The sequence below is a fragment of the Pseudophryne corroboree genome, chromosome 8 (assembly GCF_028390025.1).
Source record: "Pseudophryne corroboree isolate aPseCor3 chromosome 8, aPseCor3.hap2, whole genome shotgun sequence".
Taxonomy (NCBI): domain Eukaryota; kingdom Metazoa; phylum Chordata; class Amphibia; order Anura; family Myobatrachidae; genus Pseudophryne; species Pseudophryne corroboree.
This window is the reverse complement of record NC_086451.1, coordinates 10,757,168-11,045,525: the sequence shown is the minus strand read 5'-3', so window position 1 is coordinate 11,045,525 and position 288,358 is coordinate 10,757,168. Positions and strand designations below refer to the sequence as shown.

Sequence of the window (288,358 nt, the reverse complement as noted above, 5' to 3'; positions counted from 1 at the left end):
CTGGCCCATCCTCATAGCAAAATTAAGTTGGAGGTGCAGGGCATACTATACCCTGAGCCCTTTTTGCAAGGGGCCCCCCCAGCCAGAGCACACTGACATCACTAGCTCTCCCTCTTGTGCAGCAGCAGAACCAGGCAGCCAGAATGTGGGCAGGACAGTATGCAGTGCAGGCAGAGACACAGGAGTATTAAGTTTCATGAGCTACCGACAGAGCTTCCCGACCAGAGGAGAGATAGGAGTGGGGAGAGAGCTGTAAGTGACACAGAGATCCCAGCTTCTCCTCCTCCCCATCTGGGTGTCTGGGTCTTGTGTAACCTATCTAATGAGAGCATTCGGGTCTAGAGAGAAATACACACAGAGAGTCCTCTTGAGTCCTGACCCAGTGTGTAAGTAGTACAGAGGCTCCTGCTATTATTGCATGTATGATAAACTCTAGATATTTTTGTATGTAAAGCTGGCCATACACTAGGTCCATGTCATGTACGAATACACGATATCGTCGCATCAACCGACCCATTGCATGCACATCGTGCATGTTTTGGGTGCGATGACGATTTGATGCGCGGCCGGCGGGTCACATGTCGCATCAACCGGTCATATGTGCTGAACATAAGATCAGTCGATCCGGGTAGGGGTCCATTGCGGGTCCAACGATAGATCGTACGGTGCAAAATCACTGTACAATCTATTGTACGCTGGGGAGCAGGTGGGTGGGGGGTTGTGGGATGGATCGCATCTAGTGTGAGTCGCCCTAGTGTATGACCAGCATAAGGTAAGTTGTCTTTGTTCCACTACAATTTTTTTTTTTTATAAAATAGCTGTCTCTCAGTTAGATGGAGCTATAAACAGCGCCCAGGCATTATTCCACTACTAGAGGCAATCTAATATACACCATTGCTGTGAATGTAATTTCATCTATGATTGCAGTCACCTGTGTTGTAACTTGTAACACCTTTCTTATCAATTAAATAGTTAAACACAGGTGACGCCAATCATATATGAAGCAGGAGGTCCAGGTAGAGAACATTATGTCCCTCCTGGAATGGGCCATGTTGGGCGGTATGCACAATCTAACACACAAACCCCCCCCCCCCCCCCTCCCACCCGGTCTTTAATGCCCCAGTCTCCCCCAAGGCTTAAGGGCCCCATACACTAGAACGACAATGTCCGATTTCATCCGATTTCAACCTTTCAGGACGATATATCGGCTGAAAAGTGGCAATTCGGATGTGTTTTACATCCGATCCGATGCGCGGTCCCGTGAGCATCGAATCAGAGCCCCTAGGTCGTTAGTGCTGCACTCGTGATATGTCGGATCCCGCAGACATGGCTGGGATCGAAAACGATACATCGTATGCAAAAGGACCGCATACGATGTATTGTATGCGATCCTGCCGCCCGGGAAGCTGCCGGGCGGTTCAAGGGAAATTGTATGCCACATGAGGGTCCGACATGAGATTACATAAAGGATAAAAAAAAAAAGGGCAGACTAGATGGGCCAAGTGGTTCTTATCTGCCGTCAAATTCTATGTTTCTATGTAGTGTATGGGGCCCTTTACTGTAATGCAGCACTGCAGACAGAAGCATGTTCTCCCACCTGTCGCACACCACCTGCGCTCCCCTATACGTTCCTGGCTGGGTCTGTTGCGCACCATGGGCGTGATTCCGAGTTGTTCGCTCGCTAGCAGATTTTAGCAGCATTGCACACGCTAGGCCGCCGCCCTCTGGGAGTGTATCTTCGCTTAGCAGAATTGCGAACGAAAGATTAGCAGAATTGCGAATAAATAATTCTTAGCAGTTTCTGAGTAGCTCCGGACCTACTCACGATTAACGATCAGTTCAGTCAGTTTCGTTCCTGGTTTGACGTCACAAACACGCCATGCGTTCGGCCAGCCACTCCCCCGTTTCTCCAGCCACTCCCCCGTTTCTCCAGCCACTCCTGCGTTTTTTGCCTGGCACGCCTGCGTTTTTCCGCAAACGCCGTGAAAACGCTGAGTTTCCGCCCCGAAACACCCACTTCCTGTCAATCACATTACGATCGCTTCAACGATGAAAATTCTTCGTTCTGCCGTGAGTAAATCGACTAAGTTTTGAGCTAAAATACTTAGCGCATGCGCACTGCGTACCATGCGCATTTTCGCATTAATCGCTCCGTTGCAAAAATCGGCAACGAGCGAACAACTCGGAATGACCCCCCATATGCAGCGCTGTGTCCCCGCTAGATTACATCTGCTCCCCCATGATTCCTTCCCTGCAGTAATCCTCTCTCCCTACCAGATTCCTTCCTACATGGTAGGACTGGGAGATCGCAGCTGGTGTTTGCTTTTAGCCGAAGCAGCAATGGAGGATGAGCTGATGCAACGAGCACAGTTTAATTTGCGCCTGTCAGGAGAGGCGTGCTCTAGCAGGTGCTGGAGGGATGACGCAACGATACGCAATGATGACAGATAGCGGCACCAGCTCTCTGCTCCCGATATTGGACTGCAGATTGATCCCTCCAGCTGACAGCCCTTTAATCATTAGCACTGCAGTTAATATGCGGCTGCAGCTCTCTCATGTATATTCTGTATATTATAAAGATGCCTCGGTGATGTCATTGGCTGGTAGGTAACGGATAGCCCTCATGGCTCTGTGATGTCACCGTGCACTAGTGCCGGCTATTTCCTGACAGCTGAGACAATTACTGCCGGTATAGCGCGCAGGCGACCGGCGCCAGCTCAGCCATTGCAGGAAAACTAATTTGTGCCTAATCTGCAAGGAGATGAGAACGATTGTTCTGAGAACAATAGGAGGAGAAATCTGTCTCATTATCATCGCTGGAAATGAAAATAATGTTTCTTTGCCTCGATAAGACGTCTCTTTCCCTAGATATCTTCTTCAGGCCTAACATGGGTGGTCATTCCGAGTTGTTCGCTCGCTAGCAGTTTTTAGCAGCCGTGCAAACGCTATGCCGCCGCCCACTGGGAGTGTATTTTAGCTTAGCAGAAGTGCGAACGAAAGGATCGCAGAGCGGCGGCAACGTTTTTTTGTGCAGTTTTAAAGTAGCTTAAGACCTACTCAGCGCTTGCGATCACTTCAGACCGTTCAGGTCCTGTTTTGACGTCACAAACACGCCCTGCGTTCGCCCAGCCTGCGTTTTTCCTGGCACGCCTGCATTTTTTCTGGCACGCCCTGAAAACAGTCAGTTGACACCCAGAAACGCCCACTTCATGTCAATCACTGCAGCCAGTGCGACTGAAAAGTATCGCTAGACCTTGTGTGAAACTACATCGTTCGTTGTGAAAGTACGTCGCGCGTGCGCATTGCACCGCATACGCATGCGCAGAAGTGCATTTTTTTTTACCTCATCGCTGCACAGCGAACGAATGCAGCTAACGAACAACTCGGAATGACCACGATGGTCTCTTATTCCCCCAGCCATTATTAGGCGCTTGGTCGCCGGTTATCTCCCATAACTCGCCTGCAGAACATACAATGGGGCAGATGTATTATCTTGGAGAAGCGATAAAGCGGTGACAAGCGCACAGTGATAACGCACCAGCCAATCAGCTCCTAACTGTCATTTGTCAAATCCGTAATGACTGGCTGATGCGTTATCACCTTGCGCTTATTACTTCTTTATCTCTTCTCCAGCCTTAATTCATCTGCCCCAATATCCGTCCACCATCTTCGCACATCGCTTCCCCCTCTCGTTAGATTGCGGTGATTCATTAGCCGGGACCAGCAGGTAAAATCCTTCAGGTGATTACAATGGAGATCTGTCTGGAGACGGGCGCGGTCTCTAAGCTCAGACGCCGTGTTTGGAGGAAATATACTGATTGTTCCGACTTCTGACGGGAGTTTTCCCTTTATTAAGAAGATCCTGGGAAATAAGCAGCCAGGCAGAGGCTGATACTATATCATTATCATCTGAGGGTAACGCGGGAGGCTTCCTGCTCAGGACTGCGCCGTGTTATCAGGGCGACGCTGATCAGACAAGAAGCCGCCTCGAGGGGGAAGATGGAGATAGCGCGCCTTCAGCGTCACTCAGCTGCAGACTGATAAATCAGCGTCTCGTTACAGAAATCGCACTGATGCAGCAGATACGGCTGATGTATATACATTGCTGAATGATACAGTGACAAACGTTCAATAAAACCAAATATGTGTATTTATTATGTTTTACAGTGTGTGGGAGGTGCGGCTGAGAGTCAGAGGATGCCGTAATCTGTAGCCAGATGAAGCCACAGACTGAGAGTTATATAGTGGGAGGAGCAGGGTCCCCAGCAGCACAGAGTATATCAGGAGATGAGTGATGTGTCAGTGAGGACAGAGCTGCATGTCACAGGGACAGTGACATGATGTGAGGAGAGGAATGTAGTCAGCAGGAAGCCACAGACTGAGAGTTATATAGTGGGAGGAGCAGGGTCCCCAGCAGCACAGAGTATATCAGGAGATGAGTGATGCGTCAGTGAGGACAGGGCTGCATGTGATAGGGGCAGTGACATGATGTGAGGAGGGTAATGGAGGCAGCAGGAAGCCACAGACTGAGAGTTATATAGTGGGAGGAGCAGGGTCCACAGCAGCACAGAGTATATCAGGAGATGAGTGATGTGTCAGTGAGGACAGGGCTGCATGTGACAGGGGCAGTGACATGATGTGAGGAGGGGAATGTAGTCAGCAGGAAGCCACAGACTGAGAGTTATATAGTGGGAGGAGCAGTGTCCCCAGCATCACAGAGTATATCAGGAGATGAGTGATGTGTCAGTGAGGACAGGGCTGCATGTGACAGGGGCAGTGACATGATGTGAGGAGGGGAATGTAGTCAGCAGGAAGCCACAGACTGAGAGTTATATAGTGGGAGGAGCAGTGTCCCCAGCATCACAGAGTATATCAGGAGATGAGTGATGTGTCAGGACAGGGCTACATGTGACAGGGGCAGTGACATGATGTAAGGAGGGGAATGGAGGCAGCAGGAAGCCACAGACTGAGAGTTATATAGTGGGAGGAGCAGGGTCCACAGCAGCACAGAGTATATCAGGAGATGAGTGATGTGTCAGTGAGGACAGGGCTGCATGTGACAGAGGCAGTGACATGATGTAAGGAGGGGAATGGAGGCAGCTGGAAGCCACAGACTAAGAGTTATATAGTGGGAGGAGCAGGGTCCCCAGCAGAACAGAGTATATCAGGAGATGAGTGATGTGTCAGTGAGGACAGGGCTGCACGTGACAGGGGCACTGTTTGAGTAGGGTGGAGGAGGGGTCAGTAGCCCAAGTCATAGGCTTCTGAGATCAATAGGTAATTCTCCCCATTTGGGGATTCTCTACTGCAGGGGTGGGGAACCTTAGGCCAGCGGGCCGTATAAGTGTGAGAGGTGCGGTGCGTGTGGTGGTGCCTGCTGTCGTGCAGGTGTAGACTCTGTACTCACCAGGCGCCGCTCTCTCTCACCTTCAGGTACCGGAACCTTCAACGGACCTGGAATTCTTCAGTCGGATCCGGACACGGCGATTCCCCCTCGGAGCTGACCGACGACCTAGCTGAGGAGAGAAGGGTTTACATTAAAGGGGGTATCGACCCTGCTTCCGGTGGAACAGGGGATACCCCAGGGGTGGCTGCGACCTTCACCGGCTGGGTGAATGGTCATCACCGGCACAAAGCCTCAGCTACCCAGCTTTCACACACTCGCGCTTTCGCACGTAGTGTGATGAAAGGGATTCTCACGTCCGTGAGCAATCCTAACTCCGGCGCTCGGGGACAAACAAGGGACAGACGTACACGGATGCTACTCACCGTCACAAGTCTTGCACTCCGATCTTCTCCACTTACAGGTCCCTGTAAGGAGGCAAAGAGAAACAGCCGTGCAGGGCCTAACTCTACCCTAGTGTCACACCCTACACTAAATACAACAGCCGAGCCCTCAAACTAGCTCTGTGGGTGTGGTGCAACACAACTAGGCACAACTTAAACACATACACTTTGCCCTGCACGGTAACAACATATATCACACTATCGGAGTTACAACATAAAACGGTGCTGTCCCTTTATCTACCCGACCCAGAACACCCAGTAGTGGGGACCGCACAGCTCACCCACCTACCGTACTCTCAGGGTGGCCTGAGCCTAGCGCCCAGCGCCACCTTTACTCACCTCAGGGAAACACTGCTTCGCTGGGCCTAGCGCCCCCTAACTGCCCACAGGCCGGAGGCCTGACTTTGCCCACGGGCCTAGCGCCCGCCTACCTTGCTGTCCGTTGGGTGACCTGGGCCTTGTGCCCAGGGTCACCTTAATGTATCCCTAATTTGGCCACAAATACCCTAGGGCCTAACGCCCTCTATTAGCCACAGGCCTAGTGCCTAGATTGTCCCCCGGGCCTAGTGCCCGCCTAACTGGTGCCGCATGGGTGGGGTGGCTTGGGCCTAATGCCCAAACCACCTCATCAATATTGGGGGCCCAAACTCCTAACTGTGCCCAGGCCTAGCGCCTGAATTGTGTCCTCGGGCCTAATGCCCGTCCCTGGTGGTCGAGGGAGGAAAAGGGGAGGGGGGGGAAGGATGCCTCACTGAGGCCTTACCTAACCCGGGGGCCTCCACCGTCTTCTGCCGCTGACCCGTCCTGGCCAGCGGCGCCTCCGTCTTTTCCCTGCGTCCAGCCGCCGCTGGACATCTTCTTTCTGCAGGCCGACGTCTTCTGGCCTCTTCCGCGGCCTCAGGACCTCCTCTCCCCGCGGTCGTCGTCTTCTCCTCGGCGCCGGATCCTCTTCTGCGCTCCGGCGCGCCGACGACCTCCTCCGCTGCTTCCCGCCGTGACTTCTCTTCTTCGCGCTCTTCGGCGCGGCGTCTTCTTCCCTCTTCTTCCGGCCGTCTCTTCTGTTCTTCTCCCGCCCGACGACTCTTCTGCCGCTCTTCGGCGCGGCCTTTTCTTCAGGCTCCCGCCCGGCGTCTGACGTCAGACGCCGGGGGCGGGGCCTATGACGCGGCGAGCGCCGATTGGCTCGCCGCGTCTCTCTCCTATTGGCTGCCGCTCCGGGAGCCGCGATTGGCTCCCGGAGGGCGCCAACATTCAAATGCCCCCGCAGTCTCTGGTCCGGTGCAGGGAAAAGGGTAATCCCTGCACCGGACACCCGCCGCCGCCACACACTGACAGGCGCTGGGGACAGACAAGCTGTCCCCGCGCTGTCAGAGACATTGTCCCGCAGGGGACACAGGCGCTCTGGCTGCTGCAGCTGGAATGTGTCCTGTAAAACAGGACACATTCCCACATAAGGCCCGCAAAGCCATTTGTTCCGGCACACCCGCTTGTGTGTCAACGAGACACGCCGCCGCTCAGTCTGGCAGCGGCGTGACTCAGCTGTCAGGGCAGGAAGGAGAGCGCAGGGTAGGATCTCAAACCACCGCCGGTTCGTGAGCCAATCAGAGCTCGCGGACCGGCAGCCAATCAAGAGCCGCCGCTGCTGGTTCACGAGATCTGATTGGCTCACGAACCGGCGGCTGCTTTGAGATCCTACACACCGCCGGCAGATATAGCTGTGCTCTCCTCCCTGCCCTGACCCCCTGACAGCTGAGACACGCCGCCGCCAGACAGAGCAGCGGAAAGCAGCACAGTGGGGGGGGGGGCACACTGTGGGGGCATTTGTGGATCCGGCACTGTAGGGGCATTTGTGGATCTGGCACTGTGGGGGCATTTGTGGATCTGGCACTGTGGGGGCATTTGTGGATCTGGCACTGTGGGGGCATTTGTATATCTGGCACTGCACCGCATATGTGGATCTAGCACTGCCCTATTGGCATAGGTGTATCACGTCCCATTTTAATTGGCCACACCCATTTTTTGGCGCGCCTGTGGGGCAGGGTAATTTTTACGTTGATAATTTTTGTATGGAACCCGAAGGATATTATAAATATACAAATGGCCCTTGGTAGAAAAAAGGTTTCCCACCCCTGTTCTACTGGATCAGTCTGATTCTGCTCGGTAAACCTGAGCATTTATAAAAATGTATGTGATCCGTTGCGTGGAGACCATGTACTCAAATTGAGCCTTCCCCTGTACCAGGTCACGCTGTGGATCTGCATGGCACTTTTGTGTTCTTTTATGGCTTTATAGCCAGTTATATTTTTACTAGTCAGACCCAGGGCCTAATTCAGGTTCAGTCGCAATAATCAAAAAATTACAAGCTGGTGATCTTCGGACTAATGCGTGGGTGCTGCGGGCGCACAGCGTGTGCGCAGACTGTCACAGTGCGATCGCATCCTGGAATCCTGATTGTAACCTCCTCCTAGTGCCTAATCCTAAACCTCCCGTCCAGCAGCCTAACCCTAACGCTCCTGTCACACCACCGCGGCCTGGCCATGACATGACCTGGTAAATAGCCAATAACACACCTGCGTTGCTCCTATCCTGCTCAGAGGAATAACATAAATAGAGAAGCCCAGAGAGTAGATGCAGCTAATCATATTGGGGGACAGGGCCGGGCGGTCGCGTCATGACGCGATTCGCAAAACCAAGCCCCATCCCTCCACCTGGCTCTCTGATTACAGTAATTTTCTCCCTAACCTACCTGCTTCACTAGGAAGCGGGCGGTGATGTGGGAGTATCAGTCTATCAGCTCCTAACTGTCATTTTTCAAACACAGCCTGTGACATGGCAGTTAGGAGCTGATTGGCTGCTACTTTATTTGTTTCGACTTTATCACTCTCCAAGGATTAGTACATCGCTCCACCAAGGCTTTATACAACTCCCCTATATTGTCTTTAGCATGTAACGCTGTAACAAGATTTCTCTTGTGCTGTTTTCGGATTTCCGTCAGCCGTGCCGTGTTTTCCTCCTTCTCCAACTTTTATAACGAAAAAAATATAGATTTTATTACAGGTGGAAAGTAAATAGAGGGAGCTTCCTAGCTCTTCGGCTTACGGTGGATGGGGGGATTATCGGCTTTACGCAGCACTGCCCGCGGGATGCGGCATCTTCTATTCTGCTGGAGGGACTTGCAGAGATGTATTCAGCAGATTGGGGAAGATTTGGGATATAGCTGCTGTCCTGATGTGGAAGGCGCAGTCTCTGGGATTTGGTCAGGATGATGACAGCGCCACCTGCTGGTGAGAAATATGGTTTATCTTTATTTTCATTTCATTTTTTTTTCTTGTAAAACTTTGGTTACTATAGTTACTGGTTATTTAATTGCGCAAAGAACATGTTTAGATTTGTAAACAGTGACAATTGTAGATGTTTTAGTCCAACTAGCAAGCTGCGCCCTCCCTTATAACCAGCTATACGTGCACTGCAAAGCCGTGACAAAGGTACCTTTCTTATTATTTATTGGTACCAGCAGCTTGTGCCCTTTCTTCAGTTCATAGAGGTACTGCTCTAGCCATATAAGTACAAGGCTTGCCTATATTATCTTTTAATATAGGTACAGCGCTGTTCTCTTTTGTCCAGCCATAGATGTAAACGTATGCCTTAAAGCAGCCAACATAGGGTCAACGCCCGACCTATACCACTCATACCGGTATACCATCACACCTCCCCTACTCCCACTTGTACCAATTACACCGGTACACCCTCACACCTCCCCTACTCCCACCTGTACCACTCCCACTGGAACACCGTCACACCTCCCCTACTCCCACCTGTACTACTCACACTGGTACACCCTCACACCTCCCCTACTCCCACCTGTACTACTCACACTGGTACACCCTCACACCTCCCCTACTCCCACCTGTACTACTCACACTGGTACACCATCACACCTCCCCTACTCCCACATGTACCAATTACACCGGTACACCCTCACACCTCCCCTACTCCCACCAGTACCACTCCCACTGGTACACCCTCACACCTCCCCTTCTCCCACCTGTACTACTCACACTGGTACACCCTCACACCTCCCCTACTCCCACCTGTACTACTCACACTGGTACACCCTCACACCTCCCCTACTCCCACCTGTACCACTCACACTGGTACACCCTCACACCTCCCCTAGTTCCACATGTACCACTCACACTGGTACTAGAGATGAGCGCCTGAAATTTTTCGGGTTTTGTGTTTTGGTTTTGGGTTCGGTTCCGCGGCCGTGTTTTGGGTTCGAACGCGTTTTGGCAAAACCTCACCGAATTTTTTTTGTCGGATTCGGGTGTGTTTTGGATTCGGGTGTTTTTTTCAAAAAACACTAAAAAACAGCTTAAATCATAGAATTTGGGGGTCATTTTGATCCCAAAGTATTATTAACCTCAAAAACCATAATTTACACTCATTTTCAGTCTATTCTGAATACCTCACACCTCACAATATTATTTTTAGTCCTAAAATTTGCACCGAGGTCGCTGTGTGAGTAAGATAAGCGACCCTAGTGGCTGACACAAACACCGGGCCCATCTAGGAGTGGCACTGCAGTGTCACGCAGGATGTCCCTTCCAAAAAACCCTCCCCAAACAGCACATGACGCAAAGAAAAAAAGAGGCGCAATGAGGTAGCTGTGTGAGTAAGATTAGCGACCCTAGTGGCCGACACAAACACCGGGCCCATCTAGGAGTGGCACTGCAGTGTCACGCAGGATGTCCCTTCCAAAAAACCCTCCCCAAACAGCACATGACGCAAAGAAAAAAAGAGGCGCAATGAGGTAGCTGACTGTGTGAGTAAGATTAGCGACCCTAGTGGCCGACACAAACACCGGGCCCATCTAGGAGTGGCACTGCAGTGTCACGCAGGATGTCCCTTCCAAAAAACCCTCCCCAATCAGCACATGATGCAAAGAAAAAGAAAAGAAAAAAGAGGTGCAAGATGGAATTGTCCTTGGGCCCTCCCACCCACCCTTATGTTGTATAAACAAAACAGGACATGCACACTTTAACCAACCCATCATTTCAGTGACAGGGTCTGCCACACGACTGTGACTGATATGACGGGTTGGTTTGGACCCCCCCCCAAAAAAGAAGCAATTAATCTCTCCTTGCACAAACTGGCTCTACAGAGGCAAGATGTCCACCTCATCTTCACCCTCCGATATATCACCGTGTACATCCCCCTCCTCACAGATTATCAATTCGTCCCCACTGGAATCCACCATCTCAGCTCCCTGTGTACTTTGTGGAGGCAATTGCTGCTGGTCAATGTCTCCGCGGAGGAATTGATTATAATTCATTTTAATGAACATCATCTTCTCCACATTTTCTGGATGTAACCTCGTACGCCGATTGCTGACAAGGTGAGCGGCGGCACTAAACACTCTTTCGGAGTACACACTTGTGGGAGGGCAACTTAGGTAGAATAAAGCCAGTTTGTGCAAGGGCCTCCAAATTGCCTCTTTTTCCTGCCAGTATAAGTACGGACTGTGTGACGTGCCTACTTGGATGCGGTCACTCATATAATCCTCCACCATTCTATCAATGTTGAGAGAATCATATGCAGTGACAGTAGACGACATGTCCGTAATCGTTGTCAGGTCCTTCAGTCCGGACCAGATGTCAGCATCAGCAGTCGCTCCAGACTGCCCTGCATCACCGCCAGCGGGTGGGCTCGGAATTCTGAGCCTTTTCCTCGCACCCCCAGTTGCGGGAGAATGTGAAGGAGGAGATGTTGACAGGTCGCGTTCCGCTTGACTTGACAATTTTGTCACCAGCAGGTCTTTCAACCCCAGCAGACCTGTGTCTGCCGGAAAGAGAGATCCAAGGTAGGCTTTAAATCTAGGATCGAGCACGGTGGCCAAAATGTAGTGCTCTGATTTCAACAGATTGACCACCCATGAATCCTTGTTAAGCGAATTAAGGGCTGCATCCACAAGTCCCACATGCCTAGCGGAATCGCTCCCTTTTAGCTCCTTCTTCAATGCCTCCAGCTTCTTCTGCAAAAGCCTGATGAGGGGAATGACCTGACTCAGGCTGGCAGTGTCTGAACTGACTTCACGTGTGGCAAGTTCAAAGGGCATCAGAACCTTGCACAACGTTGAAATCATTCTCCACTGCACTTGAGACAGGTGCATTCCACCTACTATATCGTGCTCAATTGTATAGGCTTGAATGGCCTTTTGCTGCTCCTCCAACCTCTGAAGCATATAGAGGGTTGAATTCCACCTCGTTACCACTTCTTGCTTCAGATGATGGCAGGGCAGGTTCAGTAGTTTTTGGTGGTGCTCCAGTCTTCTGTACGTGGTGCCTGTACGCCGAAAGTGTCCCGCAATTTTTCTGGCCACCGACAGCATCTCTTGCACGCCCCTGTCGTTTTTTAAAAAATTCTGCACCACCAAATTCAAGGTATGTGCAAAACATGGGACGTGCTGGAATTTGCCCATATTTAATGCACACACAATATTGCTGGCGTTGTCCGATGCCACAAATCCACAGGAGAGTCCAATTGGGGTAAGCCATTCCGCGATGATCTTCCTCAGTTGCCGTAAGAGGTTTTCAGCTGTGTGCGTATTCTGGAAAGCGGTGATACAAAGCGTAGCCTGCCTAGGAAAGAGTTGGCGTTTGCGAGATGCTGCTACTGGTGCCGCCGCTGCTGTTCTTGCGGCGGGAGTCCATACATCTACCCAGTGGGCTGTCACAGTCATATAGTCCTGACCCTGCCCTGCTCCACTTGTCCACATGTCCGTGGTTAAGTGGACATTGGGTACAACTGCATTTTTTAGGACACTGGTGAGTCTTTTTCTGACGTCCGTGTACATTCTCGGTATCGCCTGCCTAGAGAAGTGGAACCTAGATGGTATTTGGTAACGGGGGCACACTGCCTCAATAAATTGTCTAGTTCCCTGTGAACTAACGGCGGATACCGGACGCACGTCTAACACCAACATAGTTGTCAAGGACTCAGTTATCTGCTTTGCAGTAGGATGACTGCTGTGATATTTCATCTTCCTCGCAAAGGACTGTTGAACAGTCAATTGCTTACTGGAAGTAGTACAAGTGGGCTTACGACTTCCCCTCTGGGATGACCATCGACTCCCAGCGGCAACAACAGCAGCGCCAGCAGCAGTAGGCGTTACACGCAAGGATGCATCGGAGGAATCCCAGGCAGGAGAGGACTCGTCAGAATTGCCAGTGACATGGCCTGCAGGACTATTGGCATTCCTGGGGAAGGAGGAAATTGACACTGAGGGAGTTGGTGGGGTGGTTTGCGTGAGCTTGGTTACAAGAGGAAGGGATTTACTGGTCAGTGGACTGCTTCCGCTGTCACCCAAAGTTTTTGAACTTGTCACTGACTTATTATGAATGCGCTGCAGGTGACGTATAAGGGAGGATGTTCCGAGGTGGTTAACGTCCTTACCCCTACTTATTACAGCTTGACAAAGGGAACACACGGCTTGACACCTGTTGTCCGCATTTCTGGTGAAATACCTCCACACCGAAGAGCTGATTTTTTTGGTATTTTCACCTGGCATGTCAACGGCCATATTCCTCCCACGGACAACAGGTGTCTCCCCGGGTGCCTGACTTAAACAAACCACCTCACCATCAGAATCCTCCTGGTCAATTTCCTCCCCAGCGCCAGCAACACCCATATCCTCCTCATCCTGGTGTACTTCAACACTGACATCTTCAATCTGACTATCAGGAACTGGACTGCGGGTGCTCCTTCCAGCACTTGCAGGGGGCGTGCAAATGGTGGAAGGCGCATGCTCTTCACGTCCAGTGTTGGGAAGGTCAGGCATCGCAACCGACACAATTGGACTCTCCTTGTGGATTTGGGATTTCGAAGAATGCACAGTTCTTTGCTGTGCTGCTTTTGCCAGCTTGAGTCTTTTCATTTTTCTAGCGAGAGGCTGAGTGCTTCCATCCTCATGTGAAGCTGAACCACTAGCCATGAACATAGGCCAGGGCCTCAGCCGTTCCTTGCCACTCCGTGTGGTAAATGGCATATTGGCAAGTTTACGCTTCTCCTCCGACAATTTTATTTTAGGTTTTGGAGTCCTTTTTTTACTGATATTTGGTGTTTTGGATTTGACATGCTCTGTACTATGACATTGGGCATCGGCCTTGGCAGACGACGTTGCTGGCATTTCATCGTCTCGGCCATGACTAGTGGCAGCAGCTTCAGCACGAGGTGGAAGTGGATCTTGATCTTTCCCTAATTTTGGAACCTCAACATTTTTGTTCTCCATATTTTAATAGGCACAACTAAAAGGCACCTCAGGTAAACAATGGAGATGGATGGATACTAGTATACAATTATGGACGGGCTGCCGAGTGCCGACACAGAGGTAGCCACAGCCGTGAACTACCGCACTGTACTGTGTCTGCTGCTAATATATAGACTGGTTGATAAAGAGATAGTATACTCGTAACTAGTATGTATGTATAAAGAAAGAAAAAAAAACCACGGTTAGGTGGTATATACAATTATGGACGGGCTGCCGAGTGCCGACACAGAGGTAGCCACAGCCGTGAACTACCGCACTGTACTGTGTCTGCTGCTAATATATAGACTGGTTGATAAAGAGATAGTATACTCGTAACTAGTATGTATGTATAAAGAAAGAAAAAAAACCACGGTTAGGTGGTATATACAATTATGGACGGGCTGCCGAGTGCCGACACAGAGGTAGCCACAGCCGTGAACTACCGCACTGTACTGTGTCTGCTGCTAATATATAGACTGGTTGATAAAGAGATAGTATACTCGTAACTAGTATGTATGTATAAAGAAAGAAAAAAAAACCACGGTTAGGTGGTATATACAATTATGGACGGGCTGCCGAGTGCCGACACAGAGGTAGCCACAGCCGTGAACTACCGCACTGTACTGTGTCTGCTGCTAATATATAGACTGGTTGATAAAGAGATAGTATACTCGTAACTAGTATGTATGTATAAAGAAAGAAAAAAAAACCACGGTTAGGTGGTATATACAATTATGGACGGGCTGCCGAGTGCCGACACAGAGGTAGCCACAGCCGTGAACTACCGCACTGTACTGTGTCTGCTGCTAATATATAGACTGGTTGATAAAGAGATAGTATACTCGTAACTAGTATGTATGTATAAAGAAAGAAAAAAAAACCACGGTTAGGTGGTATATACAATTATGGACGGGCTGCCGAGTGCCGACACAGAGGTAGCCACAGCCGTGAACTACCGCACTGTACTGTGTCTGCTGCTAATATATAGACTGGTTGATAAAGAGATAGTATACTCGTAACTAGTATGTATGTATAAAGAAAGAAAAAAAAACCACGGTTAGGTGGTATATACAATTATGGACGGGCTGCCGAGTGCCGACACAGAGGTAGCCACAGCCGTGAACTACCGCACTGTACTGTGTCTGCTGCTAATATATAGACTGGTTGATAAAGAGATAGTATACTCGTAACTAGTATGTATGTATAAAGAAAGAAAAAAAAACCACGGTTAGGTGGTATATACAATTATGGACGGGCTGCCGAGTGCCGACACAGAGGTAGCCACAGCCGTGAACTACCGCACTGTACTGTGTCTGCTGCTAACATATAGACTGGTTGATAAAGAGATAGTATACTCGTAACTAGTATGTATGTATAAAGAAAGAAAAAAAAACCACGGTTAGGTGGTATATACAATTATGGACGGGCTGCCGAGTGCCGACACAGAGGTAGCCACAGCCGTGAACTACCGCACTGTACTGTGTCTGCTGCTAATATATAGACTGGTTGATAAAGAGATAGTATACTCGTAACTAGTATGTATGTATAAAGAAAGAAAAAAAAACCACGGTTAGGTGGTATATACAATTATGGACGGGCTGCCGAGTGCCGACACAGAGGTAGCCACAGCCGTGAACTACCGCACTGTACTGTGTCTGCTGCTAATATATAGACTGGTTGATAAAGAGATAGTATACTCGTAACTAGTATGTATGTATAAAGAAAGAAAAAAAAACCACGGTTAGGTGGTATATACAATTATGGACGGGCTGCCGAGTGCCGACACAGAGGTAGCCACAGCCGTGAACTACCGCACTGTACTGTGTCTGCTGCTAATATATAGACTGGTTGATAAAGAGATAGTATACTCGTAACTAGTATGTATGTATAAAGAAAGAAAAAAAAACCACGGTTAGGTGGTATATACAATTATGGACGGGCTGCCGAGTGCCGACACAGAGGTAGCCACAGCCGTGAACTACCGCACTGTACTGTGTCTGCTGCTAATATATAGACTGGTTGATAAAGAGATAGTATACTCGTAACTAGTATGTATGTATAAAGAAAGAAAAAAAAAACACGGTTAGGTGGTATATACAATTATGGACGGGCTGCCGAGTGCCGACACAGAGGTAGCCACAGCCGTGAACTACCGCACTGTACTGTGTCTGCTGCTAATATAGACTGGTTGATAAAGAGATAGTATACTCGTAACTAGTATGTATGTATAAAGAAAGAAAAAAAAACCACGGTTAGGTGGTATATACAATTATGGACGGGCTGCCGAGTGCCGACACAGAGGTAGCCACAGCCGTGAACTACCGCACTGTACTGTGTCTGCTGCTAATATAGACTGGTTGATAAAGAGATAGTATACTACTAATATTATATATACTGGTGGTCAGGTCACTGGTCACTAGTCACACTGGCAGTGGCACTCCTGCAGCAAAAGTGTGCACTGTTTAATTTTAATATAATATTATGTTCTCCTGGCTCCTGCTATAACCTATAACTGGCACTGCAGTAGTGCTCCCCAGTCTCCCCCACAATTATAAGCTGTGTGAGCTGAGCAGTCAGACAGATATATAATATATATAGATGATGCAGCACACTGGCCTGAGCCTGAGCAGTGCACACAGATATGGTATGTGACTGACTGAGTCACTGTGTGTGTATCGCTTTTTTCAGGCAGAGAACGGATATATTAAATAAACTGCACTGTGTGTCTGGTGGTCACTCACTATATAATATATTATGTACTCCTGGCTCCTGCTATAACCTATAACTGGCACTGCAGTAGTGCTCCCCAGTCTCCCCCACAATTATAAGCTGTGTGAGCTGAGCAGTCAGACAGATATATATAATATTATATATAGATAATAGATGATGCAGCACACTGGCCTGAGCCTGAGCAGTGCACACAGATATGGTATGTGACTGAGTCACTGTGTGCTGTGTATCGCTTTTTTCAGGCAGAGAACGGTTTATAAATAAAACTGGTGTGGTCACTATCAGCAAAACTCTGCACTGTACTGAGTACTCCTAATGCTCCCCAAAATTAGTAAATCAAGTGTCTCTCTAATCTATTCTAAACGGAGAGGACGCCAGCCACGTCCTCTCCCTATCAATCTCAATGCACGTGTGAAAATGGCGGCGACGCGCGGCTCCTTATATAGAATCCGAGTCTCGCGATAGAATCCGAGCCTCGCGAGAATCCGACAGCGTCATGATGACGTTCGGGCGCGCTCGGGTTAACCGAGCAAGGCGGGAAGATCCGAGTCGCTAGGACCCGTGAAAAAAAACATGAAGTTCTGGCGGGTTCGGATTCAGAGAAACCGAACCCGCTCATCTCTAACTGGTACACCCTCACACCTCCCCTACTCCCACCTGTACCACTCACACTGGTACACCCTCACACCTCCCCTAGTTCCACATGTACCACTCACACTGGTACACCCTCACACCTCCCCTACTCCCACCTGTACTACTCACACTGGTACACCCTCACACCTCCCCTACTCCCACCTGTACTACTCACACTGGTACACCCTCACACCTCCCCTAGTTCCACATGTACCACTCACACTGGTACACCCTCACACCTCCCCTACTCCCACCTGTACTACTCACACTGGTACACCCTCACACCTCCCCTACTCCCACCTGTACCACTCACACTGGTACACCCTCACACCTCCCCTAGTTCCACATGTACCACTCACACTGGTACACCCTCACACCTCCCCTACTCCCACCTGTACCACTCCCACTGGTACACCCTCACACCTCCCCTACTCCTACCTGTACCACTCACACTGGTACACCATCACACCTCCCCTACTCCCACCTGTACTACTCACACTGATACACCCTCACATCTCCCCTACTCCCACCTGTACCACTCACACTGATACACCCTCACACCTCCCCTACTCCCACCTGTACCACTCCCACTGGTACACCCTCACACCTCCCCTACTCCCACCTGTACTACTCACACTGGTACACCATCACACCTCCCCTACTCCCACCTGTACTACTCACACTGGTACACCCTCACACCTCCCCTACTCCCACCTGTACCACTCACACTGGTACACCCTCACACCTCCCCTACTCCCACCTGTACTACTCACACTGATACACCCTCACACCTCCCCTACTCCCACCTGAACCACTCACACTGATACACCCTCACACCTCCCCTACTCCTACCTGTACTACTCACACTGGTACACCCTCACACCTCCCCTACTCCCACCTGTACTACTCACACTGGTACACCCTCACACCTCCCCTACTCCCACCTGTACTACTCACACTGATACACCCTCACACCTCCCCTACTCCTACCTGTACTACTCACACTGGTACACCCTCACACCTCCCCTACTCCCACCTGTACTACTCACACTGATACACCCTCACACCTCCCCTACTCCCACCTGAACCACTCACACTGATACACCCTCACACCTCCCCTACTCCCACCTGTACTACTCACACTGGTACACCCTCACACCTCCCCTACTCCCACCTGTACCACTCACACTGGTACACCCTCACACCTCCCCTAGTTCCACATGTACCACTCACACTGGTACACCCTCACACCTCCCCTACTCCCACCTGTACCACTCCCACTGGTACACCCTCACACCTCCCCTACTCCTACCTGTACCACTCACACTGGTACACCATCACACCTCCCCTACTCCCACCTGTACTACTCACACTGATACACCCTCACATCTCCCCTACTCCCACCTGTACCACTCACACTGATACACCCTCACACCTCCCCTACTCCCACCTGTACCACTCCCACTGGTACACCCTCACACCTCCCCTACTCCCACCTGTACTACTCACACTGGTACACCATCACACCTCCCCTACTCCCACCTGTACTACTCACACTGGTACACCCTCACACCTCCCCTACTCCCACCTGTACCACTCACACTGGTACACCCTCACACCTCCCCTACTCCCACCTGTACTACTCACACTGATACACCCTCACACCTCCCCTACTCCCACCTGAACCACTCACACTGATACACCCTCACACCTCCCCTACTCCTACCTGTACTACTCACACTGGTACACCCTCACACCTCCCCTACTCCCACCTGTACTACTCACACTGGTACACCCTCACACCTCCCCTACTCCCACCTGTACTACTCACACTGATACACCCTCACACCTCCCCTACTCCTACCTGTACCACTCACACTGGTACACCATCACACCTCCCCTACTCCCACCTGTACTACTCACACTGATACACCCTCACACCTCCCCTACTCCCACCTGTACCACTCACACTGATACACCCTCACACCTCCCCTACTCCTACCTGTACTACTCACACTGGTACACCCTCACACCTCCCCTACTCCCACCTGTACTACTCACACTGGTACACCCTCACACCTCCCCTACTCCCACCTGTACTACTCACACTGATACACCCTCACACCTCCCCTACTCCCACCTGTACCACTCACACTGATACACCCTCACACCTCCCCTACTCCCACCTGTACTACTCACACTGGTACACCCTCACACCTCCCCTACTCCCACCTGTACTACTCACACTGATACACCCTCACATCTCCCCTACTCCCACCTGTACCACTCACACTGATACACCCTCACACCTCCCCTACTCCCACCTGTACCACTCCCACTGGTACACCCTCACACCTCCCCTACTCCTACCTGTACCACTCACACTGGTACACCATCACACCTCCCCTACTCCCACCTGTACTACTCACACTGATACACCCTCACACCTCCCCTACTCCCACCTGTACCACTCACACTGATACACCCTCACACCTCCCCTACTCCCACCTGTACTACTCACACTGGTACACCCTCACACCTCCCCTACTCCCACCTGTACTACTCACACTGGTATACCCTCACACCTCTCCTACTCCCACCTGTACTACTCACACTGGTACACCCTCCCACCTCCCCTACTCCTACCTGTACTACTCACACCGGTACACCCTCACACCTCCCCTACTCCCACCTGTACCACTCCCACTGGTACACCCTCCCACCTCCCCTACTCCCACCTGTACTACTCACACTGGTACACCCTCACACCTCCCCTACTCCCACCTGTACTACTCACACTGATACACCCTCACACCTCCCCTACTCCTACCTGTACTACTCACACTGGTACACCCTCACACCTCCCCTACTCCCACCTGTACCACTCCCACTGGTACACCCTCACACCTCCCCTATTCCCACCTGTACCACTCACACTGGTACACCCTAACACCTCCCCTATTCCCACCTGTACCACTCACACTGGTACACCCTCACACCTCCCCTACTCCCACCTGTACCACTCCCACTGGTACACCCTCACACCTCCCCTACTCCCACCTGTACCACTCACACTGGTACACCATCACACCTCCCCTACTCCCACCTGTACTACTCACACTGGTACACGCTCACACCTCCCCTACTCCCACCTGTACCACTCACACTGGTACACCCTCACACCTCCCCTATTCCCACCTGTACCACTCCCACTGGTACACCCTCACACCTCCCCTACTCCCACCTGTACCACTCCCACTGGTACACCCTAACACCTCCCCTATTCCCACCTGTACCACTCCCACTGGTACACCCTCACACCTCCCCTACTCCCACCTGTACCACTCACACTGGTACACCCTAACACCTCCCCTATTCCCACCTGTACCACTCCCACTGGTACACCCTCACACCTCCCCTACTCCCACCTGTACCACTCACACTGGTACACCCTAACACCTCCCCTATTCCCACCTGTACCACTCCCACTGGTACACCCTCACACCTCCCCTACTCCCACCTGTACCACTCACACTGGTACACCATCACACCTCCCCTACTCCCACCTGTACTACTCACACTGGTACACCCTCACATCTCCCCTACTCCCACCTGTACCACTCCCACTGGTACACCCTAACACCTCCCCTATTCCCACCTGTACCACTCCCACTGGTACACCCTCACACCTCCCCTACTCCCACCTGTACCACTCACACTGGTACACCATCACACCTCCCCTACTCCCACCTGTACTACTCACACTGGTACACGCTCACACCTCCCCTACTCCCACCTGTACCACTCACACTGGTACACCCTCACACCTTCCCTACTCCCACCTGTACCACTCACACTGGTACACCCTCACACCTCCCCTATTCCCACCTGTACCACTCCCACTGGTACACCCTCACACCTCCCCTACTCCCACCTGTACCACTCACACTGGTACACCCTCACACCTCCCCTACTCCCACCTGTACCACTCACACTGGTACACCCTCACACCTCCCCTACTCCCACCTGTACCACTCACACTGGTACACACTCACACCTCCCCTACTCCCACCTGTACCACTCACACTGGTACACCATCACACCTACCCTACTGCCACCTGTACTACTCACACTGGTACACCCTCACACCTACCCTACTCCCACCTGTACTACTCACACTGGTACACCCTCACACCTACCCTACTCCCACCTGTACTACTCACACTGGTACACCCTCACACGTCCTCTACTCCCACCTGTACTACTCACACTGGTACACCCTCATACCTCCCCTACTCCCACCTGTACTACTCACACTGGTACACACTCACACCTACCCTACTCCCACCTGTACTACTCACACTGGTACACCTTCACACCTCCCCTACTCCCACCTGTACCACTCACACTGGTACACCCTCACACCTCCCCTACTCCCACCTGTACCACTCACACTGGTACACCCTCACACCTTCCCTACTCCCACCTGTACTGCTCACACTGGTACACCCTCACACCTTCCCTACTCCCACCTGTACTACTCACACTGCTACACCCTCACACCTCCCCTACTCCCACCTGTACTACTCACACTGGTACACCCTCACACCTACTCTACTCCCACCTGTACCACTCGCACTGGTACACCATCACACCTCCCCTACTCCCACCTGTACTACTCACACTGGTATACCCTCACACCTACCCTACTCCCACCTGTACTACTCACACTGGTACACCCTCACACCTCCCCTACTCCCACCTGTACTACTCACACTGGTATACCCTCACACCTACCCTACTCCCACCTGTACTACTCACACTGGTACACCATCACACCTCCCCTACTCCCACCTGTACTACTCACACTGGTATACCCTCACACCTACCCTACTCCCACCTGTACTACTCACACTGGTACACCCTCACACCTCCCCTACTCCCACCTGTACCACTCACACTGGTACACCCTCACACCTCCCCTACTCCCACCTGTACCACTCACACTGGTACACCCTCACACCTGTACCACTCACACTGGTACACCCTCACACCTACCCTACTCCCACCTGTACCTCCACACTGGTACACCCTCACATCTCCCCTACTCCCACCTGTACTGCTCACACTGGTACACCCTCATACCTCCCCTACTCCCACCTGTACTACTCACACTGGTACACCCTCACACCTCCCCTACTCCCACCTGTACTACTCACACTGGTACACCCTCACACCTCCCCTACTCCCACCTGTACCACTCACACTGGTACACCCTCACACCTACCCTACTCCCACCTGTACCACTCACACTGGTACACCCTCACACCTCCCCTTCTCCCACCTGTACTACTCACATTGGTACACTCTCACACCTAACCTACTCCCACCTGTACTACTCACACTGGTACACCCTCACACCTACCCTACTCCCACCTGTACTACTCGCACTGGTACACCCTCACACCTACCCTACTCCCACCTGTACCTCCACACTGGTACACCCTCACACCTCCCCTACACCCACCTGTACCACTCACACTGGTACACCCTCACACCTACCCTACTCCCACCTATAATACTCACACTGGTACACCCTCACACCTCCCCTACTCCCACCTGTACTACTCACACTGTTACACCCTCACACCTCCCCTACTCCCACCTGTACTACTCACACTGGTACACCCTCACACCTCCCCTACTCCCACCTGTATTACTCACACTGGTACACCGTCACACCTCCCCTACTCCCACATGTACTACTCACACTGGTACACCCTCACACCTCCCCTACTCCCACCTGTACTACTCACACTGGTACACCCTCACACCTCGCCTACTCCCACCTGTACTACTCACACTGGTACACCCTCACACCTCCCCTACTCCCACCTGTACTACTCACACTGGTACACCCTCACACCTCCCCTATTCCCACCTGTACCACTCACTCTGGTACACCCTCACACCTCCCCTACTCCCACCTGTGCCGCTCACACTGGTACACCCTCACATCTCCCCTACTCCCACCTGTACCACTCACACTGGTACACCCTCAAACCTCCCCTACTCCCACCTGTACTACTCACACTGGTACACCGTCACACCTCCCCTACTCCCACCTGTACTACTCACACTGGTACACCGTCACACCTCCCCTACTCCCACCTGTACCACTCACACTGGTACACCCTCACACCTCCCCTACTCCCACCTGTACTACTCACACTGGTACACCCTCACACCTACCTACGCCCATCTATACTACTTACACCTCCCCTACTCCTACCTATACTACTCACACTGGTACACCCTCACACCTCCCCTACTCCCACCTGTACTACTCCCACTGGTACACCATCACACCTCCCCTACTCCCACCTGTACTACTCACACTGATACACCCTCACATCTCCCCTACTCCCACCTGTACCACTCACACTGATACACCCTCACACCTCCCCTACTCCCACCTGTACCACTCCCACTGGTACACCCTCACACCTCCCCTACTCCCACCTGTACTACTCACACTGGTACACCATCACACCTCCCCTACTCCCACCTGTACTACTCACACTGGTACACCCTCACACCTCCCCTACTCCCACCTGTACCACTCACACTGGTACACCCTCACACCTCCCCTACTCCCACCTGTACTACTCACACTGATACACCCTCACACCTCCCCTACTCCCACCTGAACCACTCACACTGATACACCCTCACACCTCCCCTACTCCTACCTGTACTACTCACACTGGTACACCCTCACACCTCCCCTACTCCCACCTGTACTACTCACACTGGTACACCCTCACACCTCCCCTACTCCCACCTGTACTACTCACACTGATACACCCTCACACCTCCCCTACTCCTACCTGTACTACTCACACTGGTACACCCTCACACCTCCCCTACTCCCACCTGTACTACTCACACTGATACACCCTCACACCTCCCCTACTCCCACCTGAACCACTCACACTGATACACCCTCACACCTCCCCTACTCCCACCTGTACTACTCACACTGGTACACCCTCACACCTCCCCTACTCCCACCTGTACCACTCACACTGGTACACCCTCACACCTCCCCTAGTTCCACATGTACCACTCACACTGGTACACCCTCACACCTCCCCTACTCCCACCTGTACCACTCCCACTGGTACACCCTCACACCTCCCCTACTCCTACCTGTACCACTCACACTGGTACACCATCACACCTCCCCTACTCCCACCTGTACTACTCACACTGATACACCCTCACATCTCCCCTACTCCCACCTGTACCACTCACACTGATACACCCTCACACCTCCCCTACTCCCACCTGTACCACTCCCACTGGTACACCCTCACACCTCCCCTACTCCCACCTGTACTACTCACACTGGTACACCATCACACCTCCCCTACTCCCACCTGTACTACTCACACTGGTACACCCTCACACCTCCCCTACTCCCACCTGTACCACTCACACTGGTACACCCTCACACCTCCCCTACTCCCACCTGTACTACTCACACTGATACACCCTCACACCTCCCCTACTCCCACCTGAACCACTCACACTGATACACCCTCACACCTCCCCTACTCCTACCTGTACTACTCACACTGGTACACCCTCACACCTCCCCTACTCCCACCTGTACTACTCACACTGGTACACCCTCACACCTCCCCTACTCCCACCTGTACTACTCACACTGATACACCCTCACACCTCCCCTACTCCTACCTGTACCACTCACACTGGTACACCCTCACACCTCCCCTACTCCCACCTGTACTACTCACACTGATACACCCTCACACCTCCCCTACTCCCACCTGTACCACTCACACTGATACACCCTCACACCTCCCCTACTCCCACCTGTACTACTCACACTGGTACACCCTCACACCTCCCCTACTCCCACCTGTACTACTCACACTGATACACCCTCACATCTCCCCTACTCCCACCTGTACCACTCACACTGATACACCCTCACACCTCCCCTACTCCCACCTGTACCACTCCCACTGGTACACCCTCACACCTCCCCTACTCCTACCTGTACCACTCACACTGGTACACCATCACACCTCCCCTACTCCCACCTGTACTACTCACACTGATACACCCTCACACCTCCCCTACTCCCACCTGTACCACTCACACTGATACACCCTCACACCTCCCCTACTCCCACCTGTACTACTCACACTGGTACACCCTCACACCTCCCCTACTCCCACCTGTACTACTCACACTGGTATACCCTCACACCTCTCCTACTCCCACCTGTACTACTCACACTGGTACACCCTCCCACCTCCCCTACTCCTACCTGTACCACTCACACTGGTACACCCTCACACCTCCCCTACTCCCACCTGTACTACTCACACCGGTACACCCTCACACCTCCCCTACTCCCACCTGTACCACTCCCACTGGTACACCCTCCCACCTCCCCTACTCCCACCTGTACTACTCACACTGGTACACCCTCACACCTCCCCTACTCCCACCTGTACTACTCACACTGATACACCCTCACACCTCCCCTACTCCTACCTGTACTACTCACACTGGTACACCCTCACACCTCCCCTACACCCACCTGTACTACTCACACTGATACACCCTCACACCTCCCCTACTCCCACCTGAACCACTCACACTGATACACCCTCACACCTCCCCTACTCCCACCTGTACTACTCACACTGGTACACCCTCACACCTCCCCTACTCCCACCTGTACCACTCACACTGGTACACCCTCACACCTCCCCTAGTTCCACATGTACCACTCACACTGGTACACCCTCACACCTCCCCTACTCCCACCTGTACCACTCCCACTGGTACACCCTCACACCTCCCCTACTCCTACCTGTACCACTCACACTGGTACACCATCACACCTCCCCTACTCCCACCTGTACTACTCACACTGATACACCCTCACATCTCCCCTACTCCCACCTGTACCACTCACACTGATACACCCTCACACCTCCCCTACTCCCACCTGTACCACTCCCACTGGTACACCCTCACACCTCCCCTACTCCCACCTGTACTACTCACACTGGTACACCATCACACCTCCCCTACTCCCACCTGTACTACTCACACTGGTACACCCTCACACCTCCCCTACTCCCACCTGTACCACTCACACTGGTACACCCTCACACCTCCCCTACTCCCACCTGTACTACTCACACTGATACACCCTCACACCTCCCCTACTCCCACCTGAACCACTCACACTGATACACCCTCACACCTCCCCTACTCCTACCTGTACTACTCACACTGGTACACCCTCACACCTCCCCTACTCCCACCTGTACTACTCACACTGGTACACCCTCACACCTCCCCTACTCCCACCTGTACTACTCACACTGATACACCCTCACACCTCCCCTACTCCTACCTGTACCACTCACACTGGTACACCCTCACACCTCCCCTACTCCCACCTGTACTACTCACACTGATACACCCTCACACCTCCCCTACTCCCACCTGTACCACTCACACTGATACACCCTCACACCTCCCCTACTCCCACCTGTACCACTCACACTGGTACACCCTCACACCTCCCCTACTCCCACCTGTACCACTCACACTGATACACCCTCACATCTCCCCTACTCCCACCTGTACCACTCACACTGATACACCCTCACACCTTCCCTACTCCCACCTGTACCACTCACACTGATACACCCTCACACCTTCCCTACTCCCACCTGTACCACTCCCACTGGTACACCCTCACACCTCCCCTACTCCTACCTGTACCACTCACACTGGTACACCATCACACCTCCCCTACTCCCACCTGTACCACTCACACTGATACACCCTCACACCTCCCCTACTCCCACCTGTACCACTCACACTGATACACCCTCACACCTTCCCTACTCCCACCTGTACCACTCACACTGATACACCCTCACACCTTCCCTACTCCCACCTGTACCACTCCCACTGGTACACCCTCACACCTCCCCTACTCCTACCTGTACCACTCACACTGGTACACCTCACACCTCCCCTACTTCCACATGTACCACTCACACTGGTACACCCTCACACCTACCGTACTCCCACCTGTACTACTCACACTGGTACACCCTCACACCTCCCCTACTCCCACCTGTACTACTCACACTGGTACACCCTCACACCTCCCCTACTCCCCCCTATACTACTCACACTGGTACACACTCACACCTCCCCTACTCCCACCTGTACTACTCACACTGGTACACCCTCACACCTACCCTACTCCCACCTGTACCTCCACACTGGGACACCCTCACACCTCCCCTACTCCCACCTGTACCACTCACACTGGTACACCCTCACACCTCCCCTACTCCCACCTGTACTACTCACACTGGTACACCATCACACCTCCCCTACTCCCACCTGTACTACTCACACTGGTACACCCTCACACCTCCCCTACTCCCACCTGTACCACTCACACTGGTACACCCTCACACCTCCCCTACTCCCACCTGTACTACTCACACTGATACACCCTCACACCTCCCCTACTCCCACCTGAACCACTCACACTGATACACCCTCACACCTCCCCTACTCCTACCTGTACTACTCACACTGGTACACCCTCACACCTCCCCTACTCCCACCTGTACTACTCACACTGGTACACCCTCACACCTCCCCTACTCCCACCTGTACTACTCACACTGATACACCCTCACACCTCCCCTACTCCTACCTGTACCACTCACACTGGTACACCCTCACACCTCCCCTACTCCCACCTGTACTACTCACACTGATACAACCTCACACCTCCCCTACTCCCACCTGTACCACTCACACTGATACACCCTCACACCTCCCCTACTCCCACCTGTACTACTCACACTGGTACACCCTCACACCTCCCCTACTCCCACCTGTACTACTCACACTGATACACCCTCACATCTCCCCTACTCCCACCTGTACCACTCACACTGATACACCCTCACACCTTCCCTACTCCCACCTGTACCACTCACACTGATACACCCTCACACCTTCCCTACTCCCACCTGTACCACTCCCACTGGTACACCCTCACACCTCCCCTACTCCTACCTGTACCACTCACACTGGTACACCATCACACCTCCCCTACTCCCACCTGTACCACTCACACTGATACACCCTCACACCTCCCCTACTCCCACCTGTACCACTCACACTGATACACCCTCACACCTTCCCTACTCCCACCTGTACCACTCACACTGATACACCCTCACACCTTCCCTACTCCCACCTGTACCACTCCCACTGGTACACCCTCACACCTCCCCTACTCCTACCTGTACCACTCACACTGGTACACCTCACACCTCCCCTACTTCCACATGTACCACTCACACTGGTACACCCTCACACCTACCGTACTCCCACCTGTACTACTCACACTGGTACACCCTCACACCTCCCCTACTCCCACCTGTACTACTCACACTGGTACACCCTCACACCTCCCCTACTCCCCCCTATACTACTCACACTGGTACACACTCACACCTCCCCTACTCCCACCTGTACTACTCACACTGGTACACCCTCACACCTACCCTACTCCCACCTGTACCTCCACACTGGGACACCCTCACACCTCCCCTACTCCCACCTGTACCACTCACACTGGTACACCCTCACACCTCCCCTACTCCCACCTGTATTACTCACACTGGTACACCCTCACACCTCCCCTACTCCCACCTGTATTACTCACACTGGTACACCCTCACACCTCCCCTACTCCTACCTGTACCACTCACACTGGTACACCCTCACACCTCCCCTACTCCCACCTGTACCACTCACACTGGTACACCCTCACACCTCCACTACTCCCACCTGTACCGCTCACACTGGTACACCCTCACATCTCCCCTACTCCCACCTGTACCGCTCACACTGGTACACCCTCACACCTCCCCTACTCCCACCTGTACCACTCCCACTGGTACACCCTCACATCTCCCCTACTCCCACCTGTACCACTCACACTGGTACACCCTCACACCTACCCTACTCCCACCTGTACTACTCACACTGGTACACCTCACACCTCCCCTACTTCCACATGTACCACTCACACTGGTACACCCTCACACCTACCCTACTCCCACCTGTACTACTCACACTGGTACACCCTCACACCTCCCCTACTCCCACCTGTACTACTCACACTGGTACACCCTCACACCTCCCCTACTCCCCCCTATACTACTCACACTGGTACACACTCACACCTCCCCTACTCCCACCTGTACTACTCACACTGGTACACCCTCACACCTACCCTACTCCCACCTGTACCTCCACACTGGGACACCCTCACACCTCCCCTACTCCCACCTGTACCACTCACACTGGTACACCCTCACACCTCCCCTACTCCCACCTGTATTACTCACACTGGTACACCCTCACACCTCCCCTACTCCTACCTGTACCACTCACACTGGTACACCCTCACACCTCCCCTACTCCCACCTGTACTACTCACACTGGTACACCCTCACACCTCCACTACTCCCACCTGTACCGCTCACATTGGTACACCCTCACACCTCCCCTACTCCCACCTGTACCACTCACACTGGTACACCCTCACACCTCCCCTACTCCCACCTGTACCACTCACACTGGTACACCCTCACACCTCCCCTACTCCCACCTGTACCGCTCACACTGGTACACCCTCACACCTCCCCTACTCCCACCTGTACCACTCACACTGGTACACCCTCACACCTCCCCTACTCCCACCTGTACCACTCACACTGGTACACCCTCACACCTCCCCTACTCCCACCTGTACCACTCACACTGGTACACCCTCACACCTACCCTACTCCCACCTGTACTACTCACACTGGTACACCCTCACACCTCCCCTACTCCCACCTGTACCACTCACACTGGTACACCCTCACACCTCTCCTACTCCCACCTGTACTACTCACACTGCTACACCCTCACACCTCCCCTACTCCCACCTGTACTACTCACACTGGTACACCCTCACACCTACCCTACTCCCACCTGTACTACTCACACTGCTACACCCTCACACCTCCCCTACTCCCACCTGTACCACTCACATCGGTACACCCTCACACCTACCCTACTCCCACCTGTACCACTCCCACTGGTACACCCTCACACCTCCCCTACTCCCACCTGTACCACTCACACTGGTACACCCTCACACCTCCCCTACTCCCACCTGTACTACTCACACTGCTACACCCTCACATCTCCCCTATTCCCACCTGTACCACTCCCACTGGTACACCCTCACATCTCCCCTACTCCCACCTGTACCACTCCCACTGGTACACCCTAACACCTCCCCTATTCCCACCTGTACCACTCCCACTGGTACACCTTCACACCTCCCCTACTCCCACTGTACCACTCACACTGGTACACCATCACACCTCCCCTACTCCCACCTGTACCACTCACACTGGTACACCCTAACACCTCCCCTATTCCCACCTGTACCACTCCCACTGGTACACCATCACACCTCCCCTACTCCCACCTGTACTACTCACACTGGTACACCCTCACACCTCCCCTACTCCCACCTGTACTACTCACACTGGTACACCCTCACACCTCCCCTACTCCCACCTGTACCACTCACACTGGTACACCATCACACCTCCCCTACTCCCACCTGTACCACTCACACTGGGACACCCTCACACCTCCCCTACTCCCACCTGTACCACTTACACTGGTACACCCTCACACCTCCCCTACTCCCACCTGTACCACTCACACTGGTACACCATCACACCTCCCCTACTCCCACCTGTACCACTCACACTGGGACACCCTCACACCTCCCCTACTCCCACCTGTACCACTCACACTGGTACACCCTCACACCTCCCCTATTCCCACCTGTACCACTCCCACTGGTACACCCTCACACCTCCCCTACTCCCACCTGTACCACTCCCACTGGTACACCCTAACACCTCCCCTATTCCCACCTGTACCACTCCCACTGGTACACCCTCACACCTCCCCTACTCCCACCTGTACCACTCACACTGGTACACCCTAACACCTCCCCTATTCCCACCTGTACCACTCCCACTGGTACACCCTCACACCTCCCCTACTCCCACCTGTACCACTCACACTGGTACACCATCACACCTCCCCTACTCCCACCTGTACTACTCACACTGGTACACGCTCACACCTCCCCTACTCCCACCTGTACCACTCACACTGGTACACCCTCACACCTCCCCTATTCCCACCTGTACCACTCCCACTGGTACACCCTCACACCTCCCCTACTCCCACCTGTACCACTCCCACTGGTACACCCTAACACCTCCCCTATTCCCACCTGTACCACTCCCACTGGTACACCCTCACACCTCCCCTACTCCCACCTGTACCACTCACACTGGTACACCCTAACACCTCCCCTATTCCCACCTGTACCACTCCCACTGGTACACCCTCACACCTCCCCTACTCCCACCTGTACCACTCACACTGGTACACCCTAACACCTCCCCTATTCCCACCTGTACCACTCCCACTGGTACACCCTCACACCTCCCCTACTCCCACCTGTACCACTCACACTGGTACACCATCACACCTCCCCTACTCCCACCTGTACTACTCACACTGGTACACCCTCACATCTCCCCTACTCCCACCTGTACCACTCCCACTGGTACACCCTAACACCTCCCCTATTCCCACCTGTACCACTCCCACTGGTACACCCTCACACCTCCCCTACTCCCACCTGTACCACTCACACTGGTACACCATCACACCTCCCCTACTCCCACCTGTACTACTCACACTGGTACACGCTCACACCTCCCCTACTCCCACCTGTACCACTCACACTGGTACACCCTCACACCTTCCCTACTCCCACCTGTACCACTCACACTGGTACACCCTCACACCTCCCCTATTCCCACCTGTACCACTCCCACTGGTACACCCTCACACCTCCCCTACTCCCACCTGTACCACTCACACTGGTACACCCTCACACCTCCCCTACTCCCACCTGTACCACTCACACTGGTACACCCTCACACCTCCCCTACTCCCACCTGTACCACTCACACTGGTACACACTCACACCTCCCCTACTCCCACCTGTACCACTCACACTGGTACACCATCACACCTACCCTACTGCCACCTGTACTACTCACACTGGTACACCCTCACACCTACCCTACTCCCACCTGTACTACTCACACTGGTACACCCTCACACCTACCCTACTCCCACCTGTACTACTCACACTGGTACACCCTCACACGTCCTCTACTCCCACCTGTACTACTCACACTGGTACACCCTCATACCTCCCCTACTCCCACCTGTACTACTCACACTGGTACACACTCACACCTACCCTACTCCCACCTGTACTACTCACACTGGTACACCTTCACACCTCCCCTACTCCCACCTGTACCACTCACACTGGTACACCCTCACACCTCCCCTACTCCCACCTGTACCACTCACACTGGTACACCCTCACACCTTCCCTACTCCCACCTGTACTGCTCACACTGGTACACCCTCACACCTTCCCTACTCCCACCTGTACTACTCACACTGCTACACCCTCACACCTCCCCTACTCCCACCTGTACTACTCACACTGGTACACCCTCACACCTACTCTACTCCCACCTGTACCACTCGCACTGGTACACCATCACACCTCCCCTACTCCCACCTGTACTACTCACACTGGTATACCCTCACACCTACCCTACTCCCACCTGTACTACTCACACTGGTACACCCTCACACCTCCCCTACTCCCACCTGTACTACTCACACTGGTATACCCTCACACCTACCCTACTCCCACCTGTACTACTCACACTGGTACACCATCACACCTCCCCTACTCCCACCTGTACTACTCACACTGGTATACCCTCACACCTACCCTACTCCCACCTGTACTACTCACACTGGTACACCCTCACACCTCCCCTACTCCCACCTGTACCACTCACACTGGTACACCCTCACACCTCCCCTACTCCCACCTGTACCACTCACACTGGTACACCCTCACACCTGTACCACTCACACTGGTACACCCTCACACCTACCCTACTCCCACCTGTACCTCCACACTGGTACACCCTCACATCTCCCCTACTCCCACCTGTACTGCTCACACTGGTACACCCTCATACCTCCCCTACTCCCACCTGTACTACTCACACTGGTACACCCTCACACCTCCCCTACTCCCACCTGTACTACTCACACTGGTACACCCTCACACCTCCCCTACTCCCACCTGTACCACTCACACTGGTACACCCTCACACCTACCCTACTCCCACCTGTACCACTCACACTGGTACACCCTCACACCTCCCCTACTCCCACCTGTACTACTCACATTGGTACACTCTCACACCTAACCTACTCCCACCTGTACTACTCACACTGGTACACCCTCACACCTACCCTACTCCCACCTGTACTACTCGCACTGGTACACCCTCACACCTACCCTACTCCCACCTGTACCTCCACACTGGTACACCCTCACACCTCCCCTACACCCACCTGTACCACTCACACTGGTACACCCTCACACCTACCCTACTCCCACCTATAATACTCACACTGGTACACCCTCACACCTCCCCTACTCCCACCTGTACTACTCACACTGTTACACCCTCACACCTCCCCTACTCCCACCTGTACTACTCACACTGGTACACCCTCACACCTCCCCTACTCCCACCTGTATTACTCACACTGGTACACCGTCACACCTCCCCTACTCCCACATGTACTACTCACACTGGTACACCCTCACACCTCCCCTACTCCCACCTGTACTACTCACACTGGTACACCCTCACACCTCGCCTACTCCCACCTGTACTACTCACACTGGTACACCCTCACACCTCCCCTACTCCCACCTGTACTACTCACACTGGTACACCCTCAAACCTCCCCTATTCCCACCTGTACCACTCACTCTGGTACACCCTCACACCTCCCCTACTCCCACCTGTGCCGCTCACACTGGTACACCCTCACATCTCCCCTACTCCCACCTGTACCACTCACACTGGTACACCCTCAAACCTCCCCTACTCCCACCTGTACTACTCACACTGGTACACCGTCACACCTCCCCTACTCCCACCTGTACTACTCACACTGGTACACCGTCACACCTCCCCTACTCCCACCTGTACCACTCACACTGGTACACCCTCACACCTCCCCTACTCCCACCTGTACTACTCACACTGGTACACCCTCACACCTACCTACGCCCATCTATACTACTTACACCTCCCCTACTCCTACCTATACTACTCACACTGGTACACCCTCACACCTCCCCTACTCCCACCTGTACTACTCCCACTGGTACACCCTCGCACCTCCCCTACTCCTACCTGTACCACTCACACTGGTACACCCTCACACCTACCCTACTCCCTGTACTACTCACACTGCTACACCCTCACACCTCCCCTACTCCCACCTGTACCACTCACACTGGTACACCCTCACACCTAACCTACTCCCACCTGTACTACTCACACTGGTACACCCTCACACCTCCCCTACTCCAACCTGTACTACTCACACTGGTACACCCTCACACCTACCCTACTCTCACCTGTACTACTCACACTGGTACACCCTCACACCTCCCCTTCTCCCACCTGTACCACTCACACTGGTACACCCTCACACCTTCCCTACTCCCACCTGTACCACTCACACTGCTACACCCTCACCCCTCCCCTACTCCCATCTGTACTACTCACACTGGTACCCCCTCACACCTCCCCTACTCCCAGCTGTACCACTCACACTGGTACACCCTCACACCTCTCCTACTCCCACCTGTACCACTCCCACTGGTACACCCTCACACCTCCCCTATTCCCACCTGTACCACTCACACTGGTACACCCTCACACCTACCCTACCCTCACCTGTACTACTCACACTGGTACACCCTCACACCTCCCCTACTCCAACCTGTACTACTCACACTGGTACACCCTCACACCTACCCTACTCTCACCTGTACCACTCACACTGGTACACCATCACACCTCCCCTACTCCCACCTGTACTACTCACACTGGTACACCCTCACACCTCCCCTACTCCAACCTGTACTACTCACACTGGTACACCCTCACACCTCCCCTTCTCCCACCTGTACCACTCACACTGGTACACCCTCACACCTTCCCTACTCCACCTGTGCTACTCACACTAGAACACTATCCCACCTTCCCTACTCCCACCTGTACCACTCACACTGCTACACCCTCACCCCTCCCCTACTCCCACCTGTACTACTCACACTGGTACACACTCACACCTACCCTACTCCCACCTATAATACTCACACTGGTACCTCCTCACACCTCCCCTACTCCCAGCTGTACCACTCACACTGGTACACCCTCACACCTCCCCTACTCCCACCTGTACCACTCACACTGGTACACCCTCACACCTCTCCTACTCCCACCTGTACCACTCGCACTGGTACACCCTTACACCTCCCCTACTCCCACCTGTACTACTCCCACTGGTACACCATTACACCTCTCCTACTTCCACCTGTACTACTCACACTGGTACACCCTCACACCTCCCCTACTCCCACCTGTACTACTCCCACTGGTACACCATTACACCTACCCTACTCCCACCTGTACCACTCACACTGGTACACCCTCACACCTCCCCTACTCCCACCTGTACTACTCCCACTGGTACACCATTACACCTCTCCTACTCCCACCTTTACTACTCACCCTGGTACACCCCCACACCTCCCCTACTCCCACCTGTACTACTCACACTGGTACACCCTCACACCTCCCCTACTCCCACCTGTACCACTCACACTGGTACACCCTCACACCTCTCCTACTCCCACCTGTACTACTCACACTGCTACACCCTCACACCTCTCCTACTCCCACCTGTGCTACTCACACTGGTACACCCTCACACCTCCCCTACTCCCACCTGTACTACTCACACCGGTACACCATCACACCTACCCTACTCCCATCTGTACTACTCACACTGGTACACCCTCACACCTCTCCTACTCCCACCTGTACTACTCACACTGCTACACCCTCACACCTCTCCTACTCCCACCTGTACCACTCACACTGGTACACCCTCACACCTCTCCTACTCCCACCTGTACTACTCACACTGCTACACCCTCACACCTCTCCTACTCCCACCTGTGCTACTCACACTGGTACACCCTCACACCTACCCTACTCCCACCTGTACCACTCACACTGGTACACCCTCACACCTCCCCTACTCCCACCTGTACCACTCACACTGGTACACCCTCACACCTCCCCTACTCCCACCTGTGCCGCTCACACTGGTACACCCTCACATCTCCCCTACTCCCACCTGTACTACTCACACTGGTACACCCTAACCCCTCCCTTTCTCCCACCTGTACCACTCACACTGGTACATCCTCACACCTCCCCTACTCCCACCTGTACCACTCACACTGGTACACCCTCACACCTCCCCTACTCCCACCTGTACTACTCACACTGATACACCCTCACACCTACCCTACTCCCACCTGTACTACTCACACTGGTACACCGTCACACCTCCCCTACTCCTACCTATACTACTCACACTGGTACACCCTCACACCTCCCCTACTCCTACCTATACTACTCACATTGGTACACCCTCACACCTCCCCTACTCCTACCTGTACCACTCACACTGGTACACCCTCACACCTCTCCTACTCCCACCTGTACTACTCACACTGCTACACCCTCACACCTCTCCTACTCCCACCTGTGCTACTCACACTGGTACACCCTCACACCTCCCCTACTCCCACCTGTACTACTCACACCGGTACACCATCACACCTACCCTACTCCCATCTGTACTACTCACACTGGTACACCCTCACACCTCTCCTACTCCCACCTGTACTACTCACACTGCTACACCCTCACACCTCTCCTACTCCCACCTGTACCACTCACACTGGTACACCCTCACACCTCTCCTACTCCCACCTGTACTACTCACACTGCTACACCCTCACACCTCCCCTACTCCCATCTGTACTACTCACACTGGTACACCCTCACACCTCTCCTACTCCCACCTGTACTACTCACACTGCTACACCCTCACACCTCCCCTACTCCCATCTGTACTACTCACACTGGTACACCCTCACACCTCTCCTACTCCCACCTGTACTACTCACACTGCTACACCCTCACACCTCTCCTACTCCCACCTGTGCTACTCACACTGGTACACCCTCACACCTACCCTACTCCCACCTGTACCACTCACACTGGTACACCCTCACACCTCCCCTACTCCCACCTGTACCACTCACACTGGTACACCCTCACACCTCCCCTACTCCCACCTGTGCCGCTCACACTGGTACACCCTCACATCTCCCCTACTCCCACCTGTACTACTCACACTGGTACACCCTAACCCCTCCCTTTCTCCCACCTGTACCACTCACACTGGTACATCCTCACACCTCCCCTACTCCCACCTGTACCACTCACACTGGTACACCCTCACACCTCCCCTACTCCCACCTGTACTACTCACACTGATACACCCTCACACCTACCCTACTCCCACCTGTACTACTCACACTGGTACACCGTCACACCTCCCCTACTCCTACCTATACTACTCACACTGGTACACCCTCACACCTCCCCTACTCCTACCTATACTACTCACACTGGTACACCCTCACACCTCCCCTACTCCCACCTGTACCACTCACACTGGTACACCCTCACACCTACCCTACTCCCACCTGTATTACTCACACTGGTACACCCTCACACCTACCCTACTCCCACCTGTATTACTCACACTGGTACACCCTCACACCTTCCCTACTCCTACCTGTACCACTCACACTGGTACACCCTCACACCTACCCTACTCCCACCTGTATTACTCACACTGGTACACCCTCACACCTCCCCTACTCCCATCTGTACTACTCACACTGGTACACCCTCACACCTCCCCTACTCCCACCTGTACCTCCACACTGGTACACCCTCACACCTCCCCTACTCCCACCTGTACCACTCACACTGGTACACCCTCACACCTCCCCTACTCCCACCTGTACCACTCACACTGGTACACCCTCACACCTCCCCTACTCCCATCTGTACTACTCACACTGGTACACCCTCACACCTCCCCTACTCCCACCTGTACTACTCACACTGCTACACCCTCACATCTCCACTACTCCCACATGTACTACTCACACTGGTACACCCCCACACCTCCCCTACTCCCACCTGTACTACTCACACTGGTACACCCTCACACCTCCCCTACTCCCACCTGTACTACTCACACTGGTACACCATCACACCTCCCCTACTCCCACCTGTACTACTTACACCTCCCACACTCCTACCTATACTACTCACACTGGTACACCCTTGTATAGAGACACCTTACAAAACAATAATAATATAACTTGTGGGCCTTCTTTATGCGTGGCATCAGTAGTGATTTATTTTGACAGTATAAGACTAGTAAATAGGAAGTACAGTTTATATAGACATTGATATGAATTTATTCATCTACATTAGTTTACTTTGTATAGTTCATTACCCAGGTTTTCTACTTCTCTGTCCCAGCTCCTGTAACGCAGATTACCGCTGCTCCAGTGTAATTACCCGTAAGCGTGCGCTCAGTCCGCATTACTCTCGATGTACATCTCTCCAAGGAGGGGTAAATTGGATTGTAAATGCAATGTATTCCCATAGTTTATATTCTCCAGCCCTGTGGGTATCACCGTGGGGGAAGTATTCAGTAATTGTCACAACTAATGGGATATTTAAACATGTGCTCTCCGCAGCGTTACATCCTCGCAGACGGCCAGAGTCTGGTGCTTCATTAGCCGTGACCAGATCTGGATTAAGATGAAGGACAGATTGTGATTTCTGATTATTGCCTATGAAGCCAGACTCGTCTCGTAATGTGCTGGGATAACGTCCACGTCTGATGACACTGCCCCAAGGTTGCTTGGCTTTTGGACGATATATCCAGCCGTATTGTACTTAACGTTTATGATTCTAAGTTCCCCTGGTTTTTCCTCCACAGTTACCCAGGGCAGGGACTGGCTACACATTCCCACACATTTTCCATGCCAATTGTCAACACTGTCAGATGCTTGGTTGCCAGCAGAGGCGGGCTGGCCCGGGGGGCAGGGTGCCATGTGCCTCCTGGGCCATGTTACTGCCAAGAGTCACGGGCCGGCCGCTATCTTCCACTACATCAGCGGTGGCCAACCCGTGGCTCTCAAGCCACATGCAGCTCGTAAGCTCCCGTGGCACCTCCTGCTGCCATAGTCTGCAATGCCCGGCGCCGGCCCGTGAGCCAATCAGAGCTCGCGGACTGGCAGCCAATCAGGAGTCTTAGCTGCCGGTCCGCAAACTCTGATTGGCTCACGGACCGGCGCCTAATTAGAGAGAATCAACGCCGCCGGAGAGTGGAGACTGAGGGGCAGGAGAGGCGCAAGCTGCGCTCTCCTCCCCCCACAAGCAGCAGACTGAGCAGAGCAGCAGAGAAGCAGCGCGGCGGTGAGCAGCACTTGGGGGGGCGCAGTGTGGGGACATGTGTATCTTACACTGGGGGCATATCTGGCACTGGGGGAATATGTGTATCTTACACTGGGGGCATATCTGGCACTGGGGGAATATGTGTATCTTACACTGGGGGCATATCTGGCACTGGGGGAATATGTGTATCTTACACTGGGGGCATATCTGGCACTGGGGAGATGTGTATCTGGCACTGTGGGCATATATGGCACTGGGGGGACATGTGTATCTGGCACTGGGGGCATATCTGGCACTGGGGGGACATGTATATCTGGCACTGTGGGCATATCTGGCACTGGGGGGACATGTGTATCTGGCACTGGGGGCATATCTGGCACTGGGGGGACGTGTATCTGGCACTGGGGGCATATCTGGCATTGGGGAGATGTATATCGGGCAGTGGGGGCATTTTTGGCACTGGGGCATACCTGGCACTTGGGGGGACGTGTATCTGGCAGTGGGAGCATATGTGGCACTGGGGGGACATGTGTATCTTACACTGTGGGCATATCTGGCACTGGGGAGATGTGTAGCTAGCAGTGGGGGCATATCTGGCACTGGGGGGACATGTGTATCTGGCACTGGGGGCATATCTGGCACTGGGGGGACGTGTATCTGGCACTGGGGTCATATCTGGCACTGGGGGTACGTGTGTATCTTACACTGGGGGCATATCTGGCACTGGGGAGATGTGTATGTGGCACTGGGGGCATATATGGCACTGGGGGGACATGTGTATCTGGCACTGGGGGCATATCTGGCACTGGGGGGACATGTATATCTGGCACTGTGGGCATATCTGGCACTGGGGGGACATGTGTATCTGGCACTGGGGGCATATCTGGCACTGGGGGGACATGTGTATCTTACACTGTGGGCATATCTGGCACTGTGGGCATATCTGGCACTGGGGGGACATGTGTATCTGGCACTGGGGGGACATGTGTATCTGGCACTGGGGGCATACCTGGCACTGGGGAGATGTGTAGCTAGCACTGGGGGCATATCTGGCACTGGGGACATGTGTATCTGGCACTGGGGCATATCTGGCACTGGGGGGACGTGTATCTGGCACTAGGGGCATATCTGGCACTGGGGGTACGTGTGTATCTTACACTGTGGGCATATCTGGCACTGTGGGCATATCTGGCACTGGGGGGACATGTGTATCTGGCACTGGGGGGACATGTGTATCTGGCACTGGGGGCATACCTGGCACTGGGGAGATGTGTAGCTAGCACTGGGGGCATATCTGGCACTGGGGACATGTGTATCTGGCACTGGGGGCATATCTGGCACTGGGGGGACGTGTATCTGGCACTAGGGGCATATCTGGCACTGGGGGTACGTGTGTATCTTACACTGGGGGCATATCTGGCACTGGGGGCATATCTGGCACTGGGGGGACATGTATATCTGGCACTGTGGGCATATCTGGCACTGGGGGGACATGTGTATCTGGCACTAGGGGCATATCTGGCACTGGGGGTACGTGTGTATCTTACACTGGGGGCATATCTAGGCACTGGGGAGATGTGTATCGGGCAGTGGGGGCATATCTGGCACTATGGGGACATATATGTATCTGGCACTGTGGTGGCATATATGTATCTGGTACTGTGGAGGAATATATGTATCTGGTACTGTGGAGGAATATATGTATCTGGTACTGTGGAGGAATATATGTATCTGGCACTGTGGGGACATATATGTATCTGGCACTGTGGGGGCATATATGTATCTGGCACTGTGGGGGCATATATGTATCTGGCACTGTGGAGGAATATATGTATCTGGTACTGTGGAGGAATATATGTATCTGGCACTGTGGGGACATATATGTATCTGGCACTGTGGGGGCATATATGTATCTGGCACTGTGGGGGCATATATGTATCTGGCACTGTGGAGGAATATATGTATCTGGCACTGTGGAGGAATATATGTATCTGGTACTGTGGAGGAATATATGTATCTGGCACTGTGGGGGCATATATATCTGGCACTGTGGGGGCATATATGTATCTGGCACTGTGGAGGAATATATGTATCTGGCACTGTGGAGGAATATATGTATCTGGTACTGTGGAGGAATATATGTATCTGGCACTGTGAGGCATATATGTATCTGACACTATGGAGACATATATGTATCTGGCACTGTGGGGACATATATGTATCTGGCACTATGGGGACATATATGTATCTGGCACTGTGGGGCATATATGTATCTGGCACTGTGGAGGAATATATGTATCTGGCACTGTGGGGACATATATGTATCTGGCACTGTGGGGGCATATATGTATCTGGCACTGTGGAGGAATATATGTATCTGGCACTGTGGAGGAATATATGTATCTGGTACTGTGGAGGAATATATGTATCTGGCACTGTGGGGACATATATGTATCTGACACTATGGAGACATATATGTATCTGGCACTGTGTGGACATATATGTATCTGGCACTATGGGGACATATATGTATCTGGCACTGTGGGGACATATATGTATCTGGCACTGTGGGGACATATATGTATCTGGCACTATGGGGACATATATGTATCTGGCACTGTGGGGCATATATGTATCTGGCACTGTGGAGGAATATATGTATCTGGCACTGTGGGGACATATATGTATCTGGCACTGTGGGGCATATATGTATCTGGCGCTGTGGAGGAATATATGTATCTGGCACTGTGGATGAATATATGTATTTGGCACTGTGGAGACATATATGTATCTGGCACTGTGGGGGCATATATGTATCTGGCACTGTGGGGCATATATGTATCTGGCGCTGTGGAGGAATATATGTATCTGGCACTGTGGATGAATATATGTATTTGGCACTGTGGAGACATATATGTATCTGGCACTGTGGAGGAATATATGTATCTGGCACTGTGGGGACATATATGTATCTGGCACTGTGGGGGCATATATGTATCTGGCACTGTGGAGGAATATATGTATCTGGCACTGTGGAGGAATATATGTATCTGGTACTGTGGAGGAATATATGTATCTGGCACTGTGGGGACATATATGTATCTGACACTATGGAGACATATATGTATCTGGCACTGTGGGGACATATATGTATCTGGCACTATGGGGACATATATGTATCTGGCACTGTGGGGCATATATGTATCTGGCACTGTGGAGGAATATATGTATCTGGAACTGTGGAGGAATATATGTATCTGGAACTGTGGAGACATATATGTATCTAGCACTGTGGGGGCATATATGTATTTAGCACTGTGGGGGAATATATGTATCTGGCACTGTGGAGGAATATATGTATCTGGCACTGTGGAGGAATATATGTATCTGGCACTGTGGGGACATATGTGTATCTGGCACTGTGGGGGCATATATGTATCTGGCACTGTGGGGGCATATATGTATCTGGCACTGTGGGGGCATATATGTATCTGGCACTGTGGAGGAATATATGTATCTGGCACTGTGTGGGCATATATGTATCTGGCACTGTGGGGACATATGTGTATCTGGCACTGTGGGGGCATATATGTATCTGGCACTGTGGGGGCATATATGTATCTGGCACTGTGGGGGCATATATGTATCTGGCACTGTGGAGGCATATATGTATCTGCACTGTGGAGGAATATATGTATCTGGCACTGTGTGGGCATATATGTATCTGGCACTGTGGTGACATATGTGTATCTGGCACTGTGGGGGCATATATGTATCTGGCACTGTGGAGGCATATATGTATCTGGCACTGTGGAGGAATATATGTATGTGGCACTGTGGAGGAATATATGTATGTGGCACTGTGGATGAATATATGTATCTGGCAGGGGTGTATCAAGGGGTCTTAGCGCCACTGGCAAAGTCAGGGGCTTGTGCCCCCACCCCACACACACACACACACACACACACACACACACACACACACACACACACACACACACACACACACATACACATGCATACACATATTTGAAATAAGGAAGGCGTGCCAAAAAAGGAATGTAGCCTTGTGGGAAAGGGACATGGCCACATAAGAGTACTTCCAATTCAAATTATGCCGCACAGTATCACATTATACCGCATAGTAGTGTCCATTACTCACATTACAACGCACAGTAGTGTCTCTTATTCACATTACGCCACACAGTCGTACCCCTATAGAAAACACCGTCTATACAGGGAATATGGGGAATGCAAATAGAAAATGGAAATGTGGACCAGTGCTAATTAATATATTTCTAATTTTATATGGGGAATGCAGTCAAATCACATTTGCCATTAGTATATCTGATCCCGCCCATAGGCACACACATACAGTATACACTTACATACATAGTCACACACAAAACACATACATATGATATACAGTACAGTCACACATGCAGTAGATACAAATACACGTCACATACATACTGTACATAGTTACACACTTATTCACATACATACTGTACATAGTTACACACTTATTCACATACATACTGTACATAGTTACACACTTATTCACATACATACTGTACATAGTTACACACTTATTCACATACGTACTGTACATAGTTACACACTTATTCACATACATACTGTACATAGTTACACACTTATTCACATACATACTGTACATAGTTACACACTTATTCACATACATACTGTACATAGTTACACACTTATTCACATACATAGTCACACTAATACACAGAAAGGTACAGTAGGTACTTATACACACAAACATACATACAGACATAGTCACACACATACATAAATTCAGTCACAGACACACATACACACACATACCTCCCAACTGTCCCGATTTTGGCGGGACAGTCCCGTTTTTCACGGTCTGTCCCGCTGTGCCACCCACGGGTCGCACTGTTCCGCGGGTGGGTGGGGGGGTGCAGTTGGGAGATCCCCTCCCTGTCACTCGCTGCTCTGAGGAGAGCAGCGGTGAATAGATGCAGTGCGCATGCGCACATCGTCTATTCACGGCAGAGAGGGACAGGGGGCATGACCAGCAGCTCTCACAGCGCTGTTCATGCCCCCATAATGATGAAAACGGGGGCGTAGCTTGCGATCGCAGCACTTGCTGCGAAGCCACGCCCCCTTGCTATTAGGCCACTCCCCCTAAAAACGGACGCGCGCCATCGGCGCGTGATGGTGTCCCTCCTCCCCTGATGTCAAAGTTGGGAGGTATGCACACAGACTATATAGTGTGTCCCCCACCCCCTACATTACAGACAGGGTACGCTGACTGTATGTACTTTAGTAGCTCGTTGTCCCCTCTCCCTCTCCTCCATGCTGCTGGCCTGCCTGGAAGTGAGCGCCGTGTTCTACCCCGTCCACTGCCCTAGCCTAATACAGGGCAGTGCAGTCCTGTGCCTTGACATCCCCCCCCCCCCCCCCCCCCCTCCCCATAATTCGGCTCTGACTGCACCTGGTGACTGTCTGTCACTGCCGGCGCCAGTGTCCAGCGGAACAGCTCCGCACTAGTGATCAATCAGACTCAAAGTAAACTACAGCTCCTAGCAGCCCTTGGTGCCGGGAGCTCCCGACAAGAAGGACTGCTGGGAACTGTAGTTTATGTTGAGTCTGATTACAAGCGAGGTGTGGGGCGCTGTTGCCGGACACTGGCGCCGGCACCAACAGACAGTCACCAAGTCTGACAGAACCACTTGGTTCTACCCCCTGGCCAAAGATGGCACTGCCAGATGGCGCCCCCTCCTTGCCTGGCACCCCTGGTGAGTGCTATCCTGGCCAATAGGTAGATACGCCCCTGGTATCTGACACTGTGGGGACATATATGTATCTGGCACTGTGGGGGCATATATGTATTTGGCACTGTGGAGGCACCCATTTTTTGATGTTTTTATATGTATGTGGCACTGTACTGGGGCATTATATGTATGTGGCACTGTACAACATGACTAAAAATGGGGTTATGACACAAGGTCATACTCCTACAAACGTCAAACCGAAAGGTGTTCGCATAAAAATGGGGTGTGGCTTTGTGACAACTATGCCACGCCCCCATTTCTCTAACGTCCTAGTAGATGCTGGGGACTCCGTAAGGACCATGGGGAATAGACGGGCTCCGCAGGAGACTGGGCACTCTAAGAAAGATTTAGTACTACTGGTGTGCACTGGCTCCTCCCTCTATGCCCCTCCTCCAGACCTCAGTTAGAATCTGTGCCCGGACAGAGCTGGGTGCATTTTAGTGAGCTCTCCTGAGCTTGCTAATAAGAAAGTATTTTGTTAGGTTTTTTATTTTCAGAGAGCTTCTGCTGGCAACAGACTCTCTGCTACGTGGGACTGAGGGGAGAGAAGCAAACCTACTAACTGCGGCTAGGTTGCGCTTCTTAGGCTACTGGACACCATTAGCTCCAGAGGGATCGAACACAGGAACCTAACCTTGATCGTCCGTTCCCGGAGCCGCGCCGCCGCCCCCCTCGCAGAGCCAGAAGACAGAAGCCGGCGGGTTGAAGCAAGAAGACGTCAAAATCGGCGGCAGAAGACTCCTGTCTTCATATGAGGTAGCGCACAGCACTGCAGCTGTGCGCCATTGCGCCCACACTAACCCACACACTCCGGTCACTGTAGGGTGCAGGGCGCAGGGGGGGGCGCCCTGGGCAGCAATTGATTACCTCCTGGCAATAAAGCAGCATATATACAGCTGGGCACTGTAATATGCGTGAGCCCCCGCCATTAATTTTACACAAAATCGCGGGACAGAAGCCCGCCACTGAGGGGGCGGGGCCTTCTTCCTCAGCACTCACCAGCGCCATTTTCTCTCCACAGCTCCGCTGAGAGGAAGCTCCCCAGGCTCTCCCCTGCAGACTCACGGTAGAAAGAGAGTAAAAAGAGAGGGGGGGCACATAAATTTAGCGCATTAATCATATATACAGCAGCTACTGGGTAAACACTAAGTTACTGTGTAATTCCTGGTTTATATAGCGCTGGGGTGTGTGCTGGCATACTCTCTCTCTGTCTCTCCAAAAGGCCTTGTGGGGGTCCTGTCCTCATATAGAGCATCCCCTGTGTGTGTGGTGTGTCGGTACGCGTGTGTCGACATGTTTGACGAGGAGGGCTATGTGGAGGCAGAGCAGGTGCAGATGAATGACGTGTCTCCGCCGACGGCGCCAACACCTGATTGGATGGATATGTGGAAGGTGTTAAATGATAATGTAAACTCCTTGCATAAAAGGTTGGATAAAGCTGATGCCTTGGGACAGTCGGGGTCTCAGCCCATGCCTGATCCTACAGCGCAGAGGCCGTCAGGGTCTCAGAAGCGCCCACTATCCCAAATTGTTGACACAGATATCGACACGGATTCTGACTCCAGTGTAGATGACGATGATGCAAAATTGCAGCCTAAAATGGCTAAAGCCATCCGCTACATGATTATAGCAATGAAGGATGTATTGCACATCTCAGAGGAAAACCCAGTCCCTGACAAGAGGGTTTATATGTTTGGGGAAAAAAGGCATGAGGTGACCTTTCCCCCTTCACATGAGTTAAATGAGTTATGTGAAAAAGCTTGGGAGTCTCCAGATAGAAAAATGCAGATTTCCAAACGGTTGCTTATGGCGTATCCTTTCCCGCCAGCGGACAGGTTACGCTGGGAATCCTCCCCTAGGGTAGATAAAGCTCTGACACGCTTAGCTAAGAGGGTGGCCCTGCCGTCACAGGATACGGCCACCCTAAAAGATCCTGCGGATAGAAAGCAGGAAGGTATCCTGAAGTCCGTTTATACACATTCAGGTACCATACTAAGGCCGGCAATTGCGTCGGCCTGGATGTGTAGTGCTGTAGCAGCATGGACAGATACTTTATCTGAGGAACTTGATACCTTGGACAAGGATACTATATTACTGACCCTGGTGCATATGAAAGACGCTGTCCTATATATGAGAGATGCCCAGAGAGACATTAGCCTACTGGGCTCTAGAATAAATGCAATGTCGAGTTCTGCCAGAAGGGTCCTGTGGACTCGGCAATGGACAGGTGATGTCGACTCGAAAAGGCACATGGAGGTTTTACCTTATAAGGGTGAGGAATTGTTTGGGGACGGTCTCTCGGACCTAGTTTCCACAGCTACGGCTGGGAAGTCAAATTTTTTGCCATATATCCCCTCACAGCCTAATAAAGCACCATATTACCAAATGCAGTCCTTTCGATCGCAAAGAGGCAAGAAAGTCCGAGGTGCGTCCTTTCTTGCCAGAAGCAGGGGTAGAGGAAAGAAGCTGCACAATACAGCTAGTTCCCAAGAACAGAAGTCCTCCCCGGCTTCCACTAAATCCACCGCATGACGCTGGGGCTCCACAGGGGAGCCAGGATCTGTGGGGGCGCGTCTCCGAAATTTCAGCCACCAGTGGGTTCGCTCACGGGTGGATCCCTGGGCTATACAGATTGTGTCTCAGGGATACAAGCTGGAATTCGAAGTGATGCCCCCGCACCGTTACCTCAAATCGGCCCTGCCAGCTTCCCCCATAGAGAGGGAAATAGTGTTAGCGGCAATTCACAAATTATATCTCCAGCAGGTGGTGGTAAGGGTTCCCCTCCTTCAACAGGGAAGGTGTTACTATTCCACAATGTTTGTGGTACCGAAACCGGACGGTTCGGTCAGACCCATTTTGAATTTAAAATCCCTGAACATTTACCTGAAAAGGTTCAAGTTCAAGATGGAATCGCTCAGAGCGGTCATTGCAAGCCTGGAAGAGGGGGATTTTATGGTGTCTCTGGACATAAAGGATGCTTACCTGCATGTCCCCATTTATCCACCTCATCAGGAGTACCTCAGATTTGTGGCACAGGACTGTCATTACCAATTCCAGACGTTGCCGTTTGGTCTGTCCACGGCACCGAGAATATTTACCAAGGTAATGGCAGAAATGATGGTGCTTCTGCGAAAGCAAGGAGTCACAATTATCCCATACTTGGACGATCTCCTCATAAAGGCGAGGTCCAGAGAGCAGTTGCTGATCAGCGTAGCACACTCTCGGGAAGTGTTGCAACAGCACGGCTGGATTCTGAATATTCCAAAGTCGCAGCTGATTCCTACGACGCGTCTGCCCTTCCTGGGCATGATTCTGGACACAGACCAGAAGAAGGTTTTTCTCCCGGCGGAGAAGGCTCAGGAGCTCGTGACTCTGGTCAGAGGCCTCTTAAAACCAAAACAGGTGTCGGTGCGTCAATGCACGCGAGTCCTGGGAAAGATGGTGGCGTCATATGAAGCCATTCCCTTCGGCAGGTTCCATGCGAGGACCTTTCAGTGGGATCTGTTGGACAAATGGTCCGGATCGCATCTTCAGATGCAGCGGCTGATCACCCTGTCCCCCAGGGCCAGGGTGTCTCTTCTGTGGTGGCTGCAGAGTGCTCACCTTCTCGAGGGTCACAGGTTCGGCATTCAGGACTGGGTCCTGGTGACCACGGATGCAAGCCTCCGAGGGTGGGGGGCAGTCACACAGGGAAGAAATTTCCAGGGTCTGTGGTCAAGTCAGGAGACTTGTCTGCACATCAATATCCTGGAACTAAGGGCCATATACAACGCCCTGAGTCAAGCGGAGCCTCTGCTTCGCAACCAACCGGTGCTGATTCAGTCAGACAACATCACCGCAGTGGCTCATGTAAACCGCCAAGGCGGCACAAGGAGCAGAGTGGCGATGGCGGAAGCCACCAGAATTCTTCGCTGGGCGGAGAATCACGTAAAAGCACTGTCTGCAGTGTTCATTCCGGGGGTGGACACCTGGGAAGCAGACTTCCTCAGCAGGCACGACCTCCACCCGGTAGAGTGGGGACTTCATCAAGAAGTCTTCACACAGATTACAAGTCGTTGGGAACTGCCACAGGTGGACATGATGGCATCCCGCCTCAACAAAAAGCTACAAATGTATTGCGCCAGGTCAAGAGACCCTCAGGCGATAGCTGTGGACGCACTAGTGACACTGTGGGTGTTCCAGTCGGTTTATGTGTTTCCTCCTCTTCCTCTCATACCCAAGGTGCTGAGAATCGTAAGAAAAAGAGGAGTGAGAACAATACTCATTGTTCCGGATTGGCCAAGAAGGACTTGGTACCCGGAACTGCAAGAAATGCTCACAGAGGACCCATGGCCTCTGCCTCTCAGACAGGATCTGTTGCAACAGGGGTCCTGTCTGTTCCAAGACTTACCGCGGCTGCGTTTGACGGCATGGCGGTTGAACGCCGGATCCTAGCAGAAAAAGGTATTCCGGATGAGGTTATTCCTACGCTAATAAAGGCTAGGAAGAACGTGACGGCTAAACATTATCACCGTATATGGCGAAAATATGTTGCTTGGTGTGAGGCCAGGAATGCCCCTACAGAGGAATTCCAGCTGGGCCGTTTCCTTCACTTACTACAGTCGGGAGTGACTTTGGGCTTAAAATTGGGGTCCATTAAGGTCCAGATTTCAGCCCTATCCATATTCTTTCAAAAGGAACTGGCTTCTCTTCCTGAAGTTCAGACGTTTGTAAAGGGAGTGCTGCATATTCAGCCCCCTTTTGTGCCACCAGTGGCACCTTGGGATCTTAACGTGGTTTTGAGTTTCCTGAAATCACACTGGTTTGAGCCACTTAAAACTGTGGAGTTAAAATATCTCACGTGGAAGGTGGTCATGCTATTGGCCTTAGCTTCGGCTAGGCGTGTGTCAGAATTGGCGGCTTTGTCACATAAAAGCCCCTATCTGGTTTTCCATATGGAAAGGGCAGAATTACGGTCTCGTCCGCAATTTCTGCCAAAAGTGGTGTCATCTTTTCATTTGAACCAACCTATTGTGGTGCCTGCGGCTACTCGTGACTTGGAGGATGCCAAGTTACTAGATGTAGTCAGGGCTTTGAAGGTTTATGTAGCCAGAACGGCTGGAGTCAGGAAGACTGACTCGCTGTTTATCCTGTATGCATCCAACAAGCTGGGTGCTCCTGCTTCAAAGCAAACTATTGCTCGCTGGATCTGTAACACGATTCAGCAGGCTGATTCTGCGGCTGGATTGCCGCCTCCAAAATCAGTAAAAGCCCATTCCACAAGGAAGGTGGGCTCTTCTTGGGCGGCTGCCCGAGGGGTCTCGTCATTACAGCTTTGCCGAGCAGCTACTTGGTCGGGTTCAAACACTTTTGCAAAGTTCTACAAGTTTGATACCCTGGCTGAGGAGGACCTTGTGTTTGCTCATTCGGTGCTGCAGAGTCATCCGCACTCTCCCGCCCGTTTGGGAGCTTTGGTATAATCCCCATGGTCCTTACGGAGTCCCCAGCATCCACTAGGACGTTAGAGAAAATAAGATTTTACTTACCGGTAAATCTATTTCTCGTAGTCCGTAGTGGATGCTGGGCGCCCGTCCCAAGTACGGACTTCTTCTGCAATACTTGTATATAGTTATTGCTTAAATAAGGGTTATGTTATGGTTGCATCAGGGTTATCTGATGCTCTGTTGTTGTTCATACTGTTAACTGGGTAAGTTTATCACGAGTTATACGGTGTGATTGGTGTGGCTGGTATGAGTCTTACCCTGGATTCCAAAATCCTTTCCTTGTACTGTCAGCTCTTCCGGGCACAGTTTCCTTAACTGAGGTCTGGAGGAGGGACATAGAGGGAGGAGCCAGTGCACACCAGTATTCCTAATTGCCCTGTCTCCTGCGGAGCCCGTCTATTCCCCATGGTCCTTACGGAGTCCCCAGCATCCACTACGGACTACGAGAAATAGATGTACCAGTAAGTAAAATCTTATTTTTACCATAACTAGATATTTTTGGTGCCCTGTGCCATAAAGAGCATTGATGCCGCCCTATATTTTAAATAGGGACAGCGTGTGCTGAAGGCACTTGGTCTCTCTGAGAAGGATGTGACCACACAGTAGTACCTCTAATTCAAGTTATGCTACATAATAATGCAACCTTATTCACATTTCGGCACACAGTAGTGCCCCTTGTACACATTACGCCGCACAGTAGTGCCCCTTATTCACATTGTGTCACACAGTAGTGCCCCTTGTACATGTTACAGTACACGGAAGTGCCACTTATTTACATTACGCCTCACAGTAGTGCCCCTTATTCACATTACGTCACACAGTAGTGCCACTTGTACACATTACGCCGCACAGTAGTGCCACTTGTACATGTTACAGTACACAGTAGTGACCCTTATTCACATTTCACTTCACAGTAGTGCCCCTATTGACATTACATCACACAGAAGTTCCTCTTGCACACGTTACACCTCACAGTAGTGCCCCTTATTCACTTTATGTCACACAATAGTGCCCCTTGTACATGTTACAGTACACAGTAGTGCCCCTTATTTACATTACACCTCACATCAGTGCCCCTTACTCACATTACATCACACAGTAATGCCCCTTGTACACGTTACACCTCACCTTAGAGTTCCTTATTGACATTACTTCACACAGTAGTGCCCTTTGTTCACATTACAACACACAGTAGTGCCCCTTGTACATGTTACACCACACAGTAGTGTCCTTCACTCACATTACATCACACAGTAGTGCCCCTTGCACATTTAACACCACATAGTAGTGTCCTTTCTTCACATTATGTCATGCAGTAGTGCTCCTTATAAACATTACGCCACACAGTAGTGTCCTTCACTCACATTAGGTCATGCAGTAGTGCCACTTATACACATTACACCACACAATAGTGTCCTTCACTCACATTACGTCACACAGTAGTGCCCCTTGTACACATTACAGCACACAGTAGTGTCCCTTATTCACGTTATGCCTCACAGTAGTGCCCTTTATTCACATTACGTCACACAGTAGTGCCTCATGTACATTTTACACCACACAGTAGTGTCCTTCATTCATATTAGGTCACACAGTAGTGCCCCTTGTACACGTTACAATACACAGTAGTGTCCCTTATTCACGTTATGCCTCACAGTAGTGCCCTTTATTCACATTACGTCACACAGTAGTGCCTCATGTACATTTTACACCACACAGTAGTGTCCTTCATTCATATTAGGTCACACAGTAGTGCCCCTTGTACACGTTACAATACACAGTAGTGTCCCTTATTCACGTTATGCCTCACAGTAGTGCCCTTTATTCACATTACGTCACACAGTAGTGCCCCATGGGCTGACAGGCAGCTGCTATAGCCAGGTCAGGCATAGGAGGAGAAAGGCCCTCTCCTCCTCCCTCTCCTATGCTTGACCCCGCTGTAGCAGCTCCCTGTCAGCCTGGAAGGTGTTGCATGTGCAGCCTCTCCACTCCCCTCACTAGTACTGTGTGTCATTTTGTGGCATAAAGTGTTAAAGGGGCACTACTACTGTGGGACATAATGTGTGCCGTAACATCATTACATTATTACATTGTGTACAAATAGGGTAAAGTGACTTTAGCATTCACCACGAACATGTAAGTAAGCAGGCGTACTCCTGATGTAAGTATGGCGCAAATGCTTCTGTTTGCGTGCTTGGCAAGTCTGCAAAATCTGTAGTTCATTAATGATCCTTAGTGACTCTGTGGCAGGATAATTAGCTCCACAGCGCTATCCTGCTAATCTATCATTACACAGAGCTGACATTGATCTATAATACTAATTTAATCTGCAGGGAGCAGAGCGTTACTTCCAGCCAGAGAATAGATGGCCAGGTAATGCCCTGTCATTTCTGGGGAATTAGAATGTAAATGAGGTACACACAGGGATCACCTTCAGAGACAGTTTCAGACCTCGTACCTCGCTGCATTTACTAATCTGAATAGTGAGCGGACGGTGTTTCCATTTCTCTTCTAAATGTTTCCATGCGGCCTCATTCCTAGACTGGAGGAAGCGCCATTCTAAGGGCCTAGTTCAGAACTGATCGCTTTTGTGCGAATTCGCACAGCGGGCGATTATCGATTGACTGCGCACACATACGGATCATAATGCGCAGGCAAACTGCGAAAAAATCCTTTCCCAACTGTTCCTCTTTTAAAGGCACAGGGGATTATGTACTAAGACTTGGAGAATGATAAAGTAGAGAGAGCTAAAGTATCAGCCAATCAGCTCTTGACGTTTTTCAAACAGCCTGTAACATGGTAGTTATGAGCTGTTTGGCTGGTACTTTATCTCTCTCCAAAGCTTAGTACATAGGGGGTCATACCGACCCGATCGCACGCTGCGCTTCCTCGCAGCCGTGTGATCGGGTCAGAACTGCGCATGCGCGGCGTCCGCATTGCGCAGATGCGTCGTTGCCCGGCGCCAGGCAGCGACGCCGCTAGCGAAGAAAGCGGTCGCAGCAGCGACCGCAAGAAGATTGACAGGAGGAAGGCGGAACCGGGCGGCCACTCACCGTTTTCAGGGAGTGATGAATCCAACGCAGGCGTGTCCAGGCGTTTGGAGGGCGGATGTCTGACGGGACCTGCATCGCTTGATCGATCGTACTAGGTAAGTAACTCTTACCCTAGTCTTCTTTTACAGGAAACTTTTTTAGCATAGCAGGGCTGCACAAGCGATCGCAGCCCTGCTATGCAGAAATACACTCCCCCATAGGCTTCGTCTAGTTGATCGCACGGGCAGCAAAAAGTTGCTACGTGCGATCAACTCGGAATGACCCCCGTAGACCGAACACTATTTTTTTTAACTGTAAAAATATACTGACGACCGGTATATTGTATGTATTCCTATACACGTGTAGCCTAGGGATGGCCATCGATGCCTGTAAAACATTGGTGGTTGTCAGCCGATGTTAGATAGGTTTACCATTGATGGTGGAGAACCAATGGTTCTCCACAATCAATGGTACAAAGTCCCCCGATGGTTGTTATTTTTTGTTTTTCTTACTTAATGCTGGAACATGGAGCCTACTATAGCACCGCCCCTTACACAACGTAAAACCCCGTCCCCCGGTTCTGATTGGCTGGCAGCTCAGCATGCCATAGAGCAGCAATGACCAACAATTGGTGAAACTATTGCTGGTTTCCCATGGTAGCCACTGATGGTACCATCGATGGTGAATATCAGTGATTAACCCACCTAGTGTAGGCATGGTTACATAGATATACCCATCAGCTAGTGATCTTAAAGGGGTATGGAAGAAACAAGAGTAGGGTGGGCCCTGTTCACAAGAGCTTACATTCTACAAGTGAGACTATAGAGTGGAGCTGCTATGGATATTTCAGTGGGAGGAAAAGGCCTCGGCCAGGGTAAATAGCCCACTGACAGCATTGCAGCTAGCGTTAAAAATCTTTAATCTCTTGCTGGTATCCTGGCCTCTTTGGCGACTAGACTCGCGGCCTTGTCTGTAAGGGTTGCGGCCTTGTCTGTTACGGTTGCGGCCTTGTCTGTAAGGGTTGAGACCTTGGGGTAAATTTACTAAGATTCGTATTTTCCCGTTTCAGGTCAAAGTTCAATCACGAATTACATCGAAAGTGTAAAACTGCAACTTTTTGAATTTGTTACGATGGATTTACTAAGCTGTCGTATTCGGGTTTTTCTTTTCTTCCGATGTCGATGTCATTCGTGTTTTTTTTGTGTTTTTTACGGCAGTGATTAGCAAAACACTGCCGACTTTTTTACAATTAATCTCGGCCGGATCTGTGTGATCCGTGCTGGGGTTTTTTTTTTTTTTTAATTAAACACTGTAAAATTTAAAAAAAAAATTGCGTGGGGTCCCCCCTCCTAAGCATAACCAGCCTCGGGCTCTTTGAGCCGATCCTGGTTGCCGAAATATGGGAAAAAAATTGACAGGGGTTCCCCCATATTTAAGCAACCAGCATCGGGCTCTGCGCCTGGTCCTGGTTCCAAAAATACGGGGGACAAAAAGAGTAGGGGTCCCCCGTATTTTTAAAACCAGCACCGGGCTCCACTAGCTGGACAGATAATGCCACAGCCGGGGGTCACTTTTATATAGTGCCCTGCGGCCGTGGCATCAAAAATCCAACTAGTCACTCCTGGCCGGGGTACCCTGGGGGAGTGGGGACCCCTTCAATCAAGGGGTCCCCCCCCCCCAGCCACCCAAGGGCCAGGGGTGAAGCCCGAGGCTGTCCCCCCCCATCCAATGGGCTGCGGATGGGGAGGCTGATAGCCTTTGTTGTAAAAGAAAAGATATTGTTTTTAGTAGCAGTACTACAAGGCCCAGCAAGCCTCCCCCGCATGCTGGTACTTGGAGAACCACAAGTACCAGCATGCGACGGAAAAACGGGCCCGCTGGTACCTGTAGTACTACTACTAAAAAAATACCCAAAAAAAGACAAGACACACACACCGTGAAAGTATAATTTTATTACATACATACACACATACATACATACTTACCTTAAGTTCCCACGCAGGTCGGTCCTCTTCTCCAGTAGAATCCAAGGGGTACCTGTTGAAGAAATTATACTCACGAGATCCAGGGGTCCAGGCTCCTCGGGAAATCCAGGGGTAATCCACGTACTTGAAAAAAAAAAAAAAACGGTGTCCCGACCACGAACTGAAAGGGGACCCATGTTTGCACATGGGTCACCTTTCCACGAATGCCAGAAACCCACTTTGACTTCTGTCTAAGTGGGTTTCTTCAGCCAATCAGGGAGCGCCACGTTGTAGCACTCTCCTGATCAGCTGTGTGCTCCTGTCCTCACTGACAGGCAGCACACGGCAGTGTTACAATGTAGCGCCTATGCGCTACATTGTAACCAATGATGGGAACTTTCTGCCCTGCGGTTGACCTAAAGTGACGTCACCGCTGAGCAAGAAAGTTCCCAGCATTGGTTACAATGTAGCGCATAGGCGCTACATTGTAACACTGCCGTGTGCCGCCTGTCAGTTAGGACAGGAGCACACAGCCGATCAGGAGAGTGCTACAACGTGGCGCTCCCTGATTGGCTGAGGAAACCCACTTAGACATCAGTCAGAGTGGGTTTTCTGGCAGTCGGGAAAAGGGGATCCATGTGCAAACATGGGTCCCCTTTTAGTGCGTGGCTCGGGTAAGCATTTTTTTTTTTTTCAAGTACGTGGATTACAAAGGATTTCTCCGAGGACCCTGGGCCCCTGGATCTCGTGAGTATAATTTCTTCAACAGGTACCCCTTGGATTCTACTGGAGAAGAGGACCGACCTGCGTGGGAACATAAGGTAAGTATGTATGTATGTGTGTATGTATGTAATAAAATTATACTTTCACGGTGTGTGTGTCTTGTGTTTTTTTGGGTATTTTTTTAGTAGTAGTACTACAGGTACCAGCGGGCCCGTTTTTCCGCCGCATGCTGGTACTTGTGGTTCTCCAAGTACCAGCATGCGGGGGAGGCTTGCTGGGACTTGTAGTACTGCTACTAAAAACAATGGCCCTCATTCCGAGTTGTTCGCTCGGTATTTTTCATCGCATCGCAGTGAAAATCCGCTTAGTACGCATGCGCAATGTTCGCACTGCGACTGCGCCAAGTAACTTTACTATGAAGAAAGTATTTTTACTCACGGCTTTTTCTTCGCTCCGGCGATCGTAATGTGATTGACAGGAAATGGGTGTTAGTGGGCGGAAACACGGCGTTTCAGGGGCGTGTGGCTGAAAACGCTACCGTTTCCGGAAAAAACGCAGGAGTGGCCGGAGAAACGGTGGGAGTGCCTGGGCGAACGCTGGGTGTGTTTGTGACGTCAACCAGGAACGACAAGCACTGAACTGATCGCACAGGCAGAGTAAGTCTGGAGCTACTCTGAAACTGCTAAGTAGTTAGTAATCGCAATATTGCGAATACATCGTTCGCAATTTTAAGAAGCTAAGATTCACTCCCAGTAGGCGGCGGCTTAGCGTGTGTAACTCTGCTAAATTCGCCTTGCGACCGATCAACTCGGAATGAGGGCCAATATCTTTTCTTTTACAACAAAGGCTATCAGCCTCCCCATCCGCAGCCCATTGGATGGGGGGGGACAGCCTCGGGCTTCACCCCTGGCCCTTGGGTGGCTGGGGGGGGGGGGACCCCTTGATTGAAGGGGTCCCCACTCCCCCAGGGTACCCCGGCCAGGAGTGACTAGTTGGATTTTTGATGCCACGGCCGCAGGGCACTATATAAAAGTGACCCCCGGCTGTGGCATTATCTGTCCAGCTAGTGGAGCCCGGTGCTGGTTTTAAAAATACGGGGGACCCCTACTCTTTTTGTCCCCCGTATTTTTGGAACCAGGACCAGGCGCAGAGCCCGATGCTGGTTGCTTAAATATGGGGGAACCCCTGTCAATTTTTTCCCCATATTTCTGCAACCAGGATCGGCTCAAAGAGCCCGAGGCTGGTTATGCTTAGGAGGGGGGACCCCACGCAATTTTTTTTTATAAAATAACAACTTTCCCACCCCTTCCCACTGATATACATGCACGGATCTCATGGATCCCTGCATGCCTATCCAATCACGGAAAAAAAAAGTAGGTCTGTTTTTTTTTAGCACTTTTTTACGAGTTGTAATTTTTCACGGCAATGTTTGTTTGTTTTTTGCTTTGCACTTCTTAGTAAATGACCGAGATTCATACTTAAACAGCCGCGTTTTGACCGATGGTGTATTCATTCGTAATTTTTTACTTGGACTTGCAAAAAATTACGAATGCCCTCATCTCTGCCGTGATTAGTGTTTAGTAAATTACCGAGATGACACTTTGATGAAAAAACGGCATCTCGGTCAAAATCGGGAGCTTAGTAAATTTCCCCCCTTGTCTGTAAGGGTTGAGGCCTTGTCTGTAAGGGTTGAGGCCTTGTCTGTAAGGGTTGAGGCCTTGTCTGTTAGGGTTGTGGCCTTGTCTGTTAGGGTTGCGGCCTTGTCTGTAAGGGTTGCGGCCTTGTCTGTAAGAGTTGTGGCCTTGTCTGTTAGGGTTGTGGCCTTGTCTGTTAGGGTTGTGGCCTTGTCTGTTAGGGTTGCGGCCTTGTCTGTTTGGGTTGCGGCCTTGTCTGTTTGGGTTGCGGCCTTGTCTGTAAGGGTTGCGGCCTTGTCTGTTAGGGTTGCGGCCTTGTCTGTTAGGGTTGCGGCCTTGTCTGTTAGGGTTGCAGCCTTGTCTGTCGGCCTTGTCTGTTAGGGTTGCGGCCTTGTCTGTAAAGGTTGCGGCCTTGTCTGTAAGGGTTGCGGCCTTGTCTGTAAGGGTTGCGGCCTTGTCTGTTAGGGTTGTGGCCTTGTCTGTCGGCCTTGTCTGTTAGGGTTGTGGCCTTGTCTGTCGGCCTTGTCTTTTAGGGTTGCGGCCTTGTCTGTAAAGAGGGCAGTGGTCTGTCGCTATGGTCTGCTGGCTCTTTAATGCTGGTGGCTCTGTCTTTATGTGTGATGTCAGATCTCCACTCTGTCGCGTGGCTATAGGACTCTCGTACACACAATCATTCACACTGCATGTTTGTTCTTTCCGTCACTGCACTGAAGCTGAATCCTATTCTCTGCGTCCAGGCCTTGGACTCTTCTCCATGCAGCAGCGGCACTCGCCGTTCCTCCCTCCGCCGCAGGATTAGCAGCTGTGCAATCACCGGCGAGTGTGATGATTATCAGATTGGTTATTACTCCGACGCGTCTCAGTTATTTGATTGTGATGAGCTCAGTGTTTCGTTCTGCTCGGGACACCGGATCCTAAGGACAAAGACGTCATATATCTTACCTTATTATTACGTTGACCATATACAGACATCTTCAGTGTAATGGCATTGTGGAGAGATTTAATGGCGGATAGTATGTTCCTCTTTTTATACCGGGATAATTTGCATTTTGAAATACGTTTTGCTTTAAGTCCAGGGCTTTCCTTATTATTCCTGTCCTACCTCCCCGATGATCTATAAATTGGGGCCAGTACGTCTCTGTATGACTCTTCCTGTGTTCTCTGCTGGCGTTCCCATCCGCCGTGTCTCGCCGCGTGTCTACCTTACCGTCCTCTGAAATAATGGCTCCCAGATCCCCGCGCTCTGCCGTAGCTGAAATTGCAGCTCCATCAATCTTTATCCAGTCCGGGGCTTGTCTGGCCCCAGTGTAGTATTCGCCACTTTAGTGGCATTATGCTGTAGTCTTCCGACGGCTCATCCTCTCCTTTCCGTCATCCATAATCTGCAGCGCATAAAATAATAATAATTAAGACTAGACAGAAATGTGCTTGTAGAGTTCAGATACTCCATATTACCAGTGGTCGAAGTGGAAATTTTGAAGTGGGGGTATGGAAAAGTGAAGGTTGTATTTTGCCACTCAAAAGGGGTTGTGGTCACTCAAAAGGGGGCATGTCCATAAGTGTAGTGTACCACACCATATACACATTATGCATCACAATAGTAGGACCCCTTATATTATCTAGTACTGGTGCCCCTTACACATTATCCCACATGGAATGAGCCAAAATTCACATTATGCCACACTGAATTAGACAAAATTCCCACAGAATGAGCCAAAATTCACATTACGCCACATGGAATGAGCCAAAATTCACATTATGCCATACAGTATGAGCCAAAATGTACAATATGCCACACAGTATGAGCCAAAATTCACAATATGCCACACAGTATGAGCCAAAATTCACAATATGCCACACAGTATGAGACAAAATTCACAATATGCCACACAGTATGAGACAAAATTCACAATATGCCACACAGTATGAGCCAAAATTCACAATATGCCACACAGTATGAGACAAAATTCACAATATGCCACACAGTATGAGACAAAATTCACAATATGCCACACAGTATGATCCACAATTCAGGGACAGGGAGATAGAGTGACAGCCGGGACAGAGCATGTGACAGCAGTGACAGAAAGAGTGTGAGCAGGGACAGAGAGAGTGACAGCAGGGACAGGCAGAGTGACAGCAGGGACGGAGAGAGTGACAGCAGGGACAGGGAGAGTGACAACAGGGACAGGGAGAGTGACAGCAGGGACAGGGAGAGTGACAACAGGGACAGGGAGAGGGACAGAGGGACATAGGGTAGCTAGGGAACATTACCTAATAAGATGACCAGCGGAGGTGCGGAAGGGACTGTGGTCGGCAGCTGTGCAGAGGTGTAGTCGGCGGCAGCGGAGGAGCCCATGGGCAGTGGTGGTGGAGGCCTTCGGTGCGGTGGCGGTGAGAATGAGGCCTTCGGTGCAGCGGCGGTGAGGTCCCTCTGACCGCCGCCATTTGTGGTCAGCGGCGGTGAGTGGTCAGCGGCGGGCGGTTAGTGGCTGGCGGCTGTGAGTGGCAGAGAGCCTAGAGCCAGGAGCAAAAGCAGGAATTTTAGAGGGGGGTTTCCGGATACAGTACCTGCAAACATGCGCAGCCGCGTCGCACGGGTACAAAGCGGATCATTGCTCTGTGATGGGTTTCTGCAAAGAATCCATTCGCACAGGCGATCACAAGGAGATTGACAGGAAGAAGGCGTTTGTGGGTGACAACTGACCGTTTTCTGGGAGTGTTTGGAAAAACGTAGGCGTGTCCAAGCGTTTGCAGGGCGGGTGTCTGACGTCAATTCCGGGCCCGGACAGGCTGAAGTGATCACAGCGGCTGAGTAAGTCCTGGGCTGCGCAGAGACTGCACAAGATCTTTTTGTACCGCTTGGCTGTACATGCGATCACACACTTGCAAAGCAAAAATACACTCCCTGTGTAGGCGGCGACTTTGCGAATGCAGGACTGCAAAAAAACCCTAGCGAGCGATCAGGTCTGAATTACCCCCCATGTACATAGCGGAGCTGCTGCAGCCACGGGTGAGCTCCGGTGGACGTACCTGTAGTCAAACACAGGTTCTCAGACTTGGTCCTCAGGACCCCACATGGTTCATCTTTTGCAGGTCACCTGTAGATTTTGAAAATATGACAGTTGGTGACAGACAGAGCATCTGCCAGGTGACATGGAAAACGTGAGCCGTGTGGGGTCCTGAGGACTGAGTTTGAGAACCACTGTGTGTAGTGTATAGTCACCTGTTTTGCCATAGATCGGCGGCCAGGGGGTAGTTTCCGAGTACCTAGAACCCCCGGCCGCCGATCTATCGCAAAATAGGGGACTATACACTGTGGGTGCGTCCTGTCAAAGTCGAAAAATATCCTGATACATATGCCTTGTACTAACCCCTCATGCACATGCCCGCTGCACATGCACACACTCTTTCGTGCGTGCACATATCCGCAATTTGCGTAAGATCGCTCCGGGGATCACGCGCGGTGTATGCGCATTTACGGTAGAGTTTGTAAGCGTCTAGCGGGCGACTCGATCATAACATATTTTACCCACATAGTGTGTTTTGTAGTGAATATTCCCCTTAACAATGTCAGAAAGTATGTTTAGTTTAAACGGTTCTTGGACAGAGGAATTCCTCTTTGCATGATAGGAAGGGTCAGATAAAGGTTGAACGGTGGTGTCTAGTATCCAGCTGTAGAGTATTTTAAATGTAACATTTCGGTGTTGGTTAGGAAGAGATTGCTCGCTCCTGCGCATAGTTATGTACAAAAGTAGTTTATAGATATTTACTGTATTTGCTGTTCATTACCCATGCGGCGGGAATCCTAAGGATACCTCCCACCTGAGCAGTTGGAGAAAGGCACAGCCCACCTGTTCGAACCCACCTATGACCTTTTGTTATAATGCAGAGACACATTCCTGTGTCCAGTCTAGAGTCAAATCCCCAAAGAGAGGGGAAAGAAAAAGAGAAATCAGTTATTTGTGCGGTGCACACAACCCAAAATAATTGTATTTAAAACAAATTCTTTATTATATATTCATTAAAATCCCTGTATTGTTCTCAAATGTGGGTGAAATGCCACACTAAATGTTAAATAATTCTATATATAATTACATTGGTTTATCAGACTTATATTGTCCTTTATTTAGATTCAAGCGAAGTAATTAAAAAATAGTAAGGAAAGTGAAAAAGAATGAAAATAAGTGAATAAAGATTAAAAACAAAGCTAGTGTGTCAAATGCATTATATATAATTATTATCAAATAATCCTAATATATATGGACCGTACTGGTTATCTCTGTATTGTACTGAGATTGGATGTTCTCACTAAGAAAACTGTAGGTAATCGAATCAAGTAAAGCTCTTACAACTGAAGATAATTACTGTATTCCAGTAATTATTGAAATTTTCCAAAAGATCCTACCCATAGGATGTTACATACTGTGCCTGCAGTTATATATTGCTCACGATAAACACGTGTGTTCTGCTACTATAAATCTCACACATACATGTATGACGTAGACTCCAGATCACTTAATGTATCATCTAGAGTTATTGCGCTGCCCACTCCTCATATTGTATAGGTACAGTTGCCGTGACAGTACGGGCAGTACAAACTGGCTGATCTATTGTAAGATAATTTAATGTGATGTCATATATTCCTGTGTCCAATGAACCATGAGATTATAGGGACCATTGTATTGTTACTGTATGTTGTGTATATAAAGACCACCATTGCCTGTCCAGTCACTCACTCTCTCTGCAAGGTTTTCACATTGAAGGCTGAGGGCTGGATTCAGGACACGCCTGCGAATCATTCCCACGTGTATAAGTTCTCTGTAGCCATTTTGTTATCCTCTGTGTTTGCCATTTGTTCTCATTGTGTACTCATTCTGTTTTCTTGTGTTTGCGATCATTCGCTATTGTTCATATTATTCCTCGTTATTCTGTTTAGATTTTTATGTTAGTTTTGTAGTGTATAAGCTGTACTGTTTTTCCCCTTTTTACTCTAATAGAATTATCCACGAGGGTGTTAGAGCCTAAGTGGTTTTTAAATCCTAACCAGGTCTTGTGTTTTCACTAGTTACTATAAAGGGTTTTCTGAGCGTCTCAATCGCTCAAACAGCTTCTCATATAAGCAGAAGAGGAGAGGACAGGGAGGGAAATCGGAAAGTAGTTGTCTAGTAGGGCGCACTGATATAATTTGAATTTTGATATGTTATTTAAAACTTAGCTTTTATTGCTTATGCCTTCTAAAAAGTCCCTTTTCTCTGGGGATTTACACAGCAAAACATAGAGGTTAAAAATATTGGACATATACAAACATGTAGTGAGTGAGAAAAAATAAAGATGCGTGGAAATAGATTTAAAAAGTGGCACTACCACATATACCTCCCAATGTGGTGTAGAAAATAGAATTTGTGGTGCCCTTATGAATCCAAATATAATATCCAATCAGATCACTCAGTACTGACTATTCACTATTAATGCAGCCTATTACAACAAATGACATATTACAAAATAGGAAGGTGTATGTCTAATTGCAACTTAGTGTTGTGAGATTATGATGTAAAAGATCACTTATCCCAATAAATTTCTATGGCAGATGTGGTGTGTGTTTATTGAATATACATATATCTACATGTTCTTATTCATTTTATTTTATACATTAACACCATCACTGCATATAAATCTTACTGACTTTTTGATTGGGAAAGGGTGCCCCACAATTGGATGCCCCTGCAGTGAGGGTCAAAATTGCTGGAAAATTATGTCTTTTATTTCTTTATATACTAAGACAGATTCCACTTATTCATTTCACAATTTATAGATTTTTGTTAAGAGGATACAGTAGATTAATGTCCCTGTAGTAAACACTGATCCAGGGATATATCACAGAATTGTGCTATTGCTCTTAAATTATATAGATGACAATTCTATCACTCCTATGCACTTGCCAGCATTTATCTATCAGTGATACTTTCACTTTAGTATTGTAGCAATCTGTATTTATAATAGATAACACTGGAATGATAATGCTACATTGCTGTTATTAGTCTAGCTGCACCTGTGTTTGTAATTATACAATGTATCGAGTTATACTACACGATACACTTAACTTGTGAATAATATTGCTATATTGCTGTTATTAGTCTGGCTGCACCTGTGTTTGTGATTATACAATGTATCGAGTTATACTACACAATACACTTCACTTGTGTATCACTGGGTTCTGCTTGGAGACTAGAAAGTATATACTTAATCGCTGGTTCAATCTTTTATATTAATAAGTGGAGCACTGTATTGTGTATGGTTACCATAAATCACTGGTTCAAGTTTTTATATTAGTAAGTGGAGCACTGTATTGCGTATGGTTACCATAAATCAACTACTCTCACTGTAGAGTATGGTAAGTATCTTATATAATTACCACTTGCTAAGAGTAGCATCCATTTAAATAAATTGCAAAGTGACAACACAGTGCTACTACTGACATACACATGTGTTAAAAATTAACATCCTTCCTTATGATCTGTGTCTGAATACATGCTTAAGTAAAGCGCCTATGTAATTAGACTTGCACATATATTAAGCAAGAATTTCATTCATTTACAGTCTGTGTCTGAGAGTCTGAATTATTATACAGTTAAGACAATCTTGGTAACTTCCTCTGATAACCTAACCTGATACTTGCATTAATTGCTATCACCTCAATATTCAAGGGTATCAAGAGGTCTACAGAGACTATCTATCCAATAATTTCTACACCATTAATACATTATTAAGGAGTGTGGCAGGCCACTGAAACGCCGACGTGCACGTTTCGCTGTATAGCTTTAACGAGCTTCTCATATAATCAAGGTTAAAAAGCATTACATCGTTATAGTATTTCATTGCCAAGGTTTAAAGTGTAAAGCGTACCCTTATGGTGTGTTGTTACTAAGGGTTACTGTGTAACATTTAGTGAGCGTGCGTGTCGCTCGTGCGTCGCGCCCACGGCCTAGCGTTTGCTACGCTAAGTGCGTACCCTTACGGTACTCAGTGCGCCAATAGCGTACTTAGTCCATAATAGAATATAGCTAAATGTTTATAGGTAATAACTGACTTTATCAATTGGGGGCATCGTCCGGGCCTCCTCATATCCGCAGCCAAGCGGAACCAGGCAGACTTTATCCATCAGCAAAGGGCGGGAAGGTAGTATCCCCTGTTAGCCATTTGGTGGTTGGGGATACGGTAAGTGCTGATTAGATAAGCGTCTGCTCCGTTTGGTTTGTAGGGATGCTGGTGGGATCCGGAACCGAAAGGTAAGAACGTTAAGCTATTGTCTTTTAAATCTGTTTAAATTTCTGTATTGGTGAAAATTGCGCACGCAACACACGCACACACCTGTATTTCCATTTGCGTATTTTCACATATCTACCTTTCTGTTTGCCATTAGCATTGATCACGTGCTGAGAAAATTTGTTGCTATTTAGTTAAAAGTAATACTTAAGGGAGTAATTGTAAAACACGCACGCAGCCTGACCCAGTTACAAAGGTTATACAGGAGATACTGTGTGGTGTTTGGTAAACGATTATAGTTAAATATCGTTTGCATGTATAGAAGCGTGTTATTTGTGTTACTGCGGACATATCCGGCCTGTGTACACGTGTCTCTGACCAAGTGCGAGACAGCGTACGCAACGCAAAGGCCTACACACGTGGCGTAAATCACGCAACGTGCGTACGGATACGCCCACTAAATACAAATCACACGATAGCATTGTTTTAGTAGTAGATACGGAAGCCACGAGATAATAGCACAAATTTGTTCAGTTTCCAAAATTTAGTTTAAAAAGATCCTCCTCTCGTTGCATTACCTCTGGGATTAGCCTGTGTTACCTGAATGAAAGAAATTTTCTGTACAGAAAAATCAAAGTATATATGAAGTGAAAGAGCGTGTGTATGCAAGTAAAGTGTTTTTTTGTGTGAACCTTGGAAAAATCGAGATCTCGTAGAAGGATACCCGTGAAGTGTACACGTGGTGGCGTGGGAGAAGGCCATCTCACGTTAAAAGTGAATAAGGTAAGAGGAGCAATTAGTGTTACAGCAGACCAGAAGGTCCGCGAAAGTCAGAAATCTGTTAAAAGTACCTATACGAAGTTCTGAAGACCCTGACTTAAGAAAGGTCAGAGGTAGTGAGCGCAACCTTGGAGGTTGGCGCAGTACCCATATGGGCCCGTTTTGAGAATACGCTCCGGCTGAAGGTTTCGCAGCCTAAACAACCGATTCCGCTGGTCGTTCTGCGGATAAGTAATAGTTACTTATACGCATTGCGACTGTACCACATGTAATTGTGTGCATTAGTTGGTTACCTTGATACCCATTACGCAATTTGCGTACGCTTTGCGGGATCATAAACACTATTTGTACATTCTAACGTGATTTGTGTAGGTTTTTTTATTTTAAGGGAGGTTCGCTGATCACTCAGGAATTCTCCAGCAACTGATACTTAGTGGGGAGGGTAGCATACTCCCACACGCCCCAGTAAATAGAGGTCACATAGGGGCCCTGGGTTGAGTACGCCAGCGCTGAAGCAGTGTGTGGGCATATTGGTCGACGTGGGCGAGAGTGGGTGAAGGCACTCGTTGGACTTTCACAGTTGCCTTATCTCTGGGAACGTGGTTTTTGTAGGAATTCGCTGAGAAGGCAATACCTGCAAAGAATGAGGGCCAGTTGCTCAAGTAAGGGACGATCAACCAAGGTTCTGGTTGATATTATTCCGCGGCCAGCCGGGTCGGCGAGGTACATAATGTGTGAAAAATATGGATCACATGCAGAGGTTTTATGCAATGAGTGGGAACGTATGACTGTGAACGATGGGGAGAAGTTTCCCAGGGTAGGCAGTTTTAATCCTGAGGTTTTGCAAAATTTAAGGAGAAGGATATGTCTAATAAAATCCGGCAAGCAACGGATTAGACATTATGATTATTTACAGTTATGGCAACAGGAAGGTGAGATATAAAGAGGATTAGCTCAAGCAGCTGGTTCCAATCCTATCAGGAAACTGATAGCTACCGCACCACCACCACCATACATAACAGGAAAGAAAGTGGCTACAGAGAATGGCATACTGGTATATGATAAAAGTGCACTTAATAAATGTATAAATGATAAGAGTAAAGTAGATAAGTGTATTGATGCTAATGCTAACCCGTGCAAGTTGTATCCTGTCTTAAACTTCCCTCAGGACTGCGACCAGGAAGATGAGCCTACCACAATATCGGCACTCTCTCTAGCAGCCACCATAAGAGAGACTACAGTGGGCACGGCCCAACCAGTAAGAGCAGTAGCAAAGGCCCCTAGTGGAGGGACAGGTGAGGTCGTGCCCGCAGGTAAGTACGGTACTGTACATTATGCAGAAACAATTACACCACACATTGTAGAATCAACCCAGAGTGATGTGATTGAACTTAATCCTGTCAGGGTAATTGCAGTTCCAAATGGAAAAGCTGACGCTACAGGAGTCACTCCCGTCAGGAACATTGCAATGCATTGTCCCTTTTCCCAGACAGAATTAAGAACAATGATGTCTGAATTCCCTGATCCTAGGAAAGATCTAGTTGCAAGCCAAAGGTTCATTAGAGAATTAGGTAACTCCGCAGAACCCAATAACAAAGATTGGCGGACATTGCTGAGGGCATGTTTGCCCCCCAATATCGACTCTGCGAAATTTATCACTGATTGTAGGTTAGATGAAGAGGTACCTCTCACTGGTGAGTACAATCAGGACAATGTAAAACGTATCAACCTGCAGTTAGGAGTATATTTCCCAACTGTTGTCAAGTGGAACAAAATCTTCTCCATAAGACAAAAAGAAGGTGAAACTGCTTCTGATTATTTCCATCGGGCACTGCAGGAAATGGCTAGGTACACTGGAATAGAAGACGTTAAGACAAATGTGCACCATAGGGAAGTAGCAGTTTCTGTGTTAATGGATGGTTTAAAGGAAGTGTTGAGGACAAGGGTACAGACCACTCAACCCAACTGGAGAGGTATGTCGGTGGCTGCTTTGAGAGAGACCGCTATTGAACATGATCGGAACATCATGAGACACATGAGCTGATGGCAGTAAGTATACAAGCCCTTACAACGAAGCCACCTCAGCCTAAGCCCTAGACCCCTGTGGGTAAGTCAAATGTGATAACATGTTATAACTATAGCAGAGAAGGACATATTGCACGGAATTGTATGTTTAACAACCCATATAAGGTATACCAACCCCCTAGACAACGACATGACACACGTAATTGGGATCAGGGACCGCAGAGACGGAGTTATGAGACACATGCAGGGGAAACAAAAAGGTACCCACCAAGAAGAGACTGGCAAGTCTCTGAAAATTCTCAGTTACCCCCTTCACATGTTGTAGCTGCCAGCGCGCTGCGGGGAGGTCACCACATACAATAGGGGTGGGGCCACACCTGTAGTCTGCAGCCAGTGAAATTAATTGCGAGCCTTGGAAGTGAACCCGAGGTCACAATTGATGTAGCTGGTAGATCTCTACCTTTCCTTGTAGACACGGGGGTGGCCAAGTCAGTGTTAAATTCAACAGTGGGTATGAAGACCACTGGTAAAACAATTCCAGCCATGGGAGTAACAGGAGTAGTACAACACTACCCTTTAAGCAAACCAGCAGAGATTACGATAGGGCCTTTGCAGACCAAGCACTCCTTTCTGCTAGCTGCATCGGCTCCGACTAATCTACTTGGGAGAGATTTACTGTGCAAGATGGGGTGTGTCATATATTGTATTCCTGGAGGTGTGTTCTTAGATATACCCGAGAATCACGCTCAGGAAGTGCAGGATATGCTAGACTCTCCACAAAGGTAAATGTCACACACTGCTGTTACAGATAGGTGTCCGTCCAAGGTAGAGAAAATGATTTCCCAGATACCGGAGTCACTTTGGACCAAGGATGGACAAGACACTGGATTAATGGCAAATGTAGCTCCTGTAGTAGTTCAAGTAAAAGATGGTAGAATAGCTCCAAAAATCCCACAGTATCCTCTAAAGCCAGAGGTGGAGTTAGGAGTTTACCCAGTAATAGAGCGCTTGCTACAACAGGGCATTCTGGTTAGGACGTCCAGCACTGCCAATAGTCCCATCTTCCCTGTGAAAAAAGAGCGGGGGGAGGGGTTACAGGCTAGTGCAGGATCTAAGGGGGATCAACAAAATAGTTGAGAGCCAATTCCCCGTAGTGCCAAATCCAGCCGTCATCCTTATGCAAATCCCTCCCACTGCGAAATTTTTCACTGTGATTGACCTCTGCTCCGCTTTCTTCTCGGTACCTCTGCACCCTGACAGCCAATATTTGTTTGCATTCACATACAGAGGAGTACAGTACACCTGGACTCGTTTACCACAAGGTTTCATTGACAGCCCAAGTATTTTCTCACAGGCTTTGCATGATTGTCTACAATCCTTTCAACCTGAGAGCGGATCAGTATTAATACAGTATGTAGACGACTTACTGCTGTGTTCTGATTCACTCGAATCGTCCTTGAGAGACACGAAACAGCTTCTGCTTCATCTTTCTAATACGGGACACAAGGTTTCAAAGGATAAGTTGCAATTATGCCAGACCAAGGTAAAATATTTGGGACATTGCTTGACGCAAGGACTGAGACACCTCACCGCTGATAGAGTACAGGCGATTCGCGACATGACTCTGCCACAAACCCAGCAACAGATTCGCACTTTCCTAGGAATGTGTGGGTACTGCCGTAACTGGATCCCAGGGTTTTCCATACTAGCCTTACCTTTACAAGAGATGGTCTCATCAAACAAACCAGATCGGATTTCGCACACAGATGAGTCCGAACTGGCATTTGAGAGACTCAAACAGTGCCTAACGCAGGTACCAGCATTAGGTATGCCGGATTATGGGAAACCCTTTGAACTGTACGGTACAGAAAGTGCTGGGTGTGCGGCAGGTGTCTTAACCCAGAAGCATGGTGATGCCAGCAGGCCGGTAGCCTACTACAGTGCTCATCTAGACATGGTAGCACGATCCCTCCCCACATGCTTGCGAAGTGTTGCAGCGATAGCATTGCTAGTGAGTAAAAGCGAAGATGTAGTGCTAGGACACAACCTGACAATCCATACACCTCATGCAGTGTCAGCCTTACTGAATTCTGCCCAAACCAGACACGTCTCATCCGCACGGTTTACAAGGTGGGAATTAGCACTAATGGCCCCTGTGAACATCACCATAAGGAGATGCAGCGCACTAAATCCTGCAACGTATCTCCCAGGTGTGCCTGGACAGGCACAAAGGTGGGGGATGAGAGTAATGGTGAAGGAGGATTTAGTACAGACACTGACACACATGATTGTATGGAATGTTTGACCCAAAATTTCACTGCAAGGCCTGACATCAGTGACAACCCACTGGAAGGTGTAGATTTTACTTTCTACACCGACGGTAGTTGCCACAGACAGATGGACTCGGGAGACTTGTGTACTGGATACGCAGTCGTAGATGACAAAGGTACCATAGAAGCGGAACCCCTGGGCCCACCTCACTCAGCACAAGTTGCTGAGCTGGTTGCCCTAACCAGAGCGTGTGAATTGGCTAAAGGTAAGTCAGCCAATATCTACACGGATTCTAGGTATGCCTTTGGAGTAGTGCATGATTTCGGGGCCCTATGGCGCCTCAGAAATTTCATGATGGCAGCTGGCACACCCGTGGCGCATGGGTGTGTAAGACTTTTAGCAGCAATACAGGAACCTGACAGAGTGGCTGTTATCAAGTGTAAAGCCCACACATACAGTCAAGACCCAGTGTCACTTGGTAACAGCCGGGCAGACGAAGCTGCTAAATTAGCAGCCAGTACCCCCATACAGACAGACATCACACAACTGATGGTATTCAATACCGTCAGCACACAGAAATTGAGTGAAATGCAAGATTTGTGTTCTCCACAGGAAAAGGCAGTCTGGAGGTCAAAAGGATATGGCCAGGAGTCCTCAGGACTCTGGACAGATGGACAGGGTAAGCCAGTGGCGCCCAGAGCATACCTTCCGAGTTTAGCGGAGGCGGCACATGGGCTGACTCATCTAGGTAAAGAAGGTATGTGCAAGTTGGTAAGAGCCTACTGGTGTGCACCAGGATTTTCTTCCCATGCGGATAAGAGGGCAATGACATGCCTCACCTGCTTGAGGAAGAACATTGGAAAGGCGATACCAACTGAACCATCCCATATTCCGCCAACGGACGGCCCTTTTCAGGTAACACAAATTGATTTCATACAATTGCCACCCTGTAGAAATTTAAAGTATGTATTGGTTTGTATTGATGTGTTTTCAAATTGGGTTGAAGCGTTCCCCGCTGCCACAAATACCGCTACGTTTACTGCAAAGAGAATTGTGCAGGAATTTGTGTGCAGGTATGGTATCCCTAGGATAATTGAAAGTGATAGGGGTACCCATTTCACAGGTGAAGTCTTTCAGGTAATGTGCAAATTAATGGGAATTAATAGTAAGCTGCATACTCCGTACCGCCCACAGGCGAGTGCGAAAGTGGAAAGAGTAAACAGCACTATTAAGAACAAGTTGAGCAAAGTAATGGCTGAAACTGGATTGTTGTGGCCAGAAGCTTTGCCACTTGTATTGTACAGCATCAGAACCACTCCCAGGTCACCTCTTAATCTGTCCCCCTTTGAAATTCTATTTGGTCGACAACCCCATGTAATGATTGACCCCCAGGATGATTTGAAATGTAACAATGAAGTCACTGTAAAGTATTTGGTTAAGATGAGCAAGCAGTTGAGGAATCAGAATAGCAATCTAAAGCTGGTGATTCCTGATCTGCCAGACAGTAATTGTCATGACATTGAACCTGGGGATTATGTAATGATTCGGAATTTTCTACGCTCAGGTTGCCTGATTGACCGTTGGGAAGGACCGTACCAAGTCTTACTGACCAGCACGACAGCATTGAAGGTTGCCGAAAGAGACTTGGGTCCACTCGTCCCACTGTAAGAAGGTCGCTGGCCCAGAGAGAGCCCGTGACAAAGAGCAGAATGTGGAGGAAACCATATCACTGGAGTGTCTGTTCCGGGAAGGCTGAGAGGCAGGACTGTTGTCACGGCACCTGAGCACAGAGAACTACAAGATCAGAGGCGGTTGTCGCGCCAAGTTTTCTTTCCCTTCTAGTTGTTTTCTTTCCCCCATTACAACTCTTTCTTTCTCCTCCTAAGATGGACTCGCCCCAAGAGACTGCAGTCCGTGTTTTCCTGTTGACCCTGTTGTTGACCAGAGCAGTCTGTTTCGGTGAGAGTACCAGCGAGGTCGAGAAAGGATCTGGAATGGGTTCTGATGACCAGGATGGATTCGTAGAATTCCAAGAGCAACACAATCACAGAGCAAAGGCGAGTATCAGGAAACGATCTGGTAGCCATGACACTAACAGACATTGTGAAGGATTGTTAGCTGAAGAGAATTGTATATGTAGGAATTGTGACAACATAGTTGAGGACGGGTGCATCCAGAGATGTCAGTCCAGCATTAATATCAATATGGACCGTCATCCATTGAGTGACTATCACTCATTAGTGTGTAAGGTTTTAAACCAAACGGAATGCTGGGTGTGCTCACAAGTACCTCAAGGTCATAGAAAGTCAGGACTAGTGCCATACTCTTTAACGATAGATGAGGTACTTGAATTAAGGGGTGGGAGACCGGTGGACAAGAAATTTAATATTTCTAGGCCTCCTAGTTTGAAGCTCCACCAATACCATGTGGATAGGTCCCTAATATGTTTTAACATTTCCAATCCCCGAAAGCCGGGAAATTGGGAAGTGACATGGAACAACCGAACCATGACATTCTCACACAGAGCCGATCGAATGCCCATTGACTCAGAGCTTATATGCCAAATAGCCAACAGTGGAAGATATTTCCAATATAGGTACACTCTAGGAAGTAGGCCCATGCGAGTTGGAGAAGTATCACCAGGATACTGTGCGCATATCATACAACCTGATACGTGTACTAGTCAGATGAGAGAGTTAGGGATAGGATTTTTCACCTGGAAGGTTTGTAATATGGTGATGTCATATTCTGTCCCATATGTCCTCCCCGATGATGCATATTTCATATGTGGGAGGAAGGCATATAAGTGGCTTACCCCAAACTCAGAGGGATTGTGTTACATTGGAAGAGTGTTACCGGAAGTAATGACCATTACCCATGATAGAATGAAAGACGTTCACCGCAATGCTCAAGCTCCTTACACTCACACCCATTACGAACACATTGTAAAGAGACACCTTATAGATAGGACAGAGCATGCAGCCTCTGATTTGATCCACGAATCCACCGGGATTCAACTCCTGCTCGCGTTAGATATCACCCGTACCGCCAGAGGAGTTATAAATTTTAGGTATATTACCGCGCTAGCGAACCTGATAGACAATATCACCGAGATGTATGATGACACCTTTAGATATACTGGGAGAGAATTGCAAGCTTACAAAACGGAACTGATCCAGCACAGGATGGTTCTCAATTACATCACAGCAGTGACAGGAGGGTATTGTGTCACCCTAGCAACTCAGTATGGAGTGAAGTGTTGTACGTATATCACAAACAGCACTGAGGACCCAACCGAGGTCATAGATCAAAAAATGGACGATATCTTGCAATTGAAGTGGGAGTTCCGAAGGAGACACAACCTTACCCTTGCTTCTGTGGGTAATGAACTGACCGGTTGGGTATCATGGTTGAACCCACGCAATTGGTTCTCAGGTTTAGGAGAATGGGCTCAAAATTTTATCATTGCTGTAGGGAAATTCCTCTTATGTATCCTAGGAGTTGTCATAATGATTGGTTTGATATTCAGATGTGTTCGAATTTTAATGAATTGCAAGCGAAGTACCAAATTGATGAGTTTGAGGAGCGAGGGCATTGTAACAACAACTAGTTTAATTTATGACCCAGCAATCGAGACAATGTTGTGATAAAACGTGATTCCACGGTCCGTTTCTTTCACCCGTTTCTCCTTTGTTTTTCTCCAAGGTAAAAAGACACCGACTCGGAAGAAGATTTTGATGACCCATTATACAGACCATTGATGAACTTTGTCACAGCCATTTGATGAACTGTTAGAGACTTTAATTTTTATGGACACTTGAAGAGCTTTGCTTGCCACACAGCAAAGATACAGCAATCCGGACAAGACTTCAACAAGACATCAACAAGACTCCAACAGACGCCCAAGGACGACCACATATATATATTCATACGAATGCATTTATAACGCATGTTTCTTATCTTCATCTCTTCTATCTTCAGGTAGTGGCACACATAGTTGACAGGTGATATAGACACATATATTAGCACTCACATATTTTCCCCCTTCATGTATCATCAACTAATGTGCACCCCATTTGTTGGAACTAAAAGCCGAAAAGAGCTCGGTAGAGTTTGTTAGCCCACTTACAGACCCTTAATACGGGATAAGAAGGATTCAATGTATACTTCGCAATACCTCGAAGCTTATTTTTAGAACATGTACGGCACGATGATACATGACCCCTCAGACATGGATTTCATACATACATGCTTTTTACTATCTCACTAGGTCATACATTTCCCACCTTCTCCTCTCCTCCGTACTCCCAATCATAATAAGGTATTTCATGGTAATATATATTTTTCTGCTTAAATTGTTTAGATAGTGGCAGTTATTGTTGACTGCCAAAGGGTGGACTGTCAAAGTCGAAAAATATCCTGATACATATGCCTTGTACTAACCCCTCATGCACATGCCCGCTGCACGTGCACACGCTCTTTCGTGCGTGCACATATCCGCAATTTGCGTAAGATCGCTACGGCGATCACGCGCGGTGTATGCGCATTTATGGTAGAGTTTGTAAGCGTCTAGCGGGCGACTCGATCACAACATATTTTACCCACATAGTGTGTTTTATAGTGAATATTCCCCTTAACAATGTCAGAAAGTATGTTTAGTTTAAACGGTTCTTGGACAGAGAAATTCCTCTTTGCATGATAGGAAGGGTCAGATAAAGGTTGAACGGTGGTGTCTAGTATCCAGCTGTAGAGTATTTTAATAGTAACATTTCGGTGTTGGTTAGGAAGAGATTGCTCGCTCCTGCGCATAGTTATGTACAAAAGTAGTTTATAGATATTTACTGTATTTGCTGTTCATTACCCATGCGGCGGGAATCCTAAGGATACCTCCCACCTGAGCAGTTGGAGAAAGGCACAGCCCACCTGTTCGAACCCACCTATGACCTTTTGTTATAATGCAGAGACACATTCCTGTGTCCAATGAACCATGAGATTATAGGGACCATTGTATTGTTACTGTATGTTGTGTATATAAAGACCACCATTGCCTGTCCAGTCACTCACTCTCTCTGCAAGGTTTTCACATTGAAGGCTGAGGGCTGGATATAGGACGCGCCTGCGAATCATTCCCACGTGTGTAAGTTCTCTGTAGCCATTTTGTTATCCTCTGTGTTTGCCATTTGTTCTCATTGTGTACTCATTCTGTTTTCTTGTGTTTGCGATCGTTCGCTATTGTTCATATTATTCCTCGTTATTCTGTTTAGATTTTTATGTTAGTTTTGTAGTGTATAAGCTGTACTGTTTTTCCCCTTTTTACTCTAATAGAATTATCCACAAGGGTGTTAGAGCCTAAGTGGTTTTTAAAACCTAACCAGGTCTTGTGTTTTCACTAGTTACTATAAAGGGTTTTCTGAGCGTCTCAATCACTCAAACAGCTTCTCATATAATCAAGGTTAAAAAGCATTACATTGTTATAGTATTTCATTGCCAAGGTTTAAAGTGTAAAGCGTACCCTTATGGTGTGTTGTTACTTAGGGTTACTGTGTAACATTCAGTGAGCGTGCGTGTCGCTCGTGCGTCGCGCCCACGGCCTAGCATTTGCTACGCTAAGTGCGTACCCTTACGGTACTCAGTGCGCCAATAGCGTACTTAGTCCATAATAGAATATAGCTTAATGTTTATAGGTAATAACTGATTTTATCAGTCCGCTGAACCTCAGCCGCGGCTGCAGCAGCTCCGCTATGTACATAGTGAGTGTTATGCACACCAGTGCCAGCAGGAATGTACTGGTGTCTGAACGGTGAGGGATGCAAAACAAATGAACTCACAGACAGACTGGGGAATATGACATTACATACACAGAAGGTGATAGGGTAACAAAATAAACACAAAGTGAACAGAGAAGCCCAAAGGCTAAGAAACTGGGTGTCTCCCTAGTATTAGGAATGCTCAGATGGAAAGAAGCGAGATGTAGTGATTTAATACGTAGAGAACCCGAAATGCTGTTGCTAAGGGCAACAGCAAAACCCTAAAGGGTTACCAACGGGTGTGGCAGTAAACTCCTTGGTCAGAGATGGAATAATAGACACAAGGAGAGTCTCCACAATCCTAGTCCTCACTTGCAGTGCACTGGTTCAGCTTACTGCCACTAAACTGACACCTGAACACCTTGCACAGTGAGAAAGGATTTTGGCAGGCAAGTCTGAGAATACAGCCGCAAACTTGCTAGGTTCACAGAGTAGCAAAAGAACCCCAGCAGGTTAAACGACTGACTCCAGTCTTACTGCTAGGTCTGGATTGGCAGAGTGTAATACCAAATCCCAAGGCCTATTTGCAGTAAGCAACAAACAAATACAAAGTTTACACAGTACTAGCTAGCTTTCAGGAACTGACTAACCAACAAAGATTCAGCAGCATCTGCCTAACCTGAGAAGAGGGTTTATATAGCAGGTGCTGTCCACGCCCCACTCAGACCTCACAGACTGTGAGCACAAAAACCAGCACCGGATCCCCTGCCGTGCACAGAGCCTGTAACCATTGCACAGCAAAAGACCCGAACCGGAGTATCAGCTACGCTCAGGTTACTCCGCTAGCACTTGTCTCCCGGTTGCCATGACGACGTGGCAGCACCGAGCAGGAGACCCTAACAGTACCCCCCCTCTGACGAGGGGTCAAAGAACCCCTACTACCGGGTTTATCGGGGAACTGCGAGAAGAAAGAGCGTAACAGTCTGGGGGCATGAAGATCACAACTGCGCACCCACGACCGCTCCTCCGGGCCATACCCCTTCCAGTGCACCAAAAATGACAGCCGACCCCGAACCATCTTGGAGTCAAGAATCCTTTCAACAACAAACTCCCTCTGGCCACGTATCAGAAGAGGGGAAGGTTTTCCACTGGAAGAAGGATTACTAATCGCCCGTTTTAAAAGGGAACAATGAAATGTTTTATTGATACCCAAAGAACGGGGTAGATCTAACTGAAATGCCACCGGATTGATAACCCTAGTGATCTTATAAGGACCGATGAACCGGGGGCCTAACTTATGAGATGGCTGTCTCAACTTCAAATTCTTGGTAGACAACCAGACGAAGTCTCCTAATTTGAAGCTGCAGGGTCTTTTCCGCTTATCAAAAACCCTTTTGGTCACTAATGACACAGACACAAGGGCTTTCTTCACTTTCCTCCAAATACCTCTAAGGACCGAAACCACAGAGGAACCACCAGGCGTGGAGTCCAGGGGGTCAAAAGAATTGGCCTTAGGATGATGCCCATACACACAAAGGAAGGGAGAGATCCCTGTAGCAGAGTGAGCCGCGTTGTTATAGGCAAACTCCGCCATGGACAGATGAGCCACCCAGTCAGTCTGACACTTGGAGACATAACACCTGAGGAACTGCTCCAAGGACTGGTTCACCCTTTCAGTCTGCCCATTAGATTGCGGATGGTAGCCTGACGACAAGCTGACAGAAATCTGGAGATCGGAACAAAATGCCCTCCAGAATTTGGCCACAAACTGGGATCCGCGGTCAGAGACCACATCAAGTGGCAACCCGTGGAGGCGCACAACATGCAGCATAAATAATTCAGACAAGCGTCTGGCCGATGGCAGCCCAACCAATGGAACGAAGTGCGCCATCTTCGAAAACCTGTCAACGACAACCCAGATGGCTGTCATCCCCGAGGATTTGGGCAAGTCCACCACAAAATCCATTGAAATGTGGGTCCATGGCTTAGATGGAATAGAGAGTGGATGTAATGGGCTAACAGGAACCCCTCTAGGAGTCTTATTTCGGGCACAGATGTCACATGCCCGAACCCACTGATCCACATCCCTAGCCACCGAGGGCCACCACACCGCCCTAGATAGCAACTCCCGAGTTCTGGCAATACCCGGGTGACCTGCCGACTTCTTGACATGGAATTCCAGGAACACTCGCTGTCTTAACCTAGGAGGCACAAACAAAAGACCTACCGGAAGGTCTGGAGGAGCCTGCTCCTGTGCTCTAAGGACTAATGACAAGAGGTCCTGGGTAATGCCCACTTTAATACATGATGGGGACACAATGGGCAATGGCTCCTCGGTGGTCTCCTGGATTGGAGCAAAACTCTGCGAGAGCGCATCAGCCTTGATTTTTTTGACCCAGGGCGATATGTTATCAAAAAATTAAAGCGAGCAAAAAACAAAGCCCATCGTGCCTGCCTGGCATTGAGGCGCTTCGCTGACTCTAAATATGCCAAATTCTTATGGTCGGTGAGAATTGAGACCACAAACTTAGCCCCCTCAAGCCAGTGTCTCCACTCCTCGAGTGCATTCTTAATAGCCAACAATTCCCGGTTACCCATGTCATAATTCATCTCGGCAGGCAAAAATTTACGGGAAAAGTAAGCACAGGGATGAAGGCGATTATCAGACACCCCCATCTGAGAGAGCACTGCCCCAATACCCATCTCAGAGGCATCCACCTCCACCACAAAAGGACGCTCTGGATCTGGGTGTCGCAGCACCTTGGCCGAGACAAATGCCCTTTTGAGACGGGCAAAAGCCGCTTTGGCCTCACAAGACCAGTGAGCAACATCCGCCCCTTTCTTAGTGAGTGCCACCAAGGGCGCCACTATAGACGAAAATCCAGCGATAAATCGTCTATAAAAATTCGCAAAGCCCAGAAAACGCTGAAGCGCCTTCAAACTAGTGGGCTGCACCCAATCCAGGACTGCCTGTACCTTGGAACCCTCCATTTGGAAACCTTCTGGGGAGATAATATATCCTAGAAATGCGATTTGCTGAACTTCAAATTCGCACTTCTCCAGCTTCGCCTCAAGCCGGTGGTCTCTGAGTTTCTGGAGGACTAAGCGTACATGCTTCCGATGTTCCTCCAGGGAATGGGAGAAGATTAGCATGTCATCTAAGTATACAACTAAGAATCTATCCAAATATTCCCTGAGCACATCATTCATGAAGTCCTGGAAGACTGCCGGGGCATTACAGAGCCCAAAAGGCATCACCAAATATTCATAATGCCCTGAGTGGGTATTAAAGGCAGTCTTCCATTCATCCCCCTCTCTTATTCGGATTAGATTGTACGCACCGCGTAGGTCAATTTTAGAAAAAATGGTGGCAGTACGAAGCTGGTCAAACAAGACCGAAATGAGAGGCAGTGGGTATGAGTTTTTAATCGTGATACGGTTCAATTCCCTGAAGCCGATGCAGGGTCGCAACGAACCGTCCTTTTTACCCACGAAGAAGAACCCCGACCCAACTGGAGACTGTGAAGGTCTGATAAATCCCTTAGCCAAGTTCTCCTGAATGTACTCTGCCATAGCCTGAGTCTCAGGACGTGACAGGGAGTACAACCTGCTCTTGGGAAGCTTAGCATTCGGCAACAAATCAATGGCACAGTCATAGGGGCGATGGGGAGGTAGTACCTCTGCAACTCTTTTGGAGAACACGTCCGCAAAATCTGCATAACATCCTGGCAATCCTGGCAAACTTAGCTGCGAAAGCCTGACTGGAAGGCTCAAGCAACTCCTGAAACAATCAGTACCCCAACTAAGAATCTCCCCAGAGACCCAGTCAAATTGAGGATTGTGGGCCCTTAACCAGGGTAACCCCAACACCAATGGGGCAAAAGTACAGACAGTCACATAAAAGGACAATTTTTCAGAGTGTGTGGCTCCAATAAACAAAGAAATCTGGCTAGTGCAAGAGTTAATTTTACCCTGGGATAATGGTGCCCCGTTTAACCCACAAATCTCAATTTCCGATGCCAAGGATACTAAGGGAACAGAGTGTCTCAGGGCGAATTGGCGGTCCATAAAAACCCCGTCGGCCCCACTGTCCACAAAGGCCTCAGTCTTGACAGTTTGACCGAGGATCTTCAAGGTCACCGGAATGATAGAAGTCTTCTTGGGAAATTCCGACTTCTGACCTGACAGGATATTTCCCATCACCCTCAGGCCCTGAAGTTTTCCGGCTTTTCTGGGCATGATACTACCACATGACCTTTATTCCCACAGTACAAACATAACCCCTGCTGTCTCCTCCGCGTCTTCTCACGCGAGGAGAGGCGGGTAGCCCCAATCTGCATCGGCTCCTCTGAAAATTCCTCAGAGTCTGAGGTTCCCTTGGGAAAGAAGGAAACCTCGGTCTCCCTTTCAAGCCTGCGCTCTCTCAGCCGTCTATCCACCCGAATGGATAACTGCATGAGCTGATCCAAGCTATCAGGCAAGGGATATTGTACCAGTTGGTCTTTTAACTGGTTAGAAAGACCTCTTCAGTACTGGTGTCTCAGGGCTGGGTCATTCCACTGGGTATCATGGGCCAACCTCCGAACCTCTGTACAATAAACCTCAACTGGCCTTCGCCCTTGCTTAAGGATCGAAATCTGAGCCTCGGCTGAGGCCGTCTTGTCAGGGTCATCATACAACATGCCCAGTGCCGTAAAAAAAGCATCAACACTTTTAAGCGACGGACAGTCAGGCTGCAACCCATATGCCCAGACCTGTGGGTCTCCTTGTAGCAAGGAAATCACTATGCCCACCCGCTGAATCTCCGACCCAGAAGACTGAGGCCTAAGCTGCAAATATAGCTTGCAGCTCTCCTTAAAACAAAAGAACTGCGAGCGATCTCCAGAAAAACGATCCGGGAGATTTACTTTCGGCTCCTTAACCCCTGAAGGTATTGCTGCTGCGGGAGCCCCGCCAGCGGCCTGCGAGGTGTGCATTTTAATGGACAAATCATTAAATTGTCGTGTCAGGACCTGCACCTGATCGACCACCTGTTGCAAAGTATTTTGAGGGGTATGCTCCATATTCCTACAAAATTTCAACAGGAGTATTGGGCTGCTGAATATGTTATGCACACCAGTGCCAGCAGGAATGTACTGGTGTCTGAACGGTGAGGGATGCAAAACAAATGAACTCACAGACAGACTGGGGAATATGACATTACATACACAGAAGGTGATAGGGTAACAAAATAAACACAAAGTGAACAGAGAAGCCCAAAGGCTAAGAAACTGGGTGTCTCCCTAGTATTAGGAATGCTCAGATGGAAAGAAGCGAGATGTAGTGATTTAATACGTAGAGAACCCGAAATGCTGTTGCTAAGGGCAACAGCAAAATCCTAAAGGGTTACCAACGGGTGTGGCAGTAAACTCCTTGGTCAGAGATGGAATAATAGATACAAGGAGAGTCTCCACAATCCTAGTCCTCACTTGCAGTGCACTGGTTCAGCTTACTGCCACTAAACTGACACCTGAACACATTGCACAGTGAGAAAGGATTTTGGCAGGCAAGTTTGAGAATACAGCCGCAAACTTGCTAGGTTCACAGAGTAGCAAAAGAACCCCAGCAGGTTAAACGACTGACTCCAGTCTTACTGCTAGGTCTGGATTGGCAGAGTGTAATACCAAATCCCAAGGCCTATTTGCAGTAAGCAACAAACAAATACAAAGTTTACACAGTACTAGCTAGCTTTCAGGAACTGACTAACCAACAAAGATTCAGCAGCATCTGCCTAACCTGAGAAGAGGGTTTATATAGCAGGTGCTGTCCACGCCCCACTCAGACCTCACAGACTTTGAGCACAAAAACCTGCACCGGATCCCCTGCCGTGCACAGAGCCTGTAACCATTGCACAGCAAAAGACCCGAACCGGAGTATCAGCTACGCTCAGGTTACTCCACTAGCACTTGTCTCCCGGTTGCCATGACGACGTGGCAGCACAGAGCAGGAGACCCTAACAGTGAGCCACAGTCAGGCTTGCGCGTATGAGAGCCTCACAGGTCCGGCGCTCTACACAGCCGTCTAGTCGGCGTGGGCCAGGGCCGGATTAAGCCTTGGGGTGCCTGGGGCACTTAAGACAGGGGGGCCCCGATGGAAGATGGGGGTTATATTAGATTGTGCATACCTCCTAACATGTCCTAATCCAGGAGGGACAACATGCTCTCTACCTGGACTTACCACTTAATATATGATTGGCGTCACCTGTGTTGAACTATGTAATTGATAAGAAAGGTGTTTCACCACAGGTGATTGCAATCATAAATTAAGAAGGAAGTCCAGGTAGAGAGCATTGTGTCCCTCATGGAATGGGTCATGGTGGGAGGTATAGATTGTGTATATTAAATGTAAACCAATGGTGTATATTAGTTTTAAACTACTAGTTTAATAATGGCTGGGTACTGTTTATAGCTCCACCTAATTGAAAGACAACTATTATATAAAATGTTCTTGTAGTGGAACAAAGACAACTTAACCTCAAAATACACATAGAAAAATAAAATACTTTATCTTGTCACATGCAAGGACAGCAGCAGCCTCTGTACTACTTACACACTGGGACAGGACTCAGGAGGACGCTCTGTGTGTGTCTCTATCTCTAGACCCAAATGGTTTAGTTGCATAACAGTTTACATAGGACTCAGACACCCAAGCAGGGAAGAGGAGAAGCTGGGATCCCTGTGTCACTTACAGCTCTCTCCACCCTCCTACCTCTCCTCTATCGGTAGCTCATGAAACATGATACTCCTGGGTCTCTGCCTTCACTGCATACTGTCCTGCTCACATTCTGGCTGCTGGTTCTGCTGCTGCTTAAGAGGGAAAGCTAGTGATGTCAGTGTGCTCTGGCCGGGGATGGGGGGGGGGGGGAAGGGGGTCCGGGGTACAGTATACCCTGCATCCCCTTCTTAATCTGACCATGGCGTGGGCGCCAGGCAGGGACGGGAGCAGCATCCTTAGTGCAGCAGGATGGCCACTTTCCTCGACTCCTTCTGCGCACTCTTTAATTGAATTTGAAAAAAAACAAACTTCCGGGTACAGTGGAAAGAAGTGCCGGTATGCCATACCGTCGCATACCGGCCCACTTCGACCACTGTATATTACTTTTGAGGCCTATTCATGAAGCAGGGAAAAGTGTGTGGAGAAGTGAGCCAGCGGAGAAGTTGCCCATAGCAACCAACCATTGTGGAGGTAACAATTATAAAATGCATTCTATAAAATTATACGTCGCAACTGATTGGTTGCCTTGGGCAACTTCTCCACACTTCTCACTTCTTCATGAATAGACCCCTTTATGAGTGAGTGCAGTCTGTATCTGATAGATCATTAACATTGGGTGTATGTCAGATTCCTGTCCTGATTTCACCTACGGCAACATTGGCCAAAGCATACAACTGGTGAGTTAGTCTACGGCAACGTTGGCCAAAGCATACAACTGGTGAGTTAGTCTACGGCAACATTGGCCAAAGCATACAACTGGTGAGTTAGTCTACGGCAACATTGGCCAAAGCATACAACTAGTGAGTTAGTCTACGGCAACATTGGCCAAAGCATACAACTGGTGAGTTAGTCTACGGCAACGTTGGCCAAAGCATACAACTGGTGAGTTAGTCTACGGCAACGTTAGCCAAAGCATACAACTGGTGAGTTAGTCTACGGCAACGTTGGCCAAAGCATACAACTGGTGAGTTAGTCTACACAACGTTGGCCAAAGCATACAACTGTTGAGTTAGTCTACGGCAACGTTGGCCAAAGCATACAACTGGTGAGTTAGTCTACGGCAACTTTGGCCAAAGCATACAACTGGTGAGTTAGTCTACGGCAACGTTGGCCAAAGCATACAACTGGTGAGTTAGTCTACGGCAACGTTGGCCAAAGCATACAACTGGTGAGTTAGTCTACGGCAACTTTGGCCAAAGCATACAACTGGTGAGTTAGTCTACGGCAACGTTGGCCAAAGCATACAACTGGTGAGTTAGTCTACGGCAACGTTGGCCAAAGCATACAACTGTTGAGTTAGTCTACGGCAACATTGGCCAAAGCATACAACTGGTGAGTTAGTCTACGGCAACGTTAGCCAAAGCATACAACTGTTGAGTTAGTCTATAGCAACTTTGGCCAAAGCATACAACTGGTGAGTTAGTCTACACAACGTTGGCCAAAGCATACAACTGGTGAGTTAGTAAAAAACCAGTGCAGCAACCAACAGGCCGCTGCTAACTCGCACTTGACAAATAAAGGATAACTCATTATTGGTTGACGTGGGTGCGTCCCAATGCAATGTTCGTACACAAAGATCAATATAGTATTATAAAGCACAGTAAGTTTATTTGTATATTCAACTCGTCCCAATGTAATAGTTGTAACTGGAGACTTTTGTAGGGTACAGCGTATAATAAACAAGCAGTGATAGAACGCTTGGCATATGTGCTCCCATCTGTTACCAATGGTGGGGATTTAACCTTCAGAAATACAGGGGTGGATGAGGGTGGCCCATTATCCCGTATTATCATACATTGGTGCAGTGAGCATGTATCTTTATAAGGGGATTACATGTGCAGAATAGATGGCAGGAGCTTCCAGACAGGCAAGTGCTGTATATAGCAAGTGGTTACAGGTAGGCTATCCCCCTCTTCCTGATGGCTCTGTCCTTGGTTCCCATCTTGCCTCTCTCTGTACCTCTTCCCCTGGTCAAATCACCTACTTCTTCAGCCTACGATACCAACTCTACACTAACGGAACACAAATCTACCTCTTACTCCTGACTTAACCTCTCCCTCTTCATCCACTCTCTCATCTCCAGCAGTCTCTCCTCTATCCCTGTCTCGATGATCCAGTGATGTCTTAAGCTTAACATGTCTAAGACTGAGCTTATTGTACACCTCCCTCCAGGGACCCTCTTCCCTCCCAGTGTTAACACTGTCCTCTCTACCTGTCCCTCAGTTCCGCTGCCTGGGGATCATCCTTCATGCTATCTCCAGATGGTTCCACACCCTGGTGGCTAATACATTTCTAATTCATGCCCTCGTCACCTCCCATCTCAGCTATTGCTACCTCCCACTCTCTGTTCTTCCTCTCTTCCACCTCTACCCTCATAAATCTGTCTTCATTGTCCCTACTCATCTAATCTTCTAATCACTTTACTCAGATTCTGCCTCTCCTGCAACGCCTTCACTGAGCCCCCATTCCCTGCAGAATCCTCACCATCACTTACACTTTGTTGTTCTGCCCCCTCCTACATCGCCCAACTCATCTCAATCCACACTCCCTCTCGCCCTTTTCCATCCGTCCTCTGTCACATGGCCCCCTCGCTGATTTCCTCTTCCCTCTCCTACATCCAAGACTTCTCTTGCGCTGCTTCCTTCATCTGGAACTCTCTCCCTCATCAAATCAGAATGTCCACCGGTCTGCAGGGATTCAAACATTCCCTGAAAACACCTGTTCTTTTTAGCCTACCAGCCCTCTTATCTCACACCCTCTGTCCTCCCTCCGAGATGTGTTTCCCACCACCCGTCAGAATGACGACCCCGTAATCCCGACAGTGTCAGGAGACTGACGCCGGAATTCTGACAGACGGCATCCTGACCATAAGCATATTGGGCAGGTTAGGGCCGCGGGTAGTGGGGCGCAAATTAGGTTTATGCGCCACCCGGAAGGGATTAGGGATAGGCTGCGGGGGTGGGGGGGAGGTTAGGGTTAGGCTGCAGGGAGGGGGAGGGGGTTGGAGGTTAAGCACAACCAGGGGGAGGTTATGTTTAGGCACTAAGGGGGGAGCGTTAGGGTAAGGCACCACCAAGGGGAAGTTAGGTTTAGGCACTAAGGGGGAGGTCATGGTTAGGCTGCAGGAAGGGAGGGATAGGGGTTAGGAGATAGCATACTTACCTCACTCCTGACAGGATTTTAAAGATCGGGATGCCAGCGGCGGTATTGTGACCGCCGGCATCCTGTCCACTAGTCACACATACCGAACCCATCCCCCCCTCATCTCTTTCCAGCTCATCTCCCAGTTATACTCCCCTAATCCCCTAGAGTGTAATCTCTCTCGAGCAGGACCCTCCTCACTCTGAACTGGCCCCTCCTCCATGGCCCCCTTACAATCAGTGTCTGTCTCTCCGCCCTTCCCAGTGACTGTCACTCATTTAGCTATATCATTATTTCACAATGTGATTTTGCCTCCTGTACTGTCTGTTTGAACCTTTTTTATATTGTATTGTTTGTTTCTACTATTGTAATTCTCCGTTACGGCAATACAGTCACTGGGTGACAACAACAGGAGTATAAAATACAGTAATCACTAGGGTAGGGGTTACACGTACATAATATGCCCATAGGGTACAGTATATAACCCCCAGGAAGAGAGTGTGGACCATATTCAGGGAGTACTGGCTATGGATAATTCCTTCATGTCTGTACATCTCAGCAAAGCTTTATCTTCCTGCCTAATAAATATCCCCGATTGCTCAGCTCACACTTCGCATCCTAGGCTGGCAGAGTACAACGCTGCCCACAGGCTGGACTAAAGCGGGCTAATTCAATCAATTAATCAATGTCTTGTTCTAATTTGCGCTCGGGTGACTGCGCCGGCTAATTTGTTACTTGGGGGCTGGTTTTCCTCTTCCCATTATTTAAAGTGTAATTTCCAAAAGCAAAAACAGATCTGTTCATTCTCCAGTCATCGATTCTAGTTCTCCTTATTGATGGGGCCACAGGAGAGGTTGGGGAGGGGGAGGCTGGGGTAGCGGGGGCCCCTAACCACATTTATCTCCTCTGCAAGTTCAGATTTATTCCTAATCTGCCTCATAAGTAAATATTGTTGGGAATCAAAGATGAAAAATGTTACATTTAGCTATAAATCACGGGTAGATCATATAACAAATATAATAATTATTCTCACAACCAGGATTAATGCACATCAACAGTACATGTAAATAGTGGTTGCACCCTCCTGCAACTTTTACTCAGTACAAAGGGGGTCATTCCGACCTGTACCGCAATGCGCAGGCGCGTCGTACGGGTACAAAGCGGATCGTTGCTGAGCGATGGATTTAACGAAGAATCCATTCGCACAGCTGATCGCAAGGAGATTGACAGGAAGAGGGCATTTGTGGGGGCAACTGACCGTTTTCGTGGAGCGGTTGGAAAAACGTAGGCGTGTCCAAGCATTTGCAGGGCGGGTGTCTGACGTCAATTCTGGGACCGGACAGGCTGAAGTGATTGCAGTGGCTGAGTAAGTCCAGAGCAACTCAAACTGCAAAAAACTTTTTTGTGCCGCTCGGCTGCACAGGCATTCGCACACTTGCAAAGCGAAAATACTCCCCCATAGGCGGCGACTATCTGATCGCAGCGCTGCAAAAAGTAGCGAGCGATCAACTCGGAATGACCCCCAAAGATCTATCTTTCTGTCTGCATTCTGTGATAGGGATCTATGTAATCAGGAGGCTTGTTTATTCTCACTGATACAGGACACGCGGGCACTGGGCACTGGGGTATCTGTCTCTCTGGAAGGCATCAGACCAATAATATATTTATTTTACATTATGGCCACTGGATGGCGCTGTTCCAGTGCTGTCTACCTAGGGAGAAAAGCAACATGACAGCTTCCAATTATAGGGAGCAAAATGTGTTCTTATGTATAATAACTCACTGATATATGTCAAGGATCATAGCAATAAACCTCAATTTACTGCTTTCTCATGCTGGCTCCAGATTCAGCGTGTGGAAATCAGCTTAATAAACTCTGCCCTTATTTACATTGCCTGAGATTAATAAGTAACCTCGCTGAACAGAGATCACCCAGGCATGCAGAACGCGATTACACGGGCGCTCGGATGTGTTACAAGGTGGAGACAAGCGCACTGGTGTGTTTCACAGATGGATCTCTGGGGGTCATTCCGACTCTCCGAGTTGTTCGCTCGTTATTTTTTTTTCGCAACGGAGCGATTAGTCGTTAGCATGCGCAATGTCCGCAGTGCGACTGCGCCAAGTAAATTTGCTATGTAGTTAGGTATTTTACTCACGGCATTACGAGGTTTTTTCTTCGTTCTGCTGATCGTAATGTGATTGACAAGAAGTCGGTGTTTCTGGGCGGAAACTGGCCGTTTTATGGGTGTGTGTGAAAAAACGCTACCGTTTCTGGGAAAAACGCGGGAGTGGCTGGAGAAACGGAGGAGTGTCTGGGCGAACGCTGGGTGTGTTTGTGACGTCAAACCAGGAACGAAACTGACTGAACTGATCGCAGATGCCGAGTAAGTCTGGAGCTACTCAGAAACTGCTAAGAAGTGTCTATTCGCAATTCTGCTAATCTTTCGTTCGCAATTTTGATAAGCTAAGATTCACTCCCAGTAGGCGGCGGCTTAGCGTGTGCAATGCTGCTAAAAGCAGCTTGCGAGCGAACAACTCGGAATGACCCCCTCTGTGCGGTCCACAAGCAGCGTGACAATGCCATGAAGTGGTGACGCTGAGATCTCATCCATTAGTAGCTAGAAGGTACTAGTCTGTGTGTACCAGTAAATATTACACAACCCAAAGCACATGACGTTCCTTCAAAGGGAGATAAGTGGCTCCAGGGTGTTGTAGTGTACTGTGCGCCACTGTACTGCGCTACACAATATGCTGCCACTATTCCAATTGAGCGGAAAAGACAGCCGCAGGCCAATACCTGGGATTCGAACTGTCATTTTTCAAATACAACCTGTAACCTGACAGTTAGGAGCTGATTAGTTGGTCCTTGGGCCTGTGTTTCTAAATTTCTCATCGCGATATTGGCGCCTAGGGTGAGATAATCATTATGGGCCTGACTGCGCATGGTAATGTCCTACGGCGCAGACCCTGAGTGCGCACATAACGGCGCTGTTGCGATTGGGACAGAGGAGGGGAGAGGGAGGCAGGGATATGTATTATATCATACTGCATAGTTCTACAAATGGGATGCGTTTAAGATAACGGCGGTCGGAATACCAACACCCGTCACACTGCCGATGCAGGAATCCCGGCAGGATCAGGAGACTGAGGCCGGAATCCCACCAGAGAGTAGTAATGGGAAAGGAGGACCTGACAATTCTGCGTCTTCCACTGTCTCTCCTCATGCCAACCGTACCGCATATCGGTGGCTGCTGTATTATTGGCCACGCACTCACTCCCCCACCAACCCACCAGCAACAATTGCGCTGCCTTATGTACCAAGGGCTTAATTCAGCGTGGATCGCTATTCAGAGAATTGCAAATTGAGCGATAATCGAACGACTGCGCATGCATAGCGTTCACATTGCACACACGTGAGGGGTTATAGCGGCAGAAATTGCGCACAAATCATAATCGCAATGTAGCCGCTGACTGACAGGAAGCCAGCATTTCTGGGTGGAAACCTGACGTTTTCTAGGTGTGTCAGAAAAACGCAGGCGTGCCCAGGCGTTTTTGGGTAGGGTGTCTGACGTCAGCGCAGAACCACCTCAAGGCTGTCTCAGTCGCAGATTAGTGGCAGGCCCAGACGGCAAATATTCTTCGATGTCTCGGGAATTGCGTATGCATCTGCGAGTGGATAGCGATCTACGATGCATTCACAATATTGCACGGGGCATTTTTTATTCCCGTCGGGGCGGCGCCTTTCTACTTGCAGACAACTGCAATTTCTCTGAAAAGGGATCCATGCTGAATTAGGCCCCAAGTGTTCCCCATTACTCTCTGACTGTACGAGCCTGACGCTGCGCTGTCCATCCCAGGAGAGTAGACTGTCAGTATCTGCACGGAACATGCTCTGTAACCAAGTGTGCGCAAGTGCGAGCGATGCACGTCTCAGTCGCAGCCCTACTTGCAACTGAGCAGGCGTAAGTGTGCGCTCTCTCACAGACAATGCTTACTAGGGCGTGCTGGCAGACCTGCGGAATATGCACCGCTGGACGGCACCAGGCATAGGCGGGTGCGTGTGTGGCCTGATGATGACAATGACAAGTGTCTAACCAAACGTATGGATAGGGTTGGTACACCACAAGATATGTCCAATTAGTGGCCCTGACCCTGGTGGCTGCATTAGTGGCCCTGACCCTGGTGGCTGCATTAGTGGCCCTGACCCTGGTGGCTGCATTAGTGGCCCTGACCCTGGTGGCTGCATTAGTGGCCCTGACCCTGGTGGCTGCATTAGTGGCCCTGACCCTGGTGGCTGCATCAGTGGCCCTGACCCTGGTGGCTGCATCAGTGGCTCCTTTGTATCCAAGCTCCTGTCTTAGTAGGACTGATGGACAAGTGCCCCTTACATCTGTCTATGGAACTGGGCCTTAGGCCTTATTCAGACCTGCGGGGGGATGCTCAGCACAGGGCTAGTCCGCCCCGCATGTCAGGCCCGATCCCCCCGCATAAGTACAAAAGTCTCGCACAGCGGTGATGTTTTTGTACTTCAGGAGTAGCTCCCGGCCAGCGCAGCCCCTGCGCGCTGGCAGGGAGCTACTCGTCACCTGCGTTGCCTGGACTGCGCCCCCTAAACGGTGGCAAAATGACACCGTCCCGCCCCCTCCCATCCGGGGACCGCCTATGCCTGTCAATCAGGCAGAGGCGATCGCAGGGCTGAGACAGCCATTGGCTGTCTAGCATGCACCGGCGCACTGCGGCGCATTCGCAGTTCAGACCTGATCGGCTGCTGTGTGAAAATGCACAGCACCGATAAGGTCTGAATTAGGCCCAGAGAACGTAGTCAGGAGACACCATAGCCAGGAGGGTATTCTGGGGGGGGAACACTGAGTCAGAATGCGCAGCAATCCCTCATGAGTCAGGAAATGATTACTAGGCCCAGACATGGTTTATACACCACAGAGATGTGGTCTGAGGTGACAAGTGCCTGCTGGGACTGCGCGGTGCACGCTGTGACAGGCCTCATTGTTTAGATAGAGATAATAATGGTTATGACGACTTTACATCTACTCTGTAGGTTACAGCAGGGCGTGTTATACAACAGTCCCCGATATCACCTCTGTCCTGTGCATCCTCCAGTGCTCCAGCCCTTTGCCCCGATCCTATCTATAACCTTTATGCTCCATCAAGGTTGCCGAGCGGCTGCGCTCACGTTTATGTATATAACTAAGAGGACACTGGGATACTGTTCATTGGGGGTGATTCCAAGTTGTTCGCTCGCTAGCTGCTTTTAGCAGCATTGCACACGTTAAGCCGCCGCCTACTGGGAGTGTATCTTAGCTTAGCAGAATTGCGAATGAAAGATTTGCTAATTTTCTCGTAACGATTACCCCGCAGTTTCTGAGTAGCTCCACACTTACTCGGCATCTGCGACCAGCTCAGTCCTTTTCGTTCCTGGTTTGACGTCACAAACACACCCAGCGTTCGCCCAGACACTCCCCCGTTTCTCCAGACACTCCAGCATTTTTCCCTGGCACGCCTGCGTTTTTCCGCAAACGCAGTGAAAACGCTGAGTATCCACCCAGAAACACCCACTTCCTGTCAATCACACTCCGATCACTTAAACAATGAAAAATCTTCGTTCTGCCGTGAATAAATCTACTAAGTTTTGAGCTAAAATACTTAGCGCATGCGCACTGCGTACCATGCGCATTTTCGCATTAATCACTACGTTGCGAAAATCGGCAACGAGCGAACAACTCGGAATGACCCCCTTTATGCTAATGCCTCAGCCGATGGGCGTCCTATCCAGAAGAACGCCAGCCGTGATTCGAATCCCACGGTGTGCGTACAAAGATGCACCATCGATCGGAACAATCGGCCGCGCCATTTGAAATTAGAGCAACCCTACGGTTGCTCAGAATGACAGTCAGAAAACATGGCCGCCGGTGCCAGCATCTTTCAGCGCAGTCCCTGATATACCAACACGCTCACTATTTGCCAGTAGTACCAACTGCGCACGAACACCCGTTGAAATAGCATGGATCGCCGGCAATTACAATAAGCGCCCTCTGGTGGTAGCTGTGCGCAGTGCGTCTCAGGACGCATGCTCAGAATTAAGAAGATATTTTCATTCCATCCGCCTCAGATTCAGGCCCAAGGTGAGGTGCTGCTCCTCAGAGTTACACTTTGGGGGTCATTCCGAGGTGTTCGCTCGTTTTTTTTCCCGCTACGGAGCGATTAGTCGCAAACTGCGCAAGCTCAATGTTTGCAGTGCGCCTGCGCCAAGTAAATTTGCACAAAAGTTTGTTATTTTACTCACGGCCTAACGAGATTTTTTCATCGTTCTGCTGATCGGAGTGTGATTGACAGGAAGTGGGTGTTTCTGGGCGGAAACTGACCGTTTTCTGGGAGTGTGCGGAAAAACGCAGGCGTGTCTGGAGAAACGGGGGAGTGGCTGGCCAAACGCTGGGCGTGTGTGTGACGTCAAACCAGGAACGAAACTGACTGAACTGATCGCTATTTGTGAGTAAGTCTGGAGCTACTCAGAAACTGCTAAGAAATTTCTATTCGCAATTCTGCTAATCTTTCGTTCGCAATTCTGCTAAGCGAAGATACACTCCCAGAGGGCGGCGGCTTAGCGTGTGCTATGCTGCTAAAAGCAGCTAACGAGCGAACAACTCGGAATGAGGGCCTTTGTGCATGTGGTTATGACTGCCTGTAACACTGACTCTTCCTGGCGTGTAACATAGTGATGCAAAACATTTACTCTGGCACGGCAAATACGTCTGCTCCGCGGTGTTTGTATTACATCACAGAACCAGTTCAGCGCTCTGTAAAGGATTTTGAAATATGTGGAACGTACCTGAGAGACAAAAGCTACTTTGTGTTAGGTCACCACGTGCAATTGTAATATCCAAAAATGAAGGCAATTACACATTATTATGACCACCTACTACATGTGACATTGGCAGTGCGTAGCCCATGAAGTACGTCACGTGTCGTGCGCTGGCTTGGCAGGAATATAAGGGGAGCGATAGGCCGTCTGCACACATATCACTCGTTGCTGTCATGGGTAAAAGGGGCGATTTATCCGAGTTGCAAAAGGGATGATTATCGGCTTCCGGGCCAAGGGTAAGCGGTACCTCTGACACAGCGCAACGTGTGACTTGTCCGCGTGCTGCTGCGGTGATGGTGTATGGTGACTGGACAAATGACAGCATTGCTAATAATCGACGTGAAAACTGCGGTGCACCACGTGCCACTGATGTGAGAGGTGACCGTCGGCTACGAAGGTGCGTGAGGGGCTGCCGACACGCTACATAGGAGCCGCTCACCGTCAGAATGAACCTGGGGGCGACCAGACCTGTGTCTATAGTGACAGTTCAGCCCGTCTAGCCGTTGTCCGCACTGCACACGGTGGTCATAATAATGTGACTCCACCGTGTACCTTAATAGAACGCTATCCTACTGTATAAGTCATACTGTAGACTGTTATAGATACTAACCACACACACACACACACACACACACACACTTTCCGTAAACAATGGTGGTCATTCCGAGTTGTTCGCTCGGTAATTTTCTTCGCATCGCAGCGATTTTCCGCTTAATGCGCATGCGCAATGTTCGCACTGCGACTGCACAAAGTAAATTTGCTATGCAGTTAGGAATATTACTCACGGTTTTTTCATCGTTCTGGTGATCGTAATGTGATTGACAGGAAGTGGGTGTTTCTGGGCGGAAACAGGCCGTTTTAGGGGCGTGTGGGAAAAAACGCTACCGTTTCTGGGAAAAACGCGGGAGTGGCTGGAGAAACGGAGGAGTGTCTGGGCGAACGCTGGGTGTGTTTGTGACGTCAAACCAGGAACGACAAGCACTGAACTGATCGCACTGGCAGAGTAAGTCTCGAGCTACTCAGAAACTGCACAGAGATGTCTTATCGCAATATTGCGATTCTTTTGTTCGCAATTTTAAGATGCTAAGATTCACTCCCAGTAGGCGGCGGCTTAGCGTGTGCAAAGCTACTAAAAGCAGCTTGCGAGCGAACAACTCGGAATGAGGGCCAATATATTTTTTGCTGAGAAAAATAAAGCAAAGAAAAAAGTGCAGGACTATTATTGTGTAGTAAACCGATGAGCAAAAATAATATAAAAAATCTAAATGAAATTGGCCTAAAGTAACCCACTCTCCTCCATCCCCCCCCGGGGACCCGGTCCACGCAGTTCTAGAGCCGGACACAATGGAAAGACCGACAATACACTAAATTTCCCTGGAGTTATAAAACACACAGGACAGAAATCTGGGACACACTTACATGTCACCCACCACCTTCCCAGTGCCCACAATAAATAATTATATATTTAAAAAAAAAAAAAAAAAAACCTGGAAGTCAGGAACGTTATTGATAATCTTTTCATTGTTTTCCCAATGTTCTGGAAGAAGGACGATAAATATTTTTTTTACCCACTAGAATGCCTGCGGAGCTGGTCTCAATTTACAAAAAAGGGGCACTGGCGCAATAAGGGGACAAGTCGGCAAAACAGAGGGAGGAGTCAGATGATGCCGGTAAGAGCCTTTATAAAAAAATTGGAATTTGGGGAACAGTTGGCTGCCATAACACACGGTTTGTGATGGAGCTTTTGGTTAGACCAGTGGGTTATCTAGGGGCGCAGGGAGTGCAAAGAACACATGGGCCAAGGAAGTCCTGCACCACATAACCTGCCCCAGGACGCCATTCATAAAGATGGCACATGTTATAGTAAGGGCTCTGGCACTGTGCCCAAGCACCCTATCCTGACTGGCACCACGTTATTACATGGAGACAGAGCTGAATTTACACAATACTCCCCAGGAAACATCAACACGTCTCATTTTACTGGCAGCTTCCCTCCACCTGTACAGGTTACTTGAGTGCATTGCAGAACCCTCCTCCTGTCTGATCACACCTGCAGCCGCACCAGGTTGTCATTGTGCAAGAGGTGAATACAGCCTGCCAGAGACGGTTGTGCTAGCACTATTGCGTAATGGTGCGCTGAGTTGGAGATACAATGTCCTGCGATAGTCTCATCCCTGATTAAAGGTTGCACACTATCTAGTCACTATCACCTTGCACGTCCACCTGTGGAATAGTCTGCGACTGCTGAGTTACCTGTGCAGCGGACTCTAAACCAGGAATATTCAACATGCAGCCTTACAGCTGCTGTGGAACTATACATACCAGCATGCCTTGGCAAAGTTTTCCTATTAGGGTATGCTAAAACTGCGGCAGGGCATGCTGGGATGTTTAGTTCCACAGTCGCTTGCTAGTTGCAAATTGATAAGGGAGTACATGATTACAAATAAGCATTACTACCGACTGCCAGGTTACTCCGAGCGTGACACAAGAGGGAAATGACTCAGCAGCCAGCAGCACATGGAACCTGTAATTACAGAATGGGTGGATTGCTTTGCGTTAAACAAAGCATGCGCTTGCAGGGTCACGGCTACTACATTTGTACGACTTTGGTTATTGTATTGACCGTCTCCTGGGTGAGATTCGCTGATGGTGTCATGTCATAGTGACGCTGATTGTCATGTATAAAGATATTGGTTTGTTGGCTGTAGTAGGAAGGGCGGGTCGCCCCCACTTCCCATGGCTCTGCATTCTCCAACATCACAGTAATAATTCAGGTGCCGACACACATGCAGCGTGCACAGTGTCGGAACAAGGCAGACATTGTCTTCAGTAAGATTCCATTTGTCCTGAGTCATCCCATAATACTGTCATATCTACCACCCACATGAGGAGATTACTGGATACCATGACCGGGTCCTGCAATGACACCCATAGCTGTGCCACTAGGGTTACCACATCATCCTTTTAATTCTGGACACATATTAATTACACAGGTTCTGTGGCTGGCTGACTTCAAGACTCCATCTCACTTGGTTTTAATCAGCCACAGAACCTGTGTAATTAATATGTGTCCAGAATTAAAGGGATGAAGTGGTTACCCTATGTGCCACACTATAGTGCCACCACTTCATACTGTGCCACAGAGGGATCCCATGCATCTACCTGTGGTAGCAACATCCCTGCATACAACTGCGATGGTTAGAGATCTGCGCACGTGGCAATGTGCGCGGTACAGATTTAGGGGTAAAGTTACTAAGATGGGAGGTCGCACATGTGCAGGAGTCCCAATAGAGGATTGAGGTTACCGCTGACACGGCCACTTCGCTCCGAGCGCATTGCAGGGACGGGCTCCTTTCACATAGGGGGTCAATCTGAGTTGATCGCTCGCTAGCTAGTTTTAGCAGCCGTGCAAACGCTATGCCGCCGCCCACTGGGGAGTGTATTTTAGCTTGTCAGAAGTGTGAACGCCTGTGCAGCCGAGATCTGCAAAAACAGTTTGTGCAGTTTCAGAGCAGCTCTGACCCTACTCAGCGCTTGCGATCATTTCAGCCTATTCGTGTACGGATTTGACGTCATACACCCGCCCAGCGAACGCCCAGCCACGCCTGCGTTTTTTCAGACACGCCTGCGTTTTTGCAAACACTCCCTGAAAACGGTCAGTTGACACCCAGAAACGCCCCCTTCCTGTCAATCTTCTTGCGGTCGTCAGTACGACTGAAAACTTTCGCTAGAACCTGTGCACAACCACAACGGGCTTTGTACCCGTACGTCGCGCGTGCGCATTGCGGTGCATACGCAGAAATGCCGATTTTTAGCCTGATGCGAACAACGGCAGCTAGCGATCAACTATGAGTGACCCCCATAGTCCGGCTTAGCAACCCTCAATTTTTACCCCTGGGGTTCTCATGGCTAGGAAAGCTCTCCGTTAATTGCCCCAGCCTTGTCTTTTGGTCCAAGCTCCTGTTCTCTGGTCTCCTTCAAAGAGCCTCCAACATTGACATAAAAAATAAGTATAAAGCATCAACCTACTGCCAACGCGTGGGGACTGCACCCACATTATAGGGTTCCGGTATGAATGGTCGACCATGTTATGGTCGACAGTCATTAGGTCGACCACTATTGGTCGACATTGACATGGTCGACATGGACACATGGTCGACACATGAAAATGGTCGACGCATGAAAGGTCGACATATGAAAAGGTCGACATGAGTTTTTTAACTTCTTTTGGTGTCGTTTTTTGCGTAAAGTGACTGGGAACCCCAATTAGTGCACCGCGTCCCCTCGCATGGTGCCTTCGCTCCGCTACTGCTTCGCTCGGCACACTTTACCGTTCCAATCGTAGTCCATGTGGATCGGAAAGTATGCAAAAGTTCCCCAAAAGAAAAAAAAAAAGTTAAAAAACTCATGTCGACCTTTTCATGTGTCGACCATTTTCATGTGTCGACCATGTGTCCATGTCGACCATGTCAATGCCGACCAATAGTGGTCGACCTAATGACTGTCGACCATAACATGGTCGACCATGTGAACGGATACCCATTATAGGACACTTACGCCACTCTCTATGTGTCCTTCTGCGTGGTTGCGTTATAATTTTGAGACAACAATTTAATCTGTTTTGGATCTTCTACAGAGCTATCCTTATACCTATGTGATAACATTCCGACCTAGATCTTTCAAAGCTTGCTGCATTTTAATACTGAACTCCGGCTGTAATTTACATAGACAGATTACCTGCTATATCTTGCCACCCTTTGAAAGATACGAGACCTTCTGATTAAAAGATCAGCTTCTGTCCTGACGCATTAAGTGCCGGCTTCCCTGTCATTCTGAGAATTAGAGTTCTGCAATGTCTAACGCCTTCAGTTCTCCCCTTAATTGGTTCCGGACTCGTTGCTGGGGATTCAGGACAAGCTCTGGGAGAGTCAATGTTTGAACCGCCATGGATGGGTGAAATAAGCGCACGTCCTAGCGGAGGGAATAAATGTCACACCCTGTCATATAGCAGAGGGTATTATTAGAGGGTCGTTTCCAGCACTCAGGGGGACGTGTACTAAGCAGTGATAAAAGTGGAGAAGTGAGACAGTGGAGAAGTTGCCCATGGCAACCAATCAGCTGCTCTGTATGCATTTATAGTATGCAAATTATAAATGTTACGTCAATGCTGATTGGTTGCCATGGGCAACTTTTCCACTGGCTCACTTCTCCACTTTTTTCACTGCTTAGTACATCTCCCCCTCAGCCGCACTGGTTATACTGCATTTTATAGAGCAATGGGCCTGTTCTGCGTCTTCGGTCGCAGTGGATCTGAGAAGACATGCAACTGCCGCCTGTGGTAACGACGCAGCATCGGCTGCCTAACGGGAACATCAGAAGCACCACTGGACCTCTGTGCAACCGAGGGTTGGGGCCGGAAGCACTGCGTTCAAAGACACAGACACCCACCATTACCTCTCCCAAATGGCTACTTGCTGTCAATCAAACTGCGTCTAAATCCACGCTGCGGCCGCCGGCGCAAGACCATGACAACCCATGGCCAGTGTGGCAACAAAACATCGCCATCTGCAAAACAATCTAAACTGCATCCACCTCTGGAACCGGCCCAATTTGAGGCTGCTAATCGAGCTTAATGGTCACCTCTGCGTATGTATGTATGTATACGTGTATATATTATATATTATATATATGTGTCAGGAGGCGGGAGCTGCACTGTGACATTCTCCTGCAGCACACGGCTGCTGTCAGAGTCTCCCGGGGCAACTTCTCCGGGAATGATGGGCGCACCCCCAGATTGATGTAACGGGGGCTTCCAGCGAAGCCACTCCCCTTCACTTGAGGCCACACCCCTGGATTGTAATAACTAAATATCTTTCTGTGAACACTGACGGCACTTAGCCGCTTCCTGCTGAAGGAGGAATAAATATAGGATGATTTGCTCCATTGCTAATCCAAATCCATGCATCTGCGCAGCGTCAAAAAGACATTAACAACAACATAACGTCCTTGTTACATAAACCTTTAAAGAACAAATCCATCCTCATCCATTTATGGAAGAGTTGTGGTGTCTTTCAGAGATACCCTGAATTAGAGGGGAACAACACGCATTATGGGGGTCATTCCGAGTTGATCGCTCGCTAGCAGTTTTTAGCAGGAGTGTATTTTCGCTTTGCAGAAGTGCGAACGCCTGTGCAGCAGAGCGCCTGCAAAAACATTTTGTGCAAAACAAGACCAGCCCTGGACTTACTCTTCGTGTGCGTCGATTCTAACGTTGGAGGGTTGGCTTTTGACGTCACACACCCGCCCAGCTTTCACCCAGCCACGCCTGCGTTTTCCCTGGCACGCCTGCGTTTTTCCAAACACTCCCAGAAAACGGTCAGTTGACACCCAGAAACGCCCCCTTCCTGTCAATCTTCATGCGTTGTGCCGTGCGACTGAAAGCTTCGCTAGAACCTGTGCAAAACCACAAAGGACTTTGTACCCGTACGTCGCGCGTGCGCATTGTGGTGCATACGCATGCGCAGAAATGCCGATTTTTAGCCTGATCGCTGCGCTGCGAACAACGGAAGCTAGCAATCAACTCGGAATGAACCACTTTGTGTTTATAATACTCATACCTCCAGCTGGTAATATAATGTATTGTTATTCATTGTTCTGTTGCCTTCTGGGGGATAATTAAGCATTTGTTAAAGGGGGCTGCTCCCCTATCTGGCAGCGCAGTAAACTCTAAACTGTGAGCAAGACTGACTGGGGCAGGGGTCACTCACCAGAGGCCCAGGCTTCACTAAGTATGCAGGCCGCATTTGTGATCTCCAGTTTGGAGATGGTCTACTGTGCCAAAAAGGTTTCCTCCACAAAGGAAGGAGGTGGAGCAGGAGGGGAGGAGAGTGGCACTGGTGCCAAGGGATGTCTACACCTACCATGGTGCTTACTTTACAATGGTGCCATATGAACCATACTACTGAGCTCAATGGGTGGCCAGAAACCACTTGTTACCGAACCTGGTGAAGATGACGTTTCAGGATGGAACCCTAGACAGTACTGACTCCTTATGAAGAATCAGACATTTTGGGTGTGATTCTGAGGCAGACGGTGTATGCAGAGCACACATGGGGTCATTCCGAGTTGTTTGCTCGCTAGCAGTTTTTAGCAGCCGTGCAAACGCTATGCCGCCGCCCACTGGGAGTGTATTTTAGCTTAGCAGAAGTGCGAACGTTTTTATCGCAGAGCGCCTGCAAAAAAATTTGTGTCATTTCAGAGTAGCTCAAAACCTACTCAGCGCTTGCGATCACTTCAGACTACTCAGTTCTGGATTTGACATCACACACATGCCCAGCGTTCGCCCAGCCACGCCTGCGTTTTTCCTGGCACACCTGCGTTTTTTCAAACACTCCCTGAAAACGGTCAGTTGACACCCAGAAACGCCCACTTCATGTCAATCACTCTGCGGCAACCAGTGCGACTGAAACGCATCGCTAGACCCTGTGCAAAACTACATCGTTCGTTGTACCCGTACGTCGCTCGTGCGCATTACACTGCATGCGCAGAACTGACGTTTTTTAGCCTGATCGCTGCGCTGCGAACCAATGCAGCTAGCGATCAACTCGGAATGACCACCACAGACTGCGGCAGAGATCTGCTTCTACACATGGGCGAAAGTATCAAACTAACGATCTGCGCATGGTGTGTGTAAAATTGGGTGTGGCTTAGCAGGGGGTCCATTAACCTCATTAACACTGAAGTTTCATGGGCGTGTCACGGGCGGTCCGTGGGGGTAACAGTGCAACGCTGCATATTTAAATCACTGAGGTCAACAGAGCCGGCGCGTGTTGTCAGTAGGCCCTGTGTCTCTCAGTCAGACATACAAACTGCACCTAGCATGACATGTGGAAAAACAGAAGCACCACCGCACACCGCCACGTCACTGAACCTATAGATGACAGCTAGGCACAGTGTACTTCATTTTTTATTTTTTTCCAGATATATAAATAATAAATGTTGATCCTAGGGGTGCCGTGAAAAAAAATGCTGATACTCTAGGACGACGTGATTCACGAAAGGTTGGGAACCACTGCTCTAAACCCTAACTCTATTACACTAGCCCTAAAGGGCAGACTGGAAGGGCAACATGGTTCTTATCTGCCGTCAAATCCTATGTTTCTATAACATTGTATCTGTATACTGTATATTGTGGTATTACGTATACCTGATCCATGTTCCTTGGTGTATTATATTTCAGCAGAACGCGGCGTCTGACTGTCTTATGTCTGTATTTTATTATTTGTGCATAATAAACTATATGATTCAATCACAAACATGAATAACACGGGACTGGATTACTCAGGTATAATGGGGGTCATTCCGACCTGATCGCATGCTACCGTTTTTCACAGCGCTGCGATCAGGTTACTAATGCACATGCGTATGCAGCGCAATGCGCAGGCGCGTCGTACGGGCACAAAGCGGATCGTTGCTGAGCGATGGATTTAACGAAGAATCCATTCTCACAGCCGATCGCAGGGTGATTGACAGGAAGAGGGCGTTTGTGGGTGGCAACTGACCGTTTTCTGGGAGTGTTTGGGAAAACGCAGGCGTGTCCAAGCGTTTGCAGGGCGGGTGTCTGACGTCAATTCCGGTCCCGGACAGGCTTATGTGATCGCAGCGGCTGAGTAAGTTCAGACCTACTGGGAAACTGCACAAACTATTTTTGTACCGCTCGGCTGTACAGACGTTTGCACACTTGCAAAGCGAAAATACACTCCCCCGTGGGCGGCGACTATGCATTTGCACGGCTGCAAAAAGTAGCTAGCGAGCGATCAACTCGGAATGACCCCCAATGTCCGTTATCCTATCAGGAGATTCCTGCATCTATAACCCGGGCGCCGCTGTGTATTTTGGGATCAGGCTTGATCTCTGAAAGCCACAGTATTTCATTCATGTATTACATAGGATTAAATGGGGTTTGTACATGTTTCTAGGCAATGCTTCGTGTTCTTATATTTACATACATCTTGCATCAGTAGGATAATGCATGTTAAATCTAATGTAAATTCTGCGGTCTTAGTCATCACGTATTGCTTAAAGCAAGGTCTTCAGGAGCAATCCCGTAGATAACCCAAAATTTCTTCCATGAAATAAGAACGATTAGCAGAATTTAAAACTTTAAAGGGATATTAATGGCAGTGTCGTAGAACTGTACGCAGTTCGTGTTAAAAAAGCAGAAGTTAAACTCCCCCAAAAAAGGCGAATTTTGAGCAACTTACCTACTCTGCAGGTATATCTGGAAGAGACACATATTTCAGGGAGATCTTCCAGACATAGCGATAATTTGGCCACTCTCCCGGATCCCAGCGGTTCCCAAACACAGAAATCAAGGCACCCCAATGGTCCAGGTTTTAAGGATATCTATGATTGAGCACAGGTAAATTAATTAGTACCTCAGTCATTTTGATTAAAGCATCTGGATATCCTTAAAACCTGGACTGCTGGGGTGCCTTGAGGGCAGCGTTTGGGAACCACTGGATTAACCATACATGGTGTTATCAGTGCTTAACATAAGCGGCATAACACCATCGACAGAGAGCCATGGCTGATTTACACTATCGATGGCCATCCCTGCTTAAGGCACGGCAGGACGTAGGTCAATCAGTTACAGTGGGAGGAGCTCAGCAGTTGGGGAGGGGGGAAGGCACCATCTTTGCTATTAGGCTGCCATCAATAGCAGAGACCCATCAGATCTCCACCTGCGTATGTCTAGGACGCACCAGCGCTACATGAACCCCATTATCCTGCGTATGTACGGGACGCACCAGCGCTACATGATCCTCATTATCCAGCGTATGTCCGGGATGCACCAGCGCTACATGAACCCCATTATCCTGCGTATGTCCGGGACGCACCATTGTTACATGAACCCCATTATCCTGCGTATGTCCGGGACGCACCAGCGTTACATGATCCTCATTATCCCGCGTATGTCCGGGACGCACCAGCGCTACATGAACCCCATTATCCTGCGTATGTCCGGGACGCACCATCGTTACATGAACCCCATTATCCTGCGTATGTCCGGGACGCACCAGCGCTACATGAACCCCATTATCCTGCGTATGTCCGGGACGCACCATTGTTACATGAACCCCATTATCCTGCGTATATGTCCGGGATGCACCAGCGATACATGAACCCCATTATCCGGCGTATGTCCGGGACGCACCAGCGCTACACGAACCCCATTATCCTGCGTATGTCCGGGACGCACCAGCGCTACACGAACCCCATTATCCTGCGTATGTCCGGGACGCACCAGCGCTACACGAACCCCATTATCCTGCGTATGTCCGGGACGCACCAGCGCTACATGAACCCCATTATCCTGCGTATGTCCGGGACGCACCAGTGCTACATGAACCCCATTATCCTGCGAATGTCCAGGATGCACCAGCCCTACGTGATCCCCATTATCCTGCGTATGTCCGGGACGCACCAGCGTTACATGAACCCCATTATCCTGCGTATGTCCGGGACGCACCAGCGTTACATGAACCCCATTATCCTGCGTATGTCCGGGATGCACCAGCGCTACATGAACCCCATTATCCTGCGTATGTCCGGGATGCACCAGCGCTACATGAACCCCATTATCCTGCGTATGTCCTGGACGCACCAGCGCTACATGAACCCCATTATCCTGCGTATGTCCGGGACGCACCAGCGTTACATGAACCCCATTATCCTGTGTATGTCCGGGATGCACCAGCGCTACATGAACCCCATTATCCTGCGTATGTCCGGGATGCACCAGCACTACATGATCCCCATTATCCTGCGTATGTCCGGGACGCACCAGCGCTACATGAACCCCATTATCCTGCGTATGTCCGGGACGCACCAGCGTTACATGAACCCCATTATCCTGCGTATGTCCGGGACGCACCAGTGCTACATGAACCCCATTATCCTGCGTATGTCCGGGACGCACCAGCACTACATGATCCCCATTATCCTGCGTATGTCCGGGACGCACCAGCCCTACATGAACCCCATTATCCTGCGTATGTCCGGGACGCACCAGCGTTACATGAACCCCATTATCCTGCGTATGTGCGGGACGCACCAGCGTTACATGATCCCCATTATCCTGCGTATGTCCGGGACGCACCAGCGCTACACGAACCCCATTATCCTGCGTATGTCCGGGACGCACCAGCGCTACATGAACCCCATTATCCAGCGTATGTCCGGGACGCACCAGCGTTACATGAACCCCATTATCCCGCATATGTCCGGGATGCACCAGCGCTACATGAACCCCATTATCCAGCGTATGTCCGGGACACACCAGCGTTACATGAACCCCATTATCCAGCGTATGTCCAGGATGCACCAGCGCTACATGAACCCCATTATCCCGCGTATGTCCAGGATGCACCAGCGCTACATGAACCCCATTATCCTGCGTATGTCCGGGACGCACCAGCGCTACATGAACCCCATTATCCTGCGTATGTCCGGGACGCACCAGCGCTACATGAACCCCATTATCCTGCGTATGTCCGGGACGCACCAGCGCTACATGAACCCCATTATCCTGCGTATGTCCGGGACGCACCAGCGCTACATGAACCCCATTATCCTGCGTATGTCCGGGACGCACCAGCGCTACATGAACCCCATTATCCTGCGTATGTCCAGGATGCACCAGCGTTACATGAACCCCATTATCCTGCGTATGTCCGGGACGCACCAGTGCTACATGAACCCCATTATCCTGCGTATGTCCGGGACGCACCAGCACTACATGAACCCCATTATCCTGCGTATGTCCGGGACGCACCAGCACTACATGAACCCCATTATCCTGCGTATGTGCGGGACGCACCAGCGTTACATGATCCCCATTATCCTGCGTATGTCCGGGACGCACCAGCGCTACACAAACCCCATTATCCTGCGTATGTCCGGGACGCACCAGCGCTACACGAACCCCATTATCCTGCGTATGTCCGGGACGCACCAGCGCTACATGAACCCCATTATCCTGCGTATGTGCGGGACGCACCAGCGTTACATGATCCCCATTATCCAGCGTATGTCCGGGACGCACCAGCGTTACATGAACCCCATTATCCCGCGTATGTCCGGGATGCACCAGCGCTACATGAACCCCATTATCCAGCGTATGTCCGGGACGCACCAGCGCTACATGAACCCCATTATCCAGCGTATGTCCAGGATGCACCAGCGCTACATGAACCCCATTATCCCGCGTATGTCCAGGATGCACCAGCGCTACATGAACCCCATTATCCTGCGTATGTCCGGGACGCACCAGCGCTACATGAACCCCATTATCCTGCGTATGTCCGGGACGCACCAGCGCTACATGAACCCCATTATCCTCCGTATGTCCGGGACGCACCAGCGCTACATGAACCCCATTATCCTGCGTATGTCCGGGATGCACCAGCGCTACATGAACCCCATTATCCTGCGTATGTCCGGGACGCACCAGCGCTACATGAACCCCATTATCCTGCGAATGTCCAGGATGCACCAGCCCTACGTGATCCCCATTATCCTGCGTATGTCCGGGACGCACCAGCGTTACATGAACCCCATTATCCTGCGTATGTCCGGGACGCACCAGCGTTACATGATCCCCATTATCCTGCGTATGTCCGGGATGCACCAGCGCTACATGAACCCCATTATCCTGCGTATGTCCGGGATGCACCAGCGCTACATGATCCCCATTATCCTGCGTATTTCCGGGATGCACCAGCGCTACATTAACCCCATTATCCTGCGTATGTCAGGGAAACACCAGCGCTACATGAACCCCATTATCCTGCGTATGTCCGGGACGCACCAGCGCTACATGAACCCCATTATCCTGCGTATGTCCGGGATGCACCAGCCCTACATGAACCCCATTACCCTGCGTATGTCCGGGACGCACCAGCGCTACATGAACCCCATTATCCTGTGTATGTCCGGGACGCACCAGCGCTACATGAACCCCATTATCCTGCGTATGTCCGGGACGCACCAGCGCTACACGAACCCCATTATCCTGCGCATGTCCGGGACGCACCATTGTTACATGAACCCCATTATCCTGCGTATGTCCGGGACGCACCAGCGCTACATGAACCCCATTATCCTGCGTATGACCGGGACGCACCAGCGCTACATGAACCCCATTATCCTGCGTATATCCGGGATGCACCAGCGCTACATGAACCCCATTATCCTGCGTATGTTCGGGACGCACCAGCACTACATGAACCCCATTATCCTGCGTATGTCCGGGACGCACCAGCGTTACATGATCCCCAATATCCTGCGTATGTCCGGGACGCACCAGCGTTACATGAACCCCATTATCCCAGGTATGTCCGGGACGCACCAGCGCTACACGAACCCCATTATCCTGCGTATGTCCGGGATGCACCAGCACTACATGAACCCCATTATCCTGCGTATGTCCGGGACGCACCAGTGTTACATGAACCCCATTATCCCGCGTATGTCCGGGACGAACCAGCGCTACACGAACCCCATTATCCTGCGTATGTCCGGGATACACCAGCACTACATGAACCCCATAATCCTGCGTATGTGCGAGACGCACCAGCGCTACATGAACCCCATTATCCTGCGTATGTCCGGGACGCACCAGCGCTACACGAACCCCATTATCCTGCGTATGTCCGGGATGCACCAGCGTTACATGAACCCCTTTATCCTGCGTATGTCCAGGATGCACCAGCGCTACATGAACCCCATTATCCTGCGTATGTCCAGGATGCACCAGCGCTACATGAACCCCATTATCCTGCGTATGTCCGGGACGCACCAGTGTTACATGAACCCCATAATCCCTCGTATGTCCGGGACGCACCAGCGCTACATGAACCCCATTATCCCGCGTATGTCCGGGACGCACCAGCGCTACATGAACCCCATTATCCTGCGTATGTCCAGGATGCACCAGCGCTACATTAACCCCATTATCCAGCGTATGTCCGGGACGCACAAGCGCTACATGAACCCCATTATCCTGCGTATGTCCGGGACGCACCAGCGCTACATGAACCCCATTATCCTGCGTATGTCCGGGACGCACCAGCGCTACATGAACCCCATTATCCCGCGTATGTCCGGGACGCACCAGCGCTACATGAACCCCATTATCCTGCGTATGTCCGGGACGCACCAGCGCTACATTAACCCCATTATCCAGCGTATGTCCGGGACGCACAAGCGCTACATGAACCCCATTATCCTGCGTATGTCCGGGACGCACCAGCGCTACATGAACCCCATTATCCTGCGTATGTCCGGGACGCACCAGCGCTACATGAACCCCATTATCCCGCGTATGTCCGGGACGCACCAGCGCTACATGAACCCCATTATCCTGCGTATGTCCGGGACGCACCAGCACTACATGAACCCCATTATCCTGCGTATGTCCGGGATGCACCAGCGTTACATGAACCCCATTATCCTGCGTATGTCCGGGACGCACCAGCGCTACATGAACCCCATTATCCTGCGTATGTCCGGGACGCACCAGCACTACATGAACCCCATTATCCTGCGTATGTGCGGGATGCACCAGCGTTACATGATCCCCATTATCCTGCGTATGTCCGGGACGCACCAGCGTTACATGAACCCCATTATCCTGGGTATGTCCGGGACGCACCAGCGCTACATGAACCCCATTATCCTGCGTATGTCCGGGACGCACCAGCACTACATGAACCCCATTATCCTGCGTATGTGCGGGATGCACCAGCGTTACATGAACCCCATTATCCTGCATATGTCCAGGATGCACCAGCGCTACATGAACCCCGTAATCCCGCGTATGTCCGGGATGCACCAGCACTACATGAACCCCATAATCCCGCGTATGTCCGGGATGCACCAGCGCTACATGAACCCCATTATCCTGCGTATGTCCGGGACGCACCAGTGTTACATGAACCCCATAATCCAGCGTATGTCCGGGACGCACCAGCGCTACATGAACCCCATAATCCCGCGTGTGTCCGGGACGCACCAGCGCTACATGAACCCCATTATCCCGCGTATGTCCGGGACGCACCAGCGCTACATGAACCCCATTATCCCGCGTATGTCCGGGACGCACCAGCGCTACATGATCCCCATTATCCTGCGTATATCCGGGACGCACCAGCGCTACATGAACCCCATTATCCTGCGTATGTCTGGGACGCACCAGCGCTACATGAATCCCATTATCCCGCGTATGTCCGGGACGCACCAGCGCTACATGAACCCCATTATCCCGCGTATGTCCGGGACGCACCAGCGCTACATGAACCCTATTATCCCGCGTATGTCCGGGACGCACCAGCGCTACATGAACCCCATTATCCTGCGTATGTCCGGGACGCACCAGCGCTACATGAACCCCATTATCCTGCGTATGTCCGGGACGCACCATTGTTACATGAACCCCATTATCCTGCGTATGTCCGGGACGCACCAGCGCTACATGAACCCCATTATCCTGCGTATGTCCAGGACGCACCAGCGCTACACGAACCCCATTATCCTGCGTATGTCCGGGACGCACCATTGTTACATGAACCCCATTAACCTGCGTATGTCCGGGACGCACCAGCGCTACATGAACCCCATTATCCTGCGTATGTCCGGAACGCACCAGCGCTACATGATCCCCATTATCCTGCGTATGTTCGGGACGCACCAGCGATACATGAACCCCATTATCCTGCGTATGTCCGGGACACACCAGCGATACATGATCCTCATTATCCCGCAAATGTCCGGGACGCACCATCGTTACATGAACCCCATTATCCTGCGTATGTCCGGGACGCACCAGCGCTACAAGAACCCCATTATCCTGCGTATGTCCGGGACGCACCAGCGCTACATGAACCCCATTATCCAGCGTATGTCCGGGACGCACCAGCGCTACATGATCCTCATTATCCCGCGTATGTCCGGGACGCACCAGCGCTACATGATCCTCATTATCCCGCGTATGTCCGGGACGCACCATTGTTACATGAACCCCATTATCCAGCGTATGTCCGGGATGCACTAGCGTTACATGAACCCCATTATCCTGCGTATGTCTAGGACGCACCAGCGCTACATGAACCCCATTATCCTGCGTATATGTCCGGGACGCACCAGCGATACACAAACCCCATTATCCGGCGTATGTCCGGGACGCACCAGCGCTACACGAACCCCATTATCCTGCATATGTCCGGGACGCACCAGCGCTACATGAACCCCATTATCCTGCGTATGTCCGGGACGCACCAGCACTACATGATCCCCATTATCCTGTGTATGTCCGGGACGCACCAGCGCTACACGAACCCCATTATCCTGCGTATGCCCGGGACGCACCAGCGCTACACGAACCCCATTATCCTGCCTATGTCCGGGACGCACCAGCGCTACATGAACCCCATTATCCTGCGTATGTCCGGGACGCACCAGCGCTACATGAACCCCATTATCCTGCGTATGTCCGGGACGCACCAGTGCTACATGAACCCCATTATCCTGCGAATGTCCAGGATGCACCAGCCCTACGTGATCCCCATTATCCTGCGTATGTCCGGGACGCACCAGCGTTACATGAACCCCATTATCCTGCGTATGTCCAGGAAGCACCAGTGTTACATGAACCCCATTATCCTGCGTATGTCCAGGAAGCACCAGTGTTACATGAACCCCATTATCCTGCGTATGTCCGGGACGCACCAGCGCTCCATGAACCCCATTATCCTGCGTATGTCCGGGACGCACCAGCGTTACGTGAACCCCATTATCCTGCGTATGTCTGGGACACACCAGCGATACATGATCCTCATTATCCCGCAAATGTCCGGGACGCACCATCGTTACATGAACCCCATTATCCTGCGTATGTCCGGGACGCACCAGCGCTACATGAACCCCATTATCCTGCGTATGTCCGGGACGCACCAGCGCTACATGAACCCCATTATCCTGCGTATGTCCGGGACGCACCAGCGCTACATGAACCCCATTATCCAGCGTATGTCCGGGACGCACCAGCGCTACATGATCCTCATTATCCCGCGTATGTCCGGGACGCACCAGCGCTACATGATCCTCATTATCCCGCGTATGTCCGGGACGCACCATTGTTACATGAACCCCATTATCCAGCGTATGTCCGGGATGCACTAGCGTTACATGAACCCCATTATCCTGCGTATGTCTAGGACGCACCAGCGCTACATGAACCCCATTATCCTGCGTATATGTCCGGGACGCACCAGCGATACACAAACCCCATTATCCGGCGTATGTCCGGGACGCACCAGCGCTACACGAACCCCATTATCCTGCATATGTCCGGGACGCACCAGCGCTACATGAACCCCATTATCCTGCGTATGTCCGGGACGCACCAGCACTACATGATCCCCATTATCCTGTGTATGTCCGGGACGCACCAGCGCTACACGAACCCCATTATCCTGCGTATGCCCGGGACGCACCAGCGCTACACGAACCCCATTATCCTGCGTATGTCCGGGACGCACCAGCGCTACATGAACCCCATTATCCTGCGTATGTCCGGGACGCACCAGCGCTACATGAACCCCATTATCCTGCGTATGTCCGGGACGCACCAGTGCTACATGAACCCCATTATCCTGCGAATGTCCAGGATGCACCAGCCCTACGTGATCCCCATTATCCTGCGTATGTCCGGGACGCACCAGCGTTACATGAACCCCATTATCCTGCTTATGTCCGGGACGCACCAGCGCTCCATGAACCCCATTATCCTGCGTATGTCCGGGACGCACCAGCGTTACGTGAACCCCATTATCCTGCGTATGTCCGGGACGCACCAGCGTTACATGATCCCCATTATCCTGCGTATGTCCGGGACGCACCAGCGTTACGTGGACCCCGTTATCCTGCGTATGTCCTGGACGCACCAGCGCTACATGGACCCCATTATTCTGCGTATGTCCAGGATGCACCAGCGCTACATGAACCCCATTATCCTGCGTATGTCCGGGACGCACCAGCGTTACATGAACCCCATTATCCTGCGTATGTCCGGGACGCACCAGCGTTACATGAACCCCATTATCCTGCGTATGTCCGGGACGCACCAGCGCTACATGAACCCCATTATCCTGCGTATGTCCGGGACACACCAGCGCTACATGAACTCCACTATCCTGCGTATGTCCGAGACGCACCAGCGCTACGTGATCCCAATTATCCTGCGTATGTCCGGGACGCACCAGTGCTACATGAACCCCATTATCCTGCGTATGTCCGGGACGCACCAGCCCTACGTGAACCCCATTATCCTGCGTATGTCTGGGACACACCAGCGCTACATGATCCCCATTATCCTGCGTATGTCTGGGACGCACCAGTGTTACATGATCCCCATTATCCTGCGTATGTCCGGGACGCACCAGCGCTACATGAACCCCATTATCCTGCGTATGTCCGGGACGCACCAGCGCTACATGAACCCCATTATCCTGCGTATGTCCGGGACACACCAGCGCTACATGATCCCCATTATCCTGCGTATGTCCGGGACGCACCAGCTTTACATGAACCCCATTATCCTGCGTATGTCCGGGACACACCAGCGCTACATGATCCCCATTATCCTGCGTATGTCCGGGACGCACCAGCGCTACATGAACCCCATTATCCTGCGTATATGTCCGGGACGCACCAGCGTTACATGAACCCCATTTCCTGCGTATGTCCGGGATGCACCTGCGCTACATGATCCCCATTATCCTGCGTATGTCCGGGACGCACCAGCTTTACATGAACCCCATTATCCAGCGTATGTCCGGGACCCACCAGCGTTACATGAACCCCATTATCCAGCGTATGTCCTGGACGCACCAGCGTTACATGTACCCCATTATCCTGCGTATGTCCGGGACGCACCAGCGTTACATGAACCCCATTATCCTGCGTATGTCCGGGACGAACCAGCCTTACGTGAACCCCATTATCCTGCGTATGTCCGGGACGCACCAGCGCTACATGAACCCCATTATCCTGCGTATGTCCGGGACGCACCAGCGCTATATGAACCCCATTATCCTGCGTATGTCCGGGACGCACCAGCGCTACATGAACCCCATTATCCTGCGAATGTCCGGGACGCACCAGCGTTACATGAACCCCATTATCCTGCGTATGTCCGGGACGAACCAGCGCTACATGAACCCCATTATCCAGCGTATGTCCGGGACGCACCAGCGCTACATGAACCCCATTATCCTGCGTATGTCCGGGACGCACCAGCGCTACATGAACCCCATTATCCTGCTTATGTCCAGGACGAACCAGCGCTACACGAACCCCATTATCCTGCGTATGTCCGGGATGCACCAGCGCTACATGAACCCCATTATCCTGCATATGTCCGGGACGCACCAGCGCTACATGAACCCCATTATCCTGCGTATGTCCGGGACGCACCAGCGCTACATGATCCCCATTATCCTGCGTATGTCTGGGACGCACCAGTGCCACATGAACCCCATTATCCTGCGTATGTCCGGGACGCACCAGCGCTACATGATCCCAGTATCCTGCGTATGTCTGGGACGCACCAGCGCTACATGATCCCCATTATCCTGCGTATGTCCGGGACGCACCAGCGCTACATGAACCCCATTATCCTGCGTATGTCCGGGACGCACCAGCGCTACATGATCCCCATTAATCTGCGTATGTCCGGGACGCACCAGCGCTACATGAACCTCATTATCCTGCGTATATGCGGGACGCACCAGCGCTACATGATCCCCATTATCCTGAGTATGTCCGGGACGCACCAGCGCTACATGAACCCCATTATCCTGCGTATGTCCGGGACGCACCAGCGCTACATGAACCCCATTATCCTGCGAATGTCCGGGACGCACCAGCCCTACGTGAACCCCATTATCCCGCATATGTCCGAGACGCACCAGCGCTACATGAACCCCATTATCCTGCGTATGTCCAGGACGCTCCAGCGCTACATGATCCCCATTATCCTGTGTATGTCCGGGACGCACCAGCGCTACATGAACCCCATTATCCTGCGTATGTCCGGGACGCACCAGCGCTACATGAACCCCATTATCCGGCGTATGTCCAGGACGCACCAGCGCTACATGATCCCCATTATTCTGTGTATGTCCGGGACGCACCAGCGCTACATGAACCCCATTATCCTGCGTATGTCCGGGACGCACCAGCGTTACATGAACACCATTATCCTGCGTATGTCCGGGACGCACCAGCGCTACATGAACCCCATTATCCTGCGTATGTCCGGGACGCACCAGCGCTACATGAACCCCATTATCCTGCGTATGTCCGGGACGCACCAGCGCTACATGATCCCCATTATCCTGCGTATGTCCGGGACGCACCATTGTTACATGAACCCCATTATCCTGCGTATGTCCGGGACGCACCAGCGCTACATGAACCCCATTATCCTACGTATGTCCAGGACGCACCAACCCTACATGAACCCCATTATCCTGCGTATGTCCGGGACGCACCAGCGTTACATGAGCCCCATTATATTGCGTATGTCCGGGACGCACCAGCGATACATGAACCCTATTATCCAGCGTATGTCCGGGACGCACCAGCGTTACATGAACCCCATTATCCTGCGTATGTCCGGGACGCACCAGCCCTACGTGAACCCCATTATCCTGCGTATATCCGGGACGCACCAGCGTTACATGAACCCCATTATCCTGCGTATGTCCGGGACGCACCAGCCCTACGTGAACCCCATTATCCTGCGTATGTCTGGGACACACCAGCGCTACATGATCCCCATTATCCTGCGTATGTCTGGGACGCAAAAGCGTTACATGATCCCCATTATCCTGCGTATGTCCGGGACGCACCAGCGCTACATGAACCTAATTATCCTGCGTATGTCCGGGACGCACCAGCGCTACATGAACCCCATTATCCTGCGTATGTCCGGGACGCACCAGCGCTACATGAACCCCATTATCCTGCGTATGTCCGGGACACACCAGTGCTACATGATCCCCATTATCCTGCGTATGTCCGGGACGCACCAGCGTTACATGAACCCCATTATCCTGCGTATGTCCGGGACACACCAGCGCTACATGATCCCCATTATCCTGCGCATGTCCGGGACGCACCAGCGCTACATGAACCCCATTATCCTGCGTATGTCCGGGACGCACCAGCGTTACATGAACCCCATTTCCTGCGTATGTCCGGGATGCACCAGCGTTACATGAACCCCATTATCCTGAGTATATCCGGGACGCACCAGCGCTACATGAACCCCATTATCCTGCGTATGTCCGGGACGCACCAGCGTTACATGAACCCCATTATCCAGCGTATGTCCGGGACGCACCAACGCTACATGAACCCCATTATCCTGCGTATGTCCGGGACGCACCAGCGTTACATGAACCCCATTATCCAGCGTATGTCCGGGACCCACCAGCGTTACATGAACCCCATTATCCTACGTATGTCCGGGACGCACCAGCGTTACATGAACCCCATTATCCAGCGTATGTCCGGGACGCACCAGCGCTACATGAACCCCATTATCCTACGTATGTCCAGGACGCACCAACGCTACATGAACCCCATTATCCTGCGTATGTCCGGGACGCACCAGCGTTACATGAACCCCATTATCCTGCGTATGTCCGGGACGCACCAGCGATACATGAACCCTATTATCCAGCGTATGTCCGGGACGCACCAGCGTTACATGAACCCCATTATCCTGCGTATGTCCGGGACGCACCAGCCCTACGTAAACCCCATTATCCTGCGTATGTCTGGGACGCACCAGCGTTACATGATCCCCATTATCCTGCGTATGTCCGGGACGCACCAGCGCTACATGAACCCCATTATCCTGCGTATGTCCGGGACGCACCAGCGCTACATGAACCCCATTATCCTGCGTATGTTCGGGACGCACCAGCGCTACATGAACCCTATTATCCTGCGTATGTCCGGGACACACCAGCGCTACATGATCCCCATTATCCTGCGTATGTCCGGGACGCACCAGCGTTACATGAACCCCATTATCCTGCGTATGTCCGGGACACACCAGCGCTACATGATCCCCATTATCCTGCGTATGTCCGGGACGCACCAGCGTTACATGAACCCCATTATCCTGCGTATGTCCGGGACGCACCAGCGTTACATGAACCCCATTATCCTGAGTATATCCGGGACGCACCAGCGCTACATGAACCCCATTATCCTGCGTATGTCCGGGACGCACCAGCCCAACGTGAACCCCATTATCCTGCATATGTCCGGGATGCACCAGCGTTACATGAATCCCATTATCCTGCGTATGTCCGGGACGCACCAGCGCTACATGAACCCCATTATCCTGCGTATGTCCGGGACGCACCAGCGCTACATGAACCCCATTGTTCTGCGTATGTCCGGGATGCACCAGCGTTACATGAACCCCATTATCCAGCGTATGTCCGGGACGCACCAGCGCTACATGAACCCCATTATCCAGCGTATGTCCGGGACGCACCAGCGCTACATGAACCCCATTATCCAGCGTATGTCCGGGACGCACCAGCGCTACATGAACCCCATTATCCAGCGTATGTCCGGGACGCACCAGCGCTACATGAACCCCATTATCCAGCGTATGTCCGGGACGCACCAGCGCTACATGAACCCCATTATCCTGCGTATGTCCGGGACGCACCAGCGCTACATGAACCCCATTATCCTGCGTATGTCCGGGATGCACCAGCGTTACATGAACCCCATTATCCAGCGTATGTCCGGGACGCACCAGCGCTACATGAACCCCATTATCCAGCGTATGTCCAGGACGCACCAGCGTTACATGAACCCCATTATCCAGCGTATGTCCGGGACCCACCAGCGTTACATGAACCCCATTATCCTGCGTATGTCCGGGACGCACCAGCGTTACATGAACCCCATTATCCAGCGTATGTCCAGGACACACCAGCGTTACATGAACCCCATTATCCTGCGTATGTCCAGGACGCACCAGCGTTACATGAACCCCATTATCCCGCGTATGTCCGGGACGCACCAGCGCTACATAAACCCCATTATCCAGTGTATGTCCGGGACGCACCAGCGCTACATGAACCCCATTATCCTGCGTATGTCCGGGACGCACCAGCACTACATGAACCCCATTATCCTGCGTATGTCCGGGACGCACCAGCGCTACATGAACCCCATTATCCCGCGTATGTCCGGGACGCACCAGCGCTACATGAACCCCATTATCCTGCGTATGAAGAGAGGAGAAGTTACCCATGGCAACCAATCAACTGCTCTGTATAATTTTATAGCATGCACTTGATAAATGTTACTGCACGGCTGATTGGTTGCCATGGGTAACGTCTCCGCTCTCTGCACTGCTTCATGAATAGACTCCATTATCTGTAACTATGGAAACCTATTTACTTTCAGTTTTGTTTCTCTGAGGAAAGTCTCCCATAGAACAAGCAGCGGGGCCTGTGCTGCCGCCTGCACCCACCATAGTGATATCATTACCAGAGACTACACCCAGACACCTGGCTGACACATCATCAGCACAATCATATATACTGACAGGAATAGTGTATATATATATATATATATATCTATCTGCAGCCGGGAGTCAGGGTGATAATGGTGCCCTTGCTGTGAGGGTCATCTGGCTGCAGGGTGGAGGGAAGGCAGGGCATGTGTCTGTGCCAACTGTGTCATCTGCCAGCCCCCCTCCCCTCACCCCACAGGCCTGTCTCATCTATCCCCCACCCCCTGTGTCATCAGGCTGCACCCTCCCTCCCTCACATTAGACTGCTGCCTCCTCCCTGTCTCATTAGACAGCAGCACTATCCTCTAATGACTCCCTGCCCTCTCCTGCCTGCTCCTCCCTGTCTCTGCCCTTTCCCTGTCTCTAAGCCTGCCCTTTCCCAGTGTCACAGACTGTCCCCTCCCTGTTTCTGCCCTCTCCCTGTCTCATTAGACTGCCCTCTCCCTGTCTCTAAGCCTGCCCTCTCCCTGTCTCTGAGCCTGCCCTCTCCCTGTGTCACAGACTGTCCCCTCCCATGTTTCTGCCCTCTCCCTGCCTCATTAGACTGCCCCCTCCCTGTCTCTGAGCCTGCCCTCTCCCTGTGTCACACACTGTCCCCTCCCATGTTTCTGCCCTCTCCCTGTCTCATTAGACTGCCCCCTCCCTGTCTCTGAGTCTGCCCTCTCCTGCCTGACCCTCCCTGTCTCATTAGACTGCCCCCTCCCTGTCTCATTAGACTGCCCCCTTCCTGTCTCTGAGTCTGCCCTCTCCTGCCTGCCCCCTTCCTGTCTCTGCCCCCTGTCTCATTAGACTGCCCCCTCCCAGTCTCTGCCCCCTCCCTGTCTCATTAGACTGACCCCTGGCCCTCTCCTCCCACTCCTCATTGCTCTTCCGTGATCACAGTTTGTTTTTTATGACTTTTTATTTTGTTTTGCAAGAAGAGGAGAGTCCCTGGTGCGGGGCAGCTGGTGCCCCCCCTCCCTGTGTGCCAGGACCCCAGCCCTGCCTGAGCTTCACCCTGCAGGTGCCAGTGACGAGAGGGTGATATTGCTGTGCCACCTGCCTGCCCATGCTTCTCTGCTGTGCCCATTCTGTGTGACTGCCCCCTGCTCCTGCCTGTGTCCTCTATGTACCCTGATTTCCCAGTACCAGTGCCCCACAGCCAGGTGCTGGGTGCCAGTCACCAGAGCCCTCCTTCCCTGCACCTCTAACCTGCATACCTGTTACCTGTCTCACCTGCATTGTGTACACTACACCTCCCAGCTCCCCCCATGCTGACTCACCTTATTACACACACATGTAGCTCTGCACTCACCACTGAGCAACCTGCACTTTTATATTCCTCTATCTATTAGTGTCCCACCCTGCTCTTCTAACCTAATATACTGTCTTTATTCTCAATTCCTCTGCAATTAAAAAAAAAAATATAAATATATATATATATATATATATATATATATATATATATACATATAAAAAAAAATTTTTTTTTACATTTATTTATTATATGTGTGTGTGTTTTTTGCAGGCTACAGTCACCCCTTTTGGTGATCCAGGTTCCGGGGTTCAGCATGGACCCCGTGTGGCTGTTCTGGTGCGCCATGATAATTCTCGCCCCTCTCCTCCTGATGGGAATTAGCAGCACCTTCAAGTTCCATTTTAAAGTCTTCTCCTACTGCGTGTTATGCCTCATCCTGTCTGCGCTGGCAGTGCCCGTGTGCCTGTGGAAGAGTGGCGGAAGGTCGGTGGAGAATATGATGTAAGTCTTCTGTTATTACTAGGGGGGGGGGGGTTTGTTCTCGTGACCTGTCGCAGGATACTGCGCACAAGTGCGGCCGTTGTTGCGGAGTCCTCTGCTAAATGTGTGGCAACCAGCTTCCTGGTAATGTGACCACTGGATGGCGCTGTTCTTTCAGTCACTAGGGCTATCATGTGACCGTTATTATTATTCATTTATTTATTAATGATTTCTTGCATAGCGCAGAAAATTTCGCTGCGCTTTACAGTTGTCAATGAAGTCTGAGTAATGCGTATGGGTTGCTACGAATGCAACTTACCAAATGTGTGCAGCGTTGCGTAATATCGGCGGTCACCTGCAGCACTGCTATATGACGTTCTGAGAACATTTTTTTATTTGGTGCATAATGTCTTTAATAATTTGCCTAATTAATTATATTTTTATCAAATGTAATGTTTTTATAGTCATTTTCCACATTCCACCTTAGAAACGTTCCCCGAGCCCTGTCCTCCATATTAGTAATTAGGGGGTTTGCCTGTTCTCTCTAGTTGCTCAGAGTATCGCAGTACTACTCTGGGCCATTTTAATGTATAGCAACACTGGGCAGCTGCCCAGGGCACCACAATTCTAGGGGCCTCCGAGCAGGAGCAGGTGGTGGCCGCACATTCATAGCGGTGTGGCAGCATTCGCTACCTGCCTCCCAGCCTGTTGATTGGTGGATGGCTGGAGCTATCCACCAATCACAGTTGTGACAGCTATTCACTGTATGGATATGTGCGGAGAGACGGCACAGGACCGCTGGATTGGCATTTTTTTAAAGTTTTTATGAAGAGACATTTTACTGGGTGTAAACGTTCTAAATGCTCTGTCGCCGCTTTTCGCTATTTAACAAAGGGTTAATGCTCTTCGGTCTTACCCTACTTTCGCACATGCGTCTGCGCAGCCTCACAACCATCGGATTTGTACTGTACGTAAACCAGCTGCGATACATAGTGATACTTACCGCTATGCCTTGTTACATAGCACCCTAAGGGCCATACATATATATACGTGTGTGGGAGTGATGCGGTTAATTTGCCGCCGCCAGAATCCCGAAATGGTCAGGACGACGACGTGGGAATCACGACAATCGGCCTTCCAACCTATGTAAGTATAGCGCCTGCGTTAGGTGTAGCTCAGGGGAAGGGGTGTTTGTAGCCGCGCCCCCGGGGAGGTTAGGGTTAGGCTGCATGGGTGGGGCAGGTTAGGGTATAGGCTGCGGGGTGGGGATTAGGGTTAGGCAACCACGGGCAGGGTTAGGTTTAGGCTGCGGGAAGGGTTAGGTTTAGGCACCGCTGCAGGGAGGTTAGGGTTAGGCACTATAGGGGAAGTTTAGGGTTAGGCACTATAGGGGAAGTTTAGGCACTATAGGGGAAGTTTAGGGTTAGGCACTATAGAGGGAGGTTAGGGTTAGGCACTATAGGGGGAGGTTAGGGTTAGGCACTATAGGGTGAGGTTAGGGTTAGGCACTATAGGGGAAGGTTAGAGTTAGGCACTATAGGGGAAGGTTAGGGTTAGGCACTATAGGGGGAGGTTAGGGTTAGGCACTATAGGCGGAGGTTAGGCACTATAGGCGGAGGTTAGGGTTAGGCACTGTAGGGGAAGTTTAGGGTTAGGCACTATAGGGGAAGGTTAGGGTAAGGCACTATAGGGGGAGGTTAGGGTTAGGCACTATAGGGGGAGGTTAGGGTTAGGCACTAGTGGGAGGGTTAGGCACTATAGGGGGAGGTTAGGGTTAGGCACTATAGGGGGAGGTTAGGGTTAGGCACTATAGGGGAAGGTTAGGGTTAGGCACTATAGGGTGAGGTTAGGGTTAGGCACTATAGGGGAAGGTTAGAGTTAGGCACTATAGGGGAAGGTTAGGGTTAGGCACTATAGGGGGAGGTTAGGGTTAGGCACTATAGGGGGAGGTTAGGGTTAGGCACTATAGGGGGAGGTTAGGGTTAGGCACTAGTGGGAGGGTTAGGCACTATAGGGGGAGGTTAGGGTTAGGCACTATAGGGGGAGGTTAGGGTTAGGCACTATAGGGGAAGGTTAGGGTTAGGCACTATAGGGTGAGGTTAGGGTTAGGCACTATAGGGGAAGGTTAGAGTTAGGCACTATAGGGGAAGGTTAGGGTTAGGCACTATAGGGGGAGGTTAGGGTTAGGCACTGTAGGGGAAGGTTAGGGTTAGGCACTATAGGGGGAGGTTAGGGTTAGGCACTGTAGGGGGAGGTTAGGGTTAGGCACTGTAGGGGAAGGTTAGGGTTAGGCACTGTAGGGGAAGGTTAGGGTTAGGCACTATAGGGGAAGGTTAGGGTTAGGCACTATAGGGGGAGGTTAGGGTTAGGCACTATAGGGGGAGGTTAGGGTTAGGCACTATAGGGGGAGGTTAGGGTTAAGCACTATAGGAGGAGGTTAGGGTTAGGCACTATAGGGGGAGATTAGGGTTAGGCACTAGTGGGAGGGTTAGGGTTAGGCACTATAGGGGGAGGTTAGGGTTAGGCACTATAGGGGGAGGTTAGGGTTAGGCACTGTAGGGGGAGGTTAGGGTTAGGCACTGTAGGGGAAGTTTAGGGTTAGGCACTATAGGGGAAGGTTAGGGTTAGGCACTATAGGGGGAGGTTAGGGTTAGGCACTGTAGGGGAAGTTTAGGGTTAAGCACTATAGGGGAGGGTTAGGGTTAGGCACTATAGGGGGAGGTTAGTGTTAGGCACTTTAGCGGAAGGTTAGGGTTAGGCACGATAGGGGAAGGTTAGAGTTAGGCAGTATAGGGGGAGGTTAGGGTTAGGCACTATAGGGGAAGGTTAGGGTTAGGCACGATAGGAGAAGGTTAGGGTTAGGCAGTATAGGGGGAGGTTAGGGTTAGGCAGGATAGGGTAAGGTTAGGGTTAGGCACTATAGGGGGAGGTTAGGGTTAGGCACTATAGGGGAAGGTTAGGGTTAGGCAGTATAGGGGGAGGTTAGGGTTAGGCACGATAGGGGAAGGTTAGTGTTTGGCAGTATAGGGGAAGGTTAGGGTTAGGCACTATAGGGGGAGGTTAGGGTTAGGCACTATAGGGGAAGGTTAGGGTTAGGCAGTATAGGGGGAGGTTAGGGTTAGGCACGATAGGGGAAGGTTAGGGTTTGGCAGTGTAGGGGAAGGTTAGGGTTAGGCACTATAGGGAAAGGTTAGGGTTATGCTGCAGGAAGGGAGGGGTAGGGGAGAGGGGAGAACAGCCCCAGCTCACCAGTCGGCATTGCACGCTTCGGGATACCGGCGTCGGTCTTCTGACCACTGGGAACCCAAGCTCCAGCATTTCATACTGAATCCGTGTGGGATGAATGCACTTAATGTCTATTAGGAACAGGTGTAAAAAACACAATTCTTCTCCGTAGTGAATGAGCCCCAGACTACACATAATGTACCTAATAATAGGAAGGGGGGGGGGGGGGGGTTCCAGCCAGATTAAGTTTAATGAGAGTTCTCTATAATCTGAGATTCCGGTTAGAGATTAGGCATTTACCGGTCGCACCTTTGCTGTTGCAGCGCCATGTTGCCGGTGTCCCATCAGTGCACCCTGCGTCTCGTGGCTTCGGTGTGCGCGCAGTCTGATCGGAGGCCGGGGTGACGTGATAGAACCACCGTCGGTCTCAGAGACGGCAGGGGTTAGAGCAGCTTCTACCGCCTGACGCCTGTTCATTCTCTGATCATAAGTGAAACTTCTGAAATTCTCTCTCGCACTTCTCCCGCTTTGGATCCTGTTGTGCAACTATAAACGATCTATTGTGGGAACAGGCGGGGAGGCGTCATTGTCGGGGACACCTAGGTGGCGATTGGGAAAACAGTCCCTGGATTGTTTTAGATACTTTTACAGGAAGAGACGATTTTGCAGAACTTCTCCCGGGGAGCGATGATGCTGGCACGGATCCGTGTCTGTGCCCTGTAGATGGGGAAGGGTATTAGCAATTTAAATGACGCTCTGTGTTTACTTTTTGGAGATGGCTGGCACGCTCGCATTAATTCCGCTTTCAGCAAAAGGCTTAAAATAGTTGTTTTTGTCTTCTTAAAATAGTACGGTCTGGTCGGATCTAGCTTAGTAGTGACTATTATTATATGCTACAGCCAGCACGCTGCAGTGCCGACACTAGGCCGACACCTCGTAGCGGCTGCACCTCTGTAGCAGCGATGCCTCCGCCAGGATCTACAGCTGTACGTTATAGGGCCTAATTCAGACCTGGTCGCTGCCGTGCGTTTTTGCAGCGGTCTGCGATCAGAGAGCCGCCGCCCATAGAGAGTGAAAACCCGCCCCGGGCAGGTGTGCGAATGCATGTGTACGCCGTGCGAAAACTTCGCCAGGCAGCGGACATCTGCAAATCCGTTCGCAACTCACTCACCATCTAATGATTTTCCCAGTCTGTGCGCAGCCCAGGACTTACTCCTAAAGTGCGATACACACAGGCTGATCGGGACCCAAGCTGATGTCGCACACCCGCCCTGAAAACGCTTGGGAACACCTGCGTTATACTTGACACGCAGTGCGTAGCTTGCGTGATTTCGCACTGCGCATGCTCCTGAGTACGCAGATAATGGGTGATGCGCTGTCAGATGCTTATCTTTTGCATGTACAGCTACGACTGAAGGGGACGGAACTGGTCCACTGTGGCCTGCCAACTCACTGCCGGCGCGCCCCCAACTACCGCCTCAGTAAACTTGGGCGTATGCTGAAATAAGCCTGAAATAAATAGCAGGCGTTAAATATATATAGTTTATTAAAATATAAGACTGCAGGTTTTTTTCCTGCCGTAAACTATTTCTGCCTCGCTTATAGAGTAATACTCAGTCTCACCGTATACTGCAGTAACAGAAGTATTTGTAAGTGGCACCGTGTCTCTTAAATGCCATATTTGCCATGTATGCTATTACAGGGGTATCTCTGCCCTGTGAGGGACAATATGACATCTTCAGGGGGCTGCACCCAGTTGTAGGGGTTACACCGTTTCCCCTGGCGCTACACTTACGAGTTATCGCTACTTTTACGATGTGTCGCCTTTAATTTGCCCGTTTCTCCGCTTTGTGCTGCGTCGGCCCGTTTCTCCGCTTTGTGCTGCGTCGGCCCGTTTCTCCGCTTTGTGCTGCGTCGGCCCGTTTCTCCGCTTTGTGCAGCGTCGGCCCGTTTCTCTGCTTTGTGCAGTGTCGGCCCGTTTCTCCGCTTTGTGCAGCGGTGGCCCGTTTCTCTGCTTTGTGCAGCGTCGGCCCGTTTCTCCGCTTTGTGCTGTGTCGGCCCGTTTCTCCGCTTTGTGCTGTGTCGGCCCGTTTCTCCGCTTTGTGCAGCGTCGGCCCGTTTCTCCGCTTTGTGCAGCGTCGGCCCGTTTCTCCGCTTTGTGCTGCGTCGGCCCGTTTCTCCGCTTTGTGCTGCGTCGGCCCGTTTCTCTGTCATTCTGCAGCTACAGGTATGCTTCTATTTTGCATGTTTGCACCAGTTCCAATATGTATAGCATTCAGCCCTTTCTGTTGTAGGGATTCTAATACAGAAATCTTCCGGCCGGGGTCATTTTGCGCCCACACGGCCGAATTAAGGGCCTGGGGCCAAATTAAGGGCCTGGGGCTAAAATGTTCAAGTGCCCATACTGAAAAGGGGAGGAGCTGTGACAGGTGCTGTGTGGGTGGGGCCAGTGCTGGGTGGGTGTGTACATTATCAGCCCCACTGTCTCCCTAAATACATAAAAGTAGAAAAACTGGCGAATTTTGTTTGAAATTTTTTTTATTTTTTATTTTAATACTTGTGTTTCATGGCCGGCTGTGTGGCCAGCTAGGCAGCCGGTAAATATACTCTCATGATGATAGGCCTGTGTTTGTGTGGGGCCTGGAGCTGCAGCTCTATCTGGCCCTGTGCAGCGTACATTACATTTAAGGTTGCTTTCTGCTTTATTTTTATAACAGAATCTATCACATATACTCTTCACAGTAATAATAATTGGAAGTCTCGAAGAGGCTCCATCGGTTCCCCCAGCTGCGGAGCGCGAGCCGCGCAGAGGGGGATCCCTTAAGTGTTGTTATCGGGGAAGGAAGGGATTTACAAGACTTTATTAAAATGTGAAATCTACCTGAAAGTGAGAGGAAGACGAAGCAGAAAGAGTTGCAAAATACAAGGTTGACCTTCCAGAAATAACCCAGCGGGTGATAAGACCGCACGACGCGGGAATATTAATCAGCACTGTACTCCGAGTCGTCTCCTTCTAGAGCACTTTATAATTTCTACAAATATTCACATTAGCCAGCATTGTGCTGACTGCACCGTTCTCCCCAATCTGCAGCCACTAGATCATATTAATGTGCATTATAGCCTTTTACTCCGGCTTACATTGCTCTTTTTTTTTTCTTTTTTTTTAAAAGTATCATCTTGCCAGGTTATAAAGAAATGAGACGTGCTGGGGGAGGGATCGGGCGCCATACCTCCCAACAGTACTGATGCCACACGGCCAGTCACAGTATAGCACATTACTTCTGATTTGAAAGAGGTTGGGAGGTTTGTACCCTGACGAGAGAGGTTGGGGGGTTTGCACCATGACGCAGGAGGTTGGGAGGTTTTGCACCCCAACGCAGGAGGTTGGGGGGGCTTGCACCCCAACGCGGGAGGTTGGGGGGGGGGGTTTGCACCTAGATGCAAGCAGTGGAAGCTAGTATCTCAACAGCAAGCAGTAATTAAGTTGTGTTTTGCAGGCCAGTCATGCCAATAAGGGGCGGGCCATGTATACCTATGTAGTGGCCATGCTTAAAGTGTTCTGCCACCATGCTCCCATCCGGTCTGACCCCAGCTCCTTCCAGCTTTATTCCTCTTCAGCCCGTTTCTCTGCATTGTGCTGCGTCGGCCCGTTTCTCTGCATTGTGCTGCGTCGGCCCGTTTCTCTGCATTGTGCTGCTCGGACCATTTCTCTGCTTTGTACTGCGTCGGCCCGTTTCTCCGCTTTGTGCTGCATCGGCCCGTGTCTCCACTTTGTGCTGCATCGGCCCGTTTCTCTGCTTTGTGCTGCGTCGGCCCGTTTCTCTGCTTTGTGCTGCGTCGGTCCGTTTCTCTGCTCTGTGCTGCGTCGGTCCGTTTCTCTGCTCTGTGCTGCGTCGGTTCGTTTCTCTGCTTTGTGCAGCGTCGCCCCGTTTCTCTGCTTTGTGCTGTGTCTGCCCATTTCTTTGCATTGTGCTGCGTTGACCCGTTTCTCTACTTTGTGCTGCGTTGGCCCGTTTCTCTGCTTTGTGCTGCGTCTGCCCGTTTCTCTGCATTGTGCTGCGTCTGCCCGTTTCTCTGCTTTGTGCAGCGTCGTCCCGTTTCTCTGCTTTGTACAGCGTTGGCCCGTTTCTCTGCTTTTGTACTGCATCGGCCCGTTTCTCCGCTTTGTGCTGCATCGGCCCATTTCTCCGCTTTGTGCTGCGTCGGCCCTGGCTCTTATTCTCTCCTTTATGACCGGCTGAGCTCCTCCCTTATTCAGTATATAGTAAATAAAATGTATAATTGTGCTTACACTGTACAAAGATGCAAAGGTTCTGAATGCGAAGCTTTCACATAATCAAATGCATGGAACAATGAACCAAAGGGGAATGATCCCTTGAATGGTATAGCTATAAGAGAAAATGAACAATAGTGCAAGTACGCCAATATAATAGATAATTTCCTTTAATGATCTGTATATTGAACTCACAAACGCAGATTTTTTGAGAGCATATCACAGTAAAGGTGGTTCACGGTTAGGAACAATTGGTGAATTCCATACTTCTTTCTTATGGCAAGATTAGGAAGGCTGGAAAATAATGAAAAAGTGCAATAGTGCAAAACCTGATGTGCAAATAAACAATTTAATTAGCACCAAATGCACTCACAAACATAGATTAAAAAGAAGCAGGAAGAACCCTTTGGTTCGAAATGCATTAAGCAGCTGTGGCTACCCTTGGATTGACTGGAATTGGAATCTCCTTGAGAAACCCCCTTGAGCATCCGGAACTCTGTGTGACCTCTGCGAGACTTATCTTTTGATAAGTATATGTGACTCCATCCATCCAGCACTTTATTACAAGCTTCTTTTTAATCTATGTTTGTGAGTGCATTTGGTGCTAATTAAATTGTTTATTTGCACATCAGGTTTTGCACTATTGCACTTTTTCATTATTTTCCAGCCTTCCTAATCTTGCCATAAGAAAGAAGTATGGAATTCACCAATTGTTCCTAACCGTGAACCACCTTTACTGTGATATGCTCTCAAAAAATCTGCGTTTGTGAGTTCAATATACAGATCATTAAAGGAAATTATCTATTATATTGGCGTACTTGCACTATTGTTCATTTTCTCTTATAGCTATACCATTCAAGGGATCATTCCCCTTTGGTTCATTGTTCCATGCATTTGATTATGTGAAAGCTTCGCATTCAGAACCTTTGCATCTTTGTACAGTGTAAACGCAATTATACATTTTTTCTCTGAAGTCCTAGTGGATGCTGGGAACTCCGTAAGGACCATGGGGAATAGCGGCTCCGCAGGAGACTGGGCACAAAAGTAAAAGCTTTATGACTAGCTGGTGTGCACTGGCTCCTCCCCCTATGACCCTCCTCCAAGCCTCAGTTAGATTTTTGTGCCCGGCCGAGAAGGGTGCATGCTAGGTAGCTCTCCTGAGCTGCTTAGAGTAAAAGTTTAAATAGGTTTTTTATTTTCAGTGAGACCTGCTGGCAACAGGCTCACTGCATCGTGGGACTAAGGGGAGAAGAAGCGAACTCACCTGCATGCAGAGTGGATTGGGCTTCTTGGCTACTGGACATTAGCTCCAGAGGGACGATCACAGGCTCAGCTTGGATGGGTCCCGGAGCCGCGCCGCCGGCCCCCTTACAGAGCCAGAAGAGCGAAGAGGTCCGGAAAAATCGGCGGCAGAAGACGTTCCTGTCTTCAATAAGGTAGCGCACAGCACTGCAGCTGTGCGCCATTGCTCTGAGCACACTTCACACTCCGGTCACTGAGGGTGCAGGGCGCTGGGGGGGAGCGCCCTGAGACGCAATAAAACACGTTTTAAACCTTATATGGCTAAAGAAATGCATCACATATAGCTCCTGGGCTATATGGGTGCATTTAACCCCTGCCGGTTTTCCTAAAAAAAGCGGGAGAAAAGGCCGCCGAAAAGGGGGCGGGGCCTATCTCCTCAGCACACAAGCGCCATTTTCCCTCACAGCTCCGCTGGAAGGACGGCTCCCTGACTCTCCCCTGCAGTCCTGCTACAGAATCAGGGTAAAACAAGAGAGGGGGGGCACTAATTGGCAGATAATACAAATACAGCAGCTATAGAAGGGAGAAACACTTATATAAGGTTATCCCTGTATATATATAGCGCTCTGGTGTGTGCTGGCAAACTCTCCCTCTGTCTCCCCAAAGGGCTCGTGGGGTCCTGTCCTCTATCAGAGCATTCCCTGTGTGTGTGCTGTGTGTCGGTACGATTGTGTCGACATGTATGAGGAGGAAAATGATGTGGAGGCGGAGCAATTGCCTGTAATAGTGATGTCACCCCCTAGGGAGTCGACACCTGACTGGATGGTCGTATGGAAGGAATTACGTGACAGTGTCAGCACTTTGCAAAAAACTGTTGACGACATGAGACAGCCGGCAAATCAGTTAGTGCCTGTCCAGGCGTCTCAAACACCGTCAGGGGCTCTAAAGCGCCCGTTACCTCAGATGGTCGACACAGACCCAGACACGGATACTGACTCCAGCGTCGACGGTGACGAGACAAACGTAATGTCCAGTAGGGCCACACGTTACATGATCACGGCAATGAAGGAGGCTTTGAACATTTCTGATACTACAAGTACCACAAAAAGGGGTATTATGTGGGGTGTGAAAAAACTACCCATAGTTTTTCCTGAATCAGATGAATTAAATGAGGTGTGTGACAAAGCGTGGGTTTCCCCCGATAAAAAACTGCTGATTTCTAATAAATTATTGGCATTATACCCTTTCCCGCCAGAGGTTAGGGCGCGTTGGGAAACACCCCCTAGGGTAGATAAGGCGCTCACGCGCTTATCAAAACAAGTGGCGTTGCCGTCTCCTGATACGGCCGCCCTCAAGGAACCAGCTGATAGAAAGCTGGAAAATATCCTAAAGGGTATATACACACATACTGGTGTTATACTACGACCAGCAATCGCCTCAGCCTGGATGTGCAGCGCTGGAGTGGCTTGGTCGGATTCCCTGACTGAAAATATTGATACCCTGGATAGGGACAGTATATTATTGACTATAGAGCATTTAAAGGATGCATTACTATATATGCGAGATGCACAGAGGGATATTTGCACCCTGGCATCAAGAGTAAGTGCGCTGTCCATTTCTGCCAGAAGAAGTTTATGGACACGACAGTGGTCAGGTGATGCGGATTCCAAACGGCATATGGAAGTTTTGCCGTATAAAGGGGAGGAGTTATTTGGGGTCGGTCTATCGGACCTGGTGGCCACGACGACGGCTGGGAAATCCACCTTTTTACCCCAGGTCACCTCTCAGCAGAAAAGACACCGTCTTTTCAAACTCAGTCCTTTCGTCCCCATAAGGGCAAGCGGGCAAAAGGCCACTCATTTCTGCCCCGGGGCAGAGGAAGGGGAAAAAGACTGCAGCAGGCAGCCTCTTCCCAGGATCAGAAGCCCTCCCCCGCTTCTGCCAAGTCTTCAGCATGACGCTGGGGCTTTACAAGCGGACTCAGGCACGGTGGGGGCCCGTCTCAAAAATTTCAACGCGCAGTGGGCTCACTCGTAAGTGGAGCCCTGGATCCTGCAGGTAGTATCACAGGGGTACAAATTGGAATTCGAGACGTCTCCCCCTCGCCGGTTCCTGAAGTCTGCTCTACCAACGTCTCCCTCCGACAGGGAGGCAGTATTGGAAGCTATTCACAAGCTGTATTCCCAGCAGGTGATAATCAAGGTACCCCTCCTACAACAGGGAAAGGGGTATTACTCCACGCTGTTTGTGGTACCGAAGCCGGACGGCTCGGTGAGACCGATTTTAAATCTGAAATCATTGAACACTTACATAAAAAGGTTCAAATTCAAGATGGAGTCACTCAGAGCAGTGATAGCGAACCTGGAAGAAGGGGACTATATGGTGTCTCTGGACATCAAAGATGCTTATCTACATGTCCCAATTTACCCTTCTCACCAAGGGTACCTCAGGTTTGTGGTACAAAACTGTCATTATCAGTTTCAGACGCTGCCGTTTGGATTGTCCACGGCACCACGGGTCTTTACCAAGGTAATGGCCGAAATGATGATTCTTCTTCGAAGAAAAGGCGTCTTAATTATCCCTTACTTGGACGATCTCCTGATAAGGGCAAGGTCCAGGGAACAGTTAGAGGTCGGAGTAGCACTATCTCAGGTAGTGCTACGTCAGCACGGGTGGATTCTAAATATTCCAAAATCGCAGCTGATTCCAACAACACGTCTACTGTTCCTAGGGATGATTCTGGACACAGTCCAGAAAAAGGTGTTTCTCCCGGAGGAGAAGGCCAGGGAGTTATCCGAGCTAGTCGGGAACCTCCTGAAACCAGGACAAGTGTCAGTGCATCAATGCACAAGGGTCCTGGGAAAGATGGTGGCTTCTTACGAAGCGATTCCATTCGGAAGATTCCATGCAAGAACTTTTCAGTGGGATCTGCTGGACAAATGGTCCGGATCGCATCTTCAGATGCATCAGCGGATAACCCTATCTCCAAGGACAAGGGTGTCTCTCCTGTGGTGGTTGCAGAGTGCTCATCTTCTAGAGGGCCGCAGATTCGGCATTCAGGACTGGATTCTGGTGACCACGGATGCCAGCCTGAGAGGCTGGGGAGCAGTCACACAGGGAAGAAATTTCCAGGGCTTGTGGTCAAGCATGGAAACGTCTCTTCACATAAATATCCTGGAACTAAGGGCAATTTACAATGCCCTAAGTCAAGCAAGGCCTCTGCTTCAGGGTCAGTCGGTATTGATCCAATCGGACAACATCACGGCAGTCGCCCACGTAAACAGACAGGACGGCACAAGAAGCAGGAGGGCAATGGCAGAAGCTGCAAGAATTCTTCGCTGGGCGGAAAATTATGTGACAGCACTGTCAGCGGTGTTCATTCCGGGAGTGGACAACTGGGAAGCAGACTTCCTCAGCAGACACGACCTCCACCCGGGGGAGTGGGGACTTCACCCAGAAGTCTTCCACGTGAATGTAAACCGTTGGGAAAAACCAAGGGTGGACATGATGGTGTCTCGTCTCAACAAGAAACTAGACAGATATTGCGCCAGGTCAAGGGACCCTCAGGCGATAGCGGTGGACGCTCTGGTAACACCGTGGGTGTACCAGTCAGTGTATGTGTTCCCTCCTCTGCCTCTCATACCCAAAGTATTGAGAATCATAAGAAGGAGAGGAGTAAGAACTATACTCGTGGCTCCGGATTGGCCAAGGAGGACTTGGTACCCGGAACTTCAAGAGATGCTCACGGAGGACCCGTGGCCTCTACCTCTAAGAAAGGACCTGCTCCAGCAGGGACCTTGTCTGTTCCAAGACTTACCGCGGCTGCGTTTGACGGCATGGAGGTTGAACGCCGGATCCTGAAGGAAAAAGGCATTCCAGATGAAGTCATCCCTACCCTGATCAAGGCCAGGAAGGATGTAACCGCGAAACATTATCACCGCATTTGGCGAAAATATGTTGCGTGGTGTGAGGCCAAGAAGGCCCCTACAGAGGAATTTCAACTGGGTCGTTTCCTGCATTTCCTGCAAACAGGACTATCTATGGGCCTAAAATTAGGGTCCATTAAGGTTCAAATTTCGGCCCTGTCAATATTCTTCCAAAAAGAACTGGCTTCAGTGCCTGAAGTTCAGACGTTTGTCAAAGGGGTACTGCATATACAGCCTCCTTTTGTGCCTCCAGTGGCACCTTGGGATCTCAATGTAGTGTTGAGTCTCCTAAAGTCACATTGGTTTGAACCACTCACCACTGTGGAATTAAAATATCTCACATGGAAAGTGGTCATGCTGTTAGCCCTGGCTTCAGCCAGGCGTGTCTCAGAATTGGCGGCTTTATCATATAAAAGCCCTTACCTAATTTTTCATTCAGACAGGGCAGAACTGAGGACACGCCCTCAATTTCTCCCTAAGGTGGTTTCAGCGTTTCACATGAACCAGCCTATTGTGGTGCCTGCGGCTACTAGGGACTTGGAGGACTCCAAGTTGCTGGACGTAGTCAGGGCCCTGAAAATATATGTTTCCAGGACCGCTGGAGTCAGAAAATCTGACTCGCTGTTTATCCTGTATGCACCCAACAAGCTGGGTGCTCCTGCTTCTAAGCAGACGATTGCTCGTTGGATTTGTAGTACGTATCAGCTTGCACATTCTGTGGCAGGCCTGCCACAGCCAAAATCTGTAAAAGCCCATTCCACAAGGAAGGTGGGCTCATCTTGGGCGGCTGCCCAAGGGGTCTCGGCGTTACAACTTTGCCGAGCAGCTACTTGGTCAGGGGCAAACACGTTTGCTAAATTTTACAAATTCGATACCCTGGCTGAGGAGGACCTGGAGTTCTCTCATTCGGTGCTGCAGAGTCATCCGCACTCTCCCGCCCGTTTGGGAGCTTTGGTATAATCCCCATGGTCCTTACGGAGTTCCCAGCATCCACTAGGACGTCAGAGAAAATAAGAATTTACTTACCGATAATTCTATTTCTCATAGTCCGTAGTGGATGCTGGGCGCCCATCCCAAGTGCGGATTGTCTGCAATACTTGTATATAGTTATTGTTACAAAAATCGGGTTGTTTATTGTTGTGAGCCATCTTTTCAGAGGCTCCTACGTTTATCATACTGTTAACTGGGTTCAGATCACAAGTTGTACGGTGTGATTGGTGTGGCTGGTATGAGTCTTACCCGGGATTCAAGATCCTTCCTTATTATGTACGCTCGTCCGGGCACAGTATCCTAACTGAGGCTTGGAGGAGGGTCATAGGGGGAGGAGCCAGTGCACACCAGCTAGTCATAAAGCTTTTACTTTTGTGCCCAGTCTCCTGCGGAGCCGCTATTCCCCATGGTCCTTACGGAGTTCCCAGCATCCACTACGGACTATGAGAAATAGAATTATCGGTAAGTAAATTCTTATTATTTACTATATACTGCAATTTGTGGAAAAATTGGTGATTTTTTCTGTAAGTGTATATGCTGCTAATTTAACACTGTACTTTTGCGCAGTTATCACAACATCTATATTCCATTCATCTCCTCCCTTATTCAGCCATTACGTCTGCCCTTCAGCAGGTAGTATTACATGCTCAGAGGCGTAAGGAGCCAATCTTGTATCTATATGATATAATATAGATCTTGCAAAATAATAAAACTTCTCCCTCCGGTAGTTTCTCAGAGCAGTCAGGAACTATTTCCTCCTCTCCGTCGGCAGCCACCCAATGATAGAGGACGATTGCATACTCTGCTCCTTGGCAGGACCTTCTTCAGGAGAAAGGATCAACTTTTTGTCCTTCCTGTAGGACCCCGCCAAGGACATGTTTCAGCAAGATATATCCAGGATGCCACTGCTCCAGCTTACATGTGAAACGGACATAAGATGCCAGGCGTAATAAAGGCGCAACCTACAAGGGTGGTGGTCAGGCTTCAGCGAACGATTAACACAAAGCGGGGTGGTAGGGAGTGGCGTAGTCCTCTATTCACAGGTCCATAAAACATTCCTCGTGTGCCGGCGACCGCTCCTGCTAGAGGCTGAACATTGCATTTCTTTGTCTTCTTTCTTATTGCATTCTGGAACTTGTTGCTTTCCTGTCCTGACCTTGGCCCCTACTGGACTACGGGGGTCATTCCGAGCTGATCGCTCGCTGCCGTTTTTCGCAGCGCAGCAAACAGGTTACTACTGCGCATGCGTATGCACCGCAATGCGCAGGTGCGCAGTACGGCTACAAAGCGGATTGTTGCTGAGCGATGGATTTAACGAAGAATCCATTTGCACAGCCGATCGCAAGGAGATTGACAAGAAGAAGGCGTTTGTGGGTGTCAACTGGCCATTTTATGGGAGTGGTGCGGCGAATGCAGGCGTTTGGAGGGCGGATGTCTGACGTCAATTCCAGGACTTGCAACGCTGGATTCATCGCACAGGGTAAGTAACTCTTACCCTGGTCTTGTTCTGCACAAAGTGTTTTTGCATAGCAGGGCTGCACAAGCGACCGCAGCCTTGCTATGCAAAAAAACCTTCCCCCATAGGCGGCGTCTAGTTGATCGCACGTGCGATCAACTCGGAATGGCCCCCTACGTCCATAGCCGGTTAAGGGGGGGATGCAGGGCATACTGTAGCCCAGGCCCCCCTTTGTCAGAGGGCCCCCAGCCAGAGCACACTGACATCACTAGCTGTCCCTCTTAAGCAGCAGCAGAACTAGCAACTGGAAAGCGAGCAGGACAGTAAGCAGTGCAGGCAGAGACCCAGGAATATCATGTTTCATGAGCTACCGACAGAGCTTTCTGACCAGAGGAGAGATAGGAGGGTGGAAAGAGCTGTAAGTGACACAGGGATCTCAACTTCTCCTCCTCCCCGTCTGGGTTTCTGAGTCCTGTGTAATCTGTTATGCAACTAAACCATTTGGGTCTAGAGATAGACACACACACAGAAAGTAGTCCAGAGTCCTGTCCCAGTGTGTAAGCAGTACAGAGGCTGCTGCTATTCTTGCATGTGACAAGATAAATTCTTTTATTTTGCTATGTGTATTTTAAGGTTAAGTTGTCTTTATTGCACTACCGAAAAGTTTCTAAAATAGTTGTCTTTCAATTAGGTGGAGCTATAAACAGTACCCAGGAATTATTAAACTAATCATTGGTTTAAATTAATATACACACTCTATACCATGATCCATTCCAGGAGGGACAAAATACTCTCTACCTGGACTTCCTTATTAATTTATGATTGCAATCACCTGTGTTGAAGTACCTTTCTTATCAATTAAATAGTTCAACACAAATGACTCCATCATTTATTAAGTGAGAAGTCCAGGTAGAGAGCATTTTGTGCCTCCTGGAATGGAACATGTTGGGAGGTATGCACAAGTTAATATACATCCTCCACCTTCCATCGGGGCCCCCTTGTCTTAAGGGCCCCGGGCACCCCCAAGACTTATCCAGCCCTGCCTACGTCCCTTGTTTGTCAGCAGCAATGATGTTGGATTGCATTGTTGTTTAAGCCTGATTGCTGCCAGCACCCTGGATTGTATACTCCATAAACAAGCATGGCAGCCACACAGGGTCACAGCTCCTAGCATGTCATGTGACACAGTGAAAACAGAGCTCAGAGAAGTACCCAAAGCCTCTCTGCTCACTACATAATGTGCCATGTTACCGGGATTGCCATGATATTTCCATGACAAAGTGGAAAATATACAGGCCTATCAATTATTATTGCTATGATGATTATTATTATTATTATTATTATTATTAATCAGCCTGCAGAGACAAACCAAGGTTCAATTGTAATTAACAAGTTGCTTTATATAGCCTTCCCCATTGCTTTACGTTTCATGGGATTGCTGTGTTATTGTTGTAGAGCCATGGGAAGCTTATCAGCAGATGATAACAATGTATGGGTACAAGGGTTCATCTTGATCTTGCTGGTATTAACGACTGCTGATAGCTGAACTTAGACAGTAACGACCCCTTCCCTGGTAACGCTGCACCTCCACATCCGCCAGCCTGTATCAGTCTGTTCAGCACACGGACTCCAGACTTCGTACGTTCTTGGTGATCATTACGTGGTCATCTGATCATCCAAATGTTCGGACCTGTGGGTTTCTTGGCCACACACACGAAGGTCCAATGTGTCCATTTAAAAGTAATAATCGCAAAAGGGTCATTCTGCACTGTGGATCGGTTGTGAACCGATTACCACCATTTTTAGCCAGTTTTAGTGTAAAGTGACCAAAATTGCAGCTCTAGCCAAGATGCAGATCCATTTGTTTGATGTGGTCCCCAAAGGGCCCAAACATGGTGGATCAAACTCTACACGTCTAATTGGGCCGGTTGGCTAGGACAGAGGTTGAGTGACCGTCACACACATCGTGTTAATGGTCACTGACCAATCAGTCTTTCAAGCATAGTCTACAAAAATCTGATTGTTGCACCAGACAGGTTCTCAACTCTGTCCTCTGGACCCCAAACAGGTCATGCTTTCTAGGTCTCCTCGGAAGTGATATAATTAGCTCCACCTACTGTATGGATCTTATAAAATGTGTCAGTGAGTAATGAGCACAGAGTAGGTAATAATGTTTAGTAGTATAAGATATTAGGGGTAATATGACTACACCAGGATTGCTGTCCAGTTGAGGGCAGTATGCAGTAATAATGTATAGTAGAGTAATGCCCTATGGGGGTCATTCCGAGTTGTTCGCTCGCAAGCTGCTTTTAGCAGCTTTGCACACGCTAAGCCGCCGCCTACTGGGAGTGAATCTTATCTTATCAAAATTGCGAACGAAAGATTCGCAATATTGCGAAAAGACTTCTCTGTGCAGTTTCTGAGTAGCTCGAGACTTACTCTGCCACTGCGATCAGTTCAGTGCTTGTCGTTCCTGGTTTGACGTCACAAACACACCCAGCGTTCGCCCAGACACTCCTCCGTTTCTCCAGCCACTCCCGCGTTTTTCCCAGAAACGGCAGCGTTTTTTCACACACTCCCATAAAACGGCCAGTTTCCGCCCAGAAACACCAACTTCATGTCACTCACATTACGATCACCAGAACGAAGAAAAAACCTTGTAATGCCGTGAGTAAAATACCTAACTGCATAGCAAATTTACTTGGCGCAGTCGCACTGCGGACATTGCGCATGCGCATTAGCGACTAATCGCTCCGTTGCGAGAAAAAAATAACGAGCAAACAACTCGGAATGACCCCCCATGTCAAGGGCTACCAACAGTCCAGGTTTTCCAGGTCACCCGGCATGTGCTCTGTGTATCACCAACTGTCACATTTTTAAAAATCCACAGGTGACCTGGAAAACATGACCTGTTAGTGCTTCTTGGTGGTTGAGTTCAGCAACCACTGCCCTGTAATAATTATTATTAATATTAAATATTATTTCTAAGGCGCCACAAGTGTTTTGCAGCGCCATACATATGGCAGACATTAGAACAATACAGAACAGCCTATGGTATTGGTTGCCCTATCAGTGCCACACACGCCACTGTTTTGCATGCCACAGATTGTAATTGATGTCTGCTAGAGCGCTCATATTGAAGATTTCCGCAAGGGCAAAGCTCTCCATGCCCACCAACACCCCCCCCCCCTCCTTCTCCCATGCCAGTGTGCCACCGAGCAGAGCATGTCTATTAATATTTTGTCTCTGTATTTATCCCAGTACCACCCACTCTGGGCGACGTCTGTGTGGCCGCCCCCAGCCAGCAGACGCTCCGACTGCACAACTGATGTGTCAAAGTAATATCCCCATTCATCACCTTCCCTTTTATAAATAGATAATTAGTACATGGAGATTTAATTCTAGCGAGTACTTCCCCTGGCATTAATCACGTTTGGTACATCTATCGCCAGGACAGAAGGTGCTGTGAGAACACTACAGGCTCATTTTTTGGGATCAGCAACAGTCTGGCATATTTGAGCTTTCAATGTATGACGAGGCGCATAAACCAATTAATGGCGAAATTACGCACCTACTGTATGTCCCTTATTGCTATCTATCTGGCTCACTGCCAGTAGCATGCTGCGCCAGATTAGCACGTGTCAGTCCTTATTCCCTGTGACATCTTAGTGTGTAGAGATGCGGCTTCAACGTAGGATTACCCTATTCATACACAATATAACAATATAACGACGTGTCGTTTGCGCAAAAGAGAAAAGGATCTGGATGAAGGCGGCAGTAATATGTGACTCTCCCCCTATATACGTCTGTCTCCTGTGACTCTGCCTGGTGTTGGCAGTAATACGTGACTCTCCCCCGATATACGTCTGTCTCCTGTGACTCTGCCTAGTGGCGGCAGTAATACGTGACTCTCCCCCTATATACGTCTGTCTCCTGTGACTCTGTCTAGTGGCGGCAGTAATATATGAATCTTCCCCCGATATACGTCTGTCTCCTGTGACTCTGCCTAGTGGCGGCAGTAATATATGACTCTCCCCCAATATACGTCTGTCTCCTGTGAGTGACTCTGCCTAGTGGCGGCAGTAATATGGGACTCTCCCCCGATATACGTCTGCCTCCTGTGACTCCGCCTGGTGTCGGCAGTAATATGTCACTCTCCCCCTATATACGTCTGTCTCCTGTGACTCTGCCTAGTGGCGGCAGTAATATGTGACTCTCCCCCGATATACGTCTGCCTTCTGTGACTCTGCCTGGTGTCGGCAGTAATATATGACTCTCCCCCAATATATGTCTGTCTCCTGTGACTCTGCCTGGTGTCGGCAGTAATATGTGACTCTCCCCCTATATACGTCTGTCTCCTGTGACTCTGCCTGGTGTTGGCAGTAATACGTGACTCTCCCCCGATATACGTCTGTCTCCTGTGACTCTGCCTAGTGGCGGCAGTAATATGTGACTCTCCCCCGATATACGTCTGTCTCCTGTGACTCTGCCTAGTGGCGGCAGTAATATATGACTCTCCCCCAATATACGTCTGTCTCCTGTGACTCTGCCTAGTGGCGGCAGTAATATGGGACTCTCCCCCGATATACGTCTGCCTCCTGTGACTCCGCCTGGTGTCGGCAGTAATATGTCACTCTCCCCCTATATACGTCTGTCTCCTGTGACTCTGCCTAGTGGCGGCAGTAATATGTGACTCTCCCCCGATATACGGCTGCCTTCTGTGACTCTGCCTGGTGTCGTCAGTAATATATGACTCTCCCCCAATATATGTCTGTCTCCTGTGACTCTGCCTAGTGGCGGCAGTAATATGTGACTCTACCCCGATATACGTCTGTCTCCTGTGACTCTGCCTAGTGACGGCAGTAATATGGGACTCCCCTCCCTCGATATACATCTGCCTCCTGTGACTCTGCCTGGTGTCGGCAGTAATATGGGACTCTCCCCCGATATACGTCTGTCTCCTGTGACTCTACCTAGTGGCGGCAGTAATACGTGACTCTCCCCCGATATACGTCTGTCTCCTGTGACTCTGCCTAGTGTCGGCAGTAATACGGACTCTCCCCCGATATACGTCTGCCTCCTGTGACTCTGCCTGGTGTCGGACGTAATATGTGACTCTCCCCTGATATACGTCTGCCTCCTGTGACTCTGCTTGGTGTCGGCAGTAATATGTGACTCTCTCCTGATATACGTCTGTCTCCTGTGACTCTGCCTGGTGTTGGCCGTAATATGTGACTCTCCTCTGATATACGTCTGCCTCCTGTGACTCTGCCTGGTGTCGGCAGTAATATGTGACTCTCCCCTGATATACGTCTGCCTCCTGTGACTCTGCTTGGTGTCGGCAGTAATATGTGACTCTCTCCTGATATACGTCTGTCTCCTGTGACTCTGCCTGGTGTTGGCCGTAATATGTGACTCTCCTCTGATATACGTCTGCCTCCTGTGACTCTGCCTGGTGTTGGCCGTAATATGTGACTCTCCTCTGATATACGTCTGCCTCCTGTGACTCTGCCTGGTGTCGGCAGTAATAAGTGACTCTCCCCCGTTATACGTCTGCCTCCTGTGACTCTGCCTTGTGTCGGCAGTAATATGTGATTATCCCTGAATGAACCGGTTATTCGGGTGGAGCAGGCATGTATGAGCTTAGCGTGAGATTCTTCATGATGTACTGTAATAACTACATTCGTATGACTCCGAGCCATCCAGCTACAGTATATAAATAGTAATACTGAGACACTTGCTTTGTTCTCGTGATGCTCTCTGTACTGTATAAAAGTTGTGACCATGGCATTGGTGTAAGGTCTGAGGCCCTGGAGCCGCAGAACAACCTGCGCATAGTACACAAATAAAACATTCTAGTAATATTTGCTGTAGAGCACATAGCAGCCAATGAATGAAGTTAAATGTAGGTGCACAGAGTCTTGTTTATGAGTGACAAACACTGCAATGGTCTTATGACTTGGCCCCTGTATACCTCCTCTGTACGTGGTTACAGGCGGATACTGACTCATACGATGCAGCACAAGTTTTACAAGCTTAAGAACCACTAAAGCTGAAAAACATGACATTTTCAGATATGAATCATGGCGTCCAATACACCGTTCAGTGTTACCCTAGCATTCCACTCAAGCTCTGTTATAAAGGATTACCCCTCACACTCCATGTCCTGATGGGGTATGACGCAAGTCAGTCACTAAGCTGCAGTCAGTTGAGCTGCTGTTACCTCACTAACTCCCACATTTGTAATTCAATCCATAGTTCCGCACAGCAAGTCTGCAAATTTGTCAGTCAGGCTCTGCCTGCTCAGCTAGAGAAGCACCTTCCTTAGAGTAGTGATAGATGGCATGGTGAATGTATTGTGTACAGCGGCTTCACTTGCTCTGTACGTTTATATACTACACTTCTAAAGAATATGTCATTTTAGTGTTTACAGCAATTTAGCCACAAATACAATGTATCTGTTATTTAATAAGGTTTAATGAGAGTATTATATTTTTTAAGTGACTGTTCCGCTCAGTAACGATATATGTAAATGTTTTGCACGGGCCTCAGGGGGAAGAGAAGTATTTCCTCTCATGTGACAAATTACTCCACAAAGGGAAAACTTCATCTAGACGCCACTTCACAGTTCTAAGGGGAAGAAAAGATGAAATATATAATGGTCATTTACTGAAAGTAATTGGGCAAACATCCTTCTGCCAAGTGTCTGCAAATTTGCACAGCGTGAAGGAAATGATTTGGTTGACAATTAATGTTCCAGGTCCTCTGCAGATCATTGGAGCAGCCCTGCACACGGTCCCTCTAGAGGGATTTCCAGAGGCCCATAAAACACAGAGGATTCACTTCTGTGATCAGACGGGTTCTCTGTGTGTGTAACAGCGCTCACTGGCTCATGCGGGGAAGGATAAAATGTACAAAGTATGTGGATAAAATGATTGAACTTCAGGAGCGAAGCCAGTCGGAGGTACTCCCAGTGCTGGGGATAACTGTACAGTGCGGCTCTCTGGCCAGTAATGCAGCCGCAGCAAGCGAGCGCCTGTTTCAGTGCTGGGATTGGGGCTGTTGCCGGCTTTGGCGTGCACAGTGACAGAGCGCATGTATTGCTAACCGGCGTACGTTTGCCTGTTCATCAGTCCTTCCTGTTTTCTTTCCTCCGCTCATCTGTAACCCGCTCTTCCTGCCTAATCCCTGATACACCGGAGTAGATAACACGTGTAGATTAGACGCGCAGGTGGAGATGGTGGTTGGCGCCTGCTTCTCGCCAGAACAGTGATGGAGGATGATCCGGCGCAGTGGGAGTGGCTCATTCTGCTTCTGATACGCACAGTAAGTGTTCTGGAGAATAACATCTTTATTGTTGCTTAAATTAATGTCTGGGATGATGAAAGACCAGCAGGAAGGAACCTGTAATACAGCGCTCGCTCTTTCCTGACACTAAGCTGTTGCAACGCTGCGTCTGTTTGGGATATGACCGATGGAGAACTGACTTGTGGTTTACCGCCTGCCCGGACTGCAACAATAATGCTCGCTTGTCACTGGGGGGCACATGGCTGGTGGCATTACATATTTGTGTGTAATATGTAGGCTGCCACCCTCCAGTTGCTGTAGAACTACACATCCCAGCATGCTCTGCCACAGTTTTGCTGTTAGGGCATGCTAGTGGGAGAGTGACACAGCGGCTAGAGTGACACAGCTCCACCGCCAGGACTTGCATGCTAGTAGTGGTAGGCCGATCAGTGGTCTTCCAGTGCTAGCCAATCCCATTCTGTGATAACTTGTGTAATAAGGGAACGTAGCCCATCCCATTGTTACACATGCAGTTGCATGGCCTTCTGTCTTATGCTGCATTAATATTTTGGGGTTGATCCTTCACATTCATGAAGAGAAGATCATCGTGGTTTTGCAGGAACCGTCATCATATTAAGATATTTGCCCAGACTTTATATCTGCTAAAGGGAGGGCATGGTGCACCCTGATGGCGGCGGGTAGCAAACCAAGCGCGCAATTAGGGGACGGTTGTAACGCAAGACACGTACAACTGCGCATATGGGCAAAGTTACCCAGTTTCTTCTGCGCACTCATTGCGGGGGTACAGATGCCCGATTTCTGCCCAACTCTGTGCCTTTGTATGAAATAAAATATTGTTCAGTTTCATGAACCGGCGATGTATGCAGTATAATAACATATAAACATTAGAAACCAGGGTTTTGTTTCCGTTGGTGCTGACTCTTAAAAGTCCAAAATTTGTCCGTGTAGAGTAATAAGTTCGAGTTCCAACTTTGTGACACACACAGAGGCTGACGTCTCATTGGTTGTACTTCATACACAGATTCCAGGGTGGCGACCAGCGCCCTGCGGTGTAATACTCTCATACTCAAACACTGTATATGTGGTTGTGCAAATTAGCCTTATTCCAAGAGACAGACGCACACAAGCTCATATGACAGGAACTTTTGTTTATCATTAGATTCTCGCTCTTTGTCAGGTGTTTGTCACCTCCCTGGGGGCGCGAGGAAACCACACAGACAAGCGCAACAAACATGGGGCTAAATGCAATAGCCGATATTGGCGGGAGATGACGCGATTAGTTGGTTTTGCCTTTAAATAAATTGCCGTTATAAATCCAATGATTATCTCGCCAGAAACGCGCCGGTTCAAATCATGGGCTGTTCTATATGGCTCGTAGTGAAATCTTTTTAAAAAGACATTAATAGAATCGGAAGGTGTAAGTCCTCGGAAAGTTTCTTAAAGGTGCTCCCTCCACGTCATATGCATTCCAAGTGATGTCCAGTACATGGTCAATAACCCAACGCGTTTCAGAAAGCTGGTCTATGCCACGTGCACTGAATGTGGGGACGCCGAGCCTGTGCTCCGCCTCAGGCGTCGATCACAGAGGGGAAATCCTTTCTAGGTAACAAAGCTAAATATTTATCTTATTAAAAACACGTTAAAGGTTAAAGAACACAGTACGCAATTGGCGCAAAAAGTACCGCAAGGGTACTCCCTTAACTATACCTTAAGGAATGTACTTATACTGTAAACCTCTGTGTAGTGGTAGAGTGTAAATGCAACACAGAATAACCTTATTACCTTTAAAGCTGTTCGAGCGTCACCGACGCTCTGAGAATACTTAACACTATAAGGAATACACAGATACCGTGCTCAGGGTCCAACGCCTAATATATATATTATGAATGATATACTTGCAAAAGAATTAATACAAATACAAATCATACACTACAATATAACATAGACTACCTAACCAGATAACTACACAGGAAATACAATACAATACAATACTATTTAAGGGAAAATAAGAGAGAAAGAGGGGAAGAGAGAGAGAGAGAGAGAAATGGCTCATAATAACAAGAAGATCAATATGATTTCAGAGAAGCTTACACATGTGAGGAACAATCGCTGCGCAGTTATTCAATGCTGATAATCTTTGTGGAGAAAATACTTGACCTTACCCATACTGGCTGTCCCTATATACAACACAACCCTACAATACCGCATGGGACAGAAGCTAGACTCCATTTTGAGAAAACTCCCATGAAGACTGCAACACATGGTTGAAAGGGGGAGGGGAAAATACCCGGCAGCAGCCATTTTAGATTTGCAGGTCCAAACACATGGCACTCTCTACTACACCACAATCACATAGCAGAAGACACAAGACTCCATTTTATTCCAAAATGTCCAAGCCTCAGAACAATGCATATGTTCTGATTTTACAATTCCAAACCATCTAAATCACCTTTCACAATTTCAATCCAACTTCCTAGAACCATCTTATTCACTTTCACATTCCAAACAACTTCAGTATCTCAATAACCAGAGCATATTCATCACAAGACCAGATCACAATGTAACCACACATCTCAGCCTGCCATTGCTACCAGCACATGTTCAAACGTAACTGCATGGTGGTATTTATGATTAACAAGATATATTATAACTAACCAGCACAATCTATTTTAAATCACCATAGGCAAACAAATACCACAAATACTATGCTACAGATTGTCTACTGTTCCAATTCATCACAGACTTCACAGAGTGTCAAAACAAACACCCAACAATCACACAACCAAGTTACAATATCCTATTTAATCCAGCACCATTGACCTTAAAGCAATCTATCTAGATTTCCTTATCTAGCCATGTGAATTCAATACTTAGCCTTTAGTTTGTAGGTCAGTCCTGGGGATGTAGCCTCCATGCTGCTGGGTGCCAGGTAGCTGTGTGAGTGAGTGAGTGAGCCCTGTGATCTCCAGTGGGTATATCATACCCTCATTCCAGCTCTGGGGGTGTGTCAACAACAAGATGTGTGTGTGTGTCCCTCACAGCATGTGAGCCAGCTGCATCAGTGGCCTTGGTTATGCAAAACAATGGGTGATGACCAACACATTCCTGTCTTGTGGGAAGCTATTGTTTGGCGAATACTATCTCACTGTCTACTCTCAGTTGAGACAATGACATCTCAGCAATCATTCTTCTGGAGACAAATCCTAACCCATTGGTAAACACAGGTGTTGGCCCTCCTCATTGAGTCTCAAAGCTCAGTGTAATTAAAGGCTATTGTACTCCGTCTGCGGGAAAGATACTGATTTGGAATACAATTAATCTTCAATTACTATTCCTGTGCTTACCTATGCATAACACCATGTGAAGCCCTCACAACATGCAAACTATTGTTTGGGGGATCTCTAAGGTCAAAGAGCCATTTGAGACCCACTGATACCTGTTGGACTCAGGGGGATATTAACTTATAAAATACATTATATGGTTGAATTATGTAACGATTGAGTCGCACGCTGGGCACACAGAAACTCTACCGTAAATACGCATACTGTGCGCCTGCGGGTGCCCGCGACTGTGAGTATGCGCACGTACGGGAGAGCGTACGCATGCGCAGCACGGACCTGTATGAGGTGCAAATATGGCAGTGTGTATAGAGATATTTTTCTGACTTTGACAGTCCACCCTTTGGCAGTCAATAATAACTGCCACCTTCTAAAACATTTCAAAAAGAGAAAAATATATGTCAGGGGTTAATACATTTCCATGGTTGGGTAAGGGAGGAGAGAGGAGAAGGTGTGAAGAGGGTATGACCTAGTGAGATAGCAAAAGCATGTGTGTATGAGTCCCTGTTTGGGGGGTCATGTATCATCGTGCCGTACGTGTGGTACATCAAGCTTCGAGGTATTGCGAAGTATACATTTGAATTCCTTCTTATCCCGTGGTACGGGTCTGTGGATGGGCTGTCAAACTTTACCGAGCTCTTTTCGGCTTTGGTTGTAACAAAATGGGGGAGCACATTTTAGTTGATGATACATGAATGGGGGTGATATGTGATTGCTGATATCTGTGCCTGTATTCCCTATCGACTATGTGTGTCATTACCTGAGGGTTGTAGAAATGAAGAAAAGACATAATTACGGTAAATGCGGTGGTATTCTATGTCAGGTAAATGAACATTCGTCGATTGAGGTCTTGTTTGGTGTCTGTTGAATGCAGTCTTCTTTGTGCTTTTGCCCATAAGGTGCGAGCAAAAGCTGTCAATGTCCATAGATTTACAAAAGTGTTGGGCTAGCGTAATTTTAAAATTTCTAGGGAAACTGGGGATCCATGGCATAGTTCATCAAAAATCTGTGTATCAGGTTGTCAAAACTTCTTCTTTAATCCATCCGTTGTCTGTATACAGGATCATCAAACTCCTCGTCAAAAGTGGGTCTTTTTACCTAGGAGAAACCGGAAAAACAGGTGAAAGAAACGGACCGTATAATCGCATTTTCATCACATCATTGTTTCTACCGTTGGGTCATAAATCAAATCCATTGGAATTACAATTTCCCCACTCCTTAGACTCATTACCTCAGGTAGTACTTTTCCAATATAACACAATCCTTCAGAGTTTGGGGCAAGCCGCTCATACGCCTTTCTCCCGCATATGAAATATGCATCATCGGGGAGAACATATGGGACGGAGTAGGACATAACCATATTACACACCTTCCATGTGAAATCTCCTAACCCTAATTCTTCCATCTGCTTAGTACACGTATCAGGTTGTACGATATGTGCACAGTATCCTGGTGATACCTCTCCAACTCTCGTAATCCTATTTCCTAAGGTATACCTATACCGGAAAGATTTTCCTCTACTGGCTATGTGGCGTACAAGCTCTGTATCTGTCGGCATTCTATCTGCTCTATATGAAAAGGTCATGGTTTGGTTACTCCATGACACTTCCCAATTTCCCGGCTTTCGGGGATTGGAGATGTTAAAACATAATAGGGACCTATCCACATGATATTGGTGGAGCTTCAAACTAGGAGGACTAGAGATATTAAACCTCCTGTCCACCGGTCTCCCACCCTTTAGCTCAAGTACCTCCCCTACCGTTAAAGGAAATGGTACTAGCCCTGATTTGCTATGACCTTGAGGTACTTGAGAGCATACCCAACAATCTGTCTTATTTAACACACTACCCACTAAGGAGTGATAGTCACTCAATGGATGCCGGTCCATGTGGATATTAAAACTGGATTGGCATTTCTTAATGCACCCATCCTCAACTACATTGTTACAGAGCCTACAGATACAGTTTTCTTTTCAGCTAACAATGTTTGCAAATAACATGGCTGTTAGATCGTTTCCGGTACTCGCCTTTGCTCGGTGCTTGTGTTGCTATTGGAAATTTACACCTCCGTCTTAGTCATTGGAACCTTTCTGGATCCTTTCTCGACCTCACTGGTACTCTCACCGAAACAGACTGCTCGGGTCAACGTCATGGTCAACAGGAAAATCCATATCACAGTCTCTCGGGGCAAGTCCATCTTACAGGAGGAGAAAAGAAGAAATTTGTAATGGGGTACAGAAAATCAGTTTGAGGGGGAGAGAAACTTGTTACGATAATTAGTTCTCTCGTCTTGTTGTTCTTCTTGTTCTGCTGTCTTCTCAAAGGTGCTGTCTCTCAGTCTTCCAAACGAACATTCTGGTGATGCAATATTCCCTCCAAACCAGCGATCTTTCTGTAAGGAGCAAAAATCTTGCATTACCATTTGTCTAACTGATGGGTGACATACCATCTTTAAAACATGAAAGCATGAGTGAGAAGAGAGAGGAAACAAAAAAAAAAAACAAAGAGAGAGAGAACAATTTATATGCATATATAACATAACACATCAATAAACAACAGAAAAAAAAAGAAACATTTTTCAAACATAAACATTTTCTAAAACATTGTCAGATCATCAGGCTGTCATATCTACATGTCCCATGGTTTCCTTGCGCAGTCCCTCCCCCCAGCACTTCCATATTCCATTGTCTGTATCTGGCCAGAATACATTGGTGCGGATAGGTCATGCTGGGGTTTGGTAGACTTCTGCAAAGACCAAGTATATATGCAATGTTTGAATCCTACCAATAATCGTCAGAGGTGGGGAGAGAGAAAAAGAAAACATTTCACAGATACATTTACAACGTTTCACCCGGTCATTCCTGTGTCTTCAGGGAATGACCTCCCAATTTATTAACCGTTACCTCAGGCTTACCATCAGTTCTAATGATCACCTTTCCTGACCACATATCATGGGTGTGGCCCAAAATTCTTCCTATATGGTCCCTGTTTATAATTGTGTGTGTTTTAATTTTGCTCATTTCTGGGTCTAGGGGGTCTGACTTTATGTGGGTTATTACAGCTGCTGGCATAATGCCCCTTCTCCTTTACAAAGATAACAAACCCGGGGCTTCTTCCAAGTGTCAGTGACCTGAGGTTTTGGTTGATTTGATGCCTCCTCAAACGCTCGGATGCTCATCACCATCAACCGCTTTCCCTGTGCTTCCCTGCTTCCTTGGATATCATGATTATGTCGTTGTCTAGGGCGTTGATATACCTTCTGTGAATCTTTGATCATACACTTAGATCTTTCCTAGGATCTGGGAAATCAGACATGATTGATCTCAATTCTGTCCGGGACCAGGGATGGCGCATTGCACTGTCCTTGACGGGAATGATTCCCTGATCGTCAGTCTTCCCATTGGGGACTGTGATCACCCTGACAGGACTAAACTCAATTACATCACCTTGTTTTGGTCGTACAATATGGGGTACATTTGTTTGTGCGTGATTTATAAAACATTGTACGTACCTGTGGACACGACCTCACCTGACCCTCCGTTAAGGGGTTTGATTATTGCCTTTACCAATTTGGTCGCGTCCACCTGGATGTCTTGTAGGCTGGCTGCTGGAAGAGATGCCGACATCGTTCTGGGCTCACTTTCTTGTTGGTAATCCTGAGGGAAGTTTAACATGGGGTGCGACTTGCACAGGTTAACATTTGTGATTTTTATACATTTATTTTTATAAACATTATTACATTTGTTACTTTCGTTCTTAATACAGTTACTAAGTGCATTTTTATCATACAACATTGTGCCATTTCTCTGCAACCATAATCCTCTCCATTGCCATGTCTCTCCTCTCAAGATGAAAGTTAGGTATGTAAGTTACATTTCTTTGCATTTCACTTTCCTGTTGCCATAACTGCAAACAATCATAATGCTTGATTCGTCTCTTTGCTGATTTAATGAGACATATCCTTCTCCTTAAATTCGTTAACACTTCTGTGCTGAAGCTACCTACTCTTGGGAATTTCTCCCCGTCATGTACTGTCATTCTCTCCCATTCATCACATAAAGCTTCTGTGTGACTTCCGTATTTCTCACACATTACATACCTTGCCGACCCGACTGGTCGGTTCACTGAATCAACCCGAACCGAGGTTGATCGCCCCCTACCTGAACAAGTGGCCCCCATAGTTCGAAGGTGTTGCTTTATTCAGCCAACCCTTACGCAAACCAAAATGTTCAAAATAGGCTGACGGTGGCGGTTTACCGAGTACCCCACTCACTCGCCCACGCCGACCAATACGACCTGATCACACCGATATGGTGCTGGCGTACTCGACCCAGGGCCCCTGCGACCTGAACCTCTATTTACTGGAACCTGTGAGGGTGATCCGAAGAACACTTACTCTTTCCAGTAACTATTGGTTGTTGGATAGTTCCTGAGTGAGCAGCGAACCTCCCTTAAAATAAAAAAAATTACACAAATCACGTTAGAATGTACAAATAGCGTTTATGACCTTCGTACACAAATAGTACCGGTCAGGTTTACTAATGTACACAATTACGTGCGGTCCAATCGTTCAGCACATAAGCAACTAATCTTATGTACGGAGCGACCAGTGGAATCGAAAATTACGGCTGCGAATTCCTTCAGCCAGAGCTTGTATGGCCTATATGGGTGTTGCACCAACCCTTTCTTGGTGTTGTGCCTGTGGACTGTATAGCGGACTTCCTTGTCTGCTGTACCTAAACCTGCTGGTCTGCTATGACCTCCTGGTCTGTTACAGTATGACCTCCTGGTCTGCTACACTCTAATGCTCAAATTGTATGTTTTAACCAGGGATGCCTCCCTAGCCACCATGTACGTCACTTACACGCATGTACCTCACGAGAACTCGACTTTTCTTGTGGTTCAACCTCAAAAATTGTAAATACAAACACTCACTCACCACATATACACTTTTGTTTCTATTTCTATTTCTGCGCAGAAATTTCTCTTTAGACCAGATGTGTTACCAATTAGGAGAAGGATCTGTTAATTTAAATTTCGAATGTTAGAATAGATTTGCGCGATTTATCGCCTTGCGTTATTTACCGCGTTGCGCTATTTATCGCGTTGAAAAAAAATTAACACTTGTGATTTGAGTTACGTGGGCGTACCCGTACGCTCCGTTGCGTAATATACGCTGCGTGCGTCGGCCTTTGTGTTGCGTTCGCGAGTCTCAGTCTTTTGTTAGAGACACGTGTACGCTGGCCACAAAAATACAATTAGCACGTTTATCAATGTAGATGATCTTTAACTGTAATCATCTACCAAGCACCACACAGGTCTTTCCTTGTATCTCAGGTAAAGCTGTGCGTGTGTCTTACAATTTACCCCTTAATGTATTACTTTTACACTTTAACTATTTAAATAGCGACAAATCTCTCTTAGCACGTTTATCAATTCAAATGGCAAACAGGAAGGTGAGATATGTGAAAGTACACAGATGAAAATGCAATTCTAAATTTAATCTAATAACATACATTGATGTAAGCACACGCATATAGATTTTACATATAAGTACCAATCACTATTACTTATGATTGACTATGATATAGATTAAATAAATGCATTAAAAAACTCATTAAATGATGATTTCTTTTTGACAATGGATGGCTGATTATTTCCTGAGTCAACTGAAAATCAGCCGTTCAAAAAAAAATAAAAAAATTTGACCTTCCCAAAATGGCCGCTGCTCCTCCCCCTTCTACCTCCATGAGGGTCACACAAAATGGTGGACAGACCATGCGGCCTCTCCTGCCATAAAGAAAATCACCATGCTAGCTCCCAAAGTAACTTTTAAATGTACTTTTAAACCTACTTAAACAAATAAACAATCTAATCTTAATCAAACACGATATGATCCATTTGAACCTGGTTTTGCGACAATAAAAATACATTTTAGCATCTTAAATATTATGAGAAACGCCTTGTCCCTTAAAATTTCCTATCAGCGTCTTACTGATACCACAATACATTAACGTGGATGTTTTTTTTTTTTTTTTTTTTTCTTTCAGCATTTTGCGAGATGTCCATCATTAGCCGGTCAATTACAGCCGCGTTTGTAATGTACAGTGCATCATTAAGATCGTGATATCCCGGACGAGCCCCCATCTAACAAAGCTAAATATTTATCTTATTAAAAACACGTTAAAGGTTAAAGAACACAGTACGCAATTGGCGCAAAAAGTACCGCAAGGGTACTCCCTTAACTATACCTTAAGGAATGTACTTTATACTGTAAACCTCTGTGTAGTGGTAGAGTGTAAATGCAACACAGAATAACCTTATTACCTTTAAAGCTGTTCGAGCGTCACCGACGCTCTGAGAATACTTAACACTATAAGGAATACACAGATACCGTGCTCAGGGTCCAACGCCTAATATATATATTATGAATGATATACTTGCAAAAGAATTAATACAAATACAAATCATACACTACAATATAACATAGACTACCTAACCAGATAACTACACAGGAAATACAATACAATACAATACTATTTAAGGGAAAATAAGAGAGAAAGAGGGGAAGAGAGAGAGAGAGAGAGAAATGGCTCATAATAACAAGAAGATCAATATGATTTCAGAGAAGCTTACACATGTGAGGAACAATCGCTGCGCAGTTATTCAATGCTGAGAATCTTTGTGGAGAAAATACTTGACCTTACCCATACTGGCTGTCCCTATATACAACACAACCCTACAATACCGCATGGGACAGAAGCTAGACTCCATTTTGAGAAAACTCCCATGAAGACTGCAACACATGGTTGAAAGGGGGAGGGGAAAATACCCGGCAGCAGCCATTTTAGATTTGCAGGTCCAAACACATGGCACTCTCTACTACACCACAATCACATAGCAGAAGACACAAGACTCCATTTTATTCCAAAATGTCCAAGCCTCAGAACAATGCATATGTTCTGATTTTACAATTCCAAACCATCTAAATCACCTTTCACAATTTCAATCCAACTTCCTAGAACCATCTTATTCACTTTCACATTCCAAACAACTTCAGTATCTCAATAACCAGAGCATATTCATCACAAGACCAGATCACAATGTAACCACACATCTCAGCCTGCCATTGCTACCAGCACATGTTCAAACGTAACTGCATGGTGGTATTTATGATTAACAAGATATATTATAACTAACCAGCACAATCTATTTTAAATCACCATAGGCAAACAAATACCACAAATACTATGCTACAGATTGTCTACTGTTCCAATTCATCACAGACTTCACAGAGTGTCAACACAAACACCCAACAATCACACAACCAAGTTACAATATCCTATTTAATCCAGCACCATTGACCTTAAAGCAATCTATCTAGATTTCCTTATCTAGCCATGTGAATTCAATACTTAGCCTTTAGTTTGTAGGTCAGTCCTGGGGATGTAGCCTCCATGCTGCTGGGTGCCAGGTAGCTGTGTGAGTGAGTGAGTGAGCCCTGTGATCTCCAGTGGGTATATCATACCCTCATTCCAGCTCTGGGGGTGTGTCAACAACAAGATGTGTGTGTGTGTCCCTCACAGCATGTGAGCCAGCTGCATCAGTGGCCTTGGTTATGCAAAACAATGGGTGATGACCAACACATTCCTGTCTTGTGGGAAGCTATTGTTTGGCGAATACTATCTCACTGTCTACTCTCAGTTGAGACAATGACATCTCAGCAATCATTCTTCTGGAGACAAATCCTAACCCATTGGTAAACACAGGTGTTGGCCCTCCTCATTGAGTCTCAAAGCTCAGTGTAATTAAAGGCTATTGTACTCCGTCTGCGGGAAAGATACTGATTTGGAATACAATTAATCTTCAATTACTATTCCTGTGCTTACCTATGCATAACACCATGTGAAGCCCTCACAACATGCAAACTATTGTTTGGGGGATCTCTAAGGTCAAAGAGCCATTTGAGACCCACTGATACCTGTTGGACTCAGGGGGATATTAACTTATAAAATACATTATATGGTTGAATTATGTAACGATTGAGTCGCACGCTGGGCACACAGAAACTCTACCGTAAATACGCATACCGTGCGCCTGCGGGTGCCCGCGACTGTGAGTATGCGCACGTACGGGAGAGCGTACGCATGCGCAGCACGGACCTGTATGAGGTGCAAATATGGCAGTGTGTATAGAGATATTTTTCTGACTTTGACATAGGGAACAGCAACATCACCTCTATCCGCCATGTTAAAATCTGGGCTCCATTTTATATTTGCCCACACACGATGTAGACCGAGCCCCGGGCAATTTTGGCAACCCAAGCACCTAATGAAATAAAACCAATCTGTACAATATGTGGGAGAAATGTTTTGCAGACAGATCCCCTATTCAGATGTAGCGTCAAGATAATAAATGAAAATGCTTATTAATTTAACCCTATGGCAACCCGGTCTCTTTCGTCCTTTATTGATGTGTATCATTCTTCTCATATACACTTGTGAAAAGTACATCCAAATATGCAACGCATAGGGCGGCAGCCATCTTGTAGTAGCCTAGGGGTGTTACATGTTGGCAGCCATTTTCGTATGGTCAGAATAGTTTTACGAAGACATCATTGACTTGAGATATTGGGGGTCATTCAGACCTGATTGCAAGGGTGCGTTTTTTGCAGGCCTGCGATCGGATAGTCACCGCCTACAGGAGGAGGGGTAAAGTGCTGTGCAGGTGTGCGATCGCTTTTGTAGCACAGCTGCACAACCATCAGTTTTTTGCAGTCTCTAGACAGCCCAGGACTTACATGCTGCGATTGTTTGCTGCTGATCGGGGCCGGAGCTGACGTCGGACACCCTCCCTGAAAACGCCTGGTCCCTCCTGCATTTTTCCGGACACTCCTGTAAAACGGTCAGTCGCCATCCACAAACGGCCACTTCCTGTCAATCACCTTGCCCGTGCAAACCTTTTTTTCGCACCATCCCGTCGCTAGGCACCGATGCCGTTGCTGTTGTGAGACGCGCTGGCGCATACACGTTCACAGTTCAGATCTGATCGCCTGCTGTGCGAAAACGCACAGCGTGATCAGGTCTGAATTACCCTATTATCTTCTTCAAGAGATATTAGGCCCATAATGGTATCTCCAATACCTGCTATAGGCCCTCATTCCGAGTTGTTCGCTCGTTAGCTGCTTTTAGCAGCATTGCACACGCTAGGCCGCCGCCCTCTGGGAGTGTATCTTAGCTTAGCAGAATAACGAACGAAAGATTAGCAGAGTTGCGATTAAATAATTCTAAGCAGTTTCTGAGTAGCTCGAGACTTACTCCTGCAATGGGATCAGCTCAGCCCGTTTCGTTCCTGGTTTGACGTCACAAACACGCCCTGCGTTCAGCCAGCCACTCCCCCATTTCTCCAGACACTCCCGCGTTTTATCCGCACACTCCCAGAAAACGGTCAGTTTCCGCCCAGAAACACCCACTTCCTGTCAATCACACTCCGATCAAATGAAAAATCTTCGTTCGGACGTGAGTAAATCTACTAAGTTTTGTGCTAAAATACTTAGCGCATGCGCGCTGCGTACCATGCGCATGCGCATTTTTGCCATAATCGCTCCGTTGCGAAAATCAGCAACGAGCGAACAACTCGGAATGACCCCCATAATCCATTCATTCCTGCCGGCAGCCGCGTCCCCGATAGGTTTCTATGGGAAATGCGATGCTGCCGGATTTGCCATCTTCTGGCATGCAAAGCTTCCCCGATATTAGCCCCCGCAGGCGGCTGTAACCTGTGGGCTACACTTCACCGATTTGGCCGGCGGAGAGTTTGCCGTCAGCGCTGATAAGGTTATTATTGGGCGCTATTGCTTTGTAACTTATTTAGTAGCTGCTGCCGAGTTCCCCAAACCCTAATGTGTCTTCTCTCCCCAGGGTAATCCGGGCCTTTGTGCGGACCATGAAGTACGTTTTCGGGCTGCGGTTTGAGGTGAAGGGCCTGGAGAACTTTCAGTTGGATGGGCCCTGTGTCATTATATCCAATCACCAGAGTATCCTGGACATGATGGGTGAGGAATGGCGTCTGTGTGATCCAGTCCTGTAGTCTTCAGTGTGTGTGTGTGTGTGTGTGTGTGTGTGTGTGTGTGTGTGTGTGTGTGTGTGTGTGTGTGTGTGTGTGTGTGTGTGTGTGTTTACAGACTAGCACTCGCTCCTAGTGAGTCAGTAAGCCTCATGCCTCGGTGATGTCACTAGCTGGTAGGGGATGTTAGGTAACATACCTCAGGGATGTCACTGGCTAGTATAGAATTGTAGGCCTCATACTTCAATGATGTCACTGGCTGGTAGAGAGTGGTAGGCCTCATACCTCAGTGATGTCACTGGCTGGTAGAGCGTGGTAGGCCTCATACCTCAGTGATGTCACTGGCTGGTAGAGCGTGGTTGGCCTCATACCTCAGGGATGTCACTGGCTGGTAGAGAGTGGTAGGCCTCATACCTCAGGGATGTCACTGGCTGGTAGAGAGTGGTAGGCCTCATACCTCAGGGATGTCACTGGCTGGTAGAGAGTGGTAGGCCTCATACCTCAGGGATGTCACTGGCTGGTAGAGAGTGGTAGGCCTCATACCTCAGGGATGTCACTGGCTAGTGTGGAATAGTAAGCTTCATGACTCAGAGTTGTTACTGGCTGCTAGGGAATCATGGGCCTCATACCTCAGTATGTCACTGGCTACCATGGGCCTCATGCCTCAGTGATGTCACTGGCTGGTAGGGAGTGGTAGGCCTCATACCTCAGGGATGTCACTGGCTGGTAGAGAGTGGTAGGCCTCATACCTCGGTGATGTCACTGGCTGGTAGAGAGTGGTAGGCCTCATACCTCAGGGATGTCACTTGCTGGTAGAGAGTGGTAGGCCTCATACCTCAGTGATGTCACTGGCTGGTAGGGGATGTTAGGTTTGATACCTCAGGGGTGTCACTGGCTAGTATAGAATTGTAGGCCTCATACTTCAGTGATGTCACTGGCTGCTAGAGAGTGGTAGGCCTCATACTTCAGTGATGTCACTTGCTGGTAGAGAGTGGTAGGCCTCATACCACAGTGATATCACTGGCTGGTAGAGAGTGGTAGGCCTCATACCTCAGTGATGTCACTGGCTGGTAGAGAGTGGTAGGCCTCATCCCTCAGTGATGTCACTGGCTGGTAGAGAGTGGTAGGCCTCATACCTCAGGGATGTCACTGGCTGGTAGAGAGTGGTAGGCCTCATACCTCAGTGATGTCACTGGCTGGTAGAGAGTGGTAGGCCTCATACCTCAGGGATGTCACTGGCTGGTAGGGAATGTAAGGTAATATACAGTACCTCAGGGATGTCACCGGCTAGTATAGAATGGTAGGCCTCATACCTCAGTTATGTCACTGGCTGATAGAGAGTGGCCTCATACCTCAGTGATGTCACTGGCTAGTGTGAAATAGTGAGCCTCATGACTCAGAGATGTTACTGGCTGCTAGGGAATCATGGGCCTCATACCTCAGTATGTCACTGGCTACCATGGGCTTCATTCCTCAGTTACGTCACCTACAGAACTTCTCTCAGACATACTACTGAGCCTGTTTGGGAGCTGAGTTTGTACGAGTCCTTCTCCCACTTCCATGGATAATATACTTCTTAGACTCTTCCCGGAAGGAAATCAGAGGTCAGGCTTGGCACACGTTCCCACAGACTTTATACTTCCAATGGAGACACTGAGGGGCAACTGGCACGTTAAACACCTGGTGGGAATGGGCAAAAATGTCTCATTTGTGGAACCTGGAATTAGCGGTAACTGAAGAGATCACCAACATTTGCAGCCCCACCTATTCTCATACGGCCATATACCAGCCGCCCACAGACCAGCTCCTCACACAAACTCATGTTTATACGCAATGGGCGATGATCTCGCAGTGGTGCGATTATCAGAAGACCGCATGTGCTGCAATCGCACTGTGCATGCGTCAAGGTGCCGCTGCGATCCCACAGAGCTGCAGTCAGCCGTCATGATTCACCACTGGATGAACCACGGCTGCACGTGAGGGCAGACAGATGCCATGGTGGCACGAAACAGCTGCTGCAGCACTGCGGAGCCGCTATCGCTGATATTTACTGAGCGATGGGACTCCAAACCCAAGGGAGAAGCTATGCGTCTGTCACCCGGGGCAAAGTCTGCTTGGTGCCCCCTCCACTCTTATTTAGCACTTTCTTATATGCCATCTGACCATCCAGATGCCCCTTACAGGCCATAAGACTCTTCCACGTGCCCCTTATATACCATCAGACCCATTAGACTTTGCATTAGCTATATACTATAACTACTACTATATCTGAAGTAATACACAGACAAATCCAGCTGATAAGAAGGCTCCAGGCTCTGCTCCCAATATGGCTCATCAGGAGATGAGTGATGTGTCAGTGAGGACAGGGCTGCATGTGACAGGGGTAGTGACATGATGTGAGGAGGGGAATGGAGGCAGCAGGAAGCCACAGACTGAGAGTTATATAGTGGGAGGAGCAGGGTCCCCAGCAGCACAGAGTATATCAGGAGATGAGTGATGTGTCAGTGAGGACAGGGCTGCATGTGACAGGGGCAGTGACATGATGTGAGGAGGGTAATGGAGGCAGCAGGAAGCCACAGACTGAGAGTTATATAGTGGGAGGAGCAGGGTCCCCAGCAGCACAGAGTATATCAGGAGATGAGTGATGTGTCAGCGAGGACAGGGCTGCATGTGACAGGGGCAGTGACATGATGTGAGGAGGGGAATGGAGGCAGCAGGAAGCCACAGACTGAGAGTTATATAGTGGGAGGAGCAGGGTCACCAGCAGCACAGAGTATATCAGGAGATGAGTGATGTGTCAGTGAGGACAGGGCTGCATGTGACAGGGGCAGTGACAGGATGTGAGGAGGGGAATGGAGGCAGCAGGAAGCCACAGACTGAGAGTTATATAGTGGGAGGAGCAGGGTCCCCAGCAGCACAGAGTATATCAGGAGATGAGTGATGTGACAGTGAGGACAGGGCTGCATGTGACAGGGGCAGTGACATGATGTGAGGAGGGTAATGGAGGCAGCAGGAAGACACAGACTGAGAGTTATATAGTGGGAGGAGCAGGGTCCCCAGCAGCACAGAGTATATCAGGAGATGAGGGATATGTCAGTGAGGACAGGGCTGCATGTGACAGGGGCAGTGACATGATGTGAGGAGGGGAATGGAGGCAGCAGGAAGACACAGACTGAGAGTTATATAGTGGGAGGAGCAGGGTCCCCAGCAGCACAGAGTATATCAGGAGATGAGTAATGTGTCAGTGAGGACAGGGCTGCATGTGACAGGGGCAGTGACATGATGTGAGGAGGGTAATGGAGGCAGCAGGAAGACACAGACTGAGAGTTATATAGTGGGAGGAGCAGGGTCCCCAGCAGCACAGAGTATATCAGGAGATGAGGGATATGTCAGTGAGGACAGGGCTGCATGTGACAGGGGCAGTGACATGATGTGAGGAGGGGAATGGAGGCAGCAGGAAGACACAGACTGAGAGTTATATAGTGGGAGGAGCAGGGTCCCCAGCAGCACAGAGTATATCAGGAGATGAGTAATGTGTCAGTGAGGACAGGGCTGCATGTGACAGGGGCAGTGACATGATGTGAGGAGGAGAATGGAGGCAGCAGGAAGCTACAGACTGAGAGTTATATAGTGGGAGGAGCAGGGTCCCCAGCAGCACAGAGTATATCAGGAGATGAGTGATGTGTCAGTGAGGACAGGGCTGCATGTGACAGGGGCAGTGACATGATGTGAGGAGGGGAATGGAGGCAGCAGGAAGCCAGAGACTGAGAGTTATATAGTGGGAGGAGCAGTGTCCCCAGCAGCACAGAGTATATCAGGAGATGAGTGATGTGTCAGTGAGGACAGGGCTGCATGTGACAGGGGCAGTGACATGATGTGAGGAGGGGAATGGAGACAGCAGGAAGCCACAGACTGAGAGTTATATAGTGGGAGGAGCAGGGTCTCCAGCAGCACAGAGTATATCAGGAGATGAGTGATGTGTCAGTGAGGACAGGGCTGCATGTTACAGGGGCAGTGACATGATGTGAGGAGGGGAATGGAGGCAGCAGGAAGCCAGGAGCAGGGTCCCCAGCAGCACAGAGTATATCAGGAGATGAGTGATGTGTCAGGACAGGGCTACATGTGACAGGGGCAGTGACATGATGTGAGGAGGGGAATGGAGGCAGCAGGAAGCCACAGACTGAGAGTTATATAGTGGGAGGAGCAGAGTACACAGCAGCACAGAGTATATCAGGAGATGAGTGATGTGTCAGTGAGGACAGGGCTACATGTGACAGGGGCAGTGACATGATGTGAGGAGGGGAATGGAGGCAGCAGGAAGCCACAGACTGAGAGTTATATAGTGGGAGGAGCAGGGTCCCCAGCAGCACAGAGTATATCAGGAGATGAGTGATGTGTCAGCGAGGACAGGGCTGCATGTGACAGGGGCAGTGACATGATGTGAGGAGGGGAATGGAGGCAGCAGGAAGCCACAGACTGAGAGTTATATAGTGGGAGGAGCAGGGTCACCAGCAGCACAGAGTATATCAGGAGATGAGTGATGTGTCAGTGAGGACAGGGCTGCATGTGACAGGGGCAGTGACAGGATGTGAGGAGGGGAATGGAGGCAGCAGGAAGCCACAGACTGAGAGTTATATAGTGGGAGGAGCAGGGTCCCCAGCAGCACAGAGTATATCAGGAGATGAGTGATGTGTCAGTGAGGACAGGGCTGCATGTGACAGGGGCAGTGACATGATGTGAGGAGGGGAATGGAGGCAGCAGGAAGCCACAGACTGAGAGTTATATAGTGGGAGGAGCAGGGTCCCCAGCAGCACAGAGTATATCAGGAGATGAGTGATGTGACAGTGAGGACAGGGCTGCATGTGACAGGGGCAGTGACATGATGTGAGGAGGGTAATGGAGGCAGCAGGAAGACACAGACTGAGAGTTATATAGTGGGAGGAGCAGGGTCCCCAGCAGCACAGAGTATATCAGGAGATGAGGGATATGTCAGTGAGGACAGGGCTGCATGTGACAGGGGCAGTGACATGATGTGAGGAGGGGAATGGAGGCAGCAGGAAGACACAGACTGAGAGTTATATAGTGGGAGGAGCAGGGTCCCCAGCAGCACAGAGTATATCAGGAGATGAGTAATGTGTCAGTGAGGACAGGGCTGCATGTGACAGGGGCAGTGACATGATGTGAGGAGGGTAATGGAGGCAGCAGGAAGACACAGACTGAGAGTTATATAGTGGGAGGAGCAGGGTCCCCAGCAGCACAGAGTATATCAGGAGATGAGGGATATGTCAGTGAGGACAGGGCTGCATGTGACAGGGGCAGTGACATGATGTGAGGAGGGGAATGGAGGCAGCAGGAAGACACAGACTGAGAGTTATATAGTGGGAGGAGCAGGGTCCCCAGCAGCACAGAGTATATCAGGAGATGAGTAATGTGTCAGTGAGGACAGGGCTGCATGTGACAGGGGCAGTGACATGATGTGAGGAGGGGAATGGAGGCAGCAGGAAGCCAGAGACTGAGAGTTATATAGTGGGAGGAGCAGGGTCCCCAGCAGCACAGAGTATATCAGGAGATGAGTGATGTGTCAGTGAGGACAGGGCTGCATGTGACAGGGGCAGTGACATGATGTGAGGAGGAGAATGGAGGCAGCAGGAAGCTACAGACTGAGAGTTATATAGTGGGAGGAGCAGGGTCCCCAGCAGCACAGAGTATATCAGGAGATGAGTGATGTGTCAGTGAGGACAGGGCTGCATGTGACAGGGGCAGTGACATGATGTGAGGAGGGGAATGGAGGCAGCAGGAAGCCAGAGACTGAGAGTTATATAGTGGGAGGAGCAGTGTCCCCAGCAGCACAGAGTATATCAGGAGATGAGTGATGTGTCAGTGAGGACAGGGCTGCATGTGACAGGGGCAGTGACATGATGTGAGGAGGGGAATGGAGACAGCAGGAAGCCACAGACTGAGAGTTATATAGTGGGAGGAGCAGGGTCTCCAGCAGCACAGAGTATATCAGGAGATGAGTGATGTGTCAGTGAGGACAGGGCTGCATGTTACAGGGGCAGTGACATGATGTGAGGAGGGGAATGGAGGCAGCAGGAAGCCAGGAGCAGGGTCCCCAGCAGCACAGAGTATATCAGGAGATGAGTGATGTGTCAGGACAGGGCTACATGTGACAGGGGCAGTGACATGATGTGAGGAGGGGAATGGAGGCAGCAGGAAGCCACAGACTGAGAGTTATATAGTGGGAGGAGCAGAGTACACAGCAGCACAGAGTATATCAGGAGATGAGTGATGTGTCAGTGAGGACAGGGCTACATGTGACAGGGGCAGTGACATGATGTGAGGAGGGGAATGGAGGCAGCAGGAAGACACAGACTGAGAGTTATATAGTGGGAGGAGCAGGGACCCCAGCAGCACAGAGTATATTAGGAGATGAGTGATGTGTCAGTGAGGACAGGGCTGCATGTGACAGGGGCAGTGACTTGATGTGAGGAGGGGAATGGAGGCAGCAGGAAGCCACAGACTGAGAGTTATATAGTGGGAGGAGCAGGGTCCCCAGCAGCACAGAGTATATCAGGAGATGAGTGATGTGTCAGTGAGGACAGGGCTGCATGTGACAGGGCAGTGACATGATGTGAGGAGGGGAATGGAGGCAGCAGGAAGCCACAGACTGAGAGTTATATAGTGGGAGGAGCAGTGTCCCCAGCAGCACAGAGTATATCAGGAGATGAGTGATGTGTCAGTGAGGACAGGGCTGCATGTGACAGGGGCAGTGACATGATGTGAGGAGGGGAATGGAGACAGCAGGAAGCCACAGACTGAGAGTTATATAGTGGGAGGAGCAGGGTCTCCAGCAGCACAGAGTATATCAGGAGATGAGTGATGTGTCAGTGAGGACAGGGCTGCATGTTACAGGGGCAGTGACATGATGTGAGGAGGGGAATGGAGGCAGCAGGAAGCCAGGAGCAGGGTCCCCAGCAGCACAGAGTATATCAGGAGATGAGTGATGTGTCAGGACAGGGCTACATGTGACAGGGGCAGTGACATGATGTGAGGAGGGGAATGGAGGCAGCAGGAAGCCACAGACTGAGAGTTATATAGTGGGAGGAGCAGAGTACACAGCAGCACAGAGTATATCAGGAGATGAGTGATGTGTCAGTGAGGACAGGGCTACATGTGACAGGGGCAGTGACATGATGTGAGGAGGGGAATGGAGGCAGCAGGAAGACACAGACTGAGAGTTATATAGTGGGAGGAGTAGGGTCCCCAGCAGCACAGAGTATATCAGGAGATGAGTGATGTGTCAGTGAGGACAGGGCTGCATGTGACAGGGGCAGTGACATGATGTGAGGAGGGGAATGGAGGCAGCAGGAAGCCACAGACTGAGAGTTATATAGTGGGAGGAGCAGGGTCCCCAGCAGCACAGAGTATATCAGGAGATGAGTGAGGTGTCAGTGAGGACAGGGCTGCATGTGACAGGGGCAGTGACATGATGTGAGGAGGGGAATGGAGGCAGCAGGAAGCCACAGACTGAGAGTTATATAGTGGGAGGAGCAGGGTCCCCAGCAGCACAGAGTATATCAGGAGATGAGTGATGTGTCAGTGAGGACAGGGCTGCATGTGACAGGGCAGTGACATGATGTGAGGAGGGGAATGGAGGCAGCAGGAAGCCACAGACTGAGAGTTATATAGTGGGAGGAGCAGTGTCCCCAGCAGCACAGAGTATATCAGGAGATGAGTGATGTGTCAGTGAGGACAGGGCTGCATGTGACAGGGGCAGTGACATGATGTGAGGAGGGGAATGGAGACAGCAGGAAGCCACAGACTGAGAGTTATATAGTGGGAGGAGCAGGGTCTCCAGCAGCACAGAGTATATCAGGAGATGAGTGATGTGTCAGTGAGGACAGGGCTGCATGTTACAGGGGCAGTGACATGATGTGAGGAGGGGAATGGAGGCAGCAGGAAGCCAGGAGCAGGGTCCCCAGCAGCACAGAGTATATCAGGAGATGAGTGATGTGTCAGGACAGGGCTACATGTGACAGGGGCAGTGACATGATGTGAGGAGGGGAATGGAGGCAGCAGGAAGCCACAGACTGAGAGTTATATAGTGGGAGGAGCAGTGTCCCCAGCAGCACAGAGTATATCAGGAGATGAGTGATGTGTCAGTGAGGACAGGGCTGCATGTGACAGGGCAGTGACATGATGTGAGGAGGGGAATGGAGGCAGCAGGAAGCCACAGACTGAGAGTTATATAGTGGGAGGAGCAGTGTCCCCAGCAGCACAGAGTATATCAGGAGATGAGTGATGTGTCAGTGAGGACAGGGCTGCATGTGACAGGGGCAGTGACATAATGTGAGGAGGGGAATGGAGACAGCAGGAAGCCACAGACTGAGAGTTATATAGTGGGAGGAGCAGGGTCCCCAGCAGCACAGAGTATATCAGGAGATGAGTAATGTGTCAGTGAGGACAGGGCTGCATGTGACAGGGCAGTGACATGATGTGAGGAGGGGAATGGAGGCAGCAGGAAGCCACAGACTGAGAGTTATATAGTGGGAGGAGCAGTGTCCCCAGCAGCACAGAGTATGTCAGGAGATGAGTGATGTGTCAGTGAGGACAGGGCTGCATGTGACAGGGGCAGTGACATGATGTGAGGAGGGGAATGGAGGCAGCAGGAAGCCACAGACTGAGAGTTATATAGTGGGAGGAGCAGGGTCCCCAGCAGCACAGAGTATATCAGGAGATGAGTGATGTGTCAGTGAGGACAGGGCTGCATGTGACAGGGCAGTGACATGATGTGAGGAGGGGAATGGAGGCAGCAGGAAGCCACAGACTGAGAGTTATATAGTGGGAGGAGCAGTGTCCCCAGCAGCACAGAGTATATCAGGAGATGAGTGATGTGTCAGTGAGGACAGGGCTGCATGTGACAGGGGGCAGTGACATGATGTGAGGAGGGGAATGGAGGCAGCAGGAAGCCACAGACTGAGAGTTATATAGTGGGAGGAGCAGGGTCCCCAGCAGCACAGAGTATATCAGGAGATGAGTGATGTGTCAGTGAGGACAGGGCTGCATGTGACAGGGCAGTGACATGATGTGAGGAGGGGAATGGAGGCAGCAGGAAGCCACAGACTGAGAGTTATATAGTGGGAGGAGCAGTGTCCCCAGCAGCACAGAGTATATCAGGAGATGAGTGATGTGTCAGTGAGGAGAGGGCTGCATGTTACAGGGGCAGTGACATGATGTGAGGAGGGGAATGGAGGCAGCAGGAAGCCAGGAGCAGGGTCCCCAGCAGCACAGAGTATATCAGGAGATGAGTGATGTGTCAGGACAGGGCTACATGTGACAGGGGCAGTGACATGATGTGAGGAGGGGAATGGAGGCAGCAGGAAGCCACAGACTGCGAGTTATATAGTGGGAGGAGCAGTGTCCCCAGCAGCACAGAGTATATCAGGAGATGAGTGATGTGTCAGTGAGGACAGGGCTGCATGTGACAGGGCAGTGACATGATGTGAGGAGGGGAATGGAGGCAGCAGGAAGCCACAGACTGAGAGTTATATAGTGGGAGGAGCAGTGTCCCCAGCAGCACAGAGTATATCAGGAGATGAGTGATGTGTCAGTGAGGACAGGGCTGCATGTGACAGGGGCAGTGACATGATGTGAGGAGGGGAATGGAGACAGCAGGAAGCCACAGACTGAGAGTTATATAGTGGGAGGAGCAGGGTCCCCAGCAGCACAGAGTGTATCAGGAGATGAGTAATGTGTCAGTGAGGACAGGGCTGCATGTGACAGGGCAGTGACATGATGTGAGGAGGGGAATGGAGGCAGCAGGAAGCCACAGACTGAGAGTTATATAGTGGGAGGAGCAGTGTCCCCAGCAGCACAGAGTATGTCAGGAGATGAGTGATGTGTCAGTGAGGACAGGGCTGCATGTGACAGGGGCAGTGACATGATGTGAGGAGGGGAATGGAGGCAGCAGGAAGCCACAGACTGAGAGTTATATAGTGGGAGGAGCAGGGTCCCCAGCAGCACAGAGTATATCAGGAGATGAGTGATGTGTCAGTGAGGACAGGGCTGCATGTGACAGGGCAGTGACATGATGTGAGGAGGGGAATGGAGGCAGCAGGAAGCCACAGACTGAGAGTTATATAGTGGGAGGAGCAGTGTCCCCAGCAGCACAGAGTATATCAGGAGATGAGTGATGTGTCAGTGAGGACAGGGCTGCATGTGACAGGGGCAGTGACATGATGTGAGGAGGGGAATGGAGACAGCAGGAAGCCACAGACTGAGAGTTATATAGTGGGAGGAGCAGGGTCTCCAGCAGCACAGAGTATATCAGGAGATGAGTGATGTGTCAGTGAGGACAGGGCTGCATGTTACAGGGGCAGTGACATGATGTGAGGAGGGGAATGGAGGCAGCAGGAAGCCAGGAGCAGGGTCCCCAGCAGCACAGAGTATATCAGGAGATGAGTGATGTGTCAGGACAGGGCTACATGTGACAGGGGCAGTGACATGATGTGAGGAGGGGAATGGAGGCAGCAGGAAGCCACAGACTGAGAGTTATATAGTGGGAGGAGTAGGGTCCCCAGCAGCACAGAGTATATCAGGAGATGAGTGATGTGTCAGTGAGGACAGGGCTGCATGTGACAGGGGCAGTGACATGATGTGAGGAGGGGAATGGAGGCAGCAGGAAGCCACAGACTGAGAGTTATATAGTGGGAGGAGTAGGGTCCCCAGCAGCACAGAGTATATCAGGAGATGAGTGATGTGTCAGTGAGGACAGGGCTGCATGTGACAGGGGCAGTGACATGATGTGAGGAGGGGAATGGAGGCAGCAGGAAGCCACAGACTGAGAGTTATATAGTGGGAGGAGTAGGGTCCCCAGCAGCACAGAGTATATCAGGAGATGAGTGATGTGTCAGTGAGGACAGGGCTGCATGTGACAGGGGCAGTGACATGATGTGAGGAGGGGAATGGAGGCAGCAGGAAGACACAGACTGAGAGTTATATAGTGGGAGGAGCAGGGTCCCCAGCAGCACAGAGTATATCAGGAGATGAGTGATGTGTCAGTGAGGACAGGGCTGCATGTGACAGGGGTAGTGACATGATGTGAGGAGGGGAATGGAGGCAGCAGGAAGCCACAGACTGAGAGTTATATAGTGGGAGGAGCAGGGTCCCCAGCAGCACAGAGTATATCAGGAGATGAGTGATGTGTCAGTGAGGACAGGGCTGCATGTGACAGGGGCAGTGACATGATGTGAGGAGAAGAATGGAGGCAGCAGGAAGCCACAGACTGAGAGTTATATAGTGGGAGGAGCAGGGTCCCCAGCAGCACAGAGTATATCAGGAGATGAGTGATGTGTCAGTGAGGACAGGGCTGCATGTGACAGGGGTAGTGACATGATGTGAGGAGGGGAATGGAGGCAGCAGGAAGCCACAGACTGAGAGTTATATAGTGGGAGGAGCAGGGTCCCCAGCAGCACAGAGTATATCAGGAGATGAGTGATGTGTCTGTGAGGACAGGGCTGCATGTGACAGGGGCAGTGACATGATGTGAGGAGGGGAATGGAGGCAGCAGGAAGCCACAGACTGAGAGTTATATAGTGGGAGGAGCAGTGTCCCCAGCAGCACAGAGTATATCAGGAGATGAGTGATGTGTCAGTGAGGACAGGGCTGCATGTGACAGGGGCAGTGACATGATGTGAGGAGGGGAATGGAGGCAGCAGGAAGACACAGACTGAGAGTTATATAGTGGGAGGAGCAGGGTCCCCAGCAGCACAGAGTATATCAGGAGATGAGTAATGTGTCAGTGAGGACAGGGCTGCATGTGACAGGGGCAGTGACATGATGTGAGGAGGGGAATGGAGGCAGCAGGAAGCCAGAGACTGAGAGTTATATAGTGGGAGGAGCAGGGTCCCCAGCAGCACAGAGTATATCAGGAGATGAGTGATGTGTCAGTGAGGACAGGGCTGCATGTGACAGGGGCAGTGACATGATGTGAGGAGGAGAATGGAGGCAGCAGGAAGCTACAGACTGAGAGTTATATAGTGGGAGGAGCAGGGTCCCCAGCAGCACAGAGTATATCAGGAGATGAGTGATGTGTCAGTGAGGACAGGGCTGCATGTGACAGGGGCAGTGACATGATGTGAGGAGGGGAATGGAGGCAGCAGGAAGCCAGAGACTGAGAGTTATATAGTGGGAGGAGCAGTGTCCCCAGCAGCACAGAGTATATCAGGAGATGAGTGATGTGTCAGTGAGGACAGGGCTGCATGTGACAGGGGCAGTGACATGATGTGAGGAGGGGAATGGAGACAGCAGGAAGCCACAGACTGAGAGTTATATAGTGGGAGGAGCAGGGTCTCCAGCAGCACAGAGTATATCAGGAGATGAGTGATGTGTCAGTGAGGACAGGGCTGCATGTTACAGGGGCAGTGACATGATGTGAGGAGGGGAATGGAGGCAGCAGGAAGCCAGGAGCAGGGTCCCCAGCAGCACAGAGTATATCAGGAGATGAGTGATGTGTCAGGACAGGGCTACATGTGACAGGGGCAGTGACATGATGTGAGGAGGGGAATGGAGGCAGCAGGAAGCCACAGACTGAGAGTTATATAGTGGGAGGAGCAGAGTACACAGCAGCACAGAGTATATCAGGAGATGAGTGATGTGTCAGTGAGGACAGGGCTACATGTGACAGGGGCAGTGACATGATGTGAGGAGGGGAATGGAGGCAGCAGGAAGCCACAGACTGAGAGTTATATAGTGGGAGGAGCAGGGTCCCCAGCAGCACAGAGTATATCAGGAGATGAGTGATGTGTCAGCGAGGACAGGGCTGCATGTGACAGGGGCAGTGACATGATGTGAGGAGGGGAATGGAGGCAGCAGGAAGCCACAGACTGAGAGTTATATAGTGGGAGGAGCAGGGTCACCAGCAGCACAGAGTATATCAGGAGATGAGTGATGTGTCAGTGAGGACAGGGCTGCATGTGACAGGGGCAGTGACAGGATGTGAGGAGGGGAATGGAGGCAGCAGGAAGCCACAGACTGAGAGTTATATAGTGGGAGGAGCAGGGTCCCCAGCAGCACAGAGTATATCAGGAGATGAGTGATGTGTCAGTGAGGACAGGGCTGCATGTGACAGGGGCAGTGACATGATGTGAGGAGGGGAATGGAGGCAGCAGGAAGCCACAGACTGAGAGTTATATAGTGGGAGGAGCAGGGTCCCCAGCAGCACAGAGTATATCAGGAGATGAGTGATGTGACAGTGAGGACAGGGCTGCATGTGACAGGGGCAGTGACATGATGTGAGGAGGGTAATGGAGGCAGCAGGAAGACACAGACTGAGAGTTATATAGTGGGAGGAGCAGGGTCCCCAGCAGCACAGAGTATATCAGGAGATGAGGGATATGTCAGTGAGGACAGGGCTGCATGTGACAGGGGCAGTGACATGATGTGAGGAGGGGAATGGAGGCAGCAGGAAGACACAGACTGAGAGTTATATAGTGGGAGGAGCAGGGTCCCCAGCAGCACAGAGTATATCAGGAGATGAGTAATGTGTCAGTGAGGACAGGGCTGCATGTGACAGGGGCAGTGACATGATGTGAGGAGGGTAATGGAGGCAGCAGGAAGACACAGACTGAGAGTTATATAGTGGGAGGAGCAGGGTCCCCAGCAGCACAGAGTATATCAGGAGATGAGGGATATGTCAGTGAGGACAGGGCTGCATGTGACAGGGGCAGTGACATGATGTGAGGAGGGGAATGGAGGCAGCAGGAAGACACAGACTGAGAGTTATATAGTGGGAGGAGCAGGGTCCCCAGCAGCACAGAGTATATCAGGAGATGAGTAATGTGTCAGTGAGGACAGGGCTGCATGTGACAGGGGCAGTGACATGATGTGAGGAGGGGAATGGAGGCAGCAGGAAGCCAGAGACTGAGAGTTATATAGTGGGAGGAGCAGGGTCCCCAGCAGCACAGAGTATATCAGGAGATGAGTGATGTGTCAGTGAGGACAGGGCTGCATGTGACAGGGGCAGTGACATGATGTGAGGAGGAGAATGGAGGCAGCAGGAAGCTACAGACTGAGAGTTATATAGTGGGAGGAGCAGGGTCCCCAGCAGCACAGAGTATATCAGGAGATGAGTGATGTGTCAGTGAGGACAGGGCTGCATGTGACAGGGGCAGTGACATGATGTGAGGAGGGGAATGGAGGCAGCAGGAAGCCAGAGACTGAGAGTTATATAGTGGGAGGAGCAGTGTCCCCAGCAGCACAGAGTATATCAGGAGATGAGTGATGTGTCAGTGAGGACAGGGCTGCATGTGACAGGGGCAGTGACATGATGTGAGGAGGGGAATGGAGACAGCAGGAAGCCACAGACTGAGAGTTATATAGTGGGAGGAGCAGGGTCTCCAGCAGCACAGAGTATATCAGGAGATGAGTGATGTGTCAGTGAGGACAGGGCTGCATGTTACAGGGGCAGTGACATGATGTGAGGAGGGGAATGGAGGCAGCAGGAAGCCAGGAGCAGGGTCCCCAGCAGCACAGAGTATATCAGGAGATGAGTGATGTGTCAGGACAGGGCTACATGTGACAGGGGCAGTGACATGATGTGAGGAGGGGAATGGAGGCAGCAGGAAGCCACAGACTGAGAGTTATATAGTGGGAGGAGCAGAGTACACAGCAGCACAGAGTATATCAGGAGATGAGTGATGTGTCAGTGAGGACAGGGCTACATGTGACAGGGGCAGTGACATGATGTGAGGAGGGGAATGGAGGCAGCAGGAAGACACAGACTGAGAGTTATATAGTGGGAGGAGCAGGGACCCCAGCAGCACAGAGTATATTAGGAGATGAGTGATGTGTCAGTGAGGACAGGGCTGCATGTGACAGGGGCAGTGACTTGATGTGAGGAGGGGAATGGAGGCAGCAGGAAGCCACAGACTGAGAGTTATATAGTGGGAGGAGCAGGGTCCCCAGCAGCACAGAGTATATCAGGAGATGAGTGATGTGTCAGTGAGGACAGGGCTGCATGTGACAGGGCAGTGACATGATGTGAGGAGGGGAATGGAGGCAGCAGGAAGCCACAGACTGAGAGTTATATAGTGGGAGGAGCAGTGTCCCCAGCAGCACAGAGTATATCAGGAGATGAGTGATGTGTCAGTGAGGACAGGGCTGCATGTGACAGGGGCAGTGACATGATGTGAGGAGGGGAATGGAGACAGCAGGAAGCCACAGACTGAGAGTTATATAGTGGGAGGAGCAGGGTCTCCAGCAGCACAGAGTATATCAGGAGATGAGTGATGTGTCAGTGAGGACAGGGCTGCATGTTACAGGGGCAGTGACATGATGTGAGGAGGGGAATGGAGGCAGCAGGAAGCCAGGAGCAGGGTCCCCAGCAGCACAGAGTATATCAGGAGATGAGTGATGTGTCAGGACAGGGCTACATGTGACAGGGGCAGTGACATGATGTGAGGAGGGGAATGGAGGCAGCAGGAAGCCACAGACTGAGAGTTATATAGTGGGAGGAGCAGAGTACACAGCAGCACAGAGTATATCAGGAGATGAGTGATGTGTCAGTGAGGACAGGGCTACATGTGACAGGGGCAGTGACATGATGTGAGGAGGGGAATGGAGGCAGCAGGAAGACACAGACTGAGAGTTATATAGTGGGAGGAGCAGGGACCCCAGCAGCACAGAGTATATTAGGAGATGAGTGATGTGTCAGTGAGGACAGGGCTGCATGTGACAGGGGCAGTGACTTGATGTGAGGAGGGGAATGGAGGCAGCAGGAAGCCACAGACTGAGAGTTATATAGTGGGAGGAGCAGGGTCCCCAGCAGCACAGAGTATATCAGGAGATGAGTGATGTGTCAGTGAGGACAGGGCTGCATGTGACAGGGGCAGTGACATGATGTGAGGAGGGGAATGGAGGCAGCAGGAAGCCACAGACTGAGAGTTATATAGTGGGAGGAGCAGGGTCCCCAGCAGCACAGAGTATATCAGGAGATGAGTGATGTGTCAGTGAGGACAGGGCTGCATGTGACAGGGCAGTGACATGATGTGAGGAGGGGAATGGAGGCAGCAGGAAGCCACAGACTGAGAGTTATATAGTGGGAGGAGCAGTGTCCCCAGCAGCACAGAGTATATCAGGAGATGAGTGATGTGTCAGTGAGGACAGGGCTGCATGTGACAGGGGCAGTGACATGATGTGAGGAGGGGAATGGAGACAGCAGGAAGCCACAGACTGAGAGTTATATAGTGGGAGGAGCAGGGTCTCCAGCAGCACAGAGTATATCAGGAGATGAGTGATGTGTCAGTGAGGACAGGGCTGCATGTTACAGGGGCAGTGACATGATGTGAGGAGGGGAATGGAGGCAGCAGGAAGCCAGGAGCAGGGTCCCCAGCAGCACAGAGTATATCAGGAGATGAGTGATGTGTCAGGACAGGGCTACATGTGACAGGGGCAGTGACATGATGTGAGGAGGGGAATGGAGGCAGCAGGAAGCCACAGACTGAGAGTTATATAGTGGGAGGAGCAGAGTACACAGCAGCACAGAGTATATCAGGAGATGAGTGATGTGTCAGTGAGGACAGGGCTACATGTGACAGGGGCAGTGACATGATGTGAGGAGGGGAATGGAGGCAGCAGGAAGACACAGACTGAGAGTTATATAGTGGGAGGAGTAGGGTCCCCAGCAGCACAGAGTATATCAGGAGATGAGTGATGTGTCAGTGAGGACAGGGCTGCATGTGACAGGGGCAGTGACATGATGTGAGGAGGGGAATGGAGGCAGCAGGAAGCCACAGACTGAGAGTTATATAGTGGGAGGAGCAGGGTCCCCAGCAGCACAGAGTATATCAGGAGATGAGTGAGGTGTCAGTGAGGACAGGGCTGCATGTGACAGGGGCAGTGACATGATGTGAGGAGGGGAATGGAGGCAGCAGGAAGCCACAGACTGAGAGTTATATAGTGGGAGGAGCAGGGTCCCCAGCAGCACAGAGTATATCAGGAGATGAGTGATGTGTCAGTGAGGACAGGGCTGCATGTGACAGGGCAGTGACATGATGTGAGGAGGGGAATGGAGGCAGCAGGAAGCCACAGACTGAGAGTTATATAGTGGGAGGAGCAGTGTCCCCAGCAGCACAGAGTATATCAGGAGATGAGTGATGTGTCAGTGAGGACAGGGCTGCATGTGACAGGGGCAGTGACATGATGTGAGGAGGGGAATGGAGACAGCAGGAAGCCACAGACTGAGAGTTATATAGTGGGAGGAGCAGGGTCTCCAGCAGCACAGAGTATATCAGGAGATGAGTGATGTGTCAGTGAGGACAGGGCTGCATGTTACAGGGGCAGTGACATGATGTGAGGAGGGGAATGGAGGCAGCAGGAAGCCAGGAGCAGGGTCCCCAGCAGCACAGAGTATATCAGGAGATGAGTGATGTGTCAGGACAGGGCTACATGTGACAGGGGCAGTGACATGATGTGAGGAGGGGAATGGAGGCAGCAGGAAGCCACAGACTGAGAGTTATATAGTGGGAGGAGCAGTGTCCCCAGCAGCACAGAGTATATCAGGAGATGAGTGATGTGTCAGTGAGGACAGGGCTGCATGTGACAGGGCAGTGACATGATGTGAGGAGGGGAATGGAGGCAGCAGGAAGCCACAGACTGAGAGTTATATAGTGGGAGGAGCAGTGTCCCCAGCAGCACAGAGTATATCAGGAGATGAGTGATGTGTCAGTGAGGACAGGGCTGCATGTGACAGGGGCAGTGACATGATGTGAGGAGGGGAATGGAGACAGCAGGAAGCCACAGACTGAGAGTTATATAGTGGGAGGAGCAGGGTCCCCAGCAGCACAGAGTATATCAGGAGATGAGTAATGTGTCAGTGAGGACAGGGCTGCATGTGACAGGGCAGTGACATGATGTGAGGAGGGGAATGGAGGCAGCAGGAAGCCACAGACTGAGAGTTATATAGTGGGAGGAGCAGTGTCCCCAGCAGCACAGAGTATGTCAGGAGATGAGTGATGTGTCAGTGAGGACAGGGCTGCATGTGACAGGGGCAGTGACATGATGTGAGGAGGGGAATGGAGGCAGCAGGAAGCCACAGACTGAGAGTTATATAGTGGGAGGAGCAGGGTCCCCAGCAGCACAGAGTATATCAGGAGATGAGTGATGTGTCAGTGAGGACAGGGCTGCATGTGACAGGGCAGTGACATGATGTGAGGAGGGGAATGGAGGCAGCAGGAAGCCACAGACTGAGAGTTATATAGTGGGAGGAGCAGTGTCCCCAGCAGCACAGAGTATATCAGGAGATGAGTGATGTGTCAGTGAGGACAGGGCTGCATGTGACAGGGGCAGTGACATGATGTGAGGAGGGGAATGGAGGCAGCAGGAAGCCACAGACTGAGAGTTATATAGTGGGAGGAGCAGGGTCCCCAGCAGCACAGAGTATATCAGGAGATGAGTGATGTGTCAGTGAGGACAGGGCTGCATGTGACAGGGCAGTGACATGATGTGAGGAGGGGAATGGAGGCAGCAGGAAGCCACAGACTGAGAGTTATATAGTGGGAGGAGCAGTGTCCCCAGCAGCACAGAGTATATCAGGAGATGAGTGATGTGTCAGTGAGGACAGGGCTGCATGTTACAGGGGCAGTGACATGATGTGAGGAGGGGAATGGAGGCAGCAGGAAGCCAGGAGCAGGGTCCCCAGCAGCACAGAGTATATCAGGAGATGAGTGATGTGTCAGGACAGGGCTACATGTGACAGGGGCAGTGACATGATGTGAGGAGGGGAATGGAGGCAGCAGGAAGCCACAGACTGCGAGTTATATAGTGGGAGGAGCAGTGTCCCCAGCAGCACAGAGTATATCAGGAGATGAGTGATGTGTCAGTGAGGACAGGGCTGCATGTGACAGGGCAGTGACATGATGTGAGGAGGGGAATGGAGGCAGCAGGAAGCCACAGACTGAGAGTTATATAGTGGGAGGAGCAGTGTCCCCAGCAGCACAGAGTATATCAGGAGATGAGTGATGTGTCAGTGAGGACAGGGCTGCATGTGACAGGGGCAGTGACATGATGTGAGGAGGGGAATGGAGACAGCAGGAAGCCACAGACTGAGAGTTATATAGTGGGAGGAGCAGGGTCCCCAGCAGCACAGAGTGTATCAGGAGATGAGTAATGTGTCAGTGAGGACAGGGCTGCATGTGACAGGGCAGTGACATGATGTGAGGAGGGGAATGGAGGCAGCAGGAAGCCACAGACTGAGAGTTATATAGTGGGAGGAGCAGTGTCCCCAGCAGCACAGAGTATGTCAGGAGATGAGTGATGTGTCAGTGAGGACAGGGCTGCATGTGACAGGGGCAGTGACATGATGTGAGGAGGGGAATGGAGGCAGCAGGAAGCCACAGACTGAGAGTTATATAGTGGGAGGAGCAGGGTCCCCAGCAGCACAGAGTATATCAGGAGATGAGTGATGTGTCAGTGAGGACAGGGCTGCATGTGACAGGGCAGTGACATGATGTGAGGAGGGGAATGGAGGCAGCAGGAAGCCACAGACTGAGAGTTATATAGTGGGAGGAGCAGTGTCCCCAGCAGCACAGAGTATATCAGGAGATGAGTGATGTGTCAGTGAGGACAGGGCTGCATGTGACAGGGGCAGTGACATGATGTGAGGAGGGGAATGGAGACAGCAGGAAGCCACAGACTGAGAGTTATATAGTGGGAGGAGCAGGGTCTCCAGCAGCACAGAGTATATCAGGAGATGAGTGATGTGTCAGTGAGGACAGGGCTGCATGTTACAGGGGCAGTGACATGATGTGAGGAGGGGAATGGAGGCAGCAGGAAGCCAGGAGCAGGGTCCCCAGCAGCACAGAGTATATCAGGAGATGAGTGATGTGTCAGGACAGGGCTACATGTGACAGGGGCAGTGACATGATGTGAGGAGGGGAATGGAGGCAGCAGGAAGCCACAGACTGAGAGTTATATAGTGGGAGGAGTAGGGTCCCCAGCAGCACAGAGTATATCAGGAGATGAGTGATGTGTCAGTGAGGACAGGGCTGCATGTGACAGGGGCAGTGACATGATGTGAGGAGGGGAATGGAGGCAGCAGGAAGCCACAGACTGAGAGTTATATAGTGGGAGGAGTAGGGTCCCCAGCAGCACAGAGTATATCAGGAGATGAGTGATGTGTCAGTGAGGACAGGGCTGCATGTGACAGGGGCAGTGACATGATGTGAGGAGGGGAATGGAGGCAGCAGGAAGCCACAGACTGAGAGTTATATAGTGGGAGGAGTAGGGTCCCCAGCAGCACAGAGTATATCAGGAGATGAGTGATGTGTCAGTGAGGACAGGGCTGCATGTGACAGGGGCAGTGACATGATGTGAGGAGGGGAATGGAGGCAGCAGGAAGACACAGACTGAGAGTTATATAGTGGGAGGAGCAGGGTCCCCAGCAGCACAGAGTATATCAGGAGATGAGTGATGTGTCAGTGAGGACAGGGCTGCATGTGACAGGGGTAGTGACATGATGTGAGGAGGGGAATGGAGGCAGCAGGAAGCCACAGACTGAGAGTTATATAGTGGGAGGAGCAGGGTCCCCAGCAGCACAGAGTATATCAGGAGATGAGTGATGTGTCAGTGAGGACAGGGCTGCATGTGACAGGGGCAGTGACATGATGTGAGGAGAAGAATGGAGGCAGCAGGAAGCCACAGACTGAGAGTTATATAGTGGGAGGAGCAGGGTCCCCAGCAGCACAGAGTATATCAGGAGATGAGTGATGTGTCAGTGAGGACAGGGCTGCATGTGACAGGGGTAGTGACATGATGTGAGGAGGGGAATGGAGGCAGCAGGAAGCCACAGACTGAGAGTTATATAGTGGGAGGAGCAGGGTCCCCAGCAGCACAGAGTATATCAGGAGATGAGTGATGTGTCTGTGAGGACAGGGCTGCATGTGACAGGGGCAGTGACATGATGTGAGGAGGGGAATGGAGGCAGCAGGAAGCCACAGACTGAGAGTTATATAGTGGGAGGAGCAGTGTCCCCAGCAGCACAGAGTATATCAGGAGATGAGTGATGTGTCAGTGAGGACAGGGCTGCATGTGACAGGGGCAGTGACATGATGTGAGGAGGGGAATGGAGGCAGCAGGAAGCCACAGACTGAGAGTTATATAGTGGGAGGAGCAGGTTCCCCCAGCAGCACAGAGAATATCAGGAGATGAGTGATGTGTCAGTGTGGACAAGACTGTACTGAATGCATGTAAAACAACTAAAGTGACTAAATTGCCATGTGTTTAGCCATTAGTCATTTGTGTAAAGGACAGATATCTAGCATGGTAACCTGCAGCATACCCGCTATCCTTGGTGTGACATTACTGGCTCTGTGCCTAAGTCTGAATCTGCCAATAGAATAGCTTGGGCAGGAATAGAGGAGGAGAGTCTGTTGCAGTGACATGGATAGAGGATTGCTTGGGCAGGAATACAGGAGAAGAGTCTGTTGCAGTGACATGGATAGAGGATTGCTTGGGCAGGAATATAGGAGAAAAGTCTGTTGCAGTGACATGGATAGAGGATTGCTTGGGCAGGAACACAGGAGGAGAGTCTGTTGCAGTGACATGGATAGAGGATTGCTTGGGCAGGAATACAGGAGGAGAGTCTGTTGCAGTGACATGGATAGAGGATTGCTTGGGCAGGAATACAGGAGGAGAGTCTGTTGCAGTGACATGGATAGAGGATTGCTTGGGCAGGAACACAGGAGGAGAGTCTGTTGCAGTGACATGGATAGAGGATTGCTTGGGCAGGAATACAGGAGGAGAGTCTGTTGCAGTGACATGGATAGAGGATTGCTTGGGCAGGAATAGAGGAGGAGAGTCTGTTGCAGTGACATGGATAGAGGATTGCTTGGGCAGGAATACAGGAGGAGAGTCTGTTGCAGTGACATGGATAGAGGATTGCTTGGGCAGGAATACAGGAGGAGAGTCTGTTGCAGTGACATGGATAGAGGATTGCTTGGGCAGGAATAGAGGAGGAGAGTCTGTTGCAGTGACATGGATAGAGGATTGCTTGGGCAGGAATACAGGAGGAGAGTCTGTTGCAGTGACATGAATAGAGGATTGCTTGGGCAGGAATAGAGGAGGAGAGTCTGTTGCAGTGACATGGATAGAGGATTGCTTGGGCAGGAATACAGGAGGAGAGTCTGTTGCAGTGACATGGATAGAGGATTGCTTGGGCAGGAAAAGAGGACATGGATAGATGACAGCCTACAGATTGCATTGTAGTGAATGAGGAAGAAACGTCTTATTGCTGTCAGCTGGAAATGATTTCCATATAACACACAATGGGCTGTGCACTATCATTCTGCAGCTCAGATAATGCCCCCGTGCTTTCCAGCCCTAACAGGGTTTCCAGTTTTTACTGACTTTTTCTGTAGTTCCACTGTATGGAAATACCTTGTCCGCGATAGGGTGGGGCGGGTAGTGCGCTGTTCAGGGTCACACTACCGTTACATCAGCTATACTGTATGGCTTCATTATTTGCATGTAATGGTGCCAGTGGTGACTTCGGTCCTGCCTGTATTATTACTCACTCCTCGCACATTTTCCATCATCATATTTCTCGGAATAGGGCTGTTGCTGAAATAATGTGACACATTTAATGTGCGGAATAAATGTGCCATTCTCTTGTGTTTATTGCCTGTGTGCGGCCTAGGTCTGATGGAGATCCTGCCAGAACGCTGCGTGCAGATCGCCAAGAAGGAGCTGCTGTTCGCTGGCTCGGTGGGAATGGTCACCTACCTGGGAGGCGTCATTTACATCAACAGGAAGCGCACAAGCGATGCCAAAACTGTCATGGCGGAGGTGGCACGAGCCATGATAGATGACAACGTAAGCTGTGCCAATTGCTACCCGCCGGATCTCCAGAGCAAGTTACATAGATACGCTGACTCGGCGGTTGCGAGATAATACAGAACGTTACTCAGCAGGCCCTATGGGAACCTGAGGTTTTGCAGTTATTAATCTATCGCTTAATATGATGGCAAAACCTAATTACATTTAGATTGTCTTGTAAAATGCATTTATTGCTGCTAATTATTAAAAGAGAAATGGCTTGGTAGGATATATTTGGGATTTATGCTTAAATGCTCTGTTCTGCTGCCTGCATACATTTTTTCTGTTTTATAGCCGAGTGATGGGATTCGTTTTATGTATTATGGCCCTCATTCCGAGTTGATCGCTCGCAAGGCGAATTTAGCAGAGTTGCTCAGGCTAAGCCTACGCCTACTGGGAGTGTATCTTAGCTTCTTAAAATTGCGACCGATGTATTCGCAATATTGCGATTACAAACTACTTAGCAGTTTCAGAGTAGCTTCAGACTTACTCGGCATCTGCGATCAGTTCAGTGCTTGTCGTTCCTGGTTTGACGTCATAAACGCACCCAGCGTTCGCTCAGACACTCCCCCGTTTCTCCGGCCACTCCTGCGTTTTTTCCGGAAACGGTAGCGTTTTTATCCACACGCCCCGAAAACGCCGTGTTTCCGCCCAGTAACACCCATTTCCTGTCAATCACACTACGATCGCCGGAGCGAAGAAAAAGCCGTGAGTAAAAATACTATCTTCATTGTAAAATTACTTGGCGCAGTCGCAGTGCGATTATTGTGCATGCGTACTAAGCGGAATTTCATTGCGATGCGATAAAAATTACCGAGCGAACGACTCGGAATGAGGGCCCATATTTGTGTCTATTTAGCTTTCTGCATTACTAACAAATGCAGGAGAAAGAATCTTTTATCAGCGAGAAGAAGCCCAAACGATTCACCGGAATAGATTCTGGAATATTGTGCGTAACGCAGAAGGCGCAGACGGCCTCCTAGGAATCGTGCTCGATTTGTGGACTTATTATCTACCTACTTGTTGTGTTATTTGCTGGTTTGTGATGTTGATGTTGGACTTTCTCTGTAGTTAAAGGTTTGGGTGTATCCCGAGGGGACTCGAAACAACAGCGGCGATTTCCTTCCATTCAAGAAGGGGGCATTCCACCTCGCTCTGCAGGCAAAGGTACGAAACGCCGACCTGATGGGCCGGCTGTGTTTTCAGGGGATGTTCATTTCTGCATTGATTGAGCTTTATTGGTTTATACATAATAACTCCGACACTGTAAGGCGAGAATCCCTTGGATGCATGGATAGGGGGATAAATGCACAGCCTACTAACACAGCATTGCGCCAGATAGCGAATGCGTGGCACCGTTTATGTGCCACACTGTAAGAAGGACCTAGGTGTGTTCACATGAGGGCAAAAGGAGACATTAGATAAATTAGGTGGGTTTACTTTGGAGGGAAAAGGTTTCTTAGAGGGGACCTAATTAATACGCAGAAATATATCTGCATCCACTAAAGAGATTTGTCTTCCCAACCTTTTATACCAAGCACGATGCAGATTACAAGGAGCCATTACTGAATGTAAGAGAGAGAATATAGGAAGGAGTCTTTACTGTAAGGGCGGCATTAGAGCTGTGGAATCCTTATCAGCCTAGTGGAAAGGAATATGTGTGTTGTCATTAGAGGAGGGGTATGATATGGGGTGGGTGTGGCTTAGTAGAAAGGAATAGGTGTGATGTCATTAGAGGAGGGGTATGATATGGGGTGGGTGTGGCTTAGTAGAAAGGAATAGGTGTGATGTCATTAGAGGAGGGGTATGATATGGAGTGGGTGTGGCTTAGTAGAAAGGAATAGGTGTGATGTCATTAGAGGAGGTGTATGATATGGGGTGGGTGTGACCTAGTGGAAAGGAATAGGTGTGATGTCATTAGAGGAGGGGTATGATATGGGGTGGGTGTGACCTAGTGGAAAGGAATATGTGTGATGTCATTAGAGGAGGGGTATGATATGGAGTGGGTATGGCTTTATAGAAAGGAATAGGTGTGATGTCATTAGAGGAGGGGTATGATATTGGGTGGGTGTGACCTAGTGGAAAGGAATATGTGTGATGTCATTAGAGGAGGGGTATGATATGGGGTGGGTGTGGCTTAGTAGAAAGGAATAGGTGTGATGTCATTAGAGGAGGGGTATGATATGGGGTGGGTGTGACCTAGTGGAAAGGAATATGTGTGATGTCATTAGAGGAAAGGTATGATATGGAGTGGGTATGGCTTTATAGAAAGGAATAGGTGTGAAGTCATTAGAGGAGGGGTATGATATGGGGTGGATGTGACCTAGTGGAAAGGAATATGTGTGATGTCATTAGAGGAGGGGTATGATATGGGGTGGGTGTGGCTTAGTAGAAAGGAATATGTGTGATGTCATTAGAGGAGGGGTATGATATGGGGTGGGTGTGGCTTAGTAGAAAGGAATAGGTGTGATGTCATTAGAGGAGGGGTATGATATGGGGTGGGTGTGACCTAGTAGAAAGGAATATGTGTGATGTCATTAGAGGAGGGGTATGATATGGGGTGGGTGTGGCTTAGTAGAAAGGAATATGTGTGATGTCATTAGAGGAGGGGTATGATATGGGGTGGGTGTGGCTTAGTAGAAAGTAATAGGTGTGATGTCATTAGAGGAGGGGTATGATATGGGGTGGGTGTGACCTAGTAGAAAGGAATAGGTGTGATAAAGGGCAGAAGATATGACCCCGCACAGGTAAATAGCTGACCCCACACCTGAGTTTGCTCATATCCTGCACAGAGGAATAACATCCGTGTCTGTTATATACATTCCCCAATCCTGGGCACAGTACAGGAAACACAATGTGTAAGATGAAAGTGTTTCTAGCATGTAACATTGTAACAAGATGTCTCTTCTCCTGTTTGCAGGTTCCCATTATCCCTGTGGTGTATTCCTCATTCTCCAGCTTCTATAACAGAGAGAAGAATCTTTTCACAGGAGGTATGGAACCAGACGGAGCATGTGAGACTGGGGGGGCTGTATTTAGCCGTCAGATCCTAAGCCTGTTGTGTGGGTGACATCTGCTTCCTAGCTCTCTGGCTTATAGTGGATGGGGGATTATCAGCTTTGTGCAGCACTGCCCGTGGCATGCCACAGCTCCGCACAGCTTCCCACCGCTCCCCACACTCCCCACACTTCCCATAGCTTCCCACCGCCCCCACACTCCCCACAGCTTCCCACCGCTCCCACAGCTTCCCACCGCTCCCCACAGCTTCCCACCACTCCCCACAGCTTCCCACCTCCCCCACACTCCCCACAGCTTCCCACCGCCCCCACACTCCCCACAGCTTCCCACCGCCCCCACCACTTCCCACAGCTTTCCACAGCTTCCCACTGCTCCCCACAGCTTCCCACCGCCCCCACACTCCCCACAGCTTCCCACCGCCCCCACACTCCCCACATCTTCCCACCGCTCCCCACAGCTTCCCACCTCCCCCACACTCCCCACAGCTTCCCACCGCTCCCCACACTCCCCACAGCTTCTCTTCATTCCCCACACTCCCCACAGCTTCCCCCGCTCCCCACACTCCCCACAGCTTCCCACCGCCCCCACACTCCCCACCGCTTCCCACCGCTCCCCACACTCCACAGCTTCCCACCGCCCCCCACCACTTCCCACCGCTCCCAATCTGTTGGAGCCACTTGCAGAGATTTCTTCTGCATATTTTGGCTGTCAGGGGTCCTGCTGTGGAAGGTGCTGTGTCTGGGATTTGGTGAGGGGGAGACTGCCACCTGCTGGTGACTCCTAGGATCTGTCTTTATTTTCTGATCTTCGTGATGGAACCGTAGTTATACAGAAAAAGGAGATACATTCTTCCTCTGTGTCATCAGTATGAGGAAAGTGTTTAGTCATCATTTAGTAGCAGACAAAGCAGGGTTAGTGCTCAGTATTTCTAGGCATAGAGGTACCAGTCTGCCTGTCACCATGCCACTATGTGCCCGTCCTTCAGTTCCCCCCTGTAACAGTAAAGGTCCTCACGCTCCTTTTCCAGCCATAGAGGTGTCAGGCTGTGCCCCCTTCTCTTCCAGCCATAGCGGTATCAGGCTGTGCCCACCTCTTCCAGGCATAGAGGTGTCAGGCTGTGCCATGTAGATGATTTGGGGAGTCTCTGCACAAGCTTTGTTGGTACCATTACAATACAGAGAAGAATCAGCCCTGACAGTCAGTGCATGTTACAGGTGTATATGTCATTATGTGTATCAGCCCTGACAGTCAATGCATGTTACAGGTGTATATGTCATTAGGTGTATCAGCCCTGACAGTCAGTGCATGTTACAGGTGTATATGTCATTATGTGTATCAGCCCTGACAGTCAGTGCACATTACAGGTGTATATGTGCATCAGTCCTGACAGTCAGTGCACGTTACAGGTGTATACTGTATGTCTATATGTGTATCAGTCCTGATAGTCACTGCACATTACAGGTGTATATGTGCATCAGTCCTAACAGTCAGTGCACATTACAGGTGTATATGTGCATCAGTCCTGACAGTCAGTGCACATTACAGGTGTATATGTGTATCAGTCCTGACAGTCAGTGCATGTTACAGGTGTATACTGTATGTCTATATGTGCATCAGTCCTGACAGTCAGTGCTGGTTACAGGTGTATATGTGCATCAGTCCTGACAGTCAGTGCACGTTACAGATGTATATGTGCATCAGCCCTGAGAGTCAGTGCATGTTACAGGTGTATATGTCATTATGTGTATCAGCCCTGACAGTCAGTGCACGTTACAGGTGTATATATCATTATGTGTATCAGCCTTGACAGTCAGTGCATGTTACAGGTGTATATGTCATTATGTGTATCAGCCCTGACAGTCAGTGCATGTTACAGGTGTATATGTCATTATGTGTATCAGCCCTGACAGTCAGTGCACATTACAGGTGTATATGTGTATCAGTCCTGACAGTCAGTGCACGTTACAGGTGTATACTGTATGTCTATATGTGTATCAGTCCTGACAGTCACTGCACATTACAGGTGTATATGTGTATCAGTCCTGACAGTCAATGCATGTTACAGGTGTATGCTGTATGTCTATATGTGCATCAGTCCTGACAGTCAGTGCACATTACAGGTGTATATGTGCATCAGTCCTGACAGTCAGTGCACGTTACAGATGTATATGTGCATCAGCCCTGAGAGTCAGTGCACGTTACAGGTGTATATATGTATCATCCCTGACAGTCAGTGTACATTACAGGTGTATATGTGTATCAGTCCTGACAGTCAGTGCACGTTACAGGTGTATACTGTATGTCTATATGTGCATCAGTCCTGACAGTCAGTGCACATTACAGGTGTATATGTGCATCAGTCCTGACAGTCAGTGCACGTTACAGGTGTATATGTGTATCAGCCCTGACAGTCAGTGCACGTTACAGGTGTATACGTCTATATGTGTATCAGCCCTGACAGTCGGTGCACATTACAGGTGTATATGTCTATCAGCCCTGACAGTCAGTGTACATTACAGGTGTATATGTGCATCAGTCCTGACAGTCAGTGCACGTTACATGTGTATATGTGTATCAGCCCTGACAGTCAGTGCACATTACAGGTATATATATGTATCAGCCCTGATAATCCGTGTACATTACAGGTGTATATGTGCATCAGTCTTGACAGTCAGTGCACGATACATGTGTATATGTGTATCAGCCCTGACAGTCGGTGCACATTACAGGTGTATATGTGTATCAGTCCTGACAGTCAGTGTACATTACAGGTGTATATGTGCATCAGTCCTGACAGTCAGTGCACGTTACATGTGTATATGTGTATCAGTCCTGACAGGCAGTGCACGTTACAGGTGAATATGTGTATCAGCCCTGACAGTCAGTGTACATTACAGGTGTATATGTGCATCAGTCCTGACAGTCAGTGCACGTTATATGTGTATCAGTCCTGACAGTCAGTGCACGTTACAGGTGTATACTGTATGTCTCTATGTGCATCAGTCCTGACAGTCAGTGCACATTACAGGTGTATATGTGCATCAGTCCTGACAGCCAGTGCACATTACAGGTGTATATGTGCATCAGTCCTGACAGTCAGTGCACGTTACAGGTGTATATGTGTATCAGTCCTGACAGTCAGTGCACGTTACAGGTGTATATGTGTATCAGTCCTGACAGTCAGTGCACGTTACAGGTGTATATGTGCATCAGTCCTGACAGTCAGTGCACGTTACAGGTGTATATGTGTATCAGCCCTGACAGTCAGTGCACGTTACAGGTGTATACGTCTATATGTGTATCAGCCCTGACAGTCAGTGCACGTTACAGGTGTATACGTCTATATGTGTATCAGCCCTGACAGTCAGTTCACGTTACAGGTGTATATGTGCATCAGTCCTGACAGTCAGTGCACGTTACAGGTGTATATGTGTATGTCTATATGTGCATCAGTCCTGACAGTCAGTGCACGTTACAGGTGTATATGGTATGTCTATATGTGCATCAGTCCTGACAGTCAGTGCACATTACAGGTGTATATGTGCATCAGTCCTGACAGTCAGTGTACATTACAGGTGTATATGTGTATCAGCCCTGACAGTCAGTGCACGTTATATGTGTATCAGTCTTGACAGTCAGTGTACATTACAGGTGTATATGTGCATCAGTCCTGAGAGTCAGTGCACGTTACAGGTGTATACTGTATGTCTCTATGTGCATCAGTCCTGACAGTCAGTGCACATTACAGGTGTATATGTGCATCAGTCCTGACAGTCAGTGCACATTACAGGTGTATATGTGCATCAGTCCTGACAGTCAGTGCTGGTTACAGGTGTATATGTGCATCAGTCCTGACAGTCAGTGCACGTTACAGATGTATATGTGCATCAGCCCTGAGAGTCAGTGCACGTTACAGGTGTATATATCATTATGTGTATCAGCCTTGACAGTCAGTGCATGTTACAGGTGTATATGTCATTATGTGTATCAGCCCTGACAGTCAGTGCATGTTACAGGTGTATATGTCATTATGTGTATCAGCCCTGACAGTCAGTGCACATTACAGGTGTATATGTGTATCAGTCCTGACAGTCAGTGCACGTTACAGGTGTATACTGTATGTCTATATGTGTATCAGTCCTGACAGTCACTGCACATTACAGGTGTATATGTGCATCAGTCCTAACAGTCAGTGCACATTACAGGTGTATATGTGCATCAGTCCTGACAGTCAGTGCACGTTACAGGTGTATATGTGTATGTCTAGATGTGCATCAGTCCTGACAATCAGTGCACGTTACAGGTGTATATGGTATGTCTATATGTGCATCAGTCCTGACAGTCAGTGCACATTACAGGTTTATATGTGCATCAGACCTGACAGTCAGTGCACGTTACAGGTGTATATGTGTATCAGCCCTGACAGTCAGTGCACATTACAGGTGTATATGTGTATCAGCCCTGACAGTCAGTGCACGTTACAGGTGTATATGTGCATCAGTCCTGACAGTCAGTGCACGTTACAGGTGTATATGTGCATCAGTCCGGTCAGTCAGTGCACGTTACAGGTGTATATGTGTATGTCTATATGTGCATCAGTCCTGACAGTCAGTGCACGTTACAGGTGTATACTGTATGTCTATATGTGCATCAGTCCTGACAGTCAGTGCACGTTACAGGTGTATATGTGTATCAGCCCTGACAGTCAGTGTACATTACAGGTGTATTTGTGCATCAGTCCTGACAGTCAGTGCACGTTATATGTGTATCAGTCCTGACAGTCAGTGCACGTTAAAGGTGTATACTGTATGTCTATATGTGCATCAGTCCTGACAGTCAGTGCACATTACAGGTGTATATGTGTATCAGCCCTGACAGTCAGTGTACATTACAGGTATATATGTGTATCAGTCCTGACAATCAGTGCACGTTACAGGTGTATACTGTATGTCTTTATGTGCATCAGTCCTGACAGTCAGTGCACATTACAGGGGTATATGTGCATCAGTCTTGACAGTCAGTGCACGTTACAGGTGTATACTGTATGTCTATATGTGCATCAGTCCTGACAGTCAGTTCACGTTACAGGTGTATATGTGTATCAGTCCTGACTGTCAGTGCACGTTACAGGTGAATATGTGTATCAGCCCTGACAGTCAGTGTACATTACAGGTGTATATGTGCATCAGTCCTGACAGTCAGTGCACGTTACAGGTGTATACTGTATGTCTCTATGTGCATCAGTCCTGACAGTCAGTGCATATTACAGGTGTATATGTGCATCAGTCCTGACAGTCAGTGCACGTTACAGGTGTATACTGTATGTCTATATGTGCATCGGTCCTGACAGTCAGTTCACGTTACAGGTGTATATGTGTATCAGTCCTGACAGTCAGTGCACGTTACATGTGTATATGTGTATCAGTCCTGACAGTCAGTGCACGTTACAGGTGAATATGTGTATCAGCCCTGACAGTCAGTGTACATTACAGGTGTATATGTGCATCAGTCCTGACAGTCAGTGCACATTACAGGTGTATACTGTATGTCTCTATGTGCATCAGTCCTGACAGTCAGTGCACATTACAGGTGTATATGTGCATCAGTCCTGACAGTCAGTGCACGTTACAGGTGTATACTGTATGTCTATATGTGCATCGGTCCTGACAGTCAGTTCACGTTACAGGTGTATATGTGTATCAGTCCTGACAGTCAGTGCACGTTACAGGTGTATATGTGCATCAGTCCTGACAGTCAGTGCACGTTACAGGTGTATATGTGTATGTCTATATGTGTATCAGTCCTGACAGTCAGTGCACGTTACAGGTGTATATGGTATGTCTATATGTGCATCAGTCCTGACAGTCAGTGCACATTACAGGTTTATATGTGCATCAGTCCTGACAGTCAGTGCACGTTACAGGTGTATATGTGTATCAGCCCTGACAGTCAGTGCACGTTACAGGTGTATATGTGTATCAGCCCTGACAGTCAGTGTACATTACAGGTGTATATGTGCATCAGTCCTGACAGTCAGTGCACGTTACAGGTGTATACTGTATGTCTCTATGTGCATCAGTCCTGACAGTCAGTGCACATTACAGGTGTATATGTGCATCAGTCCTGACAGTCAGTGCACGTTACAGGTGTATACTGTATGTCTATATGTGCATCGGTCCTAACAGTCAGTTCACGTTACAGGTGTATATGTGTATCAGTCCTGACAGTCAGTGCACGTTACAGGTGTATATGTGCATCAGTCCTGACAGTCAGTGCACGTTACAGGTGTATATGTGTATGTCTATATGTGTATCAGTCCTGACAGTCAGTGCACGTTACAGGTGTATATGGTATGTCTATATGTGCATCAGTCCTGACAGTCAGTGCACGTTACAGGTGTATATGTGTATCAGCCCTGACAGTCGGTGCACATTACAGGTGTATATGTGTATCAGTCCTGACAGTCAGTGTACATTACAGGTGTATATGTGTATCAGTCCTGACAGTCAGTGCACGTTACATGTGTATATGTGTATCAGTCCTGACAGTCAGTGCACGTTACAGTTGAATATGTGTATCAGCCCTGACAGTCAGTGTACATTACAGGTGTATATGTGCATCAGTCCTGACAGTCAGTGCACGTTACAGGTGTATACTGTATGTCTCTATGTGCATCAGTCCTGACAGTCAGTGCACATTACAGGTGTATATGTGCATCAGTCCTGACAGTCAGTGCACGTTACAGGTGTATACTGTATGTCTATATGTGTATCAGTCCTGACAGTCACTGCACATTACAGGTGTATATGTGCATCAGTCCTAACAGTCAGTGCACATTACAGGTGTATATGTGCATCAGTCCTGACAGTCAGTGCACGTTACAGGTGTATATGTGTATGTCTAGATGTGCATCAGTCCTGACAATCAGTGCACGTTACAGGTGTATATGGTATGTCTATATGTGCATCAGTCCTGACAGTCAGTGCACATTACAGGTTTATATGTGCATCAGACCTGACAGTCAGTGCACGTTACAGGTGTATATGTGTATCAGCCCTGACAGTCAGTGCACATTACAGGTGTATATGTGTATCAGCCCTGACAGTCAGTGCACGTTACAGGTGTATATGTGCATCAGTCCTGACAGTCAGTGCACGTTACAGGTGTATATGTGCATCAGTCCGGTCAGTCAGTGCACGTTACAGGTGTATATGTGTATGTCTATATGTGCATCAGTCCTGACAGTCAGTGCACGTTACAGGTGTATACTGTATGTCTATATGTGCATCAGTCCTGACAGTCAGTGCACGTTACAGGTGTATATGTGTATCAGCCCTGACAGTCAGTGTACATTACAGGTGTATTTGTGCATCAGTCCTGACAGTCAGTGCACGTTATATGTGTATCAGTCCTGACAGTCAGTGCACGTTAAAGGTGTATACTGTATGTCTATATGTGCATCAGTCCTGACAGTCAGTGCACATTACAGGTGTATATGTGTATCAGCCCTGACAGTCAGTGTACATTACAGGTATATATGTGTATCAGTCCTGACAATCAGTGCACGTTACAGGTGTATACTGTATGTCTTTATGTGCATCAGTCCTGACAGTCAGTGTACATTACAGGTGTATATGTGTATCAGTCCTGACAGTCAGTGCACGTTACATGTGTATATGTGTATCAGTCCTGACAGTCAGTGCACGTTACAGGTGTATACTGTATGTCTCTATGTGCATCAGTCCTGACAGTCAGTGCACATTACAGGTGTATATGTGCATCAGTCCTGACAGTCAGTGCACGTTACAGGTGTATACTGTATGTCTATATGTGCATCGGTCCTAACAGTCAGTTCACGTTACAGGTGTATATGTGTATCAGTCCTGACAGTCAGTGCACGTTACAGGTGTATATGTGCATCAGTCCTGACAGTCAGTGCACGTTACAGGTGTATATGTGTATGTCTATATGTGTATCAGTCCTGACAGTCAGTGCACGTTACAGGTGTATATGGTATGTCTATATGTGCATCAGTCCTGACAGTCAGTGCACATTACAGGTTTATATGTGCATCAGTCCTGACAGTCAGTGCACGTTACAGGTGTATATGTGTATCAGCCCTGACAGTCAGTGCACGTTACAGGTGTATACGTCTATATGTGTATCAGCCCTGACAGTCAGTGCACATTACAGGTGTATATGTGTATCAGCCCTGACAGTCAGTGCACGTTACAGGTGTATATGTGTATCAGCCCTGACAGTCAGTGTACATTACAGGTGTATATGTGCATCAGTCCTGACAGTCAGTGCACGTTATATGTGTATCAGTCTTGACAGTCAGTGTACATTACAGGTGTATATGTGCATCAGTCCTGACAGTCAGTGCACGTTATATGTGCATCAGTCCTGACAGTCAGTGCACATTACAGGTGTATATGTGCATCAGTCCTGACAGTCAGTGCACCTTACAGGTGTATATGTGCATCAGTCCTGACAGTCAGTGCACCTTACAGGTGTATATGTGTATATCTATATGTGCATCAGTCCTGACAGTCAGTGCACGTTACAGGTGTATATGGTATGGCTATATGTGCATCAGTCCTGACAGTCAGTGTACATTACAGGTGTATATGTGCATCAGTCCTGACAGTCAGTGTACATTACAGGTGTATATGTGTATCAGCCCTGACAGTCAGTGTACATTACAGGTATATATGTGTATCAGTCCTGACAATCAGTGCACGTTACAGGTGTATACTGTATGTCTTTATGTGCATCAGTCTTGACAGTCAGTGCACGTTACAGGTGTATACTGTATGTCTATATGTGCATCAGTCCTGACAGTCAGTTCACGTTACAGGTGTATATGTGTATCAGTCCTGACTGTCAGTGCACGTTACAGGTGAATATGTGTATCAGCCCTGACAGTCAGTGTACATTACAGGTGTATATGTGCATCAGTCCTGACAGTCAGTGCACGTTACAGGTGTATACTGTATGTCTCTATGTGCATCAGTCCTGACAGTCAGTGCATATTACAGGTGTATATGTGCATCAGTCCTGACAGTCAGTGCACGTTACAGGTGTATACTGTATGTCTATATGTGCATCGGTCCTGACAGTCAGTTCACGTTACAGGTGTATATGTGTATCAGTCCTGACAGTCAGTGCACGTTACAGGTGTATATGTGCATCAGTCCTGACAGTCAGTGCACGTTACAGGTGTATATGTGTATGTCTATATGTGTATCAGTCCTGACAGTCAGTGCACGTTACAGGTGTATATGGTATGTCTATATGTGCATCAGTCCTGACAGTCAGTGCACATTACAGGTTTATATGTGCATCAGTCCTGACAGTCAGTGCACGTTACAGGTGTATATGTGTATCAGCCCTGACAGTCAGTGCACGTTACAGGTGTATATGTGTATCAGCCCTGACAGTCAGTGTACATTACAGGTGTATATGTGCATCAGTCCTGACAGTCAGTGCACGTTACAGGTGTATACTGTATGTCTCTGTGCATCAGTCCTGACAGTCAGTGCACATTACAGGTGTATATGTGCATCAGTCCTGACAGTCAGTGCACGTTACAGGTGTATACTGTATGTCTATATGTGCATCGGTCCTAACAGTCAGTTCACGTTACAGGTGTATATGTGTATCAGTCCTGACAGTCAGTGCACGTTACAGGTGTATATGTGCATCAGTCCTGACAGTCAGTGCACGTTACAGGTGTATATGTGTATGTCTATATGTGTATCAGTCCTGACAGTCAGTGCACGTTACAGGTGTATATGGTATGTCTATATGTGCATCAGTCCTGACAGTCAGTGCACGTTACAGGTGTATATGTGTATCAGCCCTGACAGTCGGTGCACATTACAGGTGTATATGTGTATCAGTCCTGACAGTCAGTGTACATTACAGGTGTATATGTGTATCAGTCCTGACAGTCAGTGCACGTTACATGTGTATATGTGTATCAGTCCTGACAGTCAGTGCACGTTACAGTTGAATATGTGTATCAGCCCTGACAGTCAGTGTACATTACAGGTGTATATGTGCATCAGTCCTGACAGTCAGTGCACGTTACAGGTGTATACTGTATGTCTCTATGTGCATCAGTCCTGACAGTCAGTGCACATTACAGGTGTATATGTGCATCAGTCCTGACAGTCAGTGCACGTTACAGGTGTATACTGTATGTCTATATGTGCATCGGTCCTAACAGTCAGTTCACGTTACAGGTGTATATGTGTATCAGTCCTGACAGTCAGTGCACGTTACAGGTGTATATGTGCATCAGTCCTGACAGTCAGTGCACGTTACAGGTGTATATGTGTATGTCTATATGTGTATCAGTCCTGACAGTCAGTGCACGTTACAGGTGTATATGGTATGTCTATATGTGCATCAGTCCTGACAGTCAGTGCACATTACAGGTTTATATGTGCATCAGTCCTGACAGTCAGTGCACGTTACAGGTGTATATGTGTATCAGCCCTGACAGTCAGTGCACGTTACAGGTGTATACGTCTATATGTGTATCAGCCCTGACAGTCAGTGCACATTACAGGTGTATATGTGTATCAGCCCTGACAGTCAGTGCACGTTACAGGTGTATATGTGTATCAGCCCTGACAGTCAGTGTACATTACAGGTGTATATGTGCATCAGTCCTGACAGTCAGTGCACGTTATATGTGTATCAGTCTTGACAGTCAGTGTACATTACAGGTGTATATGTGCATCAGTCCTGACAGTCAGTGCACGTTATATGTGCATCAGTCCTGACAGTCAGTGCACATTACAGGTGTATATGTGCATCAGTCCTGACAGTCAGTGCACCTTACAGGTGTATATGTGCATCAGTCCTGACAGTCAGTGCACCTTACAGGTGTATATGTGTATATCTATATGTGCATCAGTCCTGACAGTCAGTGCACGTTACAGGTGTATATGGTATGGCTATATGTGCATCAGTCCTGACAGTCAGTGTACATTACAGGTGTATATGTGCATCAGTCCTGACAGTCAGTGCACGTTATATGTGTATCAGTCCTGACAGTCAGTGTACATTACAGGTGTATATGTGCATCAGTCCTGACAGTCAGTGCACGTTATATGTGTATCAATCCTGACAGTCAGTGCACGTTACAGGTGTATACTGTATGTCTATATGTGCATCAGTCCTGACAGTCAGTGCACATTACAGGTGTATATGTGTATCAGCCCTGACAGTCAGTGTACATTACAGGTGTATATGTGTATCAGCCCTGACAGTCAGTGTACATTACAGGTGTATATGTGCATCATTCCTGACAGTCAGTGCACGTTATATGTGTATCAGTCCTGACAGTCAGTGCACGTTACAGGTGTATACTGTATGGGGTAAATTTACTAAGATTCGTAATTTCCGAAAAAAGGTCAAAGTTCAATCACGAATGACATCGACAGTGTAAAACTGCAACTTTTTGAATTGATTACGATGGATTTACTAAGCTGTCGTATTCGGGTTTTTCTTTTCTTCCGATGTCGATGTCATTCGTTTTTTTTTACCTATTTTTACGGCAGTGATTAGCAAAACACTGCCGTTTTTTTTTACAATCAATCTCGGCCGGATCTGTGTGATCCGTGCTGGGGTTCTTATTTTTTTTTTTTTTAATTAAACAATGTAAAATCCCCCAAAAAAATGCGTGGGGTCCCCCCTCCTAAGCATAACCAGCCTCGGGCTCTTTGAGCCGATCCTGGTTGCAGAAATATGGGGAAAAAAATGACAGGGGTTCCCCCATATTTAAGCAACCAGCATCGGGCTCTGCGCCTGGTCCTGGTCCCAAAAATACGGGGGACAAAAAGAGTAGGGGTCCCCCGTATTTTTAAAACCAGCACCGGGCTCCACTAGCTGGACAGATAATGCCACAGCCGGGGGTCACTTTTATACAGCGCCCTGCGGCCGTGGCATCAAAAATCCAACTAGTCACCCCTGGCCGGGGTACCCTGGGGGAGTGGGGACCCCTTCAATCAAGGGGTCCCCCCCCCAGCCACCCAAGGGCCAGGGGTGAAGCCCGAGGCTGCCCCCCCCATCCAATGGGCTGCGGATGGGGAGGCTGATAGCCTTTGTTGTAAAAGAAAAGATATTGTTTTTAGTAGCAGTACTACAAGGCCCAGCAAGCCTCCCCCGCATGCTGGTACTTGGAGAACCACAAGTACCAGCATGCGACGGAAAAACGGGCCCGCTGGTACCTGTAGTACTACTACTAAAAAAATACCCAAAAAAAGACAAGACACACACACCGTGAAAGTATAATTTTATTACATACATACACACATACATACATACTTACCTTAAGTTCCCACGCAGGTCGGTCCTCTTCTCCAGTAGAATCCAAGGGGTACCTGTTGAAGAAATTATACTCACGAGATCCAGGGGTCCAGGCTCCTCGGGAAATCCAGGGGTAATCCACGTACTTGCATAAAATAAGAAAACGGAAAGCCGAGCCACGAACTGAAAGGGGCCCCATGTTTTCACATGGGACTCCTTTCCACGAATGCCAGAAAGCCACTCTGACTGATGTCTAAGTGGGTTTCTTCAGCCAATCAGGGAGTGCCACGTTGTAGCACTCTCCTGATCGGCTGTGTGCTCCTGTACTGAGTGACAGGCAGCACACGGCAGTGTCACAATGTAGCGCCTATGCGCTACATTGTAACCAATGATGGGAACTTTCTGCCCTGCGGTTGACCTAAAGTGACGTCACCGCTGAGCAGAAAGTTCCCAGCATTGGTTACAATGTAGCGCATAGGCGCTACATTGTAACACTGCCGTGTGCTGCCTGTCAGTGAGGACAGGGTTGGTTCTATATCGGAGGGGCTGAAGGGACCTTGTGACGTATTGAGGGGAGGAGCTACGTCACCAGGGGGAGGAGCTATGGGCGAACAGGGTACCCGAAAAGTACCCTCGCGGGCTCGCTTCGCTCGCCACGCTTCGGGCACGGTGGCTCGCTCCGCTCCGCTTCGCTCACCACCTAATTACTAAAGGTAATAGTTGGTGGCGTGGATAGTAGAGGAACTATCCCGCTGGCCTAGCTCCTCCCCCTTGCGTCGTAACTCCTCCCCCTTACGGAAAAGGTCCCTTAGCCCACTTGATTCTAGCATCTACCGTGAGGACAGGACCACACAGCTGATCAGGAGAGTGCTACAACGTGGCACTCCCTGATTGGCTGAAGAAACCCACTTAGACAGAAGTCAAAGTGGGTTTCTGGCATTCGTGGGAAGGTGACCCATGTGCAAACATGGGTCCCCTTTCAGTTCGTGGTCGGGATACCGTTTTTTTATTTTTAACAAGTACGTGGATTAACCCTGGATTTGCCGAGGAGCCTGGACCCCTGGATCTCGTGAGTATAATTTATTCAACAGGTACCCTTGGATTCTACTGGACAAGAGGACCGACCTGCGTGGGGCCATAGGTAAGTATGTATGTATGTGTGTATGTATGTAATAAAATTATACTTTCACGGTGTGTGTGTCTTGTCTTTTTTTGGGTATTTTTTTAGTGGTAGTACTACAGGTACCAGCGGGCCCGTTTTTCCGCCGCATGCTGGTACTTGTGGTTCTCCAAGTACCAGCATGCGGGGGAGGCTTGCTGGGACTTGTAGTACTGCTACTAAAAACAATATCTTTTATTTTACAACAAAGGCTATCAGCCCTCCCATCCGCAGCCCATTGGATGGGGGGGGACAGCCTCGGGCTTCACCCCTGGCCCTTGGGTGGCTGGGGGGGGGGGACCCCTTGATTGAAGGGGTCCCCACTCACCCAGGGTACCCCGGCCAGGGGTGACTAGTTGGATTTTTGATGCCACGGCCGCAGGGCGCTGTATAAAAGTGACCCCCGGCTGTGGCATTATCTGTCCAGCTAGTGGAGCCCGGTGCTGGTTTTAAAAATACGGGGGACCCCTACTCTTTTTGTCCCCCGTATTTTTGGGACCAGGACCAGGCGCAGAGCCCGATGCTGGTTGCTTAAATATGGGGGAACCCCTGTCATTTTTTTCCCCATATTTCTGCAACCAGGATCGGCTCAAAGAGCCCGAGGCTGGTTATGCTTAGGAGGGGGGACCCCACGCAATTTTTTTTGCAAAAATAAGCACTTTCACACCCCTTCCCACTGATATACATGCACGGATCTCATGGATCCCTGCATGCATCTCAAATCACGGATAAAAAAAGCAGGTCTGTTTTTTTTTAGGACTTTTTTACGAGTTGTAATTTTTCACGGCAGTGTTTTGTGTTTTTTTGCTTTGCACTTCTTAGTAAATGACCGAGATTCATACTTAACCAGCCGCGTTTTGACCGATGGTGTATTCATTCGTAATTTTTTACCTGAACTAGCAAAAAATTACGAATGCCCTCATCACTGCCGTGATTAGTGTTTAGTAAATGACCGAGATTTACAGAGATGACACTTTGATGAAAAAACGGCATCTCGGTCAAAATCGGGAGCTTAGTAAATATACCCCTATGTCTCTATGTGCATCAGTCATGACAGTCAGTGCACATTGCAGGTGTATATGTGCATCAGTCTTGACAGTCAGTGCATGTTACAGGTGTATACTGTATGTCTATATGTGCATCAGTCCTGACAATCAGTGCACGTTACAGGTGTATATGGTATGTCTATATGTGCATCAGTCATGACAGTCAGTTCACGTTACAGGTGTATATGTGTATCAGTCCTGACAGTCAGTGCACGTTACAGGTGTATATGTGCATCAGTCCTGACAGTCAGTGCACGTTACAGGTGTATATGTGTATGTCTAGATGTGCATCAGTCCTGACAATCAGTGCACGTTACAGGTGTATATGGTATGTCTATATGTGCATCAGTCCTGACAGTCAGTGCACATTACAGGTTTATATGTGCATCAGTCCTGACAGTCAGTGCACGTTACAGGTGTATATGTGTATCAGCCCTGACAGTCAGTGCACGTTACAGGTGTATATGTGCATCAGTCCTGACAGTCAGTGCACGTTACAGATGTATACTGTATGTCTATATGTGCATCAGTCCTGACAGTCAGTGCACGTTACAGGTGTATATGTGTATGTCTATATGTGCATCAGTCCTGACAGTCAGTGCACGTTACAGGTGTATACTGTATGTCTATATGAGCATCAGTCCTGACAGTCAGTGCACGTTACAGGTGTATATGTGTATCAGCCCTGACAGTCAGTGTACATTACAGGTGTATATGTGCATCAGTCCTGACAGTCAGTGCACGTTATATGTGTATCAGTCCTGACAGTCAGTGTACATTAAAGGTGTATATGTGCATCAGTCCTGACAGTCAGTGCACGTTACAGGTGTATACTGTATGTCTATATGTGCATCAGTCCTGACAGTCAGTGCACATTACAGGTGTATATGTGTATCAGCCCTGACAGTCAGTGTACATTACAGGTATATATGTGTATCAGCCCCGACAGTCAGTGTACATTACAGGTGTATATGTGCATCAGTCCTGACAGTCAGTGCACGTTATATGTGTATCAGTCCTGACAGTCCGTGCACGTTACAGGTGTATACTGTATGTCTCTATGTGCATCAGTCCTGACAGTCAGTGCACATTACAGGTGTATATGTGCATCAGTCTTGACAGTCAGTGCACGTTACAGGTGTATACTGTATGTCTATATGTGCATCAGTCCTGACAGTCAGTTCATGTTACAGGTGTATATGTGCATCAGTCCTGACAGTCAGTGCACGTTACAGGTGTATATGTGTATGTCTATATGTGCATCAGTCCTGACAATCAGTGCACGTTACAGGTGTATATGGTATGTCTATATGTGCATCAGTCCTGACAGTCAGTGCACATTACAGGTTTATATGTGCATCAGTCCTGACAGTCAGTGCACGTTACAGGTGTATACTGTATGTCTCTATGTGCATCAGTCCTGACAGTCAGTGCACATTACAGGTGTATATGTGCATCAGTACTGACAGTCAGTGCGCGTTACAGGTGTATATGTGTATATCTATATGTGCATCAGTCCTGACAGTCAGTGCACGTTACAGGTGTATATGGTATGTCTATATGTGCATCAGTCCTGACAGTCAGTGCACATTACAGGTTTATATGTGCATCAGTCCTGACAGTCAGTGCACGTTACAGGTGTATATGTGTATCAGCCCTGACAGTCACTGCACGTTACAGGTGTATACATCTATATGTGTATCAGCCCTGACAGTCAGTGCACATTACAGGTGTATATGTGTATCAGCCCTGACAGTCAGTGCACGTTACAGGTGTATCTGTGTATCAGCCCTGACAGTCAGTGTACATTACAGGTGTATATGTGCATCAGTCCTGACAGTCAGTGCACGTTATATGTGTATCAGTCCTGACAGTCAGTGTACATTACAGGTGTATATGTGCATCAGTCCTGACAGTCAGTGCACGTTATATGTGTATCAGTCCTGACAGTCAGTGCACGTTACAGGTGTATACTGTATGTCTCCATGTGAATCAGTCCTGACAGTCAGTGCACATTACAGGTGTATATTTGCATCAGTCTTGACAGTCAGTGCACGTTACAGGTGTATACTGTATGTCTATATGTGCATCAGTCCTGACAGTCAGTTCACGTTACAGGTGTATATGTGTATCAGTCCTGACAGTCAGTGCACGTTACAGGTGTATATGTGCATCAGTCCTGACAGTCAGTGCACGTTACAGGTGTATATGTGTATGTCTAGATGTGCATCAGTCCTGACAATCAGTGCACGTTACAGGTGTATATGGTATGTCTATATGTGCATCAGTCCTGACAGTCAGTGCACATTACAGGTTTATATGTGCATCAGTCCTGACAGTCAGTGCACGTTACAGGTGTATATGTGTATCAGCCCTGACAGTCAGTGCACATTACAGGTGTATATGTGTATCAGCCCTGACAGTCAGTGCACGTTACAGGTGTATATGTGCATCAGTCCTGACAGTCAGTGCACGTTACAGATGTATACTGTATGTCTATATGTGCATCAGTCCTGACAGTCAGTGCACGTTACAGGTGTATATGTGCATCAGTCCTGACAGTCAGTGCACGTTACAGGTATATATGTGTATGTCTATATGTGCATCAGTCCTGACAGTCAGTGCACGTTACAGGTGTATACTGTATGTCTAAATGTGCATCAGTCCTGACAGTCAGTGCACATTACAGGTGTATATGTGCATCAGTCCTGACAGTCAGTGCACGTTACAGGTGTATATGTGTATCAGCCCTGACAGTCAGTGTACATTACAGGTGTATATGTGCATCAGTCCTGACAGTCAGTGCACGTTATATGTGTATCAGTCCTGACAGTCAGTGTACATTACAGGTGTATATGTGCATCAGTCCTGACAGTCAGTGCACGTTATATGTGTATCAGTCCTGACAGTCAGTGCACGTTACAGGTGTATACTGTATGTCTCCATGTGAATCAGTCCTGACAGTCAGTGCACATTACAGGTGTATATTTGCATCAGTCTTGACAGTCAGTGCACGTTACAGGTGTATACTGTATGTCTATATGTGCATCAGTCCTGACAGTCAGTTCACGTTACAGGTGTATATGTGTATCAGTCCTGACAGTCAGTGCACGTTACAGGTGTATATGTGCATCAGTCCTGACAGTCAGTGCACGTTACAGGTGTATATGTGTATGTCTAGATGTGCATCAGTCCTGACAATCAGTGCACGTTACAGGTGTATATGGTATGTCTATATGTGCATCAGTCCTGACAGTCAGTGCACATTACAGGTGTATATGTGTATCAGCCCTGACAGTCAGTGCACATTACAGGTGTATATGTGTATCAGCCCTGACAGTCAGTGCACGTTACAGGTGTATATGTGCATCAGTCCTGACAGTCAGTGCACGTTACAGATGTATACTGTATGTCTATATGTGCATCAGTCCTGACAGTCAGTGTACATTACAGGTGTATATGTGCATCAGTCCTGACAGTCAGTGCACGTTATATGTGTATCAGTCCTGACAGTCAGTGTACATTACAGGTGTATATGTGCATCAGTCCTGACAGTCAGTACACGTTATATGTGTATCAGTCCTGACAGTCAGTGCACGTTACAGGTGTATACTGTATGTCTATATGTGCATCAGTCCTGACAGTCAGTGCACATTACAGGTGTATATGTGTATCAGCCCTGACAGTCAGTGTACATTACAGGTGTATATGAGCATCAGTCCTGACAGTCAGTGCACGTTATATGTGTATCAGTCCTGACAGTCAGTGTACGTTACAGGTGTATACTGTATGTCTCTATGTGCATCAGTCCTGACAGTCAGCTCACGTTACAGGTGTATATGTGCATCAGTCCTGACAGTCAGTGCACGTTACAGGTGTATATGTGCATCAGTCCTGACAGTCAGTGCACGTTACAGGTGTATATGTGTATGTCTATATGTGCATCAGTCCTGACAATCAGTGCACGTTACAGGTGTATATGGTATGTCTATATGTGCATCAGTCCTGACAGTCAGTGCACATTACAGGTTTATATGTGCATCAGTCCTGACAGTCCGTGCACGTTACATGTGTATATGTGGATCAGCCCTGACAGTCAGTGCACATTACAGGTGTATATGTGTATCAGCCCTGACAGTCAGTGCACGTTACAGATGTATACTGTATGTCTATATGTGCATCAGTCCTGACAGTCAGTGCACGTTACAGGTGTATATGTGCATCAGTCCTGACAGTCAGTGCACGTTACAGGTGTATATGTGTATGTCTATATGTGCATCAGTCCTGACAGTCAGTGCACGTTACAGGTGTATACTGTTTGTCTCTATGTGCATCAGTCCTGACAGTCAGTGCACATTACAGGTGTATATGTGCATCAGTCCTGACAGTCAGTGCACGTTACAGGTGTATATGTGTATCAGCCCTGACAGTCAGTGCACGTTACAGGTGTATACGTCTATATGTGTATCAGCCCTGACAGTCAGTGCACATTACAGGTGTATATGTGTATCAGCCCTGACAGTCAGTGCACGTTACAGGTGTATATGTGTATCAGCCCTGACAGTCAGTGTACATTACAGGTGTATACTGTATGTCTCTATGTGCATCAGTCCTGACAGTCAGTGCACGTTATATGTGTATCAGTCCTGACAGTCAGTGCACGTTACAGGTGTATACTGTATGTCTATATGTGCATCGGTCCTGACAGTCAGTTCACGTTACAGGTGTATATGTGTATCAGTCCTGACAGTCAGTGCACGTTACAGGTGTATACTGTATGTCTCTATGTGCATCAGTCCTGACAGTCAGTGCATATTACAGGTGTATATGTGCATCAGTCCTGACAGTCAGTGCACGTTACAGGTGTATACTGTATGTCTATATGTGCATCGGTCCTGACAGTCAGTTCACGTTACAGGTGTATATGTGTATCAGTCCTGACAGTCAGTGCACGTTACAGGTGTATATGTGCATCAGTCCTGACAGTCAGTGCACGTTACAGGTGTATATGTGTATGTCTATATGTGTATCAGTCCTGACAGTCAGTGCACGTTACAGGTGTATATGGTATGTCTATATGTGCATCAGTCCTGACAGTCAGTGCACATTACAGGTTTATATGTGCATCAGTCCTGACAGTCAGTGCACGTTACAGGTGTATATGTGTATCAGCCCTGACAGTCAGTGCACGTTACAGGTGTATATGTGTATCAGCCCTGACAGTCAGTGTACATTACAGGTGTATATGTGCATCAGTCCTGACAGTCAGTGCACGTTACAGGTGTATACTGTATGTCTCTATGTGCATCAGTCCTGACAGTCAGTGCACATTACAGGTGTATATGTGCATCAGTCCTGACAGTCAGTGCACGTTACAGGTGTATACTGTATGTCTATATGTGCATCGGTCCTAACAGTCAGTTCACGTTACAGGTGTATATGTGTATCAGTCCTGACAGTCAGTGCACGTTACAGGTGTATATGTGCATCAGTCCTGACAGTCAGTGCACGTTACAGGTGTATATGTGTATGTCTATATGTGTATCAGTCCTGACAGTCAGTGCACGTTACAGGTGTATATGGTATGTCTATATGTGCATCAGTCCTGACAGTCAGTGCACGTTACAGGTGTATATGTGTATCAGCCCTGACAGTCGGTGCACATTACAGGTGTATATGTGTATCAGTCCTGACAGTCAGTGTACATTACAGGTGTATATGTGTATCAGTCCTGACAGTCAGTGCACGTTACATGTGTATATGTGTATCAGTCCTGACAGTCAGTGCACGTTACAGTTGAATATGTGTATCAGCCCTGACAGTCAGTGTACATTACAGGTGTATATGTGCATCAGTCCTGACAGTCAGTGCACGTTACAGGTGTATACTGTATGTCTCTATGTGCATCAGTCCTGACAGTCAGTGCACGTTACAGGTGTATACTGTATGTCTATATGTGCATCGGTCCTAACAGTCAGTTCACGTTACAGGTGTATATGTGTATCAGTCCTGACAGTCAGTGCACGTTACAGGTGTATATGTGCATCAGTCCTGACAGTCAGTGCACGTTACAGGTGTATATGTGTATGTCTATATGTGTATCAGTCCTGACAGTCAGTGCACGTTACAGGTGTATATGGTATGTCTATATGTGCATCAGTCCTGACAGTCAGTGCACATTACAGGTTTATATGTGCATCAGTCCTGACAGTCAGTGCACGTTACAGGTGTATATGTGTATCAGCCCTGACAGTCAGTGCACGTTACAGGTGTATACGTCTATATGTGTATCAGCCCTGACAGTCAGTGCACATTACAGGTGTATATGTGTATCAGCCCTGACAGTCAGTGCACGTTACAGGTGTATATGTGTATCAGCCCTGACAGTCAGTGTACATTACAGGTGTATATGTGCATCAGTCTTGACAGTCAGTGCACGTTATATGTGTATCAGTCTTGACAGTCAGTGTACATTACAGGTGTATATGTGCATCAGTCCTGACAGTCAGTGCACGTTATATGTGCATCAGTCCTGACAGTCAGTGCACATTACAGGTGTATATGTGCATCAGTCCTGACAGTCAGTGCACCTTACAGGTGTATATGTGCATCAGTCCTGACAGTCAGTGCACCTTACAGGTGTATATGTGTATATCTATATGTGCATCAGTCCTGACAGTCAGTGCACGTTACAGGTGTATATGGTATGGCTATATGTGCATCAGTCCTGACAGTCAGTGTACATTACAGGTGTATATGTGCATCAGTCCTGACAGTCAGTGCACGTTATATGTGTATCAGTCCTGACAGTCAGTGTACATTACAGGTGTATATGTGCATCAGTCCTGACAGTCAGTGCACGTTATATGTGTATCAATCCTGACAGTCAGTGCACGTTACAGGTGTATACTGTATGTCTATATGTGCATCAGTCCTGACAGTCAGTGCACATTACAGGTGTATATGTGTATCAGCCCTGACAGTCAGTGTACATTACAGGTGTATATGTGTATCAGCCCTGACAGTCAGTGTACATTACAGGTGTATATGTGCATCATTCCTGACAGTCAGTGCACGTTATATGTGTATCAGTCCTGACAGTCAGTGCACGTTACAGGTGTATACTGTATGGGGTAAATTTACTAAGATTCGTAATTTCCGAAAAAAGGTCAAAGTTCAATCACGAATGACATCGACAGTGTAAAACTGCAACTTTTTGAATTGATTACGATGGATTTACTAAGCTGTCGTATTCGGGTTTTTCTTTTCTTCCGATGTCGATGTCATTCGTTTTTTTTTACCTATTTTTACGGCAGTGATTAGCAAAACACTGCCGTTTTTTTTTACAATCAATCTCGGCCGGATCTGTGTGATCCGTGCTGGGGTTCTTATTTTTTTTTTTTTTAATTAAACAATGTAAAATCCCCCAAAAAAATGCGTGGGGTCCCCCCTCCTAAGCATAACCAGCCTCGGGCTCTTTGAGCCGATCCTGGTTGCAGAAATATGGGGAAAAAAATGACAGGGGTTCCCCCATATTTAAGCAACCAGCATCGGGCTCTGCGCCTGGTCCTGGTCCCAAAAATACGGGGGACAAAAAGAGTAGGGGTCCCCCGTATTTTTAAAACCAGCACCGGGCTCCACTAGCTGGACAGATAATGCCACAGCCGGGGGTCACTTTTATATAGTGCCCTGCGGCCGTGGCATCAAAAATCCAACTAGTCACCCCTGGCCGGGGTACCCTGGGGGAGTGGGGACCCCTTCAATCAAGGGGTCCCCCCCCCAGCCACCCAAGGGCCAGGGGTGAAGCCCGAGGCTGCCCCCCCCATCCAATGGGCTGCGGATGGGGAGGCTGATAGCCTTTGTTGTAAAAGAAAAGATATTGTTTTTAGTAGCAGTACTACAAGGCCCAGCAAGCCTCCCCCGCATGCTGGTACTTGGAGAACCACAAGTACCAGCATGCGACGGAAAAACGGGCCCGCTGGTACCAGTAGTACTACTACTAAAAAAATACCCAAAAAAAGACAAGACACACACACCGTGAAAGTATAATTTTATTACATACATACACACATACATACATACTTACCTTAAGTTCCCACGCAGGTCGGTCCTCTTCTCCAGTAGAATCCAAGGGGTACCTGTTGAAGAAATTATACTCACGAGATCCAGGGGTCCAGGCTCCTCGGGAAATCCAGGGGTAATCCACGTACTTGCATAAAATAAGAAAACGGAAAGCCGAGCCACGAACTGAAAGGGGCCCCATGTTTTCACATGGGACTCCTTTCCACGAATGCCAGAAAGCCACTCTGACTGATGTCTAAGTGGGTTTCTTCAGCCAATCAGGGAGTGCCACGTTGTAGCACTCTCCTGATCGGCTGTGTGCTCCTGTACTGAGTGACAGGCAGCACACGGCAGTGTCACAATGTAGCGCCTATGCGCTACATTGTAACCAATGATGGGAACTTTCTGCCCTGCGGTTGACCTAAAGTGACGTCACCGCTGAGCAGAAAGTTCCCAGCATTGGTTACAATGTAGCGCATAGGCGCTACATTGTAACACTGCCGTGTGCTGCCTGTCAGTGAGGACAGGGTTGGTTCTATATCGGAGGGGCTGAAGGGACCTTGTGACGTATTGAGGGGAGGAGCTACGTCACCAGGGGGAGGAGCTATGGGCGAACAGGGTACCCGAAAAGTACCCTCGCGGGCTCGCTTCGCTCGCCACGCTTCGGGCACGGTGGCTCGCTCCGCTCCGCTTCGCTCACCACCTAATTACTAAAGGTAATAGTTGGTGGCGTGGATAGTAGAGGAACTATCCCGCTGGCCTAGCTCCTCCCCCTTGCGTCGTAACTCCTCCCCCTTACGGAAAAGGTCCCTTAGCCCACTTGATTCTAGCATCTACCGTGAGGACAGGACCACACAGCTGATCAGGAGAGTGCTACAACGTGGCACTCCCTGATTGGCTGAAGAAACCCACTTAGACAGAAGTCAAAGTGGGTTTCTGGCATTCGTGGGAAGGTGACCCATGTGCAAACATGGGTCCCCTTTCAGTTCGTGGTCGGGATACCGTTTTTTTATTTTTAACAAGTACGTGGATTAACCCTGGATTTGCCGAGGAGCCTGGACCCCTGGATCTCGTGAGTATAATTTATTCAACAGGTACCCTTGGATTCTACTGGACAAGAGGACCGACCTGCGTGGGGCCATAGGTAAGTATGTATGTATGTGTGTATGTATGTAATAAAATTATACTTTCACGGTGTGTGTGTCTTGTCTTTTTTTGGGTATTTTTTTAGTGGTAGTACTACAGGTACCAGCGGGCCCGTTTTTCCGCCGCATGCTGGTACTTGTGGTTCTCCAAGTACCAGCATGCGGGGGAGGCTTGCTGGGACTTGTAGTACTGCTACTAAAAACAATATCTTTTATTTTACAACAAAGGCTATCAGCCCTCCCATCCGCAGCCCATTGGATGGGGGGGGACAGCCTCGGGCTTCACCCCTGGCCCTTGGGTGGCTGGGGGGGGGGACCCCTTGATTGAAGGGGTCCCCACTCACCCAGGGTACCCCGGCCAGGGGTGACTAGTTGGATTTTTGATGCCACGGCCGCAGGGCGCTGTATAAAAGTGACCCCCGGCTGTGGCATTATCTGTCCAGCTAGTGGAGCCCGGTGCTGGTTTTAAAAATACGGGGGACCCCTACTCTTTTTGTCCCCCGTATTTTTGGGACCAGGACCAGGCGCAGAGCCCGATGCTGGTTGCTTAAATATGGGGGAACCCCTGTCATTTTTTTCCCCATATTTCTGCAACCAGGATCGGCTCAAAGAGCCCGAGGCTGGTTATGCTTAGGAGGGGGGACCCCACGCAATTTTTTTAGCAAAAATAAGCACTTTCACACCCCTTCCCACTGATATACATGCACGGATCTCATGGATCCCTGCATGCATCTCAAATCACGGATAAAAAAAGCAGGTCTGTTTTTTTTTAGGACTTTTTTACGAGTTGTAATTTTTCACGGCAGTGTTTTGTGTTTTTTTGCTTTGCACTTCTTAGTAAATGACCGAGATTCATACTTAACCAGCCGCGTTTTGACCGATGGTGTATTCATTCGTAATTTTTTACCTGAACTAGCAAAAAATTACGAATGCCCTCATCACTGCCGTGATTAGTGTTTAGTAAATGACCGAGATTTACAGAGATGACACTTTGATGAAAAAACGGCATCTCGGTCAAAATCGGGAGCTTAGTAAATATACCCCTATGTCTCTATGTGCATCAGTCATGACAGTCAGTGCACATTGCAGGTGTATATGTGCATCAGTCTTGACAGTCAGTGCATGTTACAGGTGTATACTGTATGTCTATATGTGCATCAGTCCTGACAATCAGTGCACGTTACAGGTGTATATGGTATGTCTATATGTGCATCAGTCATGACAGTCAGTTCACGTTACAGGTGTATATGTGTATCAGTCCTGACAGTCAGTGCACGTTACAGGTGTATATGTGCATCAGTCCTGACAGTCAGTGCACGTTACAGGTGTATATGTGTATGTCTAGATGTGCATCAGTCCTGACAATCAGTGCACGTTACAGGTGTATATGGTATGTCTATATGTGCATCAGTCCTGACAGTCAGTGCACATTACAGGTTTATATGTGCATCAGTCCTGACAGTCAGTGCACGTTACAGGTGTATATGTGTATCAGCCCTGACAGTCAGTGCACGTTACAGGTGTATATGTGCATCAGTCCTGACAGTCAGTGCACGTTACAGATGTATACTGTATGTCTATATGTGCATCAGTCCTGACAGTCAGTGCACGTTACAGGTGTATATGTGTATGTCTATATGTGCATCAGTCCTGACAGTCAGTGCACGTTACAGGTGTATACTGTATGTCTATATGAGCATCAGTCCTGACAGTCAGTGCACGTTACAGGTGTATATGTGTATCAGCCCTGACAGTCAGTGTACATTACAGGTGTATATGTGCATCAGTCCTGACAGTCAGTGCACGTTATATGTGTATCAGTCCTGACAGTCAGTGTACATTAAAGGTGTATATGTGCATCAGTCCTGACAGTCAGTGCACGTTACAGGTGTATACTGTATGTCTATATGTGCATCAGTCCTGACAGTCAGTGCACATTACAGGTGTATATGTGTATCAGCCCTGACAGTCAGTGTACATTACAGGTATATATGTGTATCAGCCCCGACAGTCAGTGTACATTACAGGTGTATATGTGCATCAGTCCTGACAGTCAGTGCACGTTATATGTGTATCAGTCCTGACAGTCCGTGCACGTTACAGGTGTATACTGTATGTCTCTATGTGCATCAGTCCTGACAGTCAGTGCACATTACAGGTGTATATGTGCATCAGTCTTGACAGTCAGTGCACGTTACAGGTGTATACTGTATGTCTATATGTGCATCAGTCCTGACAGTCAGTTCATGTTACAGGTGTATATGTGCATCAGTCCTGACAGTCAGTGCACGTTACAGGTGTATATGTGTATGTCTATATGTGCATCAGTCCTGACAATCAGTGCACGTTACAGGTGTATATGGTATGTCTATATGTGCATCAGTCCTGACAGTCAGTGCACATTACAGGTGTATATGTGCATCAGTACTGACAGTCAGTGCGCGTTACAGGTGTATATGTGTATATCTATATGTGCATCAGTCCTGACAGTCAGTGCACGTTACAGGTGTATATGGTATGTCTATATGTGCATCAGTCCTGACAGTCAGTGCACATTACAGGTTTATATGTGCATCAGTCCTGACAGTCAGTGCACGTTACAGGTGTATATGTGTATCAGCCCTGACAGTCACTGCACGTTACAGGTGTATACATCTATATGTGTATCAGCCCTGACAGTCAGTGCACATTACAGGTGTATATGTGTATCAGCCCTGACAGTCAGTGCACGTTACAGGTGTATCTGTGTATCAGCCCTGACAGTCAGTGTACATTACAGGTGTATATGTGCATCAGTCCTGACAGTCAGTGCACGTTATATGTGTATCAGTCCTGACAGTCAGTGTACATTACAGGTGTATATGTGCATCAGTCCTGACAGTCAGTGCACGTTATATGTGTATCAGTCCTGACAGTCAGTGCACGTTACAGGTGTATACTGTATGTCTCCATGTGAATCAGTCCTGACAGTCAGTGCACATTACAGGTGTATATTTGCATCAGTCTTGACAGTCAGTGCACGTTACAGGTGTATACTGTATGTCTATATGTGCATCAGTCCTGACAGTCAGTTCACGTTACAGGTGTATATGTGTATCAGTCCTGACAGTCAGTGCACGTTACAGGTGTATATGTGCATCAGTCCTGACAGTCAGTGCACGTTACAGGTGTATATGTGTATGTCTAGATGTGCATCAGTCCTGACAATCAGTGCACGTTACAGGTGTATATGGTATGTCTATATGTGCATCAGTCCTGACAGTCAGTGCACATTACAGGTTTATATGTGCATCAGTCCTGACAGTCAGTGCACGTTACAGGTGTATATGTGTATCAGCCCTGACAGTCAGTGCACATTACAGGTGTATATGTGTATCAGCCCTGACAGTCAGTGCACGTTACAGGTGTATATGTGCATCAGTCCTGACAGTCAGTGCACGTTACAGATGTATACTGTATGTCTATATGTGCATCAGTCCTGACAGTCAGTGCACGTTACAGGTGTATATGTGCATCAGTCCTGACAGTCAGTGCACGTTACAGGTATATATGTGTATGTCTATATGTGCATCAGTCCTGACAGTCAGTGCACGTTACAGGTGTATACTGTATGTCTAAATGTGCATCAGTCCTGACAGTCAGTGCACATTACAGGTGTATATGTGCATCAGTCTTGACAGTCAGTGCACGTTACAGGTGTATACTGTATGTCTATATGTGCATCAGTCCTGACAGTCAGTTCATGTTACAGGTGTATATGTGCATCAGTCCTGACAGTCAGTGCACGTTACAGGTGTATATGTGTATGTCTATATGTGCATCAGTCCTGACAATCAGTGCACGTTACAGGTGTATATGGTATGTCTATATGTGCATCAGTCCTGACAGTCAGTGCACATTACAGGTGTATATGTGCATCAGTACTGACAGTCAGTGCGCGTTACAGGTGTATATGTGTATATCTATATGTGCATCAGTCCTGACAGTCAGTGCACGTTACAGGTGTATATGGTATGTCTATATGTGCATCAGTCCTGACAGTCAGTGCACATTACAGGTTTATATGTGCATCAGTCCTGACAGTCAGTGCACGTTACAGGTGTATATGTGTATCAGCCCTGACAGTCACTGCACGTTACAGGTGTATACATCTATATGTGTATCAGCCCTGACAGTCAGTGCACATTACAGGTGTATATGTGTATCAGCCCTGACAGTCAGTGCACGTTACAGGTGTATCTGTGTATCAGCCCTGACAGTCAGTGTACATTACAGGTGTATATGTGCATCAGTCCTGACAGTCAGTGCACGTTATATGTGTATCAGTCCTGACAGTCAGTGTACATTACAGGTGTATATGTGCATCAGTCCTGACAGTCAGTGCACGTTATATGTGTATCAGTCCTGACAGTCAGTGCACGTTACAGGTGTATACTGTATGTCTCCATGTGAATCAGTCCTGACAGTCAGTGCACATTACAGGTGTATATTTGCATCAGTCTTGACAGTCAGTGCACGTTACAGGTGTATACTGTATGTCTATATGTGCATCAGTCCTGACAGTCAGTTCACGTTACAGGTGTATATGTGTATCAGTCCTGACAGTCAGTGCACGTTACAGGTGTATATGTGCATCAGTCCTGACAGTCAGTGCACGTTACAGGTGTATATGTGTATGTCTAGATGTGCATCAGTCCTGACAATCAGTGCACGTTACAGGTGTATATGGTATGTCTATATGTGCATCAGTCCTGACAGTCAGTGCACATTACAGGTTTATATGTGCATCAGTCCTGACAGTCAGTGCACGTTACAGGTGTATATGTGTATCAGCCCTGACAGTCAGTGCACATTACAGGTGTATATGTGTATCAGCCCTGACAGTCAGTGCACGTTACAGGTGTATATGTGCATCAGTCCTGACAGTCAGTGCACGTTACAGATGTATACTGTATGTCTATATGTGCATCAGTCCTGACAGTCAGTGCACGTTACAGGTGTATATGTGCATCAGTCCTGACAGTCAGTGCACGTTACAGGTATATATGTGTATGTCTATATGTGCATCAGTCCTGACAGTCAGTGCACGTTACAGGTGTATACTGTATGTCTAAATGTGCATCAGTCCTGACAGTCAGTGCACATTACAGGTGTATATGTGCATCAGTCCTGACAGTCAGTGCACGTTACAGGTGTATATGTGCATCAGTCCTGACAGTCAGTGCACGTTATATGTGTATCAGTCCTGACAGTCAGTGTACATTACAGGTGTATATGTGCATCAGTCCTGACAGTCAGTGCACGTTATATGTGTATCAGTCCTGACAGTCAGTGTACATTACAGGTGTATATGTGCATCAGTCCTGACAGTCAGTGCACGTTATATGTGTATCAGTCCTGACAGTCAGTGCACGTTACAGGTGTATACTGTATGTCTATATGTGCATCAGTCCTGACAGTCAGTGCACATTACAGGTGTATATGTGTATCAGCCCTGACAGTCAGTGTACATTACAGGTGTATATGAGCATCAGTCCTGACAGTCAGTGCACGTTATATGTGTATCAGTCCTGACAGTCAGTGAACGTTACAGGTGTATACTGTATGTCTCTATGTGCATCAGTCCTGACAGTCAGTTCACGTTACAGGTGTATATGTGCATCAGTCCTGACAGTCAGTGCACGTTACAGGTGTATATGTGCATCAGTCCTGACAGTCAGTGCACGTTACAGGTGTATATGTGTATGTCTATATGTGCATCAGTCCTGACAATCAGTGCACGTTACAGGTGTATATGGTATGTCTATATGTGCATCAGTCCTGACAGTCAGTGCACATTACAGGTTTATATGTGCATCAGTCCTGACAGTCCGTGCACGTTACATGTGTATATGTGGATCAGCCCTGACAGTCAGTGCACATTACAGGTGTATATGTGTATCAGCCCTGACAGTCAGTGCACGTTACAGATGTATACTGTATGTCTATATGTGCATCAGTCCTGACAGTCAGTGCACGTTACAGGTGTATATGTGCATCAGTCCTGACAGTCAGTGCACGTTACAGGTGTATATGTGTATGTCTATATGTGCATCAGTCCTGACAGTCAGTGCACGTTACAGGTGTATACTGTTTGTCTCTATGTGCATCAGTCCTGACAGTCAGTGCACATTACAGGTGTATATGTGCATCAGTCCTGACAGTCAGTGCACGTTACAGGTGTATATGTGTATCAGCCCTGACAGTCAGTGCACGTTACAGGTGTATACGTCTATATGTGTATCAGCCCTGACAGTCAGTGCACATTACAGGTGTATATGTGTATCAGCCCTGACAGTCACTGCACGTTACAGGTGTATACATCTATATGTGTATCAGCCCTGACAGTCAGTGCACATTACAGGTGTATATGTGTATCAGCCCTGACAGTCAGTGCACGTTACAGGTGTATCTGTGTATCAGCCCTGACAGTCAGTGTACATTACAGGTGTATATGTGCATCAGTCCTGACAGTCAGTGCACGTTATATGTGTATCAGTCCTGACAGTCAGTGTACATTACAGGTGTATATGTGCATCAGTCCTGACAGTCAGTGCACGTTATATGTGTATCAGTCCTGACAGTCAGTGCACGTTACAGGTGTATACTGTATGTCTCCATGTGAATCAGTCCTGACAGTCAGTGCACATTACAGGTGTATATTTGCATCAGTCTTGACAGTCAGTGCACGTTACAGGTGTATACTGTATGTCTATATGTGCATCAGTCCTGACAGTCAGTTCACGTTACAGGTGTATATGTGTATCAGTCCTGACAGTCAGTGCACGTTACAGGTGTATATGTGCATCAGTCCTGACAGTCAGTGCACGTTACAGGTGTATATGTGTATGTCTAGATGTGCATCAGTCCTGACAATCAGTGCACGTTACAGGTGTATATGGTATGTCTATATGTGCATCAGTCCTGACAGTCAGTGCACATTACAGGTTTATATGTGCATCAGTCCTGACAGTCAGTGCACGTTACAGGTGTATATGTGTATCAGCCCTGACAGTCAGTGCACATTACAGGTGTATATGTGTATCAGCCCTGACAGTCAGTGCACGTTACAGGTGTATATGTGCATCAGTCCTGACAGTCAGTGCACGTTACAGATGTATACTGTATGTCTATATGTGCATCAGTCCTGACAGTCAGTGCACGTTACAGGTGTATATGTGCATCAGTCCTGACAGTCAGTGCACGTTACAGGTATATATGTGTATGTCTATATGTGCATCAGTCCTGACAGTCAGTGCACGTTACAGGTGTATACTGTATGTCTAAATGTGCATCAGTCCTGACAGTCAGTGCACATTACAGGTGTATATGTGCATCAGTCCTGACAGTCAGTGCACGTTACAGGTGTATATGTGTATCAGCCCTGACAGTCAGTGTACATTACAGGTGTATATGTGCATCAGTCCTGACAGTCAGTGCACGTTATATGTGTATCAGTCCTGACAGTCAGTGCACGTTACAGGTGTATACTGTATGTCTATATGTGCATCAGTCCTGACAGTCAGTGCACATTACAGGTGTATATGTGTATCAGCCCTGACAGTCAGTGTACATTACAGGTGTATATGAGCATCAGTCCTGACAGTCAGTGCACGTTATATGTGTATCAGTCCTGACAGTCAGTGTACGTTACAGGTGTATACTGTATGTCTCTATGTGCATCAGTCCTGACAGTCAGTTCACGTTACAGGTGTATATGTGCATCAGTCCTGACAGTCAGTGCACGTTACAGGTGTATATGTGCATCAGTCCTGACAGTCAGTGCACGTTACAGGTGTATATGTGTATGTCTATATGTGCATCAGTCCTGACAATCAGTGCACGTTACAGGTGTATATGGTATGTCTATATGTGCATCAGTCCTGACAGTCAGTGCACATTACAGGTTTATATGTGCATCAGTCCTGACAGTCCGTGCACGTTACATGTGTATATGTGGATCAGCCCTGACAGTCAGTGCACATTACAGGTGTATATGTGTATCAGCCCTGACAGTCAGTGCACGTTACAGATGTATACTGTATGTCTATATGTGCATCAGTCCTGACAGTCAGTGCACGTTACAGGTGTATATGTGCATCAGTCCTGACAGTCAGTGCACGTTACAGGTGTATATGTGTATGTCTATATGTGCATCAGTCCTGACAGTCAGTGCACGTTACAGGTGTATACTGTTTGTCTCTATGTGCATCAGTCCTGACAGTCAGTGCACATTACAGGTGTATATGTGCATCAGTCCTGACAGTCAGTGCACGTTACAGGTGTATATGTGTATCAGCCCTGACAGTCAGTGCACGTTACAGGTGTATACGTCTATATGTGTATCAGCCCTGACAGTCAGTGCACATTACAGGTGTATATGTGTATCAGCCCTGACAGTCAGTGCACGTTACAGGTGTATATGTGTATCAGCCCTGACAGTCAGTGTACATTACAGGTGTATACTGTATGTCTCTATGTGCATCAGTCCTGACAGTCAGTGCACGTTATATGTGTATCAGTCCTGACAGTCAGTGCACGTTACAGGTGTATACTGTATGTCTCTATGTGCATCAGTCCTGACAGTCAGTGCACATTACAGGTGTATATGTGCATCAGCCCTGACAGTCAGTGCACGTTACAGGTGTATACTGTATGTCTATATGTGCATCAGTCTTGACAGTCAGTGCACGTTACAGGTGTATATGTGCATCAGTCCTGACAGTCAGTGCACATTACAGGTGTATATGTGCATCAGTCCTGACAGTTAGTGCACGTTACAGGTGTATATGTGTATGTCTATATGTGCATCAGTCCTGACAGTCGGTGCACGTTACAGGTGTATATGGTATGTCTTTATGTGCATCAGTCCTGACAGTCAGTGCACATTACAGGTGTATATGGTATGTCTATATGTGCATCAGTCCTGACAGTCAGTGCACATTACAGGTTTATATGTGCATCAGTCCTGACAGTCAGTGCACGTTACAGGTGTATATGTGTATCAGCCCTGACAGTCAGTGCACGTTACAGGTGTATACGTCTATATGTGTATCAGCCCTGACAATCAGTGCACATTACAGGTGTATATGTGTATCAGCCCTGACAGTCAGTGCACGTTACAGGTGTATATGTGCATCAGTCCTGACAGTCAGTGCACGTTACAGGTGTATACTGTATGTCTATATGTGCATCAGTCCTGACAGTCAGTGCACGTTACAGGTGTATATGTGCATCAGTCCTGACAGTCAGTGCACGTTACAGGTGTATATGTGTATGTCTATATGTGCATCAGTCCTGACAGTCAGTGCACGTTACAGGTGTATACTGTATATCTATATGTGCATCAGTCCTGACAGTCAGTGCACATTACAGGTGTATATGTGCATCAGTCCTGACAGTCAGTGCACGTTACAGGTGTATATGTGTATCAGCCCTGACAGTCAGTGCACGTTACAGGTGTATACGTCTATATGTTTATCAGCCTTGACAGTCAGTGCACATTACAGGTGTATATGTGTATCAGCCCTGACAGTCAGTGCACGTTACAGTGTATATGGGTATCAGCCCTGACAGTCAGTGTACACTACAGGTGTATATGTGCATCAGTCCTGACAGTCAGTGCACGTTACAGGTGTATACTGTATGTCTCTATGTGCATCAGTCCTGACAGTCAGTGCACATTACAGGTGTATATGTGCATCAGTCCTGACAGTCAGTGCACGTTACAGGTGTATACTGTATGTCTATATGTGCATCAGTTCTGACAGTCAGTGCACGTTACAGGTGTATATGTGCATCAGTCCTGACAGTCAGTGCACGTTACAGGTATATATGTGTATGTCTATATGTGCATCAGTCCTGACAGTCAGTGCACGTTACAGGTGTATACTGTATGTCTAAATGTGCATCAGTCCTGACAGTCAGTGCACATTACAGGTGTATATGTGCATCAGTCCTGACAGTCAGTGCACGTTACAGGTGTATATGTGTATCAGCCCTGACAGTCAGTGTACATTACAGGTGTATATGTGCATCAGTCCTGACAGTCAGTGCACGTTATAGGTGTATCAGTCCTGACAGTCAGTGTACATTACAGGTGTATATGTGCATCAGTCCTGACAGTCAGTGCACGTTATATGTGTATCAGTCCTGACAGTCAGTGCACGTTACAGGTGTATACTGTATGTCTATATGTGCATCAGTCCTGACAGTCAGTGCACATTACAGGTGTATATGTGCATCAGCCCTGACAGTCAGTGCACGTTACAGGTGTATACTGTATGTCTATATGTGCATCAGTCTTGACAGTCCGTGCACGTTACAGGTGTATATGTGCATCAGTCCTGACAGTCAGTGCACATTACAGGTGTATATGTGTATCAGCCCTGACAGTCAGTGTACATTACAGGTGTATATGAGCATCAGTCCTGACAGTCAGTGCACGTTATATGTGTATCAGTCCTGACAGTCAGTGTACGTTACAGGTGTATACTGTATGTCTCTATGTGCATCAGTCCTGACAGTCAGTGCACATTACAGGTGTATATGTGCATCAGTCTTGACAGTCAGTGCACGTTACAGGTGTATACTGTATGTCTATATGTGCATCAGTCCTGACAGTCAGTTCACGTTACAGGTGTATATGTGCATCAGTCCTGACAGTCAGTGCACGTTACAGGTGTATATGTGCATCAGTCCTGACAGTCAGTGCACGTTACAGGTGTATATGTGAATGTCTATATGTGCATCAGTCCTGACAATCAGTGCACGTTACAGGTGTATATGGTATGTCTATATGTGCATCAGTCCTGACAGTCAGTGCACATTACAGGTTTATATGTGCATCAGTCCTGACAGTCAGTGCACGTTACAGGTGTATATGTGTATCAGCCCTGACAGTCAGTGCACATTACAGGTGTATATGTGTATCAGCCCTGACAGTCAGTGCACGTTACAGATGTATACTGTATGTCTATATGTGCATCAGTCCTGACAGTCAGTGCACGTTACAGGTGTATATGTGCATCAGTCCTGACAGTCAGTGCACGTTACAGGTGTATATGTGTATGTCTATATGTGCATCAGTCCTGACAGTCAGTGCACGTTACAGGTGTATACTGTATGTCTCTATGTGCATCAGTCCTGACAGTCAGTGCACATTACAGGTGTATATGTGCATCAGTCCTGACAGTCAGTGCACGTTACAGGTGTATATGTGTATCAGCCCTGACAGTCAGTGCACGTTACAGGTGTATACGTCTATATGTGTATCAGCCCTGACAGTCAGTGCACATTACAGGTGTATATGTGTATCAGCCCTGACAGTCAGTGCACGTTACAGGTGTATATGTGTATCAGCCCTGACAGTCAGTGTACATTACAGGTGTATACTGTATGTCTCTATGTGCATCAGTCCTGACAGTCAGTGCACGTTATATGTGTATCAGTCCTGACAGTCAGTGCACGTTACAGGTGTATACTGTATGTCTCTATGTGCATCAGTCCTGACAGTCAGTGCACATTACAGGTGTATATGTGCTTCAGCCCTGACAGTCAGTGCACGTTACAGGTGTATACTGTATGTCTATATGTGCATCAGTCTTGACAGTCAGTGCACGTTACAGGTGTATATGTGCATCAGTCCTGACAGTCAGTGCACATTACAGGTGTATATGTGCATCAGTCCTGACAGTTAGTGCACGTTACAGGTGTATATGTGTATGTCTATATGTGCATCAGTCCTGACAGTCGGTGCACGTTACAGGTGTATATGGTATGTCTATATGTGCATCAGTCCTGACAGTCAGTGCACATTACAGGTGTATATGGTATGTCTATATGTGCATCAGTCCTGACAGTCAGTGCACATTACAGGTTTATATGTGCATCAGTCCTGACAGTCAGTGCACGTTACAGGTGTATATGTGTATCAGCCCTGACAGTCAGTGCACGTTACAGGTGTATACGTCTATATGTGTATCAGCCCTGACAATCAGTGCACATTACAGGTGTATATGTGTATCAGCTCTGACAGTCAGTGCACGTTACAGGTGTATATGTGCATCAGTCCTGACAGTCAGTGCACGTTACAGGTGTATACTGTATGTCTATATGTGCATCAGTCCTGACAGTCAGTGCACGTTACAGGTGTATATGTGCATCAGTCCTGACAGTCAGTGCACGTTACAGGTGTATATGTGCATCAGTCCTGACAGTCAGTGCACGTTACAGGTGTATATGTGTATGTCTATATGTGCATCAGTCCTGACAGTCAGTGCACGTTACAGGTGTATACTGTATATCTATATGTGCATCAGTCCTGACAGTCAGTGCACATTACAGGTGTATATGTGCATCAGTCCTGACAGTCAGTGCACGTTACAGGTGTATATGTGTATCAGCCCTGACAGTCAGTGCACGTTACAGGTGTATACGTCTATATGTTTATCAGCCTTGACAGTCAGTGCACATTACAGGTGTATATGTGTATCAGCCCTGACAGTCAGTGCACGTTACAGTGTATATGGGTATCAGCCCTGACAGTCAGTGTACACTACAGGTGTATATGTGCATCAGTCCTGACAGTCGGTGCACGTTACAGGTGTATACTGTATGTCTCTATGTGCATCAGTCCTGACAGTCAGTGCACATTACAGGTGTATATGTGCATCAGTCCTGACAGTCAGTGCACGTTACAGGTGTATACTGTATGTCTATATGTGCATCAGTTCTGACAGTCAGTGCACATTACAGGTGTATATGTGCATCAGTCCTGAAAGTCAGTGCACGTTACAGGTGTATATGTATATGTCTATATGTGCATCAGTCCTGACAGTCAGTGCACGTTACAGGTGTATATGGTATGTGTATATGTGCATCAGTCCTGACAGTCAGTGCACGTTACAGGTGCATATGGTATGTCTATATGTGCATCAGTCCTGACAGTCAGTGCACGTTACAGGTGTATATGGTATGTCTATATATGCATCAGTCCTGACAGTCAGTGCACGTTACAGGTGTATATGGTATGTCTATATGTGCATCAGTCCTGACAGTCAGTGCACGTTACAGGTGTATATGTGCATCAGTCCTGACAGTCAGTGCACGTTACAGGTGTATATGTGCATCAGTCCGGACGGTCAGTGCACGTTACAGGTGTATACTGTATGTCTATATGTGCATCAGTTCTGACAGTCAGTGCACGTTACAGGTGTATATGTGCATCAGTCCTGACAGTCAGTGCACGTTACAGGTGTATATGGTATGTCTATATGTGTATCAGTCCTGACAGTCAGTGCACGTTACAGGTGTATATGTGCATCAGTCCTGACAGTCAGTGCACGTTACAGGTGTATATGTGCATCAGTCCTGACAGTCAGTGCACGTTACAGGTGTATATATGTACTGTATATGTGTATTACATGTTTGGTCTGATAGCACTTCTGTGTCTATGCACTGATGTCTGAGGTTCCTGATAATCCCTCTGTAAGAAGCTGCTGTCCGTAACACAGATTAATTATACCAAAATACAATTAGCGCCCGGTTTTATGGTGGCATTTGTATTTTGTCTGTCAGATATTATAATAACTCTCTCTTATTTCCTTATTTCAGGAAAAATAAAAGTAGAAATCCTTCCAAAAATAGACATTTCAGGGCTGAAAGAAGAAGATGTCTCCAAATTGACTGAAAGATGCTATAATGAGATGCGGCAGATCTTCTTCAGGCTCTCCGACAAGCCGTTCAACCCCAGCAACAAGAGCATGGCCGACTAATAGACCCACCCGTACGGCACACAGCATTGTGAATGAGCCCCAACCGCGCCGGTACTGCACTGTGAGACCTAACCCCCTGGACACACCACTGCGAGTGAGACCTACCCGTGCAGGACACACCACTGCGTGAGAGACCTACCCGTATCGGGCAGAGCAGTGTAGCCATACAGAACTCGTACACCCTCCCACTTCCGATCATGAGGTACCAAAGATTTTCCAAGCTGCTAATGTGTTTTATACTGGAGAAACGTGGGACGTGCGTCTCTGTGTACTGTCCCAATCTTTTTTTTTGGGGGGGGGATTCCATAATTTGTGAGTTTAAAGTGTACAAATCGCAACATTCTGTCTACACTGGAAAACCGGGTTCACTGTGCAGATAATTATCCTGGGGGACCCTGGGTATTAAAGTGCTGCGTGTGCTAGAACCAATGTTTATTTTCAGTATTTTAGGATCGGCCAAAGAGTGACGTTTACCTGTTCTGAAGGCCCTGCCTGCTAGCACACAGACATGCTCCGTCTGCCTGACGCACAGACATGTTTCCGGTCTGCCTGACGCACAGACATGCTCCGTCTGCCTGACGCACAGACATGTTTCCGGTCTGCCTGACGCACAGACATGCTCCGTCTGCCTGACGCACAGACATGCTCCGTCTGCCTGACGCACAGACATGCTCCGTCTGCCTGACGCACAGACATGTTTCCGGTCTGCCTGACGCACAGACATGCTCCGTCTGCCTGACGCACAGACATGCTCCGTCTGCCTGACGCACAGACATGCTCCGTCTGCCTGACGCACAGACATGCTCAGTCTGCCTGACGCACAGACATGCTCAGTCTGCCTGACGCACAGACATGCTCAGTCTGCCTGACGCACAGACATGTTTCCGGTCTGCCTGACGCACAGACATGTTTCCGGTCTGCCTGACGCACAGACATGCTCAGTCTGCCTGACGCACAGACATGTTTCCGGTCTGCCTGACGCACAGACATGTTTCCGGTCTGCCTGACGCACAGACATGTTTCCGGTCTGCCTGACGCACAGACATGTTTCCGGTCTGCCTGTCGCACAGACATGCTCCGTCTGCCTGATACGTCCCTGGCTCTGTGTTGTTGTTCTAAGCAATATGTTCTAGACGAATCCTCAGCTAGTTAACCCCTGTAGGAGCACGGAGGGCGGAAGAGGTGTGGCTTCGCCTTCATTGTTCCTGCATATTTCTGTGTATAACAACGCGCGCTGTGTAGACTGCTGTGTTGTTCAATCTTGGCTTCAGTAATTTATTGGTTTCTAATTACAGTATAAAATACTGTATAGGTATTGGGGGGTAATCTCAATCACCCCTTATATTTTCTTTCTCCAACCGTTAGAGCGTAATCTATTGTAACAGCAGACAATGGACGTCAGTAAGTCTGCAAAGTTTTCTGTTGTTTATTAACATATATATTTTATATATAGATTTATTGAAGAGAGTCATTTTTATAAGTTCATTATGCCAAAGTGTTAGAACATTCCAAAGGGTTCGCATTGTTCCTCTGTGTGTGTAACAACGGTACGCAAATTATGCCGGAGACATTCCGTGCCGGGAAGAGGAGTCTGGGAGCAGAGACGAAATCTATTGGACCTGACTGGTGGCTGTATGGGTTTTGGAAGGTTGCTGCCCGTAGATACATTACAGTGTTTGTTCCTATGGCCGATCAGAGAGGATTATGGGATAATGTGTAATCAAACCGAAGTGCCTTAATTAAAAACAAGCCAAGCAATGTGTACTGTACGTTTCTCATTGTATTATTGTCCCATCGTGTCTTCATAACACAAGGAGGAGAGGGTTTAGCTCCATAGACATCACAGGCCACAATTTCCCCATTTACCTGCGTAAGTATGTGCACCCCCGTAAGTATGGCCTATGGATCGATGAAGCCAGATGGCTAAATCAGTGTGTAGAGATAATTGCAGGAAGGCAAATGTAACATTCATTGAAGGATGTGTGACGTTGGAAGCGGAGATGTTAAGCCAGGATGTTTTTTTGGTTTTTTTGTAGCTCAGCCTCCTTATTGGCTGATGCGGTTTGCTGGGACTTATAGTTCCACAACATCTGGTAGTGAGTTTATGGTGACCCGACTTCAGGTTATAACACAACAGTTTACGGCCGGACAGTAATCGCACAACAGACACTTGCATGCGGTTGTGAGGTTTTTTTCCCCCCTTTTTTATTATTAAAAAAACACAAAATGCAACTTTATTAACAAATATAACACACAATACAAGTTTTTTCTTCTACAAAACGCAGTTATTGTACCATGTAAAAAAATAGTCTTCACATTTTGAAGAGAAGATACTGAGTGTTTGATCCTCTGTAATCGGCACAAACGAGGTTTCGTCGCCTGATCCAACATAAGAAATATCTGCTGTGTTCTCATTAAATGAGTAAAAATGATTTCTTTTGTTTAATGTTGTGGAAAATAAAAGAATAATAAAACTTTGCAATTAGAAGCAGATCGTTTGATTCCGTCGTGTTTCTTGTTGGACCAGTGACACTCGCTTTGCATAGAACCGGGAAACTAGTTTACCGACACAAGTAACAGCAGCAGTGGGCGGGCACTAAAGATCCAAGAGGTGGTACTGGGTGCTAATTGGGCGATGTCATGATGCATGTGACATGGGCCGGAGTGCGCCGTCCTGCGGAGAACCTTTTGGGAATAGCGGACGGAGCCCAATCATTCTAAGAACTCATCAAATAAAGATGAGATTAAATCAATGGAATCTAGGTCTTGGACTACAAAAACATGGCCACCCTGACGTGTAAGGAACAACTGGCGGCACGTTCGCCAGATAGGAAAAATGAGCGTTCAGTGACTATAGCGCCGGCGCCATTGCCACATGTCCATTGGTGTATCTAGCTGCGTAGGATTATTATTATCTTCATTATTTTATTAATACGTGTGGTTATGTGCACAAGTGGCGTCACACGTGCGCGTGAAGTTTGCTCGGCCAGGTCACACTAAATCTCCCAGGTGCCTGGCGAGTTACCTTCTGTCGTATTCAATGTAGGTCTCCCATATTGTCTGCAGACGTGAGGAAATACAGTCTGGCTGGAAACGTATTCTACACTATATACAGGAAAGGTTTAAATAACATTGCAGCGTTGTCTCTTTGCATACGTGACTGTACAGAACGGTTCCCTTGGCGTGTATTGAGGTACAGAATAGTGTCCTGGGGGTACACAGCTACACTCCTCCCAGTGCGACGCTGCAGCCGCTCACACTTCATTCTTGCAGGAACCTGAAAGACACGGAATTGTTATTCATAAGTTATAGTTGTGGCACTCTCCATGATTTATGTGTCATTGTGTCCTACACCTTCCCAGGTCTGTCCCCATAGGAGTGCGGATTAGCAGCAGGACCGCAGCTGTTGCGCAATTGCAGCTTTGCAGGAAGAGAATACGATAAAGAGGTGGAGAAAGCGCATTCACCAGGGGTGTTCCCGGCTTTGCACGAGGGCGTCCTGGTGGTCTCACCCCATGAAAATAAGAATTTACTTACCGATAATTCTATTTCTCGGAGTCCGTAGTGGATGCTGGGGTTCCTGAAAGGACCATGGGGAATAGCGGCTCCGCAGGAGACAGGGCACAAAAGTAAAGCTTTCCGATCAGGTGGTGTGCACTGGCTCCTCCCCCTATGACCCTCCTCCAAGCCAGTTAGGTACTGTGCCCGGACGAGCGTACACAATAAGGGAGGAATTTTGAATCCCGGGTAAGACTCATACCAGCCACACCAATCACACCGTACAACTTGTGATCTAAACCCAGTTAACAGTATGATAACAGCGGAGCCTCTGAAAAGATGGCTCACAACAATAATAACCCGATTTTTGTAACTATGTACAAGTATTGCAGATAATCCGCACTTGGGATGGGCGCCCAGCATCCACTACGGACTCCGAGAAATAGAATTATCGGTAAGTAAATTCTTATTTTCTCTATCGTCCTAGTGGATGCTGGGGTTCCTGAAAGGACCATGGGGATTATACCAAAGCTCCCAAACGGGCGGGAGAGTGCGGATGACTCTGCAGCACCGAATGAGAGAACTCCAGGTCCTCCTTAGCCAGGGTATCAAATTTGTAGAATTTAGCAAACGTGTTTGCCCCTGACCAAGTAGCTGCTCGGCAAAGTTGTAAAGCCGAGACCCCTCGGGCAGCCGCCCAAGATGAGCCCACCTTCCTTGTGGAATGGGCATTTACATATTTTGGCTGTGGCAGGCCTGCCACAGAATGTGCAAGCTGAATTGTATTACACATCCAACTAGCAATAGTCTGCTTAGAAGCAAGAGCACCCAGTTTGTTGGGTGCATACAGGATAACAGCAAGTCAGTTTTCCTGACTCCAGCCGTCCTGGAACATATTTTCAGGGCCCTGACAACATCTAGCAACTTGGAGTCCTCCAAGTCCCTAGTAGGTGCAAGGCACCACAATAAGCTGGTTCAGGTGAAACACTGACACCACCTTAGGGAGAGAACTGGGGACGAGTCCGCAGCTCTGCCCTGTCCGAATGGACAAACAGATATGGGCTTTTTTGAGAAAAAACCACCAATTTGACACTCGCCTGGTCCAGGCCAGGGCCAAGAGCATGGTCACTTTTCATGTGAGATGCTTCAAATCCACAGATTTGACTGGTTTTAAACCAATGTGATTTGAGGAATCCCAGAACTACGTTGAGATCCCACAGTGCCACTGGAGGCACAAAAGGGGGTTGTATATGCAATACTCCCTTGACAAAACTTCTGGACTTCAGGAACTGAAGCCAATTCTTTCTGGAAGAAAATCGACAGGGCCGAAATTTGAACCTTAATGGACCCCAATCTGAGGCCCATAGACACTCCTGTTTGCAGGAAATGCAGGAAACGACCGAGTTGAAATTTCTTTGTGGGGCCTTCCTGGCCTCACACCACGCAACATATTTTCGCCACATGTGGTGATAATGTTGTGCGGTCACCTCCTTTCTGGCTTTGACCAGGGTAGGAATGACCTCTTCCGGAATGCCTTTTTCCCTTAGGATCCGGCTTTCCACCGCCATGCCGACCAACGCAGCTGCGGTAAGTCTTGGAACAGACATGGTACTTGCTGAAGCAAGTCCCTTCTTAGCGGCAGAGGCCATAAGACCTCTGTAAGCATCTCTTGAAGTACCGGGTACCAAGTCCTTCTTGGCCAATCCGGAGCCATGAGTATAGTTCTTACTCCTCTACGTCTTATAATTCTCAGCACCTTAGGTATGAGAAGCAGAGGAGGGAACACATACACCGACTGGTACACCCACGGTGTTACCAGAACGTCCACAGCTATTGCCTGAGGGTCTCTTGACCTGGCGCAATACCTGTCCCGTTTTTTGTTCAGACGGGACGCCATCATGTCCACCTTTGGTATTTCCCAACGGTTTACAATCATGTGGAAAAAACTTCCCGATGAAGTTTCCACTCTCCCGGGTGGAGGTCGTGCCTGCTGAGGAAGTCTGCTTCCCAGTTTCCATTCCCGGGATGAAACACTGCTGACAGTGCTATCACATGATTTTCCGCCCAGCGAAAAGTCCTTGCAGTTTTTGCCATTGCCCTCCTGCTTCTTGTGTCGCCCTGTCTGTTTACGTGGGCGACTGCCGTGATGTTTTTCCCACTGGATCAATACCGGCTGACCTTGAAGCAGAGGTCTTGCTAAGCTTAGAGCATTATAAATTTACCCTTAGCTTCAGTATATTTATGTGGAGAAAAGTCTCCAGACTTGATCACACTCCCTGGAAATTTTTTCCTTGTGTGACTGCTCCCCAGCCTCTCGGGCTGGGCTCCGTGGTCACCAGCATCCAATCCTGAATGCCGAATCTGCGGCCCTCTAGAAGATGAGCACTCTATAACCACCACAGGAGAGACACCCTTGTCCTTGGATATAGGGTTATCCGCTGATGCATCTGAAGATGCGATCCGGACCATTTGTCCAGCAGATCCCACTGAAAAGTTCTTGCGTGAAATCTGCCGAATGGAATTGCTTCGTAGGAAGCCACCATTTTTACCAGGACCCTTGTGCAATGATGCACTGTTTTTAGGAGGTTCCTGACTAGCTCGGATAACTCCCTGGCTTTCTCTTCCGGGAGAAACACCTTTTTCTGGACTGTGTCCAGAATCATCCCTAGGCACAGCAGACGTGTCGTCGGGATCAGCTGCGATTTTGGAATATTTAGAATCCACCCGTGCTGTTGTAGCAGTATCCTAGATAGTGCTACTCCGACCTCCAACTGTTCCCTGGACTATGCCCTTATCAGGAGATCGTCCAAGTAAGGGATAATTAAGACGCCTTTTCTTCGAAGAAGAATCATCATTTCGGCCATTACCTTGGTAAAGACCCGGGGTGCCGTAGACAATCCAAACGGCAGCGTCTGAAACTGATAGTGACAGTTCTGCACCACGACCCTTAGTGAGAAGGGCAAATTTGGGACATAGAGGTAAGCATCCCTGATGTCCCGGGACACTATATAGTCCCCTTCTTCCTGGTTCGTTATCACTGCTCTGAGTGACTCCATCTTGATTTGAACCTTTGTAAGTGTTCAAAAAATTTTTTAGAATAAGTCTCACCTAGCCTTCTGGCTTCAGTACCACAATATAGTGTGGAATAATACCCCTTTTCTTGTAGTAGGAGGGGTAATTTAATTATCACCTGCTGGGAATACAGCTTGTGAATTTTTTCCCATACTGCCTCCTTGTCGGAGGGAGACCTTGGTAAAGCAGACTTCAGGAGCCTGCGAAGGGGAAACGTCTCGACATTCCAATCTGTACCCCTGGGATACTACTTGTAGGATCCAGGGGTCCTGTACGGTCTCAGCGCCATGCTGAGAACTTGTCAGAAGCGGTGGAACGCTTCTGTTCCTGGAAATGGGCTGCCTGCTGCAGTCTTCTTCCCTTTCCTCTATCCCTGGGCAGATATGATCTTATAGGGACGAAAAGACTGAGGCTGAAAAGACGGTGTCTTTTTCTGCAGAGATGTGACTTAGGGTAAAAACGGTGGATTTTCCAGCAGTTGCCGTGGCCACCAGGTCCGATGGACCGACCCCAAATAACTCCTCTTCCTTTATACGGCAATACACCTTTGTGCCGTTTGGAATCTGCATCACCTGACCACTGTCGTGTCCATAACATCTTCTGGCAGTTATGGACATCGCATTTACTCTTGATGCCAGAGTGCAAATATCCCTCTGTGCATCTCGCATATATAGAAATGCATCCTTTAAATGCTCTATAGTCAATAAAATACTGTCCCTGTCAAGGGTATCAATATTTTTAGTCAGGGAATTCGACCAAGCCACCCCAGCTCTGCACATCCAGGCTGAGGCGATCGCTGGTCGCAGTATAACACCAGTATGTGTGTATATACTTTTTATGATATTTTCCAGCCTCCTGTCAGCTGGTCCTTGAGGACGGCCCTATCTATAGACGGTACCGCCACTTGTTTTGATAAGCGTGTGAGCGCCTTATCCACCCTAAGGGGTGTTTCCCAACGCGCCCTAACTTCTGGCGGGAAAGGGTATACCGCCCATAATTTTCTATCGGGGGGAACCCACGCATCATCACACACTTTATTTAATTTATCCGATTCAGGAAAAACTATGGTAGTTTTTTCACATCCCACATAATACCCTCTTTTGTGGTACTTGTAGTATCAGAAATATGTAACACCTCCTTCATTGCCTTTAACGTGTGGCCCTAATAAGGAATACGTTTGTTTATTCACCGTCGACACTGGATTCAGTGTCCCTGTCTGTGTCTGTGTCGACCGACTAAAGTAAACGGGCGTTTTAAAACCCCTGACGGTGTTTTTGAGACGTCTGGACCGGTACTAATTGTTTGTCGGCCGTCTCATGTCGTCAACCGACCTTGCAGCGTGTTGACATTATCACGTAATTCCCTAAATAAGCCATCCATTCCGGTGTCGACTCCCTAGAGAGTGACATCACCATTACAGGCAATTGCTCCGCCTCCTCACCAACATCGTCCTCCTACATGTCGACACACACGTACCGACACACAGCACACACACAGGGAATGCTCTGATAGAGGACAGGACCCACTAGCCCTTTGGAGAGACAGAGGGAGAGTTTGCCAGCACACACCAAAAACGCTATAATTATATAGGGACAACCTTATATAAGTGTTTTCCCTTATAGCATCTTTTTTATATATTTCTAACGCCAAATTAGTGCCCCCCCTCTCTGTTTTAACCCTGTTTCTGTAGTGCAGTGCAGGGGAGAGCCTGGGAGCCTTCCCTCCAGCCTTTCTGTGAGGGAAAATGGCGCTGTGTGCTGAGGAGATAGGCCCCGCCCCTTTTTCGGCGGCCTCGTCTCCCGCTCTTAACGGATTCTGGCAGGGGTTAAATATCTCCATATAGCCTCCGGAGGCTATATGTGAGGTATTTTTAGCCAAAATAGGTATTCATTTGCCTCCCAGGGCGCCCCCCTCCCAGCGCCCTGCACCCTCAGTGACTGCCGTGTGAAGTGTGCTGAGAGGAAAATGGCGCACAGCTGCAGTGCTGTGCGCTACCTTTAGAAGACTGAGGAGTCTTCTGCCGCCGATTCTGGACCTCTTCTTACTTCAGCATCTGCAAGGGGGCCGGCGGCAAGGCTCCGGTGACCATCCAGGCTGTACCTGTGATCGTCCCTCTGGAGCTGATGTCCAGTAGCCAAGAAGCCAATCCATCCTGCACGCAGGTGAGTTCACTTCTTCTCCCCTAAGTCCCTCGTTGCAGTGATCCTGTTGCCAGCAGGACTCACTGTAAAATAAAAAACCTAAGCTAAACTTTTCTAAGCAGCTCTTTAGGAGAGCCACCTAGATTGCACCCTTCTCGGCCGGGCACAAAAATCTAACTGGCTTGGAGGAGGGTCATAGGGGGAGGAGCCAGTGCACACCACCTGATCGGAAAGCTTTACTTTTGTGCCCTGTCTCCTGCGGAGCCGCTATTCCCCATGGTCCTTTCAGGAACCCCAGCATCCACTAGGACGATAGAGAAAGGCTTTTATCTTTCCCCTTCCACCGTGAACATTTCCTGCATATCTCAGGGAGGACTGATTGCCGGGGGGGGGTTCCAGGGTCCAGGAAGTGGGCGTGTACCTAGCGTGCTGCTGCCGGACAGGTAATCGCATGAACACCTGTATCACCTCAGTACTCCATGCAGTGCGAGGTGCCTCATACATCCAACCTCAGTACGCCATGCAGTGCGAGATGCCTCATACATCCAACCTCAGTACTCCATGCAGTGCGAGATGCCTCATACATCCAACCTCAGTACTCCATGCAGTGCGAGATGCCTCATACATCCAACCTCAGTACTCCATGCAGTGTGAGATGCCTCATACATCCAACCTCAGTACTCCATGCAGTGTGAGATGCCTCATACATCATACCTCAGTACTCCATGCAGTGCGAGATGCCTCATACATCCAACCTCCGTACACAATGCAGTGCGAGATGCCACATACATCCAACCTCCGTACACAATGCAGTGCGAGATGCCTCCTACATGCAGCCTCAGTACACAATGCAGCGAGCGATGCCTCATACATCCAGCCTCAGTACACCATGCAGCACAAGAGGCCTCCTACATCCAGCCTCAATACACCATGCAGCGCGAGATGCCTCATAATCTAACCTCAATATGCCACACAGTGCGAGATGCCTCATACTGTACATCCAGCCTCAATACACCATGCAGTGCGAGATGCCTCATACATCTAGCCTCAATACACCATGCATTGCGATATGCCTCATAATCTAACCTCAATATGCCACACCGTGCGAGATGCCTCATACTGTACATCCAGCCTCAATACACCATGCAGTGCAAGATGCCTCATACATCCAGCACAATACACTATCCAGCGTCAGATACCTCATACATCTAGCCTCAATACGCCATGCAGTGCGAGATACCTCATACATCCAGCCTCAATATTCCACGCAGTGTGAAGTGCCTCATACATCTAGCCTCAATACGCCACGGAGCGGGAGAGACCTCATACATCCAGACTCAATACACCATGCAGCGCGAGATGCCTCATACATCCAGCCTTAATATGCCACACAGTGCAAGATGCCTCATACATCCAGCCTCAATATGCCATGCAGTACGAGATGCCTCATACATCCAGCCTCAATATGCCATGCAGTGCGAGATGCCTCATACACCCAGCCTCAATATGCCACGCAGCGCACGATGCCTCATACATCCAGACTCAATACACCATGCAGCGCGAGATGCCTCATACATCCAGCCTCAATATGCCATGCAGTACGAGATGCCTCATACATCCAGCCTCAATATGCCATGCAGTGCGAGATGCCTCATACACCCAGCCTCAATATGCCACGCAGCGCACGATGCCTCATACATCCAGCCTCAATACACCATGCAACGTGAGATGCCTCATACATCTTGCCTCAATACTCCATGCAGCGTGAGATGCCTCATACATCCAACCTCAGTACACCATGCAGCGGGAGATGCCTCATACATCCAACCTCCGTACACAATGCAGTGCGAGATGCCTCATACATCCAACCTCAGTACACAATACAGTGCGAGATGCCTCCTACATGCAGCCTCAGTACACAATGCAGCGAGCAATGCCTTATACAGCCAGCCTCAGTACGCCATGCAGCACAAAATGCCTCCTACATCTAGCCTCAATACACCATGCAGCGCAAGATGCCTCATACATCTAGCCTCAATACACCATGGAGCGAGCGATGCCTCATACATCCAGCCTCAATACACCATGGAGCGAGAGATGCCTCATAAATCCAGCCTCAATACACCATGTAGTGCGAGATGCCTCATACATCCAACCACAGTACGCCATGCAGCACAAGATGCCTCCTACATCTAGCCTCAATACACCATGCAGCGCGAGATGCCTCATAATCTAACCTCGAGATGCCTTATACTGTACATCCAGCCTCAATACATCATACAGTGCGAGATGCCTCATACATCTAGCCTCAATACACCATGGAGCGAGAGATGCCTCATACATCTAGCCTCAATACACCATGCAGCGCAAGATGCCTCATACATCTAGCCTCAATACACCATGGAGCGAGAGATGCCTCATACATTTAGCCTCAATACACCATGCAGCGCAAGATGCCTCATACATCTAGCCTCAATACACCATGGAGCGAGAGATGCCTCATACATCCAGCCTCAATACACCATGGAGCGAGAGATGCCTCATACATCCAGCCTCAATACACCATGCAGCGCGAGATGCCTCATAATCTAACCTCGAGATGCCTTATACTGTATATCCAGCTTCAATACATCATACAGTGCGAGATGCCTCATAATCTAACCTCAATATGCCACACAGTGCGAGATGCCTCATACTGTACATCCAGCCTCATACATCCAGCACAATACACCATCCAGCGTCAGATGCCTCATACATCTAGCCTCAATACGCCATGCAGTGCGAGATGCCTCATACATCCAGCCTCAATATTTCACGCAGTGTGAAGTGCCTCATACATCCAGCCTCAATACGCCACGCAGCGGGAGAGACCTCATACATCCAGACTCAATACACCATGCAGTGCGAGATGCCTCATACATCCAGCCTCAATATGCCACACAGTGCGAGATGCCTCATACATCCAGCCTCAATATGCCATGCAGTACGAGATGCCTCATACATCCAGCCTCAATATGCCACGCAGTGCAAGATGCCTCATACACCCAGCCTCAATATGCCACGCAGCGCACGATGCCTCATACATCCAGCCTCAATACACCATGCAGCGCGAGATGCCTCATACATCTTGCCTCAATACTCCATGCAGCGTGAGATGCCTCATACATCCAACCTCAGTACACCATGCAGCGAGAGATGCCTCATACATCCAACCTCCGTACACAATGCAGTGCGAGATGCCTCATACATCCAACCTCAGTACACAATGCAGCGAGCAATGCCTCATACATCCAGCCTCAGTACGCCATGCAGCACAAAATGCCTCCTACATCTAGCCTAAATACACCATGCAGTGCAAGATGCCTCATACATCCAACCACAGTACGCCATGCAGTGCGAGATGCCTCCTACATCCAGCCTCAATACGCTATGCAGCGCAAGATGCCTCATACATCCAGCCTCAATACACCATGGAGCGAGAGATGCCTCATACATCCAGCCTCAAAACACCATGCAGTGCGAGGTGCCTCATACATCTAGCCTCAGTACACCATGCAGCGGGAGATAACTGGTGTGAGTGAGCCGCCAGGTCCTGTATAACTCTGCTAACTTTGGGCGTCTTTTTTTTTTGTGTGTGTGTGCTGAAAGTGCAGATAGGACGCATGAGGAGACTGTGCTGATTGGTTGGATCTATGACACTGGTATACTGTGTGTAACTGAGTCTGTATACGGAGCAGAACAGAACTTGTATTGAAAAGAAGCAGCGGCTGCTACATTGTAACACTTCATACACAGATGCAAACTCAGTCACACGCAGTATATAGGTGTCATATATCACATTACTCAGCACAGTCTCCTGGTGCGTCCTAGTCACACTGCGTTGCGAATTAGACGCCATATTGGAAAAAAAGACGCCCAATGCTATAAGATTCTCACATGACCTGGCGTGCCAAGAATGGCTGCTTGGCATGACTGCAGCACGGATGTATGCGGACATGTCTGTACTGTTATCTCCGATTACCACCTCCCGGGAACATTTCAGACACCTGAATCACTACTGCGACTCTGTGCGCTAACATTCGGGACGCATACTTAGATGTATGCGCAGTATAAAGACATCCCTCCGCTGCGTCCGACATCAGCAGTCTATGCGGCGCAGTTATAGAAGTGTATTCATCTACATTAGTGTTATTTGTGTAATTCATTAGCCAGGTGTCACACTTCTCTGTCCCGGCTCCTGTAACGCAGATTACCGCTGCTTCAGTCTAATTACCCGTAAGCGTGCGCTCAGTCCGCATTATGCCCGATGTACATCTCTCCCAGGAGGGGTAAATTGGATTGTAAATGCAATGTATTCCCATAGTTTATATTCTCCAGCCCTGTGGGTATCACCGTGGGGGAAGTATTCAGTAATTGCCACAACTAATGGGATATTTAAACGTGTGCTCTCCGCAGCGTTACATCCTCGCAGACGGCCAGAGTCTGGTGCTTCATTAGCCGTGACCAGATCTGGATTAAGATGAAGGACAGATTGTGATTTCTGATTATTGGCCACGAAGCCAGACTCGTCTCGTAAATGTGTAGAATAATGCGGATGGCAACGGATGGCGCACATCAACACCCAGACGCGGGCACTGACATTGGTTATTGTATTATTGCATTAAATGTACAATGGACAGTATAGTACACGGGCACGTGTTGCAGTTCCAGCTATCAGAGCGCCATGGCGCGGCGTCCGCCTTGTGATACCTACATGTCTCCAGCCGCTCCTCCAAGAAAGAGATCTGCTCGCTGAGAGAGTCTATACGGTCCAGCTGCTGGAAGGAGTGCGTCAGCAAGGCGATGGGTCCCAGACCATCCCCAGGGGACGCAGTCGATAAACTGTAGAATGGAGCCAGAACCAGCTGCAGTTTCTGCACGGAGAGAGAGTACAGGGAGGCGGTGAGGGGATATAAACCGCTTATTCTGTATGTAAAAGCCAGGAACCGCATCTGATCCGTCTGCCTGCGCTAGCGGTACGTCTGGTTGACACATTTATCATGCCAGCCCCTTACGGTAATGGACGTAGAGATAGAACAAAAATCCGGATGATTATTATTTTACTGTTTCAAAAAACTGGTTCATTTTAATTTATATGAAAAATCACATGCAACTGCCTGGAAAAACATGCCAGGTGCAGTACTATCTATTGGTCTATAGGTGGCGGTATGATATCACAATTGCACAGACTGAGGCCACCATGGGGGTCATTCCGAGTTGATCGCTAGCTGAAAATGTTCGCTGTGCAGCGATGATGCAATAAAAATGGCACTTCTGCGCATGCGGCGCAATGCGCACGCGCGACGTACTTTCACAACGGCCGATGTAGTTTAACACAAGGTCTAGCGAAGCATTTCAGTCGCACTGCTGGCCGTAGAGTGATTGACAGGAAGTGGGTGTTTCTGGGTGTCAACTGACTGTTTTCAGGGAGTGTGTGAAAAAACGCAGGCGTGCCAGGAGAAACGTAGGCGTGGCTGGCCGAACGCAGGGCGTGTTTGTGACGTCAAAACAGGAACTAAACAGTCTGAAGTGATCGCAAGCGCTGAGTAGGTCTGAAGCTACTCTAAAACTGCACAACATTTCTTTGTAGCCGCTCTGCGATCCTTTCGTTCGCACTTCTGCTAAGCTAAAATACACTCCCAGTGGGCGGCGGCATAGCGTTTGCACGGCTGCTAAAAACAGCTAGCGAGTGACCAACCATATCCTGACTGAAATTATAAGGGAGTAATCATTAAATATATATATTTTTATTAATACAAATTAGTTACTTTATTCATTCTAGAGATTGCTGTTGAAAGTTGCTGAATGGTCCCATACTCAACTTTTTAAATTGAACACTGAGTGTTGAAAACTGAACATAGTATGATAAAATAATTAACAGGGTTGCACCATACAGCAGATTCTCAGTGCAGCTCTTCTTAGTGTTACTCTAAGTTTGTAACCCTCTCTCTTTCAGATTGCTCGGTTTAGCGGCTTGGTGCACTGTGCAAAGCATCCTGGGAAGCAGAGACGCTCTCTAATTCTGCAATGACTAGGCGCAGGAAATCCCACGGGCGTAATTATAGTGAATTATTGCCGTATTGTTGCAGTGCACTGGGTGACGGTCCCTTAGTTGGAGTATTCCCCCCCCCCCCCCCCAGTATAGGGCTCACCTGCTCTATAACATTGATCTTGTTTCTCAGCTCTTGCATCTCTTGCTGGACAGCGTCCGGGACCCCTGCAGCACAGGAGACAGCGGTTAGCACGTGTACAGCTGGCAGCGGGCGCAGTTACCCCTAGACTCTAGTGTAAACCATTACAGGGCAGAAACACAAAGCGTGGTTCCCCAGAGTGAAGCTCCTCGACCTCTGAGCTGCTGGAGATTTGCAGCTGCATCCATAGACAGCAGACCGGAACCAGAGATCTTATTTGGATGTCTGGATTATATGAAATACAAACCTAGGCCAAAGTACCTTGTAATATTAATGAAAAAAGTGTCCCAATTACCTGCAGCTCGTGGCTGATGGAACGTTCCCAATACTAGTGTTTGAGGTTGCAGCCTCATTGAGGCCTATGCAGCCATTTTGTGAGTTGTAGCAACCTTCCCCAGACACCACTGCTGGCTCAGAGACATCACTTGACCTCACAAAATGGCTGCCTCCACTGTGCAAATGCTACTGTAGTACTAAAACCTCCTCTGTCACAGTCAGGCATACTCAAATATACTATAGTACCCTTGGCTGTAAGAGACACGGGAATTTGACATTGTAATCCAAAAAATCCGGTCCACAACACATTCGCAGATTCATCCGGTATGAAAAGCGCCAACCCAGTTCTCTGTCTTTGCTGGTAGCGTTGGCAGCCGCGCATTATTACTCACGGTACGAGTTTGATGTGTCACAGCGCGTACCAAAAGTAATAATGACCGGCCACCAACCTCTCAGGTCACTGGTCTAACTGTGCGGAGGTCTCTGGCGGGATAGCGATGAAGGCCGTTACATTGTGCGCCGTACATATGGAGCTGCAATGGGGCCCAGGTGCAATGTCAACACTCCAACTGTGGCGTAAAAAACAACCACCGTCGTCGTCGTCGTCATCAAGCTGCCGGCACAGGATGGCGATACGGAAAGTTCATCTTGGTTTCCGGCTCTTGCATTAGTTCTGTGGATATTGTTATGTACTGAGGCCGAGTTATAAGTAGATTTGCATAGTAGGTAACAGAAGACAATAATATGAGGGGCTTCAGAACAGACACAAATAATCTAAAATTGCTTCAATACAGAGATAAATTTTGTTTAAATACATTTGTACCTAGTTATAGTGCTGGCGGACATTTTGAGAATACAGCCTATCGAGTCGCAAAGAACCAGTGACATCACTAAGGCACAACATGGCTGCCGTGCTCTGCTGGCATGTGGGAGTACAGGAGGCTGCAGCTGTCCTAGACTGACCTGTCGCATTCATGACTGGGGGTGGGGGGGGTGGCTGGGTGGTCGCCACTTTGTGACAGGACTTCCCATTTTCGGAAAGAGAAAATCCCTCCCGACACGCACAGTGGAAGCTTCCGGCGGCGTTCTTACAGATTTGTGAGCACTGGTGGCTCCCAGCCTTACACTCATCCACATCTAAAAGGCAGATATTACAATATATTAATATAACGTTCACACTATGGGGGAGATGTATCAAGATATGGAAAGAGATAAAGCGGCCTTGGGAGACATTCTGCGTAAGTGAGTGTGTGCTCTACCTGTCTGGCATCGCTCTCCAGTCCACCCCGCCGGGCAGCCGCACCTGTTTACACCGACACAGGTCCCTCCGTTCTGACAGGGTAATCGGCATGACGCTGAAAAAAAACATAATGGGAAAACCAGAATGAGCTTTCAGCTCTTGTAATGCCTATTAGGAACTTGTGTAGCGCTTCCATCCCTGGTCTGCACTAACATGGGGTCACGCTCCTATTTCTCGCTCTGTCAACACGACAGCCATTCCTCTGACACCCGTCAGTAAGACGGTGGAGATAAAGCGTGTAATGAGATCTGCTGCTGTCAGACACCGTGGTGCGTGTAACACGTGCTGGGGATTTAAGATTCGCTTCTTCCTGGGGCCAGATGGAAGGGTTCTTGTCAGCTGCACACAGCAGAGGCGGCCATTTTGTCAGGTGAATCACGGAGGCAGCCATTATGTGGCTAGTGTCCATCTGCCCCGGCGATATTTTCTCTATAATTTATTTTGTATCGGCATGATATACACACAGAAATAACTCATTTATGGCCATAACTGTAATATGCTACCATTAGTACATTTTCAATACGCTGGTCGGGGGTACAGACCCTTGCAAGAGGGTAAGTACCTCAAGAACCCCTGACAGGTTGTGTTTTGAGGATTTCTGGCTGTGGAAGCAGGTGGGATATTTATGGACCCAGCAACATAAATTACCTCACCTGTGTACGATTAAAGACATCCAAAAAACATGCCCTGTTGGGGGTACCTGAGGCCTGCTCTGCTCTATACATATCATATAGGAACACAGATGTTGGCTCTTGTCTGCGACAGTTGCGCTCTGCATTGCGTCGACAGAACAAGACGTGCTAAATATCCTGGAGGCCTCTGAAACCCACATCCACCCCACCCCCTGCAGCGACGCGTAATTCAGGGACACCTTCGCCCCCCCTCCCCCCACCCCCCGCTGCCCCTGGCATTACAGCTTCTTATGGGACGGAAAGATGTTTTACGGAAGATTCTACGCTATAATCATCCACTTCTGTCTGCCGAGCATCAAAGCGTTTTACAGCCCGGCCACTCTACAGACTCATACCGCCATTTCCCAGCCACTGCCTGTAATTGTCCATGACCGTGTTCCAGAAGGTGAGAATTATGTTCCGTGACTCCCCCCAGGCCCCAACATAACCCAATAACTCACAAAGCGCGCTGTGTCACTATTCTCAGATTCTCCGTCCCCAGAAGACATAAATATCAAATTTTCCTGATTTTGTGAGAGAATTATATTTATTAAATACCCCCCCAGTCAGCACCTTATATAGCGCTATATATACAGTATGTCTTGTGGTACAAAACTGGGGGCTATACGCAGGCTACAAAGTCCATAAAAACTAATTAGGCAAAGATTGCAGCCCCCCCATATATATTAAAGAGTTAATAAAATCCAAGATGTCTGATATATAAGAGATTATGTCAATCGATCTGCTAAAACCTCTAAAAAGAGAAAAGCGGAGCTGTTTCCCGTAGCAACCACTTAGATTCAGGATACGGTAACACATCCATGTTTCCTGCGCTTGACGGGTGATAGCTGGAAGCTGATTGGTTGCTATCATTTATCAAGTACAGGAAAAGTGGAGGTGCTGCCAATAACAGCCAATCAGATTCCGGTTATCATTTATTCAGTACAGTCTAGAAAATGATATCTGGAAACTGAGGGGTTGCTACGGGCAACTACTCTACTTAGTAAAGCTAAGTGTAAAATGGTTCCCAGCCGTTACTAGTATGGAAAAAATATCCGAATATCTTTTTTTTATAATTCTTTATATTTTAATTGGCCAAACACAAAAATGGGCATGCATGGCAGAGAATGCTGGGAGTTGTAGTGTAAGTACAGCGGGAAAGCCGACGGTTGCTTGAGATTGATGTAATAAGTTCCGCGGCGATGCAGGACTTGTAGTCCATTAGGAGGCCGTACCTTTGTTGCAGCTGTGCGTGTAACTCTGCGTCCTTCGCCAGCCTGGGCAGCAGGTATATAGCGGCAGTGACTGCGGCCTAGGCACCTGTCTGTAGGAAATCTTGTACGTTGTCCTAGATGGGAGTAAAACAACATGATAAGTCCACTGTCCGTATACTGTATATGAGGCGCTGATGGGGACACAAGGGATAAAACATTTTTTTTAATTAAAACAGGATCTGGGAAAGTGCCCACAGCTGCGATTTAATTATCCCGGCCATGTTATAATAGCAGAATCCTGGGAAACCTGCCCGGGGAGAGTATGTAAATAATGAGCGATGAAATAAACGTTCCCATGAATATAGAGGCCGCCGTGACAGGACTATGTCTATAATGTGAGATCAGATTATAATCGGCGTCAGGTCTTATTATTACCATGGTGAAGTCTCTATCTGAGGCGCGCACATGACAATAAAATTACCACAAAGTCGCTACACATCCGCCATAACTATACGGCCTGGGGCAGGGGGGGAGGGGCAGCGGCCTAGATGGACATATGTCTGACAGGAACTATTTCCGCACTGACCTGTAAGTGCTGCAGATCCTATGCCCCCCGCACACGGTGATCAGCGGCTGGTACACCGGTTGGATATAGGATTGCGTCATGGACACGGCTCCAGTTTGGCCGCTAGATGAGCAGATCCGCCGCCTGGAAACACAAGAGAAGAGACATTAATGCAAAACTATTCAGATCATTCCGCATGTGGCTGTATCAGAGCCGGTCATAGGCAAACTAGGCAATTGCTTAGGGCATCTGGTATGCCTAGGGGCACAAGCAGCTTCTGCTGATTAAAATGATATGCGGCATGCCTATATTCTGTGTGTAGCATTTCACATGTAGATACAGCCACAGTCTCACACAGTATATAGGCATGCTGCATATCACTTTAATCAGCAGAAGCTGCTTGTGCATCCTAGTCACATAGTAATGCAAATAAGATGCATTTTCATTAAAAAAAAGCGCCCGACGTTAGCATTGAAGCAAGATTTATGAGGACACATCTGTATTCAAGCAAGTGGAAGTGTGGGTGCTGTGTGCATGTGAGTGGGTTGGTTGTGCAGTAGTGTTTTGAACATGTGTAAGAGGCATTATGTGTCTCATGTGTAAAAATGCATTAATAATGTGCAGCAAATATGTAAGGGGCACTGTGTGTGTTATTATGTGTATAAGGGCATTAATAATGTGCAGCATATGTGTAACAGGGTACTACTGTATGTGTGTTATTATGTGCATAAGGGCATTAATAATGTGCAGCATATGTGTAAAGGACATTATTTGTATAAGGGCATTAATAAAGGTTGGCATAATGTGTAAGGCGCATTATGTTTATAATGACATTAATAATGTGTGTCATATGTGTAAGGGGCATTACTGTGTGGTATGTGTATAAATGCATTACTAATGTTTGGCATTATGTGTATACGGTGCTCTACTGTGTGGCATAATGTATAGAAAGGGCACTACTGTATTGCCCAATATAACTAAAGAGCAATATGGTGTGGTGTAATGTGAATAAGGAGCAATTCAGTGTGATGTAATGTGAATAAGGGGCACTACTGTGTTGTCTAATGTGAATAAGGAGCAATTCAGTGTGATGTAATGTGAGTAAGGGGCACTACTGTGAGGAGTATTGTATATAAGGTATAGTGGTACTACTGTGTTATGTTACATGAATTAGGGACACTAACGCATGATAAAATGTGAATTAAGTTGCACTACTGTGTGGTGTAATTTGAATTGGGTGTATTATTGTGTGGCCATGCCCCTTGCCAGCAAAAACACACCCCTTTTTGGGCTGTGCGCCGAATGTGCACACTGTACCTATTTAAAATATAGGGGGTAGGAACACCAAAATAAGCACTGCTATGGGTGAGGGGTGATGGTGCTGGGAGAGGGGTGCAGGGTCAGAGGCGGAACTAGCGGTGTAGGGGACATCAGCCAAAATCTTGCCTAGGGCATCATATTGGTTAGGGCCGGCTCTGGGCTGTATGACTTCCAGTAGCAAGCGGCCTACATTTTACTTCTCACAGATACTTGTTTGGGGGTAATGAGGGTTGGACGTCAGGCAGTGTGTGGGGGGGAGGGGGTGTATTGGGCTGCGCAAGAAGAGTGGCCAAATGGGCACAAAACAACTGAACTTCCAGTGCCGCCTAAAACGCTTCTTGTTCTCACCGTAACATTCAACACTAAGACGCCGGAATTAACCTTCACTATAGTGTTTCCTGCATTACGTGACGGATTATTTACTCAGTGACTTTGTTGCACAATTCAGATGTTGGGGTATTTTTCCCAATTTGCACGCACTATTCTTACGTTATTTATTTCATTGTTTTATAAGAAATGAATAATAATTATAAATGTTAAAATGAAGATAGATCCGGTTTCTGTGCAGAATACATTATGTCCATGAGCTTATTACGTGTCCGCGAGGGGAGGTAGTTACATGAATGGCGGTCAGGAGACCGCCAGTCATAATACAGACACCGGAATCCCGCCCCCTTATAGTCCCGATAGTCGAAATGCCGACTAACAGGGACTAGTCACACTACCCACCCCGAACGAGAGTCACATTACTCCTCAGATTGTTAGGGGGAAATGGCCGCCTACTCTCTTGCCTTCTAACCACCAGACACTGCTCCTCACAGGACACTCTACTGTATCTATAGCTTTCCAGCTACGTGCAGGCTACAGGCAGAGCAGGCTGGGAGTTATAGTCCACCAGCAGCTGGAAGATTATCGCTGAATGGACAGAGGATATTACCTTAAAAACATCATCACCTCCCATCACTAAGTCTGCTTCCATAGAGGCACCTGGTGACCGGCTTCCATAGAGGCACCGGGCTACCGGCTTCCATAGAGGCAGCGGACGACCAGCTTCCATAGAGGCTCCAGGGCAACCGGCTTCCATGGAGGCACCGGGCATCCGGCTACCATAGAGGCACCTGGTGACCGGCTTCCATAGAGGTACCGGGCGACCGACTTTCATAGAGGCACCGGGCGACCGACTTCCATAGAGGCACCGGGCGACCAGCTTCCATAGAGGCACCGGGCGACCAGCTTCCATAGAGGCACCGGGCGACCGGCTTCCATAGAGGCACTGGGTGACCGGTTTCCATAGAGGCACCTGGTGACCAGCTTCCATAGAGGCACCTGGCGACAATTACTTTAAAGCACTGAATAAACTCTGATTATACTTTGCTGATATGGAGATAAAACGCTGCAGGTTCCATTCCAGAAAGATTATTATCTGCCAGGACAGCGGCTCCTATTCTGGCCAATAGTAATGTTCTTTATGATATGAGAATATGTAGTTATTAAAGGAAAGGTTTCTTGCTCATTCTAAATGGTGGTACTCCTCACCGCTGGGAGTAACCATGGTTCTGAGAGACCCTGCCATTATGTCCAGTCATCTCATAAAGATAGAATTATAAATCCCCTTATACAGTGTATCTTCTATCATACATTCATAAAAAGGAGAGGTAGACAGGAAGATGTCGTAACCGGTAACAACCAATCAGACTTTTGATTGGCACGTTTTAAAAATGAAACTGAAAGCAACTTTCTTATTGGTTGCTAGGGGTTACAACATATTTTTCCAGCACTCAGATTGTCTTTGGAAACCAGGTAACGCTTCTAGATGTTATCATGTTCTAGGTTTTACTTTTAATGTCTGTCCAAAATAGTCTCTGCCTTGGAGGTCACCATGATTGAGGCCATCAGAACTATGGAGGCCACTAACACCTGAGAACCTGGGGCCTCCCCTCTGCCTCCCCTTCCATTACCCATCTGATGGTGGCATGGAGGCATTATAGGGGAATTCAGATCCTCACTAAGGCTGCGGAGCCAAGGCACCCATCCCTGTATAGAAGAGATCAGTGCCAAGCGCCAGAAGCCAGGAGATGGCGGCTTGCTGAGCTTCACCCTCGGATGTGAATGGCCTTCTACCGTGGTGCTTCTCAATGGTCCAAAGAGATGGAAAACACTCAGGGACAGGTCTGGGCTGTAGGGACGATGGTCCAGTAACTCCCAATGACTACAACTCAGGCGTGTGGTTGGATGAGTTGGCTGCTCATCTTGAACGTCTGTCCCGCTGTCAAAGGCAACGCACCAAACCCAAACCTGTTCCTGTGGCATGACGCTATCACCGTACACCGCAACAAGTTGGCGCTGAATGTCAGCTGCTGATGTGCCCTGTAGATGCAGAAATCTGATCACACTACGCACCTCAGTGTGTGACCGTGTGTCCGCCAGCCGCCATCTTACACCTGATGCTGGGACAGTATGACTGATATCTGATGACACTACGCACCTCAGTGTGTAACCATGTGTCCGCCAGCCGCCATCTTACACCTGATGCTGGGACAGTATGGCTGATATCTGATGACACTGCGCACCTCAGTGTGTGACCGTGTGTCCGCCAGCCGCCATCTTACACCTGATGCTGGGACAGTATGACTGATATCTGCTGACACTACGCACCTCAGTGTGTGACCATGTGTCCGCCAGCTGCCATCTTACACCTGATGCTGGGACAGTATGACTGATATCTGATGACACTACGCACCTCAGTGTGTGACCGTGTGTCCGCCAGCCGCCATCTTACACCTGATGCTGGGACAGTATGGCTGATATCTGATGACACTACACACCTCAGTGTGTCACCGTGTGTCCGCCAGCCGCCATCTTACACCTGATGCTGGGACAGTATGACTGATATCTGATCACACTACACACCTCAGTGTGTCACCATGTGTCCTCCAGCCGCCATCTTACACCTGATGCTGGGACAGTATGGCTGATATCTGATGACACTACGCACCTCAGTGTGTGACCGTGTGTCCACCAGCCGCCATCTTACACCTGATGCTGGGACAGTATGGCTGATATCTGATGACACTACGCACCTCAGTGTGTGACCATGTGTCCACCAGCCCCGCCATCTTCCACCTGATGCTGGGACAGTATGACTGATATCTGATGACACTACGCACCTCAGTGTGTGACCGTGTGTCCACCAGCCGCCATCTTACACCTGATGCTGGGACAGTATGGCTGATATCTGATGACACTACGCACCTCAGTGTGTGACCATGTGTCCACCAGCCGCCATCTTACACCTGATGCTGGGACAGTATGGCTGATATCTGATGACACTACACACCTCAGTGTGTCACCATGTGTCCTCCAGCCGCCATCTTACACCTGATGCTGGGACAGTATGGCTGATATCTGATGACACTACACACCTCAGTGTGTGACCGTGTGTCCACCAGCCGCCATCTTACACCTGATGCTGGGACAGTATGGCTGATATCTGATGACACTACACACCTCAGTGTGTCACCATGTGTCCTCCAGCCGCCATCTTACACCTGATGCTGGGACAGTATGGCTGATATCTGATGACACTACGCACCTCAGTGTGTGACCGTGTGTCCACCAGCCGCCATCTTACACCTGATGCTGGGACAGTATGGCTGATATCTGATGACACTACGCACCTCAGTGTGTGGCCGTGTGTCCACCAGCCGCCATCTTACACCTGATGCTGGGACAGTGTGACTGATATCTGATGACACTACGCACCTCAGTGTGTGACCGTGTGTCCACCAGCCGCCATCTTACACCTGATGCTGGGACAGTATGGCTGATATCTGATGACACTACGCACCTCAGTGTGTGACCATGTGTCCACCAGCCGCCATCTTACACCTGATGCTGGGACAGTATCATACCCTCCGACATTTTACACAGAAAAATCGGTACAAATCGGAAAAAAAGGGGCGTGGCCGCGGGTAAAGGGGGCGTGGCCACGCCCCTTTTCCTATACTTTCAATGGAAGTTTGGAGAGCCAAAAATCGGTACAGACCATGAAAAAAAGGTACTGTACCTATTAAAAAGGTACAGTTGGAGGGTATGCAGTATGACTGATATCTGATGACACTACGCACCTCAGTGTGTGACCGTGTGTCCGCCAGCCCCGCCATCTTCCACCTGATGCTGGGACAATATGGCTGATATCTGATGACACTACACACCTCAGTGTGTGACCGTGTGTCCGCCAGCCGACATCTTACACCTGATGCTGGGACAGTATGGCTGATATCTGATGACACTACACACCTCAGTGTGTGACCGTGTGTCCACCAGCCGCCATCATACACCTGATGCTGGGACAGTATGGCTGATATCTGATGACACTACGCACCTCAGTGTGTGACCGTGTGTCCACCAGCCGCCATCTTACACCTGATGCTGGGACAGTATGGCTGATATCTGATGACACTACGCACCTCAGTGTGTGACCGTTTGTCCACCAGCCGCCATCTTACACCTGATGCTGGGACAGTATGGCTGATATCTGATGACACTACGCACCTCAGTGTGTGACCGTGTGTCCACCAGCCGCCATCTTACACCTGATGCTGGGACAGTATGGCTGATATCTGATGACACTACACACCTCAGTGTGTGACCATGTGTCCGCCAGCCGCCATCTTACACCTGATGCTGGGACAGTATGGCTGATATCTGATGACACTACGCACCTCAGTGTGTGACCGTGTGTCCGCCAGTCGCCATCTTACACCTGATGCTGGGACAGTATGACTGATATCTGATGACACTACGCACCTCAGTGTGTGACCATGTGTCCGCCAGCCGCCATCTAACACCTGATGCTGGGACAGTATGACTGATATCTGATGACACTGCGCACCTCAGTGTGTGACCGTGTGTCCGCCAGCCGCCATCTTACACCTGATGCTGGGACAGTATGGCTGATATCTGATGACACTACACACCTCAGTGTGTGACCGTGTGTCCGCCAGCCGCCATCTTACACCTGATGCTGGGACAGTATGGCTGATATCTGATGACACTACACACCTCAATGTGTGACCGTGTGTCCGCCAGCCGCCATCTTACACCTGATGCTGGGACAGTATGACTGATATCTGATGACACTACGCACCTCAGTGTGTGACCATGTGTCCGCCAGCCGCCATCTAACACCTGATGCTGGGACAGTATGGCTGATATCTGATGACACTGCGCACCTCCGTGTGTGACCGTGTGTCCACCAGCCGCCATCATACACCTGATGCTGGGACAGTATGACTGATATCTGATGACACTACGCACCTCAGTGTGTAACCATGTGTCCGCAAGCCGCCATCTTACACCTGATGCTGGGACAGTATGACTGATATCTGATGACACTACGCACCTCAGTGTGTGACCGTGTGTCCGCCAGCCGCCATCTTACACCTGATGCTGGGACAGTATGGCTGATATCTGATGACACTACGCACCTCAGTGTGTAACCGTGTGTCCACCAGCCGCCATCTTACACCTGATGCTGGGACAGTATGGCTGATATCTAATGACACTACGCACCTCAGTGTGTGACCGTGTGTCCACCAGCCGCCATCTTACACCTGATGCTGGGACAGTATGGCTGATATCTGGTGACACTACACACCTCAGTGTGTGACCGTGTGTCCACCAGCCGCCATCTTACACCTGATGCTGGGACAGTATGGCTGATATCTGATGACACTACACACCTCAGTGTGTGACCGTGTGTCCACCAGCCGCCATCTTACACCTGATGCTGGGACAGTATGGCTGATATCTGATGACACTACGCACCTCAGTGTGTCACCATGTGTCCACCAGCCGCCATCTTACACCTGATGCTGGGACAGTATGGCTGATATCTGATGACACTACGCACCTCAGTGTGTCACCATGTGTCCACCAGCCGCCATCTTACACCTGATGCTGGGACAGTATGACTGATATCTGATGACACTACGCACCTCAGTGTGTGACCGTGTGTCCGCCAGCCGCCATCTTACACCTGATGCTGGGACAGTATGGCTGATATCTGATGACACTACGCACCTCAGTGTGTAACCATGTGTCCGCCAGCCGCCATCTTACACCTGATGCTGGGACAGTATGGCTGATATCTAATGACACTACGCACCTCAGTGTGTGACCGTGTGTCCGCCAGCCGCCATCTTACACCTGATGCTGGGACAGTATGGCTGATATCTGATGACACTACGCACCTCAGTGTGTAACCATGTGTCCGCCAGCCGCCATCTTACACCTGATGCTGGGACAATATGGCTGATATCGGATGACACTACACACCTCAGTGTGTGACCGTGTGTCCACCAGCCGCCATCTTACACCTGATGCTGGGACAGTATGGCTGATATCTGATGACACTACGCACCTCAGTGTGTGACCATGTGTCCGCCAGCCGCCATCTTACACCTGATGCTGGGACAGTATGGCTGATATCTGATGACACTACGCACCTCAGTGTGTCACCATGTGTCCGCCAGCCGCCATCTTACACCTGATGCTGGGACAGTATGGCTGATATCTAATGACACTACGCACCTCAGTGTGTGACCATGTGTCCGCCAGCCGCCATCTTACACCTGATGCTGGGACAGTATGGCTGATATCTGATGACACTACGCACCTCAGTGTGTCACCATGTGTCCGCCAGCCGCCATCTTACACCTGATGCTGGGACAGTATGGCTGATATCTGATGACACTACACACCTCAGTGTGTGACCATGTGTCCGCCAGCCGCCATCTTACACCTGATGCTGGGACAGTATGGCTGATATCTGATGACACTACACACCTCAGTGTGTGACCATGTGTCTGCCAGCTGCCATCTTACACCTGATGCTGGGACAGTATGGCTGACATCTGATGACACTACACACCTCAGTGTGTGACCGTGTGTCCGCCAGCCGCCATCTTACACCTGATGCTGGGACAGTATGACTCATATCTGATGACACTACGCACCTCTGTGTGTGACCGGGTTCACTACGGCTGGCCGGCGGTCGGGCTCCCGGCGACCAGCATCCCGGCGCCGGGAGCCCGACCGCCGGCTTACCGACAGCGTGGCGAGCGCAAATGAGCCCCTTGCGGGCTCGCTGCGCTCGCCACGCTACGGGCACGGTGGCGCGCTACGCGCGCCACACTATTTTATTCTCCCTCTATGGGGGTCGTGGACCCCCACGAGGGAAAATAAGTGTTGGTATGCCGGCTGTCGGGCTCCCGGCGCCGGTATACTGAGCGCCGGGAGCCCGACCGCCGGCATACAGAAGACCACCCGTGTGACCGTGTGTCCGCCAGCCGCCATCTTACACCTGATGCTGGGACAGTATGGCTGATATCTGATGACACTACGCACCTCAGTGTGTCACCATGTGTCCGCCAGCCGCCATCTTACACCTGATGCTGGGACAGTATGGCTGATATCTGATGACACTACACACCTCAGTGTGTGACCATGTGTCCGCCAGCCGCCATCTTACACCTGATGCTGGGACAGTATGGCTGATATCTGATGACACTACGCACCTCAGTGTGTGACCGTGTGTCCGCCAGCCGCCATCTTACACCTGATGCTGGGACAGTATGGCTGATATCTGATGACACTACGCACCTCAGTGTGTGACCGTGTGTCCGCCAGCCGCCATCTTACACCTGATGCTGGGACAGTATGACTGATATGTGATCACACTACGCACCTCAGTGTGTGACCGTGTGTCCGCCAGCCGCCATCTTACACCTGATGCTGGGACAGTATGGCTGATATCTGATGACACTACGCACCTCAGTGTGTGACCATGTGTCCTCCAGCCGCCATCTTACACCTGATGCTGGGACAGTGTGACTGATATCTGATGACACTACGCACCTCAGTGTGTGACCATGTGTCCGCCAGCCGCCATCTTACACCTGATGCTGGGACAGTATGACTGATATCTGATGACACTACGCACCTCAGTGTGTGACCGTGTGTCCGCCAGCCGCCATCTTACACCTGATGCTGGGACAGTATGGCTGATATCTGATGACACTACACACCTCAGTGTGTGACCGTGTGTCCACCAGCCGCCATCTTACACCTGATGCTGGGACAGTATGGCTGATATCTGATCACACTACGCACCTCAGTGTGTCACCGTGTGTCCGCCAGCCGCCATCTTACACCTGATGCTGGGACAGTATGACTGATATCTGATCACACTACGCACCTCAGTGTGTGACCGTGTGTCCGCCAGCCGCCATCTTACACCTGATGCTGGGACAGTATGACTGATATCTGATGACACTACGCACCTCAGTGTGTGACCATGTGTCTTCCAGCCGCCATCTTACACCTGATGCTGGGACAGTATGGCTGATATCTGATGACACTACACACCTCAGTGTGTCACCATGTGTCCTCCAGCCGCCATCTTACACCTGATGCTGGGACAGTATGGCTGATATCTGATGACACTACGCACCTCAGTGTGTGACCATGTGTCCGCCAGCCGCCATCTTACACCTGATGCTGGGACAGTATGGCTGATATCTGATGACACTACACACCTCAGTGTGTCACCATGTGTCCTCCAGCCGCCATCTTACACCTGATGCTGGGACAGTATGGCTGATATCTGATGACACTACGCACCTCAGTGTGTGACCATGTGTCTGCCAGCCGCCATCTTACACCTGATGCTGGGACAGTATGGCTGATATCTGATGACACTACGCACCTCAGTGTGTGACCGTGTGTCCACCAGCCGCCATCTTACACCTGATGCTGGGACAGTATGACTGATATCTGATGACACTACGCACCTCAGTGTGTGACCGTGTGTCCGCCAGCCGCCATCTTACACCTGATGCTGGGACAGTATGACTGATATCTGATGACACTACGCACCTCAGTGTGTGACCGTGTGTCCGCCAGCCGCCATCTTACACCTGATGCTGGGACAGTATGACTGATATCTGATGACACAATGCACCTCAGTGTGTGACCGTGTGTCCGCCAGCCGCCATCTTACACCTGATGCTGGGACAGTATGACTGATATCTGATGACACTACGCACCTCAGTGTGTCACCATGTGTCCGCCAGCCGCCATCTTACACCTGATGCTGGGACAGTATGGCTGATATCTGATGACACTACACACCTCAGTGTGTGACCATGTGTCCGCCAGCCGCCATCTTACACCTGATGCTGGGGCAGTATGACTGATATCTGATGACACTACGCACCTCAGTGTGTGACCATGTGTCCGCCAGCCGCCATCTTACACCTGATGCTGGGACAGTATGGCTGATAGGAGGCGCAGTCTGTGAGGGGAAGCAGCGACCTACCTGCTCTGGCCAGACGGGGAATTACACTGACATATAGAATATTACACACGGGAGGAATTAGGGGGGCTGTGCCGTCGGACAATCAGAGCGACACAGGCCTCGGCCTACACCTGGATCTGTGCAGAAACAATTTGTATCGTGCACAGAGAGTAGAGCATAAGGCAATGATGAGATGTATGGATGCACAGCCCTCCGCAGCCTGGCTGAAAGCCGACACGACCACAAGTATGAGCAGGGACCTAGAACTGACCTCACTTTCTATGTGAACCATGAAACGCAGCCCTGCAGACTCGCCGTATGGTTCTCCTTAAACCTCTGTCCAATAACACTGGGATCAGATTGAGTTTTCTCATAAAAACCCTTTTAATGCCCCCATCAGTCTTATATGCTGCGTGCTGGATTACATACGGTGTCAGCTACACCCCATGGAATGTGTAATACCCCCCCTCCCCCCTCCTCTGTTCCCTATATACCTGCTGACCTCATACTCCACAAACTCATTCACCTATGAGGATCAACCTGGAGCGAAGTGTTGGGGGGTCCGGGCTGGGATCACAGCGCAGATTTATACACGCACTGGAAACCGGTATCTGTCACTATTAGTCATAAAGAACAATATAGGATCCCCCTCCGAGCTGGCAGGGGGCAATTGTAGATGATGTCACGGTGGATGTCAGGGCATAACGCTGGGGGTACCTGGAGTGAGTTTTATTATATGTGACATAATGCAGAACATACGTCAGACACTGGAGGCTAAACGCGGGATAGGGGGCGTAGAATTCTGATATCTTCTGTTTCGCCTCTGAGGACAGGTATCAGTTACACAAAAAGTCAGTGCAATTACCTCAACCATCAGCCCTGACCTCTGTCACCCTGCTATCGCTCATCGGTGTCTGGGGACGGAGCTCCTAGCCCCCACGCTGGTCCTCTAATCAAGGCCTCGCTCCTTTCCCAGCCTCCAGTATGTCCTGACAGCTTGTGGGTAACAAAGGCCTGATGGCCCCCGAGTACTGAGAGAGGGGGCAGATGTAAGGAGGGCAGGGTGTAACCCCGCTAGGCCGCTAACACCGCCGCATACTCATCCCGTGATTCCGCGCACTGCCTGTAGCGGCGACATTAATTAGGATATGTGCATATATCAGATGTTAATGTGCAGTAATTACTGTGTCGCTTTTATACTTTCCATACCCAATTATCCCCTGATGTAAGCAAATAGATATCTGATAACGGGATACACAGCTCAGATTAGGCGCCAGCCGCCGCTAATTGTCTTCATTAAGCAGTTTTACTGTAGAGAGATTTAGTACGTGATAAATAAGAGCTCATCAAAACTATTGCTCGTCAGCTATGGGGGAACTACATCTCCCAGGAGGCGCTGCTGCCTAAAGCGGAGGTCAACCCAAGGCGGCTGCAGGGAGCAGCCGGCTTGGGCTGACCCCTGCTTTAGGCAGCAGTGCCTCCTGGGAGATGTAGTTCCCCGTAAATAAGACTACAGGGAGTAGTCTTATTTACAGGGACTTTGCTATAATATATTGCACGTATACAACTATAAGAGGTTGTTAGTAGCCTGTAGAACCCTGTGTACCCGTCTCCTTCATACCCTAGCCGTGGCTATTCTGTGGCCTGGCAACGGAGGCTATCAATTCACAAAGTGCCTCATGCCTCAGAAAGTGCCACAAGCTTCAGAAAGTGCCTCATGCCCCATAAAGTGCCTCCTCGTGCCTCAGAAAGTGCCTCGCACCTCAGAAAGCACCTCAAGCTTCAGAATATGCCTCATGCCACATAAAGTGCCTCCTCATGCCTCAGAAAAGTGCCTCATGCTTAAGAAAGTGCCTCAGGCATGCAGAAGGGACCTCTTGCTTCGGTGATGCCACTACTAGCTCCTAGTGATCTGATAGGTGGATTTTTGGTTCAACCCCCAGGAATGGTTGCCTCCGCCGTGCAGGTGACTGGTCCAGCTTACTGCTGGGGTCAGGGAAGTAGTGAACGGATAGTTTTTGCTGGCTTTGTGCAGGGGTCTGCGCTCCCCTCAGCGGAGCTATGTTACAGACAAAGCAGAGGGGGGGTCCTTACCCTGAGCGGTACAAGTGGTCTGTGCCCGTCGCTCCAAGGATTAGCACGCATCCCGTGAGCATAGCGCCGACTCCCCACATCCTCTGCCTCTGGCGTGCTGCTGCTGCTTGGAATTGCTGTGGAAGGAGGAATCCGCCGTCCTCTCAGCTGCTCCGACAGTGCAGACTCCGGAGGAATTCCCTGAAACACAAAGCACAGGAGGCCGGCGGTGAGACTCACATTTACCTCAGAGGTTCTACACTGGTGCAAATGTGTGTTCCTGTCAGCGGAGGGGTTTAACCGCTTCCTAGCTGAGAGGAAACGCACATCCTTCTCTCACAGCCTTGTATTCCTATGATGATAACTTCCAGTACATGCAGAATGACCGCAGGATCACCGGTGGGATCATCTGCCAGCGCTGGGATAGATCAGAAACATTTGGAGGTTATCCCGCCCCAGACACATTCGTTCTAGCAGGTCCTGCCATCCACTCTTCTGCAATGGCTATAGATCGTAAGCTTGCGAGCAGGGCCTTCCTACCTCTATGACTGTTTCTTATTACCCAGTTTTGTTATATTATTGTTATTTCCAATTGTAAAGCGCAATGAAATTTGCTGCGCTATATAAGAAACTGTTAATAAATAAAATAAATAAATAATTGCGGACATTCAGGGGGCTCCTGCGAGGGGTCCGGTTATTATAAGGGGTGGGCTCAGGGTGCCCTCACTATACCCCATCCACAGGCAAACTAAAGTAGAAATGGAGTTATTGGGGTGTGACGCCCTCGGGTCACAGTTTTTTCTTTTAAGTGTTAATGGAAGTGACTTTGCGCTGAGGGATCACCCTGTAATAACTCACTGTAATAACACACTGTAATAACTCACTGTAATAACTCACTGTAATAAGACACTGTAATAACTCACTGTAATAACACACTGCAATAACTCACTGTAATAACTCACTGTAATATAACACACTGTAATAACACACTGTAATAACTCAGTGTAATAACACACTGCAATAACACACTGTAATAACACACTGCAATAACACACTGTAATAACACACTGTAATAACACTGCAATAACTCACTGTAATAACTCACTGTAATAACACACTGTAATAACACACTGTAATAACTCACTGCAATAACACACTGCAATAACACACTGCAATAACTCACTGTAATAAGTAACTCACTGTAATAACTCACTGCAATAACACACTGTAATAAGTAACACACTGTAATAACACACTGTAATAACTCACTGTAATAACTCACTGTAATAACACACTGGAATAACACACTGTAATAACTCACTGCAATAACTCACTGCAATAACTCACTGTAATAACTCACTGTAATAATACACTTCAATAACTCACTGTAATAACACACTAATAACTCACTGTAATAATACACTGTAATAACACACTGTAATAATACACTGTAATAACTCACTGTAATAACACTGTAATAACACACTGTAATAACTCACTGTAATAACTCACTGTAATAACACACTGTAATAACTCACTGCAATAACTCACTGCAATAACACACTGTAATAACTCACTGCTTCCTCTTTAGTTTGTCTGTAACACTGGGATATAAACAGTTACACAGACTTGGGACGTATTAACATAGATAATGCAGATCTGTGGCAGCACAGTAGGTGTAGTGGTTAGCATTACTGGCTCACAGCACTGAAGTCTTGGGTTCCACTCCCACCAAGGCCCTATACATGTGGAGTTTGTATGTGCTCCCATGTTTGCATGGATTTCCTCCGGGTGCCCCGGTTTCCTCCCACAATCTCAAAACACACTGGTAGGCTAATTGGATTCTAGTGTATATATGTGTGCACGTGTAACAGGGAGCATAGACTGTAAGCTCCCTGGGGCAGGGACCAATATGCATGACCAAATACTCTCTGCACAGCACTGCAGCATATGTGTGCGCTATAGAAATAACTGGTAATAAATAAATGTCTTTATCAGGTTTCCAAATGCTACAATTGATAGCAGTGGCAGCACCGGGGTCAGTGACGCCCTGTTTGGCCAACAGACTGTGTGCGTCAAAGTTGCTTGCGCTCAAAAAGAAGGCGTGGCTTAGTGGACAGTGGGCGTGGCCTCCCTGAAGTCCCCTGCTTCCACTCTGTACAGGTGACAGGTAAGCTAATGGCTGCTTCCACTCCGTACAGGTGACAGGTGAGCTACTGGCTGCTTCCACTCTGTACAGGTGACAGGTGAGCTAATGGCTGCTTCCATTCCGTACAGGTGACAGGTGAGCTAATGGCTGCTTCCATTCCGTACAGGTGACAGGTGAGCTAATGGCTACTTCCACTCTGTATAGGTGACAGGTGAGCTAATGGCTGCTTCCACCCGGTACAGGTGACAGGTGAGCTAATGGCTGCTTCCACTCTGTACAGGTGACAGGTGAGCTACTGGCTGCTTCCACTCTGTATAGGTGACAGGTGAACTAATGGCTGCTTCCACTCTGTACAGGTGACAGGTGAGCTAATGGCTGCTTCCACTCCGTACAGGTGACAGGTGAGCTACTGGCTGCTTCCACTCTGTACAGGTGACAGGTGAGCTAATGGCTGCTTCCATTCCGTACAGGTGACAGGTGAGCTAATGGCTACTTCCACTCTGTACAGGTGACAGGTGAGCTAATGGCTGCTTCCACTCCGTACAGGTGACAGGTGAGCTACTGGCTGCTTCCACTCTGTACAGGTGACAGGTGAGCTAATGGCTGCTTCCACTCCGTACAGGTGACAAGTGAGCTAATGGCTGCTTCCACTCTGTATAGGTGACAGGTGAGCTAATGGCTGCTTCCACCCGGTACAGGTGACAGGTGAGCTAATGGCTGCTTCCACTCTGTACAGGTGACAGGTGAGCTACTGGCTGCTTCCACTCTGTATAGGTGACAGGTGAACTAATGGCTGCTTCCACTCTGTACAGGTGAGCTAATGGCTGCTTCCACTCTGTACAGGTGACAGGTGAGCTACTTGCTGCTTCCACTCTGTACAGGTGACAGGTGAGCTACTGGCTGCTTCCACTCTGTACAGGTGACAGGTGAGCTACTGGCTGCTTCCACTCTGTACAGGTGACAGGTGAGCTACTGGCTGCTTCCACTCTGTACAGGTGAGCTAATGGCCGCTTCTACTCTGTACGGGTGACAGGTGAGCTAATGGCTGCTTCCACTCTGTACAGGTGACAAGTAAGCTACTAGCTGCTTCCACTCTGTACAGGTGACAGGTGAGCTACTGGCTGCTTCCACTCTGTACAGGTGACAGGTGAGCTACTGGCTGCTTCCACTCTGTACAGGTGACAAGTAAGCTACTTGCTGCTTCCACTCTGTACGGGTGACAGGTGAGCTACTGGCTGCTTCCACTCTGTACAGGTGACAAGTAAGCTACTTGCTACTTCCACTCTGTACAGGTGACAGGTGAGCTAATGGCTGCTTCCACTCCGTACAGGTGACAGGTGAGCTACTGGCTGCTTCCGCTCTGTACAGGTGACAAGTGAGCTAATGGCTGCTTCCACTCTGTACAGGTGACAGGTGAGCTACTGGCTGCTTCCACTCTGTATAGGTGACAGGTGAGCTAATGGCTGCTTCCACCCGGTACAGGTGACAGGTGAGCTAATGGCTGCTTCCACTCTGTACAGGTGACAGGTGAGCTACTGGCTGCTTCCACTCTGTATCGGTGACAGGTGAACTAATGGCTGCTTCCACTCTGTACAGGTGACAGGTGAGCTAATGGCTGCTTCCAACCGGTACAGGTGACAGGTGAGCTAATGGCTGCTTCCACTCTGTACAGGTGACAGGTGAGCTACTTGCTGCTTCCACTCTGTACAGGTGACAGGTGAGCTAATGGCTGCTTCCACTCTGTACAGGTGACAGGTGAGCTACTTGCTGCTTCCACTCTGTATAGGTGACAGGTGAGCTAATGGCTGCTTCTACTCTGTACAGGTGACAGGTGAGCTAATGGCTGCTTCCACTCCGTACAGGTGACAGGTGAGCTACTGGCTGCTTCCACTCTGTACAGGTGACAAGTGAGCTAATGGCTGCTTCTACTCTGTACAGGTGACAGGTGAGCTACTGGCTGCTTCCACTCTGTATAGGTGACAGGTGAGCTAATGGCTGCTTCCACCCGGTACAGGTGACAGGTGAGCTAATGGCTGCTTCCACTCTGTACAGGTGACAGGTGAGCTACTGGCTGCTTCCACTCTGTATAGGTGACAGGTGAACTAATGGCTGCTTCCACTCTGTACAGGTGACAGGTGAGCTAATGGCTGCTTCCAACCGGTACAGGTGACAGGTGAGCTAATGGCTGCTTCCACTCTGTACAGGTGACAGGTGAGCTACTTGCTGCTTCCACTCTGTACAGGTGACAGGTGAGCTACTTGCTGCTTCCACTCTGTACAGGTGACAGGTGAGCTAATGGCTGCTTCCACTCTGTACAGTTGACAGGTGAGCTACTTGCTGCTTCCACTCTGTATAGGTGACAGGTGAGCTAATGGCTGCTTCTACTCTGTACAGGTGACAGGTGAGCTACTGGCTGCTTCCACTCTGTACAGGTGACAGGTGAGCTAATTGCTGCTTCCACCCGGTACAGGTGACAGGTGAGCTAATGGCTGCTACCACTCTGTAGTACCATACTTGCGTACCTGCCCCTCTCCATGAGGGAGAAAATGCTCTGTACCTGGACTTTCCTGGTAATGTATGATTGCCATCACCTGTGGTGAAACACCTTTCTTATCAATTACCTAGCTCACCACAGGTGATGGCAATCATACATTACCAGGAAAGTCCAGGAACAGAGCATTTTCTCCCTCATGGAGAGGGTCAGGTAGGCAAGTATGAGGTGAACTTTATAGTAAATGACACCGACCAATTGTCACATGTAATGGTGAGCACAGGTGACAAGCAAGGAGACATCTCAGCTGCTGCAGACACACCTCTGTATTTTAATTGTTTTGCTTTGCCTTATTTTAGTAGAAGCTATTCTGCTAATTTGGAAACAATGTGAAACGGTAGAAAAGGCTAAAACAAAACAGACGAGTCTATAATGAGTAATAATATGGCCGTGTCCAGGAACCCGGGCAGGTATGATGCTCTGGCTGCTGGCTGGTGATACAGTGTGTAAGGCAGGCTTTTTCAACCAGTGTGCCGCGACCAGTTGCAAGGTGTGCCGCGGAGCCAGAGCAGCTTCCTGCACCTTCAGAGTGAACTGTTGGCCCAGGCTCTTTAGAGGATCAGTCGTGCTCTGGCTGTGACCTATGCCTTGAAGATGCTGCGGTGTGATATCATAGGTCACAGTCGCTGCTTCTCACCACCCAGCCAGCCCACCCACCTGCATACACATCTTCCAGTTCCCGCCCGCATCCACAGCTTTCCTTGCCGACCCACATCCACACCTACCCGACCGCCCACCGCTCAGTATTTGCAGCACTCCACTATGAACAACCCCCGCCACTGAGGGACAGGGAGGAGGACAGCTGACCGGCAGGGGCTAATATTTGTTATGTTATTTCTCCTGTGGGGAACAATAGGATTTATGTGGGGAACAATGTGAATAATTCATGTGGGGAGCAATAGGGTTTATGTGGGGAGCAATGTGATTGTTTTTCCTGTATAGGCCAATGTATGTGTGGATATTTTTTACTGTGAGGGCCAATGTGTGTTATTTGTTTTTTTCTGTGGAGAACTGATGGTGTGCCCTGGCAATTTTAAAATATTGTTCAGTGTGCCGCAAGTAAATAAAACGTTGAAAATCACTGATGTAAGGTAAGGTAAAGGGAGGATATAGCTGTAGTCTGCTGTGGTGCAATACCTTATAACTGCCAGCAGGTGGCGCAGAACTCTCTGCAGTCTATAAACTGAATGTTGCCAGTGGTAGAACTTTCTTCTGACACAATTACAGCTCACACACATTCTAATAATAATCTTAATAATAATAATAATAAATTATTATTTTTATCATTTACTTTCACTTCATAAGGAAAATAATACTACACAATCCAGATAATCTAATGTTTTCTTCTTAAACACAATGTTATTTTACACTATGTTTCTCTCTATACACAAATATAAAATAAATAACATAATAATACTAACAACAACAACAACAACAGGGCTGTATCATATGCCAACTCAGTCTCACTCTACATTTATTACACAACAGTCACAGCATTATCCGGAACCCTGATGACAGGAGGCCCCAATAACTGCGGACAGTGAAATGACCGGGGGGGGGGTAACGCGATCTGACATCACCCAGCTGGGGGTTATTAGTCTGGGGAAGGATATAAGCTTTGCCATCTGCAATGAGACAAGGGTGTGATACATGCCTGTGAGTGATTGGGGGGCTGTGTTGTGTGTATATCATCAGATACTAGTAGTAGATACTCAGTGAGGACAGGAGCTGGCAGAGGTTTCAGCACTGTACAGACTGGACCTATCTGGGACCTTCCACAGGACTAATTCTGCCTCCAGTACAATGTATGGGGTAATTATCAGCCTTTATTTAGCGGGCGACACAAGGGGTCTGCAGGGCCTTACATGGGGTAATAAACTAATCGTTCTTGAAAACATTATTTATACACTGGCACATAGAACTACTTCTCTCATCACTGATACATAGCAGCACTTCATATCACCACTGATACATAGCAGCACTTCATATCACCACTGATACATAGCAGCACTTCTATCATCACTGATACATAGTAGCACTTCTATCATCACTGATACATAGCAGCACTTCATATCACCACTGATACATAGTAGCACTTCTATCATCACTGATACATAGTAAGACTTCTATCATCACGGATACATTTATTTATTATTTATTTATTAACAGTTTCTTATATAGCGCAGCATATTCCGTTGCGCTTTACAATTACAACAGTAATAGAACAAAACTGGGTAAAAACAGACAGACATAGAGGTAGGAAGGCCCTGCTCGCAAGCTTACAATCTATAGGGAAATAGGCATAGATACACAAGGATAGATGCTACCTATTGCATAATGGTCCACCAGATTGCTAGGTTCTTAATGGGTTGTATGATGATACCCCACAAAGTTATCCAAGTGTCAGGAGGGTGTGAGACTAAAGAAAGACAAGATATGTGATGTTATGAATACTCTACAGAGGATGTAATTAGATAGGGAAGCACTGAAGGTTATGTGGGTGGGTCTGGAATTTGATAGGCTTGTCTGAAGAGGTGAGTTTTCAGGGAACATTTAAAGGTTTGGAGACTAGAGGCGAGTCTTACTGTACATAGTAGCACTTCTATCATCACGGATACATAGTAGCACTTCTATCATCACGGATACATAGTAACACTTCTATCATCAAGGATACATAGTAGCACTTCTATCATTACGGATACATAGTAACACTTCTATCATCACGGATACATAGTAGCACTTCTATCATCACGGATACATAGTAACACTTCTATCATCACTGATACATAGTAACACTTCTATCATCACGGATACATATATCATCACTGATACATAGTAGCACTTCTCAGTCATCACTGATACATAGTAACACTTCTATCATCACTGATACATAGCACTTCTCTCATCACTGATACATAGTAGCACTTCTATCATCACGGATACATAGTAGCACTTCTATCATCACTGATACATAGTAGCACTTCTATCATCACTGATACATAGTAACACTTCTATCATCACTGATACATAGCACTTCTCTCATCACTGATACATAGTAGCACTTCTATCATCACGGATACATAGTAGCACTTCTATCATCACAGATACATCGTAGCACTTCTATCATCACTGATACATAGTAACACTTCTATCATCACGGATACATAGTAGCACTTCTATCATCACGGATACATAGTAGCACTTTTATCATCACGGATACATCGTAGCACTTCTATCATCACAGATACATCGTAGCACTTCTATCATCACTGATACATAGTAGCACTTCTATCAGCACTGATACATAGTAGCACTTCTCTTATAGCTGATACATAGTAGCACTTCTCTCATTGCTGATACATAGTAGCACTTCTATCATTGCTGATACATTGTAGCACTTCCTATCACCACTGATACATAGTAGCACTTCTATCATTACTGATACATAGTAGCACTTCCTATCACCACTGATACATAGTAGCACTTCTATCATTACTGATACATAGTAGCACTTCTATCATCACTGATACATAGTAACACTTATATCATCACTGATAAATAGTAGCTCTTCTATCATCACTGATACATAGTAGCACTTCTATCATCTCTGATACATAGTAGCACTTCTCTCATCGTTGATACATAGTAGCACTTCTCTCATCACTGATACATAGTAGCACTTCTCTCATCACTGATACATAGTAACACTTCTATCATAAATGAAACATAGTGGCACGTCTCATCACTGATACATTGTATCACTTCTATAATCATTGATACATAGTAACACTTATATAATCACTGATACATAGTAGCACTTCTCTCATCACTGATACATAGTGTCACTTCTATAATCACCGATACAGTGTAGCACTTATATAATAACTGATACATAGTAACACTTCTATAATCACTGATACATTATAGCACTTATATAACCACTGATACATAGTAGCACTTCTATAATCACTGCTACATAGTAACACTTCTATAATCATTGGTACATAGTAGCACTTCTCTCATCACTGATACACAGTAGTACTTCTCTCATTTCTGATACATTGTAGCACATCTCTCATCACTGATACATAGTATCACTTCTATAATCACTGATACACAGTAGCACTTATATAATCACTGATACAAAGTAGCACTTATATAATCACTGATACATAGTAACACTTATATAATCACTGATACATAGTAACAATTCTATAATCACTGATACATTATAGCACGTATATAATCACTGATACATAGTATCACTTCTATAATCACTGGTACATAGTAACACTTCTATAATCATTGGTACATAGTAGCACTTCTCTCATCGCTGATACATAGTAGCACTTCTGTCATCACTGATACATAGTAGCACTTATATAATCACTGATACATAGTAGCACTTATATAATCACTGATCCATAGTAGTACTTCTCTCATCACTGATACATAGTAGCACTTCTGTCATCACTGATACATAGTAGCACTTATATAATCACTGATACATACTAGCACTTATATAATCACTGATCCATAGTAGTACTTCTCTCATCACTGATACATAGTAGCACTTCTGTCATCACTGATACATAGTAGCACTTCTGTCATCACTGATACATAGTAGCACTTATATAATCACTGATCCATAGTAGTACTTCTCTCATCACTGATACATTGTAGCATGTGGTGCTGGCTTTGTGCAAGACTTGCAATGAATAATCCCCAGATCCACTAGGAGGAGATATACGCAAATATAAGAGATTGCATAAGGGTACAAAGGCCAACACAGAGGCAGGCAACCTGTGGCTCTCCAGCTACTGTAGCACTACAACTCCCAGCACGCCTGAGCTAAATGATATGATGCAAAGAGCTGACAGGACACAGGTTCCCTGCAGACTAACTCTGCTGTGCCAGATCTGCGCCAACAATCTATTAACCCTTTCACTGCTGTGGGTATGGAGTGGGTTATGAGGGGTGTGAGAGCTGCATGCACAGTTCTGTAGAAGCCCCATCACCCATTAGTGCATTACATGTATTGCTGATGTATGGTGTACTCACTGTTACATCCAGGCACAGGGAGGGGGTGCTGCAGTGTATCCACAGCAGGAGCTGCTGGAGCCTGTGGCCAGGTGGGGGTCCTGCTGGGGGTCCTGCTCAGCCTCCTGGCTAGGGGATATAATTGCAGGTCCCTGCAGATGGATAATGCCTTTGGGTCCTTGCTGTGCATTTACTCCATGGAGAGAAATATACATTGCTCTCTAGTGGGAAAGTGACAGGGAGTTCAGGGGCCCCCTCCCCCATGTGCCAGGGGGAAACCCCCCTCCCTTCCTCCCATTGGATGGGGGTCATTATTTACATGACATCATACTCAGCTAGAGAGTGTTTACCTGACCCCCTCCCCATTCTCCTGCATTCATTCATCCCCAGCGAGCTGCACCCCATGTCCTGGAAGCAGGACCGGCCCTGGGAAGCTGGGACCAGCTCCACTCACACCGGTGCCTGGGAGGAGAGACAGTTCTGCTGCCCGGCGGAAACTTTTCCAGACATTCCCATACTGGATCCTTCCCAGCATCTCCCAGAAGCTGCACCAGACTGGGGATTATCTCTGCGAGAACTGGGACTTCTGCTGGATGCTGGAAGTGACACAGTGGACTGTATATCCGTCAGGGGCTAAATGGTACAGAGCAACAGTCTGCAGATCTTTGCAGGGGGAAATAGCAATGTTCTGCAGATCACTAGAGAGGTCAGTAATGTCATCTGCAGAATATATCACTATGTACCTGTCAGGGGGTAGATGGGACAGAGGCAGAGCGATGTTCTGCAGATAACTAGAGAGGTCAGTAATGTAATAATCTGCAGAATATATCACTATGGACAGAGCAATGTTCTGCAGATCACTAGAGAGGTCAGTAATGTCATCTGCAGAATATATCACTATGGACAGAGCAATGTTCTGCAGATCACTAGAGAGGTCAGTAATGTAATAATCTGCAGAATATATCACTATGGACAGAGCAATATTCTGTAGGTCTCTAGAGAGGTCGGTAGTGTAATAATCTGCAGAATATATCACTATGTATCTGTCACTGAGGTAGATGGGACAGAGCAATGTTCTGCAGATAACTAGAGAGGTCAGTAATGTAATAATCTGCAGAATATATCACTATGGTCAGAGCAATATTCTGTAGGTCTCTAGAGAGGTCGGTAGTGTAATAATCTGCAGAATATATCACTATGTATCTGTCACTGAGGTAGATGGGACAGAGCAATGTTCTGTAGATCTCTAGAGAGGTCCATAGTGTAATAATCTGCAGAATATATCACTATGTACCTGTCAGGGGGTAGATGGGACAGAGCAATGTTCTGCAGATCTCTAGAGTGGTCAGTAATGTAATAATCTGCAGAATATATCACTGTGCACCTGTCAGGAGGTAGATGGGACAGAGCAATGTTCTGCAGAGCAGTAGAGAGGTCAGTAATGTAATAATCTGCAGAATATATCACTATGTATCTGTCAGGGGGTAGAGGGGACAGAGCAATGTTCTGCAGATCACTAGAGAGGTCAGTAATGTAATAATCTGCAGAATATATCCTTATGTATCTGTCAGGGGGAGATGGGACAGAGCAATGTTCTGCAGATCACTAGAGAGGTCAGTAATGTAATAATCTGCAGAATATATCACTATGGACAGAGCAATATTCTGTAGGTCTCTAGAGAGGTCGGTAGTGTAATAATCTGCAGAATATATCACTATGTATCTGTCACTGAGGTAGATGGGACAGAGCAATGTTCTGTAGATCTCTAGAGAGGTCCATAGTGTAATAATCTGCAGAATATATCACTATGTACCTGTCAGGGGCTAGATGGGACAGAGCAATGTTCTGCAGATCTCTAGAGTGGTCAGTAATGTAATAATCTGCAGAATATATCACTATGCACCTGTCAGGAGGTAGATGGGACAAAGCAATGTTCTGCAGAGCAGTAGAGAGGTCAGTAATGTAACAATCTGCAGAATATATCACTATGTATCTGTCAGGGGGTAGAGGGGACAGAGCAATGTTCTGCAGATCACTAGAGAGGTCAGTAATGTAATAATCTGCAGAATATATCCCTATGTATCTGTCAGGGGGTAGATGGGACAGAGCAATGTTCTGCAGATCACTAGAGAGGTCAGTAATGTAATAATCTGCAGAATACATCACTATGTACCCTTGAGGGGGTAGATGGGACAGAGCAATGTTCTGCAGGTCACTACAGCGACCAGTAGTGTGATAATCTGCAGAGTATTGCTCAGTGTAACCTCTGTGGGGGTAGATGGGACAGAGCAATGTTCTGCAGATCACTAGAGCGGCCAGTAGTGTAATAATCTGCAGAGTATATCTCTGTGTAACCTCTGTGGGGGTAGATGGGACAGAGCAATGTTCTGCAGGTCACTACAGCGGTCAGTAGTGTAATAATCTGCAGAATATATCTCTGTGTAATCTCTGTGGGGTAGATGGGACAGAGCAATGTTCTGCAGATCACTAGAGCGGCCAGTAGTGTAATAATCTGCAGAGTATATCTCTGTGTAACCTCTGTGGGGGTAGATGGGACAGAGCAATGTTCTGCAGATCACTAGAGCGGCCAGTAGTGTAATAATCTGCAGAATATATCTCTGTGTAACCTCTGTGGGGTAGATGGGACAGAGCAATGCTCTGCAGATCACTAGAGCGGCCAGTAGTGTAATAATCTTCAGAATATATCTCTGTGTAACCTCTGTGGGGGTAGATGGGACAGAGCAATGTTCTGCAGGTCACTACAGCAGCCAGTAGTGTAATAATCTGCAGAGTATATCTCTGTGTAACCTCTGTGGGGTAGATGGGACAGAGCAATGCTCTGCAGATCACTACAGCGGCCAGTAGTGTAATAATCTTCAGAATATATCTCTGTGTAACCTCTGTGGGGTAGATGGGACAGAGCAATGTTCTGCAGATCACTACAGCGGCCAGTAGTGTAATAATCTGCAGAGTAGATCTCTGTGTAACCTCTGTGGGGTAGATGGGACAGAGCAATGCTCTGCAGATAATGTATAGATGTTGTGTTTCTGAAGAATCTTATCTACCAGACCCATTTGCTGGGGACAGGATCTTGCGCCATCTGACTGCACCGATAGTCCCCGTGTATTAGGACCAGCGTTACACTAACACTGACATCGATATCACTGTGTATCAGGGCCAGCGTTACACTAACACTGACATCGATATCACCGTGTATCAGGACCAGCGTTACACTAACACTGACATCGATATCACTGTGTATCAGGACCAGCATTACACTAACACTGACATCGATATCACCGTGTATTAGGGCCAGCATTACACTAACACTGACATCGATATCACCGTGTATCAGGACCAGCGTTACACTAACACTGACATCGATATCACCGTGTATCAGGACCAGCATTACACTAACACTGACATCGATATCATCGTGTATCAGGACCAGCGTTACACTAACACTGACATCGATATCACCGTGTATCAGGACCAGCATTACACTAACACTGACATCGATATCACCGTGTATCAGGGCCAGCATTACACTAACACTGACATCGATATCACCGTGTATCAGGACCAGCGTTACACTAACACTGACATCGATATCACCGTGTATCAGGACCAGCGTTACACTAACACTGACATCGATATCACCGTGTATCAGGACCAGCGTTACACTAACACTGACATCGATATCACCGTGTATCAGGACCAGCGTTACACTAACACTGACATCGATATCACCGTGTATCAGGACCAGCATTACACTAACACTGACATCGATATCACCGTGTATCAGGACCAGCATTACACTAACACTGACATCGACATCACCGTGTATCAGGACCAGCGTTAGACTAACACTGACATCGATATCACCGTGTATCAGGACCAGCATTACACTAACACTGACATCGATATCACCGTGTATCAGGACCAGCGTTACACTAACACTGACATCGATATCACCGTGTATCAGGACCAGCGTTACACTAACACTGACATCGATATCACCGTGTATCAGGGCCAGCATTACACTAACACTGACATCGATATCACCGTGTATCAGGACCAGCGTTACACTAACACTGACATCGATATCACCGTGTATCAGGACCAGCATTACACTAACACTGACATCGATATCACCGTGTATCAGGACCAGCATTACACTAACACTGACATCGATATCACCGTGTATCAGGACCAGCATTACACTAACACTGACATCGACATCACCGTGTATCAGGACCAGCGTTAGACTAACACTGACATCGATATCACTGTGTATCAGGACCAGCGTTACACTAACACTGACATCGATATCACCGTGTATCAGGACCAGCATTACACTAACACTGACATCGATATCACCGTGTATCAGGACCAGCATTACACTAACACTGACATCGACATCACCGTGTATCAGGACCAGCGTTAGACTAACACTGACATCGATATCACCGTGTATCAGGACCAGCGTTACACTAACACTGACATCGATATCACCGTGTATCAGGACCAGCGTTACACTAACACTGACATCGATATCACCGTGTATCAGGACCAGCGTTACACTAACACTGACATCGATATCACCGTGTATCAGGACCAGCGTTACACTAACACTGACATCGATATCACCGTGTATCAGGACCAGCATTACACTAACACTGACATCGATATCACCGTGTATCAGGACCAGCGTTACACTAACACTGACATCGATATCACCGTGTATCAGGACCAGCGTTACACTAACACTGACATCGATATCACCGTGTATCAGGGCCAGCATTACACTAACACTGACATCGATATCACCGTGTATCAGGACCAGCGTTACACTAACACTGACATCGATATCATCGTGTATCAGGACCAGCGTTACACTAACACTGACATCGATATCACCGTGTATCAGGACCAGCGTTACACTAACACTGACATCGATATCACCATTTGCAGTAATCAGGTGAATGCGTCAGATGATCACTTATTTTGTGTTACAGGGAATATCATTAGAGAGAGGCCTGCTATACTCAACACAGCAGCCGCAGTAAGACCAGGTCTCTGCCCGGGGGCATTATGGGAGTTGTAGTTTAAAACCTTTTTTTTTATATATTTGCTTTTGTTCCCATTCAATAAATCTTCCAGTAATTACTGTTTTACTACAATACAAATAAATAAAGATATTGGCAATTGTATGTATTAGGTTATTATAATATATTGGTGCGTTTTATAGTAGAAAATATGTTTCCATAAAAGATTAAGGGGTCTATGTAGTAAGCCTCGGAGAGAGATAAAGTACCAACCAATCAGCTCCTGTCAATTTTCACCCACAGCCGGTAACACGTGCCCTGTCTGTCTCCCAAGTTCTTTTTGTAGTGAGTATACAACATGATGGGGGGGTCAGAAATCGGACTTCTGTCTACGCACACACACCCCATAGCGGGCGGCTGAATCTCCACCTTACAATTACATGTCTAGATACAAAATGTGATATCTACTTATTTCTCCACCAGGAGGCAACAGAACGGTTATTAGCAATCACCAAATAAGGCGTCAGAATAAATCAACTTGTTTTTTTATTTTAGAACATGAAACACTTTGCAAATAATACATAAATAATGAGATAATTAGCATTGAAACTGAGTGTGGGTTGCTCTATACAAGGTGTGTGTGTGTGTGTGTGTGTGTGTGTGTGTGTGTGTGTGTGTGTGTGTGTGTGTGTGTGTGTGTGTGTGTATATATGTATATGAAATTCAATATTTGGACAGGTATAATAACACATTGTTTATATTTATATTTTTATATATATGTATATATATATATATATATATATATGTGCGTGTGTGTATCGCACAGTTCTGAGAATCAGGAAAGCCGCTTTTGCGCTGAGATAATCGCACACTCACCTCTTATTGCCGCAGGAATCTGCAGAGCATCTCGCCGGGTCGGAGGCTTCTCATGTCACTGTGTGGGTAAAAACGACAGTAAATGACTATTATCAGCCTCCACGCTTCTGTGGGAAAATGATCCCTAATTCTATTTTGAATTGTGTATTTATAGAGTAACATATTCCGCATGCCCCGCGTACACAGAGAGCGCAAGGTATAACCACAGATCATATCATGGAGATCTCCCATGCAGAATACTGGGCTCTGACACTATATATATATATATATATATATATACCTGTAATGGTTTATGGTATAGGACAAGCATAAATTAAGGACACACGCGGCGATTTGCCGGACTACAAACCCAGAACACGGAGATGACACAAGTTACTGTGTGAGAAATAAAAGAGTAATTCGCCCCCATCCCTCCGCCCCAGAATATATTGGGTGTATGTAATATTATTACATTAAACATATAACTGTGAGGTAAGAAAAAATGTTCAACTTGTGAAACGTGTCCTGTCAGCGTTTCTATGCACGCGTGTTACACGGATCTGTATTTCTAAGGACTCAGCGTGTTTATAATTCCATTGACTTAAGCGTTGACTCTCCCCCCAATGAGTAATCCGTTATTCTGCCTTCCCAGGCCCCAGTCTTGGCAGCACTCGCCCGTTCTCAGGAATCCTTTTTTCCCCCTTTTTTTAGAACATCTTTCAACGCTTAGGGGTCCAATCATCAAGCCGTGAAAAGTGTGGAAAAGTGAGCCAGTGAAGAAGTTGCCCATGGCAACCAATCAGCATTGAAGTAACATTTATAATTTGCATACTATACAATTGTACGGAGAAGCTGATTGGTTGCCATGGGCAACTTCTCCACAGGCTCACTTCGCCACACTTTTCACTGCTTCATGAATAGACCCCTTAGGCCCCCATTTATCAAGCCTTGGAGAGTGATAAAGTAGAAGGTGATAAAGCAGCAGCCAATCAGCTCCTAACTGCCATGTTACAGGCTGTGTTTGAAAAATGACAGGAGCTTATTGCTTGGTACTTTTTAGTCACCGTGCACTCTCCAAGGCTTGATAAATCTGGGCCTTATTTTATATGGGGGTATTTAGACCAGCCGGACAGAGTGACCCTAAGCTGCACAGGCATGTATCACCCCACACCAAATACAGGGAACACCGCAGAGTCCTAAGATCCTCCACCCACGCATTTCACGGTTTCTACAGCCCCATAAACATGAGCGTTTAAGAAAAGATCAGGTGGGGATTTGTTATGAGGTTTCGGGTTTCATCCGCCGCAGCGTTAATTAAAGCGTTCTTGACGGCTGGATACTAGAGCGAGAGGCTGAAAGCATTAATCTGTGTACACTGCTGGATACATGGATTCAATTAGGGAGAGCTGGCCAGATAATCCCATATAACCACATTAGTGAGGTATGTACTATCCGGGGATACTGCGAGAAAGAAGAAATGGGAAACATACTTTACAAATAAAAACAGGCTGGATTTACACCTAATAGAAAAAGAGGGATTTAACGTATTTATTGACCCTGTGTGTACGGAGTGTATGTTCTGCGCAGGAACTCCTCAGCTCTCTGGGGGCACAGCGCGTTTCATCTCAACTTTCTACCACGGTGCCGGTATCAAGCAAAGTAGCGTAATCAGACATCTGTGTCATTAGTCTAATTCTGACCGATTTGTGGCTGGATGAATTTATTTTCATCTTATTCAGACGATATAACTAATTATTATCATGTTATAACTGTAACTATTTAAATATCTGCTATACATCCTCCTCTCCGACATATGTTACCATCGGTTACTGCTCAATAATTCCCTTATGTTATCTCTGAGGCTCCTAAAACCATTGTTCAGCAATTAATTTATTGAGTAGTGTAATAACTGATGACATGGACAGTCGTATATATATATATATATATATATATATATAGCGTAACAAGTGATGACGGACAGTTGTATATATATATATATATATATAGCGTAATAACTGATGACATGGACAGTCGTGTATATATATATATATATATATATATATATAGCGTAACAAGTGATGACGGACAGTCGTGTATATATATATATATATATATATATATATATATATAGCGTAATAACTGATGACAGGGACAGTCGTATATATATATATATATATATATATATATAGCGTAACAAGTGATGACAGGGACAGCCGTATATATATATATATATAAATACTTGCACACATCTTGACAAAGGGGTTGAAGTCCCCGAAACGTTGATGTTTTTTTTCTGATGTTCTAATACAACTGACTTTTACACAAGACCTTGAGTGCCGCAGATTTCTTTGTTTGTTGTTGGATTCTAAACTGAGGGCACCAGGGCATTTCTGAATCTACAACTGAGTGCCGGGCTGTTTCCATTGTGTATATATAATATATATATATATATATATATATATAGTGTAACAACGGATAACAGGGACAGTCATATGTGTATATATATATATATATATATAGCGTAATAACTGATGACAGGGACAATCGTACGTATATAGCGTAATAACTGATTGCAGGAACAGTCATATGTATACAGCGTTATAACTGATGACAGGGACAGTTGTGTATATATATATATATATATAGCGCAATAACTGATGATAGGGACAGTCATATGTGTATAGCTATATAACTGATGACAGGGACAGATAGATAGATAGATAGATAGATAGATAGATAGACCTATATAGCGTAATAACTAATGACAGATACAGACGTATGTATATAGCGTAATAACTGATGACAGGGACAGTCATATGTATATAGCTTAATAACTGATGACAGGGACATATATATATATATATATATATATATATAGCGTAATAACTAATGACAGATACAGTCGTATGCATATAGCGTAATAACTGATGACAGGGACAATCGTATGTATATAGCGTAATAACTGATGACAGGGACAGTCGTATGTATATAACGTAATAACTGATGACAGGGGCAGTCATATGTATATAGCTTAATAACTGATGACAGGGACAGAGATATATATATATATATATATATATGTATATATAGCGTAATAACTAATGACAGATACAGTCGTATGTATATAGCGTAATAACTATTGACAGATACAGTCGTATGTATATAGCGTAATAACTGATGACAGGGACAATCGTATGTATATAGCGTAATAACTGATGACAGCGACAGTCGTATGTATATAGCGTAATAACTGATGACAGGGACAGTCATATGTATATAGCTTAATAACTGATGACAGGGACATATATAGATAGATAGATAGATAGATAGATAGATAGCGTAATAACTAATGACAGATACAGTCGTATGTATATAGCATAATAACTGATGACAGGGACATAGATAGATAGATAGATAGATAGATAGATAGATAGATAGATAGCGTAATAACTAATGACAGATACAGTCGTATGTATATAGCATAATAACTGATGACAGGGACAGTCATATGTATATAGCTTAATAACTGATGACAGTGACAGATATATATATATATATATATATAGAGAGAGAGCGTAATAACTGATGACAGGGACAGTCATATGTATATAGCGTAAAACTGAAGACAGGGACAGTTTTATATATATATATATATATATATATAGCGTAACAATTGATGACAGGGACAGGTGTATGTATTAAAGATATTAAACGACTGTAGGAGTTTATTGGAGCTCACGGTGACTATTACACTTCGGTATAACATGACAATGACTTATTATATATCCTGAATACGCTGAGAACAAATTCATCCAGCCACTAATCAGAATAAGACGAATGATACAACTGTATTATTGGCTCCTATGGGTAAAACTGAGAAGTATTATCATTAATTCCAGAATACAGAACAGGGGTAGGCAACCTGCGGCACTCCTAGCTGCTGTGGAACTACACATCCCAGCATGACCTGCCACAGTTTTGATGTAAAGCATGCTAAAACTATGGAAGGGCATGCTGAGATGTGTAGTTCCACAGCAGCTGGAGTGACGGATGTTGCCTACCACTGATACGCCGTATACAGCGGATGGGTTTCAGTTATCATATGATCGTTCCTTTGTTTTCATGCAATTTTCTGAGGGAAGAATCCCCCCAAATAATCACTGAGAGTATTGGGTGTAATCGTGGGTATCAGACTACAATACGGTTACATAAAACAAAATAATGTTGGGGTCTATGTACTAAAGATAAAATAGACGGTGATAAAGTACCAGCCAATCAGCTCCCGCTGCAGACTGTGGTTTAGGTTCCTGGTGAGTGAAGGACTCAGGATATCAATGGTGTTGGGTGTGAGGGGAGCTCAGACTATTAGGATGGTCACTGAGATGTAGGAAAATGCAGGTGAAAAGCCATATTACCTTCTGCGAGAGCCCTGGGCCAGGCCAGTCTCAGGCCAGCAGGTCCCAGTAGTGCTGGCGGGTCCTTGGCAGCTGTCTGTAAGTCCTTAGACCAGCTCATGATGCTGTTGGTGAGAAGATGCCCCTCTGGTGGACCTCCTGCTCCAGTCCTACACCTCCCAAGTTCTGCTTTAAAGCCTCAGCGGTGTTACTTTAAATGTCCGAAAGGGATCTTTTTATGCTGCTCTTCCTGTATAAATCAGGATTGGGTTGGACAATCCAGTAGAGGAAATCCTGTGTGTGTTTGGGGCTGATAAACTATTCTGGTAGAACAAACACTTAAGGCTGCAATGAGAGGCCTAATGAGCTTGCACTCAGCACTGGCCGGCTCAGCGCTATGGAGAGGCCTCCGTTTCCACCACACACAGTTCCATGTTTATTTAGGGTCTTCAGTGTCAAAGAGCAGGAAGTGGCAGAGGGGGTCCAGTCAGCGTTGGCATGGCAGATGGTGTATATGTCCTAGAATAGAGGAAATTGCTGGATATCAGGTTCTGCTGTGGGGGGGATGTAGGTCCCTGACATCCTGTGCGGATCACCTACCCTGCCCTTCAGTGACAGGGGCACAATAACTGCAGGGGGGGGGGGGGGGAGGCAGAGTGGGGCTTCCCAGCTTCTGGAGAACTACAAGTTGCAGCTGCTTTGGATGATGGAGATGAAATGCCCCCCCACCTCGTCATTCTGGGACACTGAGAGAATTGTGGCTCAATAACACCTGACACAATATGGATGACGTGATGTCATACAGTAATATTTATCGCATTACTCCACACTGGTGTAACCACATACCGTGCCAGGTACAGGGGGACACAGTCTGGTGTCCAAAGGGCCACCCCAAATATAATCACAGTTGCAAACTACACACAGAGCTGCGGATACACAGAATAAGCAGTCAATGTAGGTAACAACCTACGTCCGACTCCTAACCTATATCAAATGGTCACTGCCATATATTATCCATCCTTCTAGGTATAAAGCCCTTATATTAGGTTTCAGTCCCTCCGATCCCTACTACTGTGTAACATAGTCCTAGACAGTGTATAGGCCTCAGCTGCGCCAGCACATTTACACCTGTCAGTGCTGAGTGATGGAGGAGAGATTGCTCGGTGTAACTTACACTTTGAGATGCTTTATATTCATCTGTGCTCACTGTGACCTGGTCCCTGCAATGTCTATTGAGGCCTAGGGGGCGCTGTGACCTCGTCCCTGTAATGTCTATTGAGGCCTAGGGGGCGCTGTGACCCGGTCCCTGCAATGTCTGTTTAGGCCCCGGGGACACGGTGACCTGGCCCCTGCATTGTCTATTTAGGCCCCGGGGATGCTGTGACCTGGCCCCTGTGATGTCTATTGAGGCCTAGAGGGGCGCTGTGACCTGGTCCCTGCAATGTCTATTGAGGCCTAGAGGGGCGCTGTGACCTGGTCCCTGCAATGTCTATTGAGGCCTAGAGGGGCGCTGTGACCTGGCCCTTGCGATGTCTGTTTAGGCCCATGCGATGTCTGTTTAGGCCCCTGCGATGTCTGTTTAGGCACCGGGGTCCCTGTGACCTGGTCCCTGCAATGTCTATTTAGGCCCCGGGGTCCCTGTGACCTGGTCCCTACAATGTCTATTTAGGCCCTGGAGATGCTGTGACCTGACCCCTGACCTGGCCCCTGCAATGTCTATTTAGGCCCCGGGGATGCTGTGACCTGGCCCCTGACATGGCCCCTGCAATGTCTATTTAGGCCCCGGGGATGCTGTGACCTGGCCCCTGACATGGCCCCTGCAATGTCTATTTAGGCCCCGGGGATGCTGTGACCTGGCCCCTGCAATGTCTATTTAGGCCCCGGGGATGCTGTGACCTGGCTCTGCAATGTCTTTTTAGGCCCCTGCGCTGTCTGTTTAGGCCCCGGGGTCCCTGTGACCTTACCCCTGCAATGTCTATTTAGGCCCCGGGGATGCTGTGACCTGGCTCCGCAATGTCTTTTTAGGCCCCTGCGATGTCTGTTTAGGCCCCGGGGTCCCTGTGACCTTACCCCTGCAATGTCTATTTAGGCCCCCGGAGACACTGTGACCTGGCCCCTGACCTGGCAACTGCAGTGTCTATTTAGGCCCTGGGGATGCTTTGACCTGGCCCCTGCGATGTCTTTTTCGGCCCCGGGAATGCTGTGACCTGGCCCCTGTGATGTCTATTTAGGCCCCGGGGACACGGTGACCTGACCCCTGCGATGTCTGCCTAGAGGGGCGCTGTGACCTGGCCCTTGCGATGTCTGTTTAGGCCCATGCGATGTCTGTTTAGGCCCCTGCGATGTCTGTTTAGGCACCGGGGTCCCTGTGACCTGGTCCCTGCAATGTCTATTTAGGCCCCGGGGTCCCTGTGACCTGGTCCCTACAATGTCTATTTAGGCCCTGGAGATGCTGTGACCTGACCCCTGACCTGGCCCCTGCAATGTCTATTTAGGCCCCGGGGATGCTGTGACCTGGCCCCTGACATGGCCCCTGCAATGTCTATTTAGGCCCCGGGGATGCTGTGACCTGGCCCCTGACATGGCCCCTGCAATGTCTATTTAGGCCCCGGGGATGCTGTGACCTGGCCCCTGCAATGTCTATTTAGGCCCCGGGGATGCTGTGACCTGGCTCTGCAATGTCTTTTTAGGCCCCTGCGCTGTCTGTTTAGGCCCCGGGGTCCCTGTGACCTTACCCCTGCAATGTCTATTTAGGCCCCGGGGATGCTGTGACCTGGCTCCGCAATGTCTTTTTAGGCCCCTGCGATGTCTGTTTAGGCCCCGGGGTCCCTGTGACCTTACCCCTGCAATGTCTATTTAGGCCCCCGGAGACACTGTGACCTGGCCCCTGACCTGGCAACTGCAGTGTCTATTTAGGCCCTGGGGATGCTTTGACCTGGCCCCTGCGATGTCTTTTTCGGCCCCGGGAATGCTGTGACCTGGCCCCTGTGATGTCTATTTAGGCCCCGGGGACACGGTGACCTGACCCCTGCAAAGTCTATTTAGGCCCAGGGGACACGGTGACCTGGACCCTGCAATGTCTGTTTAGGCCCCGGGAACACGATGACCTGGTCCCTGTGATGTCTATTTAGGCCCAGGGGACACGGTGACCTGGTCCCTGTGATGTCTATTTAAGTCCTGGAGATGCTGTGACCTGGCCCCTGACCTGGCCCCTGCAATGCCTGTTTAGGCCCCGGGGATGCTGTGACATGTGCAGAGAGAGTTAGATTTGGGTGGGGTGTGTTCAATCTGCAATCTAATTTGCAGTGTAAAAATAAAGCAGCCAGTATTTACCCTGCACAGAAATAAAATAACCCACCCAAATCTAACTCTTTCTGCACATGTTACATCTGCCCCACCTGCAGTGCACATGGTTTTGCCCAATTGCTAACAAACTTGCTGCTGCGATCAACTTGGAATTACCCCCAATGAGCAATCAACTACAAAATATCTCTAAGTACAAAAAGCGTATCACATTTATCACCCAGTCCCTGTATAAAACATAATGGCTATAATCCCTGAATGGCCAGGCTCGAGGGTTACTTGTTAATTATCTGTTATTACTGTAGCTGGATAACGCCACAGTCCTGGTTATTATTATTAAGTACCACAGTCCAGGTTATTATTATTAAGTACCATAGTCCTGGTTATTATTATTAAGTACCACAGTCCTGGTTATGGTTAGTAAGTACCACAGTCCTGGTTATGGTTAGTAAGTACCACAGTCCTGGTTATGATTAGTAAGTGCCATAGTCCTGGTTATTATTATTAAGTACCACAGTCCTGGTTATGGTTAGTAAGTACCACAGTCCAGGTTATGGTTAGTAAGTACCACAGTCCTGGTTATGGTTAGTAAGTACCACAGTCCTGGTTATGGTTATTAAGTACCACAGTCCTGGTTATGGTTATTAAGTACCACAGTCCTGGTTATGATTAGTAAGTACCATAGTCCTGGTTATGGTTAGTAAGTACCACAGTCTTGGTTATTGTTAGTAAGTACCACAGTCCTGGTTATGATTAGTAAGTACCACAGTCCTGGTTATGGTTATTAAGTACCACAGTCCTGGTTATGATTAGTAAGTACCACAGTCCTGGTTATGATTAGTAAGTACCACAGTCCTGGTTATGGTTAGTAAGTACCACAGTCCTGGTTATGGTTAGTAAGTACCACAGTCCAGGTTATGGTTATTAAGTACCACAGTCTTGGTTATGGTTAGTAAGTACCACAGTCCTGGTTATGATTAGTAAGTACCCCAGTCCTGGTTATGATTAGTAAGTGCCACAGTCCTGGTTATGGTTATTAACTACCACAGTCTTTGTTATGGTTATTAACTACCACAGTCTTTGTTATGGTTATTAACTACCACAGTCCTGGTTATGGTTATTAACTACCACAGTCCTGGTTATGGTTATTAACTACCACAGTCCTGGTTATGGTTATTAAGTACCACAGTCCTGGTTATGGTTAGTAAATACCACAGTCCTGGTTATGATTAGTAAGTACCACAGTCCTGGTTATGATTAGTAAGTACCACAGTCCTGGTTATGGTTAGTAAGTACCATAGTCCTGGTTATGGTTATTAACTACCACAGTCCTGGTTATGATTAGTAAGTACCATAGTCCTGGTTATGGTTATTAATTACCACAGTCCTGGTTATGGTTAGTAAGTACCACAGTCTTGGTTATGGTTAGTAAGTACCACAGTCCTGGTTATGATTAGTAAGTACCACAGTCCTGGTTATGATTAGTAAGTACCACAGTCCTGGTTATGATTAGTAAGTACCACAGTCCTGGTTATGATTAGTAAGTGCCACAGTCCTGGTTATGATTAGTAAGTACCACAGTCCTGGTTATGATTAGTAAGTACCACAGTCCTGGTTATGATTAGTAAGTGCCACAGTCCTGGTTATGATTAGTAAGTACCACAGTCCTGGTTATGATTAGTAAGTGCCACAGTCCTGGTTATGATTAGTAAGTGCCACAGTCCTGGTTATGATTAGTAAGTACCACAGTCCTGGTTATGATTAGTAAGTACCACAGTCCTGGTTATGGTTATTAAGTACCACAGTCCTGGTTATGGCTATTAAGTACCACAGTCCTGGTTATGATTAGTAAGTACCACAGTCCTGGTTATGATTAGTAAGTACCACAGTCCTGGTTATGATTAGTAAGTACCACAGTCCTGGTTATGGTTAGTAAGTACCACAGTCCTGGTTATGGTTAGTAAGTACCACAGTCCTGGTTATGGTTATTAAGTACCACAGTCCTGGTTATGGCTATTAAGTACCACAGTACTGGTTATGGTTATTAAGTACCACAGTCTTGGTTATGGTTATTAAGTACCACAGTCCTGGTTATGGTTAGTAAGTACCACAGTCCTGGTTATGGTTAGTAAGTACCACAGTCCTGGTTATGGTTAGTAAGTACCACAGTCTTGGTTATGGTTAGTAAGTACCACAGTCCTGGTTATGGTTAGTAAGTACCACAGTCTTGGTTATGGTTAGTAAGTACCACAGTCCTGGTTATGGTTAGTAAGTACCACAGTCTTGGTTATGGTTAGTAAGTACCACAGTCCTGGTTATGATTAGTAACTACCACAGTCCTGGTTATGGTTATTAACTACCACAGTCCTGGTTATGGTTAGTAAGTACCACAGTCCTGGTTATGGTTAGTAAGTACCACAGTCCTGGTTATGATTAGTAAGTACCACAGTCCTGGTTATGGTTATTAACTACCACAGTCCTGGTTATGATTAGTAAGTACCATAGTCCTGGTTATGGTTATTAATTACCACAGTCCTGGTTATGGTTAGTAAGTACCACAGTCTTGGTTATGGTTAGTAAGTACCACAGTCCTGGTTATGATTAGTAAGTACCACAGTCCTGGTTATGATTAGTAAGTACCACAGTCCTGGTTATGATTAGTAAGTGCCACAGTCCTGGTTATGATTAGTAAGTGCCACAGTCCTGGTTATGATTAGTAAGTACCACAGTCCTGGTTATGATTAGTAAGTGCCACAGTCCTGGTTATGGTTATTAAGTACCACAGTCCTGGTTATGGCTATTAAGTACCACAGTCCTGGTTATGATTAGTAAGTACCACAGTCCTGGTTATGATTAGTAAGTACCACAGTCCTGGTTATGGTTATTAAGTACCACAGTCCTGGTTATGGCTATTAAGTACCACAGTCCTGGTTATGGTTATTAAGTACCACAGTCCTGGTTATGATTAGTAAGTGCCACAGTCTTGGTTATGGTTATTAAGTACCACAGTCCTGGTTATGGTTATTAAGTACCACAGTCCTGGTTATGGTTAGTAAGTACCACAGTCCTGGTTATGGTTAGTAAGTACCACAGTCTTGGTTATGGTTAGTAAGTACCACAGTCCTGGTTATGATTAGTAAGTACCATAGTCTTTGTTATGGTTATTAAGTACCACAGTCCTGGTTATGATTAGTAAGTACCACAGTCCTGGTTATGGTTATTAACTACCACAGTCCTGGTTATGGTTATTAACTACCACAGTCCTGGTTATGGTTATTAAGTACCACAGTCCTGGTTATGGTTAGTAAGTACCACAGTCCTGGTTATGATTAGTAAGTACCACAGTCCTGGTTATGGTTATTAACTACCACAGTCCTGGTTATGATTAGTAAGTACCATAGTCCTGGTTATGGTTATTAATTACCACAGTCCTGGTTATGGTTAGTAAGTACCACAGTCTTGGTTATGGTTAGTAAGTACCACAGTCCTGGTTATGATTAGTAAGTACCACAGTCCTGGTTATGATTAGTAAGTACCACAGTCCTGGTTATGATTAGTAAGTGCCACAGTCCTGGTTATGATTAGTAAGTACCACAGTCCTGGTTATGATTAGTAAGTACCACAGTCCTGGTTATGATTAGTAAGTGCCACAGTCCTGGTTATGATTAGTAAGTACCACAGTCCTGGTTATGATTAGTAAGTGCCACAGTCCTGGTTATGGTTATTAAGTACCACAGTCCTGGTTATGGCTATTAAGTACCACAGTCCTGGTTATGATTAGTAAGTACCACAGTCCTGGTTATGATTAGTAAGTACCACAGTCCTGGTTATGGTTATTAAGTACCACAGTCCTGGTTATGGCTATTAAGTACCACAGTCCTGGTTATGGTTATTAAGTACCACAGTCTTGGTTATGGTTATTAAGTACCACAGTCCTGGTTATGGTTATTAAGTACCACAGTCCTGGTTATGGTTAGTAAGTACCACAGTCCTGGTTATGGTTAGTAAGTACCACAGTCTTGGTTATGGTTAGTAAGTACCACAGTCCTGGTTATGGTTAGTAAGTACCACAGTCCTGGGTATGGTTAGTAAATACAAGGTTTGATACACAGATAGCGATAGGCAGATGTCCACAATTCTAGTAAAATCCAGAATGTAGTGGGATGGGATGGCAGCGGACAGAAAAATCCAAATCAGTGGTTCTTAGATCCAATTAGTTATCACAGACATTCAGCTGCTTCCAGTTACTGCGTGTGATCTATGTGAGTGCAGCCCCACAGCTGTGGCATGAAGATAAGCCCCCTACCTCCCTGCTGCCGCGTGTCCCTATTGTGCCGCTCAGCACAGGAGGAATAACAAGTGATACATGGTGAAATCTGCATCTGATCAGACTCCAGCAGAACCTATAACATGCATCTAGTCACCATGTAAAGCGTTTCTCCGCCTCTCCCTACGTCTCAGCGGGTTCCTCAGACACAATCATTCTGCATAAGATGGTTGTGTTATGTGCTTATACAGACATTATTGTATCATTGTGTAATCAGTGCTTCCTTCATACTTTGTTTCTATTACAGGTGGTTACCCCCAAGACAGAGCCCCCGAGCCCACTGCCTGTGTACAAGCCCACTGCCTGCGTTTACACACTCACTGCCGGCATTTATATGTCCACTGCCTGCGCTTACATGCCCACTGCCAGCATTTACACGTCCACTGCCTGCATTCACACACCCACTGCCTTCATTTACATGCCTACTGCCTGTATTTATATCCTCACTGCCTGTCTATACACCCACTGCCTGCATTTATATGTTCACTGCCTGCATTTACACGCCCACTGCCTGCATTTACACTCCTACTGCCTGCATTTACACACTCAATGTCTGCATTTACACACCAACTGCCTGTATTTACATGCTCATTGCTTGCGTCTACATGCCCACTGCCTGCATTTACATGCCCACTGCCTCTGTCTACACTCTCACTGCCTGCATTTACACACCAACTACCTGTGTTTACATGCTCATTTCTTGTGTTTACACACCCACTGCCTGAATCTACACACCCACTGCCTGCATTTACACACTCACTGCCTGCATTTACACACTCACTGCCTGCATTTACACACTGACTGCCTGCATTTACACACTCACTGCCTGTATTTACACACTCAAAAATCAAATTGCTTCCAAAATGCTGCGTCTTTCGTTTCTGCCAGACTAATGTCCAGTATGAACAGGTCTTTTAAAATGACCTTGGATCAATCTCTTTCCCTCCTCAATAATGGCGCCATTTTGTACATCTCTAACCCTATATTAATAAGGTTCCTATCTTGCCTGGACCATAACATATAAGTGAGCCCTTGCAGCTATTACCTGAGTAGAGTAAGAAATGGCGGGAATCTCATGGAGCTTTGGATGCAGAGGAAACGTTCCGGAGCTCGTTACTCCGCGTTCCCACCGCACACACTGTACACATAGGCCGGATTCCTGCCAGACCCCTGTGAAGGCTTCAGCATTCATATCTGCTGCCCCTATAACGTGACTATTAATGTGCTGTCTGATTATTTTCCATACAGCCAGCCGTCCAATCCCTGGTGCCCAACTGGCGTACCCCCAGAGCCACTACTGCCCCCCTGGGCTTCAGTGCAATGGGAAATACACAGCATCACTGATGCTTTCCATAGCACAGCATTACAGAGGGGCCCCCGTGCTGAGGTCCCCCCGTAGCAGAATTTTATTAATGTATTTTGTAACAAAGGTGGTCGTTCCAAGTTGTTCGCTCGCTAGCTGCTTTTAGCAGCATTGCGCACGCTAGGCCGCCGCCCTCTGGGAGTGTATCTTAGCTTAGCAGAATTGCGAACGAAAGATTAGCAGAACTGCTACTAAATAATTCCTAGCCGTTTCTGAGCAGCTCCAGACCTACTCCTAGATTGTGATCACCTCAGTCCGTTTAGTTCCTGCTTTGACGTCACAAACACGCCCTGCGTCCGGCCAGCCACTCCCCCGTTTCTCCAGCCACTCCTGCGTTTTTACCTGGCACGCCTGCGTTTTTTAGCACACTCCCTGAAAACGTCCAGTTTCCGCCCAGAAACACCCACTTCCTGTCAATCACACTACGATCACTCGAGCGTGGAAAAAACTTCGCTCGAGCTTGTGTAAATCTCCAAAGTTTTGTGTTAAATTACTTAACGCATGCGCGCTGCGTACCAAGCGCATGCACAATTTCCACCTAATCGCTCCGTTGCAAAAAACGGCAACGAGCGAACAACTCGGAATGACCGCCAAAATGCAGAGAATTTATAGGTCTCCAGCTTAGGTGGGACTACAAGTATCAGCACACCCTTGCCAGCCAGAGGCAGTGAGGACATACTGGGCCTGATTAAGAGGTGGACCCAGACGCGCCTTTTGGCGGTCGCCTCAACTGCGACTTTATGCAAATGGCGCTGCGTCCATGTCCACGCTGTGCACCGCATACGCTGTAGGAGTTTTCAAGGATTTTCGTGTACGCGTTGTAGCAAAAAACCGCCATTGCATGCAGCTCTGAAATTGGCCCTCTGTGACTTGTAGTTCTACGGCAGCTGTAGGCCCGCAGTTTGCCAGCTCCGTTTGGTACAAGTTTATATACATATGTTTCTGTTTCCTGTCCCACTATATGTAACCTGAATAAGAAGCGTACAATCCAGCCAGATACGCTCTCCCTGTATATACCTCTGGTATGCGTCTGACCTGACAAGGCCCCGTAATGATTTTCCTGGTGCTGCTGAAAGCTCATTACTCATGTAATCTCCCCGCTGAATGTATGTTGTGTGAATAACGCTCTCCTACAAGTGATCAATTTCCCAATCTGAAAGCTTCACAGCGTCCGGAGACAAATTGTGTACAAATGAATTGAAGGCGCTGAGACCAGGCCGGGAAGCGGCGGTCCTGTTCAGCGCTCGGAGATGAATGACTTGTGCGTCGAGCAGACAGCAGCGCTACACAGGCCGATCAATAATGTCGGGCCTGTATGTTCAGATTAACTCAGGTCACAGTCATGTAATGCCGGCTGGGTGTGCCGTATGGAGAAGCCGTCCTGGGAAAACAATGGGCCTAATTCAGACCTGATCACTAGGGTGTGTTTTCTGCCTTCCTGCGATCAGGTAGTCACCGCCTACAGGGGGAGGAGGAAATCGCTGTGCAGGGGCGCGATCGCATGTGCAGTCTCTGCGCAGCCCAGGACTTACTCTTCCAGTGAGATGATCAGGGCCGGAGCTGACGTCAGGAACCCTCCCTCCAAACGCCTGATCCCTCCTGCATTTCTCCGCACACTCCTTAAAAACGGTCAGTTGCCACCCACAAACGGCCCCTTTCTGTCAGTCACCTTGAGATCGCCCGTGCGATCGCTTTTCTCGCACCATCCCGTCGCTGACCGGCGCTCCCCGTCGCTGCGGATCGACGCGCCTGCGCATTGCGGTGCATACGCATGCGCAGTTCAGACCTGATCGCAGGCTGTATGAAAATCAGGTCTGAATTAGGCCCAATGGGGGTCATTCCGACCCGATCGCTTGCTGCAGTTTCTGGCAGCGCAGCGATCGGGTCGGAACTGCGCATGCGCCGGTGCATGGCAGCTGTCGTTGCCTAGTGATCGCCTCTGAGGCAGAGGCGGTCGCTGGGCGGGAGGGGGCTAGACGGTGGCGTTAAGCCACCATTTAGGGAGCGCGGTCCGGCCAACGCAGGCGTGGCCCGACTGTTGGGGGGCGGTCCGTGACGGCAGCGTGATGTCACACGCAGCCGCTGCGGGCCGGGGAGCGACGAGTAGCTCCCGGTCAGCACGCTAAAGCTGCGCTGGTCGGGAGCTACTCTGGAAGTGCAAAGGCATCGCCGCTGTGCGATGCCTTTGCACTTCTGCGGGGGGGGGCGGCACTGACATGCGGGGCGGACTAGCTCTGTGCTGGGTGTCCCTCCGCATGTCAGTGTGAATGATCGTAGCTGTGCTAAATGTAGCACAGCTACGATCAACTCGGAATGACCCCCGATGTACGGTTCCCTGAAACATAATGAATACGTCCCCTACACTGGGAAGTAACAATGTAGCAAGTACCTTAAAGAGCAGCGTAAACCACAGCTGAACAGGACTTTGGGGGAGATGTACTAAGGGACTATATACTAAGCCTTGGAGAGAGATAAAGTGGAACATTAAATTCAAGTTTTTATCATCCTCATTGTGCACCCACCATATAGTAGATACAAAAGATACATACCCTAACAGGCTTACGTACACTTACCTGCTCACCGTTGATTTGACTCAAGCTGCGCACTTTCAAAAAGTTTCTGTGTTACAGCCCTAGGGACTTTTTATTTACCATCGTGTAACCCGTAGCAACCAGATGCCAGATTTTAGCCGCCTAGCAGACATTCGGGTTCTTCGCTACGGTTACCGCACCTCATTATTCTTTGCGTCACCTTAGTAAATAAGCCCTGGGATAGTACGCATAAGCGTAGGGGCACGCGAAAAACTTCTCTGCAATTTCCGAGAGAATCAAACTTGCAGATCAGACAAAAACTACATCAAATAAAATAAATAAATCTGGGGGGGGGGGGGGGGACCCTAAATTGCGGAGAATGTTTTTGTTGCTGCCGCCAACGCTACATAGCTGACATTCTTGTGAAATAGGATCCCTTTAAACCAATTAATTTTTCCTTCATGTCCCAAAACCAATATTGTCGCGGGTGAGCGGGAAAGTTCCTTCAGGGGGACGGAGCCGCCATAAGATCTTACAGGGCCGAGCCCTGAGTTATATGATTTATATCCTCTGTTCCCCGGGCCTGCGTTTCGCACATATTTATCCCTGAGAGATGAGGGAGAGATGCACCACCCACCCCAACCCTATCCCCAGCGCTAAAAGTATTAAATCTGCATTATGACTCAGTAAACAGCAGATTAGGCCGCATACACAGATCCAAACTACGATGATGCTGGTTAATATGTAACGTTACACGTAAATGGTCGCACATGTGTGTTTAATAATAACCAGCGCTGATTGAACTGGACGGAAACGGCCTCCTGAAAGCTGGACCATAGACAGTTGCTGGTTACCCCAAATGACCCAGCATGGTGGGAAGGGGCCTTCTATATATTTTTGTTTATTGGTAAGTGTCGGCAGCGCCATTCAAGCAATATACACGGTGACAGTGTAGCGTGATATACCGTACAGTGTACATCTAGTGACAACATAGAATAATAGGACAGGTGGGATGGTGAGGGCTAAGGGAGGAACAAGAGACCCCTATAGGGATGCAAGTTACTGGGGCTTATGTTGCTCCCAAACTGCGTGCACAGACAAAATAAACGTTTACGCTGACCTCCCGCTCTGCATGTTCCGCAGTGGGGTCTACGCACCCTTATTCTACATGAAAACTCCCAGTTACGCCTTTTCCATAGTAAGCGCAGATGTGCGTAAGTCCCGCGTTGCCCATACTTGTGCACACTCAGTTCTGCTGCATGCGCAGCGTGAAAACACACCAGAAACGCTACGCATACGTTATGCTCTGCGTCAGCCCAACAGTGTTTACCTGTGTTGTTTGGTGTGCATTGCGCTATATTGTATACGTTATGTCGGTGATATATCCAGGGCTATATCACATAGGATAGGGTTATATGGACACAATCTGAGGGTGCCGCACCACAGGCCTACTGAACCTAGGGATCCGCTGGTGTTGCTGTGCTACGATGATTGCGCTGTTGATGTTCTGCAATTTGAGTAGAAGGAGGACACTGCTCCTAGGGGGTCATTCCGAGTTGATCGCTAGCTGAAAATGTTCGGTGCGTAGCGATGAAGCAAAAAAATGGCACTTCTGCGCATGCGTATGCGGCGCAATGCGCACAAGTGATGTACTTTCACAACGGCCGATGTAGTCTCACACAAGGTCTAGCGAAGCTTTTCAGGCGCACTGCTGGCCGCAGAGTGATTGACATGAAGTGGGCGTTACTGGGTGCCAACTGACCGTTTTCAGAGAGTGTTTGGAAAAACGCAGGCGTGCCAGGAAAAACGCAGGCGTGGCTGGGCGTACGCAGGGCGTGTTTGTGACGTCAAAACAGGAACTGAACAGTCTGAAGTGATCGCAAGCGCTGAGTAGGTCTGGAGCTACTCTAAAACTGCACAAAATAATTTTGTAGCCGCTCTGCGATCCTTTCGTTCGCACTTCTGCTAAGCTAAAATACACTCCCAGTGGGCGGCAGCATAGCGTTTGCACGGCTGCTAAAAACTGCTAGCGAGCGAACTCGGAATGACCCCCCTAGTCTGTTCAGTGCGGTGCTACAGAACCCTTGTGGCGCCTATAAGATGGTAAGAATGACTAACATACTGAGGAGCCCACTATAGCCACCTTCTTGGTTCAGCACACTTAAGTGTCAGTTCTTCTGCCCAACAGGCATTTGTAAACACATGTGATGTACAGGGTAAAAGACTGGGTATATACAGTACTGTATACTGTATATGCTTTCTAGGTTCTATTGTGCAAAACAAGATGGATGCAGAGATGTTTTATTGAAATTTTCCTTTGGTGATGACAAGCGGCTTCTTCACGATTGTTCTGGGAATTTATTATGTATGAAGTGTATGGTAAGAGGCCCTGGAAACTGTTATATTGCTGAAGAACAGGAGAAACAGCAGCTCCGTCCTGTCGCTTTGAAGTCTGAGTGGCCGTGTTACATATACAGCGAGTAATCCTCTCTATGTGACTTGTGCATTAAGCACATTCCATACCTGCTTATTATTCCAGCTCGTTTGCTCCTTCCCAACCCCTCTGAATGGGCTCTGACTAAGCCTTTTCCTGGGCGCTCTGCTAAGGCTCCATCCAAGGTACAGAGGTGACTTCTGCTAATGAACCCTGGGAAGTAATTGAATAACTAAATGGCCTTTATCTCTGGATAACATTCTGCCCATTATTAATTCCTGAGGAATTTCTGGAATTCTGAACAATCTGGGATGTATGGACGGTGCTTAGATCACAGGACCTGGGCTCAGAGCTGTTTCTAGCCAATTTGGCTCCCAGTGCGAGATTTAAAAATGCGCCCCCCCCCCCCCATGACATTAAAAAATGTGCCCCCCCCCCACACACACACACACCTAGATAAAAAAAAAAGTGCACGCGCACCCGGCAAGGGGGCGTGGCCTCATCTAAATGGGTGTGGCCTCGTTTAAATGGGCGTGGCCTCATCTGAAAAGACTACCTCACAATCCAGTTTTTGACCCTGCTCCAACAGATCACGACCACCACAGGAAAAAAAAATTCTACCATATTAAGCCCCACACAGTAATGCCCCCTGCACCATATTATGCCACACACCGCAATGCCCTTGATACATTAAATCCCCACACTACGGCAGGCAAGAGTCCCCATTTCACACATTACGGCAGGTGTCCCCATTTTACACATTGAGAGAGAGAGAGAGAGAGAATACTTACAGAGGCGATTACCGCTCTTCGGCCCGCCTCACCAGTCGCTCCTCGCGCCGGCCTTTCCCTCTTCCTAACTTGGATCCCCCTCTGTACTCCGCTCAGGGGGGGGGAGTTTCGCGGAGTGACGGGGTTGCGTCGTGACGTAACGACGCAACCGCGTCATTCCGTGAAACTCCGCCCCCCGAGCGGGTTACTCAGGGAGAAATAGGAGGGGAAGTAGGGAGCCACAGTTAGTGCCGCGGCAGGCGCCCAGTGCGGTTGCACTGCTCGCCTGCCCCAAGGAACGGCCCTGCCTGGGCTGCCCGGCAAAGGTCCTGATTCCCAGATGTCGCTAGTGTATTCGCAGTCGCGAATATGTTAATGCTGCAGCCGCCTTGGGATGTATGAGGACGCGTACCGGCGGCCTCACAGATCCAAACATGCGGCGTCGGTCGCAGATCCTCCGATAACCTGAGTAACCCTATGGTTGCGGGAGCTGGGACACTGACGCCATGTTTTCTGCGTACGGGATTGCAGTTGTAGGCTGAGACACATTTTTGGCCGACACCTCCTCAGGTCGCCGTGACGCAGTTTCTCCGCAAGCGTACGAGCGCTCCCGACTTCATATGTCCTGTGAGAGTACAGGTGTAAAATTCAGAGCAATTCATTTAGGAATGGAGGGAAAACCCACAGGGCTCTCAGCGGGGGGGTGGGGGGGATTTTTTTTGGGGGGGGTCAGAAATGATCACCGGGCGGACGGTTCTTACCTGCCACCTTTTCACCTTGTACATTTGACATGACGTTTCCAATAGTTTCAATATTTAAACGTTACTTATATTCCATATTAGCTGATTACTTTACTATTGGGGTTTCAGGCACCTTTAATGCCCCAAGACATAAAGCAGAATATTTGACATGCTGCAGCCAATCCGGGGCAGGGCGGCACTACAGCGTTTCCAGGAAACGTTTCAGCCCCGATTTCTGGATGCACCGGGGCCAGTGGCTGCATCCTTGGCCTCAGCAGCGGGAATTTTCCAGCAATCCCGAGCAGGGGCGGATTGGGAACAAAAAGCGGCCCTGGAAAAATTTGTACTAGTGTCCCCACATGGGCAGCACCAGAGGTGTAAGGTCTAGCCATGGGCCATGGCAGCAGCACCCTCCCCCCAAGACTTTCCAGATAGTGGGGATGTCCAGCATCAAGGGGGAAGTTAAAAGGAAATAAAATTACATATTATGAGCACATTATATGATACACCTTCAGAATTTAGGAAACTATATCATTCTTTAGAAAGATATATTTTCTTGCTTATTACACCAACCGTATCCCAATCACTATTCACTCAATCTTATATGTCAGCCAAGCAGGCAGACAGAGCATACACTAGATCATCTGCAATCACAGGCTAAGTGGCAAAGTCATTTTCATATATGCAAATTATTTTGCATCTTATTCATTATGTCTATAAAAAGGACCACATGTCCTCAAACAAAACAGGCCCCATGGGTGCGTCGGCCCACCGGGAATCTTCCCTGTGGACCCTACGCCCAATCCGCCTCTGATCCCGAGTAACCCGCAAGTTACCCAGATGACCGGTGGTAACGCAGATGATCTCATGCTGCATCTCCAGCTGCCGCAGCGTATCAGAGGAGCCGGCAGGAGACTTCTATTTACACAACACACCTCCTGCGGCATTAGCATATTATCACGCAGCCGCTGCGTCTTTGTACAAACTGTGTCCGTCTCTGAATCCGTCCCGCAGACGCATGCATGGTAGGAAACACACTCGCCATTTGCGTCCGTAACGCCGCTGCGTACGACTCAGATGTCAGGCTCTCAGCTCCCTGTCACGGTGCCTATGGCCATTGCAGCAGCATTAATGGGAGGACGGAGAATAAATGGTTTCATTCCCAGCATTCTCCTAGCCAGGGCTATGTCGTTCCTGCTCAGGAGAGATTGCATGTAAATATCTGTCTGTTTCCATTAGGCCTCCTTTGATCCCAGCAGAACATGGCCCAGATCTCGCTCCCTACTCAGGCTGTCTGTTCATACTCCAAGCAGAGAGCGGACTGATTACAACCAGCGGAAAATAATGGAACACTCGCAGGTAATTTATGTTTCTGTCCAACTATAGCAACTCCGCACCAGCTTCCATAATATTATACGGCGGAGGGGTCGGTCGGATGTTTCCATAACATGCACGCCTAATGGATGCATGACTGTCTGTAATGAGATACTGATGGTGGCTCTGCATTGGCCTGACGCGCAGATTCCGGGCTCTGTCCTTGCTTGCTGGTATCTGTTTCTGCAGACGGTTTACTGCAAGGACCTCAGCCCAAAACTGAGCTTGTATTTTAAGAATCTGGCTTTGTGGACTGTGGGGGTGACTCAGATCTGATCGCTGGGCTGCTAACTTTGCTGTCCTGCGATCAGATAGTCGCCGCCCAAGAGGGAGTGTAAATTCGCCGTGCAAGTGTACACCGAGCTGCAAAATTCCGGTGTGTGCAGTCTCTGTGTAGCCCAGGACTTACTCCTACAGTGCGATGAGAACAGGCTGATCGGGGCCGGAGCTGACGTCACACACCCTCCCTAAAAACGCTTGGGAACGCCCACAAACGGCCTCTACCTGTTAATCACCTTGCAAACGCCCGTGCAATTGGAATTTTCGCACCATCCTTTTGCTGTTTGGCGACATGCATCCACATTGCGGTGCATATGCATGTGCAGTCTTTTGCTGATCGCCCGGTGTGCGAAAACGCAAAGCAGCGATCACATCTGAATCACCCCCTGTATTTGAGGGTGAAGTAGGCAACACAGGCCCCAATGGCCTAGTTCCTGTGGACACATGTAACAAATAAACAAGCTAAATATGTATGAGTACAGTATTACACCATCATGCAGGAGGTGCTGGTAGCCTATGCGCCAGGGTAATGACAAGCGCACTTACCCACGGATGCACTTATACACCCAAACAGGTCGTGAAGACAAGAGGTTTTTTATTAAATAATTGTTTATTGTTTTCATAGTGTAAAAAAATCTGCAAAAAAACAAATAGCCTGTGATCCTGCAGATATAACGATCCGCAGATATGACGTTCCACAGATATGACGTTCCGCAGATATGACAATCCGCAGATATGACGATCCGCAGATATGACGATCTGCAGATCTGACGATCCGCAGATATGACGTCCAGCAGATATGACGTCCAGCAGATAGGACGTTCCGCAGATAGGACGTCCAGCAGATAGGACGTTCGTTCCGCAGATAGGACGTCCAGCAGATAGGACATTCCGCAGATATGACGCCCGTCAGATATGACGTCCAGCAGATATGACGTCCAGCAGATAGGACGTTCCGCAGATATGACGCCCAGCAGATATGACGCCCCGCAGATATGACGCCCCACAGATATAACGTCCAGCAGATATGACGCCCCGCAGATATGACGCCCCGCAGA

The 288,358-nt window shown here is 48.7% G+C and overlaps 2 protein-coding genes across 3 annotated transcripts; one reads left to right on the top strand and one right to left on the bottom strand.

Moving 5' to 3' along the window:
• Window positions 1–118,247: 118,247 nt before the first annotated feature.
• AGPAT2 (1-acylglycerol-3-phosphate O-acyltransferase 2) lies at window positions 118,248–220,183 on the top strand. Its single transcript, XM_063935893.1, has 7 exons — window positions 118,248–118,449; window positions 118,954–119,184; window positions 154,841–154,974; window positions 177,676–177,851; window positions 178,926–179,021; window positions 180,775–180,847; window positions 218,261–220,183. The coding sequence occupies exons 2-7, from the start codon at window positions 118,997–118,999 to the stop codon at window positions 218,419–218,421; spliced, it is 828 nt and encodes a 275-aa protein (XP_063791963.1). The 5' UTR covers window positions 118,248–118,449; window positions 118,954–118,996; the 3' UTR covers window positions 218,422–220,183.
• A 413-nt stretch (window positions 220,184–220,596) lies between these two features.
• Window positions 220,597–270,402, bottom strand: EGFL7 (EGF like domain multiple 7). 2 transcript variants are annotated; one of them, XM_063935891.1, is made up of 10 exons: window positions 270,201–270,402; window positions 265,807–265,864; window positions 250,164–250,343; window positions 237,410–237,532; window positions 236,845–236,957; window positions 234,898–234,993; window positions 234,602–234,775; window positions 233,324–233,388; window positions 231,886–232,045; window positions 220,597–221,698 (listed from the first exon to the last, which is right to left on the bottom strand). In XM_063935891.1, exons 3-10 carry the CDS (start codon window positions 250,241–250,243, stop codon window positions 221,676–221,678), a joined length of 834 nt encoding a protein of 277 aa, XP_063791961.1. In that variant the 5' UTR covers window positions 250,244–250,343; window positions 265,807–265,864; window positions 270,201–270,402; the 3' UTR covers window positions 220,597–221,675. The 2 variants fall into 2 exon arrangements, with proteins under 2 accessions (XP_063791961.1, XP_063791962.1); XM_063935892.1 differs by lacking the exon at window positions 250,164–250,343.
• Between the last annotated feature and the right edge of the window lie 17,956 nt (window positions 270,403–288,358).

Excerpts from the sequence above, each read along its gene's own strand:
- AGPAT2 (XM_063935893.1), top strand. The coding sequence starts at position 118,997 with ATGGACCCCGTGTGGCTGTTCTGGTGCGCCATGATAATTCTCGCCCCT. Across the intron at positions 119,185-154,840 it reads AGGTCGGTGGAGAATATGAT|GGTAATCCGGGCCTTTGTGC; the intron begins GTAAGTCTTCTG and ends TTCTCTCCCCAG. Across the intron at positions 154,975-177,675 it reads GAGTATCCTGGACATGATGG|GTCTGATGGAGATCCTGCCA; the intron begins GTGAGGAATGGC and ends TGTGCGGCCTAG.
- EGFL7 (XM_063935891.1), bottom strand. The coding sequence starts at position 250,243 with ATGTGGGGAGTCGGCGCTATGCTCACGGGATGCGTGCTAATCCTTGGA. Across the intron at positions 237,533-250,163 it reads GACCACTTGTACCGCTCAGG|GCGGCGGATCTGCTCATCTA; the intron begins GTAAGGACCCCC and ends TTGTGTTTCCAG. Across the intron at positions 234,776-234,897 it reads TGGAGAGCGATGCCAGACAG|ATGTGGATGAGTGTAAGGCT; the intron begins GTAGAGCACACA and ends TCTGCCTTTTAG.